The sequence below is a fragment of the Paroedura picta genome, chromosome 13, assembly GCF_049243985.1.
Source record: "Paroedura picta isolate Pp20150507F chromosome 13, Ppicta_v3.0, whole genome shotgun sequence".
Taxonomy (NCBI): Eukaryota; Metazoa; Chordata; class Lepidosauria; order Squamata; family Gekkonidae; genus Paroedura; species Paroedura picta.
Window position 1 is genome coordinate 20,573,712 of NC_135381.1, and position 244,423 is coordinate 20,818,134.

Genomic DNA, 244,423 nt, shown 5'->3' on the forward strand with positions numbered 1-244,423 from the left:
ATTCACAACGGGTACTTGGCCTGGGCTTTATTTCCAGAAAGTGGGTCAAACTCTCCATTTTAGAAACTCTCTGCAGACTGGCTGCCCAGCAGGTTTTGCTGCCCACACACAAAAGACATATACAGAGGTTTCCTGGCAACAGGGAGGCTAGAGGAGGAAGAGTGCATTAATGAGATCTTCTTTAAAAAAAAACCAAACTAGCTGCAGTTAAAGGTTTTATTGAACAAAAGAAACAGGGTAGTCTGAATTCTCTGAGCAAAAGCAGCTCTTGGCCCAAGCTGCATTTTGTGCTAAATAACCACATCAACTGAGATTTTATACAGAGGTGTAACGGGCATATTGTCTTGCCAACCAGGGGTGGGGTGGGGTGGGGTGGGGAGAGAATAAAGAGAAATCTCACATGAAGGAAAGGATTTGCCAAAAATTTAGTGGTGTAAAATTAAGCATTTCTAGCCCTTGTCTACCTAAAACTGACCACCAATTCACATGGCTGAACTGAAATCCCATGTATGAATACCTCAGACCTCGATTAAAAGTCTTCAAAGTGTTTATATTTTATTTTATGGCCCAGAAAAAAAGGAACACGTTAAAAAAATCCACAAACGCACACCCTGGTTTATAATGTCAGGGTCTGCCTGTTGTATGCCTGTCCATGTTTTCTGATCTGCTGGGTTTCTCCTGCTGGTTGAGCTTAGGAACTCCACAGCATCTGAACTGCACCCATAGAGTCAAAGGGGCGCACAGATAGGTCAAAAATGTTCTGTGAAAGGGGGAGGCAGCGGAGGCAAGACAGATGCTGAAAATGTGCACTGGTTGATGTTGCCTTCCTTTTCAAAGGGGCGGGAAAGCAAAGAGGGCCTGAATCGCCACGACTTAGTAAACACGGGACTCTAGACCCTCCAGCACCACTTTCTAGACCTCTCTCACATCCAATATGTAACATCAATGTACCTAATGCAAGTATTTCTTTTACCAAACCCCCCCCCTTGCTTTCCTCATTTGTTACTCACTTGGCTCCCAAAAATACTTTGTCTAGAATGTTCTCTTGTCCGCTCCAGAGACATTCTAGACCACAAAGCACAGGTAACAAAAAACACAGTTCCGCCTACAATCCCCCCCCTGTCACTGTGCTGTCTGCTTTTGGGTAAGCCTTAGAGATACTACTAAGAAAAAAGACAAAAGGAGAACCCCATGATGCAGTGCAACAGTATTGGAACGACGACATTGTGAGTCCAGAGATATTTCTCAAGGTGCCGAAAGAGGAGATTCTCTAGAAGGTGATCCTGTATTGTCCTCGGGAGGGAACACTGTCAGCGTGCAGGCCCGGATGCCCCCGAGGGATTCTGGGAGGTCAAACACTTTGTGCCACTCATCCTTTTCCGGGTCATACTTTTGAACTATTTCCACCATACAGCGGTTGTTCCATGAATATCCTCCAACCACATAGATTTTATTTTCAAACACAGCCACCCCAACATCACTCTGACCACGGAGCATAGCAGCAATGGGTGTCCACTGGTCTAGGGTCGGCGAATAATATTCACAGCTTAGAACATCGTCATAATCGCTGGTTCCTCTAAAATGGTTTCCACCGATGACATACAGCTTGTCGCCAACAGTACACATGCAGTGAAGGCCCCTGACTGTGGTCATTGGAGCCTTCTGAGTCCATTTGTCCGTGTCGGGGTCGAAGCACATGAGTTCCTTCTGGAAAGTATCATGGGTGATGCCTCCTGGAGAGGAAAGAAATATACCTTACATAAAGTCTAACATTATGGTGGGTTTGTTGTAGCAAGAACAAGAAGGATGCTGCACAACAATTTTTCATTTTAGCAGCAACACTTTTGGCACGCATCCACTCTTGAACATACAAATCAGACTTGGACTTCTCACCAGCAACGAGTATCAGATGGAAGGACACACAGCCAATTGGAGAGGATCATCTTTATGCAGGACTGCATACGCAAGCCTACTTTCTACACTAGGGATGGCGCAAGGCATCTTCTGACTCTTTCTCCAAAACACAAATACGTGTTTACTGGAACTGAAGAAAGATCCTATTCTAACCTGCTACTGCTCAACTGGTCTAAAGCCAGTGGGTAGCTTTTGTCTCAAGGCAAGGACTTTCATATCACCTACTGCTGCATCCTTCGAACAAGAGATGCTGGGAGTTAAACATGGGACCTTTTGCATGAAAAGCAGAGGATCTTCTACTGGGCCACAGCCCTTTCTAACCTCCAGCTCCAATTTTCAGAGCCACACTCCATCTTCTTCAGTGCCTGGATGCCCACATCATGTGACTGCAAGACATACCTTGTGCTATACAGACTTACAACAACTAACATTATTCCCTCTTGAGGCATCCTGGGAATCAATTTTTGCAGAGGTACATTGTCCTTAATACATTCAGCTCACTTCTAGCCCCTGCAATTCCAAGGGTTCCCTGGACAGAAGCCATGATGATGGCACCACTTCTAGGAGTCAAAGAAGACTCTGGAAGCGATGTTTGGGGACTTCTTTTTTGTTTTTGACAAGTCTTCCCTGTTCATGTATAAAACAGGTACAGCTAATTTCAAATGTTATTTGTCACAGGGTGGCATAGCATAGGAATTATAGTGTCCTTGTTGGAACTATGAGAAATGAGTTTGAACTACAGCTCTGTCACGGAAGCTCAACAGATGTGTTTGGACCTGTCACATTCTCTCAGCCTAATCTGTCTCACAGAGTTGTTCTTGTAAGGGTTAAGTGCAAAGGGGGGGGGGGAATGATTTGATTAACTCCTTTGGGTCTCCAGTAAGGAAAAATGCAGAGTATAAAAAAAACACATTGAGGAGCAGGATCTAAATTCTCTACATCTCCCTGTCATTCCTCCCTCACATCTTTCTATACATTTTTCTAACAGTTTGGCTCATCTCCAGCATTAGAGCATGAGAGATATAAAACAGAGAAAGTGTCTGCTCCCCTAACCTATGTACTGCTTGACCTTTTAAATTACACTGCCTTGAACCCCTCTTAAATTTAAATTTAAGAGAGTGCCAGCTTGGTGTAGTGGTTAGGAGTGTGGACTTCTAATCTGGCGAGCTGTGTTTGATTCCCCACTCCCCCACATGCAGCCAGCTGGGTGGCCTTGGGTTCACCATGGTACTGATAAGGCTGTTCTGACCGAGCAGTGATATCAGGGCTCTCAGCCTCGCACGTTGTCTGTTGCGGGGAGAGGAAAGGGAAGGCGACTGTAAGCCGCTCTGAGACTCCTTCGGGTAGAGAAAGGCGGCATACAAGAACCAACTCTTCTTCAAATCATGACTGCCACCATCCATCTATTCCTTAGCTATATGATCATACCCCTTGCAAAAGCTAACCCCTCATTTTGCTTTATGATGTTGGCTTGCCTCCTCTCCCAGTTTGCCTCTATGAAAGACAGTGATGAACTAAGAACAGGTGAACCCACAGGTGTGCCCTTGCACTTATCTCTGGCTCCAGCTAACTTTGGGGGAGAATCAAGATAATTAGGCTTCCTTGTAGTAGTAAGTCAATAAAATCAACAAAGGTGCTACTTCAGACCAACATGGCTACTCCTTGTAGTAAGTCAGACCCTTTGGCCATTTCGCCCAGCACCGTATAGTCAAGTGCTGGCCGTATTCTTCAAGATTCCAAGAAACAGCCTTCATTCTATCCAAGATCCCTTGGCACCTCCAGTTCAAAGCACTAAAACTAGGATCTTCTGTATGTGGGGGAGGGGGGAGTGTTTCACCATTGAACTGTAGCCACTCCCTGCTTTTAGATATTAGAGGCAGCACGTGCCCACACACAAGTTACTATGTGAAAGAGGCATCTCTCCTCTCATGGAAACTCTGATGCAAGCTGAAGTGTTTAGAACAAGCGCGCACTTGGGCACCGTGCCCTACACATTCTGCTCTGAGATAGGCACTGTCAGAGTACAGAAGAGTGGGGAGGACCATTTGGTGCCTTGGCATCCAGCCCTCCCTGGAGAGAGAGCAATTGTTCGGGGACTCGACAGCTTATTCTCTCAGTGTATCTGTTGCTCCCGAATGAAAGAAGTATTAAGGCACAGCTTGTTGACGTGGATCAGACAAAAAATGGAACTGAGCCTGAAGTCGGATATCTTTCCCTTTTTGAGGATGCCTTTGAAAGACTCCACAATTTATACTCTCTGGTTAGACTTCAAACGTCTCAAATTCTGTCCCAAAGACACCGCGTTTATCATAGCATTCGCTGGGTTTTCTAAGCCTCCCTGAAGTACGACTTATCCCAGTCAAAAATGAGTCTATTTTTTTTTTACAACAGACGCACACGTAGGATTAGAAGCAGCATGGTGGCTGGATCTGTGATTTCCTAAGAAACACACCTCCGAAGATTTTAAAGAAACACATCAATTACTTCTTAAGACAGTTGTTTCCAAAGGCAATCTCCTACTAGCTGGGATAATTGTAACTAAATTGAGTGCTGGGGATCTAACAGCATGTCCCATTTGAATGATTTTGTGTGAAATGAGAGCTGCAGCTCGCAAAACGCCAAGAGGCACGCCACAGAAAGAAGGTGACACGGATGATAACTTTCGGCTACAGACGTTAGAGCCCACTGCAGCATGTTTCACCCAAATGGGGGAAGAGGTCAGAGACTTCGTCAGAAGTAAGAATGCTTACCCGAAATATACATCAGGCCCCCATAGACAGTTCCCGCATGGCCATAGTGGGGCTCATTCATTTTGGCCACGTAGCTCCATTCGTTCATCCTTGGATTGTAGCACTCCACAGTGGCTGTTTAGGGAGAGAGAAGAAAGAAGGCTCTTTGTGAAAAACAAATTCTCCTTGTTATGGTCTACCCACCCAGAACACATCAGATTATTCAAGTTAGATAAGCCACTGACTACAAGAAGAGACAAAAGCTTTGTGATGCTTTGTGTAGAGCACTGCAATTATATTTTTGTCCAGAGCTAGACAGCTAGTTATACAAGGGCTGGATTATCTTCCTTTGTTTCCCATCTTCTGTGTCTCTCTGACCCATGCCTCTGGCTCAGGAGCACCCCTGATGTTGTCCTGATGGCTGGAAGGCAGGTATTGGGGAATCACTCATGCAATCATTCCGACACACATGATTTAAGGAAGCCATTTAAATTATTTTTAAATAAACACTTTTTAGGGTCTCTTGCAGATGCCTTCACAAGCAGCCATGGTTCCCCTCAGTAAAGAAGCGCCTTATCTCAGAGACTTCAAAGCATTTTTTCTTTATTGCTACCTGGCATACACATTAGACTCATTCTTTCTTTTTTTTTACCCCAACTGCATGAAAGTGAGCATTGCCAAAACCTTCCCCTTACCATTGGCTCCCAACTAATGAAAGCGCATGGGTGCACATACATGGAAACTGAATTAGCAGCCCCCAAGGCAAGCCAGCCTTTCCCAGCTTCCACGTATCTGCATCTACTCACTAGAACAGTGGTCCCCCACCTTTTTATCACTGGGGATCGGTCAACGCTTGACAATTTTACTGAGGCCCGGGGGAGGGGGGGCTAGTCTTTTCCCGAGGAACGTTGCCACTGCCTGAGCCCCTGATCCACTTGCTTTCCTGCCGGCGCCCCTGACTTCCCGCCGCCCGCTGGGGGGCGCTGCCAGCAGCAGCTGCGCAGTGCAACGCCGAGGGGGAGCCCCAGCCATGGCGGCTGCTGGAGAACACCAAAGGTGAGCCGGTGGCAGAGCAGCCCCCGAGGTAGCAGCCAGGGAGAAGCACAAGGAGGAGCCGTGGCCCGGTACCAACTGATATACGAACCGGTCCCGGTCCCGGGACCAGGGGTTGGGGACTACTGCACTAGAACACAAAAATTAAAAGTTACAAAAGCAAGCAAGTTAATCTTCCTCTACAGAGATCCTTAGCTGGGCTAGGACTTTTAGCTGCATAGTACAATGTTCTTTGAAAGCAAGACTTCATAGATGAAACCATGAAAGAGTCTGCAGTACTGTTTTAGAGACTGCTCTGTGGAATGAAGGAGTGAGCCCCTGCACTTGAAAACTGGCATACTAGATTAGATCTCTTCTCTGATGTACTGACATTCTCAGAGAAAGGAGGTCTTGTTTGCTTAAAAAAACAGAATGCTCAAACCAAGAAGAAAAGACCTATACTTGTAGCATTAAACAATTAAACAATAATAAAGAATGTTTTTAAACAATGTCCTTTCTTGAGTTTACTTTAAAGTTTATTTCATTCCAAGGACGTCAGCCAGAACGGTTTTCCAGATAAAATCCGTTTTCTATTATCTTTTCCTCCTCTCTTCTTTTAAATGCAATAAATCTGAAACAGTGTTTCTTCCACAACCTCAAAAGTAGTAATATAAATTGACCAACGGCTCATAATAGTATGGAGGCCCTATACTAGACCTTGTCTTTTGGAAAAAGGGGACCTTGTCTTTTTGGGTATTACTACTTTGATGTCCTTGGAATGAAATAAACTAAAAGTAAACTCAAGAAAGGACATTGTTTAAAAACATCCTTTATTATTGTTTAATTGTTTCGTGCTACAAGGATAAGTCTTTTCTTCTTGGTTTGAATTATCCGAGACCGTTCTATGTTTTTCTTATTGTAAAAAAACAGAATGGGCAAACATTAAATTTCCCAGCTTACAGTTCGTACAGGCGCTGCACCCTGCAGTTCTCTTGAAACCTTAATGAGCGGCGTTTACTTCAAACTACACAAAAAAGAAGCACCTGTCTAAATCACAGAATTATTTTACCATCAACCGCACAAAGCTAATGGCTACCCTGTCCGCCAAGGACATTTCTCTGCCTGCTTTGATCACCTCGGCTGCCATCATTTCAATTGCACTGTGACAGCTCACAAAGCATGATCCCCAGTCATGCCTGCCAGAACGATGCTGACAGAGATACAGGAAGTATGGCATGCATCTCACATGTGGGTTTGGCCTAGTCTGTATTGAGTGGCTGAAAAGAGTCCTACGGTTCAAATCCCGCTGTCAAAAGAGTTTCAACCGAGCGTCTGCTCTCAAAGCCTGGGCAAAGGAGAACGCTGCCTACTCTTTCTCAGGAACAGAAGAGAGCAAGTGATCACACTCACGGCCTCCGACTACACAATAACTTGTGCTTGGGCAGCGGCCACCCTCAGTCAAGCATCACACACAAGCAGAGCCTTTGTACTTCCCCCATCACCTCTGCTGAAGGCAGGGAGAGTTCGGGCACTGGGCAGCTTGCAGCAAATTGTCAAGTGACGACCCTCCAAGCAAGCGTGAGTCAGCCCAGACAAGGCCACAAGGTCTGTCCTCCCAGCATTAAACAGTCCCAGCAGTCAAAGCAGACAATGAGGGAGCCTCTGGGACCAAACTCCAGCAAAGTGACCCAACGTTTAGTCATAACCCAGTCACTTGACAGGAGAAGGGAGGACAAGGGGAAGTCCCCCAGTGCTCACTGAATACCCCAAGGAAGTTTTCAAAACCTCGTTTCAGTAGTCTTTATTTCACCAGAAAAATCTTCTTTTTTTTAAAGTATCTGGAGCAATGGAAGCTCTCTAGCTACAAGGAATTGTAAGACAGATGTTTATACCTTTAACTGTTTACAATTCCCTCCTCTTTTGGTGTAGAGCCAGTTTGGTGTAGTGGTTAGGAGTGCGGACTTCTAATCTGGCATGCCGGGTTCGATTCTGCGCTCCCCCACATGCAGCCAGCTGGGTGACCTTGGGCTTGCCACGGCTCTGATAAAACTGTTCTGACCGAGCAGTGATATCAGGGCTCTCTCAGCCTCACCCACCTCACAGGGTGTCTGTTGTGGGGAGAGGAATGGGAAGGCGACTGTAAGCCGCTTTGAGCCTCCTTCGGGTAGGGAAAAGCGGCATATAAGAACCAACTCTTCTTCTTCTTCTTTAAAATAAAGAGAGAGCTAAAAGATAAATTTGGTTGCATTTCAACTGTTCTGAGCCATCGCCTCCTTCCTGGCTTCCACCTTCAACAGAGTTCAATTCCATGCAGTACTGAGAAGCTAAGTGCGTCTCCCCGGTTTTAATACACCAACCCTCCCGCTGTTCTGCCTTCGTCACAGGTGCAAATGAATGTTTTTGGGAAGGAGATGCAAGCAGTTCATTTTATACTTGCATTATTAGCACGGCTTGGGCCTTCTGTACACAAGAGGTTTCACTGGATTCTCTCTCTCCTCAACTGCGGGTGCTGCCAGAGGGGGAATACTCCGTCCTCCATGATCTGATACAGAACCTCCTTAAATAGACCACCCTTCCAGGGCTGTCTCCTCCCCTCAAGCAACAAGGAAGTGTCTTGGCTGCAGCTGCCTCCCATGTTGCTCCCTGCCTCAGGCAGAGCTTTAGGACATGGCAGGTTCTCCTTGGCTGCTAAACAGAATTATTTAACCCAGAGTCTGCTGCCCTGCCCAGCCTGTTTTGGACATATCCTGGTCAAGCACATAACTGCTGGCTGCATACAGCTTGTCTCAGCCAAGGTTATTTATGTCTGAAAGCCCAGGGAGGATTCAGTAGGCCTTGAAGCAGCTGCATTCACCTGAGCTTTATTCATATTATATGCAACCAAGGAATGCTTCTGCAAAGCCACGGAGCCCATGCCCCTTTCCCTGGACGCCAGCTAAAAAGCATCTGGACATCCAATGCAATCCACTGCCTACGGTCACTCTGTGCAAATTAAAAAAAAAACTTTACCATCACAGAACAGGACTGAACCCTTGAAGGATTTTCAGTAAAGCATATCTAGAGCTACATACTTTCCCCAGAGAAGTGAAAGAGCCAACAGATGAGTCCAAACGGATAGTGACATATTCTCACTTGCTAACCATTACATTTTATAGCAGCCCTTCTTCTAGATTCTTCCCACAGTTACCCCAATGAGACAGGGTTAGACTGAGAGAGGGTAGATTGGGATCAACCAGGGAGCTTTATGGCTGAATGAAGATTTGAATCACACCTTCCTGATCTGTGTCAGTCACTCTAGGACAGGGGTGGTCAACCTGTGGTCCTCCAGATGTTCATGAACTACAATTCCCATGAATGAGTAAATTACTCATGGGAATGCAAATTACTCATGGGAATTGTAGTCCATGAACATCTGGAGGACCACAAGTTGACTACCCCTGTTCTAGGTTACCAGTGCAGCAGGAAGCATAGCCAAATACTTATGGGCCTCTGCAGAAACCTCTAGCATATTTAAGATTTACAGCCCATCCTAGAGAGAGCAAATCTTTCATGCAGGCTTTGGAAGAAGGCTGGTCCTTCAACTTGAAATAAAAAGCATTTTGCGAGCAAAGAGAACCAGACGAAGGGCCAAGTCTGATGCACACTGTCTCCACGTTACCCAGATGGCAACAGATAGCATACCTGCACAATCAACAGCATTCTGTTCCCCATCATCTACCAACAACACAAGTTGACACAAGTCAATCAGGCTTATCATTTCAGTAAGACAATGAATCAATTGTAAAATATGGCGGCCCAGAGAAACTAGTCGATCAACACTACCAGCTTCCCATAGGTTCTCCCTTTTTAAGCAAAGAGGACAAAACAATGGGGAAGCTAAAGCAAAACTGACAAATTACTTACACTTTCTCATGGTCTGAACAGGCTGTCAATTCAACACACCATTAATTCATCATGACCACTAATTATCGCATACAATGGGTCTGACCTTGTGAAGAGAGCAGGTGCTCTGTCTTGTGTCATCTGAAAGTGGTTCTTTTCTCTTTTAAGCTCACCTTGTTATACAGCATTTCTCTCCCTACCAAGTGTATTCCAGTGCACAGATCACCCTGCTGCATCATGCTCTCATGTGTATAAACATTTACTCCACAACAAATTAGTCAGTCTTTAAGGAGCCAGAAGATTCTCGTTTCCAAGCTCCTATACTCTGCAGGGTGGAGGAGCAAATGCTGATACACTGCCCAGCATGCCAGGTAAAGGTAAGGGTATCCCCTGTGCAAGCACTGGGTCATGTCTGACCCTTGGGGTCTAGCGTTTTCATGGCAGACTCAATACGAGGTGATTTGCCAGTGCCTTCCCCAGTCATTATCATTTACCCCCCCTAGCGTGCTAGGCAGAAGAAAGTCTTTGTGGAGGCTCAAAGGCACCTGCTCCCAATTAACACAACCCACCCACCACTCCAGGACAAAACTGAAGAGGAGTTGGTATTTATATGCCACTTTTCTCTACCAGAAGGAATCTCAAAGTGGCTTACAATCCTCAAAACAGACACGCTGTGGAGGAGGTGAGGCTGAGAGAGCTCTGATATCACTGCTCAGTCATAACAGCTTTATCAGTGCTGTGAAGAGCCCAAGGTCACCCTGGCTGGGTGTGGGGGAGTGGTAAATCAAACCTGGCACACCAGATTAGAGGTCTGCACTCCTAACCACTACACCAAGCTGGTTGCATAAATATGGTCATCAGCTGTGCAGACACAGGAGAAGAGGAATTATTCTCCGCCATGGAAATGAGCTACTACTGGCCTTGTAAGCATGAGAACAAGAGCTCAAAGCTTCTGCAACAGACAAGTGCAGCCAGATCTCAGCAAGCCTGGAGCTTCTCAGAGAAGAGCTCTGCATTTGCTCCCTGCTGCTCCCCACTATTCAGGGCCGGGCATCCTTAACACTATTTTGCTCCCTTATACATTTGGGACACAGCCTCCTGGGAGGAGACTGTCCGGGGCCCTGTCCGTCCAGGTCCACTCTGATTGGCCCTTCCCCTCCAGCTCCCACCCTCCCTCCTTGCCTGATAGAAGCCTTGTGGCTGCGGCCTCCATTGTTGCCCACGAGGAGAGAGGCAGCGACAGGGCTTTGCGGTACGCACCTGCAGGAAGGGAGCCGGGGGGGGAGGGAGTCTGCAGCCTCCCTGCGGGCCGCAAAGCTCTGTGGTGGTCTGCAAGGACGCTCCCATTTTCAGGGAGCGGGGGGGGGGGGGGAGGAACCTCCCTGCAGCTGCAAAACAGCCAGAGGGCTTGCCTGTCCAAAGGGAAGCGAGATTTCCCCCTTCCCACTGCAGTCCTCGCCGTGCTGGTAGCAGGGAGGGGAGAATTTCTCTTCCCTTTGGGCCGCTAAGCCCTCTCACCACAGTTAGAGGGCTTGCCTGTTCAAAGGGAGACGCAATTTCCCCCTTCCTTTTGCAGGTGTGGCCGGGCTGGCAGCAGGGAGGGGAGAATTTCCCTTCCCTTTGGGCTGCTAAGCTTGCCTGCTCAAATGGAGGTGAGATTTCGCCCTTCCCGTTGCAAGTGCGGCCGAGCTGGCAGCAGGGAGAGGAGAATTTCCCTTCCCTTTGGGCCACGCTAAGCCCTCTTGCCTGCAGCGGCCCAAAGGAAAGCGAGCTTTCCCCCTTCCTGTTGCTGGTGCGGCTCCACCAGCAGCATGGAGGGGAAAGATTTGCCTTCCCTCTCTCCTTGGTAAGAAGGCTTGCTGGCCAAAAGGGAGCCTGGCGCAGTCACGCTGGCGGGAAGGGGGGCCCTTCCCTCCACCCCTTTCTATGCCCATTTTCAAAATGGGCTTTTCAGCTACTTTCAGCATAAGAGAAATAAGTTTCATTAATGTCACCTGGTTTGCATTTGCCTCCAGCTTCTGCTGAGCTAGCCAAGGCAGCGAGATGGAGCCCATCACTAGACTCAAGAAGAGGTACCAGAAGGGACTCTCTGTCTCAAAATTCACGCCTGGACCCGCATTTGAGTTATGCCAGCACACAATTAAATACCTTAAGAGGACTGTGTAAATGTTGTGCAGCTTAAAGGTCTCATGTGAAGCTGTTCTGTAATAGAACACCCTCTACACTGATCAACAGCACATTAGGATTCATTAATGGGAGTCAAGGAAAGCAAATTTCAGGCAGGTTTTTGTAACTGCCCATAGCAAAGTGAGGACAGAGCCACAGGCAGGGCTCACTATGTGCCTCTCGTCTCTTTGCAGTGGGAAAAGGCATCCAAGTCCACTCATCTCCTACCACCAAATGAAATGAAGATCTCCTTTCTCCCAACCCTTTCCGTTATAGGAGTAAGAGCAAACTACATTAATTCTTCATCCTTTTGCTGCAAATATTTATGAAGGTTGCAATAAAAGTGAAAAATGGCTTGCAGTGCAATTAATGAAAAGGAAAAGTGAATACTTCAGACTCAAGATCAAAACCGTAGACAGCCAGATACTGATTTTCATACAAATGGATCTCGCTGCTTATGAAAATCAATGCAACTTGTGAAACAGCCCAGAAAACATCCAAGATTTAACACAAGAACAGGAAGATGCTGAAACTTAACAAACTAAAATAAATTGCATGAGGTCACCATCCTGCAGTACTGGATGCTCATATGCTGTTCTACGGACATTGTCAATGTCTGGGTGTTTTGAATGAAGAGGCTGAGATAAAAGCAAATAGAACCAGGAATCAGAGAGCCCACAACATGAGCATGAAGGAACTCCACAGAAAGCTCACAATTAGCAGGCAGAGTCTCATAGCCTCTCACTTTGCATTTTACTCCAGCAAAAACACAGTTAGTTTGGTTTCCTCTGGGATGAGGCCCTTCACATCTCCACTGTCCATGTCTTCTTCGACAAAATGTGTCAAAGAAAACTAGGTTACGTATGGCAGCATGTACAACCACACTAACCTGAGCCAGAATGGTCCAGTGGTTAAGAACGGTGGACTTTAATCTGGAGAACTGGGTTTCATTGCCCACTCCTCCACAGGAAGCCTGCTGGGTGACCTTGGGCTGCTCACAGTTCTGTCAGAATTCTCTTAGCCCCACTTACCTCACAAGATGACTAGGGTGAGGAGAGGAAGGGAAGGAGATTGTAAGCAGCTATGAGACTCCTTTGGGTACACACATGAAGCTGCTATATACTGAGTAAGATCATTGGCCCATCAAGGTCAGTATTGTCTACTCAGGCTGGCAGCAGCTCTCCAGGATCTCGGGCAGAGGTCTTTCACATGAAAGAGATGCTGAGATTGAGCCTGGGACCTTCTGCATGCCAGGCAGATGCTCTACCGCTGAGCCACAGACCCGCAGTAGAGAAAAGCATGATCTAAAAACCAATTCTTCTTCTACTTCTACTTGTTTCAAGGCAAGGAGTTTTCAGCCCCAGGCACTCACCTAACTCGCCAGCTGCATTCCGGCCACCAACTGCATACAGATGTCCTTTGAGGGCACTTAGGTGGAAGAAGGTCCGCTTTTCATTTAAAGAAGCCACTTGCATCCACTTATTATAGCGAGGGTCAAACCTAAACACAGTGTCAACTGCCGTCTTGCCTTTTGTGTCGTAATTGCTCTGACCGCCAACAACGTAAAGGAAGTTCCCAATCACAGCAATGCCATGCTGGTACCGAGGCGCATCCATGGGTGCCAGAGACCTCCACTCATGCGCTTTCTCATCGTACATCCGTAGCTCCTTACTGACCACCAGCTGCTGCCGCAGCACTCCACCCAGCGTGACCAGGTGGGTACTATCAGAGCGAATGGCTGTCCTTTCCGACTGCATTACGGGCTGCATGTAGGGCATCATTTGGTAGTTGCTGGCTTCCAGGAGCAAGTTCACACACGTGTTGTCAGTCCTCATGAAATCCACTGTCTGAACATAGTTGATAAGATCCTGGGGGGTCATCAGAGGGAACCGGATGTTCTTCATGAGCTTTGCCGCATATTCCATCCGCGGCTCCTCGGACCGCAACCAGCGACAGGCGGCCTTGAAGAGTTCCAGCTCAGTGCAGTGCTTAAGGCTATTGCTCGAAAGGACAAAGGCAAGGCGCTCGAAGGGGAGCTTCACAAACTCACCAGTGCTTAACAATGCAGGAAAGTTCTTGAGGATGTAATTGTTCACATATTTATCCACTTCAGTGAGGTTGTACGTATTGGCAATCCGCCCCACTTCAACACAGTTTTCTAAGGAAACCTGTTTGAGGAGAAGAAAAGAGGAATCAAAACCCTTTGAATTTCTAGCTTCGTGTTCTTTTAGACACATTCAAGGCAGCAGAAGACTAGCCAATGAAGAATGAGACACCAGCCTCTAAAGCAGCCTCTCAGCCTGGGGGTCACAACCCCATTTGGGGTCGCCTGCCTCCTTCTTTGGAATAAATGCAAGGTACAAGTTCCTTCTTTCCAATCAGGATCCAGATACAATTGATAGTGACTAAATTCTTACAAATGGCGATTAAGCTGCGTGAATTTAAGAACCAATTGACTGTACTCTGATTTGTCTTTTTTTATGCCAATAAGGGTTGCTGTTGTTAGACACATTCAAGGCAACAGACTAGCCAATGAAGAATGAGACACCAGCCTCTAAAGCAGCCTCACAGCCTGCGGGTCACAACCCCATTTGGGGTCGCCTGCCTCCTTCTTCGGGGTCCCCTGGTTGGCTGCCACCACGGGGGCGGCGGGGCAGTGGTGGCAGGCAGCGGCAGGCGCCAGCAGATAGCCGGCGGCAGCAAAGCCATTGCAATGGCTGCCTCCACACTGCCTGACCGTTGTGCACATGCACGCATGGACATGCCAACTATGACCCCACCGCCACCGCAGTTGGGGTTGCGGCATTGGAGCGGTTGAGAACTGCTGCTCTAAAGCAATCCACCACTAGAAAACTCACATACTTATACAGATGGCTAGCACTGCAACAGGTGACTGTGCAAGAGAATTGTGCCCAGCATATAGTCTACATCAGGGGTAGTCAAACTGTGGCCCTCCAGATGTCCATGGACTTCAATTCCCACAAGCCCCTGCCAGCTTTGGCTAGCAGGGGCTCCTGGGACGTAGTCCATGGACATCTGGAGGGCCGCAGTTTGACTACCCCTGGTCAACATCATGAGGAACCAGACAGTGTCACAAAATTGCAGAGAGTTGTGTTTTAAACATCCCCGATAGTCTGAGGGACTTGAGAGCTACTTAAATAACAGAAAGTGGGCTACTGGATCACCAAAGAGGCCCATTAAGCCCAGCAGTACCAGCCAAATGCTATTCCACTGTAACTTTGAGGCTAGAGTACTGCAGTTCATTTTATGTGGGTCTTCCCTTAAAAACCAGACAGAAGATACAACTGGCATGTAATTTGGGGCTCATCTGAATAAGATTAAAACTGGTTTACTATGCTGATTGCAGTGTCTAGAACACCTGGACTGGTTTTCTATTTGCTTCTAGGTTCAAGTTAACATACTGGTTTTAATTTTAAAGCTTTATGCAGCCTGGGGCCCTCATAATGTCCTGTGCCAACTCCTCCTTCCTGTCCCCGTCCTTTCAAATGCAAAGACTGCAGTGGCCCAGTCTAGGGCTTTTATAGTGGTGGCTTCCAAGTGCTGGAACAGGATCTTGCGGGGGATCCCAACAACATCCTCCCTCCTAATTTTTGTAAAAGTTTTGTAAAATCATCTATTTTTTATAAAAGGGTCTTTTACAAGTGTTTTTTAATCTACTTTTAAAAGGTAAAGTGCATTTTATGGATGCTAAATTTATGGATTTGTATACACTGCTGGTTTTATACAGTTCTCTAATTGGATCATCCTGTGATCTGCTGGATATTCAATTTTGGGAACTGCCTTGGGTGGAGGAAAGGCAACATAGAAATATAAGCTGATTTTAAAAATCTTCACAAATCTAGTACTACCCCAGTCCCTTTTGGTCCTTTCTCACAAATGTCTCAAGAGTAAAAAAAAAAAAACACGTTAATATGTAAATTCTTTAATGATTCTAAAGAATGCATGCAATGGCTGGGTGAATCCCCTCAAACTGAATTTCTGCATCATACTGTTAATGTTCCTAATTCCCAGCTGACAGGGTTTCTGTGCAAAAGGCTAACAAAAATGGCTTCTGACTTTATGAAATGCTTAAATAGCATATACTTATTATGAGGTTCCCATTCGAGCCAACTTGATTTCCAAGTTTAAAGTTAAGCGTCCATCTGATTTCCATCAGAGGGGTGCAATGAGCAAACAAGCAGCCTGCCATGGCACCTGGATCTGGACCTGGCTGACAGCCCCTTGCCCTGATGAATGTTTGAATGTAATGTCATTTGCGCCACACAGTTTTCCATTCTTGCAATCCAGTTATGGAGTCAAGTTTGGCTGGACACTGGCACAAAAAATTATAAATATATAAATAGTAATTAAAATTATTAAAATAAAGTTTCTATAGGATTTTCCTTCCCGCTAACTATTCGGGACTTGATGCTCTGGTGCTCCAACCAGGCTTGTGATGAAAGCAGCAGGACAATCTCTCAGGAAGCCCTATGTGACTACTATCAAATTATCTAGCTCTATTTTGTAGGATAGGAACCTTTCTTTAAAATCTGAAAATTAGGTTTTAACGCTGTAACGAGAAAGCTCTATATTAGGAACCTTTAACAAGAATTCCTAATGAGACATTTGAACATTGGACAAATTACAGTTTAAGATTATTATGTCAGAAACTGCTGGGTTTCATTTGCAGAATTTAATGAAGATGCACAGGGAGGCTTTGGACAACCCTCTTGGTCTCAGTGGCCAACCTTTAATATAACCAAGTGAATAAGAGAGGACAACTGCACAGGGATGTCTTTGAGGATAAATCCATGAAAAAAGCAACATCTTCCTTGGAGGAAAAACCCACAGCCAAACAGTCATTTTTCTAACATGGGCCAAAGCCTGAATATGAAAATTGGACCAGGATCCAGTTCCTCAGATGGTTTTACCTATACAGCAGGTGGTTCCAGACTGTTGCTTGACCTGACTGCAAGTGTTGTCTATGCTGTGACTCCAAGCATGTAAATGGCAGGAATGTAGACCTCAAGCTCCATGGATGACCACTTGTATTAAGTTAAGAGGACCAAATCACTAGTCAAAACCCTACCCCAACCCTCAAAAGGGTCCTATGCTCCATCAACCCACCCCTGTGCCTCCAACTACACTCTGTTCACATGTACCACCACAGACCTCTCTGCACTGCCATCTCTTTTTCCATTCCATAAATGAGTTCTCTGTAGCATGTTACTTGTTTCTTCCCCCTACAACCTTCTCTGCTCCCATTTCAACTTCTTTTTATTACCACAGGCAAGTCCATCTTAATCCACTCTTGCATTTCCCCTCATTAATCCCTTGCCCCCCTATTCAGCTCTGTACCCCTATCATGTGTGTCTTTCCTCATGAACACTCATCAGCAATGAATCTCCAACCCTAAGGCTTATTGATCCATCACCAACTCTTTTCCCTTCAGACTCTCTAGCTTTATTTCTGTCCATTCATACCCCCAAACCTTTTCTTCTCTGCTTCTATTCGGCAACAGCATTCAAGGTTTTCAGTCTCCCAGGAAGTGCCACAAGGAGGAAGCCATGAGCCTGGAAAGGCCATTCAATATGGCTGATTAGCTGTAACATGCTGGGAAAAATGGCACAAATTCCATTTCGTGGAGGGATTGGAGGGAATGACGAACTCCCTTATGGGAATTGTTCAAAGAGCTACATATATATAGGAAGAAGACTGCTTTAGTTTGCATTGGCTCTTCTTTTAAAAAATAATAAAGACACCCCAAGTTGGAGAACTTTAATAGCTTTTTCTTGAGAAGTGGCTGGAATTTCTTTTGGGTGCATAGCTTAGTACCAGAGGAAAGCAGCGATGAGTGTCAGATACAGCTATCGTAGCTAGAAGAAAATGCCTGAGATAGTAGCTGATGACAGAAGACTCAAATAACCTAGCAGAAGCCAGAAAATTGTGAGAAATAAATTGGAGAGGCAGGAACAGAAATGGAAAAGGAGGGGATTTAGGAGATGCCAGCAGTTAATGGGTTTGCAAGCGTAACCGACACACAGATAATCCTATATCCTCATTGCTAAAGCCAGGGATAAAGTCTGTGGATCTCTCCTTGCCTCTTGGCTGTCCTCTGGACTTCGGTGCCCAGACATCCGAAATTTCAACATTGGTTCCCTTATCTTAGATTCCAGACCAGCTCCAGAGTTGTAGTTCTACTAACTCTGTGAAGTACTGTCTGACCTCTAACAGGAAATTGGGGGGACTTAAAACACAGGCTCCAGAATTACACCGTTCAAACAGAAAATGGAGACATTCACACAGAACTTTCAGCATGCAACATGCTTCACAATCTGTTTTTTCTTATTCTGCCTTCAGGCTGTCTCAAGATTACCTCCACACACACACCAGATTTTAATGCGGGTCTTAAAATCCACATCAATGCCATTTTTAATGGTTGCACGCAAGTCAACGTCATGTCAGTGTCTCCTTTAGCCCTAGCCCAGGGTTGAGAGCAAAGCACACACAAGGAATGCTCAAAATGGCATGGACATTTCTGGCTTTTAAGCACAATACAGTTAAAAGGCAATGAGAATTCTAAGCCCTGACCAAAACACATAAGTAAATCTGAGATAATGGCCCTTATATAACCATGAGATGCTCTTGCTCAAACCAGAGTACAAACAAAACCTATGTTAAATCTTGGAATGCAAAAGAGCCCAGCTGTTACATAAAAACCCTTGAGACTTCTGTGACAGCAAAAGACGAATAGCTCTCAGCCAGGACCTTCAGTAGTTTCTCATAGTTTCAAAACCCTGCAATATACCTTGAACACAAAGTCTGCATCAAAATGCATGCCAAACAAAGTCTAATGTACTTTACTTGTTTGGAAAAGTCAAGCTTACCACGATGCAAACATGTTATAGTGAATGTTTAACACATATACTTGATACACCAACGTCATATACATGATTTACATTTTTAGGTGGATATCTAACACAGGCTAAGTATACTAAGTACACTCCTGGTAATGAGTTGTGTAAAGAAGCCATCATTGTTTCCTTAAAGGTATTTAATGGAAATACATGCCCCAGTTTTATTTTTATTTAAACTTTGTAATGCAGCTTTGTTTAGCATTTATATAGATGTGGGGGGGGGGGGGTGAGATTCCAGGTTACAAACTTATATGCAGAAGCTGTTGTGCAGGCAGAAATGTGGATGGAAGTCCATCTTCATGCACTTGATGAGAAAGATCACTCATAGCTTAGTCCTGAGATTGCTCCCATCTCTGCTACAGAAAAATTAAAATTAAAACCTCTATACTACAGCTGTTATAGTCACCACACCTGATCCAGTTTGAAAATGGCGAAGCATCCTCCAGGCTGGAGAATTCACTCTGCTTTAAAACCCAAAAGAAAGGCGAACTGAGCAGTAACTCAAAAGGGTCTTACCCCAGATATAAGAAACACTTTACAGAAGTCCAAAACTGGCAAGATCTGTAAAAAGCTGGCAGCTTCTAAAGTGTCCTGAAGGTTGTCCATGTTGAGAGAAAGTTTTGCAGTATAAATAAAATCTATGATTTTCTTTAAACCTATTTTGTTCACACCATGGAGCTTAATGCACATTAAGTCTTGTTCTTTCATTCCACCTGAGAAGAAAAAATTTAGAGAAAATACAGTTAAGGCTTGAAAGCACTTCCCGTTTTTGTTTTTAAACACTTGACTTAGAGGCAAAGCTGCTTTATACATGTGTGAACTTGAAAACGGTGGAGATTGCTTGATGATATGCTTTGAAGACACTCTAATGCAGTGGTCCCCAACCTTTTTATCACCGGGGACCACTCAACGCCTTTTACTGAGGCCCGGTGGGGGGGGTAGTTTACTCCTCTACTCTCAACCACTGCCCTAACGCTCTCTGATCGCTATGGTAATGCTTAAACATCCCTTCAAAATAAGATACAGACACGCCACAACAATGAACATAAGGAACATTTTATTTTCATGGAAATTTTTAACTCATGACAATGACAAATCAATGGGAACCCTGAGCTTGTTTCTCTGCAACGAGATAGTCCCATCTGGGAGTGATGGGAGACAATGACACCCGAAGTGTGTTGTAAAGGGCCGGGGGGGGGGGATGAAGTAAAGGGCCGGGGGGGGGGGGGGGAGAAGGCGACCTTCGGGGCCCACCTCCAGTTAGTCGAAGGACCACATGTGTTCCACGGCCCACAGGTTGGGGATCGCCATTAAGACCAGGCCTTTTAACCCTTGAGTATCATTAACTGTACCTGTGAACATGGCTTTGAAGTAATCGCTAGCCGAAGCCATCATTGCCCTATGAACAGGAAATACTTCATCTCCATCACCCGGCACAAGCGTCACATCACAAAGCAGACCTTCTATTCGAAGCTGGTCGAAACCCTACAAGAGGAGAGACTCGATAAATGGCAATCTTAAACGCTGTGATCTGTCAGGCTGGAGGCAAGGGCCATGGTCTTTGCTTCTGCCGCAGACAGTTCAAAACAGAAACAGTGATCTTCGCTTGTGCTGTGCACACTAATCCCAGTGTTGTCTCTGGTGAGCAGGTTATCAGCAGGGTTTTGTTTTAGGTAGGAATAATACTGATTACAGGACAACGGTTTGTAAGTCCAGGTAATAAGAACTTCCCTTCGTTGCTACAGTGGTTACAAGTTTCAGCTTCTTAATGCAACTTAAGGGTTTCTTTTGTTTGCTACCAGTTTTTGGGTACAGGAGAAGAGGGGAAGGAAGAGTACATGTGTCCCCTAAAAACCTTTCTTCAAACGGTTTTTTGTTTAAATTCTGGCTGGGAGACATGGTGGTTTATCCCTATCTCTGTAACATTCCATTTCCACGGGTGTGTCAGCACAGAATGTGACATTTCGAGAAAATAAAACAGAATGACCGAGTGGGACAGGTGAGTGGACAACAAGAGGATAATACAGCTTAGCCTGGATATGGAGCTTTGCCTTACTCCACAGCCATTGCAAATGCAAGTCACAGATCAAGATGCTGCACAGTAGCAGCAGCAGCAGATGGTTGTTATAACCCTGAGCGCAGGATGGGTCTGGACTCCAGCACAGAATGCTGATAATGAAGCTGAATTGCCCATCAAAAGCCGGGAGAGCAAAAGATAGGAAGAGCAAAATATTGACACTGAAAAGAAATCTTTGCTTGGCCAATTCCCTTGAAGGCATTCAGAAGAGTCTTGGGCAAATGTCTCCTTGCTTGTATAATGTCAAACACACACTGTGCACTCCTTCAATTACAAGGAAAGGCCAGATTTCTTGGCATTGTTTCCAATATGATCTGAATGTCTAATTGGCAAAGAACAAACAACAACAAAATCACTAAACTAAACTTCAGAATTGAAAATGCATAACCTTCTATAGAGGAGCCTCTTGTGGCGCAGAGTGGTAAGGCAGCAGACATGCAGTCTGAAGCTCTGTCCATGAGGTTGGGAGTTCGATCCCAGCACCCGGCTCAAGGTTGACTCAGCCTTCCATCCTTCCGAGGTCGGTAAAATGAGTACCCAGCTTGCTGGGGGGTAAACGGTAATGACTGGGGAAGGCACTGGCAAACCACCCTGTATTGAGTCTGCCAAGAAAACGCTGGAGGGCGTCACCCCAAGGGTCAGACATGACCCGGTGCTTGCACAGGGGATACCTTTACCTTTACCTTTTAACCTTCTATAGATGAGGTCAAGGTAGGCTGGTGTCCAATGGCGCTATCAGGCAAAGGAGTAAAAGTGCCACTGGAGACATCTCAGAAAAATGTCCAAAATTTTATGTGCACTTACCTGAAGTACCACTGAACTATGAGTATTGCTGGTGAAAAATCTTGTGGTCCCTGCTTTGGACGACTGCAGATGGGCAGACACACCCATATCGCTGCTCCCAAGAGATACTTTCATGTGAGGGTCCTCCTCTTCAACCAGGGATCTAAACATACAAAATCAACAAAAGACAGCCTTAAACTTGTGTCTGCCTTCTCCTACACGGGAATGGCAGTCACGGAGAAAGGTTTATTTTGTGGTCCAGTAAGATACTTGAAGACAGACTGAATCAGCTTCCAACTAAGCAATGTTTAACTCAAACAGTTTGGGTGGCTGATTTCAAATTCTGCTGAGAGATGCTAGCCACTGAAGCTAGTAAACACTGTTAAACCAAGTCCAATGTTCACCATCAGAACAAACTTAAAAGCTCTCATTTTGGAGCACAGAATCATATTTTGGGTGACTAGGCAAAACACACCAAACAACTCCAAACTAATACTGTTGTGCCAGTGTAGTGGGAGAGGGAAAAACCATGCAAACTGCACTAAGCTCCACTGAGGAAAAGTTTTGCCATGATTTCTTTATTGGCAAATACATTCTCCTACTAAGATTTCACCTACCAAAGCATTTAACTGCAGATGGATATAAAGCCACAATGCATTTCACAGGGGGTGCATTCCTTGTCTTAAGCCACACAATAAATGACAGCTCTTCCAATGGAAAACAGGCAAATTAATGTGACATTATGTGTCACAGTTCAAGTGTGTTTTATCATTTCTTTGTTTATTGAATGGCATGTGTAACCAGGAGATCCTATGATTGTGGGATTGTCTGGCAGCAAGGCAAGAGATGCCTGACTCCACATCATGACCCCGGTTTTCCTTGGAGGTCTCCACCCAGATACTAAGCAAGAAATACCCTGCTTAGCCTCCGAGATTTGATAAGATCAGGTGTGTTCTTGTGGAAGCAATCTCTTCTACCTATAATACTTTACACGTCAAACACACAACTGTCAGTCTCAGGGACAAGAATCTAGATTGCAACATCCAAGTAAAACACATTGGCCTCAAATCAGTTTCAAAAATTGCTTTATTAACGTAGTTGTCCCTTCCCCACCTCGGCCCAAATTCACCCAAGTGAATGTTAAACTACAATTTAGATTATCCTTCCTTTATTTAAAATAATTTGCACTCTTATCACCAACAACTTTTATGCAATTCCAATTCACAGATTAAACACACCATTTAAAGCAGGGGTAGTCAAACTGCGGCCCTCCAGATGTCCATGGACTACAATTCCCATGAGCCCCTGCAATTCCCATGAGCTGGACATCTGGAGGGCCGCAGTTTGACTACCCCTGATTTAAAAGAATTAATGTGAACACTCATTTGGGACGGAGATGTTCTTTCCTCCAGATAAGTAGACTGTGTCCATTTAAAGCAATTTCTGAAACTGGCGAATTTTTTCTGTCATTAGTCAACACCACAAAGAGTTTGAATGGGGCCACAGGAAATTTTTGAACAAATTAGACCAAACAGTAGACGTGGGGTTAAGATGTGGGTATGAACTGCACAGAACATGAAGCAGAGAAATATTTTTTTTTTTATGTGACCACCAAGTCACAAGTATATGGGAACATTTAAAGAGCTGGTTGTCTCAGCATACGACACTGTAAATTGGAATTAACATGTTAGACATAACCTGAAAAAAAATATCTAATGCCACACCTTGATTAACTATATAAAGCATTTGCAGAATCCTAAAATCCAAGGATTTACTTTCTTTACTGAATACTCTGTCAGAAAATGTAACCGTTATTAAAGGTCTATTTTAGCAATGAAAAAAGAATCAGAACAGCTATTGGTATGTTGCTTTAAAACGTATAAGTCCTTTCGAGTGGAGAGAGCAGTCTATAAATTGAAATAAATAAATGTTTTCAAGTTTAAAAACAGCCCCAAAAGTTCACCACGATCAAGTCACCCCATACTGTCACACAAAACAATCCATACAGTAAAACCCAATAAAACCCCGTTAAAACCCCAATTACTACAATATAATAAAACCTCAAGAGATGGCAAGAAAACCATAGGCCTCCTTAAAACAGGAAGGCCCTTAGGAGGGCAGCATGGGGGGGAGGAGCCAAGATGTTCAGGCGATATTGCCAAAGGGGACCCATGCCACCTGATCTAGCACTGGCCCCAGCCATAAACCTGGCAGAAAAGCTCTGTTTTGCAGGCCCTATGGAAAGTGGTAAGCTCTCTGAGAGCCCGCAGCTCCTCTGGGAACTCATTTCACCAGGTAGGTACCAGGACTGAAAAGAATTTGGCCCCGGTCGAGGCTAGGCAAGCATCCCTGGGGCCAGGAACGATCAACCAGTTGGTGCCTGCAGAGCATTAGGCCCTGAAAGGGACAGTCCCTCGGGTATGTGGGTCCCAGACTATGAAGGGCCTTAAAGTTCAACACCAAAACCTAACCCGGGCTACAACTGGCAACCACTGCGCTTGCCTTAGCACAGCCTAGATATGGGCCCTCCAAGATGTTCCTGTGGGGACTCTAGCAGCCACATTCTGTACTAGCTGTAATTTCTGGAGCAGGGGCAGGCCTGCATAGAGTCAGCTACATAAATAAGTTCTGGAGGTGACTGTGGCATGGATCACCATAGCTAGGTGTTCAGGTAAAAGGTAGGGCACTAGTAGCTGAGCCTGGTGAAGATGAAAAATGCATGACTGCCTAACTTCTTGACCTGTGCCTCCATAGTTAGCAAGGCATCTAAGGTCACCCCAAATTCCTGGCTTGTGACGTGATAGACAGTTGCGTCCCTGCAAGGGGGGGGGGCAAACGCACTGCCTGATCCAAACCCTTCCTTCCCAGTCACAGGACCTCTGTCTTAGAGGGGCTGAGTGTCAGGCGACCTTGCTCAAGCCACCCAGTCACTGCTTCCAGGCATCTGGCAAATGGTTCCGGAGGGAGATCCGGGTGGATGTCCATAAGGAGATAGAGCTGGGTGTCATCAGCGTACTGATGGCAAATCAGCCCATAACTCCGGATCAGTTGGGCCAGAGAACGGATAAAGATGTTAAAAAGAGTAGGGGAGAGCATCGTGCCCTGCAGAGCTCCATACAGGAGTGAGCAAAAGCTTGATAATTCATCCTCCAATGCAACCCTCTGTGCCCGGTCCTGGAGAAAGGAGTGTATCCAGTGCAAGGCTGTTCCCCATATCCCCATTCGGTCAAGGCGGTGGACAAACAACTCACGGTTATACAATAACTGGAGCAGAGAGACAAGATCAGGAAACAAAGCATCCTTTCATGTGTGCCAAACTTGAAATGGTTACAGTAAAACAGTATTATGTGTACCCTTTCACAGGACCACATCCTTCGGGGGGAAAGATTAAAGCGTTCAGCAGTGACTTAATTGTGAAGATGAAACACACGTCTTAAGTGTAGCTGAAGCAATTGGGGACGCCAGGTACAAAAAAGGTCCCCAGGCTGTCTTTCAAAAAAGACAAACACCTTCCAGAAGTCTATTCAGGAGAAGGAGTCTAACATAACTATTTCTATGAAATTTCAGCATTATCTGTTATGGCTTTTAAAAAGGGCTAGACAAATTAAAGGAGGGTAGGTCTAAATGCACATTAGCCATGCTGGCTCAACAAACCCACAATGTTCAGAGGAATGCATACCTTTGAATACTGGGGAAGCCAACAACTGTGAAACTTTGCCTTATGGGCTTTCTAGAGACAACTAGTTTGCCCCTGGAGGTAACACTAAACAGATCTTTGGCCTGATCCAGCAGGGCTCTTTGGCTGTTCAGAGCAAAATAATTAGTAGAAAAAGCTTCACTTGTGAAACAAGTACAGATTTTTAATTTTAAAAAAATATCACTGCTAAAAGGCTGCTACAAATGGTTTATGCCACATCTCCAAATGTAGAAAGCTTTCATGGCTCAACCCATTCAATCTTGATACTGGGACAATGGTCACTATAGCTGCCTGGACCACCAGCAACTCTCAAATAAATGACAGATTTCCCCCTCCTCCAAAAAAAACCCAGGAGTCATAAATTTATTTGCATAGGAGATGCTTTCTCCTGACCTAGCCAATCAATTTCTCAGGCTGCAAACCTAGCCCTTTTCACACACATCCAGAAGATCTACCTGATTTAGCCACACCGTTACAAAACCCATTTTGTGTGTTAATGCTGGCATACCAAGCACTACAATTAATTAGAAAACAAACACTGTAAATATATTGCACTGGCATTTCCTCATAAGCATATTATATCGCTACCAGGAGTTCTAGAAAAGAAGAAAGTTAATTCCTTTTCTAATGAATTCCACTGCTCTGATCAATAGATTAAATCAGAAGGGGAGGCAAATGCATTTTTAATCAGCATAAATGTCAGTAAAAGGTTAAGACTTCCACAAAAGAGCTACAGTAGTGGAAGCCATCTGCAATAGGTATTGAATAAGAACTCAATCTGCACTGAACTGAGAAAGGTATTCACAACATGTTAGTGTAAGGTGACCAGATTGTCCCACTTTTGGAGGGACATATGGGGGTACCTGGCAAACTGTACTTATGTTGAAATTTAAAAATATATGTTACAATACTATTTTTGCATTCTATGCGTTCTATGAAACTTTTTGTTGCTCCATATAGACCAAATTTTTAATCAAGACCCCCCCCCCCCCCCCCGGTCAATGGTGTCCCGCTTTACCAATGTTGAAATCCAGTCATCTTATGTTAGTGGCTTTTCGATCCAACACCCATCAGAGCCCTACCCAACAGGGTCAAACTGTTTTTTTGCTGTTGTTGTTTTTTAACTCCCCTCTGGCTGAAAAGCATGCTGAGAAACTGATGTCCAAAGCCCGGCGCCACTCCAACATTTCCATATGTGTACGCTGGTAGTCCTTTCTTACCTAAAAAGGCAACCACGCTGTTTTAGCACTGAAAACAATACATAGCCCCCAGCTTCTCAATAAAGTGGTTTGCTGTTCAGATCCCATATCTTTGTACAGCCCTGACTTTTTCCATCTTGTTCCTTAGCCTGGTCACTAATATACTATTTCCACTTTTACAATAAGCGGCAGCAACTTCAGCACCGTTCACTGCAGTAGTATGCCGTGTGGAGAACAAGAGCATTTGATTAGCATCATTGAGCTTCTCTATGCGCTGCCCCCAACTTGCTTTTCGGCCTGGAATAGGATGGGCTGTGGAGCCTTGCTCACAAAGAGAATTATGTGGCTGGTTTTCACCATACAAGCTGACATCTGCACTGGTCGGGCGAGTGGCTATTCCTATGCCCCTGCCATTGCTAGGGCTTGTGAGGGAAGAGTCACTATCTGCACTATGAGGAAGGGGTGTAAAGGCAATTTAGCAATCTGTTGGGAAGAGCCAATGCCCCTTGTATATAACACACTCAATTGAGGGTAGATAGAAATATGATGCTGGCTGAGAAAACAGCATATATGGGAGATTTTGCAAGAACAGAAGCCCAGTTTAAACCAGACACGATGAGTGCAAAGCACCTATATGCGGCAAAGAATGCACGGTTGCCTGACAAGTGTCACCAGGTGAAAAATCCCATAAGTGAGCACTTTTCTCGGCCAGAATAAGGTTTCTATTAAGCCTCAGAGAGGCTTGATCACTTCTGATCACTGCCAGCCAGCCACCTGGGGGCAGAAAGAGGCAACTCCAAAGGGGATGCAAGAAAGAAATGAGAGATATTAAAAGCAAAAATAAGGAGCTTTAGAGTTGACTCATACTGTTGCCCTGAGAAGACCATCTGAATTAATTTAAAACAGCAAAACAAACAACAAAAACCCTTGTCTGGCCCCAAGTAATTTAATACCAAAGTAACCCCAGTGGTCTACTACCCTTAATTTTAGAGGATAGTTTTCAATCTAGCTGGTTACTGGCGGTTAGACGTAAGATTGAATGTCTTGGCTTTTCCTCATGCGCTTTACTTCCGGCAGGTATGGACTCAGCTAATAAAATGATAAAACAAAGAATTCAAGATACTGAACGGCAAGCAGACCTTTCTAGTTCACCTATCTTTAGGTCACCGCTCAGTAACAGATATATTCTGTCTCCCGCATCATATCTTTTTTACTTTGGAAAGTAACACACACAGAAGAGCCTTTACCCTGGCTAGATGCATGGCACTACCCTCAGCAGTACTGGAAGGGAGGTATAAAAGGAACCCCTTCCCTGCAAGAACATGCCCCTGTAATTCTGGACAGGTAGAAGAGCTTGAACACGTTTTTCTGAGCTGTTCTTTCTATGCCGAAACCCGAGCCAAGTTCATCCATCCCTTTGTAAAGCAAAAGTTAGGCCAAACTGTAACACATCACACAGACATTATTAATAAATTACTGTCTGACGAATCCCGTAAAAATCACCGAACCTGTTGCTAAATTCTGTTCAATAGTATGTAGAGTTCGTGGAGCTGGTAGGGTCTGCTATGAAAAATGAAATATTAGGATCTTGTTTCAGGCTCAAAGCTATTTGTGCTCTAGTTTTAAAAATTCACTATCCATTTTACTACCAAGTTTTAAAGTAACTTTGAATAATAGATATATATTTGTATTTTATCATTAAGTTTTATCTGGGATGCACTGTATAATTTCCCTTGTCATATGCCTGGTGTAAACCGTAATAAAACTACTACTACTACTACTACTACTAATACCAAAATAAAAACATGAACATCTGCAGTCGTGACCATTCTACCTCTATTTGTCACAAGATTCATCTAAAAGGTTCAACACAAAAAAATATTGCCCATAAAAAGGGTTAAATTTTACTACTCTTCAAGAATGGCTCAGATAAGAATTTACTAAATCCTCAAGTTTAAGCAGGAAGTACTCTTACTACAAGTTGTATAAATTAGGCTCAGGGCACATTTATCCATATAGAAGTGCATTTCTAAAACTGCTTTGTTTTTTAAGAAGAAGCAAGTACTTGGCAGTGATAATGCTGCAGTCCAGGACTTTTCACTCCAATACATTAAGTGAAATAACAGTAACTCAACTAGCCAGGTACTTCACATATTATGCCATAATAGCAATTTGTGGTTGCAGAGCTCCAGCTACCAAAACAGAACAGATGAATACACACAACATGTATACTGCTATCAGAAGCCAAAACCTCTTGCAATCAAGGCAGAAATCAGCAAGAACACAAAGCTTCCGTAACCTCCCCTGGCAAAAGTGAGAAATTTACTCTGTTGCATGTACTAGAGCAGTGGTCCCCAACCTTTATTAGGCTGGGGACCGGCAGGGCATCGGGCCGAGCCCGCGCGGGCCACGGCCACGCTTCGGGCCGCGCCCGCGCATCAAGCCGCGCCCGGCCGCACCCACGGGCCGCACCCACGGATCGGGCCACGCGGGCGGGCCTGCATGGGCGCAGCCTGGCCCTGATTCCCTCTCCCCGCCCTCCCGCAGTAAGAAGCTTCCCGGGCCGCAAGCTTGCCATGGCCTTTGCGGCCCGCCGGCGCGCCGCAGCCCTCAGGTTGGGGACCACTGTACTAGAGGCTGATTTGAGGGAGGCACCCAGCTTTGAACATCTACCTCTCCGCTTCACTGGATAGCTCATACCCTAACAGTCTACTTAGACTAGCCTTTCTCAGCTTTTTTGCCATGGGGGGGCACCTGGGGCATTCTGCAGGCTTTGGGGGGGGCTGGTGGTGGCACAATCATGTGGAGTGGGTTTTGAGGATGTGGCTGTGTGCATGCCCACCCATGGCCCCTCCCCTTCCCACCTCCTCCGGGCTCATCACTGGTCATTTTGGGAAGGGTGGGTCAGTTGGTGTGGCTGTATATAGTCGAACAGAAAAATGAGAAATTTTATCCACATTTTTCAATATAGCTGCCAAATTCCAAAGAAATCTGAAACCCAGAGAACAAGAGCAACTAGAGGGACAAGTAATCTTAATACAAAATGCAAATTCTACATTCAGAAACCACCATGAGCACAGTAAAAGGAAATATGTAATGTAAGCCTCACAAATGAAACACTTGTTATGCTGTTGACTCATTAAAGTAAACAAGAGACATTTGCTCTGCGAGCACCCCATCTAAGCCCCACTAGAGCACTCTTGGTTCAGCGAGATTGACTGTCTAGGCAGGCTACTTGAATTCTACATTTGGTCCCTTCCAAGTAGTCATGAATGCTGCAACTCATACATCCCTTCTTTGGTGGACTTGGAAGTCCCTAACTGCTTAGCTCAGAGGAAGAGTCTAATAAGCATTGTTTCCAGGTGAACAAACAAAAGCTTTACAACTAGTGGATTACTCATTTTTTTTCTACATCACACAAAAAACCCTAGGCAAGCATCCATACAGGTAGGCAGGTGCATCATTTTTGTAGGACTATAAACTTATTTTTCAAAGCTGATTTTCCCCATCTATGTAGGGCAAATTCAGACTGGCATTTCCGACCTACTCTGAAGAGCCACACAGGAGTTCTCCACCTGCAACACGAGTGCGGCATCAAAATTTGTGATACATTAGCTGGCACACCAGGCATAAACACTGGGCTGCTGGTACAGCAAATCTGGAGGCTGGACAGCGAGTTGCTTAATTGGGACAAAAAGTCTAATCTAATGCCTAGCTTCACATTGCATCGCTGAGGTAGGCAGAGTGGCACTGGGGAACAGGCAGCTACCCCAGCCTAATTGCAGAGTATATTTGCCCTTTCCAAGAGCTTTATAAGGAGAATGGATTGGGAAGACAAGAGGAACTATTATGCTGGTGACTGATGATGGCACTTAAACTATGATTATCACATAGACTTTTTAAAAAGTCTTTTAATATAAATCTACAGAGGTCCCGGTTTCTTTGGAGTGCATCGACAAGAATGAAGGGAGGCCAACAAGATTATGGAGGAAAGCTCGTATCAGCATTTCCTGAGAAAGTGGCTTAATTGGGCATTGGCTGTTTTTCTATAGCTGGAAAAAGGAAGATGACTCACAGTCTCAGCCAGGAAATACTGCTGGTGCTAAACCCTAGAGCAATTACAGCACAGCACTCGCCTGCAGAGCTAACCGATCAGAACTCTGTTCTTTTAACCTTGTCGCAAGCCGAGCGAGGACAGCTATTTGGCTAAGCCAGCACACCTCATTCTTATCGCCTCCTGGGGTCGGAACCCCTCTGCCTCCACGTTGCTCATGCAACTGCCAAACACGGAGAGGGACAATGGGATTCGGCAGCAACAACTCTGTTGCCAAGGAAAAACAACTCAACTGAAGACGGTTTGGAGCAGGGGTAGTCAAACTGCGGCCCTCCAGATGTCCATGGACTACAATTCCCAGGAGCCCCCTGCCAGCATTCGCTGGCAGGGGCTCCTGGGAATTGTAGTCCATGGACATCTGGAGGGCCGCAGTTTGACTACCCCTGGTTTGGAGGGACCAAGACACACACACACACTCACAACTCACTGGTAACACAGATCTGTAAATCCAGAGTTGACCAGAAGAGGAGTTTGTGCGGCACTCCACTGCGAAGGACATCTTGGGCATTTGCTTATGTGGCAAGAAGCAGGGGCTACTTTTCTATTCCACATGTGCAAGGACAAACCACAGAAGAAAGCTGGGATTTGACAACAAGCACTTTCCAAGAGTTCTAAGGTCCTATAAGTGCATACAGCCAATTTCCCTTTAAATGCAAAAAGCATGCAAACCCTTCCAGAAACATGACCAGAATCACATGGGACAGGTGGCTATGTGTGCAGACAAATGCATAAGAGCAGAAAAGGCACCTGTGATGAATGAGACTCAAGGCCCATCAAATGCAGCACCTTACTTTACCCAGGGGCCAACAAGATGAGAATCATAGAATCATAGATTCATAGAGTTGGAAGGGGCCACACAGGCCATCTAGTCCAACCCCCTGCTCAACGCAGGATCAGCCCAAAGCATCCTAAAGCATCCAAGAAAAGTGTGTATCCAACCTTTGCTTGAAGACTGCCAGTGAGGGGGAGCTCACCACCTCCTTAGGCAGCCTATTCCACTGCCCCCAGAAGGCCTAAAAGCAGAGCCCAGCTGACCCACAGCACTGGGTTTTCAGAGGCACATTGCTCCTTCCAGATGGAGATTACACCAGTATGGCTAAGAGCCACTGATAGATCTGTCTTCGATGAATTTATCCTATTTTATTTTATAGCCAGTGAAACATCCTGTGGCAATGAATTCCAATGATTTCTTACTCCTTGAGTGAAGAATGTGTTCCTTTTGTAAGACTTGAATTGAACACACACCTTATCAGTTTCATTGGTTGCCCACAAGTTAGTATTCCTGAAGAGGGAAAAGCTTTCTTCCCTTCATACATACTTTAATTGCATGTACATGTGCACACACCTTTTTCTAATCACAAAACCTGAAACTTGTAGAGTCTCCTCATAGGAAAGGTGCTCAATTCTAGCAAAGAACTGAAAAAGTGACCCTTTCAAGCATTCTAGGTAGAGCACTACAGGAGAAAAGTTGATGCAGAGTCCCAGTTTCCACAGGCTTCTATCATGGTCTAGTCCTTTCATAAGGCCAGCTCAAGAGCTCACCTAGCATCCACAGCTTACTGCCAAATGAGCCGGCAGAATCAGTCCCTCTTGCCTACTGAACCCAGTTTCCCATAAAGACATCCATTTGCTGCCAGGCAAAACCTCCCTCTTTATCTTCATTTCAGCAGACAGATATGAAAGGGAAAACCAATAAGGCTAAGTGATACTAGAAGCAATACAACACGGAAAAGGGCAGACTAGGGGAAAAAACAACCTTTCCTAATAAAATTTAGCTTCAGCATACAGAGTTTGAAGCAGCCAGAGACAGGAGCGCATGGCAAAGACTTTCCTATAGAATCGCCGAGGGTCGGACATGACTGAACGGATAGCATCATCCGCATCATACAGAGTCTCCATTGTAAGCTTTATCCCACAGACCAATCTGTAACATCTCAGGAATTTTGCATGTACTTTTCAAGAGTCCTCTCAGAATCTGATTTAAAGGGGTACTAGATAGTACCACAATCATAAACACATACACTTTCAGGGGAAACTGCCTGCAAAATAAGTGTGTTTAGGCTGTGGGTTTTATGGTGGTCTTGGGTGATACACAAAAACCAGATGTTCAAGTAACTCATCTCCTCTCCGTAGCTGCACCTGGAGCTCACACTTTCTACCACAGGGAAGACGTGGAAGCTTCGCTTTCAGAGGTTCCATCAGAAGTGTAAAAAAGCAGATGCTCATGTCACTTCTACATCCACGACCACAGCTTCTAGGAAACATTTGAAGTGGCTCCTGGTTACTTCCAACAGCTGCCAGTTCCCTTTGATCTGCCCTAACAGTATTTAGAAATACTTCTCTGTTCTGCTGAACAGGGGTTTCTGGGACTCTCAATTCTGATCCAGGACAGACCTCGTCTCCCATTAGGATGCCCAAGATCCAAATAAGAAAAAGCATATATGTGATTATTCCACTTATCTACCAAAGCCACAGCATGAGAAGAGCCAGATATAGCCCTTCTACCTACCAAAGAACTGCCAAAGCTAAATTCTCATTTTGGTTTGAATTTAGTGACTTGGGAGCAGGGAGAACAGGCCCACAAGAAAATATTTAGAGTACAGAAGGCAGAGTTACATCTTAACCTGTGTCTTACCTGTAGTTTCTGTACATGTTTTGAAAAACACTGACTATATTACTAGGATTCTCAAGATTTGAATTTCATGACTTCTTTGAGCCAATATATGTATTTTCGGTACACTTCCAATTCTATTGGACCTGCCTTTGATGTATAATAATACCGCACAAACCTGTACGACAACCTGGGTTTTCATTCCATGTGAACCACCCTGAGCCTTAGGGGAGGGTGATATATAAATGTAATTCATAAAATAAATAAGGCAGAAGCAAAATTCACGAATCAGGGTACAAGTAATAATCTAATATGCCATTCCAAGACACCTTGTGGTGCCCAAGACCAGAAGAACTAACTTGAAGTACTTCTTCCTCCACCTTCTGGTCAGCTGCATCAATAGCACAGCAAGTGAAAGAGCTGCAGTCTGACACATAGAGCCTCCAAGTCGAGAAGCACAACGCCTTGTCAACCTGTAGATCTGTATCTTTCAAACACCTCCTTGGCTTAGCACAGAGGAAGTGGCAAGCAAGTAGCAACTCCATTGCTGGATTCAAGGTCAACATATCTGTTTAAGGACTCTGGGCCAATCCCCTACCTGTCACCTCTCTCTCTTTATGCACCACATTCATCTTATTTATTTATACTCCCATTCTGAGGAGAATGGAGTGGCAAATATGATTTTCCCCCTCCTCTTGTTAATGAAAGAAAGAAACCTGCTTTCTTCTTAATAGAACCTCTAAGAGTGAAAGTCCAGCTTATGTGGCATCTGTTCTGTGCACAAGTCGTCCAGCAGACATTTACAATGCTATCTTCTCCTTCTCTCTACAATGTCCTCTAAAGGTCTTGGACTTCCACCAAATGCTTGAGCAAGTGGTTCAGAGTGGAACCAACCTTAGTTCTAAGCATGAGCTACATAGCAAGTGCATCTAGAAAGACTTTGAGCTTTTATAGTCTCCCATCGGTCCAACAAATGGATTTCACAAGGAAGTTGATCTGGAGGCAAAATGTATAGAGTTATATTGACCTTCGTAATCAATCATGAGATTGAAACCCTTTTACCAGGTGGCACATATATACATTTCTAAGTAAGAAAAATTAGATGTATGCTTTTATAAGCGAAGCAGGAAAATGTTACACACCTTCTCTGTGATACTGTGAGTTGTTAGAGGTGGGCGGCAAAAACAGGTGTTCACAGTTCTCTGTTGTAATTTTAGAAATCAGAGAACATTAAGATTAACAGAAATGTGATAAGGGACAAAAAATCTCACCAAAGCACATATGCTTTGAACACACTAAGACAACAAGTGTTCTAGTTCAAGTATTACTACTGACGGCTCCTTGTACTAAATCAGTTAGGATGTACATTTCAAGGTTTACAAATCAGTGGTCTATCAATAATCTTATTGTAGAAGATACTTTACAAACATTTTAAAAACCCACAACTTTAGAAACGCATTAAATTTTCCATTCTAATAATATACGTTCTCAACGTGTATTTTAATCCTATACAAGCAGTATTTCAGTTGCTAGCTTAATATGGACCCATAATATTCATGAGTTCGTAACTGACCCTATCACAAGGACTCAAAGTGGGCATGACAAGGTACACCCAATATGTGTAGATAAAACAAACCCATATATTCTCCCCTGCAAAAGGCTAAGTCAGTTATAGCCTGGAGCTTAACACACAGCATGTTCACCAGAACCAACATTTGCACAGCGTTTTACATAATCCTTTATATAATGTTAGAGCTATACCTCAGCATCTTGCTTCTACAGGCCAAGGACAAATGAATGCATGCCAGTTTGATCCAAAAATTAATGGTGCCACTACCTATTTTTCTACTAAAGCAGTGGTCTGCCTGCTCCAGGGGGTGCACATGCTTGGTGTGCTGCTGTATGTAAGCAGGGCACTGCATCAACCATACCTAAATCAATTTAACACACATTTAACCATAGAAAACCATGCCACACTTTTTGTTCTCCTGTGTAAGTATCAGGTAGATCAGATTCGCCTGGAGCAGAGTGTCACTTCAGCCAGATCCACATCAATGGTCACTACTATGCTTGGTCTTCCCAGAAACAGAATATCACCTGAAACTCCTCGACATGGAGATGTTTTTTTTTTCTTCCCATGTTTCATCACTACGATTTTGCTTTAAGCTTCAGATCTATAGGTACCACCATGTCCATTTTTAAAAGCTCCAAATGTAAATGCTTTTTAAAAAAGAGTTTCCAGCACCTTATACTTGGACATATTTTTACTACAGCAATATGAAAATAAATGTACTTTCTATCAACATGCTGGCTTGAGGGACATCAAGCCCACTAACAAAAGCAATAAATATACACAGATCAAAGGGCCACATTCCATTCATACAATTCCTGAGGAGAGCCATCTTCGACAAGAGCATATTTCATGTTTTACAGATCTGAAGGCCACAGAAGCTGTTCCTATCCATCTCATTGGCTAATGAGCATTACCAGTATCAAGTTAACTTCTACTGCATTCAATTTTTGGCACACCATGTGCTGTGGTCAATGTCAGCCAGAAATCTAGAACTATTCTCTGAAAATGCTACTGGGACTTTTTTAAAAATAGAAAATGCTCAGCTAATCAAGTCTGCTCCAATAAGGCAATGTTTAATTTTTGTCTACTGCTTTTAGACATTCCACAATGATTGAATAGTTAAGGGTGAGACACTGCAACAAAAGCAAGGCTAAATCTCGATATCTTACGATGCCACACAGAAGCAGATTAATATGGATATGGACAGCAGGGTAAGTATGAATCTGTTTGGAAAATACAAAAGCTATAAATAGGAAGCACTGTGTGGCGGTGATTCCAATATGTTCATCTAAGATCTGCATTAAAGACGACAACCGGACGAACTTTGATAACGTGCACTAATAATATAAATTGTGGCGGTGGCCAAATCCATACAATTTCTTGACATTTTCAACAACAACAAAAAAGGATTCAACACATCATCCATCATGGTGAAGGGAAGGGAGGGAGGGGGGAAAAAACAAACTGACAACAAAAGGCAGGCTACGATTTGGAAATTCTAAAAAGGGAGAGGAACACAAGCTTAAAAACTAAAAAATTCTGAGACCAATGTCATAGAGCAGAGAATACAGCACCACAAAGAAGCATCAAGTCTCACAAAGGAGCGCCCACGGGAGGGGAATAATCTCACAAAACAAAGCCCACCTTAGGGATCCTCAGTTCTCTCACTTACATGTATGCTGGAGAAAGTGGCGACGACCTGGATGTTTTAAGCACAGGAACTGGGAATTTCCAGATAGCAGGAGAACTCGTTTTCCATTTCAATGGCATGTTGGTCACCACGATACTACAATAACAGCAAACAGCGTTTCCATAACAGACTACCAACTCGAACTTCCATTCCAGTCACACGCTACTGGCCCAGCAGAGGCTGCTGCTAGGAACGAGACCGGCCAGCCTGCCAATGACCTTAAGCCAAAGCTTCCAGTCTGGGAAAGGGGGCAGCCAGGCATCTCCTTTTAAACCCAGCCGTCCCCTAAAGCGGTAAGGCGATTCTATGGCTCCAACTCACCAATAGTGCCACCTCGTTCGAGAAGTGTTGACTGCAGTATAGGTTCAAAAAAAGCAAGCGAGGGGGAGAGAGGGAGAGAGAGAGAGAGGGAGAGGGAGAGAGACAGAGGGGGAGACTGCACTGTGCAAGCCGCTGCACAATGCAGCTTTATTCTATAAAAAGATCACCTCTTTTTTTCCCACCCACCCCCCTGAAGAACGAGCCTGTAATGCTATTGTCTACCTTCGGAGTCACATTGCAGCACTGTACTACATTCTGTACCTATTAACCTGGTTTCTGACCAATGGTAGCAGGAAAAAAAAACGAAGAAGAAAGAGGGGTGGGAGTGGAGGTTTCCACATAATGAAAACGAAGCCACGTACCTACTCAGAATACACTTGTCATCCTCTGAACATTCTTCATTTGAGCTGCAACAATACCAGCGCGAGAGAAATCTCAGCATAGCCTTGGGCCACACGGCTGAGAGAGATCAGTGACCAAAGACAGCCGCTTCTGTGCAAGCCAAAGTATATAAGAATGCCATCATGGAAAAAGGGTCTATTGCAAAAAAAATAAAATAATTATAATTTAAAAAAAAAATAAAAGAAAGAGAGAGGGGGGGAAAAAGGGAGAGAGGGAAACAGTCTTTTCTAATCCATAGTCAAGAGTGATCAAAAGTAAGAACAAGGATACGTTTCTGCAGATCCCTGCATGTTCTTCTAAACCAGCTTCGGATTCAAGGTGTTCTCATTTTTCCTACCCTTGCCTTCCCGGCGAGATGAGCCGAAATCTCATGCATTTTACAATACGCTCTGGGAACATGAATATCGCTCTCCTGTCTGCAGCGGGGAAACCAAGTGCAATGTGCAGCTAATAACCGTCCTTGCAGGGATCCGATCAACAATCAAATAGAGCAGCCCCCCCCCTCCTCCCCAAGAGCTCACAAATTGCCTGAAGTCCTGACGAAGCAGCCGGGCACACGCAGGTGTCCATCACAGCCCCCACTCTGCCCGTGCGTTCCCCACCCCCGGTCTCCCACAGCTCTGTGATCTATTTGGTTGTGACCTCCAGAGGCAGGTGGGCAGCCACCAGAAATGCATGTGTGTGCTTTGGATTTTAGGAGAGTACTTAAAAGAAAAATAGTACTCAGAAAGATAGCTCTATGCTGACAGTTTATTTAAGAAGAAAATACATGATAGTGAAGAATTTTGTCCCCAAGCCTAGGGACACCTTGAATAACTGATATGGCCCATCCCTTTTAGAGGTATAAGTATTCACATACACTAGGTTTGACTAACAGACTCCAATATTGATTTTTATGGACTGGAGAGTATGTTTCTTTCACTGTGGCAGGGTGCCACCCGAAGCAGACTTCTTTTCAGCAGCATGGCTGAATGTCTCCTTGGAGAATAATCTAAATATAATGGAAAAGACACCAATTGAGTGCTTTTTATTTAATCACTGCTATTTTTTTGCTTAGCTTCATTTACAGTTTGGGGTGGGGTGAGGTGCGGAGAAAAGAATAAAGCCAAAGCGGTGCCACACATGTATTCATTTACAGTTTGGGGTGGGGTGAGGTGCGGAGAAAAGAATAAAGCCAAAGCGGTGCCACACATGTATTTTGTTTTCAATTCTCCAACTGCATGGAAAACTGAAGTTGTAGGCTCAAATACAAGATCTCTGGGCAAACCCTATTCCGGTAGGCAGCCCTGAACTGGAAGATGCTCAGCTGTCCCCAATTTACACACATGGCAGGAGAAACGACACCCATCGGTTAAGCAGGTAAGCTGCCCTCCCATATAGCAATTTGAGAAAAACAGCAGTTGTACAGCTGGCATATTATTCAAAATTAGCAGTACATCCCACAGCTTCAAAAGAGGGGGCGAGGACTTGATAGATATGCTGTACATGAATCCATGAAACCATCCCTGGTCTTTAAATCTCAAACCTTGTGAAACTCAAGAGATCTGGTTTTGCTGATACCACCTCCCATCTATTACAGGGAAAAAAAATTATTAACCTGTGCCACAAACCCACAGGCTATTGTCACGTAAATAGATTGCAGCTACACATTCATGAGATGCCTACTTTAGGTGCACACTACCAGCAATGAGTGATTAGTTCACTTTTGCATAGACAGTCTGGTTCCCCCCCCCCCTTTCCCCTGCATTCTACAGCCCAGCACTACAAGTTCAACTTACACCATACAACATTACATAATTTTGTTGCCTGTGCCAGAGCTCGAGCATTCTTCATGCATCAAGAATCAAGGTTAATGAATCGCCTAAACAACAACAAAAAAAAAACACTACCAAATCAGTCGGAAGATGGCTTCTATCTCTAGTGCACCCACGGAGGCTGCTGAAGGGCAAAGAGGTTGCCTGTTGTTCAAACTAGAGCCCCACCTGGTTGGCACAAGGAGGATGGAGGTTTGCCATTTTGGAATAACAGGAGTTCATAATTTGAATAAGTGACATTACTTTAAAAAACAGTAATTTTGCACTCTCTTATCAGTGTCAATCTGGCTCAGTCAGTAGCAGCCACTACATATAGCACCCAGTTGATCCCCAGGCTTCCAGAGAAACAAAGGAAGGCTAAAATTGGTGTGAGAGCAGCCCCATCATCAAGAACTCCTCCATGCCAGCTAGAGGCTCTGACCCCTTAAAGGCTCTCTGCAGCACAGGACACCACCCTGCAACCCCATTGGCTGCACAGTCCTGCTTTGTTCTTTGCCTGGAGGCTCACTGGCCTCGTCCCATTGCTGTAAATTAAGCGGCTGCTATTTTCAGCAAAGAGGACCCATCTCGGTATTACTGAGCCAGTAACTCTAAAGCGGCCCGTCAATTTCATTGCCTCTCCAAAACAGACCTGAGCTAGTCCCCAGTGCACAACTGGGGCAGAAACTATTAATAAAGACGCACGGCTAACTGAAGCAGAGATTGACAAGGAAGCCACTGCAGAAACATAAATATGTGAATAGCCGAGCTTGGAGGAGAGGAAATACTCCCTCCTCCTCTTAAACAAAGGCAGGGCAATGCATGCTGCTTGGCATCCTCTTCCCATCCTATTTTTCACTGGGAGGAGTGACACGGGCTGAACAATCCCAGCGTTACAGATGACCAAGGAAGCTGGAAGACCCGCTGTAACTAGCCACCATGCAGGAAAGCAGGAGGCTAAGGTTTCCCCCAGAGGAGACTGTGGGGATTCTCCAGACTGAAAGGTCTGAGCCACCTAGATCAGGGATAGTCAACCTGTGGTCCTCCAGATGTCCATGGACTACAATTCCCATGAGCTCCTGCCAGCAAACGCTGGAAAGGGCTCATGGGAACTGTAGTCCATGGACATCTGGAAGACCACAGGTTGACTACCCCTGACCTAGATGATTTTACTTGATGACTGGCAGTGTGTATTAGAACCCCAGACACTTATTTTATTTATTTATTTAAGTTACTTGGTCAACCTACGCTACAGCAACTCAACAACTTCATCTTGCACTGTTCTAATAAGAGTATAATTCTCATAAAGCGAGGCAAAGCCACTGAAAGCTCAGTGGGTAAAGCATCAGGCATGGCTATGAGAGGACCAGCGTCAACACCCCTCCTCTTCTGTGACACTCCTTGGATCGCCCAGGCAAGCCACTCTTGTTCAGCCTAGAGCTCCGGTCAGATGCAAGGATGAGAAATGCCATTTAGTGCTGGGAATAGCAGTCCCTGTATGAATACAAAATTGCTTGGTGGGGCATTTCATTTGCCAGCATGCAATAAGGCAACGGGGGAGGTGAAAAGTGGGATTAATCAAGCAGGGCTCTTCTTTCCGAGCACAGAGCTCACATGCGTCAAGGGCTTTTTTTGCCAGCAAAGCACAGCAGTGAAGAGAATAAACCACGACTCTGGAGGCAGATCGTTCATCTCCGATTCACCAGGTGGCTTCAAGCAAGCCACTTACTCTCAGCCTCAGTCCTCCATCTGCAATACAAGGCAGTAACGCAAGGGTGTCTTACAAAGCTGCTGCACGGACACTTGTGTAAACTGCCTTGAACTGCATGGGTATTTTACTCTGCGATGTGACTGTGACATGCAGCAGGAAGACAGGCTAGATGATCTCTCGTCTCTCTTTCAGCTTTGTGATGCTGCACAGAAATGAAAGGCTCCAATGTATCAGCCCAAGCAGCTGCTGGCTCATCTTTCTCCTGGGAGGCACTTGGAACAGATGGTGGGCAGCATTTTCTACATGGCGCCACATCCTTCTACCATTCTCCTGCCCATCCCATAGGAGCGGGTGATGCAGGCCGAACAGTACAACACTGGCCCAGACATTTGTTATCTGCATTTGTCAAGGGGAAAAAACCTGTTATAACTAATCCAAATATTTTCTGCAGTACCTAGCAGCTGAAGTCCAAGCTGAATGAATTTTCAAGGGTATTCATGGTAGGAGAGAATTTGACCACAATTTGAACTAGGGATGCATGGTTTGCTACGACTCGTGAAGATCACACTTTGTACTGTTTGCTGGCAACCCTTGCCAGTCTACATGGCAAAGCACAGATGCCCAGAAAGGGCAATGTGTGGGTTCAAGCCCCCTAAGCACGCTGTATCTTAACAGCCAGCTTGCCCCATTTGATCTTTGTGTGATGAGCCACCAAACTGAGGACACATGAATGAGACTGCCCAATTAAAATATTTAAGAATGCATTTATCACTTGTGATTGAGACTTTGGTTTCAATAAGTTAAAAATGACACTTTGGCAATGTGCAGCACTGTATAACCCATGCTAGAATCTTTACCTTCTACAGCAACCCAAAATGACTACATCTGTGCCCCCACTCAGTGCTCTTGTGCATCATCAACCCACATTTTCCTCCTAAGCCTGTTAACGTAGAAGAAGAAGAGTTGGTTCTTATATGCCACTTTTCTCTACCCGAAGGAGGCTCAAAGTGGCTTCCAATCGCCTTCCCTTTCCTCTCCCCACAACAGACACCCTGTGAGGTGGGTGAGGCTGAGAGAGCGCTGATATTACTGCTCAGTCAAAACAGCTTTATCAGCGTCATGGCGAGCCCAAGGTCACCCAGCTGGCTGCATGTGGGGGAGCGCAGAATCGAATCTGGCTCTCCAGATTAGAAGTCCGTACTTCTAACCAGTACACCAAACTGACTCTCTATATTGTAACCCAAAATTAAAACTTGCTTTAGACTAGAGCTTGGAAGCAATTTCAAATTTTAAAATGCTTCCCAGTTTCTGAACACGGCAAACTTATATCTGAGCTACTTCAAAGGGAGTTACTTTAACACTTGGGAAAACGTCATGCTAACAGCTTGAAAAGCCCTGCTTATCAAAGCCATGAAATCTACGTGTGATCTTCACTTAAGAAGAGCATGGTCTCAAGGCACAGGCCAAATACTAAGCTGTAGATTTTGTTTCAAAATCAGGGTCACCGAGTGCTTTATAGAAATTAGTACAGAAGGAATTCCATCCCTGTCCTCGTATATTATTTATCCATACAATGTCCTCTTAAAGGTGCCACTGGATTCTAAATTTGTTCTGCTGCTTCAAACCAACACAGCTACCCACCTGAATCTCTCTCCAGGGTATATTTGTCATCTCAAACTCCGTATCAAACACATTAAATTCAGCAGAATTCTTACAACACACAAACAAATCCACACACAATTAAGATTCGGCTTTGGTTTTACTTTGGGGGTAGCAGGGGAGGGGAATATGAGAAATACCTTGTCTCTTGTTTAAAAAATGATAAATTGAGAGGGGTAGGACCCAGTGAAGAATCAGATACAAATCAAGTATTGAGGCACTGGATTACCAAGACGGCAAATAAAACAGACTTCTGTAGAGCCCTCAATCTTATATTATTTCTTTATTCTTTTATATTCAAAGCAATCCCAACGCGTTTCGCCCACTAGCTTTGTCAAGGGACATTAAATGTATTGTTTTCAGACCAACTTCAATTAAGCAAATATATGTCTCCTAAACAGAGTATAAGGTCGTTATAACAACAGCTACTCGTGGCTTAAGGCATTCCCAGATGTCTGGAAGTAACCTGCCTTTCTGAAAAGAGGATATTAAGACTATGCACTTTGGGTGGCTGTCAGCCTGTCACACACATGTCCATAAGGATCCTTCTGGCTAGTGCCAGAAGTTATGGCTCTGGAAAAGAATATTATAGTGACCGAGGTTGGTTGAAAATAAACAACTTTTAGTAGCCTATTGGCTCCTTCAGTCATTGTGTAATTATTGATCAGTATTAAGTGCAGAATCCTTCTGGACCATATAATTACTCTTCTAGATATTACTACCCTGATTATCACTGCCACTGCCTCATGCTCCTTGTTCAAGACAAAAACTGCTTTATTTATTTATATATTAAACATATTACCCGCCACTTCCTGACAGCTCGTAGCAGGTTACATAGTAAAGGTAAAGGTAAAGGTATCCCCTGTGCAAGCACCGAGTCATGTCTGACCTTTGGGGTGACGCCCTCTAGCGTTTTCTTGGCAGACTCAATACGGGGTGGTTTGCCAGTGCCTTCCCCAGTCATTACCGTTTACCCCCCAGCAAGCTGGGTACTCATTTTACCGACCTCGGAAGGATGGAAGGCTGAGTCAACCTTGAGCCGGCTGCTGGGATTGAACTCCCAGCCTTATGGGCAAAGCTGTCAGACGGCTGCCTTACCACTCTGCGCCACAAGAGGCTCATAGCAGGTTACATAGAATAGGATAAAACCCATAAAACCCTGATTAAAACCCCAAACATAAGAAGAACAATCATTAACCAGATCAAAAAAGAGAAAATGGTATGGCGGAAAATAAAACCCTCACTATTCTCAGTACCCCCAACAATTGACATTGGAGTGGAGGGAGCAGATGATAGTTGAAACCGTCATAGAACTACCTGGAAGGGGGGACATAAACCTGGCGGAAGAGCTCCATTTTACAGGCCCCGTGGAATGCTGAAAGCTCCTGCAAGGCCCACAGCGCTTTGGGGAGCTCATTCCACAAGGTAGGGACCAAGACTGAAAAGGCCCTGGCTCTGGTCGAGGCCAGTCGGACTTCCCTGGGGCCAGGAATAACCAACAAGTTGGTACTTGCAGAGCGTAAAACCCTGCAGGGGGCATAGGGCGATAGACAGTACCTCAGGTATGCGGGACTAAGACAACAAAGGGCCTTAAAGGTTAAAAACAGAACCTTGAACTGGATCTGGGTGGCAACTGGTAACCACAGGCTTGATATGGGCCCTTTAAGATGTACCTGTGAGGACCCTAGCAGCTGCATTTTGTACCAGATCAAGTCCAAGGGCAGGCCAGCATAGAGCGAGTTACAGAAAGCTATTCTGCAGGTGACCATTGCGTACATCACTGCGGCCAGATGTTCGGAGGACAGGTAGGGCACTAGTAGCAGAACCTGGCGAAGGTGGAAAAATGCCTGCCTAGCTAGCCTCTTGACCTGTGCCTCTAAAGTTAGGGAGGCATCCAGGGTCACTCGCAAATTCCTAGACTGGGACACAATGGTAAGCTTCCTGATCCACCCCCTCCTCCCCAGCCACGGGGCCTCCGTCTTAGAGGGGTTGAGTTTCTGATGACTTTGCCCCAAGCCACGGCTTCCAAACATCTGGCAAATGGTTCCAGAGAGGAGTCCGGGTGTCTGTCCATGAGGAGATATAATTGGGTGTCATGTGCTGGTGGCATTCCAGCCCCAAACTCCGTACCAGTTGGCCCAGAGGGCACATAAAGATGTTAAATAGCGTGGAAGAGAGAACCGAGCCCTGAGGGACTCCACAAGGGAGTCTGTAAGAGTGTGAGAACTCCTTCCCCACAGCCACCCTCTAGATCCAGTTATGGAGAAAAGAGCGTATCCAGCTAAGAGCTGTGCCCCGTACCCCTGTCCCGGTGAGGTGGTGTGCCAGCAGTTCATGGTCAACCACGCCAAACGCAGCTAACAGAAATACTGAATAAGCACGGCCGACCCGCCTCGATCCAACTTGGTGGCGGAGGTCATCCATCAGGTTGACCAGCCCCATCTCCACCCCATGCACACCTAGCCGCAACCAGGGCCGGAACATTCTGTGTCCTGGCCCCCACCTGGTGGAATGAGTCCCCAGAGGAGATCAGGGCCCTGAAGGAGCTAAAACAGTTCTGCAGGTCCAGCAAAAGGGAGCTCTTCCGCCAAGCATTTGGTTGAGACCAGGCATAACCAACAGCATCTGAAGGGCCCCTGCCCCCTCCCTCCCAGAACTCCATCAGTGCACTGTGGACATGTTTGCATTGTTGCATTGTTTGCATTGTTTACAGTTTGCACTGTTACAACTATAAATTATTAGTATTATTGTTACTGTTACTTATGCTATGGATTGTTTCATGTATTGTTTATACGTTTTATGTAAACCACCCTCAGCCTCCAGGGAGGGCGGTATATAAATGTAATAAACAAAATAAAATAAAAATAAATTATCTGGAAGCAAACCAGTTGTCTATACCGCAGTCACAGGTGCAACCACCAGAGGGATCCACCAAATAACCTCAGCATAGTTTCGTAGAGTATACGATTTTTCTTGATTAATTAAGGGAACTGTTAGTTAGCCATAGGTCTAGTCCACTATGCCTTCATCTGTTTCTCAACAATTCTTGCCTTTTGGATTATGCTAAATCGGGGGGGGGGGCAGAATCCTGAGTTCCCTTCGGTTTGCAACTATTCTCAGTTCTCGAGCTTTGCTCATCGGCCACTGTAAAATGTTTTGTGACTAGTGTAGCAGTGTCTTAACTAATAAGAACTATATTCCTATGTTTTAAGAAATCATAGGGACTATTTCAAGCACCTACATTTCATCCTCATCCACCTTCTTAGATAGTACCTTTCCTCCCTATTATCGAAGCCACAGTATTATGTTACTAGCCTGGTTGGATTCTCAGGAACAGCTGGGATCCAAGGATATTTCATCACCCATCTGGCTGGTAGAAGCCTTAGGCTATTTGCTATCAGTGCATTGGGAGCATATAAAATGGCCGCCAAAGGGGTTTGACTTTAATTAATGAGCCAGGGTCTCTGGTACACTTCTCTCCTTGTGGTAGTTTTTTTGCATGCCTTTTTAGCTGGTTTCTGGGCTTCTTGTAAATCATGGACAGTGCAGCCATTTTTAGGATCATTCACCTGCTAGAATTGTCATTTTGCAGTTTTTGGAGCAATAAGAGTTTCTAAGTCATTAACAGAAATCTGTCTGTGTACCCCAACTCAGTTATAGTGTCAAGTGTCTTAGAATGCTGTCAGCTGTGCTTTCAAAATAGTGGACACAAGCTCTGCAGTCATTAGAAAGCCTCCTCACTCTTCCCTCAGAAGTTGCTAGCTGTAGACAAGACGAAGGGGGGGGGGGAATAGAGGAATAGTATATACACAAGACCAGATAATTGAAAGACAGAAGGTTATAGGGGGAAAAAGGGAAATTGGAAGCAGATAGCCTACTTAGCTACCTGCTCTCCCTGTAACAGAAAAAAAACTGAAGGAAGGGTGACTCCTGCCAAGGAGACAGGGATCACAGTCTCTAGGTGGGACCCGGGAATCCCCTGAAGTTACAGCTTATCTCCAGACTACAAAAATCCATTCCCAAAGAGAAAATGAGTGCTTTGAAGGATGGACTCTATGACATCACCCCACTAAGGTCCTTGTCTTCCCCAGATTGTTCCCATATCTCCAGGACTTTCTCAACCTGGAGCTGGTGATACTATTCCCTCATCCCCCACCCGGTGACCAGGATGGACCTACCCAAAGACAGGTAGAGGAAGTAGAGTAGTTCCTACCTTCTCGAGTGAATGCTGTGAAGCACTCACCAAGATGTCCTCTGCCACAGAGGGAGCTAGCCAGCTCACTGGTAACTAAGCTTTAAACTTCATATTTTGAAACATGACTTTTTGCTTCATCTTCAAGTTGACAGGAGTTAAAAGGGTGATAAAGGTGAAGCAGGACAGCTCCCTGAACAATGACAAATATTAGTAGCAAGGACTGCAGTCACAAACCGCAATACCAAGATGAGAGGGGCAGGGTTTAAAGATACTGATTGGGGGGGGGGGTGTCCAGAAAATCGGCCAATGCTCACTCAAAATCAGCAATGCCACCTTTTGGCAACTAAGCAAACAGTCCAATAGCATGTTCAGTTCTCATCACTCCTGTTTTCTGGACAGGCTACAACATGTAACAGAGCTGGGAAATGATGAACTCAAATGCAACATCTGACAATCACTTTAAAAACATATGAACTGATAAACATTAATCCAAATTATTCTTTTCTACATTCAGTTGCTCCAGAATATATGCAAGCAAACAAAACACAGAACTCTTGGCCCAGGAGCCTGTTGGGAGTGGGGGTGGCAAACAGGACCCCCCCCCATCCAAAAGGAAAGGAAATCACAGGACCACTACTTTTGCAAGAAAGCTGTCAGACATTCATGCAGAGGTTTCCTTTCTAGTCACTAATCATTCTCTTTTTATATTTATAACCTGTTTTTCTCCCCAGTGGATCCAAAGCAGGTTACAACATTGCTCTCCTCTCCTCCCGTTTATCCTCACAACCACCACCCTATGATATAGGTTAGGCCAGCAGTTCTCAACCACCATCAAGCCGCAACCCCAACAGCAACCCCTGCAAGCGTGTGCAGGCGCACAAGAATCTCCCCAATTTTAAACCACCCCATATTGAGTCTGCCATGAAAATGCTAGAGGGCATCACCCCAAGGGTCAGACATGACCCGGTGCTTGCACAGGGGATACCTTTACCTTTTATACCATCAGAGTATGCTGATTCTTAGAAAGGGATTCCTCTGCACAAAATTTCTTGTCTGCTTACAGTGCAGCAGGTCCTGTTGTTCTGAATTGTGTCACAGTGTAAAAGAACACTTAAGGACAAACATGAAAACACACACAGGTCACGGTACCTTAGCATTACAGTTTTCCTTGAAGGACCTCAGCTACTCAGACACATTTAATTTGGGATTAAACATGTAACTTCAACATTCTGAAAGCAACAATTAAGGGGTTTATTTTTAATAAAAAGGGAAGAAACCAAGAGGTCACATCTCATAGACAACAGTAACAATTCATTTTGCTGGTAACACACCAAGCAGCAATTCCTCTCCCCAAAAAGCACTTCAGGTGATGTTATCCAACTGACAAGAAAGCCAGAGCCCTTGAGGCCTGAACATCAATCTGGCAGGTAAATGAGAGAGTAGGTGGCAAATTAAAAAGTGTAATTATTCAAGCCTCTGCAGAGTATTAACTAGGGCTACACAGGGTGGAGATCTCTGGGCTTGCCTTTGTGGAGAGAAAAAAGCCATTTCAAGCCAGGATTTGGGGGGGGGGGGGAAGAGACTAAAATTGGAGATAACAGCAACCTGAGAAATTCTGCTACAGGGTTGTAAGGTTCTGACTAACAAGCCACAGAAATCAGCAGATGCCTTGATCACGCAGATTCAAATGAGTAGCCGTGTTGGTCTGAAGTAGCACAATAGAATCAGAGTCCAGTAGCACCTTTAAGACCAACAAAGATTATTCAAGGCGTGAGCTTTCGAGTGCAAGCACTCTTCCTCAGACTGTGATCTTCTTACATGACAGGGCATATATAGCAAAAATCAATTCTGTTACATCAGCAGACTGTGTCACAACCAAATACAGACAATGATAATCCTTTGTCAAAACAGCCAATCAATCCACTAGAATTCAGTGTACTTTACAAAGAGAAACCAAAATGCATATTCCTTGACCACGCAGACACCGAGCAGCAAGATTGTTGTTCATGATGACACCCGCCTGATATCCAGTCTGCATGCCCATTTCGCAAACGTGTTGCACAAATGTTTCTCTCATCATGAGGTTGCCTTTCACAAAGTGGTCATTTGGTGCTTATTGAAAATTTGCTTGAGAGAGCTGCTTCCATCAAGCTTCAGTAAAAAAAGAAGATCTACCACTTCTTCAGCAGCGCAGCAATCTTATTTGCATGTAGTTAACCACGGCACAGCCAGGGAACCCGTTAAAATTTAACTAATCAATGGCCTTCTGAGAAGTGTGCCAAGTTTTCACAACCCCTGAGATACTTCCTATTCAACCTTCTCCATATGAGCTGGCTTGTTTCCAGGGTAAAAAGAAATCCTGCCCTTTCAGGGAACTAGGACAAGTAGAGGATAGAGCTTCCTGGATCCTTTAGCTGGGCTTTGGTACTGAGAATACTGATACCTGGGAATATGAAACCAAGTTAATAAACATCAGGTGGTGACCCAACTAGAGAGGAGAAAGACCCCCCATGCCTGTTCTTGGTTTGGCCTGATAGTCCCCTTGTCACATTCTTGGATGTTATACAAGACAGTAAATTCCCTCATCACAAAACACTGCATTATGAGAAGCCATCCTAAGTGTTATTATTACTAAGTGAATTATTACTGTGTTAATAGATAAGTTACAGATAAAATACTACAGCAAGATTAGTGTCTCTGAATGTGAAGTTCCCCTCTGTCACCATGGGTAGTAGCTACTGGTAGATCCTATGAATCTATCTAATCCTCTTTTAGAGATGTTTATTCCTGTGTCCATCACTGCACCCTCTGGCAATGAATTCCACATTTTACTCACTCTGTGTGTGAAATCATATTTTCTTTTGTCCACTCTGAACCTACTGATCGGCAATTTCATTGGTTGACTTCTACAGCACTGGGTTGATGCGCTTATTGAGCTATTCATGATCCCCTATCAGTCTCAGCAAATTCGGACCCTGGTAGCCTATACTTATAGCTGGGAATTGTTGTCCCAATGTGGACCACACGACACTTACCAACACTGGACTTCATTGCTATACTGTTGCCCAATCACCTAGATCCTCTTTTTGGAGCTCTTCACACTCAATCTTGGTTTTCACCGTCATGAATAATTTTGTGTCAACTGCAAACTTGGCAACTACCCAATTTCAAGATCATTTAGGAATAAATTAAATAGATCCTTGTAGGACACCACTACTTAATTCCCTCCACTGGGAGAACTGTCTTGCACAATGCCTAAACCAGTGGTTCTCAACCTTCCTAATGCCGCCATCCTTCAATATAGTTCCTCATTTTGTGCTGATCCCCAACCATAAAATTATGCAAGTGTTCTACCACAGAAATTAAACAGAAACTGACCAATGGTGTGAAGATCCATTGTTCATGATTGTATATAAACTTTCTCAGTTCAGTTCTGCCTCTTGTCCCACCATGCCAATCTCATTCTTTTCCACTGCTCTAGAGAGAGAAATGCTCTATCTTGATCCACCCTGGCCAAGCTGCTCGCTCTGCCGCAACCCCTGTGAAAGAGTTGTTCGACCCCCAAAGGGGTCCCGAACCCCAGGTTGAGAACCACTGGCCAAAACCAACCTCTCAAGTGTTTGCCAAATCTCATCCCCAGAAGTCATTATTCTCCTTATAACACATCAAACTGGTGCAGAGACCAAAGAACCTGTTTTGTGGATGCTGTAGCCCCTTTCTAGTCTTTGGATTGACCATACTGTCTTTAAGAAATCAGCAATTCCTGTCTTGTTACAAATACTACCAACTAAGCACATGATTTGCTTCTCTTATACTTTGATAAGTAGATGCTTTTTTGCTGTAGAAAAAACTAAAGTATTCCAGTTTCAGAAAAAGAATTATTTCAAAGAATATATGCAAACAATGGGTACATGAGTAAATGTGGACAAGAAAAAAGTAAGACTACAGCATGTGTGCAGAGGAAGAAATCAATTAGTGGTAAATACAACCCATTTTTCCTTGATCCAAAACATATTTGAGATACTAGCAACAAGGATAAATATCTTAATAGATTATGGTATGATGTTCAGGCCTAGGGCATTCATAATTTACCTCTTTCTTCTAATGCATGACTCCCCAAGTGTTCCTGAAGCATTTTGTTTATTTGCTTACTTTATTTACAGTCTACCTTTCTCAGTGATGCTCAAAAGCAAATTACATGATGTAAAACAATACCAAGATCCAATAAACAGAGCAATAGGACCATGATCACAAAAACAGAAGTCTCAGACATGCTATGTGGAAAATGGAATTACAGAAGTAGAAAAAAATGCAGTAAGAGTAAGATACCTCATTCAACATACTGGTAACATACGTCATACACATTGGTATATAGACTATAATCCCATTCTCTTTATAACTGGCTTCCTGAACCATTCCATTATACGATTGCCTTAATTAAAATGTCATCCTGAATAATTTTGTTTTACAGTTTGCATAATGCCAAAATCATGGGAGCCTTTCTTCCTTCCCCAGGCAGCCCATTTTATCAGGTTGCAGCCACAAGAGAAAAAGAATGTCAATGGAAGGTTAATGATCTTACCCATTTTCAGGGTGGCACCTTGAGAAGACTTCCCTCAGATGAACAAAGCTATCATGGCAGAGCATAGAAGGTGAGGCAGCTCTATCGATGCAAGGATCCAAAAGGCCACAAAAGGCTTTGTACGTGATAATCAGTTCCTTTAACTGAACCCAGTAACTGAGAGGTGACCAATAGAATGACTGCAGGATAGATATAACATGCACAATCTGCCTAGCTCCTACTAATAATTGGCTTCTGGCATTCCAAGTTGGTCTTTTAAGGGTAGACCCACGTAGAGTGCATTACAACAGTCTACCTCCAAGTTAGCATGGGGCCTACATAGCCAGATCAGCCAAACTAAGGTAGGGTGCCATCTTTTGAGCTGCATAAAACAGAAAGAATGCCTCTTCTGCAGCTGCATGAGCTTGCTTCACCAGCAATAAAACTGGACTCAGTATATCCCTTTAGACTCTTGAGTCAGCAAATGTCATATGGACCCTATCAAACATAGCAAGCACAATGTCCTTCAGGACTTCTGCCTTCTTAATCACATTACCTCATCTTGTCAGCATTTAGTTTCAAGTTGTTCATCCATAGTAATTTAACTACACCCATCAGACACCAGTTCAGGAACCTCTACAGCAGCCTTTCTCAACCTTTTTTTTTTACCGCTGAGAACCTCCTGAAACTTTCACCAGGCTTTGAGAAACAGAAAGGCTAACAAGATATTTGCTGCTAGAACCCTTTTAGACAAACAAATATACAATCCTCTGCAAAATGTACCTGTAAAAACAACACGCCTCTCACGTGCAGAAGTCTGTTAGCTACTGACCTTCACAAACTTAATGAAAATATTGCAAGCCACACCCTTGGCTGGTATTGAAATGGCACCTGCAGCAACGAAACTGTGCCACAAGCTTGCCAACTGCAATTGAGCACGTATTCATGAGACTACTGTATAAACAGCATTTTTACAGAGCAATGCATGCAACTGAGCAATACATGGAAACGAGCAGGAATCCTGCAGCTAGTCCTTTAAGGTCAATGCAATGTTAGCTCAGAATAAGATTAAAAGGCCAGAGATACATATGCCTGCACCACGGAGTCACTGGGCTGCAAAGGCAATGGAATTCTAAAATACAATTAATTCTGTAGCCAGAAGCAGATTTCTGATTAGAGAACCTGAAGTCAAAATTCAAAACTGCAAGAATCCAAAAGAGGCTGAGCAATGAGTAAGAAGAAACAAAGGGAGATATGCATCTGCAAAGGCCATGAAAATGTAAAACATTTTATATGCTTATATGAAAGCAGATGGGTATAACTAAAGGGATCCTCTGCCTTGGAATGACCGCCAAATAAAAACTCCAAGGACAAGATTAAAATGCAATTGGCAGTGGGGGAGAACAGACATGGCATAATTCCTAATGACTCTGACAAAATGATTTATATACTTTGCTAGTTATTGGATGTAGTAACAGAAAGAGGCTCAAATGATGGGAATGTAACCTTTAACCTCTTGACCCATAAACTATGTCCATAGCTTCAATTCAGATTCCAACCTCCTTTCTTTCTTCAGCTCATCAAGTTCCATATCCTGTTTTAAGATCAAACTAGCTTTAACATAGTACCTAATACAGCTCATTCAGCAAGAACATCACAACAGGCTGCATGCTAAAAATGCCAACAAATCAGTCAAATTATGTTTGTGGCGCATGGCACAGATGCCAAAAATTTGTGCACCTCTGTGATGAGCATCTCAGATGGAGGCTGACAAACTGGTAATCAGCCAGAACCATTTACAACCTATTGAAAAGGTATACTTTAGAAAAGCCAGTTTTCCACAGGACACTGCAACCTAGAAATCAATGCCCAAGTGCCTCAGACTTGCCTCAACCAAGTCCCCATTTAAAACTGTATGAAGCCTGATAGACCACACCCTACCTAATATCATAACTTAAGGTCAAGTGTCCTAACAAGCTGGCGAGTGTCTCAAGCCATAGCTTGCAAGCTTTTAAACAAGAACATTATTAAAACTTTTGGAATGTATTTCCCCCAAAAGAAAGCTTGGAAGGAAGCAAGCATGGGCAATCAGACATTTTTAGCTTAATTTTTTTTAAGCACAATCATTTTGCAGCAAACCCTCCCCCCATATACACACACATACCTGTCATGAAGCACTGCTGACACCTCCCTTCTGAGCACAGAATGATCCATGCCGTCAATGTTAGTAACTCCCCTGTTGATCAAAGGATATAAGACTTTAATGTTCTGATTCTCAGAAAGGAAGTGTGGTACCCTAACGTACCATCCATGCCATCCTTGCATACCACGTGAGTGAGGCTCACAGGGGTGGCTGAGTATCGATGAAATCACACTGCCAACTACATAGGAACTCCATCCACTGTTTAGTTGGAAAAAATGAAGCTTTTGTTTCTAGACAAGAGAGAACCAGACAATGAGCTCGTTCTTCACCAGAGCTCCGCAGGGTCAAGTCCTGTATGTTGCTGCCAGACCAATCCTTTTCTTTTCTTTTGTTAAATATGCATTTCAAATAGCATCTTGCTCTCAATCGGCTCTAGATGCAAAGGTCAGCAAACCCAGCAGACGCTCTCTCTGCCCTAAAAGGGTCTGACATGCTAAGATCGTTCCAAGCACAAAAATCCTGCCCCCTAAAAAAATTAAGAAAGGAATACTTAGCAGAATAGGGACATCAGGCAAAGAGTCAAAACTTAGGATTGGATAATATCATGAGAGAGAGACAGCTCCCTGTGCTGCCCTTTCCTTTTCCTAAAATCCACCCGATAAGGCAGCTTAAAGAGCTTTGATCAGGTTTGCTTTCAACTGCCAAAGCAGACCTGTGGCGACCTCAGAGCTATTGCTGGCTTCTTCATTAAAATGAGTTTTGTGTACAAGGCTCTTCCACCCTCCTGTTAAATGATGTCTGATTTCCTTATTACAAGTACTCTGTTCACTGCCTTGTTACAAATGGGGCTCTGGAAGCTCTGTAGTTAGATTCTGGCTTGGGCTTATTAGAAATAATTTCCCATGTTTTTGTGAGTAAGCATCTCTTGTGCAAATGGAGCTGAAGTTCAAAACTGAAATTAAAAAAGACCATGCTTGTTTCCACATTCCCTATCCCAAGCAGCAGCTTATAAAAGAGGCCATTCATAAAAAGCTATCCACAGTCTAGAGCAGGGGTAGTCAAACTGCAGCCCTCCAGATGTCCATGGACTACAATTCCCAGGAGCCCCTGCCAGCTTTCGCTGGCAGGGGCCCCTGGGAATTGTAGTCCATGGACATCTGGAGGGCCGCAGTTTGACTACCCCTGGTCTAGAGGGTCTTCAGACAATACTATAAAGATATTTTCCTGGCTAGCAGTTTTCAGATTCCAACAAGAGGTGTATCAAAGAACACACAGCTTAGCAAGTGGAAAGCTTTTGTTTCTTCTCCTTCAATCACAGGGAACTCACCCAGGAATTAACGTGCTTGTTTGATTCATATATGCAAAAGAGAACACATTAATCTCCATGTCAGGGAGGGGAGTGAAGCATGGAGTACCAAAATGATATGCAACATAATAGATTAAACTGCTGCAAGTACAGGAGCTGGAAAAGGAGCACATGTAGAGCGGGAAGCCCGGAAAACTCTCCTGTCCACTCCCCTTACAAAAAACAGGCTCATTTCTGACACCTTATGCTGTCTGAACTCTGTCAGTAAATAATGGTGAGATAGATGTTAATATGCACACTTCAGAATAAATTATCTCACCACCACTGTCGCCCTCCCCAGCCTGCCACATCTGCCCCGCAAGATTAGAAGTGCTCAAAGGTCAGAAGTACTCCAAGGGTCAGGAACTGCCCATGCCATACCTGTTCTTCAGTTTTATCACAAGCCATCTGGGACCAACTCAGACTTATAGGACAGCTTATTCAGAACAACAGCTGCACAAACATGGTTTTAGACATACCCCCCCCAAAAAAAAATGTAGAGAAAGAAATGCAACTGAGATTTGCTGAGGGTCTTTATGGCCTGCCTCATTAAAAGCAGAGAGATGCCAAGTAACCAGGGCAGAAAGCATAAACGGGACATCAGAGCCCTCCCAGTAGATTCTTCTCTTTCAACTCTGCTGCTGAGCCCTTGCAAAAAAAAAAGAAAAAGAAAGAGTGGGGGGTACATTTCATGGCAATTCCAGAAGTGGTCAATGTAAAGGACCTTTAGGCATCAAGGAAAAGCAAATACTAGGAAGCTTTTAACAAGTATAAAGTAGGAAAGGTAAAGGTAAAGGTATCCCCTATGCAAGCACTGGGTCATGTCTGACCCTTCGGGTGATGCCCTCCAGCATTTTCATGGCAGACTCAATATGGGGTGGTTTGCCAATACCTTCCCCAGTCATTACCGTTTTACCCCCCAGCAAGCTGGGTACTCATTTTACCGACCTTGGAAGGATGGAAGGCTGAGTCAACCTTGAGCCAGCTGCTGGGATTGAACTCCCAACCTCATGGACAGACAGCTTCAGAAAGCATTTCTGCCGCTTACCACTCTGCACCACAAGAGGCTCAAAAAAGTAGGGAAAAGTAGGGAAAGAGCCCCCTATATCAAAGCATGTGCGACAACCCAGCTGTTACACATCAGTTTGCATTTAGGCTAGCATGACACACTCCTCCAGTGCAGAGCCTCTAAGTACACTGGCATCCAAACCCTAAAGGATCAGGGCTTCTCAGTACACTTCAGCCACAGACCTTTCCATGTGCACTAGCTCCATGATGGAAAATCCAAACCAAGCATTTGATCTGTTTCTGTAAGCACTAAATGGCAGAGAGGCTATGGAAACTGGCCCAGCTAATAATAAATGAAAAGCAGTAGAGCAATGAGTTGTTGGTTCAGACAACTGGAGCATAATTCCTAGACAGAGTCACACCCTTCTAAGCCCATTGACTTCAACAGATTTGGTCTGCTTAGGACTGGACTGTTACGAGAATGTAAGAGCCTCTGAATACAGAGCTCTAAATAAACATGCTTAGGCTTGCTCTGCAAGACCAACGTAGTATAAAAAAGGGGCAAACTGTAGTACTTTGCTAAAGTATTGGGAGTACTTTATGAAGGAAAGCTCTGGTGTTTTTGTGTTTAGGAAACACATGAAATCTTGCATAGATAGGCAAGTTTTTTCTCCTCCTCCTATACTAGAACTCAGGGACACCCTCTGAAGTTGATAGGTAATACGTACATGACAAAAGAAATCCTTTTTTATTGCCAGTGAAGATAAGCATAGATAATCACTGCATGAACACCTAAGAAGCCATTTAAGTTATAATTCATTGATTTTTCTTCTAAGTCAAATCAGAACCAAATCTAAATATCTAATTCATCTGTCTATTTTCACAGGGGGGAAAGGACGCTGTAACCGACTCTCAGATATGACATGAACAGGTAATGCTAGGAAAAGGGAACCTGAGGTGCCACAGTAGCCTCAATGGAAGAGCATTCAATTCTGCAAAGCATTAAATTCTGCAGAAACAAGTAAACCGACAACTGTGCCCATGATAATATTATGCATAGGGCTTTGGGTGCATGAAAACTGAAGTGCAATTCTATGAAGACTTACTCTCGTATACGCCTATTTATTATTATTATTATTATTATTAGATTTATATCCCGCCACTCCCTTGCGGCTCGTTTTTAAGGCTTTGATTAGAATAACTCTGCACAGGACTGCATTATTGGGGTCTGCCGTTGTTTTTCCTTAAATTTGTGGGGGAAATGAATGCTAATACTGTCTTCATATTTTTACAAGTCTTTTCCAGTAAAAAGAATGGCCATATAAAACTGTGACCTGTAAGACTTGCTTTAGTCCCTATTTTTGTTCGTTCTTGCTGCTATGGAGATATACAATTAACACATAAGGTTATTTTTACAGTTTTGTTTACCAATTACAAATCAAAATAAACAAACGAAATCAAATCACACTCTTGTATGAGGAATATTTTTCATGAATCCCATATAATAAAGTTAGCCAGGGGCTCTCACTTGTTGCATATTTCTGAAGTCTCCATTTTTGCTAAGCAAGTGGCTCACTTTACTTCTTGAAGCTGATGCTGGCAAATGTAGAGGGCTTTGGATGGTATCTTCCATCACTAAGTTTCCACAATGGACCTGAATTTATTGGAAGCGAAGCAGTCCTCTTAAGTAAGGCTGAAGCATTTTAAGGTTGCTACCTAACATTCTATTGCACCTCAATCTTGAACAGTATTGTGTCAGCCACCCTTCAGATCCACTGCTTTCCTTGACCAAATCAAAGCTTAACATGCCGATGGCTTTTGCACCATCAATCAAGTACCCAGAAGCAAAGATATGTGGTTCTACTTCATTTCTGTTCCTTTTCAGTGACTGCTTTGTGTAACACAAAAATCTCTAGTTACTCACAAAGTGTCTCTCCACATCATCTCCGCCACACTGATATGCCTCCGTTGCCACTTATGCACCTGCAAATTAAACAAAGCAAAAACTGAGACAAATTCTCAGGTAGGGGAAGGCAGCATTCCATCAGAGTTTGGCAAGACGCAGCAAGCTCTACATTAAAAACTGTATCGGAATTGGAACAAATGCTTCATGTTCTGCTCATACAATGGTTCTTTGCAGACTTTTCTGAGGGCAGACAGATTTGATGGAGTTATTAAAGAGGAGAATCTAGAGCACCTAGTGCCAGCAGTCAAGAGTATGTTCAGAGCATATTCACCTATGTTTCCATCCGGTTTATATATAAAACCTTTCTTCTAAAAGCAACCAAAGCCTTAATTTCTAATTTCTTAAGAAGTAAACTGGGGTTATTTGTTTTAGCACCAAGGAAGCACTGACTGAACTGTTGACTCAGAAGACTTAGTGCACTGTAAAATCAGATTTGCATCTGAAGAAGTGAGCTCTGACTCATGTGGCAATTAATTTTGTTAGTCTTTAAAGTGCCACTAAACTTCAGTTTTATTTTGCAAATCAGGCAAGTTTTTAAGATGTGGAAACTTGACCTAAGTATGCTTACCAGTCAAGCCACACACACTAAAACAGACTCTTTAGCAAGTATTGGTGAGTGACCCCAATCCAATTCTTCACCAAGCCAGGACAATTTCCTGCCTGTAATTCTTGAGGAATGGATCTGACATTGCTGAAGATCCAAGAGTTGGGTCCAAATCACCACAACTGAAGCCAAACCTCAAGGGATACAGCTTCCTTAACTCCCCTTACAACTGCAGGCAATGGAGACCTTGAAGTTCTACTGGGGAAGGGACCTTCACAAGTGGCTTAGAGGGAGACATCAAACACTCCTATTCTGTTGAAAGAAACACAATTACACCAAGCAGAAAGACATAATTGGATCAATCTCAAGAGCTTTTCTAGTTTCCCCCACAAAGGGCACCATGACCTTAAAATAGGAGATGGGAGTATTTACCAAATGGAGTGCAGCAAGAATTGTCCTAAGCCAGGACACTAAGAGCAAACTCTCAAATTATCCCTCACAGTAGCAACACTGAGGTTATTCACAAGGCTACTTCCAGTGTGTACCCTGAGCTAGACAGCCCAGGCCAGCCTGATGTCATTTGGCTAGTATTTGGATAGGTGACTTCTAAAGAATTTCAGGGTTTTAATGTGGAAGCCTGCAGTGACAAATCACCTCTGAACATCTGAAAACCCCATAAGGATCACCATAAGCCAGATTTGAGTTGACAGCACTTCCCACCACCACCACTTCCAATATTGGGAGGAGTATGGGCAGGTGGGCTAGTTCCATCTATGGGTTTTCTTTGCAAGGCTGAGCAGAACCCAACACAAACCCAAGTGGCAAGGTTGTCAGTCACACCCAGTTTGAACATGGCTTAAGAAAACAGTTCCGCTCCCAACATGTTGCTACAGCAGAGAGGAGAGGCAAGAGAAAACGGGTCTGAACAACTTTATTTTGTGAACTTAATCTCTAAGTCAACCCTTTCATGAAATAATTAAACTTTGGTTAACTACAGACATTTTCACAAACAAGACAATCTAAGGGAAGGCCAGATTCCATATCTGTTCATATAATCACTGTTTCACATCATAACTGGATCAGCAGTCCACAATACATGGCCTGAAAGACCATGTAGCCACTGATTATTTCACACTTCCCGTTCCATTTTCTGGTCAGGCCTGACAAGCCTCGACATTGTTCTTAGCTGAACTGAATGCACCTGAGAAAACCACATCCAACATTCTCTTGGAGCAGTGTATAAGAAGGGAAGATGGTACACGCATGCGAATGAGGGGGCCTCTGATTGACTTTTAAGGAACCCTAGGACTCACTGGTAGAGGACAGGAAGGCCTTGAGGATCATTGCCCATGGGGTCGCGATGGGTCGGACACGACTTTGCACCTAACAACAACAAGGACTCACTGAACCCATACTGCCATAAAAAGGTACAAGCATTTCAAAAATCATGCCCCAAAACCAAAGCATGTCTTCCCACCATAAGTAAGCTTTTGGCTATTCTACTTGGCACAGAGAGCCAGAATCCCTTTTGCTGAATAGTCTCTTCCTGCCCCCCACACTGACTGAACTCTATTCTTCATGCTTTGTATGGTAATATGACAGCAGGGTACACAGTTACACCATTCACAAAAAATATTCAAATTGATCCCTGCCATACGGACACAAGCAAAAGTAATATCAACATAGAAAACAGAATCCTTCGTCCTCCACAAGCAAATGACCAAGGATGTCAAATTAACATGCAATGCTACGGGTTAATTTTTTAGTGTCTTCTCTAATCCAGGCTTCTCACCTTCCTTCATAACAGCACAGATAATTAAGTATTGCTGTACCAGGCAATGCTTTACCATCCACAGAACCCCAGCTTAATATCAATGCACTGAACAAAAATTCATGGAAGGAAAGAAAGAAAAAGGCATTGCCATAAAGGCCTGGAAGCAGCTGTTTAAAGAGCTGCAGGGTATATTTGCACTGGAGTTGACTATTGATTCTTTCTGTTATGTAAGCTGGATATCTGATTGGAAGAAAGAAATGGAATCCATCCCTTAACCTGAAGGAAAACTCAGTTCCACAGAAATGACAAATTTAGGAACTACTTTGGTGCATCTCGCCTAATGCTCTTGAAGGGTAGTTAGGTAGACAAGCAAATAAGTGGGGATTTTATTGATGCAGCAGCCTTTAGACCAGGGGTAGTCAAACTGCGGCCCTCCAGATGTCCATGGACTACAATTCCCAGGAGCCCCTGTCAGCGAATGTTGGCAGGGGCTCCTGGGAATTGTAGTCCATGGACATCTGGAGGGCCGCAGTTTGACTACCCCTGCTTTAGACAATATCCCACTATGAATACAATTATGCTACAGACTGCCAACTCAGTAGCCTAATTCTCAGCCATGTGGTAAACCTACACTTAAAAAGGTAAAGGTATCCCCTGTGCAAGCATTGAGTCATGTCTGACCCTTGGGGTGACGCCCTCTAGCGTTTTCTTGGCAGACTCAATACAGGGTGGTTTGCCATTCCCTTCCCCAGTCATTACCGTTTTACCTCCCAGCAAGCTGGGAACTCATTTTACCATCCTTGGAAGGATGGAAGGCTGAGTCAACCTTGAGCCGGCTGCTGGGATTGAACTCCCAGCCTCATGGTCAGAGCTTCAGACAGCATGTCAGCTGCCTTACTTGGGTTGTATCAAACACCAAGTATTAAATGCTATTAAAAGTGTTTGTGGGGGGGGGATTATTCATTCAAAAACAACAACAAAAGTTCAACTGGTAAACATGCCTGTTCAACAGCAAAGGGAAAGGAGAAAAGCATACCTTCCACAGGTACTAGGAATATTCATTTTGGCCTATCCTTAGACAAGCCAGGACAATTTCCTGCTTGCACTTCTGATGCATTTGATCACAATCAGTATATTGTACCGAGCTCATGAAATGTATTGTTGGTCTTGTAATCTATCAATTTAGACATAAAAGGGCGGGGAAGAAAAAGATCTATAGAAAAGGAGGATATGTATAATTTAAAAGACAAGGTTTGCATATGCAAACCTAAGAAAACAGCACACCCAAAACGACAACTTTCTGATCTCGAGAGACAGACACTAGCTGGCCAATTGCTCACACACATGCAGCCCAGTTAATTCTGAAATAGTGAAGCTGAAAAGGAATCCAAAAGCACCACTTATTATTCTTGTACATTCTTCATCATACACAACAGGATGAATTACCATGCCCCCCCCACTTGTGCACCCTAAACCCTGCCATGAAACCCATCTAAGGTGTGCATGCCAGCTGAAGTCCTCTCACAATGGAGACAAGTACCATTTTTGCCATCTATCACGTTCCCCAACAAGCATGGCAAAACCACAGTATGGTGTGGGGCAAGCCCAAAACCAGGCAGCACATGAGACAAGCACAGTGACAGCACAACAAAGGAACGCATGTTCTCCATTTGTTCAAGGTCTGATTGTGAAGGAAATACTATTTAGTTAATTACACGCAGCTTTCCTAACGAAAGGAACCCTAAGCACCTTACATCGTATTTTCTTCCTTGTCCTTTGTAATCTCACAACCAGCCTGACCATTTATGCACTGAGAACTTCACTAACCCAGCTCTTGTGCGGGAGCACAAATCAGGGGTGGATGAGGCACACTGGGACAAATGCTCCCCCATGGGGGTGCAGGAAGAGGTGGGGCAACCTGCCACGACTAAAACTCCAGCCTGCAGCCTGGCATGAAACCTCCAGTGCATAAATGGTCCCTGGGAAGCAAGTTTGGCTGAGAAAGAGACTGGCCAAAGGTCACCCAGCAAGCTTCTGTGGCAGAGCGGAGGATCTGCACCTGGGTTCCCCGGATCATAGCCTGACACGCTAGCCACAGTACCACACTTGCTGGCTGAGTGTCCTTACTGGGCAGAAGGGCAGTAGTATATATAAATTGAAAAGTCATGGTCAGGTGCAATAAACTATCACCTTCCTAGAAATCTAGATAGAGATTAATACTTAAGGCATAACTTAAGGCATTTAAGATAGGTAACATTTCATTCTTCCCTCACCTAAGAAATGTATTTTGCTGAATCACGATGAGCAGTACCTCTCTCAAAAACATGCTTACCCAAATTCCTTGTAATTGGGGAGAATTTACAAGTGCAGAACATTAAGGAGGGTCCCAAATTGGATTTGATTCACCTGCTCTTATCTTTACTAACAGCACAAGGCCCAGGTGTCATGCATCCTTGAAATGAGGAATTTGGAGACAGATGTAATCCATCAACCCTGTTTACCACTTAGGACTAAGGATAAAAAGGAGGATGTTCGCTTAGGGCTTCAGTGCAATGCATAGTATGAAGATTGCCATACAAAATTATCTACAGCAATAGATGATAAGAGGGGGATCTGCAAGGAGTCATTTTTCCTTTTCCCAATATGTCATCTTTTCCTTCCCTGAAGGTTCCTATAGGCTTTTCCTGCTTCTTGCTTTTCACCCACCAGCCAACTTACCTTTACCTACCCACCTGTACTTTACCCTTTCTCTACCTCTGGCAGCCTCTCCACTGTAGCCCAACTATGTGGTGCTAACTAAACTGGAACCATCTGCACGGGGGCGGGGGCGGGGGCACCAGCAAACTCCAGATTCAAGTATCCTCAGATTTAGCCAATTTGGCTATTAACATACAGAAATGCAATAGTATTACTTTTGAAGAGTTCAACAGTTTCAGTGTTAAGATATTTAACCAAACATGCTGCTAATCTTCTTATGAGTATATGAGGCTTCTTCTAGCCAAGTAATACATCTTCTTTGTTTGCTAAAAAAATAAGTTCTTTGTTTTAAAAACTTTCCCTCCTTTTCCTATCAGATGAAAGAAACTTAGATTCAGTCTGGTAAAGTAGCACCACTAGCAGCAGTCTGCAGCTTTATAGGGTATATATTTGTATTTTTTCTTGTTGAAAACAAATACATTTATATTTTTAAATTTCATAAATATGGCAATATAACAATATTCTTAATAAGTTATAAATAATCTTCAAGTATATAAAAGGCTGCCATGTAGAGGATGGAGCAGAGTTGTTCTCTCTTGCCCTGGAGGGACATACTAGATCCAATGGGATGAAATTCAAAAGAAATTCCGTCTAAACCTCCAGAAGAAGTTCCTGACAGTTAAAGCTGTTTCTCAGTGGAACAGGCTTCCTCAGGAGGTGGTGGGTTCGCCATCTTTGGAAATTCTGAATCAGAGGCCAGATAGCCATCTGACGGAGAGGCTGATTCTGTAAAGGCTCATGGAAGGGCAAGTTACAATGACAGGATTTGTGATTGTCCTGCATAGTGCAGGGGATTGGACTCAGTGGTCCCCAACCCCCCGGTCCCGGTCCATGGATCAGCCGGTACTGGGCCACAGCTCCTCCCCATCCTCCTCCCTGGCTGCTGCCTTGGGAGCTGTCCTGCCACTCTACCGCCAGCTCACCTTTGGTACTCTCCAGTGGCTGCCATGGCTGGGGCTCCCTCTCGGTGTGGCACTGCGCAGCTGCTGCTGGCAGCGCCCCCCCCAGTGGGTGGCAGGAAGTCAGGGTGCCGGCGGAAAAGCAAGTGGAGCAGGGATTCAGGCGGCGGTGACGTCCCTTGGCAAAAGACTACCCCCCCCCCCAGGCCTCAGTAAAATTGGAGGGATTTAATGTAGAACCCCAGAACTGGTTTCTGGCTGTTAGTGCCCAACACACTAATTTACAGATGCTCACTCAAGTCATACCCATTACCTTCCTGAATCTGGCCTTGCTTCTGCTCCAGAGATCAAGGCAATAAATACACTAAACAATGAGTACTTGCCTTATCAGTATAAAGGGCATTAACCTCGTCTGGGATTCAAGTGAAATAACACCTCTTTTATTTAGACAGTAATTCGTTCAACCTAAGCATGCTTAGAGGCTGTAAAGCCTCCATTACAATTGATTCACCATCCTTTACCCTAAAGAGAAGAATATAGATTTCCTCCTACATCATAAAGAAGCAGCACAGGGAAAATCCAAGGGTTCCTACAGGGAGAGCTAAACCTAGGAAGCTGTGTTTGCCACTGGCCTTGGACTTAAAGGCTCCCAAGGGCTGAGAGGGGCCACAGTTGCTCTCCAGTCGCCAATCTCTGCAGTATCTGTCTGAGGCTTGGGGATCTCGGATACAAGACAGGAAGTAGGGATTGTTCCTTGGCAGTACACACATAGTTCCCTGTACATGGGTGAGAAAGTGACATATATAGTCATCACAGAACTCCTAAATTATTAGGCCTAAACCAGATGGAAATACAGAGCCATATGCACAGCCAAAATTATGCTGCACTATTGCTCAGTCAGAAGAGGACAATTGCTCCTCCCCACAGCCAATCAGACAAATTATGAGTCTTATCCTTACAAATGTAAAGTGTTACCTTGATTTCAAAACAGAAGGTGATCACAAATATGGATGGTTAAGACCCCAAATCAGCTCCCAATTAGCCACTGTACCAAGTAAGATACAGAGCCAAGTTGCAGGGACTCCTTATTACTAAGAGCCAACTTGGTATAGTGGTTAAGAGTGGCAGACTCTATTCTGGAGAAACAGGATTCCCCACTCCTCCATGTAAACCAACTGAATGACCCAGACTTATTCACAATTCTCAGAGCTGTTTGTGCACAGCAGTTTTCTTGCAGCTCACTCAAACCCACCTACCTCACAGGGTGTCTGCTGTGGTCCAGCAGCTATTGAAAATCAACTTTATTTATTACATTTGTATACTGCCTTCCCTTGAAGCTCAGGGCAATTCACACGGAATATAAAGAACAATACACTGAACTAGTTTTTTGTGTCAAATGGAATAAAACAATGGTAATAATAATAACAGAAGATAACAGTTTAAACAGGATAAAAATCAAACAGGTCCATGGTTCAGTTCAGGTACATGGATTCCTGGGAGGGAGCTTCAGGGGCCCAGTGCGTGTTGCTGGTTCCAGTTGACCTCAACCAAATACCTGGCAGAAGAGCTCACTTATGCAGGCCCTGCAGAACTTAGTTTGCAAAGCAGCTTATTGGGGGGGGGGGGGGTTGGATGCTGGCCTGTGATCATTAATTTTATTGGCCCACTTATCTGAATATTGCACATCTCTTGGCTTGATAATGCAGCAAACATCAGTGCAAAGAGTCACCCTTATAGTCATCAAGTTAGGCATTCCCATGGCCCTTCACTATACCTAATAGTAAAGAGGAACCACTCAGCATCAGTCATGAATGCACACAAGCCAGGCCACCCATACATAAAAAAGCGTCTTCTACAAATTTATGAGATTCAGTTGCACCCACAAGGTTTTCTAGGTAAAAGCTTCCAAGACTCAAAGCTCCATTACTCTTAAAAGCTTATACCCCTAGAATCCTGTTGGTCCCCAAGTTAACCAAAGGGAAGAGGGAAAGCCCAAATTATTTGAGAGCTGAATACATCCAGATGACACAGAAAACAGAGAACTTCTGAGAGTCAGTCAAAGGAAATACGGAAGTGGGGAAAGAATTGGCCTGCATGTGCTCCTGAAACCTTGTGAAATACCAGTAAAGTAGAATTATGCTGCCTTTCTACAGTTCCTCATGTCCTCCTAACATTTAATTTGAAAGCCCAGGATTAGAGAAATCACAACCATTATTGTCACCCTCTCCTCAATATTTTAAAGGGGTCCCTCAGAATCCAAAATTACTTTTCCAGTAGCAGACAGCAGCCCTCTGTGCCATTAAGCTGTTTCAACCAGCCTTTCACCAATGTAAGAAGAAAACCTATGAAAATGGAGGAAACCTTGCAGCACACAGATGAAAGGAGAAGCTGAAGAGACACCATGTGAGCTGGAGAACAAATTAGGCAACTAAGGCTGCAGGAGTGAGTTTTATAACTGGCACAGAGGCCGGTGCTGCTAGCAACACCAGCTGAATGGCTGATTTATACTTAGCTATTTTAGAAGAGAGAGGGCTTTGCCCAATCATCTTGACTTCTCTTTGGCCCACAGGAGCCAGCTCCTGCATCCACCAGAATGATTCCCGTTAAAATTCCAGCAGGACCCATTATCTACCCTTGTGCACCCTCCTGAAACACTAAAGGGATTTATACACACACACCCTTTTAACTTCATATCTACTTGATTGTCTTAGGGGAAATAGAGCTATGGTTTTTAAAAAGGCTTCAACTGTTACAAAATCTAGTGGACAATCATGAGACATGATTTTTTCATCCAATCAGTTTGCAATTAACCTCAAACAGCTTCCCTTTTAAAAATCTTATTTTAGAAACGCTGTGTGTTAATGTACACTACTCACATAAATGCACTGCACTTAAGTTTGCAAATAAGGGGACATATCAATATTTAAAAGCTTAGTTAGAAGAAACTGAACAACTGTTTTTAGAAGTGCCCTTTTAATACAATATCATTACAGAAGTGCTTACTATGAAACACCCAAACTTTAACAGAAAACCAGGATATAGCCCAGTTTATTTTCAAAATATTTTCAAAACAATGATGTTTCATGAGCAGGATAATGTAGTCAGATGGTCTAAAAGAGGATAGATGACAAGAGTTCAGGGAATCAGTGCCAATATTTTCTCTGCATTCACACACCTAACAAGAACAAGTCAAACATGAAACTAACCCAAAACTTTCTAGCATAACTGCAAACGCACTTCAACACTGTACAGTAAAATGGAGGGGAAAACTTTCTTCCTATTACACAAGAAAACACATCTATGGCAGCAGAGAAACCCACTGAATAGAAGTGGAGAGAAAAGTTCTATAATCCAACATCATTCTGGAATCACTCCAGCAGAAACTTTTCTCTCTCTCTTTCTCTCTAGCTGGGCTGAGGGGGAAACAAGTATTCTCTTAATCCCCAGTACATCTATTTGCAGAGAAGATGGTCCCTTTTCCCTTTTGCTGGCCCACAATAAAAAATTATGCTCTTAACATGTACAGAGAACTGCAGCCAACTTTAAACTAGGAAGTCCCCAGGCCCAATCTCAGCTCAGCCAGAAGCTTACAGGTTGGTTTAAAGAAAAAACCACACACATACACAATACAAAACTTGCAGGGTAAGGCAATACTTCACACATCGTGTTCTCCCAAGAGCTCCAACACTGATATTAGCTTACAAAGTGTACACCACTTTTTTTTTTATTAAAATGAATATCCAAGATAGTTTATACAAGATTCTTCAACACAACCATCACACCAACCCAGCACCAACAGACATGCTGCATGTTCCAGTTAACTAGAATCACCCTATAATCATGGGTCACCCAAGACGTCTGGAACAGGAGAAACAGCTGTTCTACTGAAGTGTATAAAAAGTTTTTACAAGGCAGTAGACAAACAAATGTAAGGCAGGCAAACTGCCAAATTGGAGAAGAGCAGTCCCTGGAAGCATCCACCTGGCCTCACAGACAGGAAGGCATTAGGAGGAACAAGTCAGCCAATGATCTAAGAGGTGAGTTTGGGGAATAGACGTCCATCTCATCCCTATGTCTCAGGCCACTCAGGGTGCTCCAGAGTCAAAACTAACACTTCCAAGTGGACTCAACTAGAAGCAGCCTCACACACAACACATGTCAATTTCTGCCCTATCATAGCACCACACAATTCTGACCCCAGGCTGACACAAACCCATTACACACCCCAAGTTCTCTTCTTCCATCCCAACCCCGGTCATTTCAAGTGCAAATTCAGACAGCAAGTTCCTGGAAACAGTGGCCTTTCTTTTGCCTAGGCCTCACGCGATGCAGCATATCAATTAACAAAACTTGAATAATAAGTAGCGTTTTAGCAGCGGCCACCCTGGCAACACACCATGCACAAAACTACAAAGCCACACCGCACCTCCACATCCAGACCAAGAAAATCAACCACGTGAGGGGGACCACAGTCCACTTTCCAAACTGCAGTAATTTGGGGAGGGGGGGATTCTAGACAAACTCTCCCCCCCCAATTCGGAGGTGAGAGATTGGATGCCAACCTCCCGTCCCCTCCCCCCCCCTGGAGACCATCACCGGCCAATCGCATCACCCCGTTTCCTCGGGAGCAGTTGATCCAATACGCAAAGGCCTCCCAGAAGCCCCCCCACCGTCAGCCAATCACGGAGGAAGACACAGAGCGGGCCTCCCTTCCCCCTTCGCAACGAGCGCCTTCCCCGCTCCTCACCGTCGCCTCAGCCGCCTTCGCTGCCACCCAGGCCGCCGGCGACGCGGTGTCGGGGCCACGGGGGACCGGCCAAGCCGCCACTCCTCCCCGTCTCTCCCTGCGGCGGGGACTGCGGCGGCTGCGGGAGCTTTTCAAAAGTCCTCCCGAGTCCGGAATCAGGAGCCCCGCCCCCGTTCCCTTTCGCGCCGCCCTCTTGCGTCACCCACACGACGGGAATCGAGCTCGGCTGCGCTTGCGCCAGCATGGGGGCGGGGGAGCGAGGGTGGAAAGGGCGGCCAGGCGGTGGCTGTTCCGTGTGCCCATAGACTACAACTACCGGAAGGCCTTGCCGCTACTATGCAGGCAGGGGTTCATGGGAATTGTAGTCCATGGAGTTCTGAGAGCGGTGCGAACTCGTAAGCAGCGAGAGACGGCGGGGCGGGGCGAGAGACGGTATCTGCGGAACTTTTGAGCTAATTTACTTTTAACTGAATTTACAGTGATACAGTTTTTAAAAATTACTCCGTTGCAGAATGGTAACGTTTCAAAGGTTCTACAGTTTAAAATGTTATGTTCCGCCTTTAGAAATATAAGATCATGACTTATTTATTTATATTTATATGCCGCCCTGCCTTTCAGCTCAGCACGGTTTACATTATAACTCTCATGACAATACAGTACAGTGAAACATTTGGATATAAAAACGTATTTAACCATGACATTTTTTTTTCAACAGTGTAATAACAACAGTTCCCAATAAATAACAGTTTGGTCTGACTGTCACTCTGTTTTTCTGCAGTTTATGGGGCTTCTGTCTGATGGTTTGGAGGCTTATTGAACTGGCTTGACTAAATGCTTGGTGGAAGAGCTCCTTTTTGCAGGCCCTGCGAAATTGTTTGAGTTCCGGTAGGGTATATTGTTTGAATAAAGTTTTTGCCATCGCCAGCTTGAAAACTATTCTTTCTGTTTATACAAGGACTGGGGGCAGAAGGTCCAGGGATTAGTGCTGGTGCCTACTATCAACATTCTCTGGTACCATTCTCTCAGCTCCTGGAGGGCCACTGCTCTTTTGAGTGGGCGGGTTTGTGGTCCAACTCAATGTAAAGCAACTTTGTGCTTCAGCATGTACAAGGTTTGCGTTTCAGTTCTTGGTATCTTGAGCTAAAAAGGGTTCAAAAGAAGAGCAGAGACCCTGAATGGACCACTCCTTGTGTTCATATCTCAGTGGTTTGCATAGACTTTGCATAGACACAAGGCCCTAGGCCTGGGCCAGGTTATGGAACCTTGTTAAAAGATCTCAGGTAGCACTGCTGGAAGGAACCTTTTGCTGGTCACCATAGACAGCTATTGCCTAACATGTGAGCTGACATTGCTAAATATCCAGGGACTCCTGCCTTGTTAGTGGTAGGATATCAGAGACTCTAGTTCATGCCAATGTTTGTTTGATGGGAGTTTTTCCCCTAGTTGTGCATGCAGAATTGCAGCTTTAGACTTAATTGTAGTAATTTATTTCTGTAAAACATTTATGTCCCACCTCAAACTCAAAGTGACTATTGTAGGGCTACACTGTTACTTTTCGACTGGAACATAAAGTACCCACACGGTGTAGGCTCGGACTGGGAATCTAGGTTCAAATCTTTGCTTGACATGAAACTCAATGGGTGATTCTTATCTACCTTACAAGATTGTTGTCAAGATAAAATGAAGGAGAGAATTATTCACTACCCTGAGCTCCTTGGAGGAAATGTAAATATATTTTGGGTCATAAATGCTATCTCGGTGCATCAATAGCTGCTGATCTGACCTGATAATAGTTTCTCCAACCAAGTCCAGGATGTTCTTCAGTTAAATATCCCACCAGCCTCCAGGTTTGGTTTGGTTTGGTTTTGAATTGTTTATTGATCTGGCAAATCATATTTCATGTGCAAAAAGCAACTATAGTAGGTAAGAATTCCCTCCTCTCTGATGGATATCTCAACAGTAGAGGCTGCATTTTATGAATCTCAACTGGATTACTATTATCTTTTTTATTTATATACTTCCCTCCTGAGTTCTGATGTCTTAAAGCGGTGAATATCATATGAAGTAGAGCCTCTTGTGGCGCAGAGTGGTAAGGCAGCCGTCTGAAAGCTTTGCCCATGAGGCTGGGAGTTCAATTCCAGCAGCCGGCTCAAGGTTGACTCAGCCTTCCATCCTTCCGAGGTCGGTAAAATGAGTACCCAGCTTGCTGGGGGGTAAACGGTCATGACTGGGGAAGGCACTGGCAAACCACCCCGTATTGAGTCTGCCATGAAAACGCTAGAGGGCGTCACCCCAAGGGTCAGACATGACTTGGTGCTTGCACAGGGGATACCTTTACCTTTTATCATATGAAGTTCTATGGGGGGGGGTAGGATTAAGTGTTTGATCATCCCATGCTTTGCCTTTTTAAAATTCAGCATTGTGAAGGCACCCAGAGTCACCTAAAATGGCCAGTTCCATCCAGCAAAAGGTCAAAACAGGACTAATTGTAAAAGCAAGTGCAGTTTTTAGCCCAGGGCTGCATTTTAAAAAGCACCAACAAGGAGATGAGCTTTGCATATTGGTTTTTTAAAAGTTCACTTTGCACAAGATGGAATTGATCCCTGCATAATGAATGTGAAGAGAGAGCTGACATTCAAAAGGAGGCAAAAGAAAGATGGTGAGATCAGAGAAGGTTGCTGCTGGCAGGGGAGAGAGAGAGAGAGGAAGTAACTGCCTGTCATTTGCTTAAAGGGAGGAGAGGGCAGCATAGCGTCAATCCTGAATGACTCACTAGCACTGAGTGGCCTGACAATGAAATAAATCAAGATGGGTAGCCATGTTAGCCTGTCTATAGCAGTAGAAAAGAGCAAGAGTCCAGTAACACCTTAAAGACTAATAAAATTTGTGGCAGGGGAGGATCTTTCATGAGTCACTGTACTCGATTTTCTTTACTGTTCTGAAAGGCAACAGAGATTGGACGGCGATCCTCGACCTAAAATTTTTAAACTGATCTATCTTGCCAAAGAAGTTCCACATGATAATGTTGCATTCCATAATAGAGGCACTCCAGGAAGAGAAATTCCTATCTTTCCTAGGCCTTCAAGAGGTCTATTTGCCTATACAAATCAGACTGATCCATCACTGGTTTCTAAGATTCTGTGTAGAAAACAGGCACTTTCAATTCTGAGCACTTCTGTTCGGACTCTTCTTGACCCCCAGAGTGTTTTCCAAAATTCTGATCAATCTCACAGTACTTCTCAGGAAACAGTTGATCCACATCCATCCTTATTTGGACAACTTCCTTATAAGATCGCCATCTCAGGTTCAAGCAGTGGCCAACACCAATGCAGTGATCAGCTTCCTTCAGCGTTTTGGCTTCCTGTTGAATTTTCAAAAGAGCTAGTTCCATCTCAGCATCTAGAACATCTCAACATAATCATAGATACACAAAAAGGGATGTTCACCACAGGCAAGAAAGCAGAGAAAATCAAGATGATAGAACCCTTTGCCCAACCCCCCCTGGTGGGATCCAATTAATACGGGAAGCTTCAAAGGAAAAACCATCCAGGCCGCTGGGAACTCAAGAAACCCAAGGACAGAATCCAAATGGGGAGGTGAGAATGTAGGAGGCAGGGAAGAACAATAAATTCTCTAGAGTCAGTTGACCCATCTAACCATAACAAACTGAATAACATAAGCATGCATATGAAAAAGAAACAGCATTCCACTCAGCTAATAGACCTTGTCCAAACCCAGGGATCTTTAGGTGAGAACTGGAGATTACACAGCTTTTACAGATCAATGGTTCAATGAATGCCAACATGATTTACAATACAAAAACAGTTCCCTAGGCTGAGCAATTTAGACATTGAAGCCCCATGGTGGTAACCATATACAGGATGAGGTGGGGGGGGGGGTGATGGAAAACTACACATTAAGACCACAACCAATTGACAGAACCACCTGGTTCTGACACCCTGATGATAATTGAACAGTGTTGTTTTGCACCAACTGAAGTCTTCAAGTTGACTTTGAGAGGAGGTCTATATTATGAGAACATGATGATGATGTTGATGATGTTACCCATTCAGTCGTGTCCAACCCTTGGCGATTCTATAGGAAAGTTTTCACCATACGTTTCTGTCAATGACCACTTCTTTCAATTGGTTCATGGTCATCCCTGTATTGGTTTTGATTGTGTCAAGCCAGCGGATCCTTTGGCGACCACGTTTCCTTTTGCTGCTGAACATGCCGAGCATTAATGATTTTTCTAACAAGTTTGATTGCATGATACATCCTAAGTAAGTGAGCTTTAGCCATAATATCTTGCCTTCTAATGACACAGTTGGTTTGTTCCTCTCTAAAACTATCTTGTTGGTAACTTTGGCTGTCCATGGTATTCGCAGCATTTGTCTCCAATGCGTTTGCTGGCAGGGGCTCATGGGAATTGCAGTCCATGAACATCTGGAGGACCACAGGTTGACTACCCCTGATGTAAGGCATCCCATAGCTTCTTGTGATCAACACAATCAACACAATCACCACTGTAAACAGGTCAGATTAGTAATCTCATCTCTATTTGCTTTGTATGCCATCCAGGGGAGCATAAGAGCGGTGGAGTCTCTTTCATTGGAAGTTTTATGATGACTTTGGATGAGCACCTGTCAGGAGTGTGTGGCTTTTAAGTCCCCAAGAAGGTCAGGGAGTGGATTGGATGACCTTTTGTGGTCTCTTCCAGCTCTGTGATTCTGATTCTGACTGTGATCCATTCTCGACACGCAGCAATGCAGGTAACATTTCCTGTTCATATGTTTTTTACCTTTTCCTCACCTATCCTGGGAATTTTGTCTGCAAAATGTGTCTTCTGTTAGCAATCAATAATTCCTGCAGCCAAGCAATCAGGTCTGGTTGCAATTAAGGATTGCACTGAATGTAAAATAATTATTGATTGCCGACAGCAAAATTGATTGCCCAAACCTGGATCTAAAGAAGGACTGATCAATGGTGCTGTAAGCACCAGGCCATGCAAGTGTCATGATGTTGAGGGCCCCCATTAATCAGCTCTGCTGCCGCCACTCAAAACAAGGATGGTGTTTAATATGCATGCACCACCATTACTCGTGATGTCTCAAGGTGAAGGAGAAGACACGAAAACTACAGCTTGCTTGTGAACTCTAATCAGAAAGTTCACTGAAGAACTCTTCCTACAAATAGATTGCTGTGACTCTTTGTTAAAAGGGAGTTCTGCAGCCATAGTATGGCCACTGAATGTATCTTTGGATCCTTTGGCTAATTCATTTATTCTATGTATTTATAGCCCACTTTGAAAGCTATTACATTTTAAAATTCACACCAGTTTCTAAGATGCACCAGTCCCTTTTTATTGTATTTTGTACAAACAAAAATCTTTCAGAAATGCTGTGGCAAAGCTGAGACTGTCACTTGGCAGGGATGAAGAAGTGGGGAACACATCAAACTGCCATGTACCAGATCAGGCCATCCATTTATCAAGGTCAGTATTGTCTACTAGGACTGGAATGGACCTCACAGGAAAGGTTCAATTGGGGCCCATCTCTCAAAGATTCCACACAATTTTCTTCAGAATCTGCCAGGCCCCTTCATCTTTGCCCCCTGCCAGGTAGGTTTCCTGTGTGCCTCCCTCCTAGCTTTGATCATTGATATGACATAAAGGTATTTAACAGCCTTTGCTGTAGGTAATTCAGGGGAAAAGGATGGAGGTTTTGTCGTAGACTAGTCTTTTTTGCTTTCTGGCATTGACTTGTTTATCAGAATTAGAAATTCTCAGTGGCAAAACTCACCTTGGCATCTCCTGAGCACACACATGCTCTCCACCTGGTCTGCATTTTGGGGAATCAATATGATTGATCTACTATGGGCAGTGCTAGAACTTCCCTCCCAGTAGTTTTCAGCCATGCCTAATTAAAATGGACTTAACATGGCTCAAGCCTTTCTCAAATGCTCAGTCCCTTTCTGTATGCTATCGACTGTGCTTGTTTGAACTGGGGGGTGGTATTGCTTGAAACCATAAGCATTATGGATCAAACAACACCCGCAGCGTATCGGGAAAAATGAGCTCATGTTTGCCCAACATGGTGATGTAGTGCCTTTCTATCTTCTCTAACTTCTTTTACCTGTTTTTTTCCATTGGGTGCCACAATGCAAAGGAAGACAGCAAAGTGGCTGGCTCTTGCTAAGAGACAAAGTCTAACAAACCCCTTCTCAAGAGTTAGCTGCTGATTTCAAACAATCCTAGTTCATCTCTAAGATCCCCAAATCTCTTTTTATCTAATGGTTTAATCAACACATCAGCAGTCATGTTATTAGTAGCACAATACGCAACATCAATGAGTCCTTCTTTGAATTTCTCTCTTGCAATTGCTATCTTGATCACAACATGCTTCATCCCATTCTTCATATTCTTGCCTTTGATCATTGCAATACAGGCTGCATTATCTTCATGCATTATGACTGTCTTAGGTTCATCTATAAAGTCCTTCAGTACAGTGGTCCCCAACCTTTTTATCACCGGGGACCGGTCAACATTTGACAATTTTACTGAGGCCCGGGGGGGGGGGGTAGTTTTTTGCCGAGGGACGTCGCCGCCTGAGCCCCTGCTCCACTTGCTTTCCCTCTGGTGCCCTTGACTTCCCGCCACCCGCTGGGGGGTGCTGCCAGCAGCAACTGCGCAGTGCCACGCCGAGGGGGAGCCCCAGCCATGGCGGCCACTGGAGAGCACCAAAGGTGAGCCGGTGGCAGAGTAGCAGGGCAGCCCCTGAGGCAACAGCTGGGGAGGAGGACGAGGAGGAGCCATGGCGTAGTACCGAATGATCTACGGACCGGTACCGGTCTCCAGACCGGGGGTTGGGGACCACTGCTTCAGTAGACCTATTATCCATTCAAGTTCATTGCAGGCATTGCAGGCTGCTATGCCTTCTGCCTCTGCAGCTGATCCAGCTATCAGATGCTGTCTAGTTGATCAGGTTTCCACCATAAAAGAACAAATATCCACTTGTAGATTTCTTTTCAAACTTGACTTCATGCCAGTTTGCATCCATAGATCTCACTAGTTGTGGTTCTGCACATGATGATATCGTCAACTTCAAGTCTGCGCTTTTGTTGAGATGCTTTGCCATCCTTGTTACAGCATTCCAGTCACAGGGATCAGGAGAGTTGACCTTTCTGCTCAAGTTCCGTACTGCAGCTGTAATGTCAGGTCTGGTAAGATTACTTAGGTATAACAACTTTCCATTGGCTTCTATGTATGCCTTGTTGTTATCCAGTGGTTGTCCATCAGGTAAGGACATGTAAGCTGTATCTAGTGGGGTGCCAGTTCCTTCTTCTTATTATTTTCTAGTATATTGATATTGTCCATTTTTAATTCTGGAGTACAGACATGGTTCTGCTGCCCCTCGTTTGAATCTTGTGCCTCGAGTAGGCTGTTGAGCTTCTCATTCCATGCTCTAGACACTTGTGTTAGTCCACAGAAGTGACAGGAGGCATTGGTTCCCGCAGATCATTCAGGAATCCAGTATGAAGTATTTGGCCATCAGAAATGTATAGCTCATTAAGAACATGTTTGTCGGTCATGTTAAACTGTATGTTTTCACTTGGGCAAATGTGGTATTTTAATGTTGGTTCTTCATTGGCTTCTTACCCTGAATTTTGGCATCTCTTGGCTGTCAAATTGTGGAAGGCTGCAGACCTCTGCTGAACAGTCAATATGGTGTATAGTCTGAAGACCTTCGCAGGGAGTTCTGATCTGCCCATAGTTACATGTGCCCTACTGACTCCCAAATGGCTTATAATGTTTCGCACATAGTTCTAAGTTCTTAGAAATGTTGATTAGCTCAGAATGTGACTGCCCACGTATTGGCCAGGGCAAGTTACAGTGAATTTATTGTGCCAGTCTGTATCCAACTCTAGGGATTTCCAATGCTTTTCTGAGAGCCATTCAAGGTGCTGGCTTTGACTTTCAAAGCTCTGAAGAGTTTGGCACCAGGATGTCTTACAGATCATTTCTTCCCATTTGAATCTATCAGCACATTTAAGTTCAGCTGAACAGGCAAGACTACCTTCAGAAGTTTGGTGAGTGAGCAGTGAAGAGAGGACCTTGTCACCCTTTTAAAGTTAGGAGCTTTGTTTTAAAAAAAATCACTGTGGGGGGTGGGGGTGGAAGAAGGTGTTTTGATTCAATAGTGGTCATCCCTTGTTGTTTTTGGCTTTTATCATCTTCTTAACACCTGAGCTTCAAAGAAAGATGCTGAACATGGTCATTCTGCCTGATATGGGGTTTTTTTGTAAATGTTTTTACTTATTGCAATATTATGAGATGTTTCATCGCTCTCAGTTTCTTCTCTTCTAATGTTTTACTAGCCTTGGGGCATCTGGTGTTTTTTTATTGCTTCTTATAAAAGTTTTATTGTAAGTCACATAGGTGGGTTTTCTGTAATATAGGGTATATGCAGTTGAATAAACAAACTTGTTTGTGTAACTTGCTACAGTATTTCCTGAGCAAAAGAATTCAGATACAGGGAAAAATATGATGGTTTAAAAATCCTGATCCCAAGGGATGAGCCTTTTTTCTTATACTGTATCAAGATTAAATAGCTTGCTATGGGCTTTAGTCAAAACTTTGGTGACAGTTGTGAGCTCCCCAACACATAGTGCTGCTATTCTTTCTCTCCTGGAAACTAGTTGTGTGCAAGTTAACACATTTGCCTGTTGTGTGGTTGGTAAATTCCAGATTTGGCAGTCTACAGGTCTGAGTAAAAGCAGAACAGAAACTTCTCAAATCCTTTTTAGAAACTACACACAGAGAACAATAAACCATCTTTGTGTCACGTACATGAAGAAGAATGTGTAACGGAGCCACAGGTATCTTCAGGAGTCCTTGCTGAGCCACATGTTGGTTGCTGCACCTGTTCTCAGAGGCTGGACCACTTCCTGTCATCCCCAGATGCAGAAAATGGTCAGGAAGTTAGAAAGTGACTCATCAAAGATGGGCAGATTCTGATAACCAGCCACTGCTATGCGGTCGGATGCCACAAAACAGATCTTGCAATTTAGTGCTTTGGAGTATACCTTTGTCAGTGACCGCAGTGGCCAGCAGTGCTCAGTGGCCTGCATCTCTTGCAAGAAAACGCTTCAGCACAGAACTGGCTTCCCAGAAGAAGAAGAGGAGCTGTTTTTCTGTACGATGCTTTTTACTACCTGAACGAGTCTCAAAGCACCTTACATTCATCTATCCCTCCTCTCTCCACAACAGAACAGACGCTCCATGAGACAGATGAGGTTGAGAGAGCCCTAAGACAACTGTAACTGGCCCAAGGTTACCAGGCTGGTTGCATGTAGAGGCAAGAGTGGGAAATCAAGCCCAGCTCTCCAGATTCAAGGCCACCAGTCTTAACCATTACAACAAGCTGGATACAGGATGCTTCATAATCCAACTTTGTTGGGGAAATGTCACCAAAAGGTAACATTTTCCCACAACTATTTTCATTCACATGGATAAATGCATCTTTCGCAATCTAATGATTAAGCGTGTAAATCCAGATGAGATATATATAGGGCCAGTTTTTCTTCTTACTGATATATGAGGTGCATGAATGTTTCTCCTTTACTTTTCCAATTATTCCATGCAGGAAGTTCAGCCATAGAATAAAACCTTGGTTCCACTGCATCCTATCTATCGTGACTACTTTTGATCCCTGCTGAGAAGGCAATAAGCAGTGAGCAATGGGGAAGTGTATTGAAAATATTTCAGTTTTTAAAACATGGACTTTTTATCAGAATGATTATACCATTTGAGCTACTCTTTGAGCATCAGGTGGGGAATCATTACTAAGCAACAAACGGAACAAAAGCTGCTGGTGCCTTTGAGGGGCAAGATAAGGAACATGTGCGGCCTGGATAAACGCTGGGGTGAAATGGGTCATGTGAGCTGCTTTAAAAGAAGCCGATGGGATGACCAGGCTGCCCTGGAGAAGGCTGTGGCTCCTTCCTGTTTGAGAGTGCATTAAGGAACTGGTATTTTCATTTAACGCACACATAACTAGTTCACTTGTATGGTCAACTTTGTTGCCTGTAATCCATGCAGCGTTCAGCCCCTTGTTCTTCCCTCTCTAACAGTTCTTTCTAGGGTTGCCAGCCTGGGGTTGGGGAAAACTTGGAGACTTTGGGGGAGGAGTCTAAGGAGAACAGGGTTTGGGGTGGGGAAGGGAGAGCCTCAATAGAATAAAATGCCATACAGTCTACCTTCTAAGTGACCATTTTCTCCAGGGGAACTGATCTCTTGCCTGGAGATGAGCTGTAATTCTGGGAGGAGGGTCCCCAGATGCCATGTGGAGGCTGGCATCCCTAGCTCTTTCATCCAGGAATCCTTCAACTGCCCTCCCTGCCCCAATTTCAGGAGAACAGCTATGGTACAGCCAGCGGCTCGTGTTGGATGACATAGTCTGTTTCCCTGACTGTTCACAATACCAACCCTGTCATGCGTGTCGAGATGTCAGGTAGGCATCATTTGCAGAACTAGAACCAACCAAGCAGAGTCTTCACAGGTCAAGGACTTGACAGCAGCAATCAAGTCCTAAAGGAGCATACATCTGCTTGCAACAAAGAGTGAAGTTGGGTCATGTGCCCTTAGCCATGGTATTCTCCTAGGATAGAAATGAATATCTGGAGCAGCTTTTTCAGCCAAGAGATACCTGATTGTGACTCAGAGAGCACACCTATCTCTTTTATTTCCATAAGAGAGGATACAATGGCAAGGCAAGGCACATCACAGAGGCTGCCTTTGGGGAAAGCAATAACACAATAAGTCTGACCATGTGCTAAGAAGAGTTGGTTGTTATAACCTGCTTTTCACTGCCAGAAGAAGACTCAAAGCAGCTTACATTTGCCTTCCCTTCTTCTCCCCACAACAGACTCTCTGTGAGGTAGGTGGGGCTGAGAGAGCGCTGACAGGACTGCTTGGTCAGAACAGCTCGACCAGAAGGAGTCTCAAAGCAGTTTCCAATTGCCTTCCCTTTCCTCTCCCCACCACAGACACCCTGTGAGGGAGATGAGGCTGAGATTGCCCTGATATTACTGCTCGATCAGAAGAGCTCTACCCTAAGGAGTCTCAAAGCAGCTTCCAATTTCTCTCCCTTTCCTCTCCTCACAATAGACACCCTGTGAGGTGGGTGAGGTTGAGAGAGCCCTGATATTATTGCTCAGTCAGAACAGTTCTATCAGTGCTGTGATGAGCCCAAGGTCACTCGGCTGCATGTGGAGTAGCAGGGAATCAATTCTGGCTTGCCAGATTAGAAGCCTTAACCACTATGGCACACTGGCTTATGGTGATACTGAAGGATACATGTGTGTTGAAGACAGACTAGTTGGCTATGAAAGATCCCAAGACTGAGAAAAAGCAGGATGGAATTAAAGAACAGAGAAGTGTTGGTGGCAGATGAGGCATGGGAAGAAGTATTAGAAGGGACAGTAAGAATAGTATTTGTCACTCTTTTTGCCAAGATGGCCAAACTGACACTGATAGTCAATGGAAGAACAGAAGAGGCCTTTCAAGAACAATGGGGCTCTTGTCTGAAAATAATCTAAAAGGGGACTGAAACGGGGAATTAAGTGTATCAAATGAAGAGCATAACCTATTTTTTTCTGTATTAATAATGTAGATTATTCGTACTGTATCATCTTTAATTTTGGAAAATAAAATAAACATTCTGCTAAAAAAAAAAGAATAGTATTTGTCACTCTTGTCTTAGCAAGAAGCTGTTAAGAGCCAGTGTGTAATGCTTACAGTGCTGGATTAAATCTGGGAGACCCACATTTGAATCTCCAGCCTGCTGGCAGAGTAGCCTTGAACCTGTTGTTTTCTCTCAGCCTAACCTGCCTCACAGGATGGAAGTGGTTGTGATAATAAGATGGAGGCTGTTGTAAGTGGAGAGTGGGGTAAAAACATGTACAAATATTAAAAGACTTGGGAATCACATTCAGATCTGACTTAGAGTGGTTAGCTACCAACGAAGAGTAATTGTTCCTCTTTGCAGGTTTCTTGACTCATCTTTGTTCATTCCCACCAGTCAGGAGCATTCGTAACCCTGCTGTTTTTGCAACCCCTTAGCTCTTTTGACTGGACCTTATTTTCTTCTGTGCTCTGCAATGGAATGTCACGCATCTTGTCCTCGGCAACAGGTCTGACAAAGTGGGGTCTGACTCACAAAAGCTTATGCCCCAATAAATTTGTCTGCCTCTAAGGTGCTGTGAGACTCTGTTATTTTGGCCTCTAGAATTATGAAAAAGGCTGCATCTGAGAAGAAAAACTGTGCTTGTTTTGAAGAACAGCTCCAATGTCCTTTATAGAATTCATGTGAACCTCTTCTTGGTGAGCTCATCCCAATCAGAGCACCCTTCTCTCTGCCTGCAATGATTTACACAGAGAGAGATGCCAGCCTTTCATGTCAGAGTAGCAGAACGGAGCTTGTGCCAGAGTTCTAGCGGACGATGGTGCCAGGTGGATTCTTTCCACCCCAGTGGGCAGGCTGACTACAAACTCTCTTCCACACACAACATGAAATTAGAACAAATCCCTTGCAAATGTTGGCAGCTGATAAAAACACATTTTGAGTCCAGTGGCACCTTTGAGACCAACGTCTTATTCAAAGTATAAGCTTTTGTTTGCATGCACGCTTCTTCAGATGCAGTGAAATGGAAATTACCAGTCCATATATATAGGTAGAGGGTGAACAACAAAGTAGCATGGAACATCATGAAGATATGTAACAGGTGCAAGGACTAAACTGGAATAACATATAGACACTATTTGTTTGGGTTTAATTCCAGGAGAAAACATAATGAAGGAAATAAATATATCAAAATTGGAGATAGATGGGCAGATCTACCCTTTCTAATTGTGGAAGGTTGAGATTGATTAACAGAGACCCTGCTACACTCTGTATTCTCTCAAGAATGGAGGCAATTAACAGCATCCTTTTCTTTAAAGTTGGATGACTAGTTGCACAGTGTTATGTCTCCTCTGCCCCCACACAAGAGAAATACATTCCAGTCTGCCATTCCAAATAAATGCAATAAAATAAAGGAGATGTATAGCCCTTCTTGGTGATAATACAGATGAGGATGGAATTAGATTAGTATATGTAGTGAGATAAGAAACCAATATCCCTGTTATAGAATCATAAAATCGGAGAATTGGAAGGGTCCTCCTGGGTCATCTAGTCAACCCCCTTGCACTTTGCAGGACACTCACAACCCTATCGCTCATCCCCTGTCACCTGCCACCGCCTTGAACCTTCACAGAATCAGCCTCTCTGTCAGATGGCTCTCCAGCCTCTGTTTAAAAATCTCCAAAGATGGAGAACCCACCACCTCCCGAGGAAGCCTGTTCCACTGAGAAACCGCTCTGTCAGGAACTTCCTGATGTTTAGATGGAATTTCTTTTGAATTGAACTGAACACAGTACTCCAAGTGAGGCCAAAGCAGAGCAGAGTAAAGCGGTACCATTCTCAGTGCTGGTCCAGCATTCTAACCGCCACACTGGCCTGGGTCTCCTTGTCAGTGGCGAGGTAGAAATTCATCATAGACACTTATTTGAGCTCAGACTTGGGCGGGGGTCTCATTCCCCCACTCCCCATCTAAACTGCTTTTCAGAGAAGCGAGAGGTCTCTGTTGCTGAAACCAACATGAAGCTTTCAGTATCTAATTGCTTTGTCTTATTTGCAGTCCCCTTCTAGCAGAAGATGAACCGTGCACAAGGTGAGTTTCATCTAGCTGCTTTTGCGTCTCTGGAGGCCCAAAGCAAATTGCCAGAGCACTTGAAAGGCTGAGTTGTCATAATGGCCTTGCTCCCCCCCCCAAAAAAAAACAACATTTCTGGTTCTTAGAGGCATTGGAGATTGCAGCTCAGTCTCCTTGCCTGACACGGTGCCCTAGGAGAAAATGAATTTTCATGAGTGGAGCAATAAAGTTAGGCGCCAGTGGGGAAATGCAGGTGCAGCTACATATAGGAGTGGGGTCATGATTCTTTCTAGCCTTGGCCTGAGCTATGTCAACAGATTCCCCACCATCAACAGCTCTACTCTCTCTAAGGAGCTCCTGTGGTAACTTTGCTCGCTATTGCAATTCTTTATTTTTCCCCCCACAGGACTGCACAGCAGACACTCAATTAAGTGGCAGGAAGTCACTGGACATACCTAGAGGTCAAAAGATACGTATGTATGAAGTTTCTTGATGCTTACTGAGGTCCTTGGTTTATCGGAGCCACTGTTGAGGTAAAAATACACTATGCATTGGTTTTTATACTCTGCTTTTCACCACCCAAAGACTCTCCAAGTGGCTTACAATCACCTACCCCCCCTCTCTCCACTACAGAAACCCTGTGAGGTAGGTAACTCTGAGAGAGCTCTGAGAGAACTGTGACTTGCTCAAGGACACCCAGCTGGCTGCATGTGGATAAGTGGAGAATCAAATTCAGCTCTCCAGATTAGAGGTCACCACTGTTAACCACTCCACCAAACTGCCTTCTGACAGGGCTGACCCTAGCCCTCCACTCAACTGTGGTCCCAATTCCAACATGTCCACAATGGACCCAGCGCAGATTGGGTCAGCTCCTATCTAGAAAACCTCTAAAGCCAGAGCAGCAAGAGCAGACTGGGATGTGAAAACAGCCCTGGGGCTAGTCAAGCCAAGTGGCCCTTGCAGAGCTGCAAGCTAGCTCAATGGGGCCACTAATGGGCATTTGCCTACCCAGTGCAGTCTCCTCAAACTAGCAGCCATGCAAACACCAGCTGTCCTTGCTGAGGAAGGATCTGAGCCAAGTGGCCCCTGAGGTTGTTGGGGCTTGGCTCTGTTTCCTCCTGCTACTAGAGGCCCTCAAGGTCAGTGGCCCACTGGGAAATTTCCCTAAAAGTTAAATGGCCAGCCTGCTTCTGCAGGATAGTTATCCTCAAGATGGAACATGCCATGATAGTACAAATACATTCCCCCAGGATAGCCCGGATCCAGCTGGGCTGCCTGCATGAGGTATCAGGCTTGCACAAAGTCCTCGACTGAATCCACAAGGCATCAGATATTGTGATTTTGTTGAGTTGTAGTAATAATTCCCAACTGATTTTCTGTTGTGGACAAGACAGTCCAGGAGGCTGAAGGATTTCTAAAGCACAATGATTGTGCAATATCAAATGATTTGTGGATGCAGCCATAATATGAGGAAGTGCTTTGTCAGAGATGACCACACATGAAGGGACCCTCTGTGAGCTCATGGTAACTGCTGGAACTATCTCCCCTAGTGCAGAATCAAGGCTGTGGCTCAGAGGTCAAACTTCAAAGGCATGAGAAGATCATCGAAGTGGCCAAACTGTGGCTCTCCAGATGTCCATGGGCTATAATGATAATGCTGGCAGGAGCTCATGGTAATTGTAGTCCATTGACATCTGGAGAGCCATAGTTTGTCCACCCCTGACCTAGGTGGCACCTGGGCAGTTAGGAAGGGAGACCTTGGAGAGGCACTGTCAAAGTAGCTAATCCTGAACTGGTTGGATCAATGGTCTTTCTGTGTCTATATGCAACGTGTTGAGATGCAGCAAATTCTTTCCATGTTGTTTACATTGTCAACTCACTTACTGTTGGAATGACCATCCTAAGCAGAATTATACACTTCTAATTCCTTTGAGTGTAACTCTGTTAGGGTAGCACTATAAGCTTTGTGGCTGATCTGGAACAGACATATTCTAGCACTTTTTCAGCCTGCATCAAGTGCACCTTTGATCCTCTTAAGGTAGATAGCCTCCCTGTGCAAATACCCTTGGTGTGCTCCTGGTCAGGTTTAAAGCATTGTAGCATGTAGGATAAATCCTTTGACTGAGCTAAACGGGATCACACTCTCCAGATTACAAAAGGGGGGAGCCAAGCAGTCTCAACTGGGTGAATGGGAAATCAGATGTGGTTGAGAGGCCATGGAAATTTCATTTCCATCGGACAAGAACCAGCTGTGTCCTGCCCTTTTTCACCTCCTGACTAACACCTGTTTAAACGAGCAGCAGCCGGAGAAGCAAAGCTGGGAATGCTGCCAGCTTCCGTTCCAGGGACAGAGAAAGTCGTGCTTGTGGGCCAAGCAGAGTGCCTCCTTCCTGCATCCAAGGCAGGTTGATTAACAGTGGGAAGCAGATGGCAAGGGTCAGCAAAGGGTAGCAAGCTGTCCGTCATTTTGGTGATTATGGCTCCAGTCTTGAGTGAGTTTCATGGGATTTACTTCTGTGTAGACCTGCTTAGGATTGCTATTTAGAGTTCTTAAGCTCTGGATGATGCAGAGCCCTAAAATATGCCCTAAAATATGCAAAAATCTGTTAAGCCAGCTTTCCTCGTGATGTACTTGTGATTTTTCCAACCAGTCCTATTACTTCTCCCTTTCCGTCCTTTGGTATGACTCCAGCCCCATCCATAAGGAAGTGTCAGATGCCAAGTGCTTCAAAGACAGCTGGTTGAGACCACAGTGGGAAGATACAGTGAGGGCATGACAGGTGGAGATGTACACCTGTCAATCACTGCATACCTCAGGGTGCCAGGATTCTAAACTGTTCCTAAATATGCACAATCACTTGCTCTTGCTTGCCACATCCTGGACAGCTGTTTGTCATCCTCTGAGACTGATTAGCAGCTTGGTCAGTACAGCACCAGTCTCAAAGAACTGTAAAATCACAGATATAAAAATGAGGATGGGGGGAGGGAGGATCCCACTAAATCTAGATTATACCTGGGTGAAAAGGAATGCCTTTTCCTGGCAAGTAATCAGACTTGGTGGCAGGCAAATATTGTATCCTAGAATCATAATACTGCAACAAATATTATGGCACCCAGCTAGTGGTAGAAGCTAGTGGAGATACCCAGATCAAAGCTTAGGGATGCAGGCCCCAAGTGGGACTGGGAATCTCCTGGAATTATAATTCATCTCCAGACTAAAGAGATCAGTTTCCCTGGATAAAATAGCTGCTTTGGCATAATACTCCATTGGCATAATACTCCTTGGCATAATACTCCATTGAGGTCCTTCCCTACTCCAAATCCCATCCACTCCAGGCTCCACCCCCAAAATCTCCAGGTATTTGCCAACTCAGAGCTGGCAGCCCTATCAAAACCCATCATGAGGACCTCATAGGATGGGCAGGTGGCTAGGGGAGACAGGGATCTTCGTGTTTCCACAAAGGCTGCAAAACAATATGATTTCATTTAGCATGTGGATGCGGTGAAGGAGGTGGAGATCCTGGGGAGGAGTGACCATGTCCTCCTAGAATTCCTTTTCAGATGGGGGCCGAGGAAGTTGTTAGTCAAATGTGAATGTTAGACTTTCATAGGGTGGCCTTTATTAAACTCAGAGACATGATGAGTGTCGTCCCACAGACAAGAATGCAGGAAGAGAAAGGAGCAAGTGACGGGTAAAGGTAACGGTATCCCCTGTTTGGACTAGATGCCTGAATGGCCCCTTCCAACTATGAATCTACCTTTCTACGATTCTGCATAGCAATCCAATACAATCCAATGTTTTATAATACAGAGATTTACCATTTGCTGTAAATAGCTGCATATTGCTCTTTTGTGGTGGGACGTTGATTGTTTTTATCATGATTATATACACTGGAAGAACTTTGTTGTGAAATGGCTTTGAACATAGGAAAGGCATACAATGCTCAAAATAGCTCCTCCTGGTGGGGTGTCAAGCAAACTGTACAAGAAAGTTGATTCCTTCTGATGTTCTGTGGCAATTTGCAAGAAAATCATTTCATGCTTCAAAACTTTAAAACGAGCTTTCCCTATCACCCATAGCTTACGCATTTTGTCATTTAGATACATTTATTTTTTATATTTAATATATTATAAATGAATATTTGTGTGTATCCAATGTATGTTTGACAAACAAAAGAATGTTAGAATGGGGGATTACATGTATATTTAATGCATGCTTAAAAGCGTGGGTGATTTTCAAGCACCTCCTTCCTAGAATTGTGAGTTTCCTGTTGATTGTATGTTGTGTTTTTACAGTTCTTTCTAAATTAATGGACATGTTTGAGGATTTATTAAATGCTGAAAGTAATTGACTGATGCTCAGCATGGTAAGCGGCAAAAGGAAACGTGGCCACCAAAGGATCTGCTGGCTCGACATGATCAAAGCTGATACAGGGATGACCATGGACCAGCTTAAAGAAGGAGTCATTGACAGGGATGCATGGCGAAGACTTTCCTATAGAACCACCGAGGGTCGGACACGACTGAACGGATCACATCATCACATCATCAACTGACTAACACATCCAAGTCCCATGTATAGCAACATTTATGAACTGTGTTGCTGCTCTGGAAAATCGAATTCAGGCAGAAAATTCTAGTAACCTTAGTAGGCAGGGTGGAGTTAACAGCAATAACAATTACTACTAACATGGTAGTTTTGATTACTTTGCATATCATGTCTGTAATCCTTAAACTATCCCTGTAAGGTATACAAGCATTTTAACTCCCATATTGCACCTACAAGGCTGAGCAACCATCTTGCGTAATGCTACCTATTTCATCCATGGAAGACAGATTCATCCAGAAGAACGTCCCACGGCGTTCGGTGAGAATGAGCCACATCAACATAGGAATACTCCCCTCGGAACTGACCCCGGGATATCCTGATTGCCAGCTCAGTTTTCTAACTGCTACACTGCAGCAGGCTTTGAAGCCAGAAAACATACCATTGTCTTACATTCAGAATATCTTTGGTTGTACCTCCTGGTACAAACTGGTAAAGAGCCAGTTTGGTGTAGTGGTTAGGAGTGCGGACTTCTAATCTGGCATGCCGGGTTCGATTCTGCGCTCTCCCACATGCAGCCAGCTGGGTGACCTTGGGCTCGCCATGGCACTGATAAAACTGTTCTGACCGGGCAGTGATATCAGGGCTCTCTCAGCCTCACCCACCCCACAGGGTGTCTGTTGTGGGGAGAGGAATGGGAAGGCGACTGTAAGCCGCTTTGAGCCTCCTTCGGGTAGGGAAAGGCGGCATATAAGAACCAACTCTTCTTCTTCTTCTTTCTGTAACTGTGGTTGAAAACAAGCAAATGTTCTGCTGAGGCTGGGCATGACTAATGCTTTCCTTGGCTACTGATGGAAACATGCTTCATTTATACTTCTAAGAACTGGCTATGCTTGATACCCTCTAGCTTCTCTTTTTCCCCTATCATTTCAAAGAGCTTTGAGGACAGATGATGCAGGCGTGCTTGGGCTGGCAGGCTGTTCCTGGAGAGCCATCGATGATTTTAATCACAGACCAGGGGGGAAAAAAGAATATCTCAATGTCAGTAATTTGACAGCATCATGGTGCTACACTCAGGCCGTAAATCTGCATTTGATCATCCTGTGAAAATCTAATAGAGGAATAAATTGTGGATTTTTGGCAATGGCTATACAAGTACCATACTTTTAAATGTCATATTCCTAGCTTTGGGTAAAAGCCCCATGAATTGTGAAAAGTTTGTTAAGTATTCAGATCATGTCTGAAGAAGTGAACAGTGACTCATGAAAGTTCATTCCCTGCCACAGATTTTGTCTGTCTTTAAGGTGCTCCTGGATTCTGGCTCTTTTCTGCTGTTACAGACAGAATAAGAGGGCTACCCATCTTGATCTATCTCCACATACAGAATATACCACTATAGGCATCATAACTTACATCAGGGTTTCTCAATCAAGGTTTCTTGATGGTCCTGGAAGGGTTTCTTGAATGGGTGGGAGAAGTAGTTATTTATCAAACATTTACATTCACTCTTTCTCTGTGGGTCAAGGAGGTTTGTAGTACGTAATTGAAACAACAAACAACAAAACCTCAAATTCCCACCCAACCAAATCTAACATGGAATAAAGTGCAAAAATTTTTTAAAAAAATAAATAAAGAGGAGAAAAATGGAGACTGGGGATATTAGCCTGTCTGTAGAATCCAAGAAGGAGAAAGAGCCAGCTTGGTGTAGTGGTTAGGAGTGCAGACCTCTAATCTGGCAAGCCGGGTTTGATTCCTTGCTCCCCTACATGCAGCCAGCTGGGTGACCTTGGGCTCACCCCAGCACTGATAAAGCCATTCTGACCGAGCAGTAATATCAGGGCTCTCTCAGCCTCACCCACCTCATGGTGTCTGTTGTGGGGAGAGGAAAGGGAAGGCAACTGGAAGCCCCTTTAAGACACCTTTGTGTAGAGCTGTTTTAGCTGAGCAGTGAGATCAGGGCTCTCTCAGCCTCACCTCCCTCACAGGGTGTCTGTTGTGGAGAGAGGAAAGGGAAGGCTATTGTAAGCTGCTTTGAGACTCCTTCGGGTAGAGAAATTGGCATATAAGAACCAACTCTTCTTCTTCTTCCTCTTCCTCTTCTTTTTCTTACTTTGGAAGTGGGAGAGGGATTTCCAAATTGTTTCCACTCCCAAAATTCCTGACAGCTCCCAGTTTAATCTTTAAAGGACCATTTATGTCATGCATGGACAAGCTTGGTGCCACCCATGGCCAGGAATATTGATCACTCGTAAGAAGACAGGAGAAAAGCAAGAAATAATTTGTTTGCAAAATTAATGACCCCTTCATGAAATGCTGCCAGCAATGACATCTAGATGAGAATCATAATGTTGGAATTAGAATTCATCCCATTTCTCCCTACCCAATAAAGAATCCTATGAAATGCCAAACGTCTGTGTTCTCCATGCCAAGGGGAATGAACCATCTCATTTTAATTCCCAAAATATTGGAGAATGAAAGTATGCAACCACTAGGTGGCGGTGTGTGCTGCCTATGATTTGCTGAATTTCAAAGTTGAGTGAAAGATTTGATTGCCAACTCCAGGTTAGGAAATGCTTGGAGATTTGGAAGGGGAGGCTGAATGGGGCAGACTTTGAGGAGTCCCATTTCAAAAGCAACCATTTCTCTGGGTGAACTGATCTATGTTGCCTGGAGAGCAATTGCAATATTGGGAGATATCCAGCCGTCACCTGGAAGTTGGCAACACTAATGAAAGGCCAGGAGGAATTGAGGGATCTTTTCAGGCACTCAGTTTTTCCAGGGGGAGAAGTTGCCATAGGAAGATTGTCATTATATGTGATTACTATTAAAGCTGAGCCAGTGCTGCATCCAAAGGGAAGCTGTCACCAAAGTGAGTTTATTGAATGAGACATGCAGGTGATCACTCTGTCAAAGGTGACATGTAGAACAGAAGGATTGACTGCGAAAAAAAACTCTTGTGTTCAGGCGGGGTTAATATAGGCACAGGCACGATCCCCCCCCCCCTTTCCAGATAACTCGGGGAGGCCCTTTCCCATGAAAGAAAGTTTGATCCTAGCTAGGTGCGAAATCTAGAAGCAGGCAGGCTGGAGGAGTTTGGCCAGATGTGAATTACACAAATACACTAATTTACCATTTCAAAGGTGTTGGGAGAGATATACAGATTCAGACTTCCAAGTGGAGGGAGGGGGGAATTTCAAAGGGGAAGGATGAGGCACCTGACAAAAGTAATGAAAAGGCATTCTGTGCATGCTCATAGGCAAGAGAAGCGATGCTACTGATATTAGAACTTGACCATTTTATCCCCATAAGTGAGGGCACTCACTGTTAGAAATTTCGCTTTGCCAATTTACAATGAATACAAGTTTCCTTTTAAACTCATTCTTTTTATGTTTTACAATGTGCGCTATGTCTATGTTGGGGATAATAACTAGGGCAGGTCCATCCTGTGCCCGCTTACTCAGAAAGAATTCCCACCACCATGTAGGGTTGCCAGCTCTCAGTTGGGACATAAGCCTGACTACCAAATTCGATTAGATAGATCTATCATATTTCCAATAAAATCAGAGTCCAGCAGCATCTTTAAGACCAACAAAGCTTTATTCAAGGCGTGGGCAAGTCAGACTTGCGCTTGAAAGCTCACCCCTTGAATAAATCTTTGTTGGTCTTAAAGGTGCTACTGGACTCCGATTTTATTGTGCTACTTCAACCAACATGGCTACTCATTTGAATCTATCCTTATGGAAGGCACCATAGAATCACAGAAACATTGAGTTGGATGGGCCATATAGGCCATCTAGTCCAACCCCCTGCTCAACCTTTGCTTGAAGACTGCCAGTGAGGGGGAGCTCACCACCTCCCTAGGCAGCCCATTCCACCGCTGAACTACTCTCACAGTGAAAATTTTTTTCCTGATATCTAGCCTATATCATTGTACTTGGAGTTTAAACCCATTACTGCGCGTCCTTTCCTCCGCAGCCAACAGAAACAGCATCCTGCCCTCCTCCAAGTGACCATATTTCCAATAGTCACCATGAAAGGTGGATGATGAAAAAATTGGACATGAAAAGTATCGATTCATTTGAACTGATGCTGGAGAAGGCTTCTGCAGGTTCCATGGACAGCAAAATACATTAACAAGGAAATACTACAGTGCATAAACTCTGATATATCATTGGTAGGTAAAATCACCAAACTGCAGCTCACTTCCTTTGGCCATATCATGTGCATTCCAACTCACAGGAGAAAACAGGCTAGGATTGGTGAGTGGTAAAAAAAACCCCAGGCCAACAAGGAACACAGTGATTAGGTACAATCAAAATGGACACCAGCCACAACATTGCACAGCTGAGGGAGGAAGTGAAGGATTGGGATCTGGCGACAGCTGTGCCACTGGATCACCAGTACTCAGACACAACTGAATGGCTGACAACAAAACACAAGTTTTGTTGGTCTTAAAGTTGCCCCTGGACTCTAAATTTGTGCTGCTGCTTCGGACCAACAAGGCTACCCACTTGAATCTATCTGCCTGGAAAGGAGCTGTAATTCCAGAGCATCCCTGCCACCACATTCAGTTGAACTCACTCTGGCGATGGCATGGCTCAGCAGTCAGGGTGTAGGACTAGCATCCGGTAGACCTAAACTTAAAATCCCCAGACCAGTTCCTTTGCCGCAGTTCAAACAACTGCATAAATTCATTTCAGCAGCTAGCCAAAATTGAACCCAGCGGCCTCTTTAAGACTTCATTCGTTTCACTTTCTCCTAGAGGTGTGTGCAAATTAGACACCACCTCCAACATTTCACAACTCAACCGACTGGAACAAGCAGTTAAATAATCTCACAGCTGAAGCTCTGCCTTTTTGTAGCCGAGGCCCCACTCCTGTCTGCATCTGCCTGGCTGGCCGGTTTCCTCCGCCCTAAAATAACTACGCTTAAGGTTCCCTGTCAAAGTGAGGCCAACTCATGCAAACAACTAGTCAAGGAGCTATAGAGGTAAGAGATAGATTCTGTTTTTGGGAGAAAAATTGGTTAAAAGCAGATTCAGGTGGATATTCCAGGTATATGCTTTTGGGTGCACTCACACTTCCTCAGATTCCATGCCAAAAGCTCATTTTTATTTTTTATTTTTTAAATTGTATTTATTATATTTATATACCACCCTCCCCAGAGGCTCAGGGCAGTTTACATAACAACAAAGAACAATACATGAAACAATCTATAACATATGAATAACCTTACAATAATAATACCTTGAATACAACCGTGTTGGTCTTAAAGGTGCCCCCGGACTCTAAAGAACAAAGCAAGTACCCCCCCCCTCAGAATTCAATCAATAAGCCACCCCCCTCAGAATCCCATCAACAAACCCTGGACCTGTTTGTATTACAATTGTTTACTGTTATACTGTGTTGTGTTTGGTTGCAATTGTTGGTTATTGATGTACATGTTCTACAGACTGTTTTATGTATGGTTCTCTGTTATAATGTAAACCGCCCTGAGCCTCCGGGGAGGGTGGTATAGAAGTATGATAAATAAATAAATAATAAATAAATAAGTTAGCAGTAAACTAGTAAACAACTTCACATGAAAATATCCAACAACACATGCAGTATAACGAAGATGCCTAGCAGATTCGAGAGCTTTGCTAGTTTAACAACCTCAGCCTATAAGGTTACCAGTCCTTCGGGAGCTCAACTCCAGTTCGAAAAACATAGTACAGGGAACAAAAATGTTCAGCTTAGTGATTCACGGCAAATGCACTCCCAGCTGCAGAACAGAGTACTCAAAGGAGACCTGTTCCTAGCGCCGCGCGTCTTCGCCCAAAAACACGAGAGGCAGATGGGTGACACAGACTAGCTCGCCCCCTCACGCGGATCCCGCACATGGCGGTGTTCGAGCGGAAGCCGGAAGTCGAGGCTACGTGGGGCTCTCTAACGACAGCTTTGCCTTCCCATTGCGAAGCATGGCCGCGCCCCTCCCTTGCCGTCCCTCTCGCGAGACTGGGCGCGAGCGGCCCTGCCTGGTCGCCGCCGCCGCCGCCGCTACCTGCCTCGATGGCGTCCGACTCTGATGCCGAGGAGCTGTTCTACGACGCCGCCGAGGATGTCGCCCAGCACGGAGGGACTCCCTCGCCGTGAGTCCACCCGGAAGGGATCGGGGAGGGTAATCCGCATCGGCGGCCCGGGCTTCGGTTTGAATGGACCGGTGCCGCTGCCCATCCTCGCCCCTCCCCTGTATTGCCACCCTGCAAAACAGGCCTGTCTGTTCACACCAACCGGAGCCCGATCCGAATCGGATTCGGATTAATGAGTGGGCCTGGGCAGGCCCCTCGGTTTCCCGGTGTTCCTTAAGAAACAGGTTGCTTTAGAGGACCCTGGTCTGAGTTGAGTCATTCGGATTGCCTGGTCTGAATTGGGTAATTCGGATTGCCTGAAACGGCTTCTGGCCAGCCTGATCCGATCCGATCCTCACTTTTAGGCTGCCTCGTTTTCTTTGGGGATAGACCAAGATGGGCAGCACCTAAAGGATCCACACAGTGAGTCAGTGCTCACTTCTTCAGATACAGCTTCGTTTTCTCTGGTTCTTTCACGTCCTCGTTTTCCTTTTGTCCACCCTGTTCTGCCCTGTTTGGTAACTTAATTACCCCCACCCTCTTTGGCTATTTACTCTTTACGCCCTGCTGGTCTGGTCAAGGAACCTTGCCTATAATAAAATCCAACCACAGTTTAGACTACAGTATATGGTTCATTTACAGCCTTCAGATATCAGTAAAATGTTTTTTAAAAAACAAGGAATGTCCCTTCAGAGAAGGGAGGTTTTAACCACCTTGCTTACTAACCGGCCTTCTCGTGTGTAGCAGTGCTCCTCCCCCCAACTTTGACATCTCCTCCCTGAAAAACAGCAATATAGACCCACACAACCCCTCCCTGATATTTCTGAGTCTCCAGCCATGTCCATTCCTCTGTTACCCTTCCTCTTTGCTCATTTTCCACTGCATTGGCATAGGGTTTTTCTCACAAAACTGTCTACATCTCTTCCTTATTGCTTTGCGTGGTAGTCTTCTAATTGACTGGTCCTTCAGGTTAGCCTTAGCTATGCAATTAACACAAGGCAGTGTCAAGTGTTTTCTTGGGGGAAAGTGAGCAGGTCCCTTTTCCAGAGCCACTCCCAACTTTAAGTAATGGCTTAGAGGGAACAACGTTGAACAAAATTGTGCTTCAGTCTTTTGTAGAGTGCAGAGGGATTTATAATGTCTGAGCAATTTCTCCCATGCTGCTTGTCTGTTTCTTTCTCTCTTCTCCCCGCCCCACTGCCACATCACTTTGACTTATTTGTTCCTTTTGTGTCCTTATTTTCACCATTGCCCATTTTCCAGGGTTGTGTTGGCTGCACTGCTTCTGTCCTCCCCTAACGATCCTATTCCATTTTTTGCTCATCTTAACTTCCTCCCTTGAATCTTTCCTCAGTGCCTCTTTCCTCTTCCATGCCATGATGTTGACAGTGGAGGCAACCTGGCTGTTGTGAGAGAGGGGCCTGTAGGGCCCTGGCTTTTGAGTTTCTTCCTCCTCTGCATTGTTCCTTCCCTGCCTTTTTCTTTTGCTGTCCTTGAGGGCTGCCCTTATCTGGAGCTGAACGGCCACCAACAAGACCCTTGTTGACATGAGTAAGCCTGTCACCGTACTATCACCGTATTATCTTCTGGGCCCCAGAGTCTCAAGCATGTCAAGCCCTTAGCTCCCGTGCCAGTCGCAGGGCAAGGGTGTGTGGTCACAGCGGGTGCTTTGTTTTGATGTGTCCCTCTGATGGGGCAGTGTGGCACAGGAGTAAATAACATGTTAGAGTTGGATGTGGTGCAGTCTGGCAGCTGGATTACTGTGAGTGGAGGTGCCATTTCACAGAAGCTGTTGCTCTATCTGCAGCTGGTGTCTGTCAGAGGGACTTTTGAGGCCATTGCTGGGTGGAGCCATGGTTGTGCACGACTGGACTGTGTCAGCAAGAAGGATTAGTTGCATTTTGAATGTTTGACTCGTGCGGAAATCCATCTTCCTACCAGGCACTACTCTGCAAGTTCCATGACACCTGACGGGAGTGAATCACAGTGAATCAGATCTGCCCTGTGGTAGGAAACTAAGTCACCTACCTTTTCCAGCACAACAATTTTTAAAATTATAATACATTAAAAACATATTTTTGTGTGTTTATCGCTTGACCCTTCCTGTAATCTATCACAGCAAGGTTGATTGTACCGCCCTGGTTACTTTCTACAGGCTCTCTGCTGTTTCTCCTCCTGGGCTTGGAAACAGCAGAAAGTGCTACAGTTTCTCATACTATTGGTGTGCTGCAGAGACAAAAGTCTGAGGCTGGTCTCTGGTCTCTTGTCATTGTATATTGCATGAGAGTGAAGAAGGAGAAGTAAATGCAGTTGTGATACTGAAAGATTTTAATGAGGAATTACCTTTTTTACATTATTTAAATATTGCCCAGTTTGCTTCCTCTTAAAAATGTTGTTCTATCCCAACCTGTTTTATCAAAACTGTGGTTGGGATAGGGGAGGGAGGAATACAAAACTAAACGTCAGTCACTTTTAAAGGCTGTTTTTGTAAACTGGCTCCGTTCTTTCATGTTCGAAGATTCTTGGTGCATCATTAGAACTGAAAAAGAGGGATGTTGTGGCAAACTGGCTCCTGCTCTGTCAGAGTTTGTGCTGTTCTGTGGAACCACTTCTGGGTATCTTCCGTGCTCTTCAGTACCCACCAGGTTGTATAGTGCAGTGGTCCCCAACCCTTTTATCACCAGAGACTGGCCAATGCTTGACAATCTTACTGAGGCCCAGGGGGGGGGGGGAGTCTTTTTCCGAGAGATGTCGCCGCTGCCTGAGCCCCTGCTCCACTTGCTTTCCCGCCGGTGCCCCTGACTTCCCGCCGCCCACTGGAGAGCACTGCCAGCAGCAGCTGCGCAGTGCCACACTGAGGGGGAACCCCAGCCATGGTGGCCACTGGAGAGGACGAAAGATGAGCTGGCAGCAAAGTAGCAGGGCAGCCCCCAAAGCAGCGGCCAGGGAGGAGGACGAGGAGGAGCTGCAGCCCAGTACCGACTGATCTACGGACCGGTACTGGTCTCCGGACCAGGGGTTGGAGACCACTGGTATAGTCCATGCTTGTTAATAGCCATTAGGCTGGTTGTCTTTGGCAAGTAAGAATTGCCTTTAGCTGACCAGGAAAGCAAAACTCTGTTTTTTCCCCCTTTCTGTCTATGTGTCTGAGATAGACTAGCAGAGCAATTTCTGAGTTGTTTGCAATTCTGGAGTAGCCCCATTGCTGATGATGGGGCTACTCCAGGGCCAGGACTGTTAAGAATTGCAGCCTGAATCAACCTTTTCTGTCATTTAATTTTATTTATCATTATTTATATTATTTTGTTAATTTGATTTGATTTCTATACCGCCCTTCCATATGGCTCAGGGCGGTTTACATACATCATAGAGGGATACATGGAACAAGTCAACATACAACATAGTCCATATACAATACTAACAACCCAACAGTGGTTCTAAACAACAACTTCAGTTATTCCAACAATAACATAACAAGCTAAGCTCCCTAGAGCAGGGGTAGTCAAACTACAGCCCTCCAGATGTCCATGGACTACAGTTCCCAGGAGCCCCTGCCAGCAGTCCATGGACACCTGGAGGGCCGCAGTTTGACTACACTTGCCCTAGAAAGGTCAGGCTGCTTCAGGCCTTGGAGGGGATGTCAGAAGTGGGGGGGAGGGGGGTGAGCTCCCTTTTGCAGGCCCTGTGGGAGTTCGGGCAGTTTGTTGTCATTGTCCTTGGTCCTTGAGAAACCAGTACTGCACTTATATGTTACATTGTGTGTTTAACAAAGCACACCTTGTTGGTGGCTGCAGTTTGTTTGCTAACTTAAAAATACTGCAACTACAATCCGTAGAAGGTTTAGATCTCGTTTTTCAGATAAAAAAAAACTATGACAGTATTTAAATACATTCTGAAAGCAAATGAGACTCCATGTTTTGTGTCGATTTGTTTTTAAAGGCTTGATTGAGCATTCCTGACTGTATGATTTTCTATGCAGGTGACAAAATAGTTGACTGCATGATTTTCTGTGCAAATGACAAGATAGTTGTGAAAGAGTGGTTTGCCCTGGCTTGGATAGCGCAGGCTAGCCCAGTTTTATCAGATTTCGGAAGCTATGTAGGGCTGGCCCTGGTCGGTATTTGGATGGAGGACCAACAAGGAATACCAGGCGTGCTACACAGAGGCAGGCAATGTCAAACATCTGTTGCCTTGGAAACCATACAGAGTCACCATAAGTCAGCCTTAATTTGAGGTCAAAAAAGGAGTGGTGTGGCCTTGCAATCCGCTTCAAACTCTGCATTTGTGAGTTGGGAGCAGGAACTGGCTGGTGGAATGCTGAGTGTTCCTGTAATGCGAGGGTTTTGGGGAAGGAGAAGTAAAGGCCTTATGGTGAGACTGGGTGAGACAGCGTCATCACTTGTGAATGTATTGGGTGGAATGTTTCCATTTTAGCTGTTTAATTTTCCAGACGATGGGGAATTTTGAATGTACTCAGAAATAGGTAGTAACATTGGTAATGACCACAGATATCGGGACCCATGAGTCAGCATGATTCGTATTGCCACCAAGACAGCGGTGGAACTGGACAAAAGACCTCACTCGAGCGGAATAATGGGGCATAGTATTTTGCATGCAGAATACTAATGCCTATGTTTTTATTGTTCAGTGTTCAAAGTCCTTCACGCATTTTGTCATCCTGACAGCAGCCTTGTTAGGTAGGCCAGGGATAGTCAACCTGTGGTCCTCCAGCTGTCCATGGACTACAATTCCCATGAGCCCCTGCCAGCATTTGCTGGCAGGGGCTCATGGGAATTGTAGTCCATGGACAGCTGGAGGACCACAGGTTGACTACCCTTAGGTAGGCCATATTGCTGATGAAGGGGCTAAGAGTGTCTTGCCTACGGATACCTAGTGAGTTAATGGCAAAGGTAAAACTTGAGTTTGGGACCCAAGCAGATTCAGAACATCTAATCTGGTCCATCTAGTCCAGCATCCTTTTTCCCACAGGGGCCCATCAGTTGCCCTGGAGAGCCAACAGACAGGGTCTGCAGGACAAGGCATTCCTCAGTTGCTGTTTTCTAGCCCTGATGTTCAGAGGTTTATTGCCTCCATAGATAGAAATTATTTTTGTTGACCATGACTAGTAGTAATTGATGGATCTATCCTCTATGAAACTGTCAAAATAAAAAACCTTTCCTCTTTTAAAGCATTTTGTGTTTTTGGACATTAGTACCTCCACTGGAAAAAAGTTCTGCAGTTTAATTATTAAAGAAGTATTCATTCTGTCTTTCTTGAATCTGTTACGCATCATCTTTATTGGGTGACCTTGAGTTCTCACATTATGTGAGCAGGAGAAAAAGTTATCTCTGCTTTCTCCATCCCATGTGTAATTTTACAAACCTCTATTATGGTCTCCCTTAGTCATCACTTTTCTAAATGGAAAAAAATCCCATCTAGCCTTTCCACACATGAAAGATGCTTCGACTCCTTAATCATGTTGCTTGCCCTTTTCTAGCAGCTTTGCAATAACCTTATTGAGATAATGGTGGCCAGAACTGTAAACAGTATTCAAAATGAGGCTGCAGCTTAATTTTTTGTGGGGATATTACAGTTCTGATCATTTTATTCTCATTCTCTTTATTAATAATTCCCAGCATGGAGTCTGTCTTTTTCGTTGCTAGAGCACATTGGGTTGACCCTTTCATGGAGATATCCACTACAGCCATTTAAGACTTGTAGGATTATAGCTGATTCTCATAGCTACTGTCCTACATCAATTCCCAGAATTATCCAGGTTCAGTCTTCGATTTCTCCAGTTGAGCAAGATCTCTGGTTGCAGGGCTGGGAAAGACCTTTCTCTCCTTAGACTTCAGTGCGTGGAAGTGATGGGCCAATGGACCAAACTTGCTGTAAACACAGCTTTGTGTGTTCAGAATTGCTGGGAATGAGGCCAGAGCCCAGCTGCTGCCCAAGCAAAGATGCAGGCCTGGCTTGAAGTATTTTTCATTGGGCCATGTGAGGAGAAACAGTGGGAGGCTGAGACCAAGGAGAGCAATCTTTGTAGCTTTCAGTGACCTGCATGGGGCTGCAGTGTCCAGACCAGGATGTGTCCTATTCAGATTCTGGCCAGTGATGCCCCTAGGCTATAAGGCGGGGGTATTCAAACTGTGGCCCTCCAGATGTCCATGGACTACAATTCCCAGGAGCCCCTGCCAGCATTTGGTAAACAGGCAAAATAGAGAACAAAATCTGAATCCATGCTAAGGAGTCTGAGCTGTGATGCTGAGGCAGCTGCCTAGAAGACTTACAGAATCCCGTAGGCTTCTCCTGGCTTGCTTGAACTGCTGACTTGTTAGTGCTCCACCACTGGGACTCTTAATTGATGGGCCTGGCAGAAGAAGAGCTGTCCTTCCTAATCTTAGATTGCAGTACTGGGGATGTCTGAGTGGTGCCTTTTCCAGTGCTAGCATACTGAGGGTGTGCGGAGTGCACTTTCTGGTTCCTTGGAACTGAGCACAGAAAGCCACAGCTAAAGAGCAATAAAGCAACAGATTCATCTGTCTCATGCAGGTCTGCCCACCTAGATGTTTCAGCAACAACTAGGCCTGAATACTTTGGGAGAGGTGCCCCATGAAGCTCCCCTTTCAAAAGGAAGGCGCTTATGTACAAGAGGTTCTGAGTGGTCCAGGTCCTGGAAGGGTTCCTGGTGCAGCTTGTGCATCTCCTACTTGTCTCTCAGATATGATTACAGCTCATAATGTTAGCTTTTTCCCTATGTTAGCTTTTTCCATACCAATATGGGAAAACAGAGCAATTTCAATAACCTTCACCAACTGGAACTCCTGATCTCTTACAATAGGCAGAGTGTCTTGCTGCATACAAGCTTGTGATTTAAGGTAGCATTTTGTTGTGGGTTTCACTGTCCCTGCCAGAACAGGGGGGATAGGGAAGCCCTGCTGCAAAGTATGGAAGAATTATAGTACTAGATTTGATTTGATGGCTGTTTGCTATGGATTTATCTCCTCTAGCTGCATTCTCCAGCATCTTATACTATTGGCCACCTATGGCCCCCATCTTGGGATAGCCACATGGAAGCTAAACGGATCCTTCTTCAAATTTCAGGCACCGCCCGGGTTTGCAGAGCAATCTGAAAATTTTAAACAAGTGCATGGAGGGGTTTAAATCCTCTGAAAAACAGAATAATGTTCTGTGCTCAAGTACAGAGTCTGCCCTTATCTCAGGTAGAAAGAGGAAGCCCCAGGGAGCTGTGCTGGGCTTGGTGGTGATGCCTGTGCAAGGCAGAGCTCTGCGCTGTGCTTGGTGGCACCAGCTATGCAACCCACGAGCGATGCGGTGCAAATTGTCACTGGTGCAGTCTGGGAGCCACACTGGCAATGCTGCCAAAACCTGGGAGGGACTTTGGCCACGCTGTTACTGCTGGCACAACCCAGGAGCTGCATTGGGTCCTGTGGATACTCAGGCCCAGGTGTCACACTGGGCAGAGGCCTGGGCAAAAAGCAGGTGTGGGGGGAGAATCAGAGAACCCCACAGGGACACTTGCCTAACGCGCTTCTGCCCTGCTGCCCCACAAAGAGCCATCAGCCCCACAAAGAGCCAGCCCACCCGAGAACCACCCGCCCCAGCGCCACAACCCCCTCCCCATGACGCCCTATGCAGGTCTGGTTCACCAAGCCATGGGAGTTTGCGTTCGCTTACGCGGCCTTGCCTCCCTCAGCCTCCCCTCCCCCAAACAATGCCCTGCTACCGCCTGGTTGTATTCAGCCATGCAGCGGGCCTTTCGGCTAGTTGCAAATAAAGTTGAAGGCAGAGGACTGAGACTAGGGCTGGGTGAACTGTGCTAATCACCTACTCTGGAAATGGCACCTAACCAAGACCACTTCAGGGGGCAAGAAGGACTACAGGTTTCCACCTTAGTGAATTTAAAGGGCTGTCTTCAGCAACTCCTCCAGATTTTATCAAGGTACCATGTTCCATATGGTAGTTACGCAGACAAACAGACTTTAGGAGCCCCTGTTCAGGATTAGAATGTACGAATTTAAGCCCATGATATTTGGGTGCAGATTCTATGATTCTATGAACCAAATGTAGCCCAGTTTGTGTCCAAGAATATTCTACAGTGCCAGGAGGAAAGGATGGGGGAGAGTTGGCAAATGTTGTTGAGAAAATCTGTAAGCACAATGTTCTTAAAGCGCTCTATAGAGCAAATAAAGATTTGCTAGCTACTTTGAACATGTGTTTGATTGCTTCCTGTTTCCATCTAACGTCTCTGTGGTTTTTCTTCTTCTGCCTCTCTACAGGTCACCTACCAAAGTTGGGCTGCCAATACTGAAGGTGCGTCTCTTTGTATAAATGTTTGTCCGATGCAAGCAGCCTGCCTGACCTTAACAGAGAGCAAGCCAGGTCATCTCGCTCTGTTTCATCTCGTTCTAAAGACGTCAAACCTGCAGTGCCTAGGTAGACAGTGGACAATGGAGAGCAAAAAAAGTTTTCCTCTCCTCCCAAGTTTTCTTTTATATGGGGGTGTAGCTTGCGAGGTCTGCATTTGATGATCGTTTATAGTATAAATACAAAGTGAACTGCAGAATGTGGTTGGTTGCTTTATGTTCTGTTCCTGAGCCCAGCATCTGAGAGCCAGGAGAGCTTAATGGGTTGATGAGGTTTTAATCATGATAAAGCAAGCACATCAGGTTACTTTGCAGGGTGAAAAAATTAATTGCAAGGAAGCTGATGGTTGGGGAAATGAACTGGAATTTACTCTGTGTGTGCAAATGGCTTGCTGAATCAGAACTATTATGAGAAGGCAAAGCTGGAGCTAGCCTAAAACAGGGGTGAGCTGTTCTTTTGAACTTATGGCCACCTTTTGGTCATGGTTGCATCCTGGTTCCTGGAAATAGGAAGCACCAGGATCCAAACTAGTGCTTTCTCTGCTGCTCTTCATAGATCTTGAATTATTTTTGGGAACCATGGGCCCATTTGCATGTGCTGCAGTCTGATGTGCGAATGCTGTCCCCAAATGGATAAGCAACTTGAGAGTTAGAGGAAAAGCTGCCCGTAGGCTGGTTGTAGACCATTCCCCTCCTCCCTGCAGAAGTAATTTGTCCACCCCTGATGTAAGGAGACTGGTTACCTTCTGTTTCTAGAGACTGATTACCTTAGGTTAACAAGATACAGACTCTGTCTCATCCCATGATCATCTTGGAGCACTACCAAGGGACCCACGGGCCTAGGCTCAGTTCAACAGTGGGTGGGTGGCTGATTCTGGTGGCCACCGAACACCTACAAGGCACTTCTTACAGCCTTGAGCAGAATATAGTCTCATTATCCCATAACATAGATTAGTTAGCAGTATCTCCAAAAAATGGACACTTGCTTCGTAAGTTTAAAAGTTATTAGTGTGACATGGGGATTCTGTTAAAAGGAACTAGATCCCACAGAGGATTTGCCCTCTGTGTCCCTGCACTCATTCATAGTGAAGTGGGCATCGAAAGTAAAGGTGGGGGAACTTGATTCATGACTTCTCTTTTGTCCTGTGAGCATAACTTTGACTCAGGGTTCGACTAGTCCTGTTATGTCCTTGGACTAATCTGATCCAACTTGTTCAAGGCACATATTTGTTTTTCTTGGCCTCTTTCAATGAACCTAATCTCAGCTGTCTCCCATTGACACCTGACTTTTACCCAGCCTGCTCACGTTCTTCCCATGTCATTGGCTTTTGGGCTCTGAGATCTGCTGTTTCATTGCAATTGTGCTAGTTCCGTCCTTCGTTCAGGTCTTCTTTCTGTTCCTCACATACTGTGCCGAGGGAAGGAGTTGAGTGTTCTGATCTGGAAAGCTTCAGATTACGTGAAAGCAAAGCTCTAAACTTAGTGCATGGGGGCAGCACCGCCTGCTCCCTACACGGGTAATTAGTATGCAGCCGCTACGAACAGCACAGCAACGGCACAGCTGACTCTCTGGCATTTAAGTAAGCCAGGAGTTTGTGCTCAGTCGGAGTGAAAAGACGGGTAGGGGTATTCTTACCTCGCAAGGAATATTTTTTAAACTTTGTAGTGATCAGAGTGTTGAGGAAAAGGTGATATAGTGGGTCAGTACAGGAATAGTTTATTGTATAGCAGGAAATTGTATCCGGGGTTGCAGGTGGAGGATATGGATGACCATAAAGGTGGGGTTCACTAGAGTTTGACTGTGTACCCCCTGCGTGTTCTCTGTGTGGACTTGTGGGCAGAAAAGGAAGTTGGACTGCCTTATCAGGCATATTTCTCCTGCTCACTCTGCGGCTTGTCAGGAGCTAGTTTTAACAAACGGCTGGTGTGTTTTAACTTTTTACTTGCTCCGGGGCGATTCGCTTCTCTGTCTGTGAGGCAAAAGAATTGCTAGATTTTCCTAACATGCATGTGGCAAGACAGGCTTGTGAAAGTCCCCAGAGTGGTAGGATTATATGTTACCCACACCTTGGGGAGCGGGAGGCTTAAAAATAAAGTTAGAAACATCTCCGGAAGATAGGTTTATCCAGTGATATTAGCCATAATGGCTAAATGGAACATCTATGTCTGGGGACAGTATACTCTTGAATGCTTGATGCTGGGGATAAATGAAGGAAGAAGAGGGGCTGTAGTGTGTGGGCCCGGCTTTTACGTTTCCTCAAACATTCTGGTACTAGATGGACTTTTAAGCCTGATCAGCCAGGGTCTTCTTCTGCGGGAAAGAAGTGCACAGATTTTTAATGTGAATGAAACCAATTTATTTCTGTTTGTCAGCAGTGCAAAAATGCCCCTCCCCCAAAGTCTGACAAGAGTGGGTAGTTTTCTTTTGCTCCCCTATGATGAATTTAAAAAATTGGGCCTTTACAGAGAGATCTTCTTTATGGGAGGAAATCTGACTCTTCATGACTCTTTTGCAGGAACTGGGTGATGATCTGCAGACAGCAGAGTGTGAGGCAGCACCGCTGGAAGTGAAACAAGATGACCCTAAAGAGGTTTGTTTGTTCAGGGGTACTGAAAATGCCTAAATAAGAGGGTTTTTTAAAAAAAGTTGTGTAACAAACATTTTTAGCAATGTACTGAAAAGCTCTTTCACTTTTGGAATAAGTGCAGGAGAAGGGTGGGTTGGGTGTTATGCTGTTTCCAAATGAGGATATTCACAGTCACTTCCAGCTGGATTATTTCCCCACTTTGGGGCATCCAGTGTAGCCGACTGAATTTATTGTTGTTGTTGTTGTTATGTGCGAAGTCGTGTCCGACCCATCGCGACCCCATGACCAATGATCCTCCAGGCCTTCCTGTCCTCTACCATTCCCCGGAGTCCATTTACGTTTGCACCTACTGCTTCGGTGACTCCATCCAGCCACCTCATTCTCTGTCGTCCCCTTCTTCTTTTGCCCTCGATCGATCCAAGCATTAGGCTCTTCTCCAGGGAGTCCTTCCTTCTCATGAGGTGGCCAAAGTATTTGAGTTTCATCTTCAGGATCTGGCCTTCTAAAGAGCAGTCAGGGTTGATCTCCTCTAGGACTGACCGGTTTGTTCGCCTTGCAGTCCAAGGGACTCGCAAGAGTCTTCTATAGCACCAGAGTTCAAAAGCCTCAATTCTTTGACGCTCGGCCTTCCTTATGGTCCAACTTTCGCAGCCATACATTGCAACTGGGAATACCATAGCCTTGACTAAACGCACTTTTGTTGACAGGGTGATGTCTCTGCTTTTTAGGATGCTGTCTAGATTTGCCATAGCTTTCCTCCCCAGCAGCAAGCGTCTTTTAATTTCTTTGCTGCAGTCCCCATCTGCAGTGATCTTGGAGCCCAGGAAAATAAAATCTGTCACTATCTCCATTTCTTCCCCATCTATTTGCCAGGAATTGAGAGGGCCGGATGCCATGATCTTCGTTTTCTTGATGTTGAGTTTCAAGCCAACTTTTGCACTCTCCTCCTTCACCTGCATCAACAGGCACTTTAGTTCCTCTTCACTTTCTGCCATTAGAGTGGTATCATCTGCATATCTGAGGTTGTTGATATTTCTCCCTGCAATCTTGATCCCAATTTGTGACTCCTCTAATCCCGCATTTCTCATGATGTGCTCTGCATACAAGTTAAATAGGCAAGGCGACAGTATACAGCCTTGCCGAACTCCTTTCTCAATTTTGAACCAGTCAGTGATTCCCTGTTCAGTTCTCACTGTTGCTTCTTGACCTGCATATAAATTTCTCAAGAGACAAATAAGATGCTCTGGTATTCCCATCTCTTTAAGAACTTGCCACAATTTGTTGTGCTCCACACAATCAAAGGCTTTAGCATAGTCAATAAAGCAGAAGTAGACGTTCTTCTGGTACTCCCTAGCTTTCTCCATGATCCAGCGTATGTTGGCAATTTGATCTCTAGTTCCTCTGCCTCTTCGAAATCCTGCCTGTACTTCTGGAAGTTCTCGGTCCACATATTGCTGGAGCCTAGCTTGTAGGATTTTGAGCATAACTTTGCTAGCATGAGAAATTAGTGCAATGGTGCGGTAGTTTGAACATTCTTTGGCATTGCCCTTCTTTGGGATTGGAATGTAAACTGACCTTTTCCAATCCTGTGGCCATTGTTGAGTTTTCCAAATTTGCTGGCATATTGAGTGTAGCACTTTTACTGCATCGTCCTTTAAGATTTTGAATAGTTCAACTGGAATGCTGTCACCACCACTAGCTTTATTGTTGCTCAGACTTCCTAAGGCCCATTTGACTTCACATTCCAGGATGTCTGGCTCCAGGTCAGTAACTACCCCACTGTGGTCATCAGGAATGTTAAGCTCGCTCTTGTATAGTTGTTCTGTATAATTTTGCCACCTTTGTTTAATCTCTTCTGCTTCTGTGAGGTCCCTACCATTTTGGTCCCTTATCATACCCAACTTTGCATGAAACGTTCTCTTCATATCTCCAATTTTCTTGAAAAGATCTCTGGTCCTCCCCATTCTATTGTTTTCTTCTATTTGTTTGCACTGTTCATTTAAGAAGGCATTCTTATCTCTTCTAGCTTTTCTCTGGAATTCTGCATTCAATTGGGTGTATCTTTCTCTTTCTCCCTTGCCTTTCACTTCCCTTCTCTCCTTAGCTATTTGTAAAGCTTCCTCAGACAGCCATTTTGATTTCTTGCATTTCTTTTTCTTTGGGATGGTTTTAGTTGCTGCCTCTTGTACAATGTTGCGAACCTCCGTCCATAGTTCTTCAGGCACTCTGTCTATCAGATCTAATTCCTTAAATCTATTTGTCACCTCTACTGTGTATTCGTCGGGGATATGATTTAGTTCATACCTGAGTGGCCTAGTGCTTTTCCCTACTTTCTTCAATTTAAGCCTAAATTTTGCAACAAGAAGCTCATGATCTGAACCACAATCAGCTCCTGGTCTTGTTTTTATTGACTGGATAGAACTTTTCCATCTTTGGCTGCAAAGCACATAGTCAATCTGATTTCTGTGTTGACCGTCTGGTGATGTCCATGTGTAGAGTCGTCTCTTGGGTTGTTGGAAAAGAGTGTTTGCTATGACCATTGTATTCTCTTGACAAAATTCTACCAGCCTGTGCCCTGCTTCATTTTGTACTCCAAGGCCAAACTTGCCTGTTATCCCGGTTATCTTTTGGCTTCCTACTTTAGCATTCCAATCCCCCATGATGATAAGCACATCATTTTTTGGCGTTGCTTCTAGAAGGTGTTGTAGGGCTTCATAGAACTGATCAACTTCATCCTCTTCAGCAGCAGTGGTTGGGGCGTAGACCTGGATCACTGTGATGTTGAATGGTTTGCCTTGGATTCGAACTGAGATCATTCTGTCATTTTGGGGATTGTATCCCATGACTGCTTTTCCTACTCTCTTATTGATTATGAAGGCTACTCCATTTCTTCTGCGAGATTCTTGTCCACAGTAGTATACCTGATGGTCATCTGAATTAAATTCACCCATTCCTGTCCATTTTAGTTCACTGATTCCTAAAATGTCGATGTTCAGTCTTGTCATTTCTTGTTTGACCACGTCCAGCTTACCTTGATTCATGGATCTGACGTTCCAGGTTCCTATGGAATAAAAATCTTTACAGCATCGGACTGTCTTTTCGCCACCAGTTACTTCCACAACTGAGCGTCCTTTCGGCTTTGGCCCAGCCGCTTCATTCATTCTGGCGCTACTCGTACTAGCCGTCTGCTCATCCCCAGTAGCATATTGGACACCTTCCGACCTGAGGGGCTCATCTTCCAGCGTCATATCGTTATGCCTATTGGAACTGTCCATAGAGTTTTCATGGCAAAGATACTGGAGTGGTTTGCCATTGCCTTCTCCAGTGGATCACCTTTTGTCAGAGCTCTCAGCTATGACCTGTCCGTCTTGGGTGGCCCTGCACGGTATAGCTCATAGCTTCACTGAACTACGCAAGCCCCCTTGCCACAACAAGGCAGCGATCCTTGAAGGGGGTTGAATTTATTAAATGGTATTAAATTTGTCGATTTAAAATGCAAAAAATTTTTAATGAAAGTTTTTGCATAAAAAGTGAGATGGTATCATTTCAGTGTTCAGATGTTTATCTGTGAAGAGAATGATCCATGAAGTCTTTGTTCCTCCCATCTCTTGCGTGGTGCAGAAATCAAGGGTTTGAAACATACAGCAGTGTATTGTCATGTCTGAGAAAAAGTGGCAGATTGTAGTTCTCTCCATTATAAGCAAGGATTCTATACCAAAGTTATATCCTGGTTTTAGAATCTCAGGAAACAGGCCCTGATGTGCGGAAGTGTCCAAATTCAGGTGTTGCAGCAAATTGTGGCTAGAGCAAAGACTTCTTAAACCAGGAAATCTTCATTCTTGGATCCTTGTATGAGGAAGAGGGAGTAGCAGAGGGGAATCAGATGAGCTCAAATACTTCAGGCCTGCCGGTGTCACAAACAGAATTGTAGTTTGCTCACTATCTGAAAATATAGCCCCTGTGTAGTTATTTCTTTAAAAGACAGTTTGGGGGAGGAGTTCTGCTTTGCACACATCAGCATTTCCTAAGCTCTTGATACCTGCAGTGCACTGCCTTTTTATGCTGGTTAAGGTTATCTGAATCTGTGCACTGCCTTAAAATCATACTCTCCCCCCCCCACAAGCTAAAATATAAATTTCTTGATCAGCTCATAAAACAAAATTGCCCCCAGACTTGGAAGTTCCATTTCGCTATCCTTTTTGCTGCTGTGTAGCAGAGTTTAAAAGGCCTCTGAAATCCAGCATCTCCCCCGCCCCCCCCCCCAATTATCTTTTAGGCAACAGGATTGCTTTTCCAATTCCCCTAAACCTGATAGCAGAAGCATGGGCTGACTTGCAGAATCATGATGTGCCGTTCCTACCTTGGAGCGGCAATATTTCCCCTGTATTGGAAGAAGGAAACCTGCAGTGTAACTCTAAGCACAGTAGGACCTTTCTAAGCCCACTTGTCTTCAGTGGATTTGTAGGGTGTAACCCTATTTAGGGTGGCATTTCCAGAGCTGCAGAGGACTTGCCCTTTGTATGAAGGGTGCTCAGCACAGTGCCTTAATTTTTCAAGGCATGCTTCTCTCACAGTAAACCATTGGGGAACCTTTGGCGTAGACCAGGGGTAGTCAAACTGCGGCCCTCCAGATGTCCATGGACTAAAATTCCCATGAGCCCCTGCCAGCGAACGCTGGCAGAGGCTCATGGGAACTGTAGTCCATGGACATCTGGAGGGCCGCAATTTGACTACCCCTGGCTAGACTCTGGCAGTGATCTTTCTGGGATAGCTGACTTGTCTGTGCTGCATATAAGCTGTCCGTTTTCCCATTTAGATAATAGACACCATTATAGAAGAGAGCCAGAAAGCACGCCAACTGGAGGATGATTTTTTGGATCCAGCAGGAAAGGAGCTGTCTGACCCCCCATCAAATGCCAATGCCTGGATATCTGAGGCAGATATTCTTCAGCAAATTCCTGAACTGTTGGTTGCAGAAATGGTCTTAGAAGGACATAATGAAGAACATTCCATTCAGGAACACTTCCAGGCAAATGAAATGGATCACAGGCAGGTTCTGCCGCCTCGTGATGATGCACCGGCGGAACATCGAGGTGGGGAAGCTACTGATAAACCTGCAGAACCTGCAGATAAGCTCCAGGAGTTCAGGGCAACAGAAACCGGTGAGCCAGAAGAAGAATCAAAGCAGGAGGATGATGCTGATGCAAGGCAGTCAGAGATCTTGGACCAGGAAGCCTTGGATTTCTTGCCTCCCAAAGATTTCTCCACAGCAGAGGAGATGCCTCCAGCCAAGCCCCCAAGGCAGCTCACCACAGAGCCAGACATAGTTGCCAGCACTAAGAAGTCTGGACCCACGCGCCCTCCCCCTCCAGCAAGCATCCCCCCTCCCCGACCACCACCCCCAGCACGACCCGCTCCACCGCCGAGGAAGAAAAAAAGTGACTTGGACATTGAGGTGCAAAAGATACCTGGTCTTGAAGGCAAGTTTCAGTTCTGTGAAAGCGCAATTGCCTGTGAAATACTTGGTTCAGATGTATTTAGCCTCGATTTCCTGCCTCATTAATGGGTCCCGTCTCGTTGCAGTTCCCAGAGAGGCCTTTTCTGCTGGTGGGCTCTTATCTCCCAATGTACCTTCAGATTCCATGGCCAAAGATTCTCAGCCTTCTTTGGATCTCGCTAGCGCAACAAGTGGAGACAAAATCGTTACAGCCCAGGTAAGCCAGCAACAGCCCAGCAGTTAAATTGGCCCATCTTACCCTATGTTACTCAGCATCTTGGATTATTAGATCTGATCTTGGTGTTCTATCCAACTCTGCTTTGGCTATCATCAGCAGTTGAGACTGGTCCTCAACCCCCCACCCCACCCCCCAAATGGATTGATCTTTCTTTGGTTATTGTTTTAAAGTGGTCCCTCTTTGTAACATTCCCCCGCCGCCATCTTTCTGTTACTTGGGTACATCTGCTGAAGTGAGCTCTGATTCTCAAAAGCTTATGCCGGAATAGTTGTTGTTTTTTGAAGGTTCGCTGGAATTGAATTTTGATAGTTACCCATCTAGAATTAGCAGCAGCCTAGCTGCTTTCCAAGGGAATGAAATAGGATGGAGGGACCAAGAAGTGTATGTTAAAAGTTGATCTTTACATTCAGAAAACTGCATAGATTACTGCCCTTCAGAAGCGATGACTTGTTCTGAGTATTCCCTGTGTGTCTGAATTTTGGAATATGTCCTTTACAGTCCATGCCGAAAGATGTACATAGTAAATTAGCACATCAGATAGAAGGCTGGTCTTAGAATCCTTCATCTGAAGGGCTGGTTCTCCTCAAGCTGGATGAACCTGGCATGAGGGAACATTCAAAGTTATATGCCTTCACCTGCACTTGGAGGTGGGACAAGAGGGCTCAGGAAGAGTGTCCAAACTGTGGTTCTTGGGTATCGATGTGGAACATGTGCCACTTGGTGCAGGCTCTTGTTTAGCCAGCAACTTTGCTGAAAGTACCTGGGGACTGCAGTTGGCATCATCCCAGGTGGCCACCAAATTGCACGGCTCTGTTGATAGAGCAAAATAAGAAGGGGGAAGGACATGGCAGAGAACACAGAAGCCAAGTTGGTAGGAGGGAGAGAGAGGCAAAAAAATAATTTGTTTACATGTTGTTCTGGTTCTGTCATCTTCCTTACATACACTGCCGTGGCCTCTCTCTTCCTCCCCCCCTTTCTAGACAGTGCTTGATTGGAAGGTGCCAGGGTCGGATATCCCTTGCCCCTTGCTTTGAACTCATAGCCTGGAACTTGAGTGTCCTTCCTTTAGAGCAGGGGTCCCCACCCTCTTTGAGTGCGCAAGCGCCTTTGGAATTCTGATGCTGGATGGTGGGTGCAGTCTCAAAATGGCCACAGAAGAGATGGAGCAGCCCACAAAACCTCTGGAAGTGAGGTCACGCATGTTGTTCATAGTGACTCTTCAACATTTTCAACATGATGCCTTTTTAGATTAAGGTGTTGTTTTAAACCATTTTCTCACGCACAGAGCTTACTTTCAGTAATGCAGTGAAGATCATTGTGCTGTAGCTCAGGGGTAGCCAACCTGTGGTCCTCCAGATGTCCATGGGCTACAATTCCCATGAGCCCCTGCCAGCAAATGCTGGCAGGGGCTCACGGAAATTGTAGTCCATGGACATCTGGAGGACCACAGGTTGACTATCCCCGGCTGAAGCTACAGCACAGACAATCAGAAGCCCTGCTGGGCAAAAGCCCCACTTGACCCCACCCACCTGGGTGGCAGGGAAGGTGAACACAGCCACCATGGGGCATCCAGAGGCACCATATTGGGAAATCCTACTTTAGAGTCTGGCTGCAATTAAGGGCTAAGGAGCAGGCATCAAGATCCCCTTCCTCCCAGCACAAATGGAAGCAGGATGACATCAGGCATCAGGATCCCCTCCCTGGAGAGCAGCCCAGAGGCCGGGCCTAGATTTGGACCCCAGTCGCCCCCGGTTCTTGCACTCCTACCGTTGAACACCCAAGTGAATGCCTTTCTTGTCAGTAATGTTGTGCTGCCCTTGTGTTTTTTCCCCTCCCTCTCCTCTTGGTGCAAAAGTAGAAGGATTCGAGGCAAGTGCTTTTTATATATCATTTGCTGTCTGTGTGCTTGGACTTTGGGGGAAGGGGTGTGTGGCTGTTAAGGTGGTAATTGCACATTGCGGATTTTGTTTTGATTGCTAAGAAGCAACTTTATGCGAATAAAAGGAAAAATGTTCTATTCTCAAAATGGCCCGACACAGGGCACCCGCCAGAGTCAGCCTGGATGGTACCACTTCATACTACAGGTGGATCAGTTGGTTTTTTTTAGTGCTATTCAGTTGTTTTTTTTATAATCCTCTTATAGGGAAAAATATATAGGGAAGGGCTGTGCTCCGCCCTGCTTTCACATGTTTTGTTTTCTGTGTAGGGGGCACTTAAAAATAATGAGGCATTGATACTCATGCTCTCCCCCCACTATCACCCCAGTAGTATATCCCAGAAACATGTTTAGCATCCTCTCTCCTGCTTGTGAGAGCTAGGCATAATCTGCTTACAGCACTGCAGCAGTTTTATACTTAGGCTGTGTGTTTTATGGACCTGAGTTTTGCCTTTGCTTTCTAGAAATCCCATTATGGTATCTAATATGCTGGAAACTAGGTCAAAGCACTGGGATTTTAGTGGCATGATGCGTTCTCTTTCGTTTCTGTATTTAAGTAAATGCACATCTGTATTTGCAGGAAAACGGGAAACCAGCCGATGGACAGACGACAGCAAGTGAAGTCATCGGCCCTCAGAGACCCAGGTCTAATTCTGGCAGGGAGCTCACAGATGAGGTATTCTTTGGGGGAGGGGGCCAGGCTGCCAAGGACAGGGACTGGGGCGGGGCAAATTCTGGGGTCCCTGTTCACCCAGGGGATGCCTCCTCAAGCTGGTCTAATGTTTTGTTTTCCTATGATTATAAGAAGGACAAAGGGATTCTCTGTTTGGGGAGGCCTCAAGAGGGTGTGATGGAACTGTTTGTGTATATATTAAATTTTTATCTGGTACTTTCTCTAAGGAGCTCAGGGTTGTAACCTATAGTTTCCTCTTCCTTCGTTTTTTCTTTGCCAATAGCCCAGTGGAATAGATTAGGCAAAGAGAAAGAGAGAATGACTAGCCCAAGAATGCCCCCTGAGCTTCATGGCAGGATGGAGCTTTGAACTCTAGGCTCCCTGGTCATTTTCAAGTTTTTCAGTTGCAGAATGGAAAGCATTGCTATTCATGCAGGGCCTCAGTCCCGTTGCTTCTCTTGTGGGGGGGGGGGGGAGGGACCAGAAGTCCTACCAGCCGAAGGAATAGGCCTCCCTGACTTACCCTGAGAGCACTTGATCGCCCCCCTTCCCCCTGCACCTGAGGAAGTGGACTCCAGAAAAAGAGTATAGTCTTTATAAAGTGCCATAAGACTCCTTTTTATGCCTGTGTTTATGCAGCTGCCTTTACACTGAGACAGACCATTCATCCTTCAAGGCCCATCTTGTCTACTGAGAGTGGCTCTCCTGGGTCTCAGGCAGAAATCTTCCACATCACCTACCTGAACCTTTAACTGGAGATGTTGGGGGTTGTCCCTGGGACTTCTGAGTGCAAAGCAGACATTCTACCCTTGAGCCATGGCTCCATCTACATAGACTACATAGACTATTTCCTTCCCAAGTTCTCAGAATCAGGAATAACTGGCAGCCATGCTATTTACTGAATAATTCCTTGGCATTATCTTGTCTGTTCTGTGAGTTCAGGGCACAGAGTCAAGAGACTGTTCTGGACCAAACCTGATAGAGGGACTAAAGGTCTGTATTATCCAGTATTGTGGCCAGATTATTATGTGCGCATATGATCCCCCATGTGTGCATCCCCTCCCCATCCCATACATCAGAAGCACATGTTGCTTTGCACATGTTGGTTTCCTGGTTAACAGGCATGGATGGTTTCTCATAGAGTTACCAAAGCCATGGCCTGTGAACTCTGTAAATTGATGGATCCCAGAATGTGCACCCATGTTCCCTACAAGCCGGGCAGTCTCACACCAGCTAATTGTCCGAGTACAGGAAGACAGGTCCCTGATTTAGAAGCTGTCAGTCTAAATACTGTCACAAGGGAGCAACAAATGGAGTGAACTGGAGGTGAAGATAAACAAGGAAAGAATCTGTGTTCCAGTCACAGGTGCTTAGGGCTTATGACAGTATATAAATATGGTCATGTGTTCCTCCTTTCTCAAGCCATGTACAGTGAAAGTAGATGTTCCACTTAGAAAATGGGTTTGAAAATGGGCTCTTCTGGCAACATAAGGCTCCTCGTATTAGGTAAGCCTTACCGATGATCTCTCCTTTCTTCCTTCTCTGTGCAGGAAATTCTGGCCAGTGTCATGATAAAGAATCTTGACACAGGGGAGGAGATCCCTCTAAGTTTGGCAGAGGAGAAGCTGCCCACAGGCATCAACCCCTTGACATTGCATATCATGAGGCGGACTAAGGAGTATGTCAGGTAGGAACTGAGAATGGCAACTGCCATCTAGTAGTGGTTTATTCCATTGTCAGTTGACTTGGACTAGATGACCCTGGAGGTCTCTTCTAACTCTGATTCTATGATACTATGATTCTATTTCCTTGTGGCGGTGTTTCTGTGTGTGATATCTCCCATCGGGCCACTAGGATATGTGAAATCTCTTTTAAGTTTGATGAGGTTCAAAGGAAGTTCCTGGGATTAACAAAAAGAGAGGATCTGAGCCATAGATCCCAGTAAACCACATGATTTGTGCACAGGACAGTCAAGCTGATGGTTATTTGGAACAGGTGGTGCTGGCATGAATTTACACCCTCTTGCCAGCACCAGCAGGTTGGCTTGTCTGGCCAACCCAACCCTCTTGGGTATGTTATTTACTGATTTATTTTATTAACTTTATCATCCACTTTTCTCAGTGAGATTCACAGCAAATAAAAGCAAAGGGCGGTATAAAAATCTAATAAGTAAATATTAGTAATATTTACTAGTAATAGTAATCTAATAAGTAAATAAAGGCCCATAAAATAAAGCAACGAACAGTGTCCTAAAACTGGATTGCACCTTTAGAAAAACAATCAAATAAACAGTAAAATGCATCCAATAAACAGATAATGTGGTAAATTCAATGAGCAGAATGAGAATAAAAATAAAGCTGTGAAAATCTGATGCTCCGCTCTGAGTCGGGTGGGTAGCTGAAGGGCCAGGATGGTATTTTTTTTTAAGTTTCCCATCTGGCCACTGAGATTATAGAATAGACAAATACCCTGTACAGCAGACCCTTGACTTGCCAGGCTACAATTAGTGCAAAGGTTCGTTGTACATCACTTACACTGTGGCCAAAAGAGGCTTTGGCAGAGTCTGTCTTTCTCGTGCTCCTCATCTGCTTGCTCTTATGCCCTAGTTGAGACTGGAAATAGGAAGGGACCGACTAAGGCAGTGGTCCCCAACCCCCAGTCCAGGGACCGGGACAGGTCCGTGGATCAGTCGGTACCGGGCTGCAGCTCCTCCTCGTCCTCCTTCCAGGCTGCTGCCTCGGGGGCTGCCCTGCCACTCTGCCGCCGGCTCACCTTTGGTGCTCTCCAGGGGCCGCCATGGCTGGGGCTCCCCCTTGGTGTGGCACTGCGCAGCTACTGCTGGCAACGCCCCACAGCGGGTGGCAGGAAGTCAGGGGCACCAGTGGGAAAGCAAGTGGAGCAGGCGCTCAGGTATTGGTGGCAAAAGACTACCCCCCCCCCAGGCCTCAGTAAAATTGTCAAGCGTTGACCGGCCACCGGTGATAAAAAGGTTGGGAAGCACTGGACTAAGGGCCTAGAAGCAGAGCTTTACCAGAGCCCCTCTTGCTGTTTACACTAAAGAGCCATTTCTGGGGAAATGCTGGGGAAGGAGCAAACTAGCTGGCAGCCTCATTGGCCCTCATTGAATTCAGTATAAAAATAGAGCCTAGTTCCACCAGAGAATCTCTTCATGGGTTCTCCCCTCCTCTCCCCCCCCCCCTTTCCAGTATTTAGACATCGAGCTTTCATGCTGAGCTGCAGGCAGTTGCCCGTGCGTGGTCTGGCAAGGAGATCCTCAGATGGCCCAGGCAAATGGCCGCTCTCTCTAAGGTGGCCTCAGCTTTGCTCATAAGGAAGGATGTGGGCACTTCCTTTTCAGCCGCGGTTCCATTGAGATGTTTGGCACAATAATGCTCAAACGCTGTCTTGTTTGCCTGCAGTAATGACGGGGCCCAATCTGATGACGAAGACAAAATGCAGTCTCAGCAGAGCGACATAGATGGTGGACGGTTAAAACAGAAAACGTAAGGGACCCCTCACCCTTCTTTTTTTCTTTTTTACCCCAACACATTTTCTGTAAGATAGCAATCAGCTGTCGGACCCTTTTTGAAGGGAAGTGAGGAAATGTGTCGGTGTGTTACTGAGGCACTTCTCAAAAAGAGAGTGAGCACGGAAGGCAGCGTAAGTGAGGGGGTGTCACTCATTGAGGGGGAGAAAATGTTGGGACATCCGCTGAAGATTTGGCACCAGTTCAGGGATCCTAGTGCGAGTTTTCTTGTGTGCCACCCCCACTTTTTCTTTACATACAAGGCTGTATTGCTGGATCAAGTGGGAAATACTTTTGATGCCTTTTGTAAAGGCTGTAAGCAGGGTAAGCAAGTGATTCACTGTCAGAATCGACCGTTCCAGGCTGACGCAGCCAGTGCTGCACCATGGGAGGAAGGGGAGGTGCAGGCACCAGTGCATAACTCAGCACACACACGATTCAGACGTCACCATGCACAACCCTAGTTGTAAGCAGAGTTTGATGACAACAGGGACTCCCTGTAATCTGGCTGGTGATCAGAAGTATCCTCCTTCTGTATACTGAGAACATTTTAGGGACACTCAGCTGGCATGCTTGACATCGTATCCTGGTTCCTGAGTACCACTTTGCCATTGGAGTGGTGTTTGCTGTGGGATGGACAGCTTCTTGAGATACTCAGTGTGGTTCTTAGTTCTATTTAATACCGATGATCAGAAGCAAAGGACAGCAGAACAGAAAAGGAATCAGCACTGAGCTCACTTGGTAGCAGAGGGATGCACCTGTTTCCTTTTTTTTGCTCACAATAAAGTCTTCAAGCTGTGTTGTTTTTCAAAACTTTTTTCCCAAGGACACAGCTTAAAAAGTTTTTGGGCAAATCGGTCAAGAGGGCAAGGCATCTGGCCGAAGAATACGGGGAGCGTGCTGTCAATAAAGTGAAAAGCGTTCGAGACGAAGGTTAGTAAAAAAGAAGGGGTGGGGCAAGGGGAGAGAACCGGTAGCTTTTGCAAGATGCTTAATAAGCAGGAGTATTTTATTTGTTTTTCTAGTTGGCGCCTGATCCAAACATTACTTCTGCTGCAAATTCAGTCAGTGACCTTAAAATCACTCCTCTTCTTCCTCACTCCTGAATTTCCACTATGGTTCACTAATGATACACTCCAAAATTAAGAGTCCAGGAGCACTTTAAAGACTAATAGAATTTGTGGCAGGGTATGAGTGAGTCACTGTCCTTTTCTGACAGACTAACATGGCTATCTGTCTTGATCCAACTCCAACTTAGTTATAGATATGAATAGTCGCCGTCATTTGTGTAAGCTTGCTTTCACTGTTACAGATTAAATGTCTTGTCAGAAAAGATGAGATAGGAAAAGCAGCATATGAAAATCAGCTGTTGTGTTTAGAACTGATACACATGTTTTAATCCAGGGGTGGTCAAACTGGCCTTCCAGGTGTCCATGGACTACAATTCCCATGAGCCCCTGCCAGCAAATGCTGGCAGGGGCTCATGGCAATTGTAGTCCACAGACATATGGGGGGCCTCAATTTGACCCACCCTTGTTTTAATCCCACATTCAGAGTTGAGATGCCGGAAGTTTTACAGGAGATCAGGCACGGTAATCATATGAACAGACTCTGTATATCTTCAATCTCTTAGTTTTCCACACCGATCAAGATGATCCCTCCTCGAGTGATGACGAAGGGATGCCGTACACAAGGCCGGTGAAATTCAAAGCAGCTCACGGCTTCAAGGGGCCTTTTGACTTCGAGCAAGTAAAAGTCGTTCAGGACCTCAGCGGAGAACACATGGTAGGCTGGCCTTTCTGCTTTAGGTGGAATCAAGGAGTGGGAGGCTGATATCCCTGCCCTTCTGGATGCCGGCAGTTGAGTCTGTCTGCTCTCGAAAATAGACCCCTCTGATAGGTCTAAAGGCAAGCTAGTAAGCCTGTAGGGTGGTAAGTCTGATAAAAGCTAACATCATTTTAAGGGTGCATAGCTTGAGCTTATAGGCTAACTTTAGCTTTGACTAACTTCAGCTAATGGGTAAAAGGTTATTGTACAAAGTAGGATGTGTTAAACTGGGCAAGATGTCTAGCAATGCCAGAGAACAGATCTCTGGGAACATATCTCTGCATCAACAGGCTTGCTTATTCAGCTAAGGGGAACTAAGAAATATCTAATAAATAAATAAATAAATATTCGTGTGAACCTTGTTTTTGCTCAGTCTACAGAAAACCACAAATTTGTCACATAAGGATAAGGTCCTTGAAAAAATGTACTTCTAGATAAGCAAATATGTGTGTGGTAATCGAAAGACCTCTGTGCATGTCTAAAATGTATCCTAATGGAATTCCTGTGTCTTGGTCACCGAGTTCCCCTTTACTGGAATAAAATTCTGTCTGCTTCTGGAATCTCTCCGTTGTGCCCTTCATTGGGTGTTGGAACACCAGGCAAACAATCCCATTTGAGTAACAGTAGTCCTTGTCAGGGGCAGAATGATTAAGTTGTATCACGCTGTTTCTAATATTGTTCAGATCATTTGATGAGAAGTTCTGCATAGTAAATGTTCGAAACTTTTAACCATCAGCACAGTTTTCCTGAGCTGTTGCCAAAAATGGGAGTGGGGGCCTGTACAGTCCTAGGGATTGTGGGAGGAGTCTTGTCTGGTGGACAAGACTTGCCCGCTTTTTCCTGTTTTCCTCAGCAGACCACACTATACCTTTTCAGGTCCCTGAGAGAGCTGGTGGGCCTGGCTCAGCTCAACGCTGCCCTCCTGGAGCTCATACTTCTGGAGCAGCTCTCCTGGTCTGACGGATTTCCACTGGGTGATAAACTCCTTTCTCTTTAACAGGGGGCAGTTTGGACAATGAAGTTTTCTCACTGCGGCAGGTTGTTGGCTTCAGCCGGACAAGACAATGTTGTGAGAATCTGGGTGCTGAAGAACGCTTTTGACTACTTCAATAACATGCGGATGAAGTACAACACAGAAGGTGCGGCTTTCTTCCTCACTTGGGTGCATCCACTGTGGCTAGGAAGTCGAGGTCTGCCTCAAGAAATTATTTGTGCTTTGAAAATTCACATTTCAGACTGCTCTGTGTCTTGTGTTTCAGGCCGAGTATCGCCCTCCCCATCTCAGGAAAGTTTGAATTCTTCCAAGTCAGATAATGATGCAGGGGTAAGTCAGGCCTCTTTGTTCTCAGGGCATGGGTCGGGCAATATTGCACCCCTCACAGTTGGTTTGTCATAAAGGTAAAGGTCAAGGTATCCCCTGTGCAAGCACCGGGTCATGTCTGACCCTTGGGGTAACGCCCTCTAGCGTTTTCATGGCAGACTCAATACGGGGTGGTTTGCCAGTGCCTTCCCCAGTCATTACCGTTTACCCCCCAGCAAACAAGCTGGGTACTCATTTTACTGACCTTGGAAGGCTGAGTCAACCTTGAGCCGGCTGCTGGGATTGAACTCCCAGCCTCATGGGCAGACAGCTTCAGACAGCATTTCTGCTGCCTTACCACCCTGCGCCACAAGAGGCGCTTTGGTTTGTCATATTGACTGACAATTTCCCTCCCACCCTTACAAAATTCCTTCTGGGATGGTTAGGAGTCTGGTTGTCATGTGCATTACAGGCAAGATGTATCCACTCCCCACTCTGACACTGAATGGATCATCTGCATAAGCCCCCTATTTCTCTCCCATGATTGGAGAGCAGGCAATGGTTCAGTATCTGTTTTAATATTGTAATGTAATATAACATTAGTATAAAATGTAAATAATGTCTTACCCTACTGTAAACCACCCTGAATATGGCAATTAATAATAATGGTGATGATGTATGGAATAGAGAAAATTAATTGCTTGAGCCATTCATTTTTCCGACCATCGAGGGCTGGCTTATAAGAATTGACCTGTAGAGTGATGGAGTCCTGAATGGTTTTTAACAGTGTTGAACCTCCAAAACCTTTTGATCCAGAGCTCTTCCTCAAACATATATATTCTGAGGCAAAACTTAGAAGCAGAGAATAATCCAGGGCTAACCAGAGAGCTGTTAATTAAGAGCTTTGCTTTTTTTTTTGCCTCCTAACATTTTGAGTAATTAATGATTCTCCCTCAAGGCAACCTCGAATTTGAATGCTGAAGGTAATTAAATGTAATGCAAGTAGCCTGGATTACCTAGCCTGATGATTACTCTTTTTATAGTCTTATTCAAAGCTGAGGCTGACACTGTAAGCATTGAAGAGGGCTGGACAGCAGGAAGAAGCCCAGTGTAGGGAGAGTCTGTGTGAAGCATGCCGACAACGTGAGCATGTATGCAGACTTCCCGTGTTCTTTGCTACAGTGTTCCAGATCACCTCCAAGCATCTCCACTTATGGCATGTTGTGTGTATTGGCAGTTCCTGGTTCAGTATCAGTCAGTCAGTATGTTTATTCGGTCGACTGACCAATATAAATAATGCATCTACAGAAACTGCAATCAGTTATAAACGTTTATCGATGTGTGTCGTGAAAAAATACTAAAGCATTGCTACATAAAATATTAAGATAATAAAACAATGTTAAAAACAATGTATTGCTGGAAACAAATAATATGTTATTGTAGGTGGGGGGGGAGGATTATGATATGTAACGAAGAATGGGGAAGAAACCTCAAGGAAGTTAACTGCAGGGACAAGGAAGCAATAAGTCTTCTAGAACTGTCCATTAACCCAAGTGATAAGATGGCTTGTCCATTACCTATCCATTACTTTTCAATCTAATTCAAGTAGAGATGTAAAGGGATTTTGCTTCCCTGTTAGAAATAAGTTGGTCTTTATCCCTTAGCAAAAAATTAACCAGTGTCAGTATTGTGGGATGATAAAGATGAATGTCTTGTGTAGTGGGAGCTGGTTCAGTATCATAGCTCTGCTTTTATTTAAAGCAAGTTACTAGCCCTTTGAGTTGGACAGAGAGAATGTCCTTGCAGAGCTCTGCTGCAGTAAATGGATTTTCTCTTGGAGTGAACGTGGCCAGGGGTGCATTAGGGAAGCTCCCCCAGCCCTCCTGTCTACCACCTGGCAATCCCAGCTTCTCAGTGGTCCACCTAGTCCCAACAGATTTTGCATTATCTGGTAGTGCTTTCATTAGGAGGAAAAGGGAAAAAACAAAAGAGAAAAAAAGGACTTGGGCATCCCAGCAACTGGTTTTAATCAAGTACAATAGGTCTGATACTAACCAATCCATCTGAAAAAAGAGGCATAAATACACCAGATAAATGATAAAAGATATGGTTATCTGTGCTTTCAGAAAACATTTGCTGGTTCTAAACACACTTGGGAACTTTGTATTTTATTGCTCCCTTAATAGGTTTGCAGTGGGACCGATGAGGACCCTGATGATAAAAATACGCCATTTCGTCAACGGCCGTTCTGCAAATATAAAGGACACACGGCAGACCTCCTTGATTTGTCATGGTCTAAAGTAAGACACTTTGGTGTGGATCACAAGACAGGGAGATAAACAGAGGTAGCCCTTTGTAAAATGGGCCTGCAAACGCCTGAAAATGTGTGAAGTTGCCATGTCATAGATGATATACTCTAGAGCAGGGGTAGTCAACCTGTGGTCCTCGAGATATTCATGGACTACAATTCGTGGACTACAAATGCTGGCAGGGGCTCATGGGAATTGTAGTCCATGGACATCTGGAGGACCACAGGTTGACTACCCCTGCTCTAGAGCATGGCTTGTCAAGCAGAGCACACGGTATAAGAGGAAGCAGAGGTAGCAACCCAAGGCATACTTGAGAGGGTAGTTATGCAAGTGAAACAAGGAAAACTTGTTGTTTTTTTTTCACTTGTCACACCACTGTGGTGAGAATGCTATGAATGAACCCGTTCTCTGAACAAATAATCCTTATATCATGTCCTAGAGGGCCATAAAATAAGATTACATTGTGATATACAATATGGATGGGGGCTCCTCCATAAAATGTAGTTAACATTGACTATAGCTGAAAATCAGTGGTGATAATCCTTAGCATTTTGCACTGTGCTCTCATTGTTCAAAGCAGATTCATGTACATCACACTACTCCTTCCCACAGTAACATAGGCCGGTTCTATTATCTCCATATTGTCTGTTGAGAATTGAGGCTGAGAGGGAGTAGCTTGTTGTTGGAGCCCCTAATGAGCTTTTTGCAGCAGAGATTTTGAGCCAGTGATTGTCTGGATCTCAGCTGATTCAGTCGCTTCACTGTTTCAGGGAGGTGGGCAAGTGGTCTTTGGGGCATTGTTCCTAAGCAGACCGTTTGAACATCTTGCTGTAATTGGTCCCCAGGGCATTATTAGTATCTGGTGGGCTGCTGTTTTCTCCCCATATGCTTTTCATTTGAACCCTCTGGCATGCCAAGAGCACTCTCCCACCCGGACAGGGCTTAAGCGGACAGGGCTTAAGAGAGGATTGCATTCGTTGTGAGCACTCCCTCTGCCCTTTATAAATCTGCAATAATTCATGCTGTTTCTGTGCCCCGCCAGAACTACTTCCTGCTGTCTTCTTCCATGGACAAGACAGTCCGGCTGTGGCACATATCCAGGCGGGAGTGCCTGTGTTGTTTCCAGCACATTGACTTTGTCACTGCTATTGCATTCCATCCGAGGGTAAGTGACTCCTGGTTCAAGGACTGACCTGGTTTTTAGCCTAGTTTTGAATCTTAAATATGGATTGAGCAGAAGAGTTGTGCGCATGCAAGAACACAGCACGACACTGCAGTTATTAAATTAAGTAGGATCTTTGTTGCAGACCACGTGCATCGGGCCACGCATTAGAGCACATCTGTTGTTCAGCTAGCCCCAGGCATTGTTCTCTGTGACAAGGAGAGCTGGGAGGCTGAGTATGGGATCTTCACCATGCATTTGTCAACCAGCACAGTGCCTGCTGATCTCTGACTTCACCTTCCGGTTGTGATGGGAGCCGCTGCGGGCCGGTAGATCCCAGAGCATTGCTTTTAACTCTGTTCCTTGTGGTATCATCTGCCCTATTTTAGGATGACAGGTACTTCTTGAGTGGTTCCTTGGATGGGAAGCTCCGCCTCTGGAACATTCCCGACAAAAAAGTGGCGCTGTGGAATGAAGTGGACGGGCAGACCAAGCTGATCACAGCTGCAAATTTTTGCCAAAATGGGAAATATGCAGTGATCGGCACCTATGATGGCCGGTGCATCTTCTATGACACAGAGGTTAGTGCTCAGTACCATTGGTTGACATAAGGCAGGGGTAGTCAAACTGCGGCCCTCCAGATTTCCATGGACTACCATTCCCATGAGCCCCTGCCAGCAAATGCTGGCAGGGGCTCATGGGAATTGTAGTCCATGGACATCTGGAGGGCTGCAGTTTGACTACCCCTGACATAAGGGAACCAGACAGAGGGTTTTTTGTGTTGGCTTCATGCTGCTGCTGAGAACTAATATTTTCTCCAGCAACCACCACCAGCGCCATCAGCTTTTCCTTCAGACTACCTCTGTGTCCCAACCCACTTTGGGCCAAACCAGAGCTCTTTTTCCTGAACTCTCATAGGTGCACAAATTAAGCTTCTCTCTGTAATTTATTTTTCCTTAGCATTTGAAATATCACACGCAAATACATGTGCGGTCCACCAGAGGACGCAATCGAGTTGGAAGGAAAATCACTGGAATCGAGCCTCTGCCAGGCGAAAATAAGGTTTGGCCTTCTCTTACCTTGCCATCACTCCAGTTCTTTGGGTTGCCCATGTAATTCCACCTAGTCTTTTTATTACCAGCTGTAGACCAGGGACAGCCAATTGGTAGGATCTGTGGTGCCTACCAACCAAGAGCCAGCTTGGTGTCAAGAGCCAACTTGGTGTAGTGGTTAAGAGCGCGGACCTCTGATCTGGCAGGGTGGGTTTGATTCCCTGCTCTCCCACATGCAGCCAGCTGGGTAACCTTGGACTCACCACAGCATTGATAAAGCTGTTCTGACCAAGCAGTGATATCAGGGCTCTCTCAGCCTCACCCACCTTACAAGGCATCTGATTTGGGGAGAGGAAAGGGAAGGCGAATGTAAGCCGCTTTGAGACTCCTTCGGGTAGAGCTGTCCTGACGCAGCAGTAGTAACAGGGCTCTCTCAGTCCCAACCACCTCACAGGGTGTCTGTTGTGGGGAGAGGAAAGGGAAGGTGATTGGAAGCCAGTTTGAAAAACCTGCTGTTAGAGAAAAGCGGCATATAAGAACCAACTCTTCTTCTAGATGTCTCTCTTCCTTTGCATTAAACACAAGCCCAGTGGCACCATTAAGACTAGGTAGATTTATTCCAGAGTAATTTTTTGCTAGTCAGAGCTAATTTCATCAGATTCATAGGGAAGTAAAATCCATTAAGCCACTTTATGTATGCAGTGGAAGTGGAGGAAGATGCTTCTCAAAGAGAGGCTGGTTCAAATCAAAATCCAATCCAAAGAGTAATCAGTTCATTCATTATGGGTGTGAAGTGTGAACTCCCAATTGGTGTTAAGTAAGGGAAAAGTAGGATGAAATAAGGAAGCACAATAAAAAACCTACAGAGGTATAGCTGAAACAGTCCCTTCCACATTCTGCCTTTCCTGTGTTATTTCAGCTGTATTTTTATAACTTCCAACTGTATCTGCTTATCTCAGTTTGTATATTTAAAACACGTGGCATGCTCGCTCTAGAGCTCTATAAAACTAACAAGGAGGAACTGAAACTCATATTTAAAAAAATTAAATAGACTCTTTACCTATTTCTGTGGAGTAGTAATATTTTACTGTGTGATCAGATGTCAGCAAAATAATATAAAGGGGAAAAGACACAATTATTTTTGTAAATGGACACCCACGTGGTATTCTACTCTTAAAATTACTAAACTATATATTTTTAAGGTGGTAGATTTGTTGGTGCTGTTTTCAGACTACCTAGCTTTGTGCTTAAAGCACCTCCACTGTAGATGCTGTACAATTAGCAAGTTGGGGGGGAAAAAGACCCCACCGGATAACTTGCAGACACATTGATCAAGACAAATGTCTTTAGGTGTATGCAGAATGTCTTTCCTTCCCCATCACAGCCCCATGTCTTGCAAAATATTATGCAAAATGGCTTCTCTGAAAATGTGAAAAGGCTAAGCTCTGTCTGCTCTCCCCCCCCCCCCCCAGCCCGCTATGTTAGAGATGACTGCAGGTAGGGAGCCTGGAGGTCTGTTTTTTGTCTTGTTTGACATGCTGCTGCCTTGTTGACTCTCTCCACTGAAAGGAAATTTCATTTTCCCACCGCCAGATCCTAGTGACGTCAAATGACTCTCGAATCCGGCTGTACGATCTCCGAGATTTGTCGCTGTCCATGAAATACAAGGGTTATGTCAACAGCAGCAGCCAAATCAAAGCTAGCTTCAGGTGATGGAAGGGAATTTTTGGGGGGAAGCGGAATTTTTTTGGGGGAAACCCAAATATTGTAAGAAATCCACAGATTTCTTGAATGGATATTGTTGATTCAAGTTGATTTTTTTTATATGTACCATCGTGACTTCTAAATCGAAGGGCTTGGAATAATTGCTGGATGAGTTTGTTTTATTTTATTATTTTATTACATTTATATTATATACCAGGGCAGTTTACAGTGAAATTCATGGTGCAACACAAGGAAATATCGTCATTAAGAACGTATAATGTTTCTAACAGTAGAACTCATAACAGTAAAATAACATTTAATAGTATAACATAATTTTACACAATTGTATATTGTTTACTGCACTGTGATTTGACATCTGCGAGACATAGTTGGTGGTGAGAGGGACCTCTGGGTTCTGGTTGGTGGGATTGCTTCATTGGCCCTCTCCAAAAGCCTGGTAGAAGGGCTCCATTTTGTAGGGGCTCCATTTTATACGCCTCTATAGTGGATATTGTGTCAGGCATGGTTTGAGAAGACCTGGATTGAAATCCTCACTCAGCTCAAAGGACAAGCATCTCTCAGTTGAGGGATGTTGACAAACTGGAGCGTTTCCAGAGGAGGGCAACAAAGATGGTGAGGGGTTTGGAGACCAAATCTTATGAGGAAAGGTTGGGGGAGTTTGGTCTGTTTAGCCTAGAGAGGAGACGACTGAGAGAGGATCTGATGACCATCTTCAAGTATTTAAATGGAGGATGGAGCAGAATTGTTCTCTCTTGCCCGAGAGGGACAGATCAGAATGAATGGAATGAAATTAATTCAAAAGAAATTCCATCTAAACATTCGGAAGAAGTTCCTGACAGTTTCTCAGTGGAACAGGCTTCCTCAGGAGGTGGTGGGTTCTCCATCTTTGGACATTTTTAAACAGAGGCTAGATAGCCATCTGACGGAGAGGCTGTTTCTGTGAAAGTAAAGGGGTGGCAGGTTACAGTAGATGAGCGATTGGGATGTGAGTGTCCTGCATAGTTCAGGGGGTTGGACTAGATGACCCATGAGGTCCCTTCCAACTCTATTATTCTATGATTCTGTGGCAAAGTAGTTATGGGAAGACAGAAATGGGTTGAAAATGAACTGTTTTTTCTTCTCTACTTTCAGCCATGACTTCACATACATTGTTAGTGGATCAGAGGATAAATATGTCTACATCTGGAGCACCTACCATGACCTGAGCAAGTTTACATCTGTAAGGCGGGACCGGAATGACTTCTGGGAAGGTGTCAAAGGTGAAGACCCTCCCCCCAGTGGTGGAGATGCTGTTGGCTTGATGTGTTGTTGTGTGTGCACCATCTTGCGTGGTGCAAAGGAAAGTTGTCCTCTCTGGCTGGCAGAGGATTAGGAATTGTAATCTTTGTGTGCACAAGTGGCAGAATTAAAACCCCATAGTGAATACAGCCTCAACCCGTTTTTTCACTCTAGAAGTGAAACCACGAGACTTGTGGGCTGTTGTTAGCAATAAAGCTAGAGGTGGATGGGTTAGTTTTCAAATGTTTTTAATGTAAATTATGATTTCAAAATACAGGGTGTTTTATGAATTGGTGTTACCCACCCTGAGCCCTGTGGGAAGGGTGGGTTAGAAAAATAAAGATGATGATCATGATGATGATTATGCTACTCGAGATCAGCAAATCTGGGCCTAAAGCCTTGCAGGTTACAGAGGCTTTCATTCTTTCAAATAAACCCATGAAATCTTCTAGCCTACAGAATTTTTTAGTACCCATCCACCCTGCATACCTGTTGTCAGTGTGGTCAGCTCTTGCAGTAGAATGAAGTGGTGGGATCCTGAAATCCTGGGATGGACTGTACCATTTCTGCCAGTGGGAAGCACTGGTTTTTCAGCATTCTTATCAAAAAAGGGGAGAAAACCCTTATAGCTCGCTGCTAAAAAAAAGCTAAAACAGCAGGGAGAGAGTTCTTTCTTTGCTTTTAACAAAAAATTACAGGAAGTTTTTTTTTTCACTTAGGGAAGCATTCCAAAATGTGTTTCTCCACTTTCCTGCATTTCTCCTACCTCCTTTAGTGTCATGCAGATTAGGAAAACCAACCAACCCAGTTTTGGTTATAAACTTCCTTGTCTGATCACTTGGAGAAACTTAATCTCCATAGGCATTTGGCTGGTTTGCATGTCTGGTTTCTGCCAGAACCCTAGTTTACCTTTTAAAAAAATGCTTATTCTTAAAGGCTTCCTGGCTTTGTTATAAAATTGAATATTTTTTGTAAGAGCAGTGTAATTTGTAATGCTTTTTGGAAGGCACAAGTAGTCTCTGGAATGGAAGAGGAGCAACTAGCTCAAGTCACTGGTTCCTTCTGAGCCACGCCTCTCTGAAAAGGTCTCAGGGTGGCTTACAACAAAAGGGGATAAATCTCATACAATAAAAATGTTAAAATCCTAACAGTTGATCTGTGTAAAATCCTACTTGTTCACTCCATCAAATAAGTATCCCCTTGGGTGTGAAGTCACAGCAGTTGGAAGTGCTGATACTCACCCTGACTTAGACTGGCTCAGGTGAAAGCCTGGGCAAGGGATTAGGCAGGGGGCTCTTTCAGATGGCAAAAGTGCCACCTTGGCCTCAACTGAAGGCCTGGTGGGAGAGCAGGCCCTTCAAAACTGTTCCGTAAGGGCTGAGGTCTTCATCAGCAGCTCCTTCCGCCAGGCTGACACCAGGGCCAAAAATCAACCTGTTGTGATTGACCTGTGAATTATAGTTCTTAAAATATTCCATTCCATGGAAATATGGGATGAGACTTTTCCGGAGTTCAAAACCAGCGTTCTCAGACCAGATCACTATGAACTTTCAAACATTTCTGATAAGGACTGCTGTAAAAACCCACAATCTGCTGGTTGCGTCTGCATCTCTGGCAAATGAATATTGTTTTATATTTTTGCATTGTCTGACTCGCACCCTCTCTTTTTCATAGCACATAATGCAGTTGTCACGTCAGCAATTTTTGCCCCCAATCCCAGTTTGATGGTATCGGCAGAAATATCTGAAAAACAAGAACCCGAAAACAAAAGCAATGATTTGGAAACAGCTGACACCATCCCTTCCGGTAGGTATTGGCTGGCACTTTCTGGGAGACTATCAGCTAGGACTTAAATTTGGGACTTGGATTCATATAGTAGGATAGGAGCCCTGGAGTAAATTAACTTGATTTAATAGATGTAGTAAACTGCTTTGGACACATCAACTGTGAATGAAAACTAGGATCTAAATAAGCAAATGAAGGATTCTGAATGTTAATGTATCCCAAGTTAAACATTCCTCATGCATCTCAGTCATTAAAGATTTCCAAGCAGTTCCTTCCTTTAGCAGTACGAATCTGCTGTTCTCCTCATATCTGTTTTCTAAAATCCAGCTGCATAGTCCTTGAAACACTTTCTACATGTGGTTTGCCATGTTTAGAGGCAGGTATACCTCTGAACATCAGTTGTGGGCAATGGGGATTAACTCGAAGGGTCAGACACTGAGAAACCCAGGTCAGACCCTGAGAAACACCAAGCTGAAACAAAGTAGATGTGTTGTTTGATCTAGCAGGGCTGTCTGTGTTTTCTCTGAGAATGTTTAGAAAGGAGGAAGGACCGACCATATGGGAATGATGCAAACAGAATTTCTCCATACCAGTCCTCATATCTCTGGATCCTTTCCCAACCTGTTATTTTGGTTTAATCTCTCTCCCCACCTCCCCTATTTCATAACCCCAATGGATGTTGATTCCCCATTGATGGTACACATAAGACTTGTCAGATTTGGCTCAGAAGATAAGGAGGAAGGATTGGAAGACCTTGAAATGCTGAGTGAACTGAGGACATGTGTGTACACTGCTTCCGTGCTGTTCCCCTGGATGGATGACACTTTTCCATACTGGATTCTTGCTTGCTTTTGATTATTCTTTCTAGCTGCTGTGCATTGGTGAGCTTGTAGCTACCTAGGATGGCACAGGGGATCACACCTGGACCTAGCCGTTTGGGAAAATGTTGAGAATAGTGTTGGAATAGGCAATGTCTGATGAACAAAGTTAAGAAGAGAAGAAGACCCTGAAGGGGGCAGCAAGAAGACAGATAGGTCAGAGGGTTCAGGACCTTTCTACCTTTTAAGGTTGTTTTTCTCTGTCTCTAGATTGCTACTCTCAGGGCAATTTCCTGCTTCTTCTCGGAAGCTTCTCCTTTAGGTAGCCATGTAGAAAGACACTATCCTATCTCTCTCTGCACTATCACAGTATGTCCTTCCATAAATAAACCTTTTTTCCCTCCTTTAACCTAAATTACAGCATGTGCATATCTATGACTTATCCACCCTGCTGACAACAAGATCTTGTACGATCAGTTCATTCTTAACCTGAGTTATTCTTGACTACTTGCTAAAACGAGTTTCTTCTGCAATTTTAAGGAGCTTTGAAGACGGATCACACAGAAGTGCTTCTTTCAGCTGATTTTACCGGAGCCATCAAAGTCTTCATCAACAAAAAGAAAAATGTATCTTAAAATCTTTGGTAACTTGAAAAGTATCATGATAACGGTACCTGAGTGTGAATCATGTGATCAGTGAAGCAAAGCATAATACGGTGTTGGAGGCTGACTTTTTAAAAAGAACAACAGCAACAAAAACCTTCAGTTTTAAAGCTGCTCTACTAAAGACCTCTCATAGCAGCATTCTGAACTATTGACTTCCCTGGCTTGTAGAGTAGAAAGGGACATGGTCATGTGACGTTGCCAATCCACTTGTCAGCATTCTGTTTTTCTGAATAATTCTTTCTCTGATCGATGGCTGCCATGTGCCAGACTGTGCAAGAAAATGGCAAGGAGATTCACAGACATGTATGTGCCTTTTGGGGGTGACATGCACTAACCTGAATACAGGCAAACATTTTAATTTATTGAGCAATGCCCAGGAAGGGAAGCCAGGAATCGGATGGTTTGCTAAGAAAGCTAAGCTGGTTTATGACAGCAAATGAGGTCTCTCCCCAAATCCCACTCCCGATGAAACGGCTCTTTTTGGAATTTGTGTTTAATGGAGCTAAAGTCCCTTGGCTGGATCTTTTACATTCTGTGAAGTGTTTTCCCACCCCCACTCCCAACCCCTGATGGGCCAGCAGCAGCTGTGTATCAATGTTTTATAATGTGGATTTCTTTTTTGTTGTCTTCTAATTATTGTGGACTAGATTCTTTTCTTAATATATAATTTCTTTTGCACACTGGAGCACAATATTTCTATGAAAGAGTCTCTCATTCCTTATTCACGGGCACTGGATTATGCTCACCTTAAAACAAAATAATTAAGCTGCGTTAGAAACAATTCTTGTATTTTACAACAATGTAAAATAAACTGTTTACATATTTTTTTAAGCATTGTAGTTTAAAATGTTACGTTTGTTTTGTTTAGAGCTAACTGAATTTAAAAAGTTTTTGTAAATATTCATATAATGTACCAATGAAACAACATTTTGGGGCGTTGGAACCCACAAAATGTTGTTGATGGTTTCTCTAGTTTGAGAGGACAAAAGCTGTATCATTAAAAACTGGTCACATTGAAAAAAAGTTTGGCTGTTGTTTTTCCTTTGTGTGTTAAATATATTTTTTGCTTGGCTTCCATGCAGAGTAGACTTGTTGTCATTCCAGTTTTGAACAGTTATTTGCTAAATAATGGTTGCCATGATTTGGATTCTGTACTGCCTCATTGGCTTCTCAAATAGCCACAAATGGTGCTGCAGATTTGTCAGGCTTTGTAAAGATGTAAAGCTCATGGGAATTGTGGTTGCTGGCAGGGGCTCATGGGAATTGTAGTCCATGGACATCTGGAGGGCCGCAGTTTGACTACCCTTGATGTAAAGCATGCCTTTGAGTTGCAACTGACCCATGGTGATCCCATAAAATTCCGCCTTATGGAGCTTTCAAGGCAAAAGATGAGTAGTTGTTTGCCATTGCTTTGCTCTGCACAGCAGGCAATCTTCCTTGGTCTACTGCCATCCGAGTAGCTATGCTGCTTCTCTTCTGAGCTCTGACAAGATTGTGCCATTGTGGACTGAGGCCTGCTACGAGCCTCATAAACAACCTTTTATCAATAGTGCATACAGCCCCTCCAGTTGCTGTGAATCTAAAATTCTCCCCCTTTACAACTGTACTGAGATTTATTTAAAACACTTTTATGCCACGCCCACCCCTAAAAACTCCCAGGGTGGCTTACGAAAATGAAAGTGGGGAAAATAGTTTCTTAATAAGGACAGGCTTGCATGCTTCTGTATCAGCCTGGTGTAGAGCTAAATCACAGTTCTAGAGAACAAAACAAATCCAGCGTCATCTTGAAGACTAATTCAATGTATTCCACCACAAAGCTTCATGTGTCAGTGCTCTATTCTTCAGATATATTGGACTACAGATCCACCAGCTGGATTTATATATACAACAGAAAAGGAGGAGAGTGGAGCTCATTCCAAACAAGATTGTACACATTATCTTTTAGAATGGGTGTGACAGGATCATATTGAGCAAAATACGAAACCTGGTGCAGAATGAAATGAGCTATAAGTAGGAATCTGCACATCCGGGCCCACAGAGTCCTGCCTCTTTGCTATTTTGGCTTGCAAAAGACAGGTCAGATCTTCATCCAAGGGCCACTCAGGCCTCTAAACCCCAGCAGGGACCACTCCAGCTTCGCCAACCCACCAGCATAAGAGGGAAGAGGGCTGGGGAGAGCCCCAAGACTGCATTCCTTCTCAGCGGTGGGTGACCCTGGCCCAGCCCCCCACTCTCAGCCTGGCCTACTTCCCAGGCTGCTGATGCTGGGGCTACAGCGGCGGAGGGCAGAGGATGCTACTGCCAAGCGTCTGTCTCCACGCAATGCAAGAGGGATCTGTCCAGCCTGCCTTCCCGCCCTTGGCTTCGTGCAGGGCTGGGGCGGTCCGCCAGGAGCTTCCGAGCAGCCAGCCAGCCAGCCAGCCCGGGCGGGCGGGGAGGCTGGGGCGCCCGGGAGGAGGAGGAGGAGGAGGGAGGCAAGTGCCCTGGCAGGTGCTGCGCCGCTGCGCCACCTCCCCCTGCTCCGCGCGTCTCGACGGCTGCTGCTGCTGCTGCCCGGGCCGGGAGCCGTGTTGGCCGGCGCGCTCTGCCTGGCTTGGCCCGGCCCTCCCGCCGCTCCTCCCCTCGCCGCCTGGCTGGGTTCCGCCCGCGGGAGGGAGGCAGGCGAGGCGCGGCGAAGCGAAGCGGCGCCCGGCTGCCAGAGCAGCAGCAGCAGCAGCAGGAGCCCCCGGAGGCAGCCATGGCCGAAGTGCGCAAGTTCACCAAGCGGCTCAGCAAGCCCGGCACGGCGGCCGAGCTCCGTCAGAGCGTCTCGGAGGCCGTGCGCGGCTCGGCGGCGCAGGTGAGGTGCCCGGGCGCGGCGGGCGCTCCGCACGTGGCCACAGGCGGCCCCGGCGCAGACAATGGGCGTCCAGGCGGAGAAGGGGACGGAGAGCAGGTGGGCGGCGGGGAGAGGGGGCGCACGCGCCTCCAGGGGGATGGCGGCGCTTGGCCGGCCCGACGCGGCGGTGAGGGGCTCCGGGATGAGCAGCGCCGCCTCCCACCCCCGGCCGCCCCTCTGGCCCTAGAAGGGGAAGGAAGGCCCCACCCAGAGCCCCGGGAAGGAAGAAGCCGCTTCCTGCCTGCTCGGAGGCTCAGCCCATCTTTGCAGGCCTGGCTGGAGCCCTGGCGGGGGGCTTCTGCTGCCTTCCTTGTCGCAGCAGCCTGGGATTGTAGCCCTCGCTTGCACGGCTAAAGGGGAGTCGCTTCTGAGATCTGTATGGACTAAGGCTGCTCTGTGGCCTGGCCGGTTACTAAGGATGCCATCTTCCAGGCAGGACCCGAGGATTCACAGTTGATCTCCAGACTTCATACATCATTTCTCCTGGAGAAAACGGAGGCTTTGGACGGTGGATCTTATGATCTTGCACCTCACTGAAGTCCCTGGCAGCCTTGGGCCCACATCCCCCACCGCTGTCCACAGAAGACAGCCATCTCCACATACAAGGAAGATCTCCAAAGGGAGATTCTGGGGAGTTGCCGAGATGCTGGGACTCAGCAGGTTCATTTGTTTGTTATGAGTGAGAAGTCAGATTCTGCAGGGCTGGGGCTGTATTTTTCTGCAGGCCAATAGGCAGTTATGGTTTGAAGAAATAGCTAACATCTGGGAAATAAGACAGGACTGAGCCAGTGCCCTCAGCTGGCAGGAATCTCTCCTGGGCTAAAACGGACTATTCTTGCAGTGAGGATATCCTATAGACCAGGGGTAGTCAACCTGTGGTCCTCCAGATGTTCATGGACTACAGTTCTCATGAGCCCCTGCCAGCAAACGCTGGCAGGGGCTCATGAGAATTGTAGTCCATGAACATCTGGAGGATCACAGGTTGACCACTCATGCTATAGACAGCCTGTCCCTAGAACAATGTGGTTCACGTCGTGACATGAAATTGCTGTGGACTCCAGCTTCTGAGGTTTCAGGCCTGCCATTGCCACCCTGAGGACAGAAAAACGTTAGAAAGTGCAACCACAACTACTCAGGATATGCGATAGTAGCCTCAGTTCTTCTCTGTGTTGCTTCAGACACTCCCATTAGCACTCCACCATACTGAAGAAATGGCTGCAAATTAACGTGCTGTGTGATGCTTTGTCCATGTGAATTAACTACAGAGCAGATAAAAGCTACATAACAGCAGAAGGAGGATGGTCTTTGTTCTACTGAATCTGCCGTGCAATGCTTGATTGATTTTGTATCTGTTAGGGAGGACCGGCTCCCCTTCTGTGCCACAGAATTTTTATTCTCTGTGTAGGAACAGTAGTTTTCAAAAGAAGCCAACATTGCTTGTGCTTTGGTAGAGCAGCATGAGCCAAGGCCTGTGTCTCAGGCATGTGTGTTCTCGTAGCTTTCTGTGCTCTTCTTTCACTATAAGCAGATTTTATTCTGCAAGGGAAATTGGAGTGGAAAAGCAAAAATGCCAGGAGCAGGAAAAGGAAAATTATTTCCTAGAAAGATCCCAAAAGTGTGTGTGGGGGGAGGGGGAGCGTATATTGCTGCATTTTAGTGTATTTTTACAGTTGTAAAACTGGGAAGGAGCAGGAAAGCCAGCAGATTAAACCTGTTTCTCTGGGGCTACCATGTTCATTTCAGAAAATCTGGTGTCTTGTGAATACCTATGAATATGTGCAGAGTGTCTTCTGCTTACTCACTCCAGGGCATCAAATGGGTCAGTTGTAGTCATTGTCTCAACTTGTGACAAACTGAAGGCTGTTAAGTGCAATCCTAAAAACACTTTCCTGGGAGGAAGCCCCAATGAATAGACCTTGTAGACTTGCTTAGGATTGCTCTCTTAATCAAAACACCTTGACTTAAACCTCGTGTGAAGTTAAGCCACAAAGAAGGTAGTGGAATTTATGCTCTATTAATTAATTAAAATATATATCCTTCCTGTTCACAATGCTTAGATCAGTTTATCAAATGATAACGAACACAACAACATAATTAAAACACATAAATTAAAATACACTTAACTCCTTGCAGCGTTGAATGAACCAGTTTGGAACCTGGATTTGAGTTCTTACTTATTACCTCTATAGCCTCCTGGGCTACTTGCTGTCACTTATTTGTTTGTTTGTTTGTTTGTTCTTATATTTGTTGACTGCCACTCCTGAACAATTGGCTCATGGTGATTCAAAACAAGGACCATTACAATAAAAATCCATAAAACCACATAAAACCACCAAAACAACTCACATTAACAATAATGGTGGAATATCTAAACCACGGGTAGTCAACTTGTGGTCCTCCAGATGTCCATGGACTACAATTCCTATGAGCCCCTGCCAGCAAATGGGAATGGTAGTCCATGGACATCTGGAGGACCACAGGTTGACTACCCCTGATCTAAACTATTTCCTTCCCTCTACCCACCCCTGGCCGATGACAGCAGGCTACAGAAGTCCACAGGAATCCACCATTGCTCAGGAAATGGCCGTGCATGGATGAACAAAGCATGTTAGTTCATTGCATACCTGTAAAAGGAGCATCATCACAGCCTACCTGCCCGGGCTGTTAAACATAAAGATTACAGATCACCTTGCAAATTACACATGCTAAGTGATTAATAATTGTATTTATCATGCTAATAGCGGAATTGTTCTAAAGTCTCAATGGAGAATTTTTACCTTGTGCTAGGATGCAGTTTGCGCTTGTGCTAGGATGCATGAGAGCCAGTTTGGTGTAGTGGTTAGGAGTGCGGACTTCTAATCTGACATGCCGGGTTCGATTCTGCGCTCCCCCACATGCAACCAGCTGGGTGACCTTGGGCTCATCACAGCACTGATAAAACTGTTCTGACCGAGCAGTGATATCAGGGCTCTCTCAGCCTCACCCACCCCACAGGGTGTCTGTTGTGGGGAGAGGAATGGGAAGGCAACTGTAAGCCGCTTTGAGCCTCCTTTGGGTAGGGAAAAGCGGCATACAAGAACCAACTCTTCTTCTTCTTCTTCTTCTTCTTCTTCTTCTTCTTCTTCTTCTTCTTCTTCTTCTTCTTCAGTTGTTTAAAATAAGACTAAAATGGTAGGAATCAAGGGACTGGTAGTACATACAAGAGAACTATAAGCTAGAACATACTGGGTGTGTCCATTTTGGTCCAGCACAAATCCTAGAACATACTACTTGGATTTGTGCTGGATCAAAATGGACCCCCCCCCTCCCAATGGGAAATCTTCAGGTTGTGCTCTGAGGAGTATTTTTTGACTTTTATGGGAAGTAGATTTCCCTTTTTCACAGAGGAAAATGCAGGTGCAAAAGCACATTAAAAGTGCATTTTCCATTGTGTATGCAATGGACTCTGGTTGCAGTGGTCCTGGACCAGTTTGAATTATCTGTGAAATTCCTTCTTTTTAATCTGCAGTCTTGCAGAGCCCCTCTGTGGTTCCCAAGAGTCTGTCTGCTTGTTATCTGTGAACAGACCAGACCATTTGCTGAGAAATTGACTTCCGATAAGCAATGCATTTCATAAATAAGGGCTTGTTGATGGTGTTTTGTAGATGCACTAGAAATGAGAGGAGGATGTAGAATACAAATTGTTATCTGCAGAGCAATTAAAATCACACCGTACTGCCCTTCTGAAACTGTCACCTAAGTCTGTGGGTGGGGGAATCATGTTTTTGTAGCATGAGAAATACTCCCTGGATCTTGACCATTGACACATTAATGTCAGGACTAGTCCAGAACCTGTGTCCCTGGTGAGCTAGTTTTCTTCATGAATAGGATGTCATTTTTACTCAGGAGAACAGTTTTTAAAAATTCCCAACTTGTAGTCTAGAATGGTATAGTCCCCAAAGAGGGCTACTGGGTAATATTTTTCCTCCTCAGCAACTGTCAGTTATGTTTGGTCTTAGGGGCATTTGGCATCATCCCCTCATACTTGATTATACTTGATCAGGGCTGGGTTCATTCAAATGAGTAGCCGTGTTGGTCTGAAGTAGCACAACAAAATCAGAGTGCATTAGCACCTTTAAGACCAACAAAGATTTATTCCAGGCGTGAGATTTCATGTGCAAGCACTCTTCCTCAGACTATGAACTTCCATCATGACAGTGGGAATATAAAGCAAAAGTTAATTCCGTTAAATTAGTAAACTGTGTCACATATCCAAATACAGCCATATGATAATTTGGCAAAACAGCCAGTCAGTCCCCTGGAATTCAGTTGTTATTCACAAAAACACAGGAGAAATATAACTGTCTATGTCAATGATCAGTGTCTCCCACCCCACCATTTGCTGCTGGCCCCATCTGTCTCCATCCAAGTGCGAAACATTCCTGGGTACAGTTGGGCTTAGTGTTGGGACATATCAGACTGCCTGGTATCTGCTTGCTGAGTGTGTGCTCTAATACTTAGCTGTGGCCACTCCCATAAGAAGTTGAATGCCTATGTTGAGGCAGAGTGTTCGTCCCTTTACCGCAGTGTGGTCAAATGGGCAACAGCTCTTTGGGATCTCAAAACATAGCAGGGGCTTTGCCCAATATCTTCTGAGATCTTCTTCATTTAAGGTGTGTGCTCTGTCATTGAGCTACAGCCCCTCCCTAGAGCAGGGGTAGTCAAACTGCGGCCCTCCAGATGTCCATGGACTACAATTCCCATGAGCATTGCTGGCAGGGGCTCATGGGAATTGTAGTCCATGGACACCTGGAGGGCCGTAGTTTGACTACCCCTGCCCTAGAGGAAGGTCTGGAGGAAAAGCAGAATGATGTTGGAAAGACTGTTTTGGTTCTTTTGGGGGGGAGGGGAGAGAAATTGCCTACTTCAGGGAGTTGCTTGTATCTCTCACCTCACTTCTTTCTCTTCCTTACCTTTGTTCCGAAACCAAAAACCCTTAAGAGGGGAAGAGTCCTCAATACCCCTCCTCCAGATCTCTCTGTGCAGCCCAAACAGCTGTGGCTTCCTCTTCAACCGAATGTGCTGCTTAGAAATCGTGAGCAACCACAGGAGCAGAAACGTCAGCAACAAACTTGGCCCTGATAAAGAAGCAAGATGCTTCTGCAATTCTTGTGGTTGGAAAGTGCAAAGCCGGAATAACGTCAGCTGAGTGGAGAATGAATTCCCTGCCTGGCATTTGACAGTCAATGTGCAGGCTTTTGTCACACTCCCTTGTGAAATGTCAGAGAAACAGTCTCCCATTACAATAACGATTTTTTTTCATCCTTAGACACAAATTCATCTTTTCCTGGCTTCTTCCTCTTTGCAGCCTGGCCAGCAATCCATTTATAATAATGTTTTGAATTGAACAAGGGCTGAGGGAGGCCAGCATTCTGGCTCCTGTGTGAACTGATGTATTGTGTAGAGCAGGGGTAGTCAACCTGTGGTCCTCCAGATGTTCATGGACTACAATTCCCATGAGCCCCTGCCAGCAAACGCTGGCAGGGGCTCATGGGAATTGTAGTCCATGGACATCTGGAGGACCACAGGTTGACTACCCCTGGTGATCAGCCATAACTCCTTCCTCCCCCTGTGATCAGCCATAGAAGCTGTGGGAGAGCTTGCCCTTAATTCTGTGCTTCCAATGTGGACTTTTAGGGCAGAGGATGGTCCTGGGCAGCCATGACTGGATGGCTGAAAACCCCATCAACAAAATGTGTGGGTACATAAGTGGAGACTTCTCACTTGCTGTGCACCCTGCGAGCAGATTGAGGAGTCTTTTGTCAGGTTCTCAGCTTGGGAGAAAGTGATTCAGGTGGATGATAACAGTAAGGGCCTTTGGAATGCAGGCAGTAGTGCGGGCATATTTTGCCTCTGGACCGCTAGTTGCTTATTACACCAGTGTGGTGTAGTGGCTAAAAGCAGCAACCTCTTATTTGGAGAACTAGGGCTGATTCTGCACACACTTTGTTTATTCTGTTGTGGATCCTGCTGAATTCAGATTGATTTGAACTTCCGTCTTCCTCTATCTGCCCCATTGACACAGAAAAGTGTTCTGCACGTGATTAAGGAAGCTTAGAAGGGGGGGGAGCCAAGCGCAGCAGGAACCTCTTTTTTTCTTTTCTTGAAGTGGCGGGGGGGGAGAGGATTGGAGACAGCAGAGGAAGGGCAATAAATCCAGGAGGCAACTCTCTGCTGAGAGAAGCCTTTGAACTACCATGCTGGCCAATCAGGGCTTTTCTACAGCATTGGAGGCTCGGCAGCAAGTTATTTTGGGGAAAGCAGACAGCTGCACACTTACTCATGCTGATTTTTCAAATATCAAGGGTTATGTCCACTCCAGGATATCACGGGGGAAAGGTGGGTCACTCTGGATCAATAATGCTTGTTGCAAAGGGAAAATTTAAATTGCCCAAAATCAAAATGGAAATCGCATTCAGTGTAGATGGCAGGGATTGAATTGACCTGGGATTGGAATCAAAGCTCCGTGCAGATTCAGCTGAGGTTTGGTTCCCCACTCCAACATATTCAGCCAGCTGCATGGCCTTGGGCTAGTAACTGTTCTCTTAAGGGCCGTTCTCACAGAGCTCTCTCAAGCCCTACCTCACAGGATGTCTTGTTGTAGGGAAAGGATGGGAAATGTGTTTGTAAGCCACTTTTGGACTTCTTTGAGTAGTGAAAAGTGGGTTATTACAATAAACTCAGCTCTTCTTCTCCTGATGCCTACTGTGGAGGCTGGAGAGAGGGCAGAAGAAGGTGTGATGGGCACATGCTCCCTCCTTGTCTCTGGTCAAACTGGTTCTTGGAGCGTGACAGAAACTTCCCAGAGTTTTTAGTAGATGTGAGAGTTGGAATGATCATGATGACTTGAGGTGCCTCTCTCAGACTACCAGCTTTGGCGGGAAGAGAAGCCGTTCCCCTTGCCTGTCTCTTTCCCTGGCTCCTGCTGATGCTCCTAATGGCGTCTGTTGTTTTCTCAGGGTTGTTCCTGACCTTTTGCCAGTTTCTCATGAAATGCTTTTCTTCTCTCTTGGTGATGTTTTCTTTCAGTGCAGTGAGCAGCTGAGAGAGTTTCTGTTGAGATTCCAACTTGGAGGGGGACAAAGAGCATTCCTGCTTCCTGAGGCAGCCGTTGCAGGTTGCTCTTTCCATGTATGCATGCGCTCTCTGAACTTATTTATTACATTTCTAGTCTCAATGAAATTCAGGGTGTGTGACATAATGTATGCAGTACTATCAATAGAATGAGGAGACACATAATAAACAATGTAATAGGACTGGGATTACAGAAATATGAAACAAGGCATAAGTATAAAACAAGCTGTGTTATTACAGAAGTAGATATATAATGCAGTGAGATCAAGGTAAAAACACACCGCAACAGATGAGACACAACATTAGTACATTCAACAGTCCTATTGCAGTGTCTTCCTGAATCTAGAGTTGGCCCTCCACTGATCTTTCCATCACCTAGTCAAGAAAGGGCAGATTGGAGACATGACAATAATGAACCATATACTTTTCTCTAGGGATAGTTCTTTAAGTAGTGGATGGATGATGGCCTCTTTGAGTGGCCCAAAGGAAGGCCCCCTGAATCAGTGACTGATATCTGATAGGTATCATTGACTCTTTGATATGGTTCTTACGTAATTTCACCAACCAGGACAGAAGGATCTGAAATTCAAGGTGTAGCCTTCGCATACCTCAACATCCATCATGGTAGCTGATTCATAAACAGACCAGCCGATGTTTTAGATATTTCTTCTGTCTGATTCATGTTACGACTGTCATCCAAATCAGAATATATTCAAGAAGTTTTTGTCAGCAATTTTTTTCCATAAAGGCATCACAGCTCCAGTTCCAGAGACAATAAAAGTAAAGACTTAGGAATCAGTAGATACCAAGATACCTGGTGGCAGTATATTGGCTGATGCAGTGAAAGCAAAGAAGTAAACATTTCCAGGTTCACAGTGCCTCTAGGCCAGTGGTTCTCAACCTGGGGGTCGGGACCCCTTTGGGGGTCGAACAACCCTTTCACAGGGGTCGCGGCAGGGTGAACAGCTTGGGGGGGGGGGCGCTGCCACTGTTGCCGCTCTTCCTGCAGGCGCCCACGCTCGGCAACCAGCTGCTTTAGCAGTGCTTCCGGCGCAGCGTAGTCTCTTGCCAGGCGCTCCAGGTGGCGGAGCAGCTCGGCGGACAAGAGGCAGAACTGAACTGAGAAACCCCGGGGGGGGGGGATTATTTACAATCATGAACCATGGATCTTCACGCCATTGGTCAGTTTTGGTTTAATTTCTGTGAAAGATTATGATGTTATCCATTGTCGTGTCCGACCCTTGGCGATTCTATAGGAAAGTCTTCGCCACACGTCTCTGTCAATGACCGCCTCTTTCAGTTGGTCCATGGTCATCCCTGTATTGGCTTGGATCGTGTTGAGCCAGCGGATCCTTTGGCGACCACGTTTCCTTTTGCCACTGACCATGCCGAGCATTAATGAAAGAACACTTGCATGATTTTATGGTTGGGGGTCACCACAACATGAGGAACTGTATTAAAGAGTTGTGGCATTAGGAAGGTTGAGAACTACTGCTCTAGGACATGACGCTCACTGGAGCAGGAAGGGAAAGATTGGGTGGAACATCTTTGCTACCTCTATCGTCTTGTTGAGAGTTTACTTTCCCTTCCTGCTGCAGACATAAGATCTGGGTGTAGCCAGAAGCACAAGCCCCCTAGGTTGAAACTGCAAGAGCCAAAGGCTCTTAGCTCATGGCTTGCAGCCTTGAGTCTTTGGATGAACTAGATACTGAATCTATGATGTAGTTAGTTGTTTGGTTGCTTGATTTATTTATATTCTATCTTCTATTTTTCATTGCTGGTGTTAATATAAGCTGCTTTGGATTCCTTCAGGATGCCAAGTAGGGCACAAATATTTAACAAATATTTAAGTAAATGCAGTAAGTTGGGCAGGCTCTCTGACTCTCAACTGAGGTTCGGTGGCTTAGCTTCTACTTTTGTGTCAAAGATCCCAGGCTCAGTCTCTGGCACTTCCATTTAAAGATCTCTTGTGGGAAACCTGCCTGACAGCCTGAGGAGCTGTTGGAGTAGATAAGAGAGAGGTAGGCAGACCAATAGTCTGGCTCAGTATAAGGGAGCTTTATATGTTCATATCAGCTGCTGTGGATTGATGTGAAGATAACGTAAGTCACCCTGTGCTCATGAGAAGGCAGGCAGGCAGGATCCAGTCACACTTGATAACCTATTTCAGTGGCTTTCCCACTGGCAATCGGTACTGGTGGGGGGCTGGTAAATGACTCTCCCCCCTGCATCGAGAGAGGAACCCTTTAGTAACTTAATTGCTATCATTAGATTCCTTCTCCACTTTCAATTAAGTCTCTGGGTGCCATCTGGCGAAAGAGAAGAGGGGGAAGCACTAAACGCCTTAAGAGAAAAGTTTGATGCTGCATAAGAGGCTAAGACTTTTGAATCCTGTTTCAGGATTTTAATTTGGCTGTCTTTCAATTATGGTGCTCAGGTGCAAGGCAGACTGACCAGGCAGCCATTTTCAAGACTCTTTCTCTCAACAAGTGATAAATTAGCTCTCTTTCTCTGAACAAGTAGTTAATTCGTTAATTTTCTGAGAGGGAGAGATTCTCCCTCCCCCACCTCCCTCTAAGGCTTCTCAAGGGATGAGTTTTTCCTTCCTTGGGGAAAGCTCTTGTTTTCGCTTTCCTTTGTGGCAAAAGCATTAGAGCAGGGGTAGTCTGCGGCCCTCCAGATGTCCATGGACTACAATTCCCAGAAGCCCCTGCCAAAGAGGGTCCTTTGGCTTCTACCACATCCATGTTTACAAACTTGTTTATTTATACATATATACCCTGCTTTTTCCCCCAGTGGCGGACCCAAAGCAATTTTTGTTGTTCTCCACGCTTCGAATTCACTTTTCAAGAGCCCTCTGTAATCTGTTAGGTTGAGAAAGAGTGACTGACCCAAGGTCAACGAGCAAGCTTCCAAGGTAGAGTGAGGGATCTGAACCTGGGTCTTTCAGTTCCAGCATTCTTGTTTGCTCATTTTCTCCCTGCCTCTAATTCCTCTGTCTTGTGGGATGGAGAGGGAGAAAGTGTCTACAAAATTCTCTAGTCATAGCTGTCTTCCTCAGAATTCCTAAAATGCAGGTACATCCTCCTTTGGTAACATTTGAAGTTCTGCGAATATGATGTTTGTCATGCAAAAGATCTGATCCATCCTTGGCTTTTCCAGTTGAAGGATTTTTTTTCCTGCATGGGATATCTACTGGTAAGACTAGATTATGCTGAGCGAGAGGATCATATGCTCTGGCTCGGTGGTAGAGTATATGCTTTGCATGCAAAAGCAGCTTCAGTGAAAGAATCCTGAGTAGCTGGTATTGGGAAAGGTTTATCTGTTCCCTAGCTCCTGGATAGTCTCTGCCAGTCAAGCAAGACAAAATTAAGTTGGGGTGGGCCAGATGTCTGACTCCATATAAGGCAGCTTTGTGTGTTTATTACTCACTCTGTGTGCCCACATTTAAGTCTGGGAGAAGCTCCTAAGTGCTTTTGTCTGCTAGATATGACAACTTGTATGCTGTCTGTCGGCACCCAATCTAGCCACTGTGATCTATGCAATAGCCATTTCCAGGCTAGATTGCTGTAGCTTGCTCTATGCAAGGCTGCCCTTGAAACTGTTCTGGAAATTTCACCTGATCCAGAATGTAGCTGTGCAGGTCTTCAAAGGGACCCAATGCAGAGCATATATATGACCTGTGCAGTCACTTTAAGACAGGGAGGGAAGCCTTGCAACCTGGGAACCTGGAAGCCTCTGAACTGACGCCCTGGCCAATGCTTTGCTCCCAGTTTGCACAAAGCATGAAGCTGCACACTTCCTGGTGCCGGTTTATCAAATATCGAGGGTTATTTCCACTTCTGGATATCGTGGGGGAAAGGTAGGGTCACTCTGGATCAATCATGCTTGTTGCAGAGGGAAAATATAAAGCGCCCCAAATCAAAGTGGAAATCGAATTCAGTGTAGACAGGAAGGATTCATTTGAACTGGGGGTGGGTAAAAAGCCCCGTGCAGACTACACCCTGGTTTCTCTCCTACCAAGCCTGGTTTCTGACCAAAGCAGATTTCTGTGGTGTGCTTAGGGAAAGGGCCAGGGCCACTCTGACACCCAAAGCTATCTGAGCGACTAAATTAGCAGGGCCCTCTGCCAAATCCGGCTGGATCTGGAGTTTGCCTTAGATCCAGCCAGGGTGGAACACAATGCTTCTTGGGGCATTAAAATGCTATAAGCTGCCCCTTAAAAGGACCGTGCAGGTGCCAAGTCATTAAAAGCTGGTGGATGTATACAAAGACCATGTGGGATATTGTTCTGATGGCAGGAAGCAACTTCTTGGGCCTGGCTTTTCATAAGACAGAAAGCTGCAGACTGAGGCACTGGCTCCTTGGATGTTTCTCCTGGTTTATAGCAAGCATCTGGCAACTTTTCAAGATGGGTTCTATTGACAGTGCTATCTCATGGCTGAAGACATTAGCCAGAAGACAATTAACTGGGGCATTAGAGTGTGGGAATCAGTGTTCCCAACTTGTTCTGAATTCAAGAGCTCAGACATTCTAGAGAGTTGTTCTGTCATGAGTAGGTAAATTTGTACTGTTCCTTTCCTCTGCAGGAGAGTATGTGCCCCACTTCCCAATGGGGGCAGAGTTTTGTTTGAGTCATTCTAGCATAGGGGACGATATGCCCTCCCTGCAGGCGGTGGAAGGATCCAGGGGGGCACTGAGGAATTTGGGGCAGTGGGGTGATGGTGAGGAATTTGGGGATAGTAGGGGAGCAGCAATCTGACTCTTTGTGCTGCAGCTGCGTTTTCCTAGTGAGAGACATTCCAAGGTGGCTTGCCATTGCTTGCCTCTGGATAGTAGTGACCCTGGACTCCCTTGGTGGTCTCCCATCCCAGTGATGACCACGGCCAACCCTGCTTAGCTTCCTGAAGGACATGACGGCTTCAAAGGTGGGCTAGATGGGATCCTATTCCTGCTGAGCTCCTTCGCTCCTCAGACTCTCCCCTTCCCAGGCTCCACCCCAAATCTCCAGAAATGTCTTAAGCCAGGATTGGCATTCTTCCTGAAAACTCTCCATCTTTGGGAGCCCGCTTCTACTTGCTCTTGTCCATAGGATTCTCCATTTCTTGCTTCTCTTTCTTTCCCCATCTGTCTTTCTCTCCAATAAGGATCCAAAGTGGCTTTTACAAATGACTTTTACAAAGAACCCATATATTTCTTTCCAGACTAAAATATGGCCGCTGCACAACAACCAAAAAAAGAAGTGTAGGCAATATAGTGTGTTTTGAATTTGCAGTAGACCTAACACCAGGAAAGAGGTGTGTATTTGTGTGTTTGTGTGTGTGTGTGTGTGTGTGTGAGAGAGAGAGAGAGAGTACTAGGGATGTGGCCTGGGAACCAAGGGGGTGGCAGCCCAAAAAGTTTGGGAACCACTGTTCTAGCTCTAGCAGTCTGTTATTGGGGCACATGAAACACTGCTCTAGGGGGATTGCCTCTTCAGGTATTCCTTAAATATGTATATACTAAGGGTGTAAGAAACATGTATGTTTATAAGGTAAGGACTCCACCAATGATTAGCTGCATATCAGGTTGCTGCATATCAGTTAGGATATAAGTTAGCTGCATATCAGTTAAGGACGCCACCAATGATTAGCTGCATATCAGATTGCCGACTCTGAGTTGTGAAATTGTGATTAAAAAAAAAAATAGGAAGCACGACTCCTGCATTCAGACAAACACTTTGCTGAGTGCAATTAAAGGAGCCAACTGTTGTGTGTATCTGGGTTAAAATTTTGGAGATCCTTGTTTAAAAAACACAACATGGTTCCCAGACTCTTTCTCTTGGTTATTGCTGGAGCTGCACAAAGCCCCTTGGTGTTCTGCAAGCCTTTTTTGTTCACTTTGTTTTTTGTATTGGGAATCTAGGAGGCTGCTCAACCCAGTCTTGAGTCGCTATGCCAGCAGCCAAGTAGAGGCTTTGCAAAGAATCCTTTGCAGACAATTGTCCAAAGATGAGGTAGACCTTTCCCAGAGTGCCTCGGTGATGGAAAGGTTTCAGCTGTTCCAACTAACCCATTTTCTGGCCAGGCCTGTTGCTGCTTTCATAAGGAGATGGGGAGGGGGAATAGAGAGAGAGAGAGGGAGAGAGAGAGAGAGAGAGAGAGAGAGAGAGAGCACATCTGGAGCTTTGTCTGAGTGGAGAGAGCCAGGAACAAATTGCTTTCCTGCTAGCAACTTAAAAGCACTAAATTGAGAAGCCAGCTACGTCTGGGAGCAGAAACCAGGGTTGTGCTCTCTTCCTGGATAAGGATGAGCTGCTAATGTTGAGTCATGGGCCTGCAAGCTTAAATTCTTCTCTCTCTCTCTCTCTATTGGAGGCTGTAATCGCTGCATGGTACTGAAAGGTATACATTTATTTCTAAAATGTATGTTCTGCGCTTCTGCCTGAGGGCCATTCAGAACAACTCATAGTACATAAAAGCATCACATGGTTAAATCGACTTAAATTCTCTTTTTTTAAAGTAGTGAAATATCCAATGGAGTTAACTCCAGATTTGGGTGGGCTACAGCCTTGTTAACCTCTATACCACCACATTGTGAGGACGCACATCTACCGCTTTCTGAAGGAGGGGCTGGCATATGAATCTTTCACCCTTGTTTAAGCTGGCAAGGCCAAAAGCTTCATACGAAAGTCAGGTACCTTCTAACAATAATATTTCTTGGGCCACTGTGGTGAATTTATTTCTAGTGGCAGAGGGTAGCCCAAGTCTTGGCAGATTCACCATAATGCCAATCCTTGGTATTGGCCCAAATTCCTAATAAGACAAACAACTGTGACACAAACAATTCAAAACAAAACCCACTTAGGTAAGTGGGACAGATTTTAAGAAATGATTGCAGATTCATATCACTTGGGGCAGGGTATCTTAATCACCATGTAAGATAGAATCACAGAATCATAGAGTTGGAAGGGGCCATACAGGCTATCTAGTCCAACCCCCTGCTCAACGCAAGATCAGCCCTAAGCTTCCTAAAGCATCCAAGAAAAGTGTGTATCCAACCTTTGCTTGAAGACTGACAGTGAGGGGGAGCTCACCACCTCCTTAGGCAGCCTATTCCACTGCTGAACTACTCTGACTGTGAAAAATTTTTTCCTGATATCTAGCCTATATCATTGTAGTTTAAACCCATTACTGCGTGTCCTTTACAGCCAACAGAACCAGCATCCTGCCCTCCTCCAAGTGACAACCTTTCAAATACTTAGAGGGCTATCATGTCCCCTCTGCCATTCACACCTGCTTCTCCATGTTCTTTTATATTACAAATGATTAGATGTTTTTGCCTAATAGAGGCGTGAAGAGCTAATTGAAAGGGCTGATGTTCATCTTAATGACTTCACACGAGCCTTCCAGTAATACACGATGAAATTACCTTTGTGGATTAAGAAGTCACAGTTGGAGAGGGAATCCTACTTTTACCCAAGTGCGTACAGTGATATGCCTTCCTGCAATTCTGTCTGCAGTCATTAGTGCCTTAATGAGGCATCTAATATGCTAAAAAGCTTTTTTGGGAAAAGCTAAAAGCACATTCCCTCCCCCACCCTTGAGTAGAAAAGCTGTGACTTAAAAAAATGGTGCAAGGTTGATGAAATTTAATCATGAAGACATAGTTGATCATTTCAGCATTAAATCACTTCCTTTTTGCTGTGTTAGGGCAGTGCCATATGGTATCCTCTGCTTCCGTTGTTCTTGTTCTTTGGAGCATAATTTTTATACTGTGACCAACAGGATGTGCTCAGCTCAGCTCATGCCACAGTGGAAGAAATATAGGGCAGTTCTCAGGTGCCAACACCAAAGAGTTGCCAACTAGAATGGAGAGAGATATTCTTTCTTTAATAGAGGCTTCATGTGTCAAAAATGGACGGCTGATGTTTTTCAATGTATATAGTGGCAAATAATATCACCCCCAACCTGTGATCCTCCAGATGTTCATGGACTACAATTCCCATGAACCCCTGCCAGCGTTTGCTGGCAGGGGTTCATGGGAATTGTAGTCATGAACATCTAGAGGACCACAGGTTGAGAACAACCTATTAAGCCTTCATTTAAAGCACAGGTCATTTTTTTTTCTCCAGACCAGTCAGCATCTTATTCGGCCAGACCTGCAGCTTTGCTAGGGGGTTTCCACGTTGGGAAATTCCTGTGGGTGAAGTCTGGGGAAGGTGAGAATGTAGGAGCTCCGCAATGATCTAGTGGAGCCCACCCTTCAAAGCAACCATTTCCTTCAGGGGGACGGATCGCTCTAGTCTGGATATCTCTCTTAAGCCAACATGAGGGCTGGGAAGCTGTGCAGTAAAAGCAGGTACCCTCCATGCCAACTCCAGAACCCTCTTTCCTACTCCCCAAAACGAAATTCTGAACAAAACAGTCTTGAATTCTGTCAGGAATCCATCCTCGTGTTCCGCACCTCATTATATACAGTTGTCGCTTTGTGTTGGGAATTCTCCAGTTCTCTGGTGGTAATCCGTAGTGTTTAAGCTACTAGGGGGCCACGGGGAATGTTGTCACAGTAAACTGGTTTAAGTGTGTAGTGTAGGCGTGCCCATGGGGAACTTTTAAATTTCCACAGCTCTTTGAAGTGCAAAATGGGTGGCAGGGAAACTGTTCCGCTTCTTGTTTTAGTGGCTCTGGTTCTTTCATTTTGAGGAGGGAGGGTTTTGCCATGCAGTTCCTTCTGTGCTGAGCCCCTGGCTCCAGCTCTATCTATGAACTGTCCTGCAGCTTTTTTCACTTCTTTTATGCATGCCATGTTTCCAGGCTCTCTTGATGCCTTTGCAAAATGACCTTTGCTTGCGACTAGAGGCTCAACCGTAGGTCAGAGGATTAATTTGGGAGCCCTTTAGAAGGTCTCAGGAGTGTGTCTCCCCATGCAGGCCAACAGGAATCCCCACCTTGAGTCTAAGAAGATAAACCACAGTATAACCACAGTATAAACATTATATATATATAATGTGGATTCTCCATATAAGGTGGATTCTCCATTTCACAATAGTCAGAAAGTAATTTTGCCAATCCATCTCATCCAAAGGAATACCTTTCGCACAACACAGATGTTCGACGGTCACTTAAGGCTTTCCTCATACGTACTGAACAGATCAGGATTTCTGACTCTGTGTTCATTAATGTCACACCTCCTAGGTTGGGGCAATGCGTGTCCAACCCATCCATTAGTAGAGCCCTTAAGACTTGCATTATTGAAGCATATAGGTCTCAGGGCATTCCTATTCCACAGGGAATTACAGCTCACTCCATCAGGAGTTCTGCCACTAATGCCACTATGGCAAAGAGGGTTTCTGCTGCTCAAATCTGCAAAGCAGCGATCTGGTCCAATATTTCGACCTTTATCAGGCATTACAAAATACATTCATTGGATGCAGCAGAGACGGCCTTTGGTAGGTGTGTTCTGCAACACGTAATTCCAGATGACTAGAAGAGTTCCCTCCCTTGTTATTTGGGATTGCTTTTGTATGTCCCAATGAGAAGTCCTCCTGGAACTCAAGGGAGAATGACCATTGGATAACTTACCGTGATATGGTCCTTCTCCTTGAGACCTGGAGGATGTCTCACTCCTCCCTTCTCTCTAGTAGTTCTGTACTCAAGAATATCGGTTTGTGTTCAAGGAGACATTGGAGCTCCACCTTAATATAGGAAGTAAGTTCTATTGGGGAGAAATGATAGTCAGTTGACAGAAGTTTTGTTATGGTTATTAAGGTTGTTTTTTCAAGTTAATTAAGGGAGGCTTGATAGCCAGACTGGAGGCAGGACAGGAAGTTTAAAAGAATTTAGTCCTTTCTCCCAGTTGGTGGCGGGAAACACCCACCAAGACATCCTCCTGGTCTCGAGAAGGACCATATCACGGTAAGTTATCTAATGGTCAGTCCCTGGTAAGCAGTGTTTGGAAGAACCTTCATCTGCCTGAGACCTTGGAGAGCTGCTTCCAGTAGGATGAAGGCAGCTTCATATGTAGAGCCAGATTTTGGATTACTTTTCTTGGTTCCTGAGCCATATTGGGAGGGCAGTGTAGAAATATAATAAACAAACAAATGAGTGACAAAATATGGAGGGCCTTGGACATACTATTATAGGTTAATGCTTTTTTAAGCCCCTGCTAGCCATCATGAGAACAGGTTGGACTAGGTGACCCTGGAGGTCCCTTCCAACTCTGTGATTCTATACTTTAATATGTAGATTAAAGGGCAACTGTACATTTTAAAATGTATACATTTTCAACAGTGCCTTGTATAGGCTGTCCAAAGTCATTTAGAATTCTATTTGGATTTCCTCAGTTTACTTTTGAAATGGTTTTTTTTTTTCACTTTCTTTCTGGTTTATAATTCCCTGCCTTAATCCAAATATAAACTCATTTGGTTTATGGAGAATTGAGTATTCAAGGATGTTTATACTGTAAGCAAGTGACAACTTCCTCCTTAGCAAAGAGATCTAGAAAACAGGGTCAAGGGTGTTGCAATAGCCCAGAAGAGTCTCTCATAACAGCGGGGCTTTAAATTTGCTGGCAAATCCTTTCCTTTCTGCAGATTAATTTTCCCTAAGAATTCCAAGCATGTGCATTTTGTACCAGAGTGGAGAGACCCGGGCATGAAGCTCAGTTCAAATCTTGTGTCTCTGTCTAGTAATTGTGTCAAAAGACCTTTTTTTTTGCTTTTTGTACATAAAAGCAACCTAGATTGATTTTTGCCAGGGAGTGCTTCCTGATAGCTGTATGCAGATTTGTTTCCCCGCCCCCTCTAAGTATCAGGACTGTGAGCTATGGATGGTTACAAACCTTAGAGCACCCTTTCTCAACTTTTTTACCACTAAGAAACTCCTGAAATTTCTTCAGGCTTTGAGAAACCCCAGAAGTGGCAGGATAGTGCAGAATGTGGTTGGGAAGCACAGCTGTGTACATGCACAGCCAGGGTTCCTCTTCTTCCCACCCCGCCAGGCCCATCATTGACCACTGGGGGCGGGGTGGGTGGGTCAACATGACCATATATGATCATATCACCGAATAAATTTGAAAAAATATCTAAAAGAGTAATTAAGTCCCACCCATTGAGGAAACCTTTCCAGGATCATTACAGAACCCTGGCAGGGGCTCCTGGGAATTGTAGTCCATGGACACCTGGAGGGCCGCAGTTTGACTACCCCTGATTTAGAGCACCTATCTGGGTTCCAAGTGTTTTTAGGAAGGAGGCAGTTGCAACTTTTCTCCATCAAGGCTTTCAATTGGCTGTAGCTGCCTCTACAGCACAAAGGTCTTCACTGTGAGAATAAAGGTAAGATGCAACATTGGTTTTGTAGCTGCATCCACAACACTGTGTCAGAATTACAAGGGAGACCATGGGTTCTAAAACACGGCGGCTCCTGATCTAGAGTGTGGGAAGGCCATTTTTTCTTCCTGCTATTCAATCCCTTGGGCGGAGGAAATGGGGCGGGGGATTGGTAACTTCCTGATCTGAGCAGGTTAAATGGGAGGTGTGCCAATAGGGCTGTCAGTTTCACTTTGTGATCTCAGCAGATAAAGGTATTTCCTAACCACACCTTTGCGGGGTTGGGGAGGGGGGGGGGGACCTGGGATATTCTGCATGCATTGCAGCTGCTCCACTAATAAGCCACAGTCCCCCCCCCCTTAACTTTGATTTTTGCAGGTAGCTGTAGAAGCTGAGATTGATTTTTTTTTGTTCTTTAAATCAGTGTGCCCTCTTATGCAAGTCCAGAGCTTCAAAGAGATACGAGCATGACTTATGTGTTCTTGTTTTGTTAGTGTATTTTGGCTTCATAGTTACAGCTATGTCATTAAAGAGGCTTGCCCATCACAAGGCAGCCGCTAGAGTTGGAACACAAATCACATGGGGTTGCTTGATGGCTGAACTTCTGAACTTCCCCATAATACTTCTTTCAGATGTCTTTTCCACCTTTTTCATTGGGCCAGATCAAGAAGAGCGAACTCCTTGTAGCCCCCTCAGATTTCTTCCAAATTTAGCATGCTAAATCATGGCCTATAGATGGCGCCAGTTCCTTTAAATGCCTTGGATCCAGGGAAGTTTGGCATAAAGTCATAACATTGGCATAAAGTTAAGTCATAGCTATTGAAGGAGTGCTTCAAATTAATTGGCTCACCATTATCCTTACAACAGACTTGTAAGATAGACCAGTACTCTAATCCCCATAATGTAGATACAGAAATGTGGATTGCCTGATAGGTAAAAGGTAAAGGTATCCCCTGTGCAAGCACCGAGTCATGTCTGACCCTTGGGGTGATGCCCTCTAGCGTTTTCATGGCAGACTCAATACGGGGTGGTTTGCCAGTGCCTTCCCCAGTCATTACCGTTTACCCCCCAGCAAGCTGGGTACTCATTTTACCGACCTCGGAAGGATGGAAGGCTGAGTCAACCTTGAGCCGGCTGCTGGGATTGAACTCCCAACCTCATGGGCAGAACTTTCAGACAACATTTCTGCTGCCTTACCACTCTGCGCCACAAGAGTCTCTGGATTGCCTGATATCAGCTAGTAAATTCTTAGAAGAGAGCAAAACTTGTCTTGATCCATAGCTCCGTTTCTTGGCTACTTAAACTGTATGGAATGTCATAGGCTATATGGTGTGGGAGGGAGATGTGTCATTTGTTTCCAGTAATTCAAGATGAAGCTCATGGCCTGGTTGTGAAGATTGCAGGGGATTGACTTTCTTTCTTCTCCCCCCCCCCTTTCTTTTATCCCACAGGAGAAAACGAAGGTGGTTGAACCCCTGGACTATGAAAATGTCATCTCCCAGAGAAAAGCCCAGATTTACAGTGATCCATTCCGGGACCTGCTTATGTTTCCCATGGAGGATGTGTCTGTGAGTCTCATGTTTGCCCACTGGTCTTGCCAGAATCTCATTCAACTTTGTTTACTATGGCCAAGTCGATTTTAAATCTAGTAGCACCTTAAACAATATTTGTGGGCAGGGGGAGGAGTTAACAGCAGGAAAAGGGTATAAAAGGAAAAAGCAGCAAATTAGCATACAGTTAACAGATACAGTTACTAAGCTTTGCAAAAGCAAAATTGATTGGCCTCTAGTCGGTCAAAACTTTGACCACTGTAGCACTTTTGCAATTCTTGACTGCTTTCCCCCCCAACTCTTCTAGATTGCAGTTATAGGCCGCCAACGAAGGACAGTCCAGTCTACGGTGCCAGAAGATGCTCTGAAAAAGGCACAGAGTCTCTTTGTCCAAGAGGTAAGGGCTGCCAGCTGTGATGTTCCACATGTCCGCAGAAACAGTCAATCCAGTTCTTTATCCCTTTACATAAAGAATAAAACTCCCCAGAATGACCATTCCTCTTCTCATTATCTGAGCGCGCTCCAGAATCCCTTTTGGTGATATAGGAATATTTGGAGAGCACAATCTCACCTTGTGGGGAGGTCTTCTTCTTGCCTTGCTTGGTTGGCAAGATGCCTTGAGGTGACAGTGACGCCTTGTTTTTTTCATTTGTATGACCGTTTATGCACTGGAGGTTTCATGCCGGGCTGCAGGCTGGAGTTTTAGTCATGGCAGGTTGCCCCACCTCTTCCTGCACCCACATGGGGGAGCATTTGGCCTGGTGCACATCATCCACCCCCTATCTGTCCTCCTGATAGGGGGATGGGGCAGTGAAGTTCCCAGTGCATAAACGGTCTATCACAAGGCATAGCCATATGATAGGTTTGAATTTAATTCTTCTTTTCCTGTGGAACTCTGGGAAATGTATTTCCCTGAGGGGTGGCTAGTGATGTCTAATGGAGAATTCATTTCCCTTCATCAAACTATACTTCCCAGAATTCCGAGATAGGGGGGAAACATCACATTTTAAACCCTGATTTCTGCTTGCAGTGTAGATACAGGTAGTAATGAAAGAGCCGCTGTACAGTAGTGTATAATTGCTGGGAGGAGCAGGGGAACCAAGCCAGGAAGACACTAACCAATTACTGGAGTAGTATTTTGTGAGGCTTCCAGAATAAGCCTTTGCTTTATCATTCTCTGCAGAGGTACAACATTTGCCTACCCTAGGGGACTTTTGGAAACTAAGCTGAGTAAGGGCTTTCTTCAGTTATTTCTCAGCTGTTTAATTTTCCTTGGTTTGACATAGAATTTTAGAAGTGTATAGGTTTGTGTCTAATTCCGGTTTTATAATGTTTTATTACATATTTCTCTAAACGTCTTAGAAAATGAGGTACATACACATGACGGTTGTCTCTGACCTTGTGGTTAGAAACTGCGACCTCAGAGTTTAAATACAAATTCTGGGCATGTGAGCAGCCTGTAAACCCACTTACAAAATGTCAGTATTAAAGCATCTGGACTGAACTAAGTTGTGTTGTTAAAAACTATTTTGCTGATTTCTTCTTTGGGACTAACTAAAGGGAGAAATTGATGTTTTTAATTATATGTGTGAATGGCTCCCTCTTTTTAATTAAGAAGGCATGGTAATTCTTGCTGCTATGCTGTTTTTGCAGCATCATCTGCAGCGGGATGAGTTCTCGATTATGGTATTACCTGTGACAAAGGTGATCACGATAGTGCATGTGACAAGCCTTATTTTCACAGGGAAGGTTTCTTTTTGAAAAAAAAATAATTGTTTTCATTTGGAATAGCAAAGAAAGATGGGATAAAAGTGAGAGTTCCATTGCGCAAAGAGCTAAGCAGATGAGGATGTTGGTAAAGGCAGGGGTAGTCAACCTGTAGTCCTCCAGATATTCATGGACTACAATTCCCATGAGCCCCTGCCATGGCAGGGGCTCATGGGAATTGTAGTCCATGAACACCTGGAGGACCACAGGTTGACTACCCCTGGGTAAAGGGGAGAGAATCTGTGAATCCGTTGCCAGAGCACTAGCAGCAGGTCGCTGTTTCAAACACCATCATCTCTAACTAAAAGCTGCTGGTTGGAAAACTCCATTCTCTGTTTGAAATCTTAGAAAGCTGCTGCTGATCACAGTGGTCTACTTCGAGGAGCTGTGACTCAGTGGTAGAGCGCATGCTTTGCCTGTAAGGTTCAGACCCTGGTATTTCAGGTAAAGTATTTCAGGTAGAAAAGACTGAGAAAGAGATCCTGATATGTGAGAACCCCCAGGCTAATCACAATAGAAGTGTTAAATGGACCTACAGCAGATTTAATAGGGCCCATACAGAACAGTTTGAGTCCAATGGCACCTTTAAGGCCAACAAAGTTTTGATCATACAAAAACTTATACCCAGAATAAAACTTTGTTGGTCTTAAAAGTGTCACTGGACTCAAGATGCTGGCCTGAATTTAGGGCCCATACAATCTCTCTGCTGTCTCTTCTGCCAGGCATTTGGTTGAGGTTGATTGAACCAACAACATCTACTGGGCCCCCAGAAGCTCCCCCCCCCCATGAACTGAATCCCAAACTGACCATCCTATGGGATCATAGTTAACTGTTTAATGTTGTCATCGTTAATATCAGATTATATGGAAATGTTATTGGAATCGCTAGTTACAGAAACCACTTGTTACCATTGTGTTCTACTCAAAGTTATTGAATTACACTATATTTATCCCCATGTTCTATGTAAACCGCCCTGAGTTGCAAGGGAGTGCGGTATATAAATCTAAGAAATAAAGTAAAAATAACAAGTAATACAAATGTAATTTTGTGTACAAAATTGCAGTTCTGCATGCATTGCGGCTGTTCGTAACACATTTTGAGTCTTGTGACCAAGACCCAAAACCTTGCATTGTACTTTGCTTATTTTTGTTTCCAGTGCATTAAAACATACAGCTCAGACTGGCATGTTGTGAACTTCAAATATGAGGACTACTCAGGAGATTTTCGAATATTGCCTTGGTAAGGATGCTTTCTGAGGAACACCTGCCTCTTCCAGCCACATTCTTTCTGTAGCAGCCCAGCTCCTTTTGAGCATGATGATTTCTGTCATTTTGTCTACCTTTCCCTAGTGAGGAGATAATAGGTCTGTGATTGTGTGTTTTATTTATTATACTAGATTCAAAGCCCGTTCGTGAGAGCGAGCTTTGAAAGGCCTTCCCCCCCCCCGCTGTGGCCGCCCAGGAGACACATAGAGGCGGCATTAACCCTGGGTGCGGCGTTTCTGGGCCCGGTGGGAAGACCTGCTTCCCCCCTCCCCCCCAGTGGCAGTGCGGCCTTCCCCTTGGGCCTAAAAGCACACCCGGGGCCTTTTCAAAGCCCTGAGTATGCTTCTAGGCCTGAGGGGAAGGCCTCCTTCTTTACTCATGGTGTCCTGCCACTTCCCCGTCACTTTCTGGCCTGTCCTGGTGAGGGCCTAGAAGCCTTTCTGGCCTGTCCTGGTGAGGGCCTAGATTTGTGCCCTCACCTGAATGGCTAGAACTGCTGTCTGTCCTGGTGAGGGGCCAATCCAATTGGCCCCTCACCCGGACTGGTCCCGCCCACTCTCCGCCCACTTAGCCCTTAACGAATTATGAAGAAGGGAAAGATTTTATGTATTGTAAATGTAAAGAGTAGCCATGCTGGATGAGACTAATGGTCCAGCATCTTGTTTCATAGGCAATTCCATCCAGGTTATTTGCCCCAGGTTCAGATGTGTTAGGAAGAGAGTTTTTCTCCCTGGATCATGGCACATTTATTTCCCTGATACTGTCCTCAGATGGGTTATTTCTGCCCTATCAAAGGGATGCTTTTTATATATTATTTATTTTGATTTATTTCTTGATTTATTTCCCACCACTCTCAATGTGTGGCTCGTGGCAGGTTACAAGAATTAATCCCCAATTACAATAAAATTTAAATCAAAAATTGAATATTGTTATATTGATATAATGTTATAACAATATGTGTTATAACAATCTGTATTCTTGGCTTTAATTAAGAAAATAAAATAGATCTCTAGTCATTTCTGTTGTGAAGATATGCCTTTCCCTTTATATCTTCACAATGGAAGGGGATGGAGACTGAGGGTTTTTTAAACTGGGAATTCAGAGACCTTGTTAGATGTATTTCTGTAGCATATTCAGTTGCTGATTTTCTTTTTTGTTAAAATTGGAAACACCCCAATGATTCGGGGGAAGGGTGATGGATACTACCAAGGGACTGGGGCTGGGAAAGTGCATAGAAACCTGACATTTGGAAGCCCTGTTGCTACTGTGCTGTATTTGCAGCCTCATCTGCAGTGGGAAAACCATACAAACCTGTTCCTTTGGAGAAATCACAAGCAGTGTCCAGTCAAATATTCCTGTGGAACCTACAAATAGGGCATGGAAGCCAAAGTGTCATCCTGTTGCTGTCTCCTCAATAACTGATTTTTAAAGGGTTACTGCCTTTGAACATGGAAGTTCCATTTAGCTATCTTGGCGAACAGCCATCAGTTAGTCACACATTTGCCTGCTGCCTTTTAAATGGCCATCTAAGCTGTTGGCCATCATTACATCCCGTGGAAGTAAGTTCCATAAGCTAAGTCTACGTGCAGTGATTGAGCACACAAAGTGAAAAGCTGGTGTGTTTGCTATTTATCTATCAGTTATTTAATTGTGTCGATGCAGGATGTTCTGCATGTCTTTGGAGCATCTTTTTTTTAAAAGAAAGTTTCATAAATAAATGTATTATGTTCCCAGCAAATCTTTCAGACCAGACAAGATTCCAAACCATGTGTTTGAAATTGATGAAGACTTTGAAAAAGATGAGGTAAGAAGAGAAAACTAGATTGCTTTGCGGTGCCAGTTCAAAAAATATAGGTACCGTGGACAGTGGGCAAAAAGAATTCCCTATCCTGGGGGCAATCAGTCTGTGTCTGTTAGCTGAGAAAATGATACATGTTATCTTATTTTATACAAACAAACAGAATTTAGTCTAATAGACGGTGCTACAATGCTCTTTTGTAATAATGCTTAGTGTATATATTGTACACTTAGGTTTTCCAAGCAGTTCACACAAGGGTAATGCACCCAAAAAAGTAGGCCAGGATTGTTCTTCTCATTTTGCAAATTTGGGAATGAGGATTGCATATAGGAAGCTGCCATATTTTGTGCCAGGATATTGGTCTTTTCAGCTTGGTGTAGTGGTTAAGAACAATAGCCTCTAATCTGGAGAACTGGGTTTGATTCCCCACTCCTCCCCATGTAGCCAGCTGGGCGATCTTGGAGCAATCACAGTTGTCTCAAAGTGCTCTCAGCCACACCTACCTCACAGGGTGTCTGTTGTGGGGAGAAGAAGGGAAGGCAATTATAAGTTGAAAAATTCCTTCCACAGCAATGTGGCCCAAATCTAGATTGCTACTTCCTCCCACCCCCATGCAGAGTTGCTCTTCAGGACAAATAATGCATTCAGAGTTCATATCATGCCACTTCAGTGTTGTATGTAGTTTGGACAAGTGGCAGTTTCTACTGAGTAATGAGGACACCACACCCAGTTTTTCTGTGCATGACTCCTTCAAAAGTTTTCAATCTGTTTCCATTACTCCGTACAGCAATTTGGGCTGCAGGCATCCAAATTCTATTTATGTCTTGTATAATGTACTATCTCTCTTTCCAGAAAATAGTCTCCAGCACTGTACAATCCTGCAAGTTAATAAATGCGATGGAACATTTTTTCATTAGGTAGGACAGTTAAGTGGGGTTTTTTTTTAGCTGCATAGCAAGCCTTTATAAGAGTAAAGAAAGTAAGAGAAAGCTTTCAAATCCAAATTAAAACAAATAGAGTTGAACTGGGGGCCTTGCAAGGAATTGGCGGGGGGCATTTGGAACTTTCTAGCTCTTTCCAAAAACTCTGGCTCTAAGGTTTTCCAGACTTTCAGGAGCTTAATGAAGCTGGCTTCCTTAATTTTTTCCTCTTGTTTTCAACATCTTACACTTCATGAGAATATTCAGTCCTCAGGCTGTTTTTTGAGGAATCCCCCCCCCCCAATTTGGTTAGTTCAGAGTCCAATTTTTCTGCATACCTGTAGAGTGATTAATTGGAGCTTTCTGCTGTCTTTGTGGAGGGCAGGGTTGTTTAGTTTTTATAATCCACAAAGGGGTTCGCCACTTCACTGTTAGACATATTGAAATGAACCAGATAAATCCTCTAAATTCATATTTCTCTGAACATCCAAGATTCATCTAAAAGAAACATGCAGGGCAGAAATAAAATGCTGATGCTCTGAGCAGAGAAGGGAGGTTTTCACAAAAGGGGGCATTTAACTCTTCCCCTATAATTGATTCTCCACAGAAACTCCCTCCCTTCTGGATGTTTTAAATTATCTCCCCCCAACCAGGCCCTGAAACCAGAACTTAAAACTGGACGAAGGACCTCTGCAAGGGAAATTTGGCTGGTATGGCAGTGGCCAAGCTATTGACTGTTCCACCCACTGATTTTCCCTTGCAAGTGTTTTCCTGCAGGAACACTGCCTCAGCAGATGTAAATTTAAGAACAGGAATTTGCCTGAATTAGTTCTGATTGCATTTAACAATTTGCAGAGTGAGAGACAAAGAAGCAGTTTGTGCTTGCTGTATCTGAAAATAGTATTGCAATTTTAAAAAAATCTTCCTAATAATTATTGTGAAGGAACATCTTTGGAAATTCTTTCTGTATTTGCAGCTAACAAGGGACGCTGTATTTGGAACTCCAAGTGTAATTTGGCTTTTAAGAGCAGCAGCTGTGAAGGAGGCCAATACTTATTGGAGCCTTGCCAGTGGTCTCATGCTATTTTTCCAATAGGAAACGTCCCTCTTTAAGCCCTTGTAGTGCTTATTATCATGTCTCTCTTTCCCCTCCTATTGGAGCTTAAACCTGCTGGGAAGGGGAAGAGTGAGAAACACACCCCTTCTCAAGCCCTGCTCTAGACTAGGATCCCCATGGATACTCCTTCATGCCAAATTACTCACCTGGGATTCTCATGATAGATTCCTAGCACTGCTGTTATTTGACTATTTTGGCTTGTGTCATTTAGCCTAACTGTTCACTTCTATAACACTTTTTTCTTTTACTGGTATCAGACGTGCCCATGCAAAAGATTGTTCTGCTGGAGCAAAGGTTAATGCCACCCACATCCCCTTTAGACCTTGAATGGCAAACCATTAGCCTTGCTGAAAATTCTCAAAGCAGAGAGGCATGTTGTGAGGCCGTCTTCCTCAGGTTTCCTAACAACTAAAAAAAAACCCTGTCTTTTTGAAAGTTTTTTCAAATCATAGGTGAGGCAGGACCCAAGAGAGAACTACGAAAACAGGTATAGAGAGATGATTAGAGACTCCTTTCTTATTGTTCTTTCTTAGGCTCAGAATCTAATGAGCCAATAGCTCAAGTTACCCCAAAGTCACTAATGTGGAGCAGAGGTGTTTATAATCTGTGCAGTTTCATACCCCATTTTTTAATTCTGAGGGAGATATGTACTTGAACATCATGTGACACCGTCCCACAATCCTCTGCTGCTGTCTTTTTTGGAGAGAGAGAGAAAAAAAATGTATTCAGTGCTTCCGATACATTCAGGAGAACATTCAAGGATGAGGCTGTTTCCATGGAAAGTGAATTCTACTCCCATGTTCTTCTGGAGCAGAACCAGAGTAGAGCACCACCACTGGGTGACATGGTGTGGCTTATCTTTCTCTCTCTGCAATAACTCCATATTTAACCTTCCAGGATTCCTCGTCATTGTGCTCACAGAAGGGCGGGGTGATAAAACAGGGCTGGTTGTTCAAAGCCAACGTCAACAGCACAATCACAGTGACCATGAAGGTGAGAGAAATGGGCAAGCTGGTGCCTGTCGAAGATTCTTGTTTGTATGTCCCTGTCACTCCCACCCTCAGATGGATTCAGAATTACTCAGTGAACTTAGATTAGATTTGTGTTCCCAAAATAAGGTGACCAGATTGTCCCACTTTTGGAGAGACATCTGGGGGCACCTGGCAAATTGGACTTATGTTGAAATTAAAAAATATATATTACAATACTATTTTTGTGTTCTATACGTTCTATGAAAATTTCTGTTGCTCCATATAGACCAAACTCCTCACTCCCATCCCATCATCCTCATAAAAGGGCAGGTTTTGAGAGGTGTTTTTTAAAGAGCGGAAATGATTGGATTTACTGCTTTTCCAAGATGATTCATCTTTCTTCTTTAAAAGCTAATCCTGTGTGTTTGTACATTTTTAGAACCACAGTAGACGTTACTATAGTGAAGCAAAGTTTCCAATCTATCCCGCAAGGGGGACCATCTTCCAATATGTTAATTTCATGCCTTTCTAAGTGTACAAAAATTTTCAATTTGAACTTGCAAAATGCAGATCATGCGAAACTCTTTCACAGATACAAGGAACAGAATACTTTTTGTTGGCAATAATTTCAGAGGAATAGTTTTGTTGTTACCCAGTCATAGCAAAAATAAATAGGGCTGTAATTTCTCTGACAGCATCTGGAATCTTGTTGTTCCTTCCAAAAAGTAATATATTCCAGAACAATTTTCCACAAAAGAAGGTCGTGTTATGGGAAAAACCCATAAGTAATGGAGTATGTATGCATATTGTTTGTTTCTGTATTCCCTATGTGGAAAAGTAGAACTGAAGAGCCCAGTAGAAACATCTGTATAGATTGCACAAACAGAAGAAAAATCCTCAACCCATCCAAGGCAGAGTTACTCGCAGATCCTACCCTGAGCCACTGACACAATGATATAATGATTTGTGTCCCTGTGTTTGGCAGGTGTTCAGGAGAAGGTACTTTTACTTGACTCAGCTCCCTGATGGTTCCTACATCCTTAATTCCTATAAGGATGAAAAGTCTTCCAAAGAATCCAAAGGATGTATCTTCCTGGATTCATGCATTGATGTTGTGCAGGTAAGGACTTAAAAAGGATTTGTTCACGTAATACATGCAGTACTGTTTTGTTTTCCTTAGTCTTACTAAAGTGTAAAATAATGCATGTCTCTGCTACATTGCTCCAATCTCTCTTGCTGCCTGCCTACTCTCTCTCCCCCCGCCCCCAAATCACGAGTAACAGTGATCCAAAAAAAAAAATACAGGACCCATGTGTGGATCTCCCAGTGCCCCATTTCCTTTGGCCTCAAGTGATAAAACTATCTGAACTCCACTCCTTCATATAGTCAACGGAGAGGTCACATGACTGAACACACAAAATATTCCTTCTAGAAGATTTTGAGAGCCACCATGGTGTTGTGGTTAAGAGTGGTTGCCTCTAATTTGTAGAACCAGGTTTGATTCCCCACTCCTCCACATAAGGGCTGCTGGGTGACCTTGGCCATATATAGTTCTCTCAGAACTCTCTCAGTCCCACGTAACCCACGCGGGGCATGTTGTGGGGAGAAGGAAGAGAAGGAAATTGTAAGCTGCTTTGAGACTACTCAGGTTGGAGAAAAGTTTGGTGTGAAAAAAAAAAACAATTTTGCTTCTGCTTTGCTTTTCTCCTAACAATTGGCTGTGTGCATGGAATTCATGTGTGGAGAATCATTCTGTCTTGTGAGCCCTACAACCTTGCAGCACCATGAAGCCGGTCTGAACACAGGTTTATTGCCATGCTGAAAGTCTTACGGACAAGAGACAAGAGAAGGAAGCTCCTCATCTAAACAAGCTTGGCGTAGTAGTTAGTAGTGGTTAGTAGTGTGGACTTCTAATCTGGCAAGCCGGGTTTGATTCCCTCCTCCCCCACATGCAGCCAGCTGGGTAACCTTGGGCTCGCCACAACTCTCTCTGCCTCACCTCCCTCGCAGGGTGACTATTGTGGGAAGAGGAAAGGGAAGGTGATTGGAAGCCCCTTTGAGACTTCTTCAGGTAGAGCTGTTCTGACCAAGCAGTAATATCGGGGCTCTCTCAGCCTCCCCTCCCTCACGGGGTATCTGATGGGGAGAGAGGAAAGGGAAGGTGATTGGAAGCTGTTTTGAGACTCCTTCGGGTAGAGAAAAGCAATATATAAGAACCAGCTCTTCTTCTTCTTCAGTAATATCAGGGCTCTCTCAGCCTCCCCTCCCTCACAGGGTGTCTGTTGAGGGGAGAGGAAAGGGAAGGTGACAGGAAGCCATTGTGAGACTCCTTTGGGTAGAGAAAAGTGGCATATAAGAACCAACTCTTCTTCTTCTAAACATTGCTTCCCATAGTGCCCCAAGATGCGCCGCAATGCTTTTGAGCTCAAGATGCTGGATAAGTACAGCCACTACTTGGCTGCTGATGGTGAGCAGGAAATGGAGGAGTGGCTGGCAACCCTCAGGAAGATCATCCAGATCAATGCAGAGAGCTTGGTGCAAGAGAAGAAGGAGGCAGTGGAATCCTTGCCAGGTCAGTGGGTTATGGGGAAAGGGCCTCTGTTTAGCCCCTGCTTTTCTCACTGGTCAGCTTCAAAACCACTTAGCAGAACATGCTTATCTGCCTGGCTTCAGATGCCAGGGGCTTCTGGTAGGGCCTCCTGAATGACTGCACTGTGGTCAGGGCATGTGTCTTCTGTTTGCCTAAACTAATTAATGGATTTTATACTGTGACAAATTATAACTTCGATTATGATGTTCACTGCCCCAGGTAGCGAGTCCAAGAGGGGCAGAACATAAATTAAATATCTGAGGGACCGTCTTGTGTCCTATGTCCCTAGCAGGGCCTGGTGCTCTGCAGGCACCAACTTACTGACCATTCCTGGCCGAATGGAGGCTCACCTGGCATCAACCAGGGCCAGAGCTTTTTTGGTCCTGGCCCCTACCTGGTGGAATGAGCTCCTGAAGGAGCTGTGGGCACTCAGAGAGCTTTCTGATTTCTGGAGGGCCTGCAAAACGGAGCTCTTCCACCAGGTTGGGGCCAGTGCTAGAGCTAATGGTATGGGTCCCCTCTTCCTGTTGGCTTCCTGGTGCTGAATGTCTTGGTGCCGAATGTCTGGTTCCCCCCCATGCTGCCTTTGTAAGGAATTGTCTTAGGGAACAATGGTTTTGCCATCTGTTGAAGTTATCTTTGCATGTAGATATTGGTGCTGTGGTGAGCCCAAGGTCACCCAGCTGGCTGCATGTGAGGGAGCGGGGAAACAAACCTGGCATGCCAGATTAGAATTCTGCACTCCTGATCACCACACCAAGCTGGCTGGGTAGATAAATCATCCTAAATTTTATAGCCAACTCGGAGGAAGCCCTACAACCCCCATCTAAAGACCTTTTAAATTTGTCTTTCCATTCTGAAAGCCCAAAACCCACACTTTTTGCTCCTTCTCCTTAGCAGCTGCCTGCACACAACTGCTCTTTGTCAAAGCTAGGATGTGTGATGTTATGTGCTCTTTGTATGTGTGCACAAGATTTCCCTGCAGCGTGACCCCACTGTTGGATTGGAAATCCATGGCTGGCTTCCAGTAATCTCTATCCCATTTCCCTGTGCTGTGTGTGATGAAGTACCTTGGGAACTACCACACCCGAATGAGGCGACTCTGGAGCCATTTGCAACATCTGTTTTTTGTGATTTCACAGATGACGATTTGGGCAGCCAAGGGAAGTCAGAAAACATCTTGGAAAGCTTAGAGAGAAGCATGCATCCGGAGCTGATGAAGGTAGTCTTGTTTGTGCAGCCTCTGGAAGGCATGGGGAGGGACAAAGAGCCAGGTTGGCTGACTGTGAACCGCATCCTCTGATCTCTGGAAATCCTGCTCAGTTCCCCTGACTGAGAAGGGGAATACTGCATATTCAGACTCGTTTTTGTTGGCTTGAGAACTTGTTTTGTTTGTTTTTAATGGAAGCAAATGCTCCTGGGTGCTAAATTCCATGATATGCAGTGATTGTGCCAAACACACTCTGCTCTGAGTGTATACTGATGTCTTTCTCTTGGGTTGTGGAGTAGTGATTGTAGAGCGCTAAGAACACCATTGTTTGGACATTTTTGTAGCCACACAGTGTGGCCAGGACATGAATGTTCTTTTATTCAAACACACTAAAAATTGGATACAAAATTATATTTACAGATTTGAAGCAGACCCTCTTTACCTTGTCTGTGAATGACATAGGGAGGAGGGAATTTTCCTTATTGATTTTTTTTTCTTTTTTGGCTGATGGTTTCGATCCTGCACTATTCACTCTTGGTTTTGGGGATTCGTTTGTACTGTGCGCACATCTCGTGCAATTTTTATTCACAGTTTGTTTGCACAATATGCACAACTAGCATGAAAGCCCATAGCATCCAGGAATGCAATGGGTGCTAATGGAGGGCCTCCACGGAGGGGATGGCTCATGGCGTACCTGGAGTGGTGGATGGCGTCCGGGGCAAGGCGGCCAGAGGCAGGGGGTTGGAAGATGTGGCTGGATCCGCTTGTCACGTGGGCTGCCGGGGTGAGGTTAAGGGTGGCGGTGCATGGCAGGCAAGTAATCCAGCTGGGTGGATGCTGGGGCGATGGCTGGCTAGGCGGGCGGGATGCCATGGCCATTTGGCGGACCAGCGGGTAAGGCAGGGCGGCGGAGCAGGACCGTGTCAGGAGTAAGGACCAGAGTAAGGCGGGACCGGAATAAGGCAGCACATGTTGGCGATAGTGGATGGGAGCCTCATGGGTGGCTCCTGGAGGCAGAGGTGTTCAGGCCAGCATGACAGCCTGGCGGTATGGTTGGGTGGCGGGTAAGGCTGGGCAGTGGAGCAGCGCCGTCCTTGGCAGTAAGCCAGTGTGTGGCCGTGAGGCTGGCCAGGGACTGAATGGTTGCCCGTGGCAGGCAGGCACTTCCCGAGGAGGTGTTCAGGCTGGGGTGGTTGTTGGGCAGTGTGGTGGGCCGTCTGGGAAGGCTGGGCGGTGGAACAGTATTGTCCTTGGCAATGAGGCAGTGTGTGGGCACAAGGCTGGGTGTGCGCCTCATGGGTGGCTGCTGGATGCGGGTGCTCCAGGGGCCAACCCAATCCAGTTGAGCCCCACTTTGCTGGGTGCACCCCGATTGGCCCAATGTGGGCGGATGTGCAGGCTGGACACCGGACGTGTTCCCAGGCAGCGCTCCACCCACAGGGGCTTTTTGCAAATATTAATCGTACAACTGGTAAGGATTATTTGCACATTATTTGCATAATGTATAATACTGACTTACTGACACACAACCTGTGTTTAAAAATGCAACTGTGGTACTGTAAAAAGAGTATATTGTTGGGGATTTTATTGTATTTTATTCATTCTTGTAAACCACTGTGAGACATTCGTGAGCAGTGGTATATAAATATAATTATAAATAAATAAAAATAAATAATTGCTCTCTGAAAAGCAGCTCTCAATGATGAAGATTATGCTCCTCTTGGGCCTCTCTTCTTTCTGACACACTTGGGTGCATGTTGTTTTTTCCCCCCTTTCAGTATGGAAGAGAAACTGAGCAGCTAAATAAGCTCAGCAGAAACGACGGGAGACAAAATCTCTTCTCTTTTGACCCTGAAGTTCAGGTAATGCCCTCTGCAGTGGGCTTGCATGGCTAGTGGTTAAAGGGGGTTTGCTTTGTTCATTGATCTGTTTGTTGCCTTGAACACTAAAATGAATTCATAGGCATGAATAGCCCACTAGCCCAAAGGCTGAAGGTTCCTTTATTGAATTGATTTAAGGTGTTGGATTGAAGAGGATATCAAAGGCTCCATGTAGCTGAGAAGGTAGCCTCATCTGTGTCTCAGAAAACCTGTTAAGCAGAATGAGGTGTGTGAGTAGGAATAGTTTTTGGCAGAAGGATCTTTTATTCTTCCTCCAAAGCCACCTCTTCCTGCTGTGTTTCTCCCAAAGTTGTTGCCAGTCAGAATAGACAGTATAGGAGAAGATGGAGTAGTAATCTGACCCAGTACAACACAGTTTCACGTGATAGTTTCATCCATTTCCCAGTGTGGTATTTCTGAAGGCTCTGTTCATACCATTTCCGCATTATTAGGAGACATATTTTGTTTTAGCCTCGGTTTGGATTTCCTTTGGATGCTGACAGTCGACTCTAGCCTTTCCGCATTTGGCCTTTCCTCCCCTTATTTCCCAGTCTGAAATCACAACATGTTTTTGGCACTGAATCCAATGGAGGTAGCATCCCATCATGCTTTGCTGCCTTCCTCTTTTCCAAAAATGTATTCTTTTCCAAAATGGTGCCTGCTTGCACCTTTGTTTTCATTGCACCCTTTAATCCCACCATTCTCCACCCTTGATTTCCTCTCCCTCTTCCCCTAAAGTATCTCAAATGTAGTTTTCTTTTTAAAAGCCTGAAATAGTAATTATGTTACAAAGCTGTTTCTCAGTTTTAAAAAAGCAGTCTTGCAATCTTACACAGCAGTGTTATGATGTAATAACATTGTAACTAAGGTTCTTTAAAAAAGAAATTATATCGAGACGCTTTGGGGGAAAGGGGAAGGGCAGTAACAAGGAATGGGGCGTTCACAAACAACGCAAAATAGTGAGTGCAGAAAGACCCCGATTGCATGCATTTCTGTATTTGGCAGCCTGGTTAATCCCCGCTTTAAAAAATGAAAACCGATTTTCTGGGGATTCCTTTGCTGCTGGCCAAGTGAGAGGACATTTCGGGTCTGCCCCCAAAGAGGTGAATTTCAGTGTGGAAATGGACAAAAAACTCCACCCTTTAAAAATGCAAATCCAAACAATATCCCTATTGCATACATAGTCTCAGTCTCCAACGCTCTCCCTGACAAAGGATGTTAACTCCACAGACTTTTTTGTGAGTCTTTTTCCTGTGCAAAAAAGTTGAGAGCAAAACAGTTGTGCACAATTTCTTTTTTCCCCTTTTAAAAGTGACATCTTTCCTCCTTAGAGGCTGGACTTCTCTGGAATAGAGCCAGATGTGAAACCTTTTGAAGAAAAATGCAGCCGACGCTTCCTGGTGAACTGTCATGACTTGTCTTTCAACCTTCTTGCCCATCTAACTGATCGATCTGAAGGACCGCCCACAAATGTAAGCAGCCAGTGACTGGAACCCAGCAGATGACTGGAGGGGCCGGAGTTGTGAGGGGGGGGGCATTGATGTAATGGGGAAAAAACAATATCTGCCATTGATGGTAAAAGAGATCCCACTGAATAGTAGAGTGTGACATCACTTCCAGATTTGACTGGAAATGACATCACACAGCTGTGTCAACAAGGGGTTTGAGGGGTTTGAAAGTTGCTGGCCTTAAGGATGCCAACAAGTGCCTTTCTTTGTTGTTGCTAGAGAAACTTTGAAATGTCTTTAGTTGAAAAATGTTATGTTCCATTTGTTCCTTCATTGGGGACCCAAAGCAGCTTGAGCATCTTTCTCCCCTCCTCCATTTTATCCCCACAATATCATTGTATGACATTTAGGCTCAGAGTGTGTGAGACTGGCCCAAGATCACCCAGAAAGCTTTTTGGTGGGGGAATGTAAACCTAAATCTCCCATCTCCTAGACTTATACTCTTAACCACTACACCACACTGGTCACAGACTTCTTAATTTTCATAAATATTTATATATTACCACTCCCTTTGAATTTCCAGGTGGAGCCATTCTTTCTCAGCCTTGCACTGTTTGATTTGAGAAGCTGTTGTAAGATTTCTGCTGATTTCCATGTGGATCTCAATCCCTCGCCTGTACGAGAAATGTTGAGGGATGGTAGTGTCCAAGACTCTGCAAATTGCCTTGTGAACAGTCATTGTCTTCATGAAGTTGCCGAGTCTCGCCTGTGCTACATAAAACAAGTAAGAAGCTTAAAGGCCTTCTATGCAAGTAGAAAATCAGGCGTAAAATCCTTTATCAGCTGTGAAATTGGAACTGCGTAGTAGGAACTGCAGTTGGTATCAGAATTAGGCTGGTAATATGATCTTCTGTAAAGGTGTGGCCATCTACCTGGATTCTCCTGGATTCTCATCTACCTGATTCTGTGAAGGCAAAGGGGTGGCAGGTTACAGTAGGTGAGTGATTGGGATGTGAGTGTCCTGCATAGCGCAGGGGGTTGGACTAGTCAACCTGTGGTCCTCCAGATGTTCATGGACTACAATTTCCATGAGCCCCTACCAGCAAACCACAGGTTGATTACCCCTGGACTAGATGACCCATGAGGTCCCTTCCAACTCTGCGATTCTATGATTCTAGACACCAGGAGGCTGGATTTTGATGGGTCTGGATGCTTAAGAAGGGCCACCTTTCTGTAACAGAGGAAAAAGAACAGAGTTTCTTACATAGACTTAATTTCTAGGATTTACATTGAAAGCCACCAGTTGTCAATGCGTGCCAGGAGATTAATATATCTTGTGGACTATGTATGTTTGTCATTGCTCATGTCCTGCTCCTCTTTTATGCAAAGGGGATCTTCTCTGTAACAAACCCACACCCAGAAATTTTCCTCATCGCCCGTGTAGAGAAGGTGCTACAAGGAAGCATCACACACTGTGTGGAGCCCTATATCAAGACCTCTGACCCAGTGAAGGTATGTTGGAATGCAGGTTCTGACCTGAAACTGTAACACCCTTTTTGTATGTTTCAGAAGCAATCTCTTAACTTTTTACCTCTTTTGAATGCTTGGCAATTTTTTTCTAGACGGTTGAGTCATCAGATTGTTTGAAATAATATAATTTTTTCTAGGAAGAGATTGGTCTCTTTCACCTTGCTTTGAAAGTCCAGGCCATCTTGATCTATTTTTCATCTTTTTCTGGCCCTTCAGACTGCCCAGAAGGTCTACAAAATGGCAAAGCTGGCCTGTAGCCGTCTTGGACAATACCGGATGCCTTTTGCTTGGGCTGCAAGGTAAGAGTGTGTCAGATGCTCTTGTCTTGAGTCCACTGTCAGGTTTCCTTTTAAAAGATTCTGTTGTTTACAAAAAGAAAGAAAGAAAGAAAATAGGGGAAATTTAAAAGGTTCAAGAAAACACAAAGGGAGAGAAACCCTTGTTAACCTTCTCATTTCATGATGTTACAAACAAAGCCCATCTTTCCTTCAATTTATCAGCCCTTATTTATTCTTCTACTTGGATATGTCATTACCAAAGGATTTTTGGCAATGGTTATGGGTACATGTATATCAAACATTTATTTTAGCTGACTTAAAATAAAACTTTGTGAAAACTATGTACTGCTTGTTTCTAGAACCCTGGAGATTATCTCATATATCCATCGGATACTAGGCCTTATGCTAGAGATGTCATGTGAATCAGGCAAATTTGCCCCTCTGGCATGGGGGTGGTGGCATGGGGCCAGTTGGGGAAGGTTAGAGTATTGTTTTACTATTTTATATGCGAGCCTACTGGTTGGGAGCAGCAGCCTATAATTAATTGATTGATTGATTGATTGATTGATTAATATTAATCACATGTTCTTTGGAGGTGATCCAAAACATAACCTTTTTGGCACCAAATCATTTTAGAATTAACGAGCCATGGTCCTGTGGTTGCCTCAGAAAGAGAGATTATAATGAGCTTGTTGATTGGTGTGAGAGAACATTCATGTCTTGTTGGAAATCCTCTGTTGGCCCTAATATGAATAGATCATGAGAACGTAGGAAATTGCTCTCATGCTTAAAATGAAATTCACTGCCAGGTTTCCCTAAATCTTAACAAGGCAGAGCCAAGCTGTGTAGCCTATGAAACTGAAGAGTGGGAGAGTTAACTAAAAAAGGTCAGAGATGAGAAGTCCAGAGTAATTTAAAACTATTTTGCAGTACAAGGCACTATTTAATGCTGATGTTTCTGTCTTCCTGTTCCTCACCTGCATCTTGCCTTTTGCTTTCTCTTCAGATGTTTTCCCAGTTATATGCCAATTTCTGAAGGAAAGGACCTGTCATTCAGTCTACTTCTTTAGAATGAGGGCTGTATTTGGAAAAGGGAGTGCCACAATCACCCCACACCTTAATCCAGACTGCCCAATAAGTGGGCTTTGTGCACCCTCTGGTGAATTTTCCTGGTTAGCTTGGTGCCCCTAGAAGGCTCCTGTCATGTTCAGCTCCATACTGCCTGTTTGGCTGCATCGGGCCTGATTTTTTGAACACAGGCATTAAAAGTGTCTGTTTGCTAGTTTTGCTCTTACAGGAACACTAGAAATTCTCAAGTTAAATACCCTCCCACACTATTCCCCCTTAAATTAGCATTGCTTTAAATAACTCATCAAAACTATTTAGTTCCCTTCATACCATTCTATGCCAGCCTCACCTGTGTTGTGCTTTTGCTGACTGTAAAGGAAGCTGAATTTTTAATGCTGCCTTGCCCAGTAATTCAATTGCAACTTGATCTTTGAGCATGAAAGAAGGAAAAAAAGAACACTTGGCCAATAAATATTGACAGTTGCATGAAGGTCAAACTCTAAGTTTTAATGGCAACCTGGGATTTGATGCCTGTTCTAGTGCATTAATTTCCATATGCTGGTAACAAGCATTAGCTGGTGCCCTACATGGATTTGTCTCTAGGGCGTAGTTTACCCAGAGAACAAAAATATTGCGATTCTTAGTAAGGCCAGGATAAATGAGGAAGGTATTGTGCCCCTGAAGGGGAAAATGTCTGTTCACTTGAGCCTATAGGAGTGCTGCTCTGGCATCCAATCACCTTTCAGAAGAGAGATGGCATGTCTGAGGGAAGCACAGCGAGAGTTTAGTTCAGTTTTACCTCATGGAGAGAGCAGTGGGAGATCAGGGCTGGGCCTCAGGAAAGGGGCAGACAGAGCATGGGTAGCAAGGTAGCAAGGCAGAGTGGTTAAGAGCATCAACCTCTAATTTGGAGAACTGGGTTTGATTTCCCACTTCTCCCCATGCAGCCAGCTGGATGACCTTGGGCCAGTCACAGTTCTCAGAGCTCTCTCAGCCCCACCTACCTCACAAGGTGCCTGTTGTGGGTAGAGGAAGGGAAGGTGATTGTAAGCCGCTTTGAGACTCCTTCAGCCAATGAAAAAGTGGGATATAAAAATAACTCCTCTTTTTCTGAGAGATAATAAAGTACTCCGTTGTTGAGCCTCTCTCTGGCAACAAGCAGACCTTGTGCCACTTAGTATGACTTTTGGGAAAGGGCAGGCTGGTGTGTGTGGAATTTTAGTGCGTGAAAGGATCCAACCTAATCGGAAAAAGCCTGTTTATGCCTGAAAGAAAAAAAAAATCAGACTAACTCTGAGGCCAGACCTACTTCAAATTACCTTTAGAATACCAGATAACTGAGAGGCAGGCTTAAGATTTGAAACATACCTGGTTCCCCAAAAGTTATAGGAGGTGGTGTGGATTCCCTTGTACCCCCACACTACAGAACTATACTCACAACTTATATAGCAGGCACTTGTCTGCTTCAAAAAAATCCAACATTTCTTTTTTAGAAATATATTTTTAATAAATTATAAATCATTGATACACTACTTCTAGGATTCCATCTGACTAGTATCAGGGTGGACTTGCTCACCTCAATTGGCATCAGTCATCTTCTAATAGGAAGCTCAGCTTAGAAGGCCGTGGAACCCACCACAAAACTGGTGGTGATGGAAAGTGCTGTCAAGTCACAGGTGACTTCTGGTAACCCCGTAGGGCAGGGGTAGTCAACCTGTGGTCCTCCAGATGTCCATGAACTACAATTCCCACGAGCCCCCGCCAGCAAACGCTGGCGGGGGCTCATGGGAATTGTAGTTCATGAACATCTGGAGGACCACAGGTTGACTACCCCTACCGTAGGGTTTTCAAGGCAATTCATCCCTGGACTTTCCTTGGTGGCCTCCCATTCCAAAGAAGAAGAGTTGGTTCTTATATCCCGCTTTTCTTTATTAGAAGGAGTCTCAAAGTGGTTTCAAATGTTATTCAAAGCCAACCTTACTTAGCTTACAATTTCTGACAAGTTTGGGCTAGTCTCCCCAAAAAATAGAAAACCAAAATTTAATCTAAAGTAAAATTCAAAGGTGGATGTTTCTTTTAGGCAAAGGGAATTAAAGCTGTTTTGATGAGGCTAGCCTGGGGGGGCACTATACATTATGACCCCAAGTATATGACCCGGGGGGGGGCACTATACCTGATGACCCCAAGTATATGACCCGGGGGGGCACTATACCTGATGACCCCAAGTATATGACCCGGGGGGGGGCACTATACCTGATGATTGCAAACCTTTCTCTTTCCAGACCTGTCTTCAAAGACTCCCAGGGCACCTTAGATCTTGAAGCAAAGTTCTCACCCTTCTATAAGCAGGACAGCAGCAAACTGTGTAATGAAGATCTTCTGAAGTTGTTGGCCGAGTTTAAGAAGTAAGGAAATGGGACAAGGGAGGAATATCTGATCTGCAGGGATAGAATTTAATTTCAAATAACCCAAAACTTATAAAAATATGTCATATAGAAGTTTTCACAAGTAATTCTGTAATTTAGAAAAAAGAAGTGTCAATGAATTGCAGATAGGTAGGATTGTAAATCTTGGTGCTGGGTTTCAGAATGTCAATTTTCTGAACTCTGAGAATCTGCTCTTTACCATTCAAAGTTCTCACTTTGGCTTAGTTCCAAATGAAGTGATAATCCTGCCTCTGGCTTATGCTACTTCGGGCTACAGGTGGGACTCGCATGGTTGAATTCTCTTTTGTATCAGAAAAATTCCACATGCACAGGCAGGTGGCGTAATGAGAAAGGCTAGAACCCTGCCAGGCTAGCTTTCTATATAGGGGGGGTTGGTTCTGTTATGAAGGAGCACTCAATGACCCGAGCCACATCTGCAGTCAAAAATGGTACAGCCCTGGCACAGGTTTACCATCTGAATTACATTGTTATTAATACAGACTTGAAATGCTCCTCCTTGGTGGTTGCGATTTTTTTTAATGAATCACATCCTGTGAGCATGGAGTATCCAGAGCAATACAAATAATATTTTTTTGCAAAATAAATACTTCACTTTAAATCTGTTATTTTTCTTCCATTTTGCAGAATAACATCATGCAGAAAGCAGTATCATAAGGTTATTTTAAAGAAAGATCCTATTCTGTACTCTTGGGCTGAGCCGAACATTTAAAAAACATTTATTCCTTTTTTAAAGGCCTATTTCCACCTAGGATCTGGGCAGCTGCCTAAAAGAGGTGCCTGGCAACTGGGTATGGCAGCTTTTCCCGTCTGGTCAGCAAGCTGAATTATGTTCTGGTTTGTAGTTTTGTTCCTGTCTAGACAGTTTTCTCTTTATTTCCCATGCAGACCAGAAAAGACAAAGCTGCAAATAATACCTGGCCAATTAAATGTTACATTGGAGTGTGTTCCACTGGATTTGTCAAGTAAGAAGATAGTTGTTTTTAAAATGCATGAGTGCTGAATGCTCTGCCCTTAATTCTGTCTTTTTTCAGTATCATTGGAATTATCTAATGATTTATTTATTTTTAAAATATGTAAGCTTTGAATTCAGAAAGGTTTGCAACTGATGCATTGTATCCCACCTAAAATTTCTGGGGATGGAAGGATTTCCACTCGTAGAGCATGATTTCCCCACCTTTCCATTCTCACTGCAGCCCAAAATGCCCCCTGAAATGTTCTTCTGGGGGACGCCCCAGGAATAGCTTGGGAGGAATCAGAGACCTCCCACAGGAAGGGCAAATATATGAAAATTACTCCCTCTCCTTTTCTGTCCATGGAACTTTAGGCAGAACCCAAGCCAATAAAATCCAATTAAAACCCTTTATTAGAATCATAGAATCATAGAGTTGGAAGGGGCCATACAGGCCATCTAGTCCAACTCCCTGCTCAACGCAGGATTACACAAATTGAAAAGCAATATAAAATTAGACCAGCATGGCAGCTAAACTGCTATGGACTAGGGAAGGTTGTTGGGGTTCACACTGTAATAACTCAAACAGAAAAGATTCTGCCTGCTTCCTAAAAGGAAACAGAGGACATACCAAGTGGATCTCCCTCTGGATGGAGTTCCATATACAAGGTGCAACTGTAGTTAATGTGCTTTATCTGGTTACCCCTCCCTGATCTTTCAAATGGGGGTCTTTGCAAGTCATGGCTTTGTGTTAATGCATCTGCACAAAGTAAATCATTGAAAGGGTGGTTTCCCTGTCTCCCCACCCTCCCTACTTCATTGTGACAAGGAGATCACAGTATTGGCATATATGCCTTTTAAAGCCTCTTTTGGCGCAGAGTGGCAAGACATGTTGTCTGAAAGCTCTGCCCATGAGGCTGGGAGTTCAATCGGCTCAAGGTTGACTCAGCCTTCCATCCTTCCGAGGTCGGTAAAATGAGTACCCAGCTTGCTGAGGGGTAAACAGTAATGACTGGGGAAGGCACTGGCAAACCACCCCGTATTGAGTCTGCCATGAAAACGCTAGAGGGCGTCACCCCAAGGGTCAGACATGACTTGGTGCTTGCACAGGGGATACCTTTACCTTTATATGCCTTTTGGAGACCGGATTAGCAGATGCAGGTCATCATTTTATTTCATCTTTGGGGTCTTCACCTTAGTTGATGCTATGTAGAGATTTTGGCTTTAACTCTGGCTAAGTATTATGTCTGCAGCAGGCTATTAGGAAGTAAAAGTTACCTTTTGTGGGTTGCACAAAACGGTGGTCGAATGCTAACAAACTGCACGTGGTTCACTTCTAGATTGTGTCACCTCCTCTTACATTCCCATAAAGCCCTTTGAGAAGCAGGACCAGGACAACGACATTGCTGTTGAAGTGGAAGAGTTTGTTCCTGAGATTGCCAAGTACTGCTACCCTTTCACCATCTACAAAAACCAGCTTTATGTCTACCCCTTGCATTTGAAATATGACAGCCAGAAAACCTTTGCCAAAGTGAGTTTTTGAACACCCTGGGACTTTGCAGTTGCAAAATGAGGCCACGAGAATGAATTTGAGAATGAACTGAATGTGGAGTGGGATTGAGGTTTGTGTGTGTGTGTGGGGGGAGGTACTTCCCCTCTTCCAGAAAGCAGTGTTGTTAACAGTCATGGCGACCCCAGTATTTTGCATTTTCTGATCAGGTGAATCTAGAGCAGGGGTAGTCAAACTGCGGCCCTCCAGATGTCCATGGACCACAATTCCCAGAAGCCCCTGCCAGCGAATGCTGGCAGGGGCTCCTGGGAATTGTGGTCCATGGACATCTGGAGGGCTGCAGTTTGACTACCCCTGATCTAGAGTGCTGACTATTCAGAGCTGATTCATACATATCTCTGTGCTATAAATGACTGCTGGTGGACCCTGAGACCTCCAAACACTGAAAATGTCCTGGGTCAGTGTTTTCAAGGGTCCTGCACTTGGCAGATGTCCCCTTACCTAATCTCCTCCTGCCCGTGAGCAACACTGCCTATGATATTCAAGGGGTCAACATGGTATATTGGTTAAGAGCAGTGACCTCTAATTTGGAGAACCAGGTTAGATTCCCCACTCCTCCTCCACATTGATTGGGGAGGCAGAGAGGGATTGAAGGAAAATATAATTTCTGAATCCTGTTCTGTATTGTCTTTCCCACCACCCATTGCAACTCCAGGCTAGGAACATTGCTGTCCGTGTGGAATTCAAAGACTCTGATGATGCAGATGCCAAACCTTTAAAGGTGAGAGTTCGAACGATGCCTCAGGATCTGGGCCCCACAATAAGCCATAGATAAGAGGTTAGCATCCAAAGGCCAGGAAAAGAGGAAGGAGGTAGCCAGTTAAAAATATTGTTGGGGCCAAGTTGCTATGCAGTAGCATGTCAGTTGATTCACATCCTCAGTCCCTGCCCACACACAGTTTGCAGGGTCTTGGGAATCACCCCTAACCACTCTGCTGTCTTGTGGAGGTGACAGAACAGAATTTGAGTCCAGCAGCACCAGTTCATCTTAATCTTCCATATTCATAACTCTGATTTTGTGTTGTTGTGCTGCTTCAGACCAACACGACTACCCACTTGAATCTTTCTGTATTCATAATATTACTTGTAGTGCTTCTATGGTAAACCTGGAGGACCCCTTCTGACATGGAATGCCTATGCTTGTGTGCTGCATCATAATCAGAACCCAGAGTTTTATGATGAGGTAAGAAAAAGTTGCGCAGTCACTACAAAAAATTGTATTCAAACAAGTAATGACCTCACAGAAGCACAGAAAATGTGCTTTTGAGTGTACATTTCCGTTTTCTGAAAATCCTGGTGCTCTTGTTTTTATTTTTTAAAGTTTGTTACTCGTCCATATGCTATAATGTGCCTACGCAATATCCAGGAACAATCAGAAATATTATTCTATTGCTGCACATTACTTATAACAATCAAAAGGTGGTGCTTCAACTTCTTGCCCTGCCTAAAATTATTCAGATTTAATTGTGAAAATTTAATCAGGCAGAGCAGCAGACATGAAGGCTGCAGGGTTCTCATAGATGGGGGGTGGCAAGGTGGTGGTGATGAAATCAAGGGGGCTTTGTGCCTATTTTAATTTTGATCTAGAACTGCGGTCATCAAAGTCAGCTTCATTAGACTCCTGTGATGGTGACAGTGGAAAAGAGGCAAGAGCAGGGAAGATATCAGAACTACTTTGGTGTGGCTTTGTACAGTGAAATGTTCATTATTATTATTATTATTATTGCATTATTACATTGTTGCAATTACAGAAATGCAGCATCACCTGTCATGATGTCATTTTAGATTAAAATTGAGCTTCCAATCCACCTCCATCAAAAGCATCATTTGCTTTTCACCTTCTATCATATCAGCTGTGAAATTAACACAAAGGGGACGGCGAAAAAGCAGGATGCTGTCGAGACAACAGGTATGCTTCCAACTTGAGCTCATATCTCTGTTTGCCCCGTAGCAGACTGAGATAAGAAATGAGGCTTGTGTCTGAGAGGCATTTCCATCCATTCTTCAGGCTCTGGAGCTCAGTTGCATGTGTGCAGATTCCTAAAGTGACTGCCATTCATCTCCACCTTTCCCGGGCCAGTAAGGTTATGTCAGTTACATCAGGGGTAGTCAACCTGTGGTCCACCAGATGTTCATGGACTACAGTTCCCATGAGCCCCTGCCAGCAAACGCTGGCAGGGGCTTATGGGAATTGTAATCCATGAACATTTGGGGGACCACAGGTTGACTACCCCTGATATAGAACACAGGTGTCGAACACATTTGTCTCTTTGCCAGGCCAGGTCAGACCATGTGGCCCATAAAATATTTTACCACAGACTGTGATCTATACCCCTCCTCAGCGGCGTTCAGGGCCAAAACAGCCCTCCTCACTCCTTATAGTTGCCAACTCTGGGCTAGGCACTCACTGGAAATCAAGGGGAAAACCCAGAGGAGAGGTTGTATTTGGGAAAGGAAGGGACCTCAGCAGGGGGTATAAAATCCTAATATAATTATTGGTGGAGGGATCACTTGGGCATGAAATTGGGGTCACTGGGAAGGCAGGTAGTTGTGAGTTCCTGTATTGTGCAGGTGTTTGGACTAGATGACCCTGGATATGCCTTCCAGCTCTGATTCTATGATTCTATAAGCCCTTCTTGTCCACATTTGGAATGGTTTCCCCCACAGCTGCTTGCAGGCCAGATAAGAGGCCTAGATGAGCTGGTCCAGCCCCTGGGCTGTATGTTTGACATGTCTGTAATGAAGGAATTGCAAACTGGAAGAGGCTATCCTAAGATTCATTATCTCATTTTGGGCATGTTGCCAGGGAGACCCAAGAGACATGAGCTGCAATTCATGTAACCTTTTCAATATTCTCAATGCCACTTAGGACTAATAGCCATTTATTCAAACAGTATGGAGTGAAAGTGAATTCCAGTTTGGCTCTCCAAGGCAGAGGAAAAAGGAATTAATTGTCAGGTGCCTGCTAGTGGCCTCCTTGTCAGATGCCTGCCCAGTTTTTTCTTGCACTTCTTTCTAACATGTTGATTACAATGGTAGATATTCATGTCTTTTCAAAAAGGAACATTTCTGTGTGTCCAGTTCTAACAGCATACTATTGTAGATGTCAGCAAACATCTGCATTTTCCTGGAGGGAAAGAACAGGGCTTTTGCGTTACCATGAAACATGTATATCTCAGGGTTTTCCCCATGATTCAAGGAAGTTGGTTTAATGGCTATATATGTGTATTGCTTTCTCCGTAGTTGGCTTTACCTGGCTGCCTTTACTGAAGGATGGTCGGATTATCACCTCTGAACAACAGTTGCTTGTTTCTGCCAATCTGCCTGCTGGCTACCTGAATGTTGGGGACACAGAAGGACGAAGGGTAGGGAGTGTATTGATTTGGGCAGAAAGATTGGGCTAATCATGGCTTTGTTATATATTCCACACTTCCATTGGTATACCGAGAATTCATCTGACGTATAACTCATTCTCTGAAGATTTTAGCATTTGTTATAAAGTATGTTTCTAGCTCTTCGGACTTCCTGAGTGCAGAGTTTGGGGGGAAAATCAAAAATAATCTGCCCATGGCAGTCATTACATTCAGATATCAGACAGGAATACCACAGTCCTTAGTAGACAGAACATGAAGGCTTTGGGTTGACAATCTGGAACAACTTTGCTGTATAATATAAAAAGCTAAGGCCTAGTGGGCGGAGAGTGGGCGGGGCCAGTCCAATCTTTGGACCAATCAGACCAATGGGGAGGTGACACAGCCTGTCTCGCAGCCCGGCCAGGGTCAATCTGGCAAGCTCGCAGCCAGTTTGCCCCTGGCTGCTGACAGGGACATAGTAAGTGGGCTGGGGGGGGGGGGTGGCCTCTTTTCCCACTTAGGCCGGGAAGCCCTCATGCCACCTCACAGAGCTGGCATGCGCGTTTGCGTCGCCAGCGGCCACGCCTGCCTCTTCCCCTCCCTCTCTTAGCGAGAAGTTATCCGGGCCTGGCGAGCTTCTCGCTGTGGGGGTGGAGGCAGGCGTGGCTGCCGGCGGCCTGGTACCGTGGCTTTCACGGCCCGATACCAGGCTGAGGACTGGGAGTTGATGACCCCCGCTCTAGAGAACCAAGAGTGAACATTCTAAATGTTTCAGTCTAGGAAAAAGAGACTCTGGAGGATTTGGTGCAAACATAGAAAGTCATGCAGTATATGCAGGAGAAGAATAGTTTTTTCCTCTCCCCAGATACTAGAAGTTGGGGTCATCCAATAAAGTTGATAGGCAGAAGATATGGGACAGACACTAGAAAGTCCTCCTTCATGTGAATTCACTGCCATGAGATGGTGGTGATGGCTTTAGAACAGTGTTTCTCAACCTTGGGGGCCCGACCCCCTCTGTGGGGTCCCAAGGCTAGTTGTTGCTGCTGCGGTATGCGGTAGTGGCTGGCAATGGGCAGCTGCAAGTGGCGGCGGCCGGAAGCAGTGGCGGGCTGCGGTAGCTGGTGGCAGCTGGCAGTGGAGGACCCATGGCAATGGCCGCCTCCACACTGCCCCGACTGTTGTGTGCCTGTGTGTAGGTGCACGCATGCCACCCCAGCCGCCGCAGTTGGGGTCGCCGAGTCAGAGCGGTTGAGAACCACTGCTTTAAAAGGACAGGTCCATCAACTAATTATTAGGATGGATAAGAGGAAGCCCAGTATTCAACACCATGGAGGAGGCTGTAACCATTCTAGTTTGCGTGTAGAAATTTCTAGGGGTATTGTGACAAACAGGATATTGGACTAGATGGATGCTCCCTTTGAATTACTAAGCTGCTTCGTAAATTGTCAAGGCCAGAAAGGTTTCTGTGGTCAGTTTCCCTAAAACATGTTTAATCTCAAGCAGCTTTCTCTCTCTCTTCACAGCAACCAAGTGTTGACATAAAATGGGTTGATGGGGCAAAAGCTCTGTTCAAGATTAAACTCCATTTGGAGTCTACGATTTACACACAAGTAAGTGGAGTACATCCTTCCATTTCACTTTCATACCTTGGAAAATTCTGACGATTAATTCCAGCGGATCAGCTGTATCAGTGTGAGCCAAAGGGCCTTGTGGCACCTTAGAGCAGGCTTTCTCAACCAGGGTTTCTAGACGATCCTGGAAGGGTTACCTGGATGGGTAGGAGTTAGTTAATTTTTTATACATTTTTAAAATTTGTCAGGTGATATGACCACATATGGTTGTGCCCCCCCCCAATTGGGCAGTGATGGGCCTGGAGAAGATGGGAAAAAGAGGGATCCTGGGTGGGGGTACATAGCTATGCTTCCCAACCTTATTCTGCATCATCATGCCACTTCTGGGGTTTCTTGAAGCTTGAAGAATGTCTCAGGGGTTTCTCAACAGTAAAAAAGTGGAGAAAGACTGCCTTGAAGACTTAAAAATTATTGTGGTGGAAACTTTCATGAGCCAAAGTTCACTTTGTTAGCTATGTGAAGCCTTATCCTTCGTTGATACAGAGGAACGAAAAGGGGGAAAGGACAGGGCAAGGAGATGGAATCACAAAACAAAAAGGTCAGGCAAGGCAAGAGTCAGGTATGTTACAGGTATGCTTCAAAGCACATTTGAAAAGAAGATCCAGACAGAAAAGTAAACAATCCCATCGCTCTGTGTGTGAGAATCACTCTCTCTTGGCAATGAATTGACACAGTAAGTTGTATTCTATTAACACTGTAATTGGAATGAGAGTTCCCCATAACAATCCCTGCCTGGCAGTAGCTCTGGCCTCTTTCTGAAAATCTTGGCAAGTGCTTAGGGAAATACTGGTGGGCATCAGGAAGCTCATAAGCACCATGTTAGTGAACCAATAACATACTTTGGAGAAAGGCTGGCTCCTCTAGGACAGGGGTAGTCAACCTGTGGTCCTCCAGATGTCCATGGACTACAATTCCATGGACTACAAATGCTGGCAGGGGCTCATGGGAATTGTAGTCCATGAACATCTGGAGGACCACAGGTTGACTGCCCCTGCTCTAGGACACTCATTGGACACTGGAAGTGCTCATCTGGACCAGGGCCTGCTTTAGAAACATAAGAGGGCTCAAAGAATTTTATTTGCCCTTCTGGTCCATAGTCTCGATCAAGGTCCTTAGTGTCCTAACACATTATAGTTAACATATTACATCACTGTACGTAAAACAATGCATTTATAAATCCCTTTTGCATGCATGGCCATCAACTGGGTCATAAACCTGGCATTTAGAATGTCATTTGTAATTTTCACACATGCAAGTCAGCAGCAGAAGAGGAGCTGAAAATGCTTTGAGTTGCATGTGTGAATTTACCTCAAGTTTGGTGCCAAGGATGGAATGAGAGCCTTGTTAAAACAAAGGGAATAGATTGGCCAAGGGAAAAGTTGGTGAAATTAATGTACTCATTTATTTCAGGATCTTCACCTCCACAAATTTTTCCAGTATTGCCAGATGATCCAGGGAGGTGCCAAGGAAGTCCCAGGAGAACTTGTTAAACACTTAAAGGTGAGCTGTAACCTTCAGAGGACCTGTAGCCAACCCATAAGGGATTTAGCAAAGCTATTGGCAGACCCATGGAGCAAATGGCTAATTAGTTCTAAGAACGGTACTCAAGCTTCCATTTTTTCTTAATGAGCTGGAGCCATGTCTCACTTGTCATTGCAGAGTTCATATTACACTGTTCAGATGAATCTGTCACTCACATAAACAGATTTTTAAGCCCATCGGCAGTAGACATTTCCTCAGATCCCAGCAGTCTTATTATCCTGCTTTGGAAAAGAAAAGAAGTATTTGGTGGCACAAGGCTTTGAAAATGGCCCAGTGAGTCCATGAACAAGTTGTCCCCTTTCTGCCATGATCCATTTCAGATCCATGTCTGACCCTTGGGGTGATACCCTCTAGCGTTTTCATGGCAGACTCAACACGGGGTGGTTTGCCAGTGCCTTCCCCAGTCATTACCGTTTTACCCCCCAGCAAGCTGGGTACTCATTTTACTGACCTCGGAAGGATGGAAGGCTGAGTCAACCTTGAGCCGGCTGCTGGGATTGAACTCCCAGCCTCATGGACAAAGCTTTCAGACGGCTGCCTTACCACTCTGCGCCACAAGAGGCTCTTAGCTCTCAGGATAGTGTATACAAACAAGATTCACATGTTACGAAGCCATCCAGTCATCATTTGTTTGGTTTATTTGTTGATCACTGACCCATTTTTTATGTTATGGGTTGATCAAATCTCTTCTGATTTTCCTCTGTCATAAAAAACTGTTTGTGACTGTCTAACAGGGCCATCATTTCAGGAAACCATCATTTCAGGAAACCATTATTTTGTCTTGTTAAATAAATCTGCGTCTGGAGTTTTGTTCTGCTGTTTTAAAACTATGCTGAATAAAGTGGATTGGGTGAGAGAGTCACCTTATCTACTGCTTGTCTACTATTTGTGATTGCTGTTTTTCTGTCGCAGGAATTTTTGTGCCAAATGTGAATCCTTTATACTGTTTCTGTCATGTCAGACTAAAAAGCATGTGCATTCCAAATGTTTGTTTCAGTGTTTGCACGCCATGGAAATCCAGGTAATGATTCAGTTTCTGCCTGTGATTCTTCTGCAACTATTTAGAGTCCTCACCCACAGGACCCAGGAGGAGGAGATTGCTGTCAACTGTACCATGTAAGTTTTGGCTGGGGCAGGCAACCCATCCAAGGCTTTCTGGATGGGTAACATTTCCCACCCTTGCTTAGTTCAGCTGCATAGAAGGTGGGGGGGGGGGAAAGCCACACCATTGTCCATTCATCAACTAGCCATTTTCAGCATGTGAGTTTCCTGATAAAGAAGGAAATAAGAATTACCTTAAATAATTTAGAAGTTTATCTAAGCTTACCTGCTTGCTTGTGTGAAGATAGATTCAGGTGGGTAGCCATGTTGGACTGAAGCAATAGAAGAAACTTTGGGCATGCACACAAAAGCTTATAGCCAGAATTAAGCTTTGTCTTAAAGGTGTCAATAGACAATTCTTGGTTGCCACAGGCAAGTGGCTATTTATCTTTCTAAACTGGTTAGTGGATTACTGTTTTTGGGGTGGAGGGCACTTCTGTACTGGAAATGAACGAAAGGTAATTGATTGAATGAAAGGCATTGAATGCAGATCATTTAGAGAAGCCTTACTCAACATTTTTTACCATTGAGAAACCCTTGAAATATTCTTCAGGTTTTGGGAAACCCCAGAAGTGACTTAGTTGGGAAGCATAGCTGTGTACACATCCATCCAGGGCCCCTCCCCTTCCCACCCCCTCCAGGTCCATCATTGGCCATTCTGGGAAAGGGGACCAACATGACCATATATGGTCATATCACCCAATAAATGATCAACAACTTAAAAAAAAAAAAGATGTCAGCTGCCATCATTGAGATTGCCCCCCAACAAAACCCTGGTTGAGAAAGCCTGATTTGGAGGAAGGCATCATCCTGAATGCCTCTTTGGCAGGTTTCGGTCAGGGACAGCCATCATCTGAAGTTCCCTCTCTGGGAATGTTTGCCAGGCTACTTCACTGATATATTTTAGGTATGGTTGGGTGAATGTCACTTGTTCTGTACATCAGGGGTAGTCAACCTGTGGTCCTCCAGATGTCCATGGACTACAATTCCCATGAGCCCCTGCCAGCGTTTGCTGGCAGGGGCTCATGGGAATTTTAGTCCATGGACATCTGGAGGACCACAGGTTGACTACCCCTGATGTACATGTTATGTAATTTTATTATGTAGTTTTATTGTGTTCATGCCACATCCTTCTAGTGAACCATCATGAATCTCAGAACTTTTTTCTGTAGATGCATGTGCTATATTTTATTACATGTTCAGCATGTTTTGCAATCTCTACCTGGATGGTTCTTTATTAATATTAATACATATACAGCCAAAGTCGACTTCCTCATCTAAAAATCTGAGATATGCAAGATTTTAAAAAACTTAACAATGAGTGTACACAAATACTTCCATTCTGCAGCAAAGTCTTCCTTGCTATTCTGTTTCAAGCACAAGCTCTGGTTGTTTTGCAGGGTTCTTCTCCACGTTGTCTCCAGATGTCACGAGGAAGGCCTCGACCACTACTTGAGATCTTTCATAAAGGTGAGGCATGCAAATTCGTCCATTCAGTCTCCTCTGTAACTGTGGATTCACCACCGGTGACAGACAATGTCCCTTTTGCTCTATGCAGTACTGCTTCCGGCCTGAGAAACCTGGCACAACCCAGGCTAAGATGATGCATGAAATCTTGGCTGTCGCAATGGCAACAATTCTCAAGCAGTCAGCGGATTTCTTAGCTATCAATAAGATGCTAAAGGTGAGACCGGAGATGAGGAATGTATGTCGAGGCTTTGAATCTGCCTCTTCCTGAATGTGCCCAGCCATGGCAACTGTGAGCCTGAGAATTTGTTTGCTGGGAATACAAATACAGGGAAGACCAGGATGAGACCACAGGACCTCAATGCTTCCACGTCTCACCGGTCCTTCTCTTGCAGGGCTTTACTTCTCACAAGTATATCCCTAACCGTCCCATTCAGCTTCACGATTGCTTCTAGTTTTAGAGCCTGGATGAGACTGAAAGAGACTAATTACCTGATGAGTGTTCCCATTGTGGGAAAGGGGAAAGGTTCATCCTTCCATTTTCTTGCCATCTCTTTCTTCCCTATGAGTAGCTTTCCACATTTGTCTTGTAAGGAAGACAAAGGGTTCCTTGGAACAGGAGTGATCTTTAAATACCATGACTATAACCAGTATTTTGTGAAACTCTGGGGTTTCTTGAGGGCCTTAGAAGAGCCTCCCAAATGGGTGGGATTTAATTATTTTTAGAAGTTTCCTAAATGTGCTAAACATTTATACGGTGATGTTGACCTGCCCCCCCCCCAAATGGCCAATGATGGGCCTGTAGAGGGTGGGAAGGGGAGGGGGCTGTGGTGGGCATAGTTTGGTCAAGAGCTTGGCTGTGAGTTGCCTGGGTTGATTGTTCATTACAGCCTCAAGTTTGTCATCTGTAAAATGAGAACAACATTTTCTTTAGCTGGTGCACATAATTCTATTCCCACTTGTTCATTTCAGTATTCGTGGTTTTTCTTTGAAGCTCTGGCGAAGTCAATGGCTTTGTACCTCCTGGATGAGAACAAGATCAAGGTAAGGGCAAGGAAGCCAGTTCAGTGCAATAAATTATCCCCCAAACCTGCCTTCCAACATTAATATCAGGCAGAATTTATGTTCATTCTCCCCCCCCCCCCGCGCGGGGTTTGTGCATTTCCAAAAAAGGCATTCACATTGAACACGGATAGAGCAGTTTTGGCTCTGCTAGTTTTATTTATTTTTATCTATTGAAAAAAATTATTAGCAGTCAGGAAGGCTGCTCACAAGACAGGGAAAATACATGATAGGATACATAAAACCCAAAACTGAAAATCATACTTTAGGACTGCTAGTAACTAAATCAAATGCAGTCCTAAATAAAACCAACAGCCTCTTAGAGATTGAAAGAGAAGGAGCCCGGCACATCTCCCTAGGATGTTTTTCCATAATTGTGGGGTTTCCACTCTAAAGGCCCTCTCTCTAAAGGCCACCAAATGAGCTTTGATTGACGGGAGAGACAGGAGGGCCTCTCCCTGCAATCTTCATCCCCACACAGCAGGAGTAGTCAACCTGTGGTCCTCCAGATGTCCATGGACTACAATTCCCATGAAATGCTGGCAGGGGCTCATGGGAATTGTAGTCCATGATCATATGGAGGACCACAGGTTGACTACCCCTGCCACACAGGATATTTCAATTCTGTTTGTTTTTCATTCTTGTATATTTGAAATCTTAAATGCTTTTACATTTGTAATCTGTGTTATAATTTAGTTTAGCTGAACCGTTGTGATTTGTGCCCTTGCAAGTGGGTTGCTGCATTATTCATTTCCTTGAGTCTGAGAAGATAAGAGAAGGAGCTAATTAGAACTAATTTCAGTAAACAGATTTCTATCAAATGACTATTTAAGCATAAAGAAACAGAATTGACAAAAACAAATCGTTTCTAAAACCAAAGACATAAAACTAAAATTTGAATGACAATATTATAATCAAAAGTAAGTCTCACCATGAACAACTCCTCGTCTAGTTCTGTATGCAGTCTAATTCACACACACACACAGACACACAATACCTTTATTGGCATAAAGCAGATTAGCAAAATGAACAGAGATAGTCAGGATACATCAATCAGTTTAAGTTTAAAAACTGAAGACAAAAATTCAGCCATAATAAGAATGATATTGGCATCCTTATCGCTCAACACAAATTGGCAGATCAAGTCTTTTGAATGATTTCTCCATTTGCGTATAAGAGGTATAATATGCCTTCGCTGGACAATAAACAAGAGACAATCCAGTAAGATACGTTGCATGGTGTCAGGAGTGTTTAATTCACAGGGACATAGTCTATTTTCAAAAGGAATCTTGGCAAATCTCCCTTGTAATACTTTGGATGGAAAGGATGGAAAGCGAAAACGCTCCGCGATAAAGGGGATTTGCCAAGTTATAGAAATAAGCCGGCATTATCCCATGCTTCACTTGGACAGTCTAATTCAGAGGTCTGTGGCATTGATGACCTAATAGAGAGTGCACTGTCCATCAGCCTTGGCAATTACGAGGGGATGTGCAAAGATGGTAGCTACCATAGCAGGTTCACTATTTTCCCCTGGGGCAGAGAATTCCCTTTCATTCAGAGGGTTTGCAGCAGCAGTGATAACAGAGCAGACCTGCCATTCTGAAACAGCAGGTGTCATTCCAGAGTCTTTCTGTGAGTGAAAAGAGCTTGTGCTGAAGTTCACAACCATCTCCTTCAGCTCCCCAGGCCTCAGCGGTTTCCTGAATCCTACAGTAATGTCTTGCACTCGCTGCTCCTTGCTATCATTCCGCATGTGAACATTCGCTACAGTGAAATCCCAGAGGAGTCACGAAATGTTAATTTCAGTTTAGCCAACTTCCTGAAGGTTAGTGGTTTTGTCTACTTTTCCTTCCTTTTTCCCTGTACATTTTTTAAATGAATGGGTATGCTTGCGCCGTGTTTTCCATAGTTAATTTTCACTTAAGCTCTATTCATGTTCTTTGATGTGCATTTTTAACATTATCAGCCCACCACTCCCCTCCCCTTACACACACACACACATTGCTCGTACAGGCTGGGCTAAGGCTGTCCTGGCCATTCTCAGAAGGAGGCCAGCAGAACTGCAAGTGTTCCTGTGGGCAATTCCATTCATAGGTAGGTATCCCCTGTGCAAGCACCGAGTCATGTCTGACCCTTGGGGTGACGCCCTCCAGCGTTTTCATGGCAGACTCAATACGGGGTGGTTTGCCAGTGCCTTCCCCAGTCATGACCGTTTACCCCCCAGCAAGCTGGGTACTCATTTTACTGACCTCGGAAGGATGGAAGGCTGAGTCAACCTTGAGCCGGCTGCTGGGATTGAACTCCCAACCTCATGGGCAAAGCTTTCAGACGGCTGCCTTACCACTCTGCGCCACAAGAGGCTCATTCCATTCCATTCATAAGCAGGGCACAATCCAGTCGGCCATTAAACGCAATCATCAGGAAAGGGTATGGAATCCAAGACCTGTTCTGTTGTGGCCAAAATTCATTCATTGCCAAAACATTTTTAACTTCTTACAAATGGTGGAGTAATGCAACAGAGAAGTTCTGAGCATGTGACAAATGGTTCTGTTTCACCAACCAAAAAATAGAGACCACTCAACCCTTGAACATATTTCTTCTGGGAGACGCCAATTTCAGTGTCTTTGCTTTAGAAAATAGAAGTCCCCAGATACTTGGGACTTAGTCATTAGGCTGGGTACTGTTTTTTTCTGTGGAGTAATGTCTGTGTGTGTGGGCAAGAGCCTCTTGTGGCGCAGAGTGGTAAGGCAGCCGCCTGAAAGCTTTGCCCATGAGGTTGGGAGTTCAATCCCAGCAGCCGGCTCAAGGTTGACTCAGCCTTCCATCCTTCCGAGGTCAGTAAATGAGTACCCAGCTTACTGGGGGGTAAACGGTCATGACTGGGGAAGGCACTGGCAAACCACCCTGTATTGAGTCTGCCATGAAAACGCTAGAGGGCGTCACCCCAAGGGTCAGACATGACTCGGTGCTTGCACAGGGGATACCTTTACCTTTACCTATGTGTGTGTATGGGGGGGGGGGAATATTCATTTCGTAATGATTAATTCCACCCTTTCCCATCTCTGCCTTCTGCAGCGATGCTTGACATTCATGGACCGAGGTTTTATCTTCAACTTGATCAATGACTACATGTCTGGATTCAGCCCCAAAGACCAAAAGGTAACAATCTGAATTTAGAGACAACATTGTGAAGGCAGGGATCTGATTGGGGTATGTTCTAGGCATGTGCAATGCTCTTAAGTGTGGTTTTTTCCCTTCTGTAATTTCAGCTTCTGGTGGAATACAAGTTTGAATTTCTACAAACAATCTGTAATCATGAGCATTACATACCATTAAACTTGCCAATGACCTTTGCCAGACCGAAACTTCAGAGAGGTACGTGGCTGGCACAACAGCATAAGAGACTGACATTTTATTATTATTGGCTTACAACTTATGTCAGTCATGTAGCAGTGAATCGTTTTAAAAGAAGCAAAGTATGAGCATTAACATAACATTAGAGGTATAACATAATGTGTGAATGCAACCTCGTATTATATTTTTTTAAAACAGCTTGATAATGACCTTCCCTCTCTTTCAGTCTGGCTGATTTAAAAAAGAGGGGATAAGCAATTGGGATTTGCCACCATATGCTTAAATACAAGGCATCACCTCTTTGTTTTTGTGGGGAAATTCAAGGAAGGACTGAACTAATCCATGTTAGAAAATGTCACTGAAAAACCCATAGATTAAGGATTCAGTTTTTCATAGGTCCACCATCTTAGGAATCAGATCCCAAAGTCTTGGAAGCCCCTTCCACCAAAAAAAAAAAAAAAACAGGCTATTCTCAGGCAAGCAGCAGCTATGCCTTACGATACTCTTGTGATGCATTTGGGAAGTCAGTGACCTGTCAGAGCAAAGCAGCCATCATGAAAGGGGCAGAAATGGCAAGGGTAAACTTAGCTGAATACAGATTCAAGTAGGTAGCCGTGTTGGTCTGAAGCAACAGCACAGATTTCAAGTCCCGTGGCACCTTGAAGAACAACAAACGTTTTATTCAAGGTATGAGCTTTCATGTGCACACATACTTCAGTGCCACTGGACTTTTTCAGATGAACACAAGTGATGTTTCCTTATGCCAAGTCAAACCACTGGTCCATATACCTCATAGCTGCCTACTTTGGCAGCAGTCTTCCAGAGTATCAGGCAGAGGAAAGTGTCCCCTTACTCATGCAGCTTTTAACAGTGGAGATGCTAGGGACAACCTGGGACCATCTTCATGCAAAGTCTTCAAGCAGAGCCCATTAATGAGGCATGGGTGGTCCAGGGATGGTCATGGGTCATCCTTCTGATAGTCTCTTGAACAACAGTGGTATGTTTTCATGAGCAACTGTCTGGACAGAAGAGGGCTAACCCTTGAGAAAAACTTCCACTGGAGCATTTGTGGAGGAAGTGTGAGTCATTCGAATACAGGTGTTTGCATATGCATGAGAATTTAGCATGAGGGACATTGTGTCCAGTGAACAGTTGCCCGATCTCCTGGCTCCATCCTGTTGCCCAAAATACCATTTAAGAGATTTAATAGCTCACCTCTGTTTCACGTTGTATCCAAGGTCCATCGCATGGAGAATGTGCCATATTAACTTATCTGACTATATCTGCACACACTTTTTTTATTTGTTCCTTTCTTTTCCCTTTTGCACATTAATTAGATTTCTTTTCCAAGGCTGTGGAATGGTTCACTTCTGTGGGTATGTCTGAAATAATTCTTTCCAGAGTACTTCAGCATCAAATCAGCATCAATTCAAAATCAGCTTTTCATTCAAAGTAAATTCCCAGTGAGCCTCCTGCAGAGATGCTTTCTAAACTGACCGGCATCAGATCAGTCTGGGTTTGCATCCAGTAACCATTCAACTAACAGTTCGGCTTTTTAAGTCAACTAACTGGCAGCTGTTTTCTGCTGGTGTTTAATCGCATGCGCACCCCCCCACACACACACACACACACACATGCTTAGAGCAACAGAGAGGGCCATGTACAGATCTTTACTAGCAAGATTTCTGTATTTCAGATTTCTCAAAGGTACTTGGGGGGGGGGCTTACCATTAAATGCATCTTTTAACCATATCAGTAGGTTAGATGTGGGAGTAGTAGTGTGGATAGAACCTACTGCTACTTTGGAAGTTAGAAAAAAGGAAGGGGAAATCAATTGAATTACAGCTCAAACAATGAGATGGCTCATGTCCTAAGCCTAAGAACAATATAATCGTACCTGAAGAAGTATGCATGCACACAAAAGCTTGAATAAAACTTTCTCAGTCTTATTTTACTTACTATATCATAAGTCCTGCCTGTTTCTTTCTTTTTCCTGATCCTCCTTTTCTTGGCCCTTCTACCTGCCTTGCTGCTTATTGAAATTCCAGCGCAAGAAGGATGCCAGGCCACTTTCCACGACAATCAACAGGAAAAGAAAAGAAAGTGAAATGCAGGCAAGAATAAAATTGTTTACTAATGTCTCTCAGTGTAGTTACTTTTACAGCTCATAATTATAAATAATATAAATTAATGCCTCAGTACCAGTCTTAATGTAATCTTTATATAATCTTCCAGTACTGTAATTTACCAGTACAGGTAAATCTATTGGAAGATTTATATTAAGAAGTCTGTATATTAAGACTGATAGTGAGGCATTAATTACCATGATTTACAATTGTGAGCTGTACAAGTAGCTACACTGAGAGACATCAGTAAATACATTTATTTGTGCCTGTATTCCATTTCTTTTTCTTTGCTTCTTGAAATTCCAGCAGCACAGCCAATGACAGCCTGCTTTGCCTTCAGTGGTGTAACACCAGCTCATCGAATTGCTGCTAGTCGCTTCATGACCACGACCACCAAATCCCTTGCAATCATAGTTAATAATAATTACCTGTGTTTTCTCTTTCCTGGCAGATGTAAATCTTGAGTACAGCTTATCTGATGAGTATTGTCGTCACCACTTTTTGGTGGGCTTACTCCTGAGAGAGACATCTGTTGCCCTGCAGGACCATTATGACGTTAGATACATAGCCATCAGCATTCTAAAGAGCCTCCTAATAAAGCACGCATTTGACAACAGATACCAGCATAAGGTACAGTAATTTTTGAGTACGGTTAACCATAATTTGCTACAAAAGCCACATCACAGCAAATTAGAGTGCAGCCTCCTTTCAATGCTACCTAAAAACAAAAGGATAAGCCATTAACTGATGAAGGGTGAGGCCTCTGCAGTTGCATCCTGCGTTGAGCAGGGGGTTGGACTAGATGGCCTGTATGGCCCCTTCCAACTCTAGGATTCTATGATTCTATCCCTGTTTCAGTTGATTGACCCATAACCATAGATTCGAATGAGTAGCCGTGTTGGTCTGAAGTAGCACAATAAAATCAGAGTCCAGTGGCACCTTTAAGACCAACAAAGATTTATTCAAGGCGTGAGCTTTCGAGTGCAAGTACCCTTCAACAGACTATGATCTTCTTGCATGACAAGGAATATATAGCAAACATCAGTTATGTTACATCTGTGTCACAACCAGATACAGCCAATGATAATCCTGTCAAAACAGCCAATCAATCCCCTAGAATTCAGTGTACTTTACAAAGAGAAACCAAAACAAAGAGAAAACAAAACTGTTTTGACAAAGGATTATCATTGGCTGTATCTGGTTGTGACACAGATGTAACAGGACTGATTTTTGCTATATATTCCCTGTCATGTAAGAAGATCATAGTCTGAGGAAGGGTGCTTGCACTCGAAAGCTCACTCCTTGAATAAATCTTTGTTGGTCTTAAAGGTGCTACTGGACTCTGATTTTATTGACCCATAACCATCACTGTAAACTAGAGGCAATCCAAACATGGTAAGAAAGCATGGTAAGACAGATGAGTTGGGTCTCCAGGGAGATCAGTGCCCCCAAATGTTATCCAGCATACCCTTAGCAGCTGTGGACATCATGCCAAAAGTGACATCTGCCACAGTTTGTATGCTATGTGTAAAGCTACCAATCTGCTTAAATGTTCCTGTTGTCTATAGCATGGGTAGTCAACCTGTGGTCCTCCAGATGGTCATGGACTACAATTCCCATGATGCTGGCTGGAGCTCATGGGAATTTTAGTCCATGGACATCTGGAGGACCACAGGTTGACTACCCCTGGTCTATAGTTACAGAGTCTGTGATTCCTCATAACAAGATCTGGGGCTTATGGAGAAAGTTGCTCAAGAAGAGACCTCTTAACCTCAGAGTCTGGCCTTCTTTCAGCATTTCCAGTCCATCCGTCCCCCCTGCATGAACTCCTTATGCCTTGTTGGCTCACACAGCTAATGGCTTTGGGGCTATCTGATCGCCACAAGGCTAACATGTCTTTGGCTTCCTGCAGTGAGGCTGGGAAAAGGGGATGTTAATTAGTTACCTATAAAGTTACTGCAGCCCAAGCAGTATCTGTTAAAATTGTCTTGTTAGGAAGTGGTGTACAAAGCATCTCACAAAAAGTAACCAGCATGCACAAGACCAGTATGCACAGTTGCTTGAGTGCATCAACACAAACCTGTGCATGATCTACATTGGGAATCCTGCTCATCTCTATCATTTCTCATTCTGTACAGCATCTCTGAGAACCCTTTTACACCCATAAAAAGCTCTGCCGCCCATTCCCTTCATATACTGGTTTTCCAACATATTATCTACCCTTCCAATATACATTTACTTAAAGAGTTCATTTTTAAGAGCCATATCTGTTTCTATAATAAGCCACATTTGACTCTAGGGACAGTAGGCTGCAGACCCTAGGTGTATATTGTAAACATTCCAAGGTGGTCCCAGGTACCTGGGTGCAAAGCAGTTCAACTTGAATTTGAATCAGTGAGTCAAGATCAGGAGATGTCATGTGGTTAACTGGTTGCTGTTGTGGCCTCAGGGCAGAAACGGAGTTGATGAAAATCACATACCTCCCTCTGTTTATAAAACGCATGTTGCAGAGTCATGTGGCCTCAATTTGCTTTGGGATCTTGCAAGGGCAGGGATGGTTTACCCCTTCATCCTTCTGTCAGTTTCTCTGCCCACTTTATTTGCATTTTAAAGTGTGGCAAAAGGTCTTTTTGGTGGACCCGCCTTTTTCAGTAGCAGAAACAGTAATTGCTTTTTTAAAATCGATTTCATTTTCTGCCCTCCTCCCCACCGTTTCGGTCTGAAGCAAACTGAGGCTGTACAAGCCTGTAGCTTCCTTGTATGATCTTTGTCTCGTCTTTTTAATCCTTTAGTTTTGGTTCCCTTATCCATATGAATTGTGAGTACAGATTATAAATACATTGCTGCCAGAACTGGCAGCAGTCCAAAGTCTAATCACTGGGGTCTAGGCTTTCCGTGAGAACTGCTGGCCCTTCTGTATTCCGGCACGTACACCATTTGGCGTCTGGCATAGGATTCTTTTTATAGTGTATTAATCGTTTTCTTTTACAAGCAGATTCTGATGGTGGTAATGTTCTTGAAAATATGCAGACATATCCAGAGAACTGCATGGTTTTATTCCTGCACAAGGCAAGGGTTTTTGAATTCTGAATAGTGCAGCTGTGCTTGCCAGCGGCTAGAACCAGCATCCAAACAGTCTTTGAAACTAGGGGAGTTCCAAGAGCAGGCAGTTATGTGTGGCATAAGGAGACTGTTCAGCAGACAGACATGGCGAGACACTTGGCCCTTCCTTTGCTAGTCTGAGTGGGACCAGTAGTGCGTTGACCACTTTGGGTCCCATTGATGAAGAGAAAAGTAGGATAGAAATATTTTAAATACATTTATTAGACGTTTTGCAAAAGAATCCGGCAGTACGTGCCTTCCTAACTCTCCTTTACTCTGTTATGTATAATAGTGTCTACTCTTTGCATAATTTCTCCACAAGTGCAGAAACTTGGAGTGAAGACATAAGCAGCATTAAAAGAGAAACCATTGCAAATTCTGCACCCTCAGATAGACATACTTGACTTTGCATTTGTAATTTATGTAAACATTTTGTTGTAGTGGTTAGGAGTGCGGACTTCTGATCTGGCGAGCCGGGTTCAATTCTGCACTCCCCCACATGCAACCAGCTGGGTGACCTTGGGCTCGCCACGGCGCTGAGAAAGCTGTTCTGAGTGAGCAGTGATATCAGGGCTATCTCAGCCTCACCCACCTCACAGGGTGTCTGCTGCGGGGAGTGGAAAGGGAAGGCGATTGGAAGCCGCTTTGAGACTCCTTTGGGGAGAGAAAAGTGGCATATAAGAACCAACTCTTCTTCTTCTAACAGACATGCCAAATGCTGGTTCAGCCAAAAGGGTCGCAGAATCGGAGAAGTTCTACAGACACTTCTGGCACCCAGCTGAAAGTGGCCATGTATGGGAATCCATAGTCTTTGGAGTGTTCCTGGCCTCTATGTCATTTAGTTTGTGGGCAGTTAATCTCACAAGGTGTCCGTAAAATGATGCTGTCTCTGCTGGGCATATTTCATGAGGGTGTTGTGAAGACAAAAAGGACAATTTCATGTGAACCACTCAGATCCCTCTGGGATGGCAGATGTGTATACATGTCACTAATGGAGCCAGTGCAGTGTTGGACTGGATTCGGGGAAATTCCCAGTCTCAGCCATACCTTTACTTGAATGACCTTGGCCCAGTCAGGGCCTCTCAGTCTAGCCTACCTCATAGGGTGGTTGTGAGGAAAAATCAGGAAGGGGAGAACCATGCGTGCAGCCTTGGATAATGGGTTGGGAGAAAATGTTAATAATAATAATAATAAATTGGAACTGAATATTTGTAGTACACTTTGAAGCCCTATGTATTTGCCTCCATATAGCTCAAACTTTATTATATTTATATTATTTATATATATTTATATACCTCCCCTTGCAGCTCAGGGTGGTTTACAGAAACCATGAATAGGTTCGATATAAATTAAATAACAGAGACAGTAATAGTGGTTATAGGGCAGTAACAGTAGCAATAACCACTAGTAACAGTAACAGCAGTAATGAAATGTTTACATCAACTGTTACTGTAAGCCCAAAGATTGGTCAATGCAGGATTGCCCTTTGAGGTGTTTAATGGGCATATCTGTATGGGAGGAAGGGTTCTGGAGGCCCCGTAGATGTTGCTGGTTCGATTGGACTCAACCAAACGCCTGGTGGAAGAGCTCTGTTTTGCAGGCCCTGTAGAACAGCATTAGCTCCGACAGGGAGTTCATTCCACTGGGTTGGAGCCAGGACAGAGAATGATTTTGCCCTGGCTGATGCCAAACATGCTTCCTTGGGGCCAGGAATTGCCAGCCAGTTGGTGTTGGCTGAGCATAGTGCTCTTTGAGGGGTACAGGCCACTGGGAAATGGTCCTACGTGCAAACCCCAATGGAGAAAAACAGGAGAGAGACAAGAAAATGGTCTTGGGTCACTCCAGTTAATTTCAATCGTAAGAGGACTTTCTGGTCTCATGCTCATAATCATTTGCTTTTGGGTTCCTCGTTTCTCCCCAATTCTGTCTTACAGAACCAACAGGCCAAAATAGCCCAGCTGTATTTGCCTCTGGTCGGACTGCTTTTGGAGAATATCCAACGCCTGGCTGGCCGGGACACACTGTACTGTTGCACTGGCATGTCAAGTTCTGTGAGCAACCATGGAGATACTTTGAATCTTTCCCAGAAAAGGAGAAGTGTATTTTTAGCTAGATTTATAAACTGTTTGACTCATTTTCAAATTGGGTTCCAGAGAACCTTGGAGTTTCCTTGAGAATTGATCATATATCCCTTAAAGCTGGGGTAGTCAACCTGTGGTCCTCCAGATGTCCATGGACTACAATTCCCATGAGCCCCTGCCAGCATTTGCTGGCAGGGGCTCACGGGAATTGTAGTCCATGGACATCTGGAGGACCACAGGTTGACTACCCCTGCCTTAAAGAGATCAGGAATGGTGGATATCCTTCCCTGAAAGACAGTTGGCTTACCCTTCCTGATCTTCCCAAAAATGATTTATCTCATGCAGTCTTTATTGTCTCAGAATACATGGGGCAACAGGTAGGCCCGATAAGTTGACACAGTCCATACTGACTGACGATGCACTATAGAATAACTATTACCAGTCATGTGGCAGGTGTGATGCTGTTGGGCTGTGTCTACATGATGACAATTCTCTATACGATTTTCATTGCTAATTCAAATGCAGAGCCATTCACATTTGCAGTGGAGCATTCACACAGCAGTTCCATAAGTGTGGAGGGGCTCTGCAGGTCTCAGAATTGGGGTACTGGCTGTTCCTCTGGCTGCACCGCCAGATCTCAGGCTCCTTGAGGGTGCAGAATCAAGCACTCCTCCTTTCCTCTGTCCTGTCTAAAGTAGTTCCCAGTTTCTTAATTTTCCTTCCAGCAGTCTCTTCCTGTCTCCTCTGGGAAGTCTTTCTACAGTATATGTAAAGGCCCAGAGATGCGATTAAAGCTGTGGAATTAAACATTTTTGTTATTCTTGGAATAGCTTAACAAACTTTTCCTTTTATCATCATCCCTGGTCATCGGGAAAATATGCATGCAGATAGCTGTGAGCGGTCACGAACCAGCAGTCTAACTAATCCAGCATTCTGTTTCCAAGATGCTTCCAAACCTCCCCCAAACTGACCTCCCCACCCACTGTTTAGCCACCCCCACAGTTGATCACTCAGAGGTTTGCTGCCTTTGGATTTGGGGGTTCCATTTAGCTGTACTGGTTGTGGATAATTTTGAAATAGCTACTGAGCTTGATTTTGTGTTTATCTTTCGCTTTTGAGTTTGGGCACCAGACAAAGCATGTGCTTTCTGAAATCTTCTGTCTTTTCTTTTCCTTGCAGACATCCAGAGATGACTTTATGTGTAATTTTACACCACCTTCCAATAGGTCAAGCCTCATTGTTGATAAAGAAACACGTAAGCAAACTCAGATTAAGGTTGAACTTCTCTTTTCTAGGTAGTTTTGATATAATTGCTTTTCTTGGAGGGGGGAGGGGAGAAACCAGGTGATGGAATAATAGCTTTTGACCACACACTCCACCACAAAAGTGAGTTTACCAGGTGGTAGTCAGTTGCTCGATCTCTCTCAGCCTCACTTTCCAAATCGGAAACACAGGAATAATGGCGGCAATCCTTACAGTGGAGTAAGACCATGCAAGGTAGATTATATAGTTAAGAATAATAATTAGTGCTCTATTCTTGTCATGTCATCTGCCCTTATAATAAAAATAAAATGTATATCCCATCCCTCACTTGCATCTTAGGGTTGCTAAAAAAATCATTAAAATACAACACAATTCAATGATAAAACAATATGATAGGGCTGGGTAAGAAGGACGCCTGGAGTATGTTGAGCCCTGTTTGTTCAGAGATGTGGTCCATCTAGTCCAGCATCCTCTTTCACACAGTGGCCAGTCAATTGCCCTGGAGGGCCAACAAACAGAGCACACAGTGGCACTCAGAGGTTTGCTGCTGTTGAATACAGAGGATCCCTTCAGCCACCATTTATTCATAATTGAATTTATAGAACACAACTCTCGGGCCAGCTGGCTCGTGGCGGTTTACATGAAATATAAAAAGAGCATAAAACCTGGTACAATTGATGGTGACAACAAAGAACAACCTACTCTCTCGTACGAACCCTCAACCCTTCTGCTGGCAGTCGCTGTTGCCCCGATAGCTGACCACAGGCGGTGTATGGCCTGTGGGGGGGGGAGTACAGATTATAAAGAGGGGCAGAGGGACCCAATATTATTACCCCAGCTTCAACCAAACACCTGACGGAAGAGCTCCTTGTTGCTTCACCCCTCTCTCAAAATGGCCAATGATGAGCCTGGACGAGGTGGAAAGGGGAGGGGCCTTGGGTGGGCATTTGCACAACTATGCTTCCCAACTATATTCTGCATGATCATGCCATTTCTGGGGTTTCTCAAAGCCTGAAGAATATTTCAGGGGTTTCTCAATGGTAAAAAGTTTGAGAAAGGCTGGTTCATGTCCCACCTTTCATCAATAGAAAGTCTAACGTAGTCGATAAAACAGTTTCAACTTAAAATATGTTATCAAGCATGAAGTCATTGGAAATATTTTCTTGACGTTTTCTTTTTTTAGTATATGCTGCAGCTTTCCAGAATGGGTTCACCATTAAGAGGGAGGACTCAAGAGGATCTGTCAGCTCAGAAGGAGGAGCCGGATCTCCTGAGCAGTGCAGTACCAATGAAAACGTAATGTCATTATTTCAGTTTGATATTTTTTTAAAACTCAAATCCACAGCTTGTAAGGTAGTTTGCACATCAATATTAAAAGGCAATATTTTAAAAACCATAGCAGAGTTCATGAAAACATCAAAATACTAGCTAGCAGACAAGCATTAAAATGTACAACCTGACAGCAGCTGAATATCAAGAGAAGGGAAAAAATAACTTAGACCAAGCTCAAAGGTTTGGGTTGATAACAAAGGCTTTGATCTGGTGCATCTGAACTCTGAAGGGAGGAACTCCTACAGTATGGCCTCTTTGAGAACATTAATTGACAGGGGGATATGGTCCTATACAATGTAGTCCTAAACAGACACAAGCCCATTGATGTCAATCCACTTAGAAGGGTGTAAGTCTGCTTAGGATGGCACCATCAGGAATCTTGGGCATGAAAAACAGTACTCTTGAGTTGTGCCTGGAAGTAAATAAGTAGCCAATTTTTGTCTTTTAAAACTGGTACGATGTGATTCTGCTGTCTTACTGCTTTGCTGTGTATCACTTGGTGGTTTGGAAGAGTCTTCAGAAGCAGGAGCACATTCCACTTTTTGGATGTGATCATAGCATAGATAACTGGACAGATCATAGTGCTGAGGGGAGCATCCACCATCAAAACAAGCCTCCCAGGACCAAGTTGATGGATCTGGGGTTGGGGCTTGAGCCTGGAATGGCAAGTATTGACCAGGAAGGGCAAAAAGTTCTGCCCTTATTGGGGTAGATCCTTCCCTACTTGACCAAAGAGAGCTTGAAACCTTCCAACTTCAGTGACTGTTCCTCCAACAGAGGGGGCCACTTATTGGAGGAAGGAGTGGAGTGGTAAGATGGGGTGGTAAGATGAGGAGGCATCTCAGTGTTTATATCCACCAATCATTGGAGGATATTTATACTTGCTGTCCATAATGTAAACCCATTATTTCAAGTACTATATCTCCTGCCAACAGCAACAGCTCCCCGGCCTCTTAAGTGACAGAGTTCCAAATACTTTAAAGTGAGCAAGCATGCCCCCTCCCTCCTCAACCTTCTCTTCTCCAGACTGAACATTCCCATGTCCCTCAGGCTTTCCTCATAGGGCTTGGTCTCTAGGCCCCTGATTATCCTCATTGCTTTCTTCTGCACCTGCTCTATTCTGTCCACATCCTTTTTGAAGTGAGGTCTCCAGAACTGCACTTAGTACTCCAGATGCAATGTGACCAAAACAATTTACAGCAGGGCAATGATATTGTGCAGTTTGGATGTTATGACCCCAAGACTGCATTAGCCTTTTTTGCAGGCTGCATCAACCTGCCTGCTCATATTTAGCTTATGCTGCACTTGTACCCCAAGATTTTGTTCACATACACAGCTACCCAAAATGTATTCCCACATCCAGTATGTGTGGTTCTTTTCTGTTACTTCACCAAACTAGTGCAGCTACTCTGCTGGGCATAGTCTGCACACAATAGATAATGCACTTTCAATGCACTTTAGAAGTAGATTTTCCTGTTCCGCACAGGAAAATCCAGCTGCCAAAGCACATTGAAAGTGCATTATCCTGTGTGTGCAAAATGGGCCCTGGAATGTGTGACCTGTCAGTGGATCTTAATTTGTTACTGTGTCTTGGTTAAAATAGGTGCGGAGGAGCTCTACACGCAGCAGTGTCTCACAGTATGGGCGGCTGGATCAGTATGAAATTCGGAGCCTCCTTCTGTGTTTCCTTTATGTAATTAAAATGATTTCTGAAGGTTAGTAGCTTTGCAGTAAAAGCACATTTACACTTTCCCCATGTTCTTTTGCATCTATTTCAGGCAGTCAACTTTGGGTTTTCAAGGCAGGAGACATTCAGAGGAGGGTTGTCATTGCCTGCTTAATGGCATGGAAAAAAGACCTTAAGCCTGGCTTTCTGATGTTATGAAGTCCACATATTTTTTCTCTTAGGCCCATTATGCACGGCCGCCAAAACGGCGATTTCGGGTCACATGGAAAACGCGGAGGGGGAAGACACGACGCACACCGGTTATGCACGGGGCGGGGTGCGGCGGCGGCAAAACCCAGAGTAACCGATTATGCACGCGGAGATCCGGGCGCTGCTTCTTGTTGCGCCCCGGTCACCCGGAAGCTGCGCTTTCTTCCGCGTTTCACTGACGCGGCTTTTTCGGCGGCATGCACCAAAGCTGCGGCCGGTTGCAGTCAGCTCCGTGCGTTATCGGTGATTTTAGTCGCCACCATTCCACCCCGAATGTGCGTTATTTCCCCCGTGCATAATGGGTCATAGTGAAAAAAGTACCTTCACACCTGTAAGCCTGCATGTTCTGCCCTGCTTGCGCATTTGCTTTCTGTTTTGCACACACATGGCACATTAAGACAAAGATGTCCCTCTGACTTGTCTGTCCACTACCCTACCTTCATGGTGGCCTTTTCATATGCCTCTGTGAGGATAACCTCATGGTGGACTCCAAGGCCTTGTGTTCTGCCCTAAGGGAGGACACCAGACCCATTGAGCTGTTTGCTCTTGCTTTCAGATACCTTGCTAACCTACTGGAACAAAATATCTCCCCAGGAGCTGATGAATATCCTTGTCCTCCTAGAGTAAGTTCTGTTGTTCTTAAATTATTACATCTCTGCATTTTAACAAGGAGAAAATAGACACTCCCAGGATGCAGAATTCTGCTTGGGATTATCAACTTCCCACATTTGCATGTTTCTGCACTGAAATGATGGCTTCTTACAGCAACTGTTCTAGTTGAAATAAAACTGGGAAACCATTCACAAAATTGTGTTTCTTACCTTGGCTTTTAGCTTTAAAACTAACAAACAGAAATAGACTAGGATATGCAACTGAAAACCAGAAGGAAAAAACGCTACCGTTCCCTTGTAATAAATGCATAAATAATTTTATAGGGTATATTCTTTCATTATATTAATTAGCTTGCCGTTTATTGTAAGGGAGTCCACCTTTTTTGGGAAGAGTAAAGGAAGCATAGAGCCTCTTGAGCAGCCGGCTCAAGTTTGACCTTCCATCCTTCCAAGCTTGCTGGGGGGTAAATGGTAATGACTGGGGAAGGCACTGGCAAGCCCCCCCCCCCCGTATTGAGTCTGCCATGAAAACGCTAGAGGGCATCACCCCAAGGGTCAGACATGACCCAGTGCTTGCACAGGAGATACCTTTACCTTTAAAGGAAGCATCTTGTGGCGCAGGAGTCTCTTGTGGCACAGAGTGGTAAGGCAGCAGACACGCTGTCTGAAGCTCTGACCATGAGGCTGGGAGTTCGATCCCAGCAGCCAGCTCAAGGTTGACTCAGCCTTCCATCCTTCCGAGGTCGGTAAAATGAGTACCCAGCTTGCTGGGGGGTAAACAGTAATGACTGGGGAAAGCAATAGCAAACCACCACTGAGTCTGCCATGAAAACGCTAGAGGGCGTCACCCCAAGGGTCAGACATGACTCGGTGCTAGCACAGGGGATACCTTTACCTTTTACCTAAAGGAAGAATCTAGGGGCAACCTACAACCAATGTGACTGCAGCAGGGAGTGATGCCTTGGGGCAGAGGAACTTGTTTCCTAAGTGCCCAGGGCCCCGTTCAGATCACGACCATGGCATGGGATGGGCAGAGAGGAAGGGGTTTCAGCCTTACCCTCATAAAACATTCCCCTGACCTGACTTTAGAAGGATGCTATTTCCTTGGGGGGGGGGGAGAGGGCTTTTGTGTAATAGATCAACAACAAACACCCAGTTCCACTTAGCTGAAGTCTTATTTATTAACTGTAACTGTAGGGCAGGTACAATGATAAGGAATAACAATATTTAACTAAGCTGTTTCTGAAGTTCTTGGTCAAGATTGTTCTAGCCCAGTTCTCTGCAGATTCTAAGTAGGCTGCTAAGACAAAGGCTGAAAGGAGAAGCACTGAGCCCTCCTACTCTCCTGCTTGCTCTTAAAGAGACAGGTTACAGCAGTAGCCCAGCATTTATATTATTGGGGGTTTTCATCGATGTATTTTTTTAATGTTGTAAACCACTTTGGAATTAATTTGGCCAAAAGAAAAGTGGCAAAAATATGTTTTAATTAACAAATAAATATCCCTTTCTAGATGAGTGAATTCTTATTCAAGGAACTTCCTGAATGAATGAACATAGCAATTGTGACCTAGGAGGCTGCCAATTCAAATTTTACCTCTATCACAAACCTATTCAGGGCTTCTTTGTTTCAACCTCAGCCCCCCTATCTGCCATGTATTATATGTGAATAAGAGTTGGTTCTTATATGCCACTTTTCTCTACCCAAAGGCGTTTCAAACTGGCTTCCAATCGCCTTCCCTTTCCTCTCCCCACAACAGACATCCTGTGAGATGGGTGAGGCTGAGAGAGCCCTGATATTACTGCTCAGTCAGAATGGCTTTATCAGTGCTGTCACCCAAGGTCACCCAGCTGGCTGCATGTGAAGTAGGAGTCTGCACATCTTCACATTAAATTTACCTGGATCTCCCCCCCTTTTTTTTTTGTTCCCTCCAGAGTGTGTCTATATCACTTCAGATATGTCGGGAAAAGAAATATTGCCAGGTATTATTATTATTATTATTATTATTATTATTATTATTATTATTATTATTATTATTATTATTATTTCAATAGCTACTATTAATATTTTTGGAGAGTCTGTCTCTCTCTCTCTCTCTCTCTCTCTCTCTCTCTCTCTCTCTCTCTCTCTCTCTCTCTCTTCTTTGTGATGGTGAAAGCCAGATGGGTTTAGATGAAGTGCTGTTACAGCAGAGGGCACTATTGACCTTTGTCTTGAAATTCACCTTAAAGGAAAACACACTTCCATGGCTTTTAGCAAGATGCAAGAAGACTTCGCATGTAGACTGGGCTAGTGCCTCGGGGGAAGGCGAAAGCAAGCAGGAATTGGATGTTGAGCACCAAGTGGCTAAGAACTGCGAGTCCTGGAGCTTGTAAGCACCCCACTAGATCCAGCTAGTCCAGTTTCCTGCAGTGGTTCAGGAGTCACATAAGTAGACATAGAGGCTAAGGCTGCTCTTCGTTATCCCTCCAGAGGTTATTCATGGATACACTGCCTGTGAATACTGATGCTTTGTTTAGTCTTCCATGAATGTGACTAAAGTAGGAGCATCACTACACCTTTTCAGTTCCACAAGCTAGTCCTCCTCCCTTGTCTGGCCTGAGTCAGCTGCACTTTTACTTCATTGGCTGCTCCTGAGTTCTGATATTATGGAAGAGGAATACTAGCTTCCCTACACCACTGAGATTGCTAAGGATACCTTGGAGCACAGGAGGACGCTGTAGCCCTGGAACTCATTTGATTTTCAGTCCTTCAGGATTTACATTAAGGCATAGCAGAGCACGGGTACAGAGATTCTGTTTTGTCTCATGTGACTTCACATGCTTTGTATATGGGAGGTTCCTGACCAGCAATGGTGGGGAAGTCTTTAAACCAGGAGACCACACCTGGGTCTCTGTCTGCTTTTGTGGGCTCACATATGGCTGTTTCCTGTGCCAATATTGTCTGATATAGGAAACAGGAAAAGCCAGCATCCCAACTCAGAGTCTTCAAAAGTGGGCAAAGGCCCACTGATGTGGCACGTGTTCTCTCTTTGCTACTCCTTTGCCAGGCTGAAGTCAAGTGGACTTATGATCCCGACAAACAGCTAAGCAAATTGGTGGTCATATAAAAAGCTCTCATGAGACTCTGGAAGTAATTTCCAATGAGACAAACACTAATGTACTAGGCTTATATCTAACTCTGCAGCAAGCAGCTGTTTTTCCAGGGAGCTGCTGGACAATACTCATTGCTCCTCTCTTGGCTTCAGGGTTCATGATGCTTGGCTGTCAAAGCACATGGGCGTCGACAGGAAGTCGCAGACCATGCCGGCTCTTCGAAGCCGTGCTGGCACCATGCAGGCCCGCCTGCAGCACTTGAGCAACTTGGACAGCTCGTTCACACTCAATCACAGTACGTATGGATGAGGGGCCAAGACTCACGGCTGGCTCCCTCACCCAGTCTGCAGCTTGGCTTCTGCAGTGCTTTGGTCTGCTTCTTTCTCAAGAAGGTTCCAGGCGCTTGTCCTTAGCGGCTTATATAACTCATGTTGCTTTTAAAATGATTTTTATTCTGTTGTTCTTATGTGTGCACTGCCTTGAACAGGATTTTGGAATGGTAGTGTATAAATTTTTTTAATAAATACATTTTTTTCTGTTGCATCATCCATCTTATGGTTGTCACTCATTACAGAGAAGAGGGGTTGTTGCATGGCTTCCTCTGGCCAGCTGTACATTTCCAGTAAAGTTGGGAGGGTATTCAAGGGGTTGAAAATGCACACAGAAGCTTCAATGAATGGTTATTATTTCAGTTTTAATAATGGGACTCTAGGTCTGTAACCCAAGCCCTGGTCCTGCATATTAGCCAGTGTGTGGTCCTTTCCTCTCCAAATAATTATCCCTTCAATATCTTGTAGGTATAGAGTAAATATTGAGCAGCAGTGCTTGTAAGCCGCTTTGAGACTCCTTTGGGTAGAGAAAAGCGGCATATAAGAACCAACTCTTCTTCTTCAGTAATATCAGGGCTCTCTCAACCTCACCCATCTCACAGGGTGCCTGTTGTGGGGAGAGGAAAGGGAAGGAGATTGTAAGCCGCTTTGAGCCTCCTTCGGGTAGAGAAAAGCAGCATAGAAGAAACAACTCATCTTCTTCAATAATATCAGGGCTCTCTCAGCCTCACCCATTTCACAGGGTGTCTGTTGTGGGGATAGGAAAGGGAAGGCGACTGTAAGCCGCTTTGAGCCTCCTTCGGGTAGAGAAAAGCGGTATATAAGAACCAACTCTTCTTCTTCTTCTTCATCTTCTTCTTCTTCCCCAGATGCTGGCACGTCAGAAGCAGACATCATGCACCAGGCTCTGCTAGAGGGCAACGCAGCCTCAGAAGTGGCCCTGACGGTCCTTGACACCATTTCGTTCTTCACCCAGTGTTTCAAGGTGCGTGTTGGATTCTCTGCAGAATGCTGCTTTCTCCAAGCCCTTGTCCTCCCTGGTGCTGGATGTCTTTAAGATGACTCTTTCTAGGTGTTTTTATATTGTCTTCTGGCTTCTTACTATACTCTCAGCCCTACAGACTTACTGGAAGGGGCTGTGGCTCAGTTGTAGAGCAGCTGCTTGGCAGAAAGCAAGCTTGGTGTAGTGGTTAGGAGTGTGGACTTCTAATCTGGCATGCCAGGTTCGATTCTGCTCTCCTCCACATGCAGCCAGCTGGGTGACCTTGGGCTTGCCACGGCACTGATAAAACTGTTCTGACCGAACAGTGATATCAGGGCTCTCTCAGCCTCACCCACCTCACAGGGTGTCTGTTGTGGGGAGAGGAAAGGGAAGGCGGCTGTAAGCCACTTTGAGACTCCTTCGGGTAGAGAAAAGCGGCATACAAGAACCAGCTCTTTTTCTTCTTCTCTGCAGAAGACTCCAGGTTCAGACCTCAGCATCCCCAGGTAGTAGATGATGCAGAAAATTTCTACCTGATTGAGGGAGGGAGTGAATTCTGTACTATAAAGGACACCTGAAATCATCAGGGATCTCGATGTCTGAATCCTTGCTTGCATGAAAAGCCCCCTGCCTATAGAAAATTAGCACACTGGGGAGAAGGCTTCACTAGAACATTTCCCCTAAATGTGCTAGCTTTTCATGGCCCCAGAATATTGACATGGAGCTCATGAACAGAATTTCAACCAGTTTTCCTCCATGGAAGCGAATACTTCCTCCCCACATCATGCTATGCATGTCTCTCTTTAGAAAATCTAGCATATCCGGAGACGTATTCTTATGTGATAGATTTCTAGATGCAGGATTTTTTTATACAATAAAAGATTCAAGCATGAGATTCCCTCATGGTCATGCTGGTGCACTGCCAATTTCAGATGTCATTAATGTCAGAGAGTAGGGCCTCAGAAGCCACAAAACAAAGGTTTTGGACATATTTTTGGACATATCACTTTTGTCTTACTGCATGCACACACAAGCTTAAAACAGCAATAAACCCAAAACAAGGTCTATGACAGAAGAGTCTTCATGTGAAAAGTCTTCACAGATGAATCTCCAGAGGAGAAGGGGTTTCCAGAGTTTAGCCACCACCATCTGGTCTCAGATGACAGAGACAGAGACACCCCAAGTAGAGTCCTGAATAGTGGCTGGGAATATTCATAGGGGAGCAGGCTGTCTGTAAAATACGCTGGTCCCAAATTATATAGGGATTTAAAGGTCAACACCAGTACCTTTAATTGTGTCTTAAAGCAAATTGGGAACCTCTGTATTTAGACCGAGACAGGAGTAATATGGTTCCTACGGTCCACTTGAGTCGACATTCTCAGCCCAGCATTCTATGCTAATTTTAGCTTCTGAAGATTCTGGAAAGGCAGCCCTATGTAGAGCACATTGCAGTAGTCTAAGCAAGATGATACCAGGGCACCAACCACAGTGGCCAGATATTTTCTGCCTAGAAGAGGAAGTTTACTATGGCAAGTTCTAAAATTTTTCTTTGCTTTTCCTGCCAGGAAATACCCTGATTGCAGTAATATAATAATATATATGGAGGCTTTCCTACCAGGAATTTCATTGTAGAGCTCAGTAATGTCAAAATGTTGTTGCCCTTCCTATCAGTGATTAGTCACTCTAGGAAATCTAAGTTTATATTGTTCCTATGAGCTTTAGGACGGAATTGAAGCATTATGGGAGTGGAGAATTTCTGAAGCATTTTCTTCTTTCAGTACCTGTTTACTAGGGGTATATTAGCCTTACATATTGTCATTCTGTGTTCATTTAAAAACTAAATGTATTAACAATGATATCTGTCCTGTGTGGTTAATAAAGCAGTTATTATGAAGCAGGGAACTGTGTTCTCTGAAATACATTTACATATTTGTCTGAGTCATTTTCCTGTGGGCGGGAACTACAGAACTGGCCCACTAGTTGCCCTAACCTGTTATATGACTATTGTTGTTGTACTAGTTTTTGTTGCTGTTGGCAGTCTTTGGGTTATACTCTCTGTCTGCAAGAGGAAGCGGGGGTGTAAGTTTGGAAAAATTGCATAGATTTGGGGGCAGGGAGGGGCCTTAGTCTGGAGTTTTAATTCCTGAAAAACTTCAGGCCCTACCTGAAGACTGGCAAACCTGCCCATCATGAAGTCTAAATTCAGCCATTATTGTCATGCAACCAGAAGTGCCTTGAGTTGGGGTCTACACTAAGGTGACCAGATTTTAACATTGGTAAAGCGGGACACCATTGACTGGGGGGGGGGGGTTCTTGAATAAAAATTTTGTCTATATGGAGCAACAAAAAGTTTCATAGAATGCATAGAACGCAAAAAATAGTATTGTAATATATATATTTTAATTTCAACATTACAATTTGCCAGGTACCTCCAGGTGTCCCTCCAAAAGTGGGACAATCTGGTCACCTTAGGCTACACAAGCATTTGTTGTGCTTGTTGTTGTCTGTGTAAATTGTTTAAATCCATAGGACAAACAGTAGGATTATCCATCCATTAAGCACAAACAGATTGTCATTCTGCCTTGCCTCATCTTTACATTGCAAGGAGTGGAAAGCTATGTCAGGAGTATCACACAGTACCTTTTTGGATAAAGTAACTCTCTCCTTGTTCCCCAGAACCAGCTCTTAAACAATGATGCCCACAACCCACTGATGAAAAAGGTTTTTGACATTCATCTTGCCTTTCTTAAAAATGGGCAGTCCGAAGCGGCCCTCAAGCATGTATTCGCTTCTCTGAGAGCTTTCATCAACAAGGTAGGGAGAGTGTTTGTGTGTGTGTGTGTGTGTTGTCACCAAGAGAGCCAGCTTGGTGAGGCAGCCTCTAACCTGGAGAACCAAGTTTGATCCCCACTTTTCATCTATATGCAGCCAGTTGGGTGACCTTGGACCAGTCACAGTTCTACCAGAGCTCCCTCAATCCCACCTACCTCACAGGTTTTCTGTTTTAGGGAGAGGAAGGGCAGGCAATTGTAAGTCGCTTTGAGACTCCTTCAGGTAGTGAAAAGCGAGGTACAAAAAGATCTGTTCTTATTCTATGAGAGACAGCTCTCCCTGAGAAAATGATAATTGTTAAGGCTGCTGGACATACTCCATATCCCATGTCTGCTACAATGGAATCCGGAAAATGTTGGTTTTCTTGTTCAAAAACAAAATCTTTCAACCCACTTCCTTTGGGTCGCTTGGCGCAGCATTCAGAATTCACTCAGCAATAGAAACTAATATGCTGGTAATGGGAGGGGAGAGGGACAAAATCCCTTTGTACATCCCTTTGAGGACTTGTGGTCCCCAACCCGTGGTCCACGCATGTGTGTTTGCGCTGGGGCTGCCGCGCGTGCGCAGGGCCCCGGGCCGCCCTCTCCCCCCACTCCAGCACAGCGGTCCGTGGCAGCCGGAAGGTTGTAGACCGCTGCTTTATACTCCAAAAGCCAGGAAAGAAATATAAGGAAGTAAACACACATGCCTTTCTGCACAAGTCAGAATGAGGCCTTGTGCCTGTGACTTTTTCGGACAGTGTCATTGCAGTTCATCCATACATTGATCAACTAAGTGGCACCATCTTTAAAATGGAGCCAGGGGCTTGGCTTATGCAATACTTGTAGTCCTCAGAGGATTGATTGGGAAATAAAGTATGTACTAAAATGCAAAAGTTACCCACCCCTGATTTCAAATGTCAGATGAAAAGTGCCTTCATCACATTTTGTGAGGCAGAAGACAAATGACTTTGTTTTTAACCCTTGGCTTCTGCTGGTCCAGTTTCCCTCGGCATTTTTCAAAGGAAGGGTGAATATGTGTGCCGCCTTTTGCTATGAGGTCCTGAAGTGCTGCACCTCCAAGATCAGTTCGACGCGAAATGAGGCCTCCGCCCTTCTGTACCTCCTCATGCGGAACAACTTTGAGTTCACCAAGCGAAAGACTTTTCTACGAACTCACCTCCAGGTCAGTCAAAGTGATGGAAGGGTGACAATTTCTCTCCCTGGGCCATCAAAAGGGGAAGAAGGGAATTGAAAAAAGAACTGTACCGCTGTACTCTGCTCTGCCTCACTTGGAGTCCTGTGTTCAGTTTTGGGCACCCCAGTTGAAGAAGGATGTAGACAAACTGGTGCGTGTCCAGAGGAGGGCAACAAAGATGGTGAGGGGTTTGGAGACCAAGATGTGTGAAGAAAGGTTGGGGGAGCTTGGTCTGTTTAGCCTGGAGAGGAGACGACTGAGAGGGGATCTGATAACTATCTTCAAGTATTTAAAAGGGTGCCATATAGAGGATGGAGCAGAGTTGTTCTCTCTTGCCCCGGAGGGACAGAACAGAACAAATGGGATGAAATTAATTCAAAAGAAATTCCATCTAAAAATCATGAAGAAGTTCCTGACATCTAGAGTGGTTTGTCAGTAGAACAGGTTTCTTCAGGAGATGGTGGGCTCTCAGTCTTTGGAAATTTTTAAACTGAGGCTGGATAGCCATCTGACTGAGCGGCTGATTCTGTAAAAGTTCAAGGGGGTGGCAGGTTACAGTGGATGAGCAATAGGCTGTGAGTGTCCATGATACAGGAGCATTTGCCTCATTATATTCAAATATTAACAAGGACGGTAAGATATGAATGTGTAGGCTTTTGGCATTATACGACTTGCTCTAACAGTTACTTTCATGTTATAGATAGCACGCTCAGTGAATATATTTAATTCAACTATGTGGGGATATTGATATTTTTGTACATTTCTGATTATTATTTGTTATTTGTTATATGTTATACTAATAAGGACATTTGTTTATGTAGGACTCATTGCCACTGACGAAAGCCAGACTGAAAACGGAAAACAAATGAATCTAGAGACCGTTTTGGCAGAGTCAAAGCCTAAATAAATGACATAAGAGACTTTTTATCTTCTTATGCTTAATTAAGCCATTGGATAGATTCTGTCTCTCCTTCGTCAATAGCTCTTTCATGGCATTAAGTTGGAATTTTTAAAAAAAATTCTAAACCAAACTGTCATCTGTGAGCCCAAAAAAATCCAGAAATAGGATTCAGGAATTATCCTTTGCAGCACCCTGGGATTTTCAGACGGCAGCAGAGGTGGCATTGTTTATGTCCTGCACTCTCATTTAAAAACTTCACGTTGAATAACACATGCATCTGTTCACATTTGGCACCAGGTGAAAAAACAAGGCTTCTGGTTTCCCCAACAGATCATTATTGCTGTGAGCCAACTGATAGCGGATGTCGCACTCAGTGGAGGTTCAAGATTCCAGGAGTCACTGTCCATTATTAATAACTTTGCCAACAGTGACAGGCCAGTGAAGGTAGGTTTCTTTAAATGAAAGACAAAGACTTATCCAGCCATGCCCATGAGCTTTTATAGGGTCTACAGAACACACACAACATTGCCCGGAGGACCACAGGTTGACTACCCCTGCTGTAGAGGGTCAAGCAGAATGTCATTCTCCGTGTTGTTCTTTTTTAATGAAAAAAAGCAAAGTCTTTGTGCATAAGGAAGGAACAGTCCTCAGTGTTTCTTTTTTTGAAGCCTGGCATTTCCGTTTCAACAAAAAGCTATTTCCTGCCTGCTGCTCTGATGTATGTTCCTGAAATAATACCTTGTTTTCTGAAATGAGGTGTATCTGTGCCCGAGAGGGGTTATGCTTAAGGCTATATGTATTCCGTGCAATTTGCTTGTAGATGGAGAATGTCTTTCTAAAGCTTGCAGTAAGGGCCTGCATAAAAGTCCATCTGCGACTATATGAGTTTGCAAGTGTACAAATAATGTGTTGAAAAAACTGTACAACCCAGCCCCATAGGTCAGCTGCAGGTTACTCTGCATAACTATTTCTCCTTTTCATGGGGTGAGGAGGAGAATTTGTTCCACAAAATGACCCAATGTTTGCAAAACCTTCATTTTCATAACTTATATACAGGTTGCAGAGTTCAACTTGGTACAGACTGTTTGCTTATTTACATCTTGGACAGAATCTCTTTCTCCCTTCTCCCCTCATGCTAGGGTACGTACTGCCCGAAACATAGACAGAGAGCAAGGCATGAGGGTCAACTTTCCCCTGCATATCCCGAAAAGACACTTCACAGTCCTGCACCATACTAACTGGGTCTTCCCGTCTGCTTGACTTCTAACTCAGCCTGTTTTATGGCAGGCAACCGCTTTCCCTTCTGAAGTCAAAGACCTGACCAAGAGGATTCGGACTGTGCTGATGGCCACAGCTCAGATGAAGGAGCATGAGAAGGACCCTGAAATGTTGATTGATTTACAATACAGCTTGGCCAAGTCCTACGCCAGCACACCAGAGCTGAGGAAAACCTGGCTAGACAGCATGGCCAAGATTCACATTAAAAATGGTGATTTCTCAGAGGTAATCACCTTGGCTGTCCCACCTTGCTCAAAAGACACAGGCATTTGTTGGTGTTATAACTCTTTCTTCTTGGTCCTTGTTTTTCAGGCCGCCATGTGCTATGTTCACATTGCAGCTCTTGTGGCAGAGTTTCTGCACAGAAAAAGTAAGTGTTTTCTGCTGTGGAAGAAACTGGAGCAAGAGTAACTGTAAACACTTGTTTCATGCCCCAGGGTTGTTTGGGGGTGGTTGTCTTCTCTGGAGAATGTTTAGAGCTATGAAGATGCTAATAGGTAGGCAGCAGAGTCAGGTAGGTTGAAAAAAAAAACACCAAAAGTTGACTTCAGGCATAAAGTCCTGTCCTGTCCCCCGTCCTCCCTGCTTTTCAAAAGCTTTGATGGAACTTGGGTTCTTTCTTTAAAAATGAAACCTGGCATTTGCATGATCCTTTTTAGATAATTAGACTCCATATTTTGCAGAACAGCACAGGTGGATTTTACATAGATAGCACTGGATGCAATAGATACATGGCATGGATACACTGTGAGATGGATAATTTTCAAATTGAGCACTTGACCTCCAAATGTATGTCCTTTCTCTCTCTCTTTCTCTCTCTTCCCCACTCACACCTGATCTGTAGAATTATTCCCTGCTGGATGCTCATCCTTCAAGAAAGTTACACCCAATATTGATGAAGAAGGTGCAATGAAAGAAGATGCTGGAATGATGGATGTTCATTATAGTGAGGTAAATGTATAATTTAAGAAGGGTAGATCTTCGAATATCCATGCTAAGGCATCCAAGCTCCATCTGGTGTGTCTGACCTTAATGATTCAGCCACTGATGGGGCTGATGAATAAGGAGACCATCTTGTTGCTGTCAGTTCCTTGTCCTTCAGTATTTCCTGATCTGCATTCTTGACTGATTGTCCCATGTACTCCAGAGCAGGAGTAGTCAACCTGTGGTCCTCCAGATGTTCATGGACTACAATTTGCGTTTGCTGGCAGGGGCTCCTGGGAATTGTAGTCCATGGACATCAGGAGGACCACAGGCTGATTACCCCTGCTCCAGAGGACTTTTGTTGACCCCCCCCCCCTCTGTGTCTGGCAAAGGGTGATGCTGCTAAACAGAGGGAACCACGTGGCCTTGTTCTGCATTTTTCTCTTTATCTATTAAAGACCATCAACTGAACTTCCCCTTTTTCTGCATCCTCCTCAGGAAGTCCTGGTGGAGCTGCTGGAGCAGTGTGTCGATGGCCTGTGGAAAGCAGAGCGTTACGAAACCATCTCAGAGGTTTCAAAGCTGATAATCCCCATCTATGAAAAACGGCGTGAGTTCGAGGTAGAGGTTCTTAAGCTGACTTGATATCCTGATGAGGACTTGCAAAAGAAATATGGGGAATTTTAAGTAAAGTGTATTAATCAGACATGCCGATATGCCTGGTTTCTTGTTTGTGCTGACTTCAGAAAGCCAGGGTAGTATAAACGTTTACACCTGTAACCGCTCCGCAGAGTGGTATAAATAAAACGCTAAGGGGTAGGAGGGTGGGAGCTGTCCGGGATGGGGGGGCAACAATTGGTCCATGGCCCCGGACTGACAAGCGGAGGGCCCAATCGGGAGGCGCAAAGCGCCTCCCGATTGGGCCCTCCGCTTGTCAGTCCAGGGCCAGGGGGCCAATGAGCAGCCACGCGCAGCGGGCCTGCTGATTGGCCCCTTTCTCCAGGACTGACCAGTTGGGAGGCGCAAAGCATCTCCCAACCCTCCCGCCCGCCCCCCCCCCCCACGTGGGCCACCTTCATCCCACGGCAGCCACTCTTGTGCTGGCCACCGAAAGGGAAGGTAAGCCCAAAAGCCCCGAGGTCAGGTGGGAGCCAGCTGTGGAGAGGCCTTCTGCCAGGCCCAGGTACTGCGTCGCAGACACGGCGGGGCTGTCCCTGGGTCCGGCAGAAGCCCCGAGGCAGCCGGGGAGCCGGGCGGGCGGGAGGGGCCTTCTACCGGGCCCAGAAAGGCCCCTCCCGCCCGCCCAGCTTCTTTGACTTGCAGCAGCTCTGTAAGGTCTTCAGGCAGAAAGCAGTCCTTCTCAATATCTGCCACTAGAGATTCTTGGCATTAGAGGAGCCATGGCTCAGTGCTGGAGCATCTGTTTGGCATGCAGAAGGGCCCAGATTGAATCCCCAACTTCTTCATCTAAACGATTAGATAGAAGGCAAGTTGAAATACCTTGAACTGAAACCCTGAAGAGCTGTTGCCAGGTCGAGTAGTTCTGACTAAATATATGGCATCTTCATGCGTCAATTCCATTTAAAAGAATTGATCCTGAGACTGTTCGTAGGCAAAGCATGTGATCTATCAATGAAGCATGATAGCTTCTTAGAAAAGTCTTTCCTAATACCTGCTACCTGAGATATCTTACATAGAGGTATTGGGGATTGATCCTGACACTCTCTTACAGGCACAGCTAGCTGCAGGGATGCATTTTACTACAAAAACCCTGAATTCTGCTCTCGGCAAGAGCTCACCAGTCTCCAGGCCATATATTTACAAACATTTTCACCATCTGGTGACCTTCTCACTAATCAATATTTATCTTTGATTTATTAGTAACGTAAACCTTTTCAGAGATTCTAGATGACAAGAGTTGGATTTTAACTGGAGACCTTGAACGGTTCTGAAGCATCCTTTTATCGTTTTTATCATCCAGAAATTGACTCAGGTGTACAGAACACTTCATGGAGCTTACACTAAAATTTTGGAGGTGATGCAGACAAAAAGGAGGCTGCTGGGCACTTATTTCCGAGTTGCCTTTTATGGACAGGTAAGGGCATCATTTGACCTATCAAATGAGTGACATGGAACCTTGAGAGCCAGTGGGGTATACTGCTTAAGAGCGGCAGACTCTAATCCGGAGAACCGGGTTTCATTCCTCACTCCTCCTCCATGTGCAGTCAGATGGATGACTTAACTGTTCTCACAGAGCAGTTCTCTTAGAGATCTCTTAGCCCCACGCACCTCACAGGGTGTCTGTTGTGAGGAGAGGAAAGTTTTGGTCTCCTTCAGGTAATGAAAAGTGGGGAGTGGGGTATAAAAAACTGGCTCTTCTTCCATTCCTAAAGTCTGCCTGCCTGATCTGACTGTCGGTCCTGGCCCCGACCTGGTGGAATGAGCTCCCGGAGGAGCTATGGGCCTTGCGGAAGCTTACAGCATTCCGCAGGGACTGTCAAACGGAGCTCTTCCGCCAGGTCGCTGGATGAGGCTGGGCCACAAGGAAGATCTGTCCCCCCTTATAACAGCGTGGCAGCAGTAGCATAATGTAATCAGCACCCTCTGTTTTCCATCAACCATCATCCCTCTAGAATGGGTTATCTGGGATAACTTATATAGATATCATTGGAGTTTTTGCCCCATCTGTCTTATTATTTTATTCTGTGTATTACTGTGTATTGGGGATTTATGGATTTTGTTGTATGGTTTTATTTGGGGTTTTATGCTGTAACTTTACTCGAGCTCCGGGGAGAGGTGAGTAACAAATCTAAATAATAATAATAATAATAATAATAATAATAATAATAATAATAATAATAGTAATAATAGTAATAATAGTAATAATAATAATAATAATAATAATAATAATAATAATAATAATAATAATAATAATAATAAATTTCTTGGATCTTGCTATCTTTCTTTACCAGAGCAGTCTTTTTGAATCAGTCTGTAGCATGCACTAAATATTGCAGCCCCACTCCTGGCAGCTTCTAGGCCTAGGCAGTCTTGTGTGCAAAGTCTCTTCAGAAAGTTAAAATTCTGCAACCAGCCAAGGTAGATTTCACACCAAGACTGGCTGAATTTTACAGTCTAAATAGATGATGCAGATGTTATTGATTGCATAATTTCTAGTCCTGTGCAGATCTAGTTCTACAATTATTATTATTTTGCATTATCATAATTTTGGCTTTGTAGAGGTATGACGCAAGCAAATACAGACAACAGGGACGGTTTGTAGTGTCTTCACAAAAAGAGGAAAAAAAACCTATCCCAAGGCTACTAACAGCAATAACAAAACTAATACAGGATAAAGAAAAGTAAAAAGTCTCTTCTTATTATGTAGGTTTATTGTAGCATCCGACCAGAATGGGTTCCAGATATCTCCCGTTTTCAAGGGGAATTTTCCTCAGTGGTTGTTCTTCTCCCTTTTGCTATAATTGGTACTTATAATTGGTACAATACCTGAAAAGGGTATAATCCCAAAATCATGTTCTATTTCATAGTATAATAAAATCCTCCTAAATCTTGTATATATCTTACCTCTATTCAATTTCAAAATGTGAAGAATATACTCCCACCTTTGGCTCTGTACTGTAGGGATGCTAGTAATCCAACTGCTCCCAACCACACCCTATCACCCTAGTTCAGGTATGGCGCAAAGCAGGACATAGAATCACTAATATCACACACACTCCCCCCCCCCCCAGGCATTGGAAATGAGTTAATACATTAGATCCCATGGGTTCCTTCTGGTGGTGCTTCCAGCAGGAACAAGGAGCCCTCCCCTGTCAGCGTGCTTTTATAGCCTTTATACCTTCATAGCTTAAGGGCTGGAAATTAGTTTTAAAAAAAAACCTATACTGTCAGGCAACTGAGTTCTGCTACATGTCCTGGAGTTTTGATGTCTTCCTGTAAAACTTTGTTGTACACAGCTCAAATCAGAATGCTGATAAAAATAACAATTCATTCTTCTAAGACGTGTTTTTGTAATGTCATTATTGGTTACTGGGTTTAACTCAGTGCTTGTATTTTTCTGCGTTAACTACAGGCTTTCTTTGAAGAAGAGGATGGCAAGGAATACATCTACAAAGAGCCCAAGCTGACCGGCCTTTCAGAAATCTCCCTGCGGTTGCTGAAACTTTATGGGGAGAAATTTGGAGCTGAGAACGTAAAAATAATCCAGGATTCAAATAAGGTGGGATCAAAGTGTTTGCATTAGACAGAGCTCCAATTCTAACAAGAGTGGAAACATTCTCAAAAATCCCAGATAATTTTGTTCTAGCAATACTATATCTAGTTCTAGTTTAGGGCAGTGGTCCTCCAGATGTCCATGGACTACAATTCCCATGAGCCCCTGCCAGCAAACATCTGGAGGACCACAGGTTGACTAGCCCTGGTTTAGGGGAAGGATCAGGAAACAATTGAAGGGAACAGGCTGAGGAAGGAAACACCATCTATTCCTCATCTGAAAGAGGTTAGAGAACCTCCAAGCTATTCAGATTCAGCAATGCTTGCAATAAAAGATAAGGGGGAGGTCTTCTGTGTTTGAACTATACCCAGTGAAATTGTTGAGATATATATTTTAATGAAATACTCCCATGTTTTTAAATCCTTTGGAACCCTATTGTATTCTAGGTAATTTCTGTTGTTCATGGTATTTATCATGTGGCTTTTAGGCTCCTGGTTAAATACCCCTGAAGTACAAGTAGCATTGGGTAGGGACTCTTACCTTTTTGATAAACAACCCCTTTCTTCTTTCAGGTGAATGTCAAAGACCTCGATCAAAAATTTGCCCACATTCAAGTGACTTACTTAAAGCCCTTCTTTGATGAGAAAGAGCTTTCAGAAAGGAAGACAGACTTTGAAAGAAACCACAACATCAGCAGATTTGTGTTTGAAACACCTTATACCTTGTCTGGGAAAAAACATGGTAGTGTGGAGGAGCAATGTAAGAAAAGGACTATCCTTACAAGTAAGTTCCTCCTCCTGGAATGCTGGAGAAGGGGATCAGGGCTCTTCTGCTACAAAACCTTCTGTGATGTCAGAGCAGATCAGCCAATGGGCACATGTGATGAGAAGCAGACAGTCAGATTAGAGGCCAAGATAAAATGTAGAATCCAAGAAGGCCCAAAATTAATTGCTGGTATAATTTGTGCCTAGACTGTCAGAAGCTAGAGTTCAGTCACTCTCCTGGCTGTAAAACTAATCAAATTATCTGTTTGGGTAGCTAATGTTGAATTTTAAATTATTTCTCTCACCAGCTAAATTCCAGGTTTAATTGATTAAAGGTTGCAGGCCTGCATGGCACCATGTCTACCTTGCGGGGTCAGACCACTGGTGCATCTAGTCCAGCATCCTGTGTTAAACGTGCCCAAGCAGTTGCCCTGGAGTGCCAACAAACAGGGCATAGAGTCCAGGGTCTTCCCTGTTAGTACTTTTATGCAGACATTCCCTTTAGTAGCCATTGATGATTCCGCAGATCTGTCTAATCCCATCAGAAGAAGGCTACCCTGCCTATAAACAAAGAACTGTTCTGAACTGTATCTTACAAAGTTTGAGTCAAGTGTTCTGCTGCTTCAGACCAACACAGCTACCCACCTGAATCAAAGTTTGATGTGTAACTCTGGCAGCAGCCCCTCTCCAATTCTGTTTGCTATTTCCTGCTAGCGTCCAACTCTTTCCCATACGTTAAAAAGAGGATTCCTGTCAGTCATGAGCATCAGGTCAATCTGAAGCCAATTGATGTAGCAACAGATGAGATAAAGGCAAAGACAGCGGAATTGCAGCAGCTGTGTACTTTGGCTGATCCCGACATGATCCAACTGCAGCTGAAACTGCAGGGTGCTGTCTCAGTTCAGGTAAGATACAACCTTGAAATAATTTCGTGTCTGGATACAGATTTTTTTTTTCTAGGAATCATTAACTGCTTGTTGTTATTGCTTAGCACATAGGCCTGGCACTTACCAAATATGTTTACTACAAGGAACTGCTACATTACTAGACAATGGGGAAGGGGTTGTATACATAGAAGAAGAAGCCGAGTTGGTTCTTATATGCCGCTTTTCTCTACCTGAAGAAGTCTCAAAGCAGCTTCCAATCGCCTTCCCATTCCTCTCCCCACAACAGACACCCTGTGAGGGAGGGGAGGCTGAGAGAGCCCTGATATTACTGCTCAGTCAGAACAGCTTTATCAGAACTATGGCGAGCCCGAAGTCACCCAGCTGGCTGCTTGTAGGGGAATCAAACCCAGCTCACCAGATTAGAAGTCCACACTCCTAACCACTACACCAAGCTGGCTGTAATTACTCCATTTGCATTCATCTTTCATTTCCATGGCTTTCCCCATTGTTATCTTCTTGATAAGATTTTGAACCTTAGCTTATGTGCATCGAACTGTGTGTTTTGTTGGAGGTCTCCAGTAAACTGCTATTTACAGGCTTACATGTAATAACTATAAAAGTAATAGAATTCATGGTAATAAGGTGCCAAGCTATGTTGGCAGACTCATGATGCTGGCTGTGGTTAGTGGATTGGACACATGGAAATAGAGAAAGGGGCCATATAAGGAAAAGTTTGCTTTTGAGTTGGGTGGCATATGCACTGCAGAAATGGAGACAGAGTTATGAGAGATGCTGTCCTGTGCAGCTGTTTTTGGTATCCCTCTGCTAAGACTGTTACAGCCATACGCAAAGCAGTTGTTAAATGGGAAGGAACCAAGGGCTGCTAGACAATGATCTTACATCCCACTTTTTCTTGTACAGATTCTTTGATTCTCCACCTTCTCTCTCCTTCTGGCAAATGGTGGTATGGATGTTTTTAGGCTCATGTAGAAGGAGCGTCAAAGGACATGGGCCATCACTCAGAATTGGGTGTTAGGCCAGCTGCTCCCTTCCATCTTCCATGCTGTGCAGTAGGACATTCTTGCATTTCATGTCTTCCTCTCTTGACTCAGATTTGCACATGATCATCGTCCCAGATACAGTGCCCTCTAATGAAGCCAGTTCACACTTTCAGCCATCAGTTGTCAAGGGCTGGCTAACACATATATGACCATCACCTGTTGACTGAAAAATGCAGTTGTAGCTTGCATGTGTCAAACAGTTTTAACACCACAAACACATGTTCCCTTTCCTCTCCTAAAATGCAGTGTACTTGATTCACCCATTCAGCAGCCAGTCAGATGTCACAAACTTAGGCTAATCTCTCACAGGTGACAAGAAAACCTGAGACATTCCTCTTAGGAAAAGGTTCAGAGTTTTATTGTGTTCAAGAGGGTTTTATTGTGTTCAAGAGCTTTTCCAGTCTTGGGATACATATACACACCCCCTGCCCAAAGCAACAGATCAATTTTCCACCATTTGCTCTTCCCATGGCAGAAGGCCTTTTGTCAACAAAGAACTGTCAGAGCAAAGCAAAAGTTACAGCTTATATACCTGGAGGCCAGATCAGAGATAACATCCTGAAGGACATTCTCCTTTTCCTGGGAACTGGCTATGTGTGGGCAGTGAGTCCTGCCAGGAAGAAGGAGGGCAAAAGGGAGAGACAGGAAAACAAGAGACATCCCATGGATTCTTGGAACGTTGGTTCACCTCTTACTGGAATACATGGCATTGAGTGGGTAATGACATGATAGAAAATAAACATTAATTGTGTGATGTACTTCCATATGAGAACCAGGTAAACACACAGTAATCCTGGGCAGAGAAGTCAAATGAGGCAAGTCTGAATTTGACGTGCTCTGGAAAGATCAGGCAACTAACCCCTAGAACAGCTTTATATATCCCCACTTTCATACCTACAGGACCTTCTCTGTTGTAGATGTTCACACTGTTGCTGAGCCTTTTGAGCTTTAGGCATCAGGCAAAAACACTTTTGTTGCTCCAGGATTTTATGAATTGTCATTTGTTGACTTTGTTGTTGGACCTGATTCTTTTTAGACTTGCCTCTTTTCTGTTGACTTTAATTTCTCATATACTGCTGCAACGTTCATTGGTCTCCTCGCTTTAGTGTTACACTGTTTGAACCATGTGCCTTCCGATCATACTCTGGGACTCATTTCCTTTTTCTCTGCACTGTTGATTTAACCTTGTTGGTTTCAATGCTTAAAAAAAAAATCTGTTTGCTGTTTAAATGATATAACCTGCCCCAGGAGATTTTTAGATTATGTACGTCATCCGTTTTCAGGTAAGAATGTGGTTTATTAATGTGTTCAATCAACACCTCAAATAAATGCATGCGTTCTTTCTCGGTTGAAATCCCAAACCCAGCTGAGTCTCTATTTGCACTTCCCAGGTCAATGCCGGTCCGTTGGCCTACGCAAGAGCTTTCCTGGATGACCGGCACTCCAGTAAATATCCCATCAAGAAGGTGAACGAGTTGAAAGAGATGTTCAGGTAGATTGCCCAAGTAATTGGCTTCCTGCTGCATTTTTAAATGGGTGGACCAGGCACTGTGGTTTTCTGCTTTGCAGCCTCCTTGCCACCACCCCAGTACAACCGAAGCAGAATGTGCTTACAGAACGCAAGAAGAGCAGAAGGAAAGTCTACACCCAAATGACCCTAACTCTATTAAGAAAAGTTGAATACTGTAATGCGGAGGTAGTCAACCTGTGGTCCTCCAGATGTCCATGGACTACAATTCCCATGAGCCCCTGCCAGCAAACGCTGGCAGGGGCTCGTGGGAATTGTAGTCCATGGACATCTGGAGGACCACAGGTTGACTACCCCTGCTGTAATGGACTTGCCTACTTACGTGTGCTAGTCAAGAAGTGAAGAGGGGATATTCCTTGCCAAAGCCCGCCCTCCCCTCTTTTCCCTCATTGGAAATCTTTATCCGTTCTTCCATCTTGCTGATTTCTTAAGAGTTCTCCAGCCCACATATTTTCAGACTTATCTTTGTTTTGGTAGAGAGTAGGAAGTGGCATTAAGAAAGAAAGCTGAGGTTCTGGGGTTTGGGAGATTTCATATAGCCATTGAGAAACACATCTTTGAGCATAACCAATTACAACAGAACCGGCATATGGCACTGCGCCTACGGAACTTGTTCAGTGTCTGCCCCAGATGTCGGTAGCTGTTTTCCTTAAATTAAAATTGGAGGCATGTTACCCGCTCACTCACAAGAGATTTGGTTTGGAGTTCATACGAACTATCAACTCCAGGAAGAGTCCACTCCCTTTGTTGCCGGCTGAAGAAGAAGAAGAAGAAGAAGAGTTGGTTCTTATATGCGGCTTTTCCCTACCCAAAGGAGGCTCAAAGCAGCTTACAGTTGCCTTCCCATTCCTCTCCCCACAACAGACACCCTGTGAGGTGGGTGAGGCTGAGAGAGCCCTGATATCACTGCTCGGTCAGAACAGCTTTATCAGTGCCATGGTGAGCCCAAGGTCACCCAGCTGGTTGCATGTGGGGGAGCGCAGAATCGAACCTGGCATGCCAGATTAGAAGTCCGCACTCCTAACCACTACACCAAACTGGCTCTGAAGCCAGCCCAGAACAATAATTAGAGCAGAGATACAATATACAGCCATCTTGGGAGGTCTTGTTGCTTAGCTGCCCACATGAGGAACAGCCTTCTCTGGGTGAAGTGGCATTTCAGGCTCATATAAGCCTTTATTTAATTACTTGTAATGCCACACTAGCGATTCTCTTAGGGCATATGTGTCTATCCCAGTACATAGTTTGGCAATTGTGTAAGAAAATCCTTTCAAATGCAGCATCCATGAGTCGCACCACTAACCATCATTCCCATCATATCCCTGCACAAGTACGGGACAGTTTTGTGCCATGTAAGATCTTTGCATAGAATAGCCACATAGATGGTTGGGAAGGCTTTTTAAATCCATCTTCTTGGCCAAGCATTATAAAAGGTAGATATTCCAATCAGGCCAGAGGTACCCTCTGCTCTCCAGGCTTAACTATTTCTTCTCTTCCTTACGCCTAACAATAAAATAATGTATAGTGTTGCCCAGTTGGACTCTGGACCTTGCGGATAGCTCTGTCTGTATTTATAAGGGCCATTTTTCCCCCACCAACAGGAAATTTATACAAGCTTGTGGAATTGCTCTTGAGCTCAATGAACGGCTAATCAAAGAGGACCAAGCAGAATACCACGAAGGGCTGAAGTCCAACTTCAGAGACATGGTGAAAGAGCTTTCGGACATCATACATGAACAGGTAGATACTGGGGAGGCCACTCTGAAAACAAATGCATAGATAATTACTCCAAACGTTACTGTAAAAAGGCACCCAAAAGTAGACTGCTGGTTTTTGTTACGAAGCAGGCCAGGAGTGTGCTTTTTGTTTTGTTTTGACAGTTCAGCCAAAGCCAAATGACCGTGTGGTGAACTTGTAGGAGTTTCAACAGAAATTATTTTGTTAGTATGCATATAACTGATCAGGTACCTTCTTGGGATCAGGACTGTAAGTATCTGGCAGCAGCGACAGCAAAATCCAAGCTTTGCAATAAGGGAATCCAGACCGCATTGTCAGAATAAGTGATGCAATTAAGCCAATAGTATATTAGTGCCCTTTAAAGTCATGGGCCACATTCCGTTCCCAATTTGAAAGCTTACATTCCTTCAGGCAAAGGCTACAGGCTTGTACCCATATTCAGCAGATAAGCGGGGGAACTGGCAAAAGGGTAGAAGAAAGGGGTGGGGGCTGGAGTGTTCAAGCAAGATCCTGTCGTATTCTTGGCTTCCAACTCTAGATCTCAGCCACTTCTCTTAGCCAGAGGGAGCTAGTGACTTGAGGTGGGGAGCCCATGCTGCTTCCATCCTCTCTTACTGCCTTGCAATGGTGCCTTGGATGGCAATGAAATGGAATTGCAAGGAGGACAAAATGAAGCACAAGTTCTCTCAAAGCAAACTGGAAGATGTAGAGGTTCTTCAGGCCTCCATTTTCCGCTTTTGATCTTGAGTTGATAAGAAGAAGAAAAAAAAGTGATCCTCAGGGATATAAAACGGCTTTGCATCCTTAGTTTCCAGTTCTCTCTTGGTTCTCTGCTGTTTGATTTGCATAGTGACAGCTGATAAACATGACAGCTTCTGCATTCCGTTAATATTCAAATAGGCGAACAGTTTTCCATGCCTGCAAAATGAGTAATGGGACTATTAAGAGCCCTTTGGAACAGGCTCTTATTGTTTGCACAATCAGATCAGATCATTGTGCAAACAAGCTATTGGGGGCTTTTCTTTCCTTCCCTTTCCCTCATAGCGGTTGGTGAGTGGAAGAAATCCAAATGACATTATATGGCTTATCCTAATACTTATGCATTTAAAAATTCTACTGACTGACTCACAGAGGGTATGCGGAACACATACCTGCTCTGGGGCTACTTGGCCAAAGCCCCCTCTCTGTTGTGTTTGGACTGCTTGGCAGGGTCCCTGTGACATTGCGAATCCATTCTTCCGTATGCCATAGACATGGTGTCCAAGGTGTGCTTCCTTGTTCTTCAGGAGTAGTCTGTGGTCCTTCCCATTTGAAGTAGGAAATTATGGCTCTATAGGGATGTGGATTCCACCACTTTTTAATGCTGTATTTCCCATTGCAGGGGCTGATGATGATACCCCCTGGGGAAACAAATTTCTTTTCAAAATGAATTATTTAATAAGAAAGATAACACGGAATAAAATCCTTTACAGATCCCAGTTTTGTTTCCACGACACTTTAAGAGTCTCTAACATGGTGGGCCTTCACTAGTCCCATGCAACAACAATGTAGATTAGGAAACTTGGAAAAATTATCACTCTGCAAATGTTCACGGCAGAGTGGACATTGGGAGCAGAGTCTCGTAGGGCGGTGTTCCCCATCGGCCAATGCCCAGTACCAGGCTGTGGAGGCCTCGGTACCGGGCCATGGCGGGGGGGAGGGAGGCGCCAGCGGCGCCGCCCGCAAACCAGCAGGCAGGCCTCCCCCCCCACGGTGCACGCTCGCTGTGCCAGGAGGGATCACTACCTCCCGGCGCAGTGAGCACTGCACTGTGGGGGGGGGAGGCGCTGGCACCAGCATGCTAGTGGGCATTTGTGGGTGCTGGCGCACTGCTGCCCACATATGCGCAGGCGCAGACGTGCCACACCGGTGCATTTGCGGTCGCCCGCGCCCGTGCTTCCCACTCCCGCAGCATGGTGCTCACTGCACCGGGAGGCAACCGATCGCCCCCAGCGCAGTGAGCACTGCACCATGGGGGGGAGGAGGCACACCTGCTGGTTTGCGGCTCCCTCTCCCCTCCGGTCCCCAGGCCTCCCTCTTCTCCCCCCCCCCGGTCCCCAGCCCAAAAAAGGTTGGAGACCACTGTCCTAGAGGATACTCTGACACTCTACCACTAGGACATATATAGTTTTTGAAAAGGGAAACTTCTACACCAGTGGTTCTCAACCTTCCTAATGCCATGGCCCTTTAATACATTTCCTCATGTTGTGGTGACCCCGAACCATAAGATTATGCAAGTGTTCTTTCACAGAAATTAAACCGAAACTGACCAATGGTGTGAAGATCCATTGTTCATGATTGTATATCAATTGGGTTTTTTTCCGGGTTTCTCAGTTCAGTTCTGCCTCTTGTCCCACCATGCCTATCTTGCTCTTTTCCGCTGCTCCAGACAGACGAACGCTCTAACTCGATCTACCCCGCAAGGCTGTTGTGTGGATGAAATGTAAGAGGAGCGATGTCAGCCACTTTGGGACCCCTTTGGAGAGAAGGGCTGCTCGCCCTTCCACAACCCCTGTGAAAGGGTCGTTCGACCCCCAAAGGGATTCTGACCCCCAGGTTGAGAACCACTGCTCTACGCTGTTCTCCATATCTTTGAGATGCTTGCTGAGGCTTCAGTATCTGTCTGTGATATATTTAGTAAACATGCTGCCTGAGGTAGCTGGCCCTATTGGTATCTCTCTGAATTACACATCTGCTCAGAGCTTTTTTCTGCAGCCTTCATGGTTGGATTGCTTTTAATGGACATCTGCAATGCAGCAACCTGGTTGAATGAGCCGCGTTTGTCTGCCACTGTGCCATAGATTTTATCTCCTAGAGAGAGGTTACTGTGGGTTGAGTGATACTTCAATCTGTTTTTCTGCTGTATAAACCCACACCCTCCTCCATGGTGAATTATTTGATTATTCTCCTAGGTGTGACTGCACAGAAACCGCAAAGATGAAAACAGGGTTGCGCTTACCTGTTACTGTTGTTCAAGTAGTCTTCTGTGCAGTCACACAGCCCTCCCTCCTTCCCTGCTGTGGGCTGCTTAACGAATTGATTGCCTGATCGGGCGGCAGGAAGAACTAACCCCACCCACATCATGTGACTTTGGGCGGGAAAGTCACCCTCTGTGAGGGGAAGGGTGATCACTCTTGGGAGCTTCTAGAAGTTCATATTTATAGCTTACTAGCTGTTTCTCCATGGCTGGTCTGCAATTCCGCAGTGCCCATGTGTGACTGCACAAAAGACTACTTGATGAACAACAGTTACAGGCAAGTTCAACTCTGTTTTCTTCCCTTTTTCTGAATATAACCATACATTAAACACAATAAAATATACAAACAAAAAACCCTCCATATTCTGCAGAGCCCAAGTCTGGTACATGCATTCATTTAGAAGACTTGTGCAAAGTTCCCCTTGCAAAACAGGAACTGGAAACTTCATGGAGAAACAAGAACAGTCTGAAACCAAAAATACCTTTGTAAAGAGTGCAGTGGGGATTTCCTCAAACAAAAAAAAGGTATTCAGCTACAAACTCCACAGCATTGTTTCTTTGAAGTTGTTCAAAACTGCATGAGCTCAATACATTACTACTTTAAAATCAAGAAACACTGGTGAAATCTTAACTGTGTCCTAACTCAGACATGAACATGTGTTGATCTGGACAGACTCTTAAGCTTTGGTAGCCAAGGCCTTTGTTTGCCTAAGGGCAAGCTGAAGATTCAACACGCCCTGCCTCAACTTGGAAGCTGTCCCCAGAATACCTGGGAGCATTCTTACCATTCATACTAATGGCTCGTGGTGCTGGTGGCTGGTTTTTAACACTTGAAATTTCTTCAAATCTGTGTCTGGAGCTCTTTGCATCCAGACATTGCTACAAACTTGGGTTGCCAGTCTCCAGGTGGTGACTGGAGGTTACCTGCAATTACAACCGATCTCAAAGTGACAGAGATCAGTTCACTTGGAGAAAATGACCTTGCCCTCCTTGGGTTCCACCCCCAAATCCCCAGGTGTCAAGAGGACCTTTATTGGCATAAAATCTCCAGGTGTTTCCCAACCTGGAACTGGCAACCCTACTATAATCACACTAGGATTCTAACTCCTCACCAGAAAGTCTTGCTTTGTAACTATTACCAGACCTTTACACATTTTCTTTGTTTGTAGGAGCCAGGTTCATTGTTCAGTTGTGTATTTAAAAATTTAGTCACCACAATTAAATCTCTGTGCACCATATGAGCACATGGAGACTTGTGGAGCCTCGATTGCAGTTCTTACATGAGAAAAAACACAGTGATACAAAAATATGTGTAAAATGTGTGCCAGAATTATGAAAATTCCACCAAAAAAAGTACACACCATAAAAAATTATAGAAATGCATAAGCTGTACATGCAAACAACAATACATTTAAAGATGTATCAGAAATCAGAGATTCTATGTGTAGTTCCTAGAACAAGGACTAGGACTAGTCACGCCACGCCCTTTTGGGGAATGGTGGGTAAGAGTCTAGATCAGGGGTAGTCAAACTGCGGCCCTCCAGATGTCCATGGGCCACAATTCCCAGAAGCCCCTGCCAGCAAATGCTGGCAGGGGCTTCTGGGAATTGTGGTCCATGGACATCTGGAGGGCCGCAGTTTGACTACCCCTGGTCTAGATAGATAAATAGGAAAGCCGCAGAAGCTTAGGCAGCCATTCATATATTCCTGCAATATTCTAGGAATGTTTTAAATGAATTGTTTTATTTAGCTCACTTTGCAGCAACAAACTGGTTCTTAACACTGCTTATAAAGAAATGCAGGGAGACAGTACTAAGCAGCAGAAGCTGGATTCTGTTACACCGTGTGTGGGTTTCCTAGCTTCTCTCTCTCTCTCTCTCTTTCCCTCTCTGATGTTGCCAGTGACAAATGTAGTATAGGCACTGCTATTTAAATAATATCTCACTGCTCCAAACAGTGTTTCTGGATTCTGTAATGAAACTCTGAACTGCCTTTTGTTAACTGTTACAAGACCCAGAGCACTCAAGAATGCCTTTGGGATGAATCTTCTAAGGGAATATTTTGATTCTCAGTGGCACACATAATTAATACTCTGGAAACTAAAAGTACATTGTTTTATCCTTCTTTTGAATTGGCTTCTGCTAGGGATACATATGGAATCTTCAGGTTGCTCCCTTGACTTGAGGAGTTCTGAATCACAAGTAGCATTTACCAGAACGGAACTTGTAATGTCAGAATCCAAGATTCTTCCCGAGTTGTTTTCCCATGCAAAAACAAAAAACATACAAAACCTTGTTGATTTGTATGCTGCAGAAAAAGGCAACTGTGATCCTCTGTAACACAGAAACCCGTTTAAATCTATCCCATTGTATGCAATAAAGGAGGGGGGAAATCAGTTTTAGCACACAAGAGGTTAAAGGGACTTATTTATTTATTATATTTATATACCGCCCTCCCATTGCAGCTCATGGCGGTTTACAGAGAACATGAACAGAGAACAATAATGCAAGGTTCTGCATGCCCACGTTCCCACCCCCGAGTCTTGACTTGTCTAGTCAATCCCAGGTAATCAGATCTAAACGTCCCTCTGGGTCAGAACAAACACAGCCATTCCTTGCAGGTAGTGATGTCTTAACGCTTTTCGTAAAGTGTTGTTGTTTTTGCTGCAGGCTCCCTATGGGCAGGGATTTTCCATTAATGTTGAAGGAGTGTCTCAGAGGTGGAGTTTTTAGCTTGTCCTTCCTGCTGTAAACCTCTTTCTGTGGAGTTGGTGTGTGTCACTTCCATGTTAGATTCACCATCTGTGGCTTCGAGGAGTTTGTCTCCAAGGGAAGATAGGCGTGCTGTGATTGCATCCTGTTCTGACCTGGGCAACTTCCCAAATGAGTGTAGAAGCTCCTCCTCTATTGAGTTGTCCAAGCTTGATTATCCCCCCTCCGCCAGTCTCTCTGGAGCTTTTCAGGTTAGGCTGTCTGCTTAAGACCTGTTTCGCAGGATTTTGTTCCCATGAACATCTCTCCCTCGAGCGTGTCTTTAAATTGGTTAGGGGACTAATAACTGTGTTTTTAAATACTCTTTGGGAACACCCCCAATTGCTCCAATCTTCCCCTCTGCGCCAAAATTAGTTTGGGAATTGTTGCACTCCGAAAGGTTAACAGTACTTTCATAGTTTGGTTCAGGCTGCTCGAAATCTCTGTAGTATTCAAATCAATAGAGTTTATCGGTTGTTTAAAATAAGTGTTTGGTCGCTTGGAAGTGGTTTATGGAACCAACTTATTAGCTGCCCCCACGTGGGACCCCCACCCTGACAGCCCTCCAGACTTGAAAGTTTGGGCTGCACGCATCCAGACAGCTTGGCCAAGCATCATGGATGTGGCTAAAGAATACAAAAAGCATGCAGATAAGAAGCACTGTCCGAAGTTCCCCTGTAAGGTGGGGGAACAGGCGTATTCCTCCACCATTTCCACAGTCAACAGCCATCCCACAAATTGGGACCCTGATTTGTGGGGCCATTTACTGTTTCCCATGTTGTTAATGAGGTAGCAGTAGAGTTTTCTCTACCTAATAAAAAAGTTCACCCTATGTTCCACTGTAGCATGCAGCGCCAAGCTCCTGAACTTGATAAATAGCATTCTGTACTCTGGTGCACACAGATGAGCACACTCACTATGAGGTCAAGCAAATCCTGGCCTATAGGATAAACAGAGGCAAACTCCAGTATCTTGAGGATTGGAAGGAATTTCCCATTGGGGACAAGGAGTAGGTGGAGGCTGCTCATGTTCAAGCACCCAGGCTGGTCAGGGCCTTCTACTCAGCCTATATATTGAAACTTTCCCTGTTGGCTGTCATTGCAGGAGGCTAATCTTAGGATGGCAGAATCCTGTGGTTTCTGACATTATTTAGGATGTTTATGTAACTGGGATATGTAGTTTCATCCATGTGTAGGAGATGGAGGCAGATTGTCTCGTTTATTGGAGTTTATGACCCTGATGTTCCTTCTTGCATTTCCGTTCCCCCCCTCCCCTCTTTCTCACCTCTCAGCAACTAATTTGCTTCATTCCTTTTCCCTTCTCCCTTGAAGCCAGATTCCCATCTCTATTTTAAAACTGTTTGATGTTTCCCCATCCTCACTGGATTCCCACAGGAAGGGGGAAAACAGGGTTTGGGATACATGCTAAGACCTTTGTCCACGACCCCAGTTTCAACAATACCTTGATGAGAGTACTTTCTTGCTTAATAAAGCAATCTGACTATTCACCAAGAATTTGCTTTTCTGAGTAACTGAAGATTCTCACAGCCATTTTACAGCAACCACTGCACTGATGGCTGAGGGTTCATGGTTCACCTCCAGGATCTGCCATGCCCCAAACAAGAGGCAGATTTCAGCAGGAGCCATAAATTAAAACATTTGGACATTCTTCCTAGCAGTACAATCAGAAAAGGGGGGAATTGCCTCAATTATCACTCACATTTTTATGAGACATCACATGGTACCCATGGGTGGGCATTTTCACAAACGCTTGCTATACACTTCAGGAACGTAGGTGGGGCCATTGCAAAGGCCAAGCAGTTTTGTATGCTTTATCCTCCCTTTCCACCCTTGGATGATTTCCACAGGGCTTCCATGGTGTTAAGAGGAGGGGTTTTCCCAGGCTTCCCTAGAGCAATTTAGTGCTTAAGTTTCTGGAGTTTTCTCAGTTTTGTTCAGATGTTTCTGAAACCTGATTTGCTTCAAGTTTTGGGGAAAGTTAACAGTAAAGCCGTGTATGTGGGAAAGTTACAATATTCCTGCCTACATTCCTTACCCTGTCCTTGTGTCAGCCATCCCTCCCCTCCAGCTTGCTTTTAACAATGAGTGCAATGGATTCTGTGAGTTCCCAACTTTTTAAAAGTGTTTAGCTCCTTCCAAAGCAGAAAAAATCAATGGATAAATACATCTCTGCCACAGAAGGAAGTTGGGACGACGCAGACCCTGTGACACTTCATGTTATAACAATATGAAATTGACATTTAAAAGATTCTGTAGTGGTGGCGGCTGCTGACTGGGACAACAGAACTGCAGAAGAAACTGCGTGTCGAAGCCTCATTGCCACTGCATTGTACTTGGCAGCTGCACTGGTTATGGGGAAACAGTTTTGATGTGGAAATCATTTCAGTCTTTGTGGACTTTATTCTCCCCCCACACACACACACACACACCTTTGATAGATTAGAGTGTTTTATTCCTTATGGGTAGTCTTGTACGTAATTCCCCTTTAGTGTCTTGCAACTCGCTTTATTTGTTCTCTTGTTTTATCCCTCCATTTCCCCTTGAGTCACTATCAGCATGCATAATTGGTGGGCGCTGTGCATAATCCTGCAGGGATGCCGCACGCTCATCAGCTCCGTAGAGCCGCGGAGCTGGCCAAGGAGCCCCCCCCCCACCTTAGTTGGAGAGCGGCATGTCGCTCCCCGCCATTGTGCGGTGGGGGCCCCCCCACTGCTGCCACCTCCAGGCAGTGCACCAGGCTTTCCAGCCCCAGCATTTTGCGTGCACGCTACGCTGGGTCAGTCCACGTACAGCAGGGGATTCCCTCCCCCGTGCATATGCCAGCCTGGTGTGGCTGCCGCCGTGCATAATGGGTCATAAGATGGATTGTCTCAATAAAGAAAGGCACTGCCTTCAGTTCACAAGACCTGACTGAGGCTGCTAAGGATAGGAGAAGCAACTTGATGAGCACATAATACAGGTATTATGATATGTATGTGTATCTTCCCCAATCCTTTGTTTATGTGCTTGGTTTTGTCTCCTGCAGCAGCCATTTTGGTCTTGCCTTCTCCTCCTGCAAGAACCATTTTGCAATGGCAGCTGCCACCCTGCCTCAGAATCCTAAAGGTTTTCATAGGCTCAGAAAGGCCAGATCTCACGTAGCACTGAGGTTTTGTAGTCAATGCTCTTCTTAAAAGCTTAGTAAACATTTGAAGCAATCATCGTTGCTAAATTATTTATCTTTTTTTGTTTTTTTTTAATGCTGCCTTTGCAATAACAGCTCTGAAGACAAGGTTGGATAACATCATGTTATATTTCCTTCAAGTTGTCGAAATAACTTTTGTCACTGCAAAAACTGGAGTATTTTGCTGAACTTGTCTTCTCGGCTTTTCATTCTAGATCTACCAGGAAGACACAATCCATTCTTCATGGATGCACAACACCTTACATGTGTTCTGCGCCATCAGTGGGACGTCAGGAGATGGTTACAGCTCACTCAGATCGACACCCGACCTGTAAAAGAGCCTTAGGAGTAACTCGATATTTTACAGCTCTTTCTCAGGAAAATTTGCACCGTGACCTGAATTCCTCAACTTTCACATACATGACCAGTATATATATATATATTTTTTTTTTTCAGAGCAGCATCAACATACTTTCAAACAGGGTACTTGCTAATTATAAAAAAGCAACCATGGAAGTGCCTCCTGGTTTTCTTTTGTATCTTTTGCATTATTAAATCTATGCAAGATGTCCAAAGGCACTTGTCAGATCATGATATACTGATGAACTTTAAAATGGTAACATGTAAAGTTGTACAATGGAATATAATTAAAGTGTAAAACTGTTTTGTATATAAGTTGGCTGTGGTATGTAAAATTTAATATAGGTTATGTCCCATATGCCAAAAAAAGTATCCACTTTATACCTCGAGCAATCAATACTGTTTTTCTGAACAAGTTTTCATTTCATTTCATTCATTCATTCATTCATTCATTCATTCATAAATTCTCCTGACTGTGCTTGTTTCTCCCCCTTAGTTCCTCTGACCCCAAATTCAGGAACAGAAAGCCCGTTGTCAGGTTCTAGATCTAATTTAAGTTTCTTGAAGAGATCTTGATGGTTTTGTCTTCATCTGAAAAGGCTAGGAACCAAAATGTAAGAATATTTTAGAAACTGCCAAACATGAATACATGAAGCAGCTGCTCCTCTCTTATAAAGAATCTGTCACAGCTGTTTCCTCTTGGGTACATGGAGCTGAGGACTTGAGTCTCATCACCCCCACCCCAAATTAAAAAGTGGCTCCAGAAACATTTATTTAGTTAAAACATTTCTATCCCACCTTTCTTCCAGAGAATCCAAGGCTGTTTTTTTGCTGTTCTTGTTGATATTTTTGGACAACTTTAAAACACATTAACCAAATTAAAAATACATGTAACTCCCGTGCTTTATCTTTTGAGCTGTATCATCTAGGAATTCCAAGATTACCAATTTGTTCCAGCAAAAAGGGAAGCGAGAATGCTACAGTTGACCACTTCTTCTTTAACTTTTAAATTACCTTATTTTTTTACACCAACAATGATTTGCAGAGGATATGCAAATCAGTGGTTTGAAGGGGAAAGGGGAGATTGTGTGTGTGTGCAACCGTGCACACAAAACCTGCACTTACTGGTAGCTTAGGAAATGAAACCCTACCTTAGTATAAGCCAGACCATTGGTACTTTTATTGTAATATGGTCCAACATGATTGGCAGTAGCTTTACTAGGCTCAGGGAGAGAAAAATCTCAGTTCTGTGATCTGTGAAATTGGAGATGGAGTCTGGAATACTGTACACCAAGAGTTCCCAAAGGGCTGCCCACAGGGACCATGGAACACTTTACTGGTTCCTGCCAAGTGTTTTTTTTTAAATGGGTGAGGGCAGGTATACTTTTGTCCATCATGCCTTCTGATGGGCATTGATTGGCTTTGCAGCCACCGCAGCACAAGGATCTTCTCTTTGTGACTAAAGATACGTTGTGTGTATGCAAGAAAATATTTTGAAATAATATGTTCATTTTTAAAGGCTCCTGTTAAACAGAGCATTTGCCTGAAATGGAACTATTACTAGAATTATGCATCACTCATTCCCTGACCTTTTATGGTTGCCTGCGTCTCCCATAACAGCCGTTTTGTAGTGGTGCTCACCACTTTGTATCAGAATTCCAAAGATGCCCACAGCCTCAAAAAAGCTGAGGGCCCCTCCTGACATCTGTCACTGTCTCTTCTCCAGGCTATAATGGCAAAACACCATGTTGGTGTGTTTGAATCTTGATAACAGCTTTGTAAATGAAAGCTTAAAGTGCCATATATTGATTACCTGTTTTTATCTTCTAGTGAAACAGACCCTTTTGCCATGCCCTTGGTGGCCTCTCACAGTTGCTTCCCCCCCCCCAAATCAATTATGCCCTACCCATGGATCATTCCCAGTCAATTATTTCCAAAAGTTCATTCCCCCAACCTTGGCACTCTCACCCTTATTGAAAAATTTTCTACACCTTCTCAGCCAAAAGCATTGCAACATGGTATACAAAAATGGATTTAAGTATAACAAATGTAAATATAAAAGCAATAGCAAATGGCCAGTTTAAAAGAGCAAAGGTAGCAAGCAGAATATGGGTTGGCTCAAAGCAACTTTTTCCACTGGAGGACCACAGAATCATAGAGTTGGAAGGGGCCATACAGGCCATCTAGTCCAACCCCCTGCTCAACGCAGGATCAGCCCAAAGCATCCTAAAGCAAGTTAGTTTCCTTTGACCACAAAAAAGACTATGGTGGGAATCACAGGGCCTACAAAGACAAAAGTAACATGGAACAGGAGCTGAAGCAAGGGGATGAGATGGAATGAAAACATTAGGTAGATCCAGCCCAGTTTGGTGTAGTGGTTAGGAGTGCGGACTTCTGATCTGGTATGCCAGGTTCGATTCTGCACTTCCCCACATGCAACCAGCTGGGTGACCTTAGGCTCGCCATGGCACTGATAAAACTGTTCTGACCAAGCAGTAATATCAAGGCTCTCTCAGCCTCACCCACCTCACAGGGTTTCTGTTGTGGGGAGAGGAATGGGAAGGCGACTGTAAGCCGCTTTGAGCCTCCTTCGGGTAGAGAAAAGTGGCATACAAGAACCAACTCTTCTTCTTCAATACCTATTACATTTTTATCCTGCTCTTCCACCAGAGAGCCCAGTATGGTATGTACAAATCATTTTTTCTCTTTCAAACATAGGTTTGGTTGAGACTGATTGGGCCCAGGCTGTCCAGCAAGATGGTTCTACTCCATGGAACATTGAATTCTGTGAACAGAGATCCTAGCAGTTATTTGGGAGGAAGAGTTAAAACCTGTTTCAGTTTTGTGGAAATACTACCTTCAGGTGCAGTTGAAATCTTAGTGGGGATTTGAAATGTTGTCTGTTTGAATGATAAATGCTACTAAACCCCCAGCATTTCAAACATTCATGAGGCCCACTTCTGATGAAGTCATAATTGCACAATATGGATCTCTTCATTCCAGTCCAGGATGATTCTAGCTCATATAATTGAGTTACCAGCTCTACTGCTTCATCGTGCTGGCTCCAACAATTAGCCACAAGTTAAATGTGTTAATAACAACAATATTCAACAGAATGAAGCAGCAGCAAAAAAAACAAACATCAAGTGATAAACCACAGTAGACTCATCTAAAACATCAAAACACTGTAAATCAGAAGAGTAACGTAAGCTGGCCAGAAGAAACCTTGAACTCAACATAAAAACACTTGAGTACATGTAAAAAGTAGTAAGAATAGCAGTAAAAACTAAACAGGCTAGATTGTTGTGAGGGAGGATAGGTGCCATCACAAAGAAGATCACCTATTATATATCAGGAAAGGGGCACAAAAAGCAGAGCATTTGAATATTACCTTGCCTATGAGACAGCTGGATCTGGGTGGTCCTTCAGGAACCCTGCTCCCTAATCAAGTCAGGCTTTATCAAGGTAAAGCTCTGGTTCTAAGCATGTGTTGATACAAGCTTGGACAACTGCTAAGAATGATATGAACTTTCAGATCTCTCCCTAAGGGTTTTTTTGGGGGGAGGGGGAGTAATACCTCCATAATACTCCTTGAGAAAGGAAGCTTGTACTCAATTTGGAGGGGGAGGAAAGGGGCCAGATAGGGACCTGATCTTCCGTTAGGGCCCTCATCTCTTCTGGGAGCTCACTCCACCAGGTGGGATCCAGGTTCTGACCTTGGTTGAGGTTGTGGACTTCCTTGGGGCCAGTGCATAATCCTGCAGGGATGCCACATGTCCATCAGCTCCGCAGAGCCACGGAGCTGGCCAAGAAGTCCCCCCCAACCTTATTTGATGAGCACATAATACAGGTATGATGATATATATATCAGAAAACAGCCTCAAATGCTTTTATAGTATGCTTTTACCCATAAATGCTGAAAGGAGTTCATGGGAATTATAGTCCGTTGACATCTGGAGGGCCACAGTTTGACTACCCCTGCCTTTGAATTACTAGGTGCCTTCTAGGATCAAAGAGAAGTCCACTATTGTATGCAATGTCCATGTGGCATTCTGTGATTCAAAAGTACTTCCCCGATATGTGTCAAGATGGCTTCTCAACTACTATCTCTGCCTTGATCTAGAACAGCCAGTGTGCACTGCCATAGCAACAGCCTATGTTTTCCTTTTGTATGCATATGAACATCAGCAGCCATCCAGGAATAGGGAGGCAGGAGTCAGAAAGCAGTGGGGCAAACACCAAGGTTCCCCTTATTCCCCAACTCATAGGCTCAAAATGTCAGTCTTTGCACTCACTCAGGAACCAATATCCTGCTTAACCCCATCATCACCTTTTCAAAGATGGGGGAAATGGGCCACTTTTTCTCATACAAGGAATTTCTCAAGAGTCCACCCTGCCAACAGAGAAAATTAGTAACTGTCTGTTCACATGCATTCTCTGATGACTCCCACATTATGGAGCAGTGGAAAACAGAGAGATCGGCACGGTGGGACAAGAGACAGAACTGAACTGAGAAACCCCAGGGGGAAAAAAACAATTTACATACAATCCTGAACAATGGATCTTCACGCCATTGGTCAGTTTCGGTTTAATTTCTGTGAAAGAATACTTGAGAATCACTGTTGTAGAAGCATAAAGCTGTGAACTGATTCTCATGGATCAGTTCTGTGGGTGATCTCTAGCAGGATTAATGTGTTTTTTTTCAATTCTAGTTCTTCAATTTCAGCTTCACAGAATTATGTTGTTTTTTAGGAATCTGTTAGATTCAGATATTGTCATAATTCAAATGCCATCCTTTTATAATTGGCTTATTGATTGAGTGAAAAGTTCTATCATACTTTTAATCCATCTTGATTCCCAGTGGGGGGAAAACCAGAATGTAAATGAAAGGATATGAATGAATATACACATCGGTAGTAAAGGCTTGTTGTGACTAGGTTATTTTTGCTCCAAGGCTAATTATTTAAATAAATGTAGATGACTGTGACTTCCTGGTAGAAATGAATCAGTTCCTTTCCATGCCACCTCTTGGTTTTAACACAGGACAAGAAAAAAACCATCAGAAATGACTGAATGGTCAATTTCAGTCAGGTAGGAACAGACCGTTCTTTTCCTTGTAGCAGGGGAATCTTTGCCATCACTCTAAAAATAAAACCCTCTGGGAGATAAGATACCGTAAGGGAACTTAATAACTAACTCACAGTGTTTACACATCCATGTCCAAATCTGTAGTTTTCCCAATGAGGCAGAGGACATCTTAGTCAGGGAGATTCCCACTGTCTTTTCAGGGAGCCAGGAACAACTTTTTTCCTCTTCCTGTCTGTGTAATGGGAGTCGGAACTCAGAAGTTGAGCTGTACAGTAAAATATTATAAAACAGTAATTATTTATTGTGGTGCACAATTTAAAAACAGAATAAAAACTTCATAAAAACTATACATCTGTATATTGTGGCTCCACAATATACAGATGTAAATTTTAGACTTTTTGGAGACCACCTCCTATGGCATATGCACAGGCTCTCTTCACTATCATATAATTCTGTGCTGAGAGTGTATCTCATGTGCGTTAGAAAAAAAGCATAATCTACAAATCCCACTCAGCTACAGTTTATAAATTAGTTCAGACTTTGTATATAGAGTGTATTGTTATAATTATGACCACTGAAGAAGACCCACTAGGGTCGAAGCGCGTTCGGTCTTATGTGTAGTTAGCTCTGTATAGTTTTTATGTAGTTTTTATTCTGTTTTTAAATTCTGCACCACAATAAATAATTACTGTTTTTATAATATTTTATTGTACAGCTCAACTTCTGAGTTCCCACTTGTAAAGGCTGGGTTTACATTGTGTAATGGAGTCACCAGGCTCCCTGTTCTGTTCCTGCCTCAACGAGCAGTTATAGCACAGGCTTTGTCTCTACATGCCTTTCCCTTTCTTCCTGCTATCTCCTGTCTTTCACTATTTCATCTCTTCAATCTCTTAATTTTCAAAGCAATGACTTTCAGAGCCTCTGACTACTGTGGTGGCCATTTTGATGGCTTAAAGAGCGCCTGCCACTTAAAATCCTTCATGCTTCCAAGGAGAATTCCGATGTCTTTCTAACGGGAAGAAACAGAAATTCCTCACAGTCACTGCTGATAAGCAGGACGTCTGAGAAGCCGGTGTGTCCCAGAATTGGCTTGCCCTGGCTTCCTTAAATGATAACAAAAAATAAACAAGCAGTTTGTTCAATATAAATGCAGAAATCACAAAGAATCCTGAACAGGGACTAAATAAAGTACAATAAATGTGAGTAGTAGACCAATGAAAAAAGATTATTCCTGCCTGTTTTCCTTTTTCTAATAATTTATAGTCTTCATCAAAGCGCCATCTGGTAACAACCACTTTCAAAATATTTTCCTCATTAGCAAAGACATCACAAGAGGTCTAATAGACCCTGTAGTAAATTTCAACAGTAAACACCCTTTTCTGAAAGGGAGTATCAAAGAAAATACCTACAAACCATAAGCTGCACTTTTCAAAAATTCTGTTCCAAGAGGGACCTGCTTTAAAGAACTGCAAAAAGCCTAAGTAGAAGCATAAAGTCCTCTTAGACCTCATGTGATGTCTTTGCCAATGAGGAAAATACCTTAAATAATTCCAAAGCATTGGTGGCTCAAAAGCACACTAAAAATGCCCTTTAATGAAGGCCCTGTTGCCTCATCCAACCATGCAGTAACAAGCAATGGCTTGTGTATTCTAGTTTGGAGCACAGAAGAAATGCACAAGTCTCTGCCAACTGTTTTCAACAGGAGATGGATCTAGGATCATCCCTGTCAACCAGATCTCCCAGGATAAACAAAGTAGTAGTCGATATACAAGAACGATTTGATTTTTCAAAGCAGATGATAACCAGTACCTGATAAACTAAAACACTATCAGCCTTAGAGCTCCAAGAGTCCCCCTATACTAGCGATCCCCAACCTGTGGGCCGCGGACCACATGCGGTCCTTTGACTATTTGGAGGTGGGCCCCGAAGTATGCCTTCTCCCCCCCCCCCCGGCCCTTTACAACACACTTCATTGTTGTGGCGTGTCTGTATCTTATTTTGAAGGGATGTTTAAACATTACCATAGCGATCAGAAAGCGTTAGGGCAGTGGTTGAGAGTAGAGGAGTAAACTACCCCCCCACGGGACTCAGTAAAAGGCGTTGAGTGGTCCCCGGTGAGTGGTCCCCGCCATTGAGTGGTCCCCGGTGATAAAAAGGTTGGGGACTACTGCCCTATACTATAGGAAAGGACAACACAGCTTCAGATCAAAAAGCCAGACATAGAGGGAATAAGGAGTTCTTCCCTAGATCCATTGGAGCAAAGATCTTTCCTTTCCCGGGATTTTTGAAAAGCAACTTAAAGTTGAATGGGTCAAACATATGGTAAACTGACAGTTTTGTTAAGCAGACCTTCACTTGAACTCCATAGTTTCAGCCTACCCATTCCAAGGGGATAGATTATTTGGTGAAAAATCCCAGAATTGGTGTGATTGTACAGAATATGCTTGTGAAGCATAGCTGTGTATATGCTTCCCAGGCTACTCCCCTTCCCACCCCCTCCAATAATACCCTGGGAGGTCCTAGCTGGTTTTTCTCTTCTTCACTAGGATGAGACATGGAGAGTTGATCTGCAAGTTGTAGAGCTTGTTGTTGATAGCGGTCTTGCTATCTGAAGTGCAGCAACAGGGGAAGGACTGCTGATAATCTTGCCATCCCTGTAGATCAGAATTGTGAAGTTGTGATTGATTGTCCTCATTCTCACTTGTAGGAGTATAGCAGGAACGTGGAAACTGGGTAGATTCTCTAAACAGCTAAGCAAATACTGGATGTACAACTCCATTTAGCAGGAGTCATTAGTAGCAGTGGAGCTTAGCTAGCTTGTTTTTGGCACCCCTGGGGAGAAAGCAGAAGAGGTGGCACCAACAAGTGGAGACTTCAGATATTGTTGTTGTTGTTATTTCAATTTATTACCTGCCACTCCCAAACAGCTCATGGCGGGTTTCAATTATCTGAATAAAATCCCAGTGAAAAAAACCATTAAAACCCCCAGACATAAAAACATAACACAAACTCAACCCCAACCCATCACAATAACAAAAAAGATACAGCGGAAAAACTCTAACTCGACTTGCAACCATAATTCCCCCAATAAAAATCTCCTAGAAGGGGGTGGTAAGAGGGAGGCAGACGGAACCCACAAGCCGCCACTCACACCGCTCTAACCTGGGAGGGGGGCCATACAGATCTTCCTTGCCGCGCTGGCCTCAACCACAGACCTGGTGGAAGGGCTCTGTTTTGCAGGCCCTGCGGAATACCGAAAGCTCCCGCCAGAGTTCCTCCAACCTCCCAGAGGCCAACTACAAGGAACAGGAGGGGCTTGCACCACCACAGTATATACCAATGCTGTCTCTTTAACCATAACATCCCTTTAACCATGCTGTCCCTTTAACCATGAGCAATAAGCATGCAACAAATATTTAACATAATGATAATGAAAACATAACTAAAACTTTTGGGAAGCACAAGAAACAGTGGTGAATAAACAATTGTCAACAGTTGATCAGAGAACTCTCCAGAATCATATAGAGTGAGTGGTTTGGGGGGAAGGGGCATTGGTTGCAGAACTTCTTCCCTAGACATGCTTTATTTATTTGTTTGTTTGATTTCTGTATTGCCTTTCCACATGGCTTGCCAAGCAAGTTCTCTTAGAGTCTTTGGAAAGTTAGATCTTCCTTTTTAGAATTTTAGGTGCTGACCCCGGCACTCTAATGGTCTGTGAAAAATTGCTGTAATAAGTGGATTATTTCTTTTAAAAGCTCGGATGGTAATGTTCACTGCTTGTTTTAAAATGATATGGGTACAGTCTAATCCCTGTAAACCACTATAAAGTCTTCTTAGATTATGGGGATTGAGATATATATTGCGGTCGTATAAAACATGTGGTATAAAATGAATGTAGCAGAAGACAACACTCCTTTCCTCTCCAAAAAATGCTACATATGCTTCTCACTCAACACATAAAAAATAGAAGTACATGCAGATAAATGCGGTAAGGCAGTGGTTGAGGTAGGAGCAGAAGTGCTGGTAAGGAGGGTGGCTACTTCAGTCAGTTGGTATGTATAATGGAAGAAAAAGTGTTGCAATGATTACACTGTGAAATTATTGGATTTCCGCAATTTTTCAGTTAACAACTGTAACAATTATTGGCAAATGAGTCTGTAGTTCTTTGAAATAGAATGACTCTCGCATTTTGCGGCACAGGGACACATATTTGTACAGAACAAATTGAAGATAGGCAGCAACTTTTCCCCCAGAAGCATGACTTAAATCGGTTTGTACTTACCTTGTGGGTTTCATTGTTCTCAGTTTGTGCTTACCTTGTAGGTTTGATTGTTCTACCATATTTTGCATGGCTTGAATAACACAAGAAATGATCCAGTTTGCTAGTAAAAAAGGTCTAAGAGGTTAAACTGTTGAACACCAATAATGTGGGAAAAAATGATGAAAAGATACAGCTACAATGCTGACGAAACATTAGCCAGCCATAAGTTATATTGTCAGATTCCGATTTGCAAGCTAGCTTGGAGCTAAAAACAAGCAGTATTTTTAATTTTTTGGGACCAGCATTTCAAAACTACTACATAAAACGCAATATATTCAAGTTTAAACAGATTTCATACAAATCTCTTCTAACAAAATGACTCAGTTGATGTGCTCTTGTGAATGAGGGCAAGGAAATTTTTAACTCACTAGCTTACAAAGAAAAAAAAAAGGACCAAGTGCCTTCCTGGTATACTGACCTTCTAATATGTGGGTTTGTATCTGAAATCAAAGACAGAAGACCGAAAAACAAACATTAAAGAAACTCGTATTAGACTGTTAAAGAAGGAAGAGAAGATAACATATGTCTGCATCAGAGAGGGATAGTGGTTAAGAGCAGCAGTCTCTAATATGGAGTGGGGTTTGATTCCCCACTCTTCCACATGTAGCCAGTTGGGTGACCTTGGGCCAAGCACAATTCTTCAGAGCTCTCTCACCTCATCTACCTCACAGGATGGCAGATGTGGGAAGAGTTAGGCAATCATAAGTCACTTTTAGACTCCTTTGGATAATAAAAACCAGAGTAGGAAAAAAAAAGCTCCTTCCACACGTACTGGACAGTTGCAACCAAGTGTACCTTGCAGCACTAAAAGGAATAGGTTCATGTAACATTCTAATATGACAAGATGTGCTATACAGACACAGATAAAGTCCTAATCAGAAGTGTGTAAGGAAACCTGGAATCCTGTAGTGATACAAAACCACTTTTTTTGCTTGACTTCTTGCAAAAAGCATCCTTGTATCATGGTGAGTTAAAAAAAAAACAAGTACAAATCTAGAATTCTGTGATTAGGTTCTAAAACAGTCTCTTAGGGTTCTCTGGAAAAGAAGAAGTTCAGTTCAGGATCTTGGTTTCATCGAAGGTTTTGATTAGGAAAAATATATTGCTTTAATAATACCCTGATTTTCTTCTGAACAGGGACTCAATCCCACTTACGTCATTCTCTTCTTGTCATTGTAGGTTAGGCTCATAATGTATAAATAGCTTAAGGTCATCCAGCAGATTCCATGGCACAATAGGGATTCAACACTGGATCCCTCGCATTCAAGTTTCTAGAACATATGGTCCTCCAGATGTTCATGGACTACAATTCCCATGAGCCACTGCCAGTGTCTGCTGGCAGGGGCTCATGGGAATTGTAGTCCATGAACATCAGGAGGACCACAGGTTGACTACCCCTGTACTACTACAGAGGTGTCAGCACTGAGGGTTCTAAAATTATCACTGGGCAGAACACAGTATCTGAACTGAGAAGGAATTTTAAGACACTTTTCAAAAGAGTGCTCCAGTTAAGGTTTTGTTTTTGTTTTAAGGCTAGGTTTTGCTGCTGAGAATAAATGTTAGTGAGGCACTTCCCAGACAACAGAGATTTGCAGAGTAAAGGATCGTATCAGATAACATTTCTTCTAATATATGCCTAAGGACAATAACAGGTTTTACAATAATGTAAACAGTGAGTTTATAATCTGGCAGTGAACAAGAGACCGAGCAATGTACATCAATGTGCTTTACTCAGTAAATATGCTCTTGAATTATTAGCTCTCTTGTACATTTAGACTAAATTAACATACTGGGTAGACAGTTCTCAGTATTTTTTTATCTGTAAAATATGATCAATATGTTTTTCAGAAATCCCTAACAGAGGCACTCACATTGTCATCTTTAAAGGTAAAGGTATCCCCTGTGCAAGTACCGAGTCATGTCTGACCCTTGGGGTGACGCCCTCAAGCGTTTTCTTGGCAGACTCAATACAGGGTGGTTTGCCAGTGCCTTCCCCTGTCATTACCGTTTACTCCCCAGCAAGCTGGGTACTCATTTTACCGACCTTGGAAGGATGGAAGGCTGAGTCAACCTTGAGCCGGCTGCTGGTATTGAACTCCCAGCCTCATGGGCAGAGCTTTCAGACTGCATGTCTGCTGCCTTACCACTCTGCGCCACCAGAGGCTCTTTATGACTTCTTAAATCAAATACCAAGCATACTGGTGAGTACTTGCTGAAGCAAGTGTCAGATAGGCACAGGAAGTGAGACAGAATATCCGCTTGCTTTGTGTGGGGGGGGGGGAGGGTTCATTTGCCCACCCTTCCGAGCTTGTACTCGATTCAACAATCCTTAGCCAGTTAATCAAACAGTTTTTGAATTATTGCTCAATTCACTTTGCAAATATTTGTACAAGCGACACCAACAGAGGGACTCAAAACACTTTCCTTTCCTCTGTATTCCACGCTTGCCACATGTAATCACTGCGGGTGTTGGACATTCATATATTTAAAAACAAATCCGGCGCACCTTTTTTCAAAAAGGTGAACTGTCTGAACGCGACACCTCTCGGAATATATGTTGACTTTTGCCTGCTGAAGAGGATCTCCGCCAAGAGGAAACCATGATGAGCTTACTGCTAATACTATACTATTCAACAATGACAATATTACCTAATACCTAATTAACAGCGAGGGCGTCGTCTCCATGCCTCGCCAAGGGGAGGCGTCAGAAGCCGAGCCCGTCTAAGCGTTTTCCGTGGCGCCCACGGGCGCGTGTTGAGGCTCACAAAGTGGGCGCTGACTCACGACGGTTTGTGCTGGAATACTTTCCTCCCCGTTTCTCACACCCCATCAAAGGTGGGCTGAGAAAGCACGTGGAAAGGGCGAAAGGAAGCCCCGGGGGCACTCGGAGAAGAACGGCGGCACGTCGACACCCAAGCCGCAGGAGAGCCTGGGCGGGAAAGTGCGTCGGCGCGTGGAGGGCTTGGGTGCCTCCAGAAA

General features: G+C 44.5%; 3 protein-coding genes and 2 long non-coding RNA genes across 20 annotated transcripts; 3 read left to right on the plus strand and 2 right to left on the minus strand.

The window, feature by feature from the left end:
- Positions 1-202: 202 nt before the first annotated feature.
- On the minus strand, positions 203-68,390 carry KLHL13 (kelch like family member 13). 11 transcript variants are annotated; one of them, XM_077307587.1, is made up of 10 exons: positions 57,447-57,508; positions 53,191-53,262; positions 37,068-37,242; positions 36,367-36,480; positions 21,522-21,663; positions 19,993-20,125; positions 19,157-19,353; positions 13,096-13,891; positions 4,665-4,778; positions 203-1,733 (listed from the first exon to the last, which is right to left on the minus strand). In XM_077307587.1, exons 3-10 carry the CDS (start codon positions 37,145-37,147, stop codon positions 1,246-1,248), a joined length of 2,064 nt encoding a protein of 687 aa, XP_077163702.1. In that variant the 5' UTR covers positions 37,148-37,242; positions 53,191-53,262; positions 57,447-57,508; the 3' UTR covers positions 203-1,245. The 11 variants fall into 11 exon arrangements, with proteins under 11 accessions (XP_077163702.1, XP_077163712.1, XP_077163701.1 ...); XM_077307597.1 differs by lacking the exons at positions 36,367-36,480; positions 37,068-37,242 and adding an exon at positions 68,210-68,390 and having other exon boundaries at positions 57,447-57,505; XM_077307586.1 differs by lacking the exons at positions 36,367-36,480; positions 37,068-37,242 and adding an exon at positions 67,889-67,999 and having other exon boundaries at positions 57,447-57,505.
- LOC143822449 (uncharacterized) lies at positions 68,374-75,426 on the plus strand. 2 transcript variants are annotated; one of them, XR_013226156.1, is made up of 5 exons: positions 68,374-68,724; positions 68,988-69,094; positions 72,791-72,981; positions 73,605-73,703; positions 75,357-75,426. It is a non-coding gene; the product is annotated as an uncharacterized LOC143822449 (long non-coding RNA). The 2 variants fall into 2 exon arrangements; XR_013226155.1 differs by lacking the exon at positions 75,357-75,426 and having other exon boundaries at positions 73,605-73,799.
- A 15,932-nt stretch (positions 75,427-91,358) lies between these two features.
- On the plus strand, positions 91,359-130,405 carry WDR44 (WD repeat domain 44). 3 transcript variants are annotated; one of them, XM_077307579.1, is made up of 20 exons: positions 91,359-91,496; positions 100,917-101,073; positions 103,520-103,594; positions 108,408-109,071; positions 109,175-109,305; positions 111,843-111,938; positions 113,486-113,622; positions 115,355-115,438; positions 116,288-116,394; positions 117,095-117,246; positions 118,289-118,427; positions 118,548-118,612; positions 120,775-120,888; positions 121,940-122,062; positions 122,449-122,640; positions 123,020-123,121; positions 124,705-124,820; positions 125,968-126,095; positions 127,789-127,920; positions 129,258-130,405. In XM_077307579.1, the coding sequence occupies exons 4-20, from the start codon at positions 108,570-108,572 to the stop codon at positions 129,350-129,352; spliced, it is 2,415 nt and encodes an 804-aa protein (XP_077163694.1). In that variant the 5' UTR covers positions 91,359-91,496; positions 100,917-101,073; positions 103,520-103,594; positions 108,408-108,569; the 3' UTR covers positions 129,353-130,405. The 3 variants fall into 3 exon arrangements, with proteins under 3 accessions (XP_077163694.1, XP_077163695.1, XP_077163693.1); XM_077307580.1 differs by having other exon boundaries at positions 100,917-100,950; XM_077307578.1 differs by lacking the exon at positions 91,359-91,496 and adding an exon at positions 92,358-92,637 and having other exon boundaries at positions 100,917-100,950.
- Positions 130,406-131,911: 1,506 nt separating this feature from the next.
- DOCK11 (dedicator of cytokinesis 11) lies at positions 131,912-232,350 on the plus strand. 3 transcript variants are annotated; one of them, XM_077309413.1, is made up of 54 exons: positions 131,918-132,221; positions 152,133-152,249; positions 152,539-152,628; positions 155,155-155,237; positions 156,998-157,067; positions 159,996-160,091; positions 161,055-161,189; positions 162,464-162,641; positions 163,802-163,881; positions 165,648-165,731; positions 167,081-167,221; positions 167,781-167,981; positions 168,587-168,709; positions 168,944-169,026; positions 172,356-172,478; positions 173,406-173,482; positions 174,810-175,000; positions 175,695-175,760; positions 176,130-176,222; positions 176,825-176,948; positions 178,283-178,404; positions 179,916-180,002; positions 181,434-181,523; positions 182,563-182,681; positions 184,067-184,136; positions 184,225-184,350; positions 185,106-185,177; positions 186,874-187,020; positions 188,271-188,354; positions 188,465-188,570; positions 191,127-191,305; positions 195,712-195,828; positions 197,038-197,113; positions 198,305-198,417; positions 200,057-200,168; positions 200,946-201,012; positions 202,933-202,980; positions 204,246-204,388; positions 205,292-205,407; positions 208,081-208,218; positions 209,218-209,400; positions 210,644-210,757; positions 211,601-211,816; positions 211,904-211,961; positions 212,436-212,542; positions 213,014-213,136; positions 214,497-214,610; positions 216,609-216,755; positions 217,322-217,532; positions 218,228-218,418; positions 220,853-220,953; positions 222,591-222,729; positions 231,772-231,784; positions 231,891-232,013. In XM_077309413.1, exons 1-53 carry the CDS (start codon positions 132,120-132,122, stop codon positions 231,775-231,777), a joined length of 6,099 nt encoding a protein of 2,032 aa, XP_077165528.1. In that variant the 5' UTR covers positions 131,918-132,119; the 3' UTR covers positions 231,778-231,784; positions 231,891-232,013. The 3 variants fall into 3 exon arrangements, with proteins under 3 accessions (XP_077165529.1, XP_077165528.1, XP_077165527.1); XM_077309412.1 differs by lacking the exon at positions 231,772-231,784 and having other exon boundaries at positions 131,919-132,221; positions 231,891-232,350; XM_077309414.1 differs by lacking the exons at positions 211,601-211,816; positions 211,904-211,961; positions 212,436-212,542; ... (7 more) ...; positions 231,772-231,784; positions 231,891-232,013 and adding an exon at positions 211,453-211,575 and having other exon boundaries at positions 131,912-132,221.
- LOC143823259 (uncharacterized) lies at positions 222,930-225,792 on the minus strand. Its single transcript, XR_013226430.1, has 3 exons — positions 225,725-225,792; positions 223,878-224,126; positions 222,930-223,644 (listed from the first exon to the last, which is right to left on the minus strand). It is a non-coding gene; the product is annotated as an uncharacterized LOC143823259 (long non-coding RNA).
- Positions 232,351-244,423: the final 12,073 nt, after the last annotated feature.

What these genes read in the sequence shown, in the direction of transcription:
- KLHL13 (XM_077307587.1), bottom strand. Translation starts at nt 37,147, where the DNA reads ATGCTGAGATTTCTCTCGCGCTGGTATTGTTGCAGCTCAAATGAAGAA. An exon ending in ATAGTTCAGTGGTACTTCAG is followed by an intron (nt 20,126 to 21,521) that starts GTAAGTGCACAT and finishes CTCCTCTTGTAG; the next exon opens with GGTTTCGACCAGCTTCGAAT. An exon ending in CTTCAAAGCCATGTTCACAG is followed by an intron (nt 19,354 to 19,992) that starts GTACAGTTAATG and finishes TTTTCTTCTCAG; the next exon opens with GTGGAATGAAAGAACAAGAC.
- WDR44 (XM_077307578.1), top strand. Translation starts at nt 92,387, where the DNA reads ATGGCGGTGTTCGAGCGGAAGCCGGAAGTCGAGGCTACGTGGGGCTCT. An exon ending in GGACGGTTAAAACAGAAAAC is followed by an intron (nt 115,439 to 116,287) that starts GTAAGGGACCCC and finishes TTTTTTCCCAAG; the next exon opens with GACACAGCTTAAAAAGTTTT. An exon ending in CTTCTGGGAAGGTGTCAAAG is followed by an intron (nt 126,096 to 127,788) that starts GTGAAGACCCTC and finishes TCTTTTTCATAG; the next exon opens with CACATAATGCAGTTGTCACG.
- DOCK11 (XM_077309412.1), top strand. Translation starts at nt 132,120, where the DNA reads ATGGCCGAAGTGCGCAAGTTCACCAAGCGGCTCAGCAAGCCCGGCACG. An exon ending in GAGTTGCCTTTTATGGACAG is followed by an intron (nt 214,611 to 216,608) that starts GTAAGGGCATCA and finishes CGTTAACTACAG; the next exon opens with GCTTTCTTTGAAGAAGAGGA. An exon ending in AGGGTGCTGTCTCAGTTCAG is followed by an intron (nt 218,419 to 220,852) that starts GTAAGATACAAC and finishes TGCACTTCCCAG; the next exon opens with GTCAATGCCGGTCCGTTGGC.